General features: G+C 39.4%; 2 protein-coding genes across 18 annotated transcripts; both read left to right on the plus strand.

Moving 5' to 3' along the window:
• Window positions 1-769: 769 nt before the first annotated feature.
• HUS1 (HUS1 checkpoint clamp component) lies at window positions 770-7,749 on the plus strand. Of its 2 annotated transcripts, XM_059850696.1 has the most exons (8): window positions 770-918; window positions 1,195-1,322; window positions 1,767-1,943; window positions 2,592-2,699; window positions 3,598-3,672; window positions 5,511-5,610; window positions 5,976-6,107; window positions 6,921-7,749. In XM_059850696.1, the coding sequence occupies exons 1-8, from the start codon at window positions 867-869 to the stop codon at window positions 7,001-7,003; spliced, it is 855 nt and encodes a 284-aa protein (XP_059706679.1). In that variant the 5' UTR covers window positions 770-866; the 3' UTR covers window positions 7,004-7,749. The 2 variants fall into 2 exon arrangements, with proteins under 2 accessions (XP_059706679.1, XP_059706688.1); XM_059850705.1 differs by lacking the exons at window positions 2,592-2,699; window positions 3,598-3,672.
• An 18,615-nt stretch (window positions 7,750-26,364) lies between these two features.
• Window positions 26,365-237,300, plus strand: TNS3 (tensin 3). 16 transcript variants are annotated; one of them, XM_059850645.1, is made up of 32 exons: window positions 26,365-26,516; window positions 65,443-65,554; window positions 86,027-86,064; window positions 99,367-99,405; window positions 111,824-111,865; window positions 123,477-123,529; window positions 124,294-124,465; window positions 128,484-128,534; window positions 129,776-129,898; window positions 131,376-131,440; window positions 134,291-134,374; window positions 137,549-137,661; window positions 139,302-139,362; window positions 139,515-139,590; window positions 149,776-149,905; window positions 150,855-150,920; window positions 154,266-154,370; window positions 174,718-175,977; window positions 185,537-185,715; window positions 186,074-186,191; window positions 186,287-186,370; window positions 208,207-208,378; window positions 210,755-211,395; window positions 212,026-212,112; window positions 216,080-216,208; window positions 218,478-218,591; window positions 221,996-222,073; window positions 223,792-223,869; window positions 227,939-228,107; window positions 229,030-229,098; window positions 229,230-229,256; window positions 230,192-237,300. In XM_059850645.1, the coding sequence occupies exons 5-32, from the start codon at window positions 111,839-111,841 to the stop codon at window positions 230,334-230,336; spliced, it is 4,476 nt and encodes a 1,491-aa protein (XP_059706628.1). In that variant the 5' UTR covers window positions 26,365-26,516; window positions 65,443-65,554; window positions 86,027-86,064; window positions 99,367-99,405; window positions 111,824-111,838; the 3' UTR covers window positions 230,337-237,300. The 16 variants fall into 16 exon arrangements, with proteins under 16 accessions (XP_059706628.1, XP_059706665.1, XP_059706637.1 ...); XM_059850682.1 differs by having other exon boundaries at window positions 218,496-218,591; XM_059850654.1 differs by lacking the exon at window positions 26,365-26,516 and adding an exon at window positions 38,201-38,334.
• Window positions 237,301-288,358: the final 51,058 nt, after the last annotated feature.

The raw sequence follows: 288,358 nt of genomic DNA on the forward strand, positions 1-288,358 counted from the left end.
CAGTATCTCAAGAATATTTCAAAATTAAATGTTAGAGAGGCAATTTAGCTGATCTGGGGAACTTGCAATGTGACAAAAGAACACCAGACAATCTTGACAGATCAAAACAGAACATTAGAAAACTAGTGTTGTTCTTGTTTGGAATGTCAGGATTTGTCTCTGCAAATGTCATAGTTTTGAAGACTGCAAGGAACCAAAACCATTAAGGTAAAGGACGCCGTCAATAGGAAACAGGCATGCTGCACATTGACTAGGAAAAGCAAAGTTCTCCTTCATTTTCTATTTTCTTGACCTATTCCAACCTTTGCATAAACCCCTGTGCACCATGCATTAAGCTGGGAGCCTGGCTACATGAGGCGCCCGGTCTGACAGAGAGTATCTTTCCCAAAACACTTTCGGTTGCCCAGCCCTTTCTGGGTGGCCTGGTACCAATGAGGCAGTGGAAAGGCCCCTCACGAAGCTGTTGGCTCCACCTTGTAACACGACTGCGGCTTTCCTTCCTCACCACCGCGTCCTGTGGGGCAGTGTCGGAGCTTGGCCCCTGCCAGGGGCTGATGGTGTCTGCCGCAAGGGCCCCCTTGGACTTGAAAAAGAAATTTCTCCAGACATCGGGACTGCGACCCATACAGACGAATTTTCACGTATGTTCCGGGGATGCCAAAGCATTTTCAAGCTAAGCTTTACAGCCAGGATTGCGACGAGCCCGCCCCCGCGGCGGAAGTGAACCCGGCCGGTCTGAGCCAGGCCCTGCCCAACCCCGCCGCGCATCCGGGGGCGGCGCGCAGCTGTGGGCTGTGAGGCCCCTCCCGCCCGCCCTGCCCGCCTCCTGTGGCAGCGGGACCGGGGCTGCGCGGGCCGGCGCCGCCATGCGATTTCGGGCTAAGATCGTGGATCTCGCCTGCCTCAACCACTTCAGCCGTGAGTATGTCGGGGCAGGCTCAAGGGCGGCAGTGCCTCTCTGAGCGGCTGGGGCCGGATTTCTCGGGCAAGGAAAACAGGAAGGGAGGTGGGGGCCACGGTGCTTTCCTGGGAGGACGGGGCATGAGGCGCTTTCCTTCGCCCCGAGGTATTTAGGAGTTTGCGAAGCAGCACGAGCTGCGTTTGTAAAAGCTGAAAGGTTTTCTGTCTCGCAGAGACTGGGGTGCATGGAGTGATCCCCGCTGTAACATCCTCCTCCGTCCCTCCCTCCGGCAGGTATAATTAACACAATCGCCAAGTTAGCCAAGACCTGCATCCTGCGCCTTACTGTCTGCAAGCTGTATTTCATCCTCTCCGATAAAGTAGCAAATGGAGGCGCCAGTATGTGGTGTGAGCTGAGCCAGGTGAGCCCAGGAAAGTTCAGTAACCACGTTTTGAAAACCAGAGCATGCAGTTGAGTTTGATGTACGAGGAATTTCTTGTATCCCTCACCTTCCATGTGCCAGGTCTCTCAAGGTCTGTCTGGTTGCACGGGTGTTTCATGTTGGATACTCCCTTTTCCTTGATTGTCACTTCAGTGTAAAGCTTCAGTGTGTGCTGGCCCACATGGGCCTGCCCAAAACTGGAAACAGAAAAGCATAACTCACTGTCTAATGGACTGATTAGGTGTTAGGGGAGTACGTTAAACTGCTTAGTCTGTAGCAATGAGTTTTCATGGTTGTGATTCCTCAGGTGATGTGAGGCAGAGGGGGGTTTCCTGGTGTACAAATGCGGTTCTAAGCTTAAGGACCGATAAATAAAACTTGCCTCTCTTGTTTGCTTTATTTCCTGACTTTCAAAAATTGTAGGGGAATTTCTTCGATGAATTTCAGATGGAAGGAGTAGCTGCAGAGCACAATGAAATCTATTTAGAGTTTGTGCCTGAGAACCTGTGGAGAGCATTAAAAACTGCCCAGAATGCTAAGGCAGTGAAGATCAAGTTGACTAATAAACACTGTCCCTGTCTCAGAGTTGCTGTGGAGCTAGTAAGTGCAACCATGCTTTCACGTTCGTTATTAAGAAAAAGATCTCTAAAATTTAGTGAGTTTCCCAAGATCACAGGGTCATAAATGGTATAATTCTAGAAACTAAGGAAATATTGTGCCGTTTTCCATTTCACTGGCCTTTCTTGCCATCATGGTTGGTAGCATACAGAACCAGCTTCGAATCTTCCAAAAGGCAAGGAGGAGGTGGAGGAAGAAAGCTATGTTATTGAAACAAGTTTTTCTAATGTCTGCTTTTCTCCATTCCTTCATCCTCTATCTTCTGCAGATTATTGCCTTTTCATTGAAGCCATTAGGTGAAGGAGGTTTCAGTGTTTGGCTCTGTGTTTTTCCTTTGGTTTTCCTGATATTGTATTGCTGACTTCTGATTCTTTTGTTGTTGTTAACTCTGCTGATTCACCTCTTCCGCTCTAAGGGTAGCTTATAGATACACTAATGACTGATACGTCACAAACTCTTCCTCATTTGAAAGGGAAGCCCACTTAAAAGCATATTGGTATGAACTAAGGTAAAACTAGAACTGAATGTCAGGCATGTAGTTATAGCATTTCCCAGAGTGGGTCTGAAAAATTTAAATTTAGAATTCCAATCTTGTGTTTAACTGCAAGAGCATCCTCTTTTTCCCTCAAGCCATCCTTATCAAGCAGCAGTAGGATTGTGACACATGACATTCCTGTGGGAGTTATTCCCAGAAGAATGTGGAATGACTTCAGAGAGCCCAGTGTGCCAGACTTTGATGTAAGCCTCTGCTTTTATATTCCCTTCTGAAAGGGGGGTTTGCAAGTGGAATGCTATAGAGTATACTATGGTGGGGTTTGCAAAGGAGTTGAAAGGCAAGAGGAAAGACTGGAGGCTACAGTTTTAGAGGGGTATGGAACATGGCTTCTATCCTGACAAGAGAGCCCAGAACCTATGGAAACAGAGCGAGTGGTTGCCAATTGCTTCTGTGATGTTCATGGCAGAGGAAGGGAGGAGAAAAGGACTTGCATGGCTTAAGTCTGGAGCATCTCACACAAATTTAGACTGTTTCAGCTGTTCAGGTGCCAAGTAGCCCAAATAATCTATTCTTTCTGAAATTTATGGCCTGTCTGGCAGAGTTAAAGTTATATGTGTTTCCTCCTGATTTTGACTTTTAGCAGAGTTGTAAGGAAAGGTCCTTGTACAAATGTGCTCCTATTTGAGGTTGTGGATGTCTGTTACCTCTGTACCTAAGAGTATTTGGATTCTGAAGACGTACAAGAAGAAACTTTCAGTATTTTGTTCTTTTATTTCAGATTTTCAGTTCCACAAATTACTGCAGTATTATAGGAATGTTGTTCTTTTATTTTTGGCTATAGTAATTGACTATTTAGTAACACAGATGCTCATGTGAGAGTCTGATCTGCAAAAACATGCCTCTATTTTGAACATAAACTTTGAATGTTAAGTCTGGAACAATTGCTAGAATGATGGCCTGTTGGTATAATGTGAAAGAGTTCCTCTGTTCTTGAGACATTTGCTGATTTCAGATAGATACCGTGCACCCTGAAAGCTATAGATAACACTGTCCAAACTATTATAGAATTGAAAGTAGAAATAAATGTGTCCCAATCACATCTGAAATACTTGTGCAAATGCAATTCTTATGTATTCCTAGGTCAGTATTTACCTACCAGTGCTGAAAACAATGAAGAGTGTTGTGGAAAGAATGAAGAATCTCAGCAATTTCATTGTAAGTTAAGGCACTTAAAGCATGTATGCTACAGGTATTATTTCATGAGGGACATAACAGGTTGCCTAAACTGTGCTGCCACATTATCTTATCTTGAGATGACTTAGACATTGAAATCAAGGCACATGAAGCCTTTGTAAAGCCTGAATAGAATGATGGGATTTATTTTAGGATTTACACTGAAGAGCTTTTCTTGGCCTTCTCAGAAAATGATGCTCTTTGTACTGAAGAACATGGCATTGTGTTGCTACAAACTACTCTTTATAGCTGGTAAGAAATGACAGTCCTTCAGGAAGCTAGCTGGAGACTTTCTGGGCTATTTCATTAAGGAAATGCCTATTAAGTGAGTGTTGTGTTAGGTGTCTGTGAATGAACTTCAGGTAAACTTGACATAGGATTTAAAGGAAATGCTGCTAATAGCCCCTGGATGTGACACTGTGCTTTAGACTGACATGTTGGATTTGCAGTCTACCCTGGATTTCTAGAGTGGGCCTTTTAACTGAAAGAAGCCCTCTGCAGCTGAACAGAAAAGGGCTTTGGTTTTTTATTTAGTTGCTTGTGCTCACAGTCACCATAACTGACTGACATGAAAGTTAGTAAGTAAATGTAGAGCTTTGAGATAGTTTGTGTTTGATGCTGTTCATACCAGTTTTGATAAATAGGAAATTTTCTGCTAACTGAGAATCCTGAAATTGGAACAGTCTCAGTTTTTCAAGACCTGGAAGAGTGTAGAGATTACCCTGGGTTACTGGCAGTTTTGCAAATGGCAGCCATCCTGCAAATACACATCAAACTTTTCTTTTGTGAGATTTTTTTGGGGGCTTTGTTTTTATTTTCTTTCCTTCCACCATGTCCTTGGTAGATATGCTTATGCAAAATTGAGCTCAGTGCTTTTGTTTCTAGAGCTGAGGCTCTTTTCTCACACAGCATAGTTGTATGATGGGATTGAATTTATACTAGGTGCCTTGCTTTCATATTGTTAGAAAACTAAACCGTCAAGTGTCACAATTAATTATTTTTGCAAGATGCATCCTGGTAATTAAACTGGTCAAGATCAGTGCTGCAAAATGGGCTTAGAAGCAATTTCTGATAATACTTGTCCATTGTCCATTGTTTGGAGCCATTCTATACAAGATTCTGATTGCAGTACAAGTTTTTTTTTTTTTTTTTTAATTACTGAGAATTCATCTAATCACAGAAACAAAGTGCTTAGTTGTACTTTAGGAATCCTCTGATCTGCTTGGGATTTGTGTAAGACCATATGTTGTCTCCTTCAAATTCTTTCTTCCAGTTTACAGGATGGAATTTGAAAGCTTTAGCACTTTTCTAGGATTTCTGTCAGTTCAAAGTCCTTCTTGGCGTTACTGATCTGATCCAGCTGTTGTCTGTTTTAAATTCTTGAAAGCAGCACTGTCAGCTCCTGGTGCATCCCCTTTTCTGTGTGTGTCATATAGACTGTGTAGGTGCCTTTCTGTTTGTTGAATAACTGAATGGAAATTCAGGAATCTTTGCATTTCTCCAGCTTCAGTCTCTTATTTCTGAAGTCTTTTTCTCAGCACATAAACTTCCCAAAGCTAATACTTGTTCTAAAAGTACTGGAGAACAATTAAATTTCTTTCTTTTCATAACTTCTGAAAGTTTGGTCTAGAGTAATTCATATGGGAATGATGGGAAATGCATTTTATAGCTGAACAATCAAATGTTTAACCATTTTCAGAAAGTATGGTTGACTTGTACTGAAGTACTCCTGGAAGCTTTTATTTGAGCAAAACCAAACTGTATTCTTCTGTAATTCTGCAATGTGAAAGTGGGTTGCCTAAAATTGAGATTGATTGCAGGTGATTGAAGCAAACTTGTGTGGTGAAATGAACTTGAAAATAGAAACTGACTTAGTATCTGTAACAACACATTTTAAAGACCTGGGAAATCCTCCCTGGGGTAAGTTTCCCTGTTACCTCTTGTGTCTGTCTGATCTCATTACTTAAGTATATTGGTTATAACATTACTTTTTAACTTTTATTCTTTAGAAAATAACATTAAGTACTTTAAAGTCTTCAAATGAAATCTTAAAAGAAAAAGTGGAGTGGCTAATGGAGTGTCTGTTGCATGTTTGGGGTGGTGGTGGGGAATCTCTTCCATTATTCTTGACAGTTTGATAGGAAAACTGGGATTTCTTTTCCTTGCACTGTTCTGAAAAACAAGCCAGTTGAGTTCCAGCACTTCAGCAGTTTTCAGGTATGTCCTTATGGGTGTTGAAACTGCTTTTTATGTTTGGACTAAGTGTTGTGTTCTTACTCTTTTAGCATTAGAGGACGGATGTCAAAGTTCTGCTCAAGGCAGAGATCTGGAAAGTATGGCTGAAGCATGCATAGACATCAAGAAGCTGCTGCAGCTGCTTGCTGGACAGCAGGTCAATCCTACAAAAGCATTGTGCAGTAAGTTCAACAGCTCTGCTTGTGAACTCCAGTTAAGTAGGGTCGTTTGCCATACTTAGTTTCAGCAGAATATCAGTCTTCTGTTTTGTCTGTCTGAAAGTCAACTATTTTTACTGTACCCGAGGACTTCTAGTATTTATATTTTTAGGCAGTTAGATTCAGGTCCTAGGCATTTGGGAAAGAAAAAATAAGTCAGGCTGTTTTAAAAGTCTCAAGCTGAATACTCAGACTCACTAATCATGTGTGTTGTCTTGTTGTCTTTGTTTTAAAATTGTTAATAATGTTTATTATTATTTTGAGATTTTTTTTAAAGTCTTAAAGCCTCTCGCTTCTAGCAGAGAAATTGGAATTTACTGGCATGTTTTTTGGTTGGGGTTTTTCCCTTTGGATGTTTTCTTACACTGATTCTAATACCAAAATTCTTTTTATACAGCTAGTGTTTCTAGCCATACAAAACAATACTTCTTTTCTAGCAGAAGTCTATGCAGGGGTTTATAGCCTATTTTTATAACTGTGCTTTTCCTGAGAACATCTGTTTGTTATAGTTTAGTGCAGATACTAAGAATTTCCCAAGGAAGATTTAAATAATTGGTGTAGCATTATAAACCTATACACTATATATTTACTTTTTGGTATCATCTTTCATAAACTATTAATTCTTCACAGACCCTCAAGGATTTAAATTGTCTAGTTACCCTTCTGTCAGAAGTGGTGGAAGCATTGTTTTTATGGTGACATCTTTAAAATATGTAATTTTTAAGTATTTTTCCTGCCTTGAGGTGAATTTGTGTTTTAATTTTTTTTTCCTCACAGATATTGTACGTAAGAGAATTGTCCACTTCATCTTGCTCCATGAGGAGGTTTCACTTCAGTATTTTATTCCAGCAGTTGCCTGAGTGTTTTGGAATCTTGGTCATTTTCCAACGTGAGGCTTCTTTCATGAAGTCTGAAATCTTTCCTGAGTTGCTGGAGTATTTTGATATGAGACACTGTCAGATGCAGCCATCAGATGGACATTATTTCAATATTTATGAAAGTGTTCAAAATACCTCCTCCTCCAGACAGGCATTTTTGTGAATAGTTATATGCTGTGAAAGACACAGTGCTGGGGAGCGTTGGTATATCTTATGCTTGGGAGGAGCAAAACTGAAATTTGTCTTAGCCACACCTCAAAACACCCCAAAAGCACACTGAATTAAATACTTCAGTCTTCTCAAAAAGACTAAAAAACTAAAGGTAGAATTCACCTTTGGAGTTGCTGTTGTGTGTACTCAATACTGAGCAATGCAATCCAAGTTAAGGGGTCTCTGAGCAAGCTATCATACCTCCATGAAACAGGAGAGGTTTCTGGAGGGTTGCCTGATTGGTATTTGCCTGGGCAAGTATGCACAGCCCTCCTGAAGTGGTACAGAATTGAATTCTGTTCCAGCAGGAATCTTTTGATTACATTTGCTCCAACATTTTCAGTAGCTCTGTTTGTGCTTACTCTTTGTTTAACTCTTGGCCTGGGAGGATGAGCAAAACAGTCTGGATTACTTTGTTAATGTGGGCAGTGAAAACCACTATGTACAGAATGAATATCATATGAGGACATGCGTGAGCACAGCAATTGGTGTGAAATAAAGAACAAGTTATCTGTGGATCACATTTTTCCCTTTCTGGCTAGAAAACATTGTACAACCTGTGTCGTCATGGTGTCAGACATGGTAAGATTGCGTGTAGGCTCTCATGCCAAGCAGCCAAGAGGATGACTGAATTTCACTCATAGGAGTACTGTCCCTGCTTCTACCTCCTGGTTATTTTCTGAGGTCTTTTCCTCCTTATTCAATGAGTGATTTATTTGTTACCCTGGCATGTACTGTACAGCTTTTGATTGTTTTAGTGATTGAGTCTGTGCTGCCAAATGAGACTGGGAGTTTCTTCTAGACAGTAGCTTGTCATGGTCAGAAATGCTGGGTTTATGATGGTTTGGTTTTTCTTTCAAGGGGCATTGACATTAAGGGAGCAATGAATCTTTTGTCCATGGAGATGCAAATGCTCAAGAGAAGGCTAAAGGAGAGGCAGTGTCAATGAGAAGGTAGAATAGACTTGCAGTGATGAGTGTGTTGACTGACTGTTTATAGAACTTTCTACCCTCTTTGTTCCTCCCTGGTCTCCCTTGCCCTGCGCATTGCCTCATCAGTTGTCATATTTCCTCCCACTGTCTGCGACATGCTAAGGTTTGCATCTTTACTATTTGCAAAGTCCCATTTTGCCTATGTTGTGAGTTGACCTTGGTAAGCAGCCACTCACTCACACCTGGTGGGATGGGGGAGAGAACTGGAAGGGTAAAAGTGAAAAAATTCATGGGTTGAGATAAGGACAGCTTAACAGGCAAAGCAAAATACAGAATTCATTCACTACTTCTCATGAGCATAGGTGTTCAACCATTCCCAGGAAAGCAGGGCTCCATCATGCGTAACACTTACTTGGGAACACAGACTGTATAACTCCAAATGCCCTTTTCTTCCTCCTTTTTCCTGAGCTGAACGTGATGCTGTATGATACAGATGTCCCTTTGGTCAGTTGGAGTCAGCTGTCCCAGCTGTGTCCCTACCAATTTCTTGTGCACTCCCAGCATATTTGCTAGTGGGACAGTATGGGAGTAATGCCTTGATGCTATATAAGTGCTGCTCAGCAATAACAAAAACATCGCTGCTATATCAACACTTTTAATCATAAATCCAGAATATAGCACCATATGAGCTACTACGAAGAAAACAAATTCTATCGCAGCCAAAACCAACGTAGCCTGCTGTTTCTTGATAGCCCAGCCAAAAATTAATGCAAACAGATATTTTCAGTTCTTTTTTTATGGTTACAGTCTTTGTTAATGCTAATCAATCAGGGTTTTTATTTGTGTTTGCCTCATTTGTTTTCTTTTTCTCATCCGGTATAGGATGTGATCAGTCAGATAACCAAAGAATAAATACTCTAACACTCTCACATAGATGCCTCATAAAATACTTGCATCACTTTTGTGTCCCTTGGTGTCCCTTCATGTTTTTGGTTTCTTCCTCTTAACCCTTTTTTGGTATGGTATGGAAACTTATAATTTTCTCTTGTTTTTCTTGCTTTTTGGTTACACACTGCATTACTGATCCTTATTTTTATGCAATATTTGAAAAAGCCTTTGCAAATAGTCTGATTTTTTCAATGTCACAGCAGTTAAAAAAGAATGATATTTTGATTAGAAAAAGAAAACAGAGTGTGCTAAACAGCTGTGGAAAAATGTATTACTCTGCATTCCTAAGAAAAAGTTGGAAACAAGTAATGGACCACGGTTAACCCTTGTGAGAGGGTTTTTCATAAATGACAATTCTCAAATGGGCAGATTGCCATGACTAAATGTAAGACTGAAATTATTTCAACACTGTATGCTATGAAAAAAATACTGTTTCCAGAGCAAGCATCATTAATGGCCCAGTTAAAATCATTTAGGCATAGACTCAGTTATGTTGCACACAGATTAGGTGGCTAAATAGCTTATGTGATCTGGACTTAAATATCTCTGCTTCAGTTCTTCATAAAAAAAGAATCTTTGTGCTATACAGCTGGGTGCAATATGTGATGAATAAATGCATGAAGGATTTCCAGTGCACTTGGCTTGTCTGATAGAAGCTTAAATTCTAGCCTTCTTATTAATGCAGGGACATCTAATGTCAGGGAAACAAACTATGTTAGTGTGTGTGGGCTAGTGCCATAAATGTTTGGTTCTTCTTTGTTTAGACTGGTATGATGCATGTGTTCAGCTCTTACTTGCATAATAATTAATCTTCCACTTTGTGATGTACTATTCATGACAATCTTAAGCACAATTTATTGCAGTTCACTAAAGGACTGTTGGACTTTCTGACTTTTCATACCAGATCATTGGCTAATTAGTTAGGGTTTTTTAGCACTTAACAGATTTATATTTTATGAACTTTTATGGTTTACTGTCATGTCATAGCTATGGAAGAAGCCAAATTGGAGATGATTGCTTCTACAGTGGGATAACTGGCTGGATAAATGTAGGGAGAACAGTGAATATGGTCTTCTTGGGCTTCAGCCAGGCTTTTGACACTGTCTGCCATGACATTCTGATAGGCAAGCTCAGGAAGTGTGAGCTGGATGAGCAGGTGGTGAGGTGGATTGAGAACAGGCTGTATGGCAGGTCTCAGAGGGCTCTGACCAGTGGTACATGGTCTAGCTGGAGGCCTGTGGTGTCCCCCAGGCGTAAGTAGTGGATCCAGAAGTGGCCAATGCTGCAGAATGTTGTGCTGCCATTCAGGAGAATCTTGACAGGTTGGAGACTTGTTCAGAGAAGAACCTTCTGAAATTTATCAAAGGCAAGAGCAGGGTCCTGCACCTGGGGAAACAGAACTGCATGCACCAGTACAGGCTGGGGGCTAACTTGCTCTGGAGAAGCGGGTGCTGGTGTGTAATAGGCTGCCACAGTGTGTCCTTGTGGCAGAGAGCCACTGATATCTTGGGGGTGCGTTAGGGAATGTGGCCAGGAGGTCATAAGAAGTGATCCTGCTGCTCTACGCAGCCCTGGTGAGTCTGCATCTGGAGTGCTGTGACCTGCCCTGAGCTCCTCAGTACAAGGGAGACATGGAGTTCCTGGAGCAAGTCCAGAGGAAGGCAGTGAAGATGAGGAGGGTACTGGAGCACCTTGTTCATGAGGAGAGCCTGAGGGAGCTGGGACTGGTTAGCCTGGAGGAGAGTAGACTAAAAAGGGATTTTATCAGCATCTGAAGTATTTGAAAGGAGGACATCAAGGCTTTTCTTGGTTATGAACAACAGGATGAGAAGCAATGGGCAGAAATTGGAACACAGCAAGTTTCACCTGAACATGGAAAGGAATTTCTTTTGAGCACTGGAATAGGTTGTCCAGAGAGGTTGTGGAGACTCCTTCTCTGAGGATATTCAAAAGCCATCGGACATATCCCTTTTTAATATGCTGTAGGGAGCCCTGTGTGAGCAGGGAGATTGAGCTACATGTCCCACTGGGGTCTTCTACAACTTTACTGATTCTGTGATCCCTGCAAAGCTCGTCTCCCCCAGAGATCATTTGGATTTGCAGAGTCAGACATTCAAGAGCATTTTGGACAGGAGGGATGCATTCCATTGTGTAGAAGTAGAAAACCTTGAGCACATGCAACATGTTCTTTGCTTCATTCCAGTCTGCAGATGCCTTTTTTCCAATCATACTTGGGAAAAATGTTTAAGAAAGAGGGGATAAGGAAGACCATTGTGATTCATTAAATCTCCACCATAGAGTGTCAGCCATGATGGCTCCAAGTCTTTCAGTCTCCTGTATCTGCAATTGATGCTGTTAAAGGCAATTTTGTATTGTTTTTGGTTTCTCAGAGAACAGAAGTCTTTTCAGTGATGCTTTTCTGTCTTATAGTCTCTCTTCTGCCTTATAGTCTCTCTGGGAGATAGGCAAGAGATTTTAAACTTACTCTATCATGTATCATGTGTCTTCAGTACAGTTTCTGTGAGTGAGCTTCCATTCTGAGTCTTTGAACATTTCCCTTATTTGCAAATTCACCAAGTCCTTCAGGTTAAAGACTCAATGCTTGAAAATCTGTAAGTTTCCATGGTTGAAATTACAGTTGGCTTCAGATGGACAGCACAGAAGCTAGTTGTCCTAGGGGGACTTTATGGTGCTTGTATCCCTATTGTCTGTTCTGTTTATGCTGGATTTTAAGTTCTGCACCTTTAAGACTGGTTCTGAGAGCAAAGCTGGGGAGAGAAGCAGCATACAGTTTGTTTTCAGAAACTGTACTTGCTCCCATGCATTCCTTGCTCTCTCTCAGTGCATGTTGTCCTCAGCATAGACAGGGAGCAGGAAAAAGCTCTCCTTTGCTTTTAGTTAGTTTTTAACTAGCTGAGGCAGAGAAGTTCCCCAGATGGTGAGTTTTCTTTTCCTTGGAACTGATTGGCCCTACTCTGGATTGAAAACCCAAGAAACCACCAGAAGTTCGTGCCTGTGGCCCACTGGGGTCCAGGATGCAGCATTTTCCAGCTCAGGAGGGACTGATAAGAAACTGAGTGAGCCAAGCTACACCCTATGACAAGGACTTTCTGAATCTGCCATCTCTTCAGAACAGCGAGAGGTTTTATTGTTTAATATTCCTTTTTTATGCTTGTGAATACTTGGCAATCTCTTCCACTTTTCTCCAAACAAATCTTTCCCCAAACCAGTTGGGAGAGGGGCTGCTTGAATTTGGTTTCTAGAAAAGACCACTTTAAAAGTTTCCTCCCAAATTTGTCCCAAACCAGGACAATAGTGAAGGCAGATGGAAGACAGGCCCACTAGAGGGGAAATGAATGATTAACTCCCTCAAGTATGGTATATGTTGCTAGAGTTGTTTATATTTTAATATGACATGGCCACAAAAAGTTATTTCCTTCATTCTGCAATAGCCTGTGAGTTGCAAGGAATGAATATATTTACAGAGAGAGGAGAGGAGGTTGCAGTGATCCTATTTACTTAGATTTTTCTTTTACACAAAACCATTTTGTCACAATTAGACTAGTTGACAAATGAACTTTTATTTGGTTCAATTGCACTGGTGGAATGGAAATCTCATTACACGCAGAAAGGAATGCTCCATCTGATCACCACCATTGTAGGCTTGAAGTAAAAAAAGTAATCCCTCCCTGCAGTTTTTTTATGTCCTCAAACAAAACATCTGTACAATATATGTATAGGGTGCTGGTTTTTCAAAGGACTTCAACACATTATCTTTTCTAGCTCAGTTAAGACATGCTTATGAAGTCCACAGATCTTAACTTGAAGTTTTCCTTAATTCTTATTAAGGATGAATTTATTGCCAGTCTGGATATTTTACCCACTAAGATCGTAAATACTTCAGCACAGAAATGCAACATAATTTTTGACTTTTCCCTCATTTTTTAACTGCACACTGTTTCCCTCATTTTTTAACCACACACACTTGACTAAATTAATGTTGCCACATGTTGATGACACTTTTGTAAAGAGGCTTCAAAAGATTAATAAAATACTGGAAATAGTTTTATTTCATTATTGAGGTATAGAAGGATTGTTGTTGTAATGCCAAAGATAAAATCCCATTGAAGTAGAAAGAAGTATGTTCTACTGGTGTTCTTCCCTAGCTTTAGGCCAACATGTCACTACTTCTAAGATCCACACTCCAGCTCCAAAAAAACCCAACCAACCAACCAACCAACCAACCAACCAACCAACCAACCAACCATCCAACATCCTGCAGCTGAAAGTTTTGTGTACTATATTTTTTCTATACTATTGCAATCCTGTCAGTGAAATAATTAATCACAATTTTCTCACTGCTAAATTAAATCAGAGATCTTTGTTAGGCAGTGAGTTAGAGTGTGAATGTCATCTTCCTATTGCTGGCAGTTGTTACATTTGTAGAAATCAATTAATCACTTCCTAGCCAATGGAAGGAAGCAGCTGTTAAAACCTGTGAGAAAAGTAATTTTCTGTTATAAAAACTGATTTATGCTAACAAGACCAAGCCAGCAGAGGAACTCTTTAAAATATTTCAAACATCTAAATTACAATCCTCCCACCCCACCCCCAAAACCAGGAGGCAGTTCACATGCTGGTAGTGTAATTTGGTGATTCTCTGTTGCATTCCTTGCTCGTCAGTTGACTTTCATCTATGGATAGGTTTGCTTTCTGATGAACTGTCCATATCCTGGAAGGAACTCTGAGAGTTTTTGTTTGGGTTTCTTCTCCCCAGTGTATGCAGTAGCAATACAGTTAATAGGAAGGAAAAGAATATCTGAAAAAAAACCCAATAAACAAGCTTCTTTCTCTCACTTTCACATTCTTGTATGTCCTTTTATTTAGCACTACAAGTCTCATACTTCTGCCTGATTTCTAAATGCTGAAATGTCTGTCATTATGACAAATGCTGTGCCATAATTTTTGATGGCATTACTTGCCATGTCTTTTCTTTCCACAGTTAATTGTCATAGTTTTAAATACAAGATTTATTTCTACTTGTGGTCTTAAATAGAATGATAGAATCATGAAGTTTTTAAGGTTGGCAAAGACCTCTAAGATCATGGAATCCAACTATTAACATATCGTTGCCATATTCACCGCTAAATTACATCCCCAAGTACCACATCCATGCACCTTTTGAACACTTCCAGGGATGGTGATCTCACACATCCTTGGGCAGCCTATTCAGTGAAGAGATTTTTGCTAAATCCAATCCAAAGCTCCCCAGTACAACTTGAGGCCATTTCCTCTCATCCTGTCACTTGCTACCTGGGAGATGAGACCAACACCTACATGGCTACAACCTCCTTTTGGTAGTTGTAGACAGTGGTGATTTGCCCAGAGCTTACTTTCTCCAGACTAAATACCCCAGCTCCTTCAGCCATTCTTCATAGGACTTGTGCTCCAGACACATCACCAGTTTTGTTGCCCTTCTCTAGACATGCTCCAGCACCTCAATGTCTTTTTTGTAATGAGAAGCCCAGAACTGGACACACGATGTGAGTACCCTGAGTGCTGAGTACAGACTGATGATAACTGCCCTAGTGCTGCTGGCCACACTATTTCTGGTACAGGCCAGGATGCCATTGATCTTGGCCACCTGGGCACAATCTGACTTGTGTTCAGCTGCTGCTGAGCAACACCTGCAAGGCCTTTTCCACGGGGCAGCTTTTCCAATAACTCTCTTCACACTCTGCATAGGGTTGTTGTTACCCAAGTGCTGGACCTGGCACTTGAACTTGTTGATCCTCATACAATCCAATTTCTGGCATGAAAGTGTGTGCTTGCATTTAATTAAATGTAATCCAGCTTTTTAACATGGAGACCCTCTCAGTATAAGCAAGATTTTTTTCCTGAGTTCATAAAGTGTATCTTGGTCTGACATTTTTATTGGATTCTCTTATGCCTGTGTTTTAATTGTCTGTGTTTTCCCATGACTCATCTTCTTTTTTGAAGTGTTTTTTCCTGAGGTAACAAGAGCAAAATCATCAAACTGTACTTTTGTTCAGAGCTTCTTTCCAGGATGAAGGGAGCTTCTGCAGCTGTGACTGCATCATAAAAACCCCCTTGAATCTGGGTAACTGTACTGGAGCATTCAGTTTGTCCTATGTAAGTTAAATTTATTATAATTTTTTGTTTGGCTGTTGAAATAGATCCTGTTTCTAGAGGAAAATTCTATTCTTCTATTCAGTTTATTTTCATTATAAAAATGCAAGCTACACAAAAAAGCTAAATTAGTGGTGGGGGTTGAGGGAAGACTGATGGGGCCTGGCCGGGATTTTTATAAACTCAGCAATTACAGAGAGACAGGGATTTCCAGCCCAATATAAACAGCTGAGGCTGAATTGAAGTTTTTGTGAATTTGTTCTCCTTTCCTTAAAATGTACATTGTATTTTGCAGCTGAACAACCTACTTCAAAAATGACTGCTTCAATGTGCTTCAATTTCCACATTTTAACAAATTCATTTTACTGCTGGCAATAAAAAGCTACTGTTCATTTGATTAATATTGAATGTTTGAAGATGTCATAAAACTCAATTTGTTTAGAAAAGTGTGAAATGTTGCCCATAAATGAGAAGGCATTCTACAGTGTTACCCTGTATATTCTTCGATGAAAGAAATATCAGATTATTACATACATCTGAAAAAATTAGACAAATTATGGTTTTTCCTAAGACCAAAGAGCAGTTCCCCAAAATGTCCAATCTATCAAAATTTAAACTTTTATTTTTATATCTAGTTTTTGATAGAAGTTTGTTACATTAATTTTAAGAGACTATCTTGGCTTTGTACCATGGGCTTCAAGTAACCATTTTTGATTGCAATTCTTAGGCAAAGAAAATGCCCTTTGTATCTGCTACATGCTGTTGCCAGAGTGGTTCAACTTCTCCTAAAAGACCTAAGGCCTTAGAAAGGCCTGGAAAGACACTTTCAAGTCTTTCTCTGATCTTGTTCAAAACACATTAAATTTGTAACAGCTGCTAAAGTATTTCAGGAAAATAGCTACTGTGTTTTATTATTTTTTATGCATCCACACAGCCACCCAAGAATAATTGCACTAGTAGGAAAGAAGTAATAAACAGTTATAATCTGTATTTTGATGGCAATTACATAGTTTCTTAAGAATTCCAGAAATTTATTTTAATGTAATTTCTACAGCACAAATTGGAAAAAAACTTATGGGACTGGATAGCCATTGTACTGTTACTGAGAAGCTGACAGACACCATTCGCTCCAACCATCTGCAGAGAAAAATGTTGAGGTTTTTTGGGTTTGGGATCTTTATCTTCTTAGACAAACCATTTTTGCTTTTGGTGTCTGAGGCCTGAAGCAACACAAAGTGAAAGTCACTTCCAGCCAATTTTAACGGCACCATTCCCACACCATAAATGTGAGAATGGTGCCGTTAAAATTGTTCTGTGTATCATATGACATATGAGGGATACCCTCTTGAGAAATTGTCTGATTTTAAATATTTGGTGTGCATTAAGGGACATAAAGCCTGCTGTAATTGGTGTGTCTCCCTAGCTTTACTAGCATGCATTAGATCCTAAGTCCTTTCCGAGATTTGCTAACAGACTCAGATTCTCAGAAAATATTAATAATTTGTCTGCCTTTTAACTTGACACATCTGTGTTAAAATGTTCCTTTAATAGGTGCTCAGAGTTAAGAAAAGTTACAGAAATCTTAAAAACTATCCAAAATGAAAAATAAAAAAGTCATCATAAGTTACTTTTTACCATGATAATCTTTACCAACTGGTTTTTGCCTGAAGCCAAACTTTTTTCGATTAAGGTACCGCAAGGCTTTATTGACCCATGGCGTTCACCCAGAGGACAAAGCTGTTGCTGCATGCCACCTCTTGATGGCAGGAGATATCCACATACCAGTGTTGACTCCATCTGCCAAAACTGGACGTGCGCTGGAGATAATGTTTGGGGCTGAAGTACACAGATGAAAAGGTTATTGTTTCTTCCTGCAAGTGACTGCCAAATAATGTAACAGAGAACAAAGTTTCCATACTGGGGAATAAATGCCACTAATACATGGATTTTTTTAGATTTCAGGGTCAATTCAGAGAAGGCCACATCCAGACTGTAGGCAGACGAATGGATAAGCTAAAAAAAATAGTAATTATTTTATTAATACATTTGTGAAACAGAAGTCACATCCCTCTTTCAGTTTTGAGGCTCTTGAAATAAAATACCACTTTTATTTTTGCCAGTTATTTACACAGATCTCCCCCCCTTTTTTTTTTAAGGAGTCTTTCAGGAATACCTAATTTCTTTTTTAACAGTCTAATAATATCACCCATTACAGGTGTAGTAAACATTAGGGCTAAAGACATAAACTATATAATAACCTTCCCCACTTAGTGTCACATGGCAATTACCAACAGCTTATGTGTCTTGGGTTAAGAAAATTTAAAGAGGTGGACTCTCTACAAAGTGTGGATGCTAACTCTCCTAAGTTTCAACTTATTCCTTTCCTATTCCTCCAATAAGGAAGGAATACAAGTAGACATAAGTGAAAAAAGTAACAGTTTACCAACAAATGAAACAGCAATAGGCAAAGCTCCCCCAAAACAACAAACAACCCACCTCTGAAGAAAGTTTAAAAAATCTACAAAATTGCTAAATCTTGTTGAAAGGAATGAGAAGGATATGTCTTTACAAACTGATGGTAGATAAGGCCAGATATGGAGAGATTAAAGAAGCAATGGGGGCAACCACAAATTCCATAGGAATTCCACTAATTGACACAGACTGTTACTTACTCAAGGCTGTGCTACATCTCTGGATTTAGAGAAAAAGAACAGAGACACAAGGAAAAAGGAAAATGTGTGTGTGTGTGTGTGTGTGTGTGTGTACATGAGAAGGGGTCATTAGGCATTTTGGGAAGTCTGTACCTCTCAAGTACCTCAGCCAATGGGGAAAGAGGGAGGGGAGTGTGGCTGGGAAATTGGCATAAAAGGGAGGCTGCATCCTCTAAAAATTTTGAGACACCCCATGGGGAATGCCTCATGACCTCTCCCTTTATTCAAATAAATTTACGGGACTCCTCTGTCTCCTTTTTTTGCCATAAACCTCTGGTGTTTGTGGATTAATTTTCTTGACATCATGAAGCCCACGGGAAAAACCAGACACCCAAAATGGCAGGGTACCACTCCCTTCCAAGATCAAGGCCCTCACTGCCAACAGTATGTCGGGAGACAAAGGGAGAAATTATGTCAGACTCTCCCCCTCTAGATGGTGCCCTCCAGGCTACCACATGGCTTGAAAGACAAAGGGAAAATCAGCTCTCTATCCCAAGGTGTTTCTCCCCAGTTGACCAGGGAGTCTGGAAGACAAAAGGGAAAAAAAGACAGCAGTCAAAAAGAACTCTCTGGTGAAGGTAGGAGCCTATGAAGCAGTTCTAGTGGTAGACAGGAATTCTTGGCATATGTGGATTCAGCTCCACTACCCACTGATTCCTCCTGCTGCCTGCTGGCACCACTGATGTTGGTGCTTCTGTTCTCCATACTGCAGGGGTGTTGGGCATGGCGTGGTGGGGCACAGGAAGAACCTGGCATCCATGTGGGGTGGCCCAGCCCCAGGGACCTGCTTAAACATTTGCGGCATATAGAGCTTGCAAACTTCACTTTGAAACAGTTCCTAATTATCATGTGCAATTTTTCTGAGTCACTACAGTTGCAAGGCCAGAAATTTGCCTGTTATATTGCACTAAATTGTTTAGTTGTTGTTTTGCACTGGGTGATTGGAGATTTGCACGGAGTAGTCTTTATATTGAACTGAATAGTTTATGTTATATCACATGGTTGGTTCTTCCCCTCTCTTATCACATGGTTTTTCCCTCACACACCTCTCTCTCCCCTGGTCAATCCTTCCCCTTGCCCCTTCTCACTTGTATCCCATTGGCTGTAGTCCCTCCCCACCAGCCTCCTTTCCCAGCTCTTAAAACCCCCTAGAGGAAGCTGGCTGGCCTCCTTTTTCCATGTGAGTTTTTCCATCTGGTGGTTCTCCTGGGAATAAACTGAGGACATTTGTCCCCACGTGGAGAAGAGCACTCTTCTCATCTTATGCATCCATGTAAGATCGTATGGGCTGGGGTCCATAACTAGCCAGACTGGATCCAAACAGCCCGTCCAGACATGGATTCTTACACGTGCCTGGAGCAGCTCCATAGGAAGCAGAGCCTCCACTTTTAGCAAACATGTCTGTCCAACAGAGTGAGATGCTTAGGAAACCCAACTATAAAAGTATTTGCTGCACCTCTTCTGTCCTACCCCCGTTTTTGTTTTCCAGCTGCAGGGTCTTAAAGAGACACTAACAGTTTTTGTTGCAGATAGATATGCAGTATAATAACATTTTGGATTACCCACAAGGGCGTGGCACTTGTTTGGGGAGGTTCTTCAAGCTATATGCCATTGACCATCTACACTCATCTACAGCTGGGTTGTCACTTAGATGCTAACACTTAAATCCTTTTTACAGTCTGCTCTTCAATATTTAATTTAGTCCTTGTCATAGGTGGACATTTCTTGTTTTGAAGGCTGAAAGTCCTTCTTCCTAGAATTCATGAGAGAAGGCAGCCAGTATTTCCTCCCGTAGAACAAATTATGGTAGAGACATCAGATAACTGAGTCCTGTAGCTTAATCTCCATCCAGATTAACTGAACAGTGAATAGCAAGTCCCTCAGCCCTTTCCACACAGATGATCCACAGGCTTTTTATTAGTTAGTGATGATAAATTTTGCTGCATTGCATTCCTTAAGTGGGTAGTAATATATTCAAGCCTTCCTTCAAGGCTTGAATAGTTATTAATTAAATTAATTATTTAAGTTATTAATTAAATTCCCTAATTACAGGTGAAGAAGGGCTTGAACTACAAATATGAGTGTGGGCAGGAGGAATGCTATGTAGAAATGTTTTTGCGGTTCTCAGTGTCAGTTCAGTAAAGAGGCAAGTGTAACAGGTTTAAGATACATTAGGAAAAAGTTTTCTAATTATTTTGGCAGCAAGACCTGTTTCTATTCTCATAGGAAATATAGCAACCATCTACACATGCCAGTGTCCCAAACACTTTAAAAGGCAGTATGTTTTCAATACACTGTCCCCTGAAGACCCTCTCCTGTTGCAGGCATCTTTCTTTCTTTCTTTCTTTCTTTCTTTTTCTTTCTTTCTTTCTTTCTTTCTTTCTTTTTCTTTCTCTTTCTTTCTTTCTTTCTTTCTTTCTTTCTTTCTTTCTTTCTTTCTTTCTTTCTTTCTTTCTTTCTTTCTTTCCTTCTTTCCTTCCTTCCTTCCTTCCTTCCTTCCTTCCTTCCTTCCTTCCTTCCTTCCTTCCTTCCTTCCTTCCTTCCTTCCTTCCTTCCTTCCTTCTTTCTCTCTTTTTAGTCTTCAGACAAGGTTAACATATTATTTAACTGTTTTTAGAATAATATGGGCAAAGAACAGCACCATCTCACCAATGGAAGTCCCTTTACTAATTTGATTTAGTACAGGAAATACTGTACTTTTTGTTAGGAAGAATAAGCTCTTTATAAATTTCTTATTTGGGTTATAATTCTCCTCTTCCCAATCTGCCTTTTTGGAATTGTATTATGGTCTGTTCTCACACCAGCTTGGACTCTAATTGTCTAATTAGAGGTTGGGCTCTAATTATCTTATAGCTCAAGTAATGTTTAGAGGTTGGGCTCTAATTATCTTATAGCTCAAGTAATGTTAAACCATCTCTGGGACTGGTTGGGTGAATTGCAAGAAAAATATAAGCTGCCACAGCTGATTTTGATCCTTTCAATATGGGACCTTTGGCTGATCTTGAATTGTACCAATAACCCAGTGTGATGGTAATGGTATCCTTTTCTAAACTGAGAGGGACCAATCTGATTTTTATTTATGCTTCAATATATTGTCAGGAAAATTAATCCACAAACACCTGAGGTTTATGTCCAAAAAGGAGATGGAGAAGTCCTGTAACTATTCAAATAAGGGGAGAGATCATGGGCATCTCCCATAGGGTCTCTCAAATTTTTAGAGGATGTAGCCTCCCTTTTATGCCATTTTCGTGGCCACATGTCCTTTCTCTTTCACTGGCTGAGGTACTTGAGAGGTTCAGACTTCCTGAAGCACCCAATACCTAAGACCCCCTTCTAATGTATACTGCCCCATAATTTTTTTTTTTTTGTGTCAGTCAGTGGAATTCCTATGGAGTTTATGGTTATGCCCGTTGTTTCCTTCATTTCTCTAAATCTAACTTTATTTATTAGCAGACCCACTGGTTGTTTGTGTTATTGATACTTATTATAAAATTGGCTTTTTGCAAATATTAAAATGGATTTTATATGTGTGATGTTAAAGTAACTTTGTTATAAAGATATAGTTTTTATTTCTGTTGTTAATTAAGCTTGGTGAAATAGCTGATATAATTATGCTTGTGTTAAAATGTTATCCCATCCCTTGGATGACCATATGAAGAAGACACCTGCTACAGATATGCCAACTATCAGCACTCACCATCTGAAGACAGTGTGGACCAAGGCTCAAAACTTGGAGGTGATAAGAATGGACTAAAACCACAGCCAAGGAATATGCATGCTCAAAAAAGGCGGATCCCAGGAGGAGATATGCTAAACAGTTCTTGGAACATGTAAACTAGTTTGTGGAAAGGTTTACTATGCATAAGGATCCAAGAATATGCAACAGGCATGTAAGGGAAAAGGTATTTAAGGGGTATCTCAGAAGATAAGAGTGTGGCTTAGTGCCAAGATGCACCTGGCCATAATAACCTTTGCTCTATGGTCCTTGTCTCCTATTTTCCTTTATTAAACATTTTAAAATTTCTCAGGAGAGTGAACGTGTTTTTCACAGTTTGTAAATCTCCCTCATTCCAATCATCAATCAATCCTTCCCATTGTTTCTTTTATCTCTCAGTGCTAGTTTTATCTACCAGCAGACTCACAGTTTGTTTGTAAAGGCAAGCCCCTCATTCTTTCCAATATCTTATACCCGAGGTGAAAAATTACTTTAGAGGCTGTATGCATGCTGGCAGCCCTATCCCCAGGGAGGCTTCACCTGACAGCCGATCAGGGCAGCGAAAGCTTCCACGATTGGGGTGCAAGCAAGTCCCCACTTCCCAATAGGGCAGATGCCCCAATGTCCAGAAAAATTATGCCTGGGAAATTGGGCTATGGGAGGAGCCTTAACACACAAAAGCAGTTAACAATGGGGGCCATTTTTCTTTGGTTTTCTTAGAGGGATCAGAGGCTTGCCCGGAGGGTCGTCTTGTCTCTCCTCCCCCCTCGCCTTTTCCTCTCTGGGGTCCTGCTTTCCCATCTGCACCTGTCCTGCCCTGCTTTGCCATTTCCCTGATGCAGCTCATTGTCATGCCAGCCCAGTGAAAAGTGAAACTTTCCACATTGTGAAAAGTGCCTATTATATGGCTCTATGCAGATATTTACTACATTATTATGTTGTATTGACTCGTAGTGCTGTATTAACATTTTAATAGTATGGTAAATGCAGTTTTGTAGTTAAAAAGTAACTTTTGTAGTTAAAATAGGAACTATGTAGGTGGGATATTTTTTTAAGAAAGGAATGAGGTACTCGCATCTGACTTCCAATCAGAATGTAAGAAAGTGACCTCTACCATTGGACAGCAAGGACGGGGTTGACTGACAAGGCTCTAGGAGGGGCTAGAGATATAAAAGGTGAAGCATCCATCTTGAAGATGAGCCAGCCACGTGGTAGGCAGGCACGAAGAAGGTTCCCAGGCCTGTTTTTCACATGCATGCGTCTTTCCCATGTTTAAATGTCTGTCTGTGAGGGCAGGTGTTTCTCAGTTCTCCTGTTTTAAAGTATTATGAACTTTTCTTTTAGCTTCCTTGAAAAAGTCTTGCATAGAAACCCACTAGAAAATGAGTATAAATAATTTTGCTAAAATGTGACAAATAGTCTTGGGCACTTAGGACCATCACAGGATTTAGGTTCAGTTGTGTACTTTCTTACTTGCAAAGTCTGAAGTATATGGTAATGTTTGCCTCAGCTGAGCGAAGGCAAAAAAAGCCATGTGGTTATTTTGCATATGTGAAAGATTAAAACACCTAAAAAAGAAGAAGTGTGTAGAATATTTCCATGGGAAATGAGTGGATTAGGTAGGCAAGCAAAGTTTCACATTGGAAAGAAGAGCTACTTAAATAGGTGGCTTTGGGATTTAATGTTTTGTCTTCTTCCCTACACCTCTGAAGACCAAAATGTGCAAATGAAATTAGCACATTGACACAGATAGCCAAAAGCCTTTTCTATGTTTTCTACATGACTCCACACCTGTGCTTTGTGAGAAGTCTGTAAAAAAAAATTTGTGCTTGATCCTCCAAATTGAAGCTATGTGTAACCATTTCTCTGGACGCTGCTGCAGCATGCTCCAGTTCTTCTTGTTATGTGTGTCCTGTTTGTGCAGCCAGCACCCTCATGCTGACTGAAGCTGTGGCAGTTTTCTGTTGCTCAGAAGAGCATCATATTTTATATGAACAGCTGTCAGGTGCCAATGCACTGACCTAATCCTGGACAGAATAAAAGTTTATAGTAGTCATTAATAAATTTATTATATTTCGTTATACAAAATATTAATTAATCATTCTCATTAGTTATTAATTATTAGCAACTCTGTCTAACATGAATATTAAGAACACACATGAATTTTGCAGGTTTAGTGTACCATCTGTCATCTACTTTTGCAGGGGAGAAACACAGCAGAAGAGTTGTCCTGGGCAGGCCAGCAGCGAGTGGGTGCTTGCTGCCATGGAAGGACACTGCAATCCTCTCACTCCATCGGCACTCCCAAGGCAGGACCACATTTCCGGGAAATATTTTAAAGTTTCAGGAAGAAGCTTGAAATTTTTACTTATTTTTAAAACATCATAAAGCTATCTCCTCCTCATTTTAGGACTAATAAAGTAATCTCTCATTTTAATTGTACTCCAGCATGTACACGTTTACAAGGTTTCATAGCAGTTACCCATAAACAGTTTGTGACTTGGTCATCTTTCACAATTACTCCATCTTTTTCACTCTCCTTAATTAACTATCAATGCCTCTTGTTTCCCTGTGTATACTTTTACACTCGTCTTTATCCTTATTTTTCAGGGTGACTGTATTACTTCATTTATTGTAACCAAAACAGAAGAGTAAAACCATAACACAATCCTATACAAACCACCTATATATAAGATAATATTTATGTAAGTCAAGAGAAGGCACTAGTAAGGATGCCCATGCAAAGAACCCTAAGGAAAGCAAAACTAAACCAAACTCACCACAGAGAACAGATGCAAATATTTTTTCTTAGGCCTACAAAGAACTCTTTTGTAATTTGTAGTTTATCTAAATAAATATGTAACCTGAAAAGTAAATATCTATTTAATTTGAAGATTTCTCTGGTGAAAGTGGAAATGCTAAAAAGAGAAAGTCTGGAATCTATCAAACCACAACCTGAAAAGAAATTTTATCAATGTTTCCAGAAACAGAAATTTTTGTGATAATTATTGCTCTTGTAATATACTCCAGTTTTGGTTGTAACAAATTTTTTTTTCTTTACATGTGCTAAAAGCTGTCTGCAACCATCTCCCTGGATTGAATGCAACATGCCAAAGAGTCTGACTAATCTTTTTCAAACTTCGAGTCATTTAAAACGGCACAGATGGAAGTCAGGGGAAGTAACTCTGACTGGATTGCAAACACAGAGCTACTCAGCATCACATGCCTGCTTTACTACTCTTTCCAGATTGATATTCCTATTAATTTTTAACTTGTAAGCGAGCTACATCCATAAAATAGTGTCATCTGACAATCTGACTTTGTTCTATATAGTGTGACATTTCCAAGCTTTGACTCTGCAGTCTAAAGAGTTGCACACTCTGAATAATCTCAGAGCTCCTTCTAATCCCTCTCCTTGAGCTACCATGGCCATTGCTTAACCCTAAGACAGTCAGTCTCCATCTGCTGGTTTCTGTACATTCCTACATTTTGTAGCTGTCTATGAGTTTGACTGGTTCTTGATTCCCCTGACGCTAGAAAAGGAGCAGCAAAACATTAGAGGTTGCATGTTCATCACTGATGGAGAGAATCTTGTCTCAAACCTTACAGTATTTTTGTTATCTAAATGAAATGAATGAGAGACAGAAAAACTTCTTTTTTCCTTATGAGTGCGGTAATTTGATGCTGCCCTTGGTCCACACAACTCACAAACATAGGTTGTGAAGATTTCCTTCAGAAGCTGTTGCTTAATGGTAACTTCTACTTAGAATATGAAGAAAAAGAGAAAGGGAAAACTTTAACTAATGAAGGATTCATTTAGAGGACTTCAGCTGTCTTAAAGATACTCTCCCAGGTTTTCACCCAGTTTATCATCATGCCTCCAGAGGGAGGGGTAGTGAGGGAGAATGAACCCTTATTCACCAGGAATGGGGTGATTACAGAGCAGCTGACAAGAGGAAAAGGGAAGGCAGAGGCCAAATGTATGGCAGGTTTGTGAAAGGAAGAACTGTTTTGTTTATACTTGTCCTTATTGCCTAAGGACAAAGTTAAGATTGAATTCAGCTGTGGCAAACTCTGTTTTTCTCTTTTGTACTCCAGATGCTGAAGCTTGTGTTTCTTTACTGTGGTTTGGACTGTGGAGAGTCATTTATGTGAATGCCCTTTGGTTTGGGAAAAGAGAAAGAGATGAAGTAAGTGCATTTAAAACAAAGGTAAATAGCAAAGTTAACTAGGTCTGTTTTCCTGAGCTTTAGTGTCTTGAGGTCAGTCTCTTGAGCGGACTTGATGTACAAGGATGTGCTCTCAGGATTTTCTTGATGAAGGTGTCCCAAAAGGGGGAGTTGGGAGGATTACTTTTGGTAGATCATCTGACTAAAACGAAGCGCAAATGCAACAAAATTATATATGAGAACTGTTTATTGATAAAGAAGGATAAGTGTTCTTACGGAAGGGAGATAGAAAAGAGAGCAGAGAGGGAACTAGAGAGAAACAGAAGGCAGCAATAGAGTTACCGCAAGAACCCCGTGCGCTCTGTCGGATCAGCCCGGCAGATGGAGTGTGTGTGCTGCAAGGCGCGGCGAGCCCGAGCGGCTCCCGTGAGCGCTCCATTTCCGAGCGTGTCCCCGGCGGTGGGGGCAAGGCGCGGCGAGCCTGCGCGGCTCCTGGGAGCGGCCGGGGGCAGGCGGCGGCTGCGGCGGGCAGCTCTGGAAACACGGCGGCCTCTGCTCCGTCCGGGAAGCAGCGGAGCACCCGGTCGTCGCGGCGACGAGCTGCCTCTCGGAAGCGGTGAAGCAGGGCAGGACAGGTCCGTCCAGGGAAGCAGGACACAGGTAGGAAAAGGAGAGGGGGGGATGAGAGCCAAACTGACCCTCCAAGAAAACCAAAGAAAATGGCCCACGGTTGTGTCACAGTTAACTGCTTTTATGTTCTAAGGTTCCTCCTACAGCCCGATTTCCCAGGCATTTCTTCCTGGGCATTTTTCCCGGGCATCCAGGCATCTGTCCCGCTGGCCAGTGGGGGGTCGCTTGCAGCCCAGTCGCGGAAGCTTCTCTCCCGACTGGCTGCCCGGCGAAGTCTCCCCTGGGACGGGGCTGCCAGCCCGCGTACAGCCCTAACAGGAAGCCTTCAACTAATGTATAACATATGTTGAGGCATAAATAAAAATCAGATTGGTCCCTCTCAGGAGGCATTGGCATAGTTTGCATGCTTCAGCTACCTCCTGTTTTTAGGAAATCTGAATAACTATCCAGGAATGAAATTGGTGAGTTTGAAAAATACTAGAAAAAATTATTAAGACAGAGATCTAAAGCAAGGTGATTTTTGTACTCACAAGTAATAGTTATAAAACCAAGCTAAAAATAAAAGTAACAGAGACAAATGCACTGTGCAAGGCCACCACAGCCTAATTCCTGGTTAGATCTGCTGCCTCACACTGCACCTAGCTGTGAATTTTCAACTTGTCAAGAATTAAACAAGAATGTGCTTTATAGTGATTACTCTATTACTGAAAGCTTCTGGGAATACATGAACACCTCCAGCCAGAGCTGAGTGAGAAAAATCTAGCAAATTTGCATGAGGGTGGCTCTGCAATAGCTATGTTTGAAAACCTCAGGCAGTTCTGATGTCACTGAGGGGTACTTTTTAAGGGGAGTAAATATAATTTCAACATATTGTCATGGTTTAACCATGCCAAGCACCATGGAGCCACTTCCTCACTCCCTCACCAGCTGGACTGGGGAGAGAGTTGGAAAGGTAAAAGTTGGAAAACTCATGGTTTTGGAAAGATAAAAACAGTTTAATATGGAAAGCAAAAGCCGTGCACACATGCAAAGCAAAACAAGGAATGAATCCACTGCTTCCTATGGGCAGGCAGATTTTCAGCCATCCCCAGAAAAGCAGAGCCCCACCATGCATAACAGTTACTATGGAAGGCAAACACCATCACTCCAAATGTCCCCTCCATCCTCCTTCTTCCTCCCGCTTTATATACTGAGCATGATTTCAGATGGTCTGGAATACCCCTTTGGTCAGTTTGGGTCATCTGTCCCAGCCCTGTCTCCTCCCAACCACCTCCAGCTTCCTTGCCAGTGTGGCAGAACAAAAAGCAGAAAAGGCCTTGGCTTTGCAGAAGCACTGCTCAGCAACAACAAAAACATCTCTATTATCATCTCTTCAATCAGCACAAATCTAGAGAATAGCCCCATACCAGCCACTGTGAAGAAAGTTAACTCTACCCAGCCAAAACCAGCACACGTCCTCTTTCATGATCATTAAACCTTTATTGCTGGTAAATATTTTTTATAAAGAATATTCAGATTAAAGGCAAAATTGCTACTGCAATCTTCTACCTCACTATAAAATTTTAAGTAATTTCATTCTGATTTTAACTGCTTTAGCTGATTAGTAGAGACAGTAAAAGAATCACCTTTGAGGCAGGTGCCATTTGACCCATTTTTTCCTTGGGGAAAGAAAGGTATTGACTGGCAAGCTTAACACGGGAGCTGAAAGCTCCTCTTGTAATGGTTAGCATAACCTCAGAAATTACGACTATTTGGTTAAACATCTAATAGCCTTAATAGAAGGGAAGGGCCAGAGATACTGCCCCCAGAGTCACTCACTAAACACATTATTTTTTCAAGTGTCAGCCATTATTACCTGCATTTCCACTGTACTGAGAAGGTGAATGCTTTGACACGATATGGTGTTGATTGTGTGCTTCATAGTACACACACTGACACATTGCCAGTGGTTTCCCATGTAATCAGCGGACACAATCAGGCTCACAGTGTGATCCAGATGTCAGTTACAATTATGGTGTTTCAAGTTTCTTTTATTGCTAGTTGGTACTCCTTTCTTTATTTTGGTATTTGTAACTCCAAGTTTTCTTGGTGAGAAAGAAAAAGGAAAGTGATCAATATTTTATTTTTCTGTGTAATTTTAAATTATTTTCTTTCCTGTTAGTCTTCTTTTTTTTGGCAGTGATTTTGTTGTACAAAACAGTGAAGTGCTTGGAATTTGTCTTGAATGTGTCTTTTCCCTGGTGACTGAAATGAAAGGAAGCATTGTATATGTCAGGTTATAGAATGAATTGAATGGAAGGAGATGGTTTAAGATATGCTGTGGTGTGTCTTACTATACATAAATGCCTGCATTTGGTAGCTGTTTATTGAGCTGAAGAAGAAGATGCAAATTATCTGTGGGATGCCCAGACCCTGATGTCAGTGTTATAGCTGTCTGCCTGCAGCATTGTAAAAGCTGAAGTCCAAAGAGAGGTGGCATAAATACTTCATGTCTAAGATGTCATCAAAATGTGTGCAAATTATTTAAACCACTCTAAAAACTTACTCTGAAGAAAGATGCTAGTGTTCTAATTTCTAATTCTAATTTCTAGAATTAGTGTTCTAGTTTATAATCTGTCAGTTAGTCACTTCTTCTAGATTTGTTCCTCCTAACATGGTCAAAAAATTTTTGTAAGGTATTATTTAGCTACCAAAACTCCCCCGGCCCCGACCAAACTAAATAGGAGTTAGACTTGCTGCTAAAATCAAAGTAATTGACATTTTATAGGAATACTTATTTAACAGGAATTTTAAAAAGTAAATGGAATTAAATATGAAAACTGATAGTCTGGAGATAGTTCTAAAAATGGAACAAAGATAAGAAAATTAGCAAAGGAGGGTGACTTTAAATGACTGTGCAGGTACAGGCATTTATGGAAATAGATTGGCTTGAGCTAAGTAAGAGGGTAGAGAACTGGCAGAAACTAATGTAATTCTGCTTTATATAGTACTTAGAGTTTGTGTGCAAATACTCTGGTGGCAGAAAGGCACCCCAGGTTCTGAGGGCTACAGGCATTACAGATCAAGAATAAGCTAGGAGTGGATCCCATTTAGGATGGGATTAACTGTGCTGTTAAATTAAAGAATGAGTACATTCACAATTGACAAAAAGGTTGACACTAGCAAATATACAGCAAAGCAGGCACTGTAGACATAAACTTTAATAGCAGCTACAATATGTAGTGATCAAAGCTGAAGATAATAAAATGATGCTATAAAGTAAAGTAAAATAGTTAATACAGAAGAAATAAACCCCAATATTAATCCCAGTAGTATTCATGGTGGAAAAGACAAAAAGTATAACAGGGAATTCCACTAGAAATGAAAGAGTTGTTCATGGATAAACCTTAGTTTCATAGCACAGCAGTCTTCAAACTTGATTTTCTCAGTTGTTCCAAAGTAGTTATTTACATGATTCCCTGATTTCTCTGTCAAGGTTGTTCTGAACAGGGGACAAAAATTCCTATCTTCAAAATTTTAGGAAGTATTTCAATGGTAAAAGGAATATGTAGAGTACTCTTACTAAGGAGAAGGCAGTGACTGACAAGACAGGGCTTACAAGACCTGGGCATAAGTTAATGTGCTAGGAAAAACTGTTATATGTACTTTTAAAGGCTTGTACAGATTCACTGCATATCACTTTCAGTCATAACTCACCAAAAATAGCAAGATGCTTTGGATGTAAGAATAAAGAAATGGATATAATTGTACCTAAAGTCACTGGTATTGTGATAAACTGTTAAATACACACAACCACTTATCCCTTCTAATGCTTCTAATGCAGTGAAGCTAGGGCTTTGCTATAAGCAAGTGCTGATATCCCATCCATAAAAAAATAAACAGCAACCTGAACACAGCTCTTGCTGAACACGTCTGGTTTGCATGATTATTAAACACTCAAACTGAAATGCAGTTTGTTTATAATTTCTGGCATTTCATCTACTTCTTCAGCATGGACAGATGAATTGGCTGAGTCTCTACTCAGTAGTCTCTGCTGTTGGAAGAACCTGGGCAGAATAGTAGGAGGGCACTTGTACTTCCACTGCTGACTAAACTTGGCCCTGGGATCTAAATCAAAGAAAAGAAAGTAGCCTTGCTTTGAACAAAGGCATTCTCTTTCTCTACTTGGGTTTAGTTTCAAATATATAATTACCAAATGTCAGACATGAGATCGCCCTCCACCCCTATACTTATAAATTGCAGAGCAGTAGTTAGAAGAATCCCTTAAGGCACAAGAGTTAAGGATGCATGATGTGCATGCTTAAGGTTTCTGAGGCAACATTTACAAACAATAAATGATCTGGTTTTATCTTATTTCCTTTGGGGAGTATTTTTCCTGTAATTTGGTTAACTGATACAAAGATTATACGTGTGTGCCTATGTGTATATATAAATACATACTCACAATTATCCCCAGGCAGAAATGCAAATTAATTGCTAAGGGTCAACAGTTGCCCTGTTGCTGAGCCAGTAGTAAGAGGCTTCCTGTTGATGAGCTAACGCTTTCTTAGTTACTCAGATAAGCTAGCAAAATGTGAAAGAAGAGTCCTCTTGATGTCTGTTGAGGTGCTAAGTAACATATCTTGAAGTCATGTTTGCTGCTCATACTGTAACTTACTTCTGGAATGCATCATGGTAGTATCCTAGGTGAGCCAAAAAATACGTACTATATTCCATATTTCCTCTACATCCATCTGCACTGTTTGTGTTACTGTCAGTAAGAGTTGACAACCTGGGAAATTGAGCTTCCCGGTTCACAGAAAAGAAGGGGTCCGCGGTCCCTTTAAAAGACAGCCAACAGATGCAGAGACCTCTTTTGTCACTCTCTGGGCTCCCAAGGAAGTTCTTTGGGCAGGTCTCTGGTTAGAAACCTGAGAAGCTGAATTTTGCAATCCAAAACTGTTTCAGAGTTGAGTAACTGGACAAAAATTTAGGCTCCTTGAGGCACAGCCATTGGTTCTACATATTACAGAGACATAGCACACTACGCTTAAGAAGGGATAATTATTAGCGTATTTGGGTAATTACATTTCCTGTTTATAGTATTGTCCTGGTTCCAGCTAGGACAGGGTTAAGTTTTCCAGTAGACAGGAGGGGGCATGCCTAGGACCATGAGGTTATTCAATACTACTTCATGTCATTCCTAGGATGGGGTTAGGAATTCTCTGAATCACTCTCTATTTTGTATACTTTTATTATTAGGATTGTTACTGTTTGTTTTCTTATATAATTGCTGTTTCCAGCAATTGTTCTTATTTGATATTTATTTTTTGTGCCTCAAATTCTCCTCTCCAGCTGCCAGATGGGAAAGGGGAGCAAGTAGAGCAGTGCCTGGGTTTTGGTGGGAATACTAAATTGGGGAACACCGTTCCTAACCCGCAACAGGTACTTAAAGAGTGCGGCTCTATCTACCCTTATCTAAAGAATCTTAATTTCCAATTAATTGCTAGAACCCAAGTGGTCTGGCTTCGTATTCTAGAAAACAGTGGTGGCTAACCTGCAGTCTGTGACGGTTCTAAATTGACATGGAAACTCATGGCTGCTCATCTATGAGGTCTTGTATGACTTCACTGATAATTGGTAGCTGATACTACTGGACCATAACTGGGAGGTAGGATGCTCTGCACAGACTTGAAGAAGGCTTGCTGTCTCTTCAGTTTAAGGAAGTCCTCCCATCTCCACTAATAACTAGTGTACACACATGCTAATTTTATTCATAGACACTCAACAGGTACAGCAGATTCTGTCTCAGAGCTGTTATCTCTATAGATTGTTCTGAGTTGGGGCCTGTTTCACTGTCTGAAAAAGGGAGGTGGAGGAAGAGAAGTATGTCATTTTGAAGTTCTCGTGCCATCAAAAAGCCCTGGCAGTCACTAATCATGGAGCAATGCACTGAGATTTGAGGAAGCATGTTGTAACATCATGCCATTGGTTCTCTGTTTTGTTTTTTTTTTTCTTAACTTTGTGTAGCTAGTTACAGAAACTTTTGTATGTTCTGCACTAAATTTCCAGTCATGTTACACTAAGTATATGATACATGGCATTTGGTTCAGTTGTATCCCATCACAGGAGTTGAAGAACTATGCAACTGATTCCTGTGTGTGGAACTTCATTTGAGTCCTTGCCTTGGGGTGACTTTATGATGCTCATATCCCCATTTGTATGTTTAGCCCAGAAATAAGTTTTGCACCTTTAAGACTGGTTCTGAGAGCGAAGGGGAGGGAAGATGAAGCTCAGAGTTTTTTTTCAGAAACTGCACTCACTCCTCCACATTCCTCCTCCTGGACTGCATTGTCTGCGGACGGACAGACAGATGGCACGACAGAGCTCTCCTTTGCTTTTAGTTGGTTTTTAGCTAGCTGAGGCAGAGGAGTTCCCTGGACTGTGGTTTTTCTTTTTCTTTTGACCTGTTTAAACCTGCTCTGGACTGAACACGCAGAGGAGCACCAGCAGCTCACACCTGTGGCCCACCAGGCTGGGCCTGAGTCGAGGCATTTCCTGATAAGAGACTGAGTAAGCTGAGCTGCAACCCATGAAGGGGACTTTTCTGGGTTTGTCATCTCCTTTGGAGCAGCAAGAGGTTTTAATGTTTAATATGGCTCATTTATTTTGTGCTGGTGAATGCTTTGCCTGCCAAATAAACAGGTTTTTTCCATTTTTCTCCAAGGAAATATTTTCCTGAACTGGTTGGGGGAGGGGCTGCTTGAATCTGCTGTCTAGAAGAAGCCCTTCAGAGGTTTTCTCCCAAATTTGCCCTAAACAAGGACAGTTCTATGAGAGAACTGATTTTTGTGAAGAGTAAAAAGCAGCAACTGTTTTACTTTTTATTTAGTTCTCTTTCTTAACAGTTTTCTCTGTATCAAATGACACATGACTTCCCTCACTCAGTACCACCAGACTTGTCTTGAAAGCACCTCTGGAGTTAGTGTCTTTTTTTTTTTTTTTTTCTGGACTACAGTTATGCTAGTATATGTTAAACAAAGCATCAATTCTGCAATTTATTAGAGGCTTTTCTGCAGCCTTCACAATTTTAAACGTGCCAATTTCAGTGTTTCTCACTAGTTTCTTCTTAATGCAAGGAAAAAAAAAAAAAAGAGGAGCAGTTCCAAGAAACTGGAGAACAGAAAAATGTTTATGCAAATATGTAAAGTACCAGGCTTTTTTTGTTCTATCACAGGGCATCAAGTATTGGATTGCATGAATACACATGTAGTGCTCATTGTATCATAATAATATAAATGAGCCAACCTTAAAACTGCATAGTCCTGATTTTTTACAATTATTTTCAGCATGCTTATATTATCTTGTAGTGGGTGATGTAGGCATATATTTACAAGGGCTTGCCTTGCAAGCTGATAACCTACAAAAATGTAATCATTTATTAGGAACATCATAAATCAATACAGGGAGAAAATGCTGTAAATACTGTGCAAGATTCTTGTTCTTGTCCATTTTTTATTAAAGAATCGGAGTACCAATAAGAATCAAATAATTGATTGATTTTTCTGCAATGCACCGACGGTATGGACTGAAGTTATTCCCAGTTTAGAGATTTTGCATCTTTCTTTTGATTTTGTACCAACTGAACATTTCAGAAGGTTAATGCAGATTGACGTTTCATTGCTGCACTTGTAACACAGTCACGGGTGTGTTTGATAAGTCAGCAGATTTAACATTAGCTTTTTAACCACCACAGATACCATGTACCATCTGTACCAGTAAGTGAGTGATGGAAAATAGGTGAGGTGGGCTCATTCCTAGAACATGAGGTTAAATATTGTCTGTTGGTGTGGTAGCTTGAAAATTTCTGAAATGGTCACTTAGTGCCCAAAGCTGACATATGCAGGGGCAATTCATAGATCACAGAATGGTATGGGTTGGAAGGAACCTTACAGGTACCAGTTCTGTCAACAGTACATGAATGAGATGAATATTACTTGTATGGCACTGCATTTATAAGGATTTGTTTTGCTGAAAGTGAAAAGAAACAATAAATTCAGTTACCAGAGTGTTGTTGCAAGCCCCCAGACAGGTCATAATTAGCACTGACTCCATGATTGCAGAAGGCTGGTCAATTACCATACCATACCATACCATACCATACCATACCATACCATACCATACCATACCATACCATACCATACCATACCATACCATACCCATTAAGAAGAAATGTATCTCTCTTGCAGACAGTCCAATACAGCTTTGACCAGATTGGTTAATCAAATCCAAACACCATCACTGTTGACCAATCAAGAAATCACCCTTTGGTAAACAAATCTCCATAACACATTCCACATGTGTACAACAACAGGTGCAGCAAGTGAAGATAAGAATTGTTTCTCATTCTTTTCTCTGAACTTCTCACAGCCTTCCCCAGCACAATGCCTGGGGAAGTTGTGTCTGCTGCTCTCTATGGAGAGAGCTGTAGCTACACCAGAGAACTCTTTTTCTTGTTACAAATAAAAATGTGGTGGTTGTTCATGCCAGAATACAGCTGCTGGATGGACATTTATGAAACACCATAAATTCTTATGTTCTTATACTACTGTTTATGTTACATTTGGAGATACTTAAAGTTATTTTGTGATCTCTAACACTGAAGTCAGATTACAAATTTATATTATATTGAAAGAGTGTTATGAATTTTAGGAGACTTAGTCAAGGGAAACTGGGTATCTATCAAGTGCTCTTGATGCAAATGTGAGATATATATATATATATATATGCCGTATGAATGGTTATAAACATAGCATATGCCATCACTGTATGTATTTTATGTGCATGAAAGACTGCTGTTCTGGTTTGTGTTATTGAAGCAAACTAACAATAGGACTGAAACCATTTTTGTGTGCCCTGATTTCTGCAAAACTTGCTCTTAACAAGTTCTTGGTTGCTGGTAAGAATAGATGATTAGTTTCAACACAGCGATAACTGACCAAGCAATCCTTCTTCCGATATAAAAACTTTATTTGTTCACCTTATACATTACTCAGATTTGGTTGCTTCTGTAGAAACCAGTAAGAATAAAGCACATCAGGGCAAGTGGTAACCCAGTGTGTGAAAGGTATGAATCACTACCATAACTACTCTTTCTCCGTTCTTTGGAATACGTAAAAGTGTTTGTGATGTCATTAAAGTAGAAGATGAGACTATTTTGATAGCAGGTTAGCATACCACACAGCAGATTCCTTGACTCAGTAAGTTTGTGTCTGAGATGAATATTTAACATGGTCAGTGGCAACATCTCTTGGCAGGTTCAAAACCACTGAAACTTCTTTAAAACACTGACACAGATTTTCTCCTTTCCTGTCCTTTCCAATTCCTAGGAAAATGTGATGAAGGGAGGAATTTACAATATAGAGGTGATAATTACAGCTGTAAACATATTAGAAGGTATTATTTACCATAGACATATTATAAAAAGTAAAGAACATTTATGCTAGGCTAACACTGTGATATTAACCCTACACACTGAACTTCCTGGCACTGAGCCTTCACATTGGAGATACTGTGCAAAAATACTTTATTTTTTTTTGGCTAGTGTAATATGTAAAATATGTGCATCTGTAAGCTGGTATCTGCATATATGTGCAGTATTGCCTAAGTGCAAGAATTTAAAAACCATTTGTCAAAGTGCTAAATCATGACAGTTTAAATTTTAAAAAATATATTAATTTCTGCCTTCTTTCCTTGGAGGTCAAGTTTTGAAACTTTTGCTTGAAAGCTAGAAGGTGATTGTAATTCTGCTTTTGTTTTGTTGGTGTTGCAGGCACTTTGCCTATTCCCATAATATGAAGCATTGCAAAAAGCAGACTTAGCATTGAACTTTGAAACTCATCTCTGGGATCTCTGGAGATCTCTGTTTCTTGGTGGTCCTTTGTCCTCAATGCAACAGAATTGCAAATATTAGCCACTGTATTGCCTAAATCAGCCAGAGGAAGTGCCTTGTGCTAGAATAGGCTGGCTGTAAATCTAGCCTCTAAGAGTAAAAAAGTGTTTATTATTGCTTATCACTTCTATGAGCTTGTTTCTGGGACAAGCTACAACAAGGTCACATCATGTTTACATGGGGTCCTAGTCATAAGAGGCTTGCTCAAATCCTTTTCTTTGTCACTAGTAATATGCATTCACCTCAAGTGAGCCCTCAGTTACCATCTGAGTGTGGTGTATGTTAGCAAATCCAATTCTATTAATTAAGTTCCTTTTTGCTTCAGTTAATATTTGATTATATATATATATATATAAACTTGAGGCAAGGAGTGGCCTCAAGTTATACCCGTTTTAGCTAAATTTCAGAGTCCCTTTGGGGGTGAAATTCTACACCAAAGGAAAGTAATGGAAGTTACTCCTTATGCAAGTGGAAGTAGCTGTGAACCAGCAGGTACAGAGAGCAGTGCCACGTGTGTATGTCCTGCAGGTACTCCAGGTATGGAGCTGCCCTTTCTTGAGCTACTTCAAGGGAGGGTAATTCTTGGTGTGTAAATAGCATAAATATCAGTGTAGTAAAGAACTCTACTTGCATGAACAAATGTACACAGGGAATCTGCAGCCTTAGGCAGTGTGAAAAACTCCATTCACTTTTGTTAAAAATTTAGAAGTTTTATAGTAATGAAAATAGTAATAAAAACTAGGACAGTAAGAGACAATAAAAACTAAAGAATTACAGACGTCCATGTGCCTGGCACTCTGCCACAAAGCACACCTTGCTAACAAAGGACTGCCCCTTAAAAGCAATAGCCTATTGCATATTCATATATCTCATTCATGATTCAAATATTCCTTTCATACTAGGGTGTTTCTGCTTAATTTTAGCTTCCCCCCCCCCATCTTCAAAATCATTCTTCTTGGTTCCTTAAAGTCTGAGCTTTCCTGATAAGGAGGCAATACTTCTTCTCTTGGGATCTTGGTGTCTGTTGCTGTTATCTCTATCCAGTTAGGATAATGCGAAGAATTTCTTGGTTATCTTTTCCATTCCTTGAGCTAGTTACAAAAAGTATCTTACATCACATAGTTTCTATTTTAATATTATGCTATAGCCTAAAAACTATATTTGCCACACTACTTCAAAGAGATTAATGCAGCATAACTTTCCAACATAACACATATAGTATTCATTATAATATTTGCGAAGAGCCAGTATTGTAATACGTATCTATAACAAGCAGCATCTAAGCTGTGATTTTAGGGATTATCTTTGCATCTTTGGAGCTGTGCTGAGAAACTAACAGGTGCAAACCTCTCGGTTTTGGCTTCCTTACTGTGGCCGCTTTGCACGTGGCTGCTTATGGGTGTTAGTCAGTCCTCTGCCGGCAGCCACGCCAAGGCGTCCGGGAGAGAGGTAAATGCTCTTGTTCCAGGAGCTGCAACTTCCAGCCTTGCACTTAAGCCTGGGATACAGGGAGGAAAGCCAAGCCATGCAGGGCCCTAGGGGTGGCGGCACTCTCCCGGCCTGGAGATCCCCCACCCCCCTCCCGAGCAGAGCAGCCTTCCGAACGAGGCAGTCGGGCTGCCGCGGGGAGATGGCGCCAGGTAGCAGGCCAGAGGAGGGGGCTGGTGTCGCCGCTTCAGGGTGAGGGGCAGCAAGGCACGGCTAGGCTGCCCCGTAGCCCCCCGCCCCAAGCCGGGAGCAGTGCCATGCGCCTCTTCCCCGCCTCCTCTTCGGCCTTGATCGAAACGCTGGAGGCTCCCCACAGCGGGAGGGAGCAGAGGAAATAAAAACAAGTGTGTGCGGCGCTGGGGGAGGGGGATCCCTGCTCCCGCTCCCCGGCCGAGCCGCCTTGTCCTGTCGCGGAGCCGGGAAAACGAGGTAAACTTTGTCGGCCGTCGTGATCCACGGGAATGGGAACGCGCCGGCCGGTGCGGCGGCGCGGGGCTTTGTTCCTGGTGGGACGGAGGAGATTCGGCGGCCGGGAAGGGAAGGAGGGAGAGAGGCCCTCCTGCGCGCCGCGGGGACTGAGGAGATGCGGGGCCCCCACAGTCGCCGCCACCGGGTGCCAGGGCTCCGCGCTCGCCCCGGAGCGTGTTAGGGCGGGAAGGGCGCAGTTCCCGGTGGTGGGGCCGGGCGGGGGTTCGGGCAGTCGAGAGGGATAAGGAGCGCCGTCCACTGGGACGGTGTTTGGGAGTTCATGTTACCAGGAGGGCAGAGATGGTGGAGCGGTGCCGCAGGGAAGGCAGGATGGCGCCGGGGCTGAGGGCCGTGCCGTCCGCAGGCAGGCTCCGGCCGAGGGGGCGGGAAGGCGCTCCCGTATCTTTGTAGTCACGCTAGCTCTCTCTCCATGCTGGACAACTTAGTGGCAGGGTACTCACTTCTGTCTTCGAAAGTTACTAAAAACCTGTGGGTTTGTCAGGCAGGGAGACGGCCGGGCTGGGGCAGCGGGGAGCCTCCCCCCTGCTAGCTCGTCGTTCACAGACAGCCCTTGCTGAGGCTGCCCCGGGCCTCAGCACATCTGCTGGTGTGACTGATAAATGGTGCTGGTTTTGGTACCCATCCAGATCTTTCCCGATGCCCAGCTTTTCTGAACTGTTGGCAGTGTCTTGCCATCTCTGGCTAAAACTTCCAGCTGCTTGAAGCTTTCTGATCACTTTCTTAGATAAATGATCCTTACTGAGGATCGATATTCAGAAGTTTTGGATGTCTTCTCACAAACGTCCCGGTCTTGAACGGCTTTTGGCATTGGTGCTGGCCAGTAGTGCAGTGTAGGTGGCTCAGGCTCCACAGTTGTGATCTTCCATGTCGGGTGTCTGAATGTTGAGGAGTTGCACCTTATTTTTGAATACTGCTTATATGTTTAACAGAGTTGGGGTTTTTTTTGTGTTTTGTTTTGTTTTGTTTTTTTAAATGCTGAGAAGCGCCTGGTGGTAGTCATTACATTTGTAATTGCAGTGTTTACTTTCTGCGAGGTATGAAATGAAACAGGAGTGAAAGCTATAAGGGCTTTGGGACTATTTATGTGATATTGGATAGGAGATTTCTGTATGCTGCTCAACTTCGACTGATTACAAATGTCTTAGGCTGGCTAATTTTTGAAAGAAACAACTACAGCTAGTCTAGGCTAAGCAGGACTTTTGCTTAAACGAAATGAGATTTTTGATGAGGTTGAAACTGTGAAAGAGGACCTCAGAAAGTAGTGACCCTATTGAAACCTAGGTTCTAGTGAACCTCGAAGAGAACCTATTGAAACTAGTGAGTTTTTCTTCCTACATAGACAGAATTGGCTTTTTTTGGTGCAGCTAAATCAATTACTTCTAATAACTCGTGTTTATTGGAAGTTTTAATTAGTCACGTAATTAGTTGGAAGTACATGTGCTCATGAATCAGTGGTGCATTACCACGAGTTTTCTATTATTTAAGTTAAAACATTCTATTTCAGCTTAGATTGGGCATGTGCCCCAGGGTATGATTATTTAGAGAAGACAGTGGCCACAAGTAGTTTAATCTGTGTTCCTTGCAATCTCTGATTTAATCCAAAGTACCTTTCTGCAGGTCACACTTTGTTTTACTGAATCAGCTGTGATATTTTTGGTTATCATCACCTTCTTTGGCATGCTCTTGTTTTTTGGTCATTCAGAAAATATTTCTGTCTCGAACACAGAACCCACAACAGGATCTTTTTCTTTCTCTCTCTGGGCTGCTTGCAGGGAGGCTTGTTAGTCCATTCCTCAGGGTTCTTTGACTATAAGCTTTATAGGTAGCAGATCAGAAGATACCACTGAGATGGAGATATACTAATGCAGAAGATTGGAAAAATATAGTAATTTCTTTTGCATTAGAAAAAGTTGATGGGGAGTCTCCTAATCTCTTTTGTCCAACTTCCCTTCTCTGGAAGTGACCATAATGACAGAGAATGAGTTGGTATTTTTGAGAGATGGGTGGCACTTATTTGGATAAAACCTTGTTATTATAATTACCTACATGTCTCCTAAATATACTCTTTAACAAAAGAGAGATGATAACTTAGAGTAGTTCTGAAATTGCAGAACAGGTATGATGAAGGAGAACCAATATAAGGAAATTCTTTTAGAAGTCAGTAAAAATGCTATAGAAACTTAATAATTGGTTAGCATTTAATTTTGGGGCTTACAGTTCCATATTATTCCTGGTGAGAATTTCTAGTGGTGTTTTTCTGGCTGCCAGTTCAAGAACGGGATTTTTAACTCATTTGCATTTTGGAAGTGTCTTAGCTCAAATACAGGACTGAAAGTAACCACAAATTATCATGTCATAATGAGAGTCTATGTATCAGCTACACACTTGACCTATTGCTGAAGAGTCTCTTGGAAAATACCTCTTGATGGAGACTCTCCAGCTGTGAAGGAATATGTGTGATAGGAGAGGTGGGAGACAGGGAGTGAATGATTCAGCTTTTTTTTTCTATTTTTTTTTTTTTTTGAGTTTTGCCTTGGCTGGGCTGGGTTTTGGATATTTTGTTCTGTTGTTTCTCCTGGTCTTAGTACCTTTGTGGGTGGAAGGTGAGAAGCAAACCACATGACTGTACCCTCTCTAACAGTTAAGTTTGGTTTCTGCTTAGTTATTTTTTACGCAGCAGGCCTGTAACAGGGATTTGTATGTAAGTATTTGCAGGTGTTTGGCAGCAAATTATTTTGGTGAGGGGTAGGGAAAGCAAGCATCTGGGAAATGTCAAAGCTATTAAAGGTTTTGGCAGGTCAACGTCCCCAAAGCCTGCCATTTAATGATGAATAAAAACTGAGTTCCAGAGAAACAGCCTGCAATCTGATGTTTTACAACTAGGGATAGGGCAGGCTGCTGTTTCTTATAAAAGATGCACAATATCAGCAGTTTGTTAAAAATTACATTTCAATTGCCAGCACAACAGGAAAGTCCACCAGGTAAACAAAACCTAGCACGTTTTCAGAAAATCAGATGTTCCCAGAAGTACACAATACCCACAAAGATATTCTTTATAGCTACTATTTCCAGGACACTGACTGTTTAGAAAAGTATCCTGTAACAAGCCACTATCACCCTGAGGTATGTCTGAGGTTTTCTTACATCTATGGTAGTGTGAGGGAGTCTGCAGTGATAATGGTAATGCGCTTAATGTGTGTAAGTGCCCCCTCACCCTTTTTTCTCCGCTTGATTTGGTAGTCTTCTGTATCGATGTATTTCACAATATAACTGTGCTTTTAAAGTTGCTTTTTTCACAGCTTAAGAATATAACTGGATTTGCATACTCAGGACTTGATAACTTCTGGAAAAGAGTAGCTTTTCTATGCTTGATATATTAAGGCAGAATTTTCATAGTCTGCAGGGTCTGTTGAGCGATCTGCCAGTGACAGGAAATTAACATGTCCTTGCTTCACAGGGATTAGGTGTCCACCTTTCTTTTTTCTTTTGCTCACTCCTCCCTCTCTCATCTTGCCTACCCACCTTGCTACTGTCTAATTACCCTGCAGGTACAGACCTGTGTGATAACAGAATTGAGATAATGAATTGCTTGAGGCATAAGGTGGCAGATTGATACGCAGCAATCTAATGGACAGATGTGTTGATGCAGCCTGCTTTCAGTGTACATCCACTAAAAAGGACCTGAGGAAATTAAGTAGCCTCAGAGACAGAGGAAGGGAAGATGCCATTATATCTTTGTAGTTCCGTGAGCTGCACAGGCACTCTCTTAGCTTTGGGGATGGCAGAGAGAGGATGTGAACCCATTTAAGAATGTATTTATTTGTGATTTGGGGAATAAGAAAAAGAATGGTGGTATTTGGAGAACAGTCAATTAGATTTTATATGTTCAGGAGAAACCACTAGAACTTAGCTTTTTAACTTTTGGTCTTGCATTAATTTACTGAAAAGACAAAACTTTGGTGGTGATATCTTTTAAGCCTTAACCAAGAAACAAACAAACTAACTAAAAGCAGAGTAGATGGCATCTTTTTTCCTCCCAGCTTGGTCAAATCTATATACTTGCAGATGGAGTGAAAAGATGATTGTAGACATGTGATTTTACTTTCAATTAAAATACTGTATTATGGTTCTTCTTGAAGAATAATTTTAGTTAGGGAAACTGTGGAATCCTGTGATGTGAGTTTGAGCACTTTTCAATACAAGGAAGAATGTACATTAGACCAAATGTAAAATTTTCAATGTACCATACTAGCTTGTGTACCTTGCATATAATTTCTCAGACTCAATGCTTTGTAAGCACATTATCATTGATCGGTAGAAGAACTGTATTTACAGCTGTCTTTTTAGCTGAAGTAAAATGGGTGGCCTTCTTTCTTCCATAGGTCTTTCTGTACTTGTTCTTTTTCTGCAGCTAGTACTACTAAAATTCTGCTGAGGAGATAAGGTACAAAGAAATTGCTAGTATCTAATTTGATGAGGGATATTTATATTTGTGTAATATTGCCTTGTTGGATACCAGGGTCTCTGATGAAATGTGTTCTCTATAAGTGTTTCTTTGTGCCATATAAAGCATGTTGCACCTTTTATCTTTTGGCAGACAAAAATGTCACGTTTTTGCGAGGCTTCTTGGTTGCCAAAATAGGACATTTTTATGTCCTAATCATCTTTATTCATCTCAGTTAGTGCATTTTGGGGCCTTTTTTTATGCACTCAGGTTTCCATATCTCTTGGTTTAGTGATTCAGCAACTTGCCACAGTTGAAAGTGACCCAGAGAACACTCTGATCTGGCTTGCCACCTGTTCTCTGGAGGGGATGAGGAAGGCCCAGAGAGTTGTGTTCTGCATTCTGCACCTTCTTTTGTGCTGCTAGTTAGTGTCAGGATGCTGCTGTTGCTTCTTGTCCTTGCATAAGTGGGTACATCCTCCTTCTCCAGTCCTCTGGCAGCAGTAGTGTCAGTAGCTCCATCCTCTGATATACTGAGGTTTTTTCCTGTTTCAGGGCTGTGGCTGTGTTTGTAGTGGTTAGCAGAGATAGCTTGCTGCTGTTAGACAGATAAGTTGGTAGTTTAGCAACATAGGGGGAATTGAGGGCAGCCCACTGTGAAGTAGGGGGGTAAAATTGGTGTTGGAATCTGAGACTAGGCCATTGTGGTAAATAATCCATTATTCAGAGAGCCAAGAAAAGACAGATACCACAGCACTGTGTTTGGGGTGCTCATGTGCAATCTGGAAGAAAAGGTGAGAAGGAGCTCGAGGGTGAGCCTTCCACATCAGAGGACAGTGTACTGGCTTAGAGGTCTTCCAATATGCCTCTCAGTATGCTGTACATGCAGATTATCCCCTTCCTGCTTCAGTGCTTTAGTATGAAGAGCAATTTCTGTAATAGGAGAGACTGAGATGTGCTCAGGTCAGGCATTCCTGACTGTTTTATACCAACCACAAGCTAGTGGATTACTCCATTAGAGGTTTCTTCCAGAGCTAGATGGTTTGTAATGCCTAGCTTTAGCAGTGTTAGATTCTGTACCACATTGTGAGCATCCTTGTCTTCTGCCTCTCATGAAGCTAGTGAAGAAGGAGGCATGATCTGTGTTCCACAGCCTGGTATAACTTTTACCCTAATTGTAAATGAGTTAGTCTTGGAAATACAGCTTTTGTGCATGTAAGCTTTTGATGAATGGATGATAATGACTTGTTACAGTCAGTGTCCTAGAAATAGTAGCTATAAAGAATATCTTTGTGGGTATTGTGTACTTCTGGGAACATCAGATTTTCTGGAAACATGTGCTAGGTTTTGTTTGCCTGGTGGACTTTCCTGTCATGTTGGCAATTGAAATGTAATTTTTAACAAATTGCTGGTATTGTATGTCTGCCAGGTTACAGGTGATTGGCTGTTTTTTAATTTATTATATATACATGAAGAAACTTTAGCTGCCTGGATTTTGGTAACAAACTGTTCCCTCTGGCTTTGATGAATGTGTTGTTATCTGACTATCGCTAATAAACACATAGACTGTTGTAGTGGTGAAGAAAAGAGAACCTAGATCTATGGTTTAATTAATTGCTGTTGATTTTAGTATGTAATCAATTTAATTTGTGCTTGAAAAACCTCTGAAAACACTTCCTTTAAAAGCACAAAGTATTTCACTAAGTTAGAAAGAAGTAATTCCTGAGGCATGTAATCTTTTTTTGCAGTCATTCAATTATTCTTGCAGTTATCAGCCACACTCAGTCCTTGGGACTAGTTTTATTTTCAGATGAGATGGATTTGATTTGGAAGATAAAAAGTCAAGTACAACCTATGACTGCAGGTTCTGGGAAGCCTGGCACTTCCAGTGGCAAATTCAGTAGGTTAGGGTGTTTAAGATCAAACTCTGGGTGAAAATGCAGGGGTTTTTTTAAGTAGTAGACTGGATTTTAAGTAATAAATGTTTGGATTAGTAGATTTCAGTTGAACCACTGAGATTGTTATTAGCCTGTTTCCTAAAATTTCTGTCTGTTCTCTACTGGGGCTCTGGTCTAGCCCCAGTATTGGATTTTTTTTTGACCTGTAAGGTTATAAACATTCAAAAAAAACCCCTGCTATTCTATTATAGCTGCTCTTGCTCTTTGACTATGGTTTGTTGAAATAAAACTGTCTTTCAAATATCAGCAATATGCGTGTTTTAGAAGTGCATCTTCAATCCATACGTAAATTATAGCACATAAATATGGACAAGTCTTACATGCTTTCTTTATGACTGTGGAAACAAATGACAATTCTGTCCTTTTTGTAACTTTGCAGGTATTCTCTTTCAGCAGGTATTCAGCAGTGGCCTTGCTACAGTTGATGCCAGCTGTTCTGTGTTATTTTGAGAGCTTTTTGTATTCTGCAGTATTTTATGGATGCTAGTATTCTTTTTGTCTAATTTCTTTTTGTCATGTATACTGTGGTTATGTAAAATATTTTGTTGCTGCCCTGCTGCTCCCTTACCTGCCTGCCTTCCAAAAGTATATTTAAATGTGAAAGCTCGAATCTTATGTTAAGATTTATCTGTCTGCATTAAATTAGGTATGTTGTTTCAAGACACTTAATGATGGGGCAGAGGAGGAATTAGTTTTAGTTCTGGCTTGACTCTTAATATTCTTCCATAGAGATTTTGCCTTTTGAAGCTTAAAAATTCTGCCTTTTCAGTCTAATATTATGCTTTGACTTCAGTAGTGCTTTCTGGAATGATATTTTTCTCCCCCCTCCCTCCTCCCCTACCCCCAGCCTTGGTGAGCACTGGACTTTTCTCCACGGAGTAGCTTTGCTGAAGCACAATAGTTTTATTGTTAGCATTGATAAAATGCATCATAGGATTTATAGTTCCATCTAGGAAATGAACCTCTAGAGGAGTTATGCCAGAAGCCAGTTAAAACTCCATTCCCCAGGAAGTGCAAGAGTAGAGTGTCAAAATCTTTTAGCTTTTGTGGGGAATATTCTTTTGTTTAATACCTGCTCTCTCTGCTGTGCAAAGGCAATTTGAAGAAAACTAATTTATAAAAACCTGCATTTTTAACTTTTTAATTCCATGTCATTGAAACACTTTGACTGTTCCCTGTGTGTATACATGCTGTTACTCTATTTTATTTTGAAATGCAGATGCTCATTCTGCCCTGAAAAGAGAATAGCTGTTCTCTTTGTATGTTAGGGTAATAAAGTGTACGAACAAGCTGACCTTTACTGAAAGCTAGAGACTACTTAATGAGGCACTCCAGCTTTCATTATGGTCTGCAGGAGATGATATGCCTCTTACCAAGAAAGAGGATTTGGGGGCTAATTGGGAAAGAGTTGCTGTGTTCAGCTGTGACGTCTTGAATCTGCAAGTATAGAACAGTACTTCTGAGGAAAATCAGGGCTGAAGCATTGATTCTCTGTCTAGTTTAAGGCTGTAGATCCAAAATGGTCAATGATCATGTGGTGCAAGATCACGTGTTGCTAGAAGGAGCTGATAAATAATCAGAAGAATCTTTGAGAATTGTTTTCTAATGGCTTGTGCTTATTTGTGAAGAAGGCAGCCCCTAGTTGCTGTGGTTTTGGAAATACTGCTGCTCATGAGATTGGAACCACATTGGAGAAGTTAACGGAGAACTGTGTTCTGTGGGAAGGAACCCCACGGTCTCACAGGGGAAGGACTTCTCTTCCTGAGCAGTGGAAGAAGATCTGGGGTGATGAACTGACCAAAACTCTGTCCCCTGTCTCTGTGCACTATCAGTGGGAAGGAGGGAGGCATTGGGGGGAAAAAAAGTGGTATTAAGGGCTTATTTTACTTCTCATTATCCTCCTCTGATTTTGTTAATTATAAATTTACTTTGTACCTCTAAGTTGAGCCTGTTTTGCCCTTGGAGTGTCTTCTTCCAATCCTTAGCTCATGAACCCTTTGCCCAGCTGTAGCCGGGGAAGGTGGGTGGGTGACCTTCATGGGTGCCTGGCGTTTGACCAGTGTCAAACCACGACAGTATTCTGGGTAATCATTTTAATTTCAAAGACTTTAACTTCTTGCTCTGGGAGGGACAGGAGGGATATACTATGTGTGAATGGGAGGTGGTGAGCATTCCTGAAGGGGATTAATTTTGAGGTGACTTAGATGCTTTGATCCTTGCCATCTGCAGGCTGGCTTGTTTTAGCTTGCTAATATAGGGATAGCAAATTCCCGCCTTCCTTTTATGTTTGGAAAATTGCTTATAGCCCACACATGACTCTGTAATTGGGGAGAGATTGTTCATTCTTGCCTGCTGGAAGACATTTTTCTGTCTGCTGACATGGAGTTCCAGACTAAATAGAGAGAATGCAAGAAGAATGTAGATGGGAAGCAGGGCTGCACAACTCCTAAGCTACAACTCTTGAAGAAATTGACACTAATAGTCCAGAACAACATCCTGTATTCTGCAGGATGAGGGACGTAAAATTGCTCAGTAGCACTCCGGGCCTCCTCTCTAGTATTTGGTTACTGTGTAGAAACTTTAGTGAGTTAAGGAAGATTTTATTTATTGACAATGAGCAATAGTTCACTCTCATGAATATGTTTTTCTTGTTTATTTTAATTTCAGACCTCTTGAATGTGGGTAGAAGGGATCATATACATGGATAAGGGGCTGGTGATTGTAAATTTTATGCTCTGCTTCTCAACCAAACATCTTAAATACTGTTAAGCTTGTTCTCTGTTGAACTTGTATTGCCCTGCCTCCTTTTAAGTTGCTCTTTTTTAAGTCAAGATTTTCCAAAAGAATGAGGATTTTCTTTGCATTGAATTTTCTAAGAATTCTGCTTGGGTGCTTATCCTGCAGGTAAGATAGCACTCATCGGGTTACAGAGAGATTTAATCCCTTACCTCTTCCCCACACCAAAGCCATTTTCAAAAGTTTTTTATGTGCACATGTGTCATTTGGAACTTTTTGTCTCTCTGAGGGTATTTATTTCTTATTAAGGTAGACACTAGCAGCATGTGAGTCAGAGTCCTGGCATAAGCTTATAGGTTTTTTTAGTGGAATTTCCCCCAGTGTTTCTTCTACATTTAAGGATTTTAGGAGTTTACTTTGGATTGGGATCACTCTTTGATTATTTTAAGGTCTCACAGAATTTTGTTCAGAAATGTGTTTGATAAAGGCCGTGTTCTAGGATGAGTAAATGTAGTCTGTCCAACTTTGGTTAGATGATTTACCTTGATGCTTTTGTAGTTTGTGGCTCATTCTAGGTGCATTGGGTCCTAAGGAAAGAATATTAAGCACTCTTCTCACCCACCTCACAGAGGTCTTTTTAAAAGAAACCAGGGGCAGTTGAAACCTCCTGAACTCACAGTGACTGTCACCTGCTGGTTGCTGGGCCTCTGCTAACAGGAGATTTTGTATTTGGGGTTAAATTTGAGTAAACTGAATAAAGCATGGGTTTTTGGTTTTTTTTTGTGTTTGAGAGACCTTGGGTGATATAGTAGTATTAAAAAAAAATTAAAAGAATTGGCAATTCTTCCATCTGCTATCATTTTTGAAGAGCAGTAAGTGGTTTCTAGTAATTGAATTGCTTTCTTAACAAATGTCTCTTTAAGAAGTAGTGACTAAAGCAAGCTGAGTGAGTCAAAGAACATAAACTGTGCAATACCTGTAAAAATGAATTTTTTTTTCTTTGAGGACTGTGTTAGATATTGGCGCTTATTATAGGAGGACCTTTGGGACACCTTGGAGGATAATTTTTTGTTGCTGTCTCTGTGGAAGTATTTACTTCTAGATTTAGGTAGGTCAGTCAGTGGTGAGAGGAAGTCTTAGCATAGGTCATGATACAAGTAGGCATTGCAGTAGATTATAAGCTATACAAGCTTGTGCTGACTGGAATGCTTGGAAATGATGGCATGAGTTTTACAACTATGAGTCTAAATTCCAGGTCATCTGATTCTGCTAGAAATTTTCACTTAGATGACCTTGTAGGATCACCTTGCTTTCCTGAGACTGAGCTCACTGGAACACTGAATCTCAGTTCAGGCAGCCTGATGTTTGGGGGATGCTTCACATAAACCAAGAAGTCTATAAGGGATTCTCTCCTTTTCACAAAGCATATTCAGTCACAGAGAGACAGTTAAATACAGCCATCCTTCAAGAGGCAGAGTAATCGAAAGATAAATTTTCTGCAAAGGGTTACTATCACAAGACATATCATTTAGTCTGAACACATCTCTGTACTCACAGCACCTGCAAGCAGTAAGAGCAAAAAGGGCATCTATATGTTGTGGTCCAATAATTATACAATTAATAGATTGTGTATGTGTGCATGTTTTGCATGGGAAAGATTAATTTGTCATGGTTGGATGAATAGAATACAGTAGTTCAGGTTACGAAATTGCAGGATTTGTTTTGGCTTAACTTTAAATAATTTTATCACTTATTCTAAGAAAAATACTTCATCCTTTATTTGCTTGCAAAATGGTATTTCTTTGTTATAAATTTCTGCGCTGGTATTGATATCTTACTACCTGTTTTATCAGTAGTAAATTTTGATTTCCAGAGTTCAAGCTGCTATCGTATATAAACACAGGACGCTTGTGACTGTTTGGAGGACTTGGAGACAGGTTGGAGTCTCGGGTTCACATGGTGAACTGTGGTGTGTTAGGTTGTTCAAGGCGGTGAAGGAATAACTGGAAAGCAAAAAGGTGGACAATTAATTGCAGGTAGGGGAAGGTGACAGTTGCAGTCAGTGTAATAACAGGCTGTGGATGAACTTAAGCTGAACTGAACATTAGTTTGAACAGCTGTCTGGCATTTTGTTTTCCTTTATGCATTTCCTCCTGTGCCGCAACCCTTCCTTCTGCCCCCTGTAAAAAAATTCAGTCCAATTGGGATCTGACATAGATGTGAAAAATATGTCGCCTTCATCTCTGTTAATAACATTAGGAAGCTTTTTCAGATGCTTTGGTAAACATTTTTATTTCTCACTTAACTGCTTTTTTGTTTTACAGAGGAGAAATGGATATGCTTAGAGCATACCTATGTGGCTGTGTAGGGGTTAAGTGCTATTTAAAAATTGTTTTAGTCAGGGGAAAAAGGTTTCTAATTCTAGTGAAGTATTTTTGGAATTTGCCTTCTCAGTTAGTAATATTTTACTAATTGAAGCAACCCTTTATTTAAAACAGGCTCACAACAATTCATCTGGAGAATTGGCTCGTGGGCAAACTGAGGTGCCTTCATTAATCAGTGATTCAACGTATTTTATATGCTGATGTTTCTGAAGTAATGCTTTTAACTTAGAAGAATGTAATCACATCTGTGCATTCCTTGTGGTTTCTCTGCTGCTGAGGGCTGCAGCTTATAAAAAATTTTACTGCCTTACAATCTTGTGTGTAGTGAAAATTAACAAACAAAACAAGCATATAGTCACTAGGCTCTCTTTGGCTGTTAGTATCAGGTTTGTTTGGCAACATTAAGACATTATAAATCTTTGCTGAAAGAATACTACGAAGAGGCAGGTCTCTCTTTCCCCCTTTCTCTTCTGTACGCTCTTGCTTGGCAGAACAGTGTGTATTCTGACTGTAGTTTGCTCAATATGCTTATATGTGTTTGTAGGAAAGTGAGTTACTGTTTGGAAATTCTGCTTTTGCTGTAAGGGAAAGGACAGGACAGGGCCTATGTTGATCTACAGTGACAGTTGAAAAATTTTACAAATTTTCCTGCCCTAAACTGCATTATACAAAGAAAGTCACATAATTCTAAAAGGTCAACATACAAATCTTGAGTAGCTAACTGTACACTTGCAGGGGGTGTTTTCCCAGTGCTGCAGAATCACTGCTTGTTCTTAGTTGCTTAGTTTTGTCAAATGGCTTGCTGCTTGTTAAGAAGTCTACTTTGCCAGATAAAAATATTTTGAAAGAGTAAAACCTAACCATCTGGCTTTTTGGGTGAAATCTGTGGAGTGATGAAGACCTGCTAATACTTTTGGCTGGACTGAGATTTGGTAGCTTTTTCTGGAAAGATTGCCTCTTCTTCATTAATAGATGATCGCAGACACACCTCAGGTTTTGACAAAACAGTATTTGTGCTTTCCCTTCACAACATTGATAAAAATACCAGCCTGCAGATCTACCTTGTCAACAGACCTGCAAACAAACATGTCCAGGCAATAAAGATGCTTCAGAAGTTGTGGTTGATTTCAACAGCAATATTGATACACTACATGATATACTCTGTAATAATGAAAATGTTACCAAATAATGTCAAAACTGACTAAGCCTTTTAAATAAGCATTCAGTGGTCTCACATGTTTTTTGTTATTAATTGCCTCAAAATTTCAGATTTCAGCAAATGTATCATGGGACTATTGCTTTTGTAAATTGTCGGAACCCAGGAAATTCCTCTAGCTGCCCTAGAGGACTTGTGCCCCTGCCCGGGGGGGCTCAGAGACCTTGGCACAGAGCCCAAGACTCCTCTGCCTTTGATCTTTACCCATAGAGCAAATTACCACCTTTATATGAAGAATTACAAGTCAAGTGAGTTTAAGGAATAATAGTTAGTTTGTCACGGGGTGAAAAAACAGATTTTTGAGCTTTTTAGACTGGGGGCTTGGGGTCCCAAGATAGAGGAATTTGGGCGTGCCTTGTCCCTTTTCCTTCTTCTTCCTAGCCTCCATGTTTTGAGTGATGGTGGCACTTTTAGATTGGTTTAGAGTAGAAGCTCACTGTCTAACATAAGTGATTAGTATTGGGAAATAATTGTCAATAATGTACACGTAGTTTTTAGTATAAAAAGACAACACCACCTCTGAGGCGGTCAGTGTGCCTCAACCCGACCTGCCAGACAAACCTCGGCGGGTCAGAGAAAGAATTTTATAGATAAGAAACAATCAGCAACCTTGAGAACGAGAATAGAAGAGTTCTGACTCCTTCTTCAAGTGCCAGGCTGGGAAGAGAGACTTTCTAATGCATCTCGGGGTCACTCTGACCAGCAGAGATTCTGAGAGTAAATTGCTGTGATCTAGAAAATTACTTTATTTGAAGAATCTATTCTAGAAGTGCTTTCAGTTTTTTTTTTTTTTTCCGTGTGGGGCAGAAGGAGTAGTTACTGCTCTGATAATGAAACCCTCCAAAAGTGCAAGAAAAAGAATCTAACCTATGATAAAGTAGAAATTATGAAGGCTTTAAAGGAAACTTTTTTTCTGAGAAAAGAGTAAAAAAGCAGAGTACTTTTCCAGTGTACCAGTATGAAAGTACCCTTGGTACTACAGATGTGAATTGAAACTTAAGATCCCTGCTGAAGTGATACTGATGAGATTGGAGAGTATTTGATAAGAATAAGGGTTTGTGGAGCTTTGTTGTTGGTACAAGGAAGAAGTTGGTGTTTCAAGTGGATTCTTTGGGACTTTGAAAAGGATCATGAAAATCAAGTTAGACATGTGTCTTGGTGAGTTTTTCTTTACTTGCTGTGATAAGAGATCCTGATTTTAGTGCCAGAGAAATAATCATGATAGCTATTTAGAAATTTAAAGTGTGTAGTTTTTTGAGCCTAAAGAAAAGAGCAGGTTAGTTGAGTTAAGCAGCAATTGCATTTTATGTAATTTTCTTGATGTAATAGTTTAACTGTTTATCCTTGGGTGAGTGTCCAAGTTAATCAGCTACAGAGCAGGCAGTGTATAATAACTCTATAAATGTCTCTTGTGTTTGATTTCCATTTCCACAAGAGCTTTAGGTCTTGTAGCTTAATGTGATCCTTGTACTTGTGCCATTTTACATTATTCTCGTTCATTCATATGGTAGAGGAGAGGAATTAAAGTTCCAAGCCTCAGGCCAGTAGCAACAAATCTTTTCTTGGCTGGATGAGAACATAGAGTGGTCCCAGTTGGTTGCAGCCTGCAGTCGTCAGTGACCTGAACTGATGAAATTTGTTAAGACGTCTGTTTTCTTGTACTCTTGCTAGATGTAAACATTGGAATGGGAATAGCCAACTGAAAAGGTAGAGACCATTTGGACAGGCAGGCAAGGGTGTTATCCCATCTCCTGTAAGGTGGGATTAAGGTTAACTTAATTAAAATTCTTCTATGTATAAAAATCTGAGGTTCAGCGGAAGTAGGTATAATTATGGTTATTAGCTTGCTATTGATGCATTCTTTTACCATAGCATGGTACGCTTTGATGCTAAATATTTCTTACATTTGCTCTCTCAAATAGAGGTAAGGTTGAACCTGATATGGCAAGTGCTTTCCCCTTCTGTATGGCAAAGTGTGAGGGCATTTTGTGCTCAGCGTGTCTGCCAAAGCCTCAACAGCCTACTTTCCATAGTACTGATTCAGGTACCAGAGTGTAAAGGATGGTTAGAGCTGGGAGCAGTGTGCAGATTGGAAGAAGAGCCTTAATTTGCTATTTGTCACAGTAAGCAATGTGTCTGTTACCATGAGGTGAACACTTATTTCTCCTTAGCATTTTTAAAAATTGTGCATCATGGAAATGTTGTTGTGATATAAATGACAGTTTTAACCAGGAAGTTTTGACACTAGTGCTTGCTGGTTTTTGTTTGTTTGGGGGTTTTTTTTTGTGTGTGTGTGTCATTCAGGTTCTTTAGTAAAAATACAAACCTACCTAGTACCTGCACTATGTCAAAGTTTCCTCTGATTTGTTTAGGTGGTGGGTGTGGATTCTGTATATTATCTGTGGTTAGTAACAATAAGGGAATATGATCAAGGCTTTGATCCAGTATACTGCTTTAACTAGAAACACTTGTGTTCAGTGGTTGGTACCACCAACCTTGTATTCTCAAAAATAAAAAAAAAAAACCCAGAAGGTATACAAAATCTACAGTTCCAAGCAGAGTGTTTTTCATCAGTGTTTTCCAAGCTTGTGTTTTTAAAGACCACACAGGACCAGGATAAATGCAAAATAAATGACTAACAACAAGTTGTCTGCTCTCCAGCGAAAGTAATGAATTTGCATCCCAGAGCTGGACTATTGAATAAATATTTCTGATTTTTGGAGTGGCACTTATCCTATATAATTTTTTGTAGAAGTCTGTGTAATTCTAGTTAGATTCTCTTTCCTGAAAACAGTTTATTATAACTTGATGGAAAAAACAATGTCAAAGCTTCAGTAAAAGAGCAGGAAAAAGTGAAACTAGATGTTACGAAAGAAATTAGGCTTTACCCAAAAGTGCACAATGGAGATTTTAGTTTTCCACCTGAGGTTCACTCCTGCTTCTTAAATGACTGAATAAAAAATTTTGTAAGCAAAAAATGTTGAGTGCTCAGGTTTAATGAAATGCAAAAAATGTTTCTATTTTAAGTTGTTATATAAAATATGTTGGTTTAGATTACTGTTTGGAATAGTCTTAAAATAAAAATAAAAAGAGGAAATAGATAAGGACATAATTACAGGCATACACATTGAGTGTTGTTTTCAATATGAGTTACTATCATTAGTGCAGATGGTAATCTGTATAGGATTGCTTGTTTAACTAGAGCTGCTTACGCATTGAAACAGGAGTGTTTGGAATACCATTGCTTCTGACCTAGAAGAATAAATTGAAGTACCTGCTTTGGTGTGGAGAGTGAAGGCGTTGAGTGAAGATGTTTTGGCCATAGATGCTGGTCTGCATTCAGTTCTTTGCTTAGAGTAACTCCAGCCTTTCAAAGTATAACAGCCAGGTAGACTTCATGCAGTCAATAATACTGTCTTTGTCAGTAGGTCTTACGAGCCATGCTAATGGCCTGGGTTAAAATGAAGTTGGTACATAAGGATGTGCATGGGGAGAGGAGGAAACTGAACAGATTGCCATTTCTTCATCTCACCTGAATACCTTTAATGAGATCTTCCTGCAGACTTGGAAAGCTTGTTATCTTCTGCTTTTGAAGATGTAATGGGCTGACTGATGACCTCCCTGATAAATGCACTTTCAGGGTTAATTCTTCATTAGTACAGCAGTTGCTGAATGCACATATATATGCAGTGTGCAGCTGTCAACTTCCTTACCTCTGTGAACTTCTATCCTGGATGCTGATTTTTTTCTGGAGGACAGTAGGCAAAAAAGATATATCTGTAAGATACCACTTCTGTGCTTCACACATTACCTGCTTGAAGTGCCAAATTGAATATGTATTAGTGTAGCACACTTGCCTCAAGCAGGGTTGTTAGGGTAGGAGAGAAAACTCAAGCTTTGAGCCTAAATGAAATGGGTAAAAATATTCACTGCAGTATCAGTAATATTTCTTCTACTTCTTAGTGATTGATTTAGTAACATACATCTTCATTCCTCTCAGCTGTTTTTCTTCTGAACAATGTTCTGACACATAGCTCCTTCTGTCTGTCCTTTCTCTAGTGCAGGTCTGACCTCTTTTTTGCTTTCTCTCCTTTCTCTGCAGAACTTGATAAATTTCCTGGTTATTCCTTGTTAGATTGTTCTAGTTATTTCCTTAGGAGATTTCCTGGTTGGGTTTTTTGCGATTTTTGTTTTAAATTATTATTTTGTTTTTGTTGTTTTTAATATCTGGTTTTTACCACATCAGAAATTGCTACAAGAGAACTCTTGGTAGCTCTTTGGTATTTGGCCTTGTATCTGTATTTTGTCACAAGAGGGTTATGTCGCACATTGCTGCAGTCCTTTGTTCCTTCTGGAAATGGTCTCATTAGGGACTATCAAGATAGAGAGAGAAAACACGCATGTAAACTCAATGTGTTTTTGTACCTGCAAGAATTCATCCGCAGATATGATTGGAAAAATAATTTAATTGTATTGGAAAAGATTTGATTGGAAATTCTTTGTGTAAGATGATTTTAAAAAAACCTGGTTAGCTGGCAACATTTTGAGGGGGAGATGCCTGATGTATTTGAAGTGCAAGTTTTCTTATGCTCTTCTTTTTTTTTCTTTTTTTGTCTGTGAACAGAATAAACCAAGTATGTTTATGGCCTTTTCCCCCCTGTTATTTAAGTACATGAATTCTAGTCTTCAGCTGTCTAGTTCTGACTATGTGGGAGTTCCAGTCATTATGTAATAAAAGCAGTATTATAGTCTCAGAGAAGACAAGGTCAGTTCATTTAACAAAGAAGAAAAATAGCCATTGACAAACATTGAAATTTCATGAAAAGCGAAGGATAGTCCTTTGCTGCTTTCAGACCTTTCCTTTCTTTGGTATTTTCCCATGCAGAACCAGTGTTGGCTTGCCAATGAGATGGGGATAAAATAGACAAGTTTTTCAGTGTCTGGAGTAACGATTGTCTTAATGGACTGTCCATCTGTCTCCTAATTGCTATTCTGCTTACACAGATGCATGAGCAGTGGAGAAGTGGAGGTGTTGAAACAAAAATGCAAAGTGGTAAAATGAAAAGATGTGAGATCTGCTGCTATTTTATGCAAGGAGTGAACCTCAGGCTCCCCTGTTTGTTCCTTTTGGGAGAAGTCGGGATGAACCACTGCTCTATACAGGTTACTGATTCCTAGGGATATTAGGATAAAAGAGAGCAGTGAGGATTTGGCTGGAGAAAGGCAAGAAGCTTGTGTCTCTCCAGCAGGTATGTTGCTCTGCCTCCGTTCTCCTGGCAGGAAGTTGGACTGCTAGTGGGCATGCATTCAGACAATCCTGGGTGCTGTTTTTCTTCAACATACCCAGTTTTTCTTCAGTTACCCGCTTCTGTGCAGATCAGGACATACTATTTTCTGGGCTGAAATCTCAGCCAGATCATAACGGGAAGAACTTCTTGCAAAATTGCAAACATGATGAAGTTTGTATTTGTTGTTTAAAGTTGGAGGTTGTCAACTTCAAAATTTAAAAAGGGAAAAGAAATGTATCTAATTACCAGTCTTTTTCAAACATTTTATTCTCTTATGTTACATTTGCATCCTGTAGAAATTGTTTTTCAAAGAAAGCTGATAGTGTTTTGTCTCAAGAACTGACAATTTTGAGAAGAGCACCTGCAATTGATGAAGGACCTCGATGGTCTAGATAAAGGACCTCCTCTGAGGTGAACTGTCTACAAAGGATAAATTCGCCTGAAAGAATAGTACATGAGACATAGATCCACTCTCTTGTTAGAGAGCAGTGAAGTTGCTATTACCTTTAGTCATGGCTCTCTGGACAGGTCACTTGATAGGGTAGCTAAGGCTCTGGACCTGCGTTCCAGAACCCAGTGGAAGACTAGGTTTGTTCTGCTGCGTCTGTGTTGCATCTTGCACTGCCTTGTGTCTGTCTGGCTTTTAACTTGTTAGTTCAGAGCTGTGAGTGACAGAGCTAAGGTGAAAAGCTTTATGTGTGACGGCCAATACAATTTTCCTTTCAACTGCCAAGGTGGTTTTTTTATTCTGACAGCAGCAATTGGAAGTAGCTGTGTCTGGAAATCCAGATCTAGAGTACTAGGCTGTACAAATAGACTGTGGAGCAAATTTATCCTTTTATATTGTTAACTTGAAACTTTGAAGTATGTGTCAGATCCCAGCCTGTATAAAAGCATGTGGCAGGGTTATGAAAATGGTCAAGGGGGTGGAACAGTTGCTTTTTGGGAAGGGACTGAAAAGATGAGGACTCTTCACTTTGGTTTTCCAAAAACATGGGGCAACTTATGCTGTCCCACAATGCAGAAACTTGTGTCAGACACAGCGGGAGTTTACTTTAAAGTGAACAAATAAAGATACTTTAAACAAAGATGACTTTTTGGAGCATTCTGCTACAGAATATTGTGGGGCAGACAGTACCAGCATGTTCAAAGCAAGAATTTGACAGAACTAGTGGGAAATATGTCCATCAGCATAAACGGGGAGGATAGGTCTGTGATAGACCTTCTAGCATGCATGTACATGCAGGAGCATGGAGTGGGACACAGAAGGGACGGGGGGCTGGCTTGCTCTGCTTGAATAGTGTCTCTCTGAAACAACAATAAAGTACTTGTGTGAAGGAGGTGGATGTTGTGCTAATTCAGTAAGGCAAAGTTTGTTTGGAGCCATGTTTTTTGCAGTTGGCTGTTGATACACTGAATAAACATTGAATGCTGGTGCTTTTCACCTCTGACCTCTTTCTTTAAATCTGTATGACTTGTAAGGTCATTTTGACCCTGCTTTTCAGGGGCTTTTTTTGGTTGTGTTTGTTTATTTATTTGTTTGTTTTTTGAAAAGTGTATAGGTTTGAAACCCTGGTACTTGGCAGAATTTCTTATTAAAGTAATGAAGACCCGGATGTCTTTAGTCTGAGAAACTACAAAGGCCTCTGCTGCTTGAAATTGTAACACAAAATATTTTCAGCAAGCTGGGATAATAGTACTTTCTGTCATTTTATGTTACTTTTTTGGCCCCTTATGCTTGTATTGTAAGGCAATTTTGTGCTATCAAATTGCATGATTTTTTTCTTTTTGACATGAACTTTACTCAACTGGTTTGGTGAAACATTTTTTTCCTTACTAACTTCTCCATGTGCTGCCACTTGAATCACAAGTCAGGAGCAGACTCCACTTGGAGACGTATTGCTGGTTCAGGTTGTGTGATCCTAAGTCATAGCTCTCTTCTTTAGCTTGGTCTACTTCTTCATCTTTCTGTGAAACACCTTGAATGGATGAGGAGAAAATGGGGTATCTATAATAAAGACTCCGTTGTCTTTGAAATTCCTCTGAAGTTATTTAGTAATAGTGTTACTAGTATAACTAGCCATTTGTGTACATTTTAGGACGTGTGTGTAAAAATAAAGCCATATTTTTATGCATACATACAAATATATACAACCAGAAATGCCTTATTTCAGTCAGTATAAAAATACTTTGGTGTTCTCATTCTTTCACCACCATCCCATATTCTTGTCACGTAGCATAGGTTCTACAATATTTATATATTCACTGGTAGTACTTGTGGATGTATTTAAATGTGCATGATAGGTTTAGTTGATGTCATTTGGTTAAAATACAGTGCTACTTTTGAAGCAATAATATGTTTTCCAAGAGATTCTCATATGAGAGCTTCAGGGAATCTCATATGCTATGCTCTTTGCTATTTCTGGGAAGTTCTTAATTGTATATTCATATTATCCTTGTATGAGACTTTTGACATAATCACTTTTTTTTTTATTCACCAAGAAGTTGTGGTGAGTCCTGTTCTAAAAGCCAGGTTTAGAGGGGAGATGGACAATATATTACTTGGTCTGTATGCACAGTAGGCATTCTTGAATGTTTTTCTGGAAATGAAATCTGCAGCAAATATGGAATACTGGTTCAGGAGGAGGAAAGTTAAAATATCCTCTTTTACTGTGTGGAGAATAGAGAAACCCAAAGCTATTTTGTTTCATCAGTATAATACCAACTGTTGTATTCTGGGAAGCTCTATCTCATCAGTATTTGCTTGAGGAATGCTGGTTATGGGAAAGTGTGGGTAACCTGAAGAGATTTTATTCTTGGATTTTTCCCTGGGATCTTTAAGTAACTGGGCAGAAATCATGCAACTTCTGTGGTGCATTTCAAGTAAGAAGGAAGAGAGGAAGTGGAGAAGTAACAGTGAGCAAACTTAACAGAAAGGGCTGAGAGATGACATTCCTCTCTTTGGTGTGTGTTTTTTTGTTAGTGATACGGTTTATTTATATGGCTTAGTTTTGAAAAGGTTTCCTTTTTTGAACTAGGGCTGAGACTTTTCATGAAGACTTCTTTCAGTCATCTCCTGTCTGAACCTTTCTTTTGGACACATCTATGGACATTTCTTTAGCCTATAAAAGGTGGTGAAATACCTATTCTGCTAAGACATTTCTGGCCCCTCCCTCCAGGTATTTAAAATAATAGTTGTAACCATTATATAATCCAGTGGATTTAAAGCTACCTTGGAGAGTAGAAGAATGCACAGGGAGAGTCCTAGGAAATTGCAGTATAGGTTGGTAAGTTATAGGATAAGGAAAAGGAATTTGTATGACCACAGGTGGGAAGTGAACAAAACATATATTTTTTTATTATGATTCTGCAGTTATGCTGAGGCCATGTAAAATTCAGCAGAACTAGAGTCTGCCACAGGTAAAGTTAATAGGGCTTTGTATGTATATTTATAATTTTCTTTTACCTGGAATGTGACATGGATTTTTACAAGTTTTGGAGATAGCCAAAACCTGTTTGCACATTATTTCTCTATCTCATCAACACAGAGAAATGCCTGAAATAAATGTTTTCATTTCAAAAGTCTAATCAATTTTTATTAGATTTTTGAAATTTTTCTCAAAAATATAAATTAGTCACTGCCTGGATGACTTTGTAGAGAACCAATTCTGTTCAGCTAAGTGCCTTTTTTTAGTTTGTTTTTAATGGAACATGTATGTGTGTGAATAAAACTATAGTTACATAGTTTTTGTGAAGATTATTTGAAAATGTTTAATAATATTTCCTTGATTATTTAATAAAATATCTAAACCCTCTGACTGCCTCTTTAAAGAATGAACTGTTATTACAGTTGCAGTTTGCATGTTGGAAACATGAAATTGAAATAAACTAATGTTGCTTATGTCTATTATTCATTGAAACATTAACTGTTATGTTGTGATACAATATTTGGGAATAATATTAGGAATACCTATTCCATAGGTGTAATGAACCAGTGCTAAGTCTCTATCAAGAAGGAATTGCTGTACTGGTATTGCCAAAAACAAAGTTGTGGATCTTGACTATTTTAATCTATATTGGCTTAATTTCAGTCTGGAGAGTTTTTTGTGTAAACTGCCTTTGACAGAGTTGCTGTGAATTTTGCATCTGATGATGTTTAGCCTGTAGCTACCTAATGAAAATGCTCTGTCATGAGTAGTATTTGAAATTCATCAGCTGATGAGGACAGCTGATGCATCTGTAAGTTTTTACACAGTCTGCAGAGTTATGTTGATATAAGTCTGCGACAGAGTTCCAGCTTCATTAGATTTCTGCATGCCAAAGAGAGCACAGCATGGCAAAATACTTCCAGAGTAATTTTTATAATGCTATCAGTTGAGACAACATGTAATTACAGCCTTTTCTTTCAGCAAAACTGAGTCCAGAGCCCTATGGTTCTGCACTGTTTTCTTCCAGTTTTTGCTCCTAACAATTATGTGCACTTTGGATTCCAATCTTGAGCCTCATAAAATTAGCATAGCTTGCTGTTGGTGTGTTTGCTTTGCCTTACCTTCCGTTCCCGTCCCCTTCCACCCCCCCCCCCCTTCTTTTTATATATTTTTCTTTCTTTTTCCTTGGTGTCTTTCTTTGTGGTTCTCCACCAAAGCTGTACCAGTTGACAACAAAAAAACCTTTGTCTAGGCTTCTGTAGATTTCACAGTAGGTTATGCTGAGTTCTTGTATAAAGAGACTGTAAGTTGTTGGTACTGAATTTCCTAAATGAACTGTTTAACTGAATTGCTTGGAGAGCCCACAGTGGCCTAAAATGAACAACAGGGAACAAAACATGCACATTTTTAAATACAGATGCCAAGACTGCAGTGCAGAATATTTCCTAAATACCACAGAGAAAAATTGCATTTGATGTTTGTGTTATAAATTAAATGGACAGGTCAACTAGTTGATCAACTAATGTCAAGACCTACTTAAGCTAAACTTCAGTATATAAACTGTGAGTTATGGTAATTGTCTTTCTTTGTAAGAGTGCAGGTGACAGGGTTTGCGAAGAAGTGTTTGTTAGGTAGGAAATAAGGAGAAGCAGGCCTAGCAACAGAGTAAATTTACAGTGAAGTTTATCCATTAATTTCTTCAAAAGTGCAAGTTCTGCTAAACTTATTTTCAGAGAGCGTCACAACCATGTCCCAAAAGAAGAACTTTGCAGGGAAGAAGGGAGGAGAAATCCAAAATGAGAATTGTGGTTTTTTGTTTAGAAGTTTACAAAGAGAAACTGCAGCAACCACTGGAGATTGCTTTTATTTTTTTCCTTTTATTTTTTCTTTTAATATATATGTAGAAGAGGCTATGGAAATGAGGGACTCCCAGCTCTTTGGGAACAATGCCCAAACCCAGTACAGAACCTCCTTGTCTTGGATTAGAGAAGTAACCTGCATGTAATGACATTTTTTCTTCTTCCTAGACCCCTGTCTCCTTAAAAGCATCTCCTGTAGTTTCAAAGGCGAAAAAACCAATCAGGACAGAGATTTTTCAAAACTAAAAACTTTGATCTGTTTGCCATCAGCTATGTTCCTATGTAATTCTGGAGTTCAGCTATTCTTTTTCTTTATTGTTTATTTTTTATATTAATCATACTTCTGACAACATCATGCAATTTAACCTGAAGTAACACGCTGCAAATGTCATACAGAGGAATTTGTGCCTTTGATTTCTACAAGGAGTGATCAAAGTGTCTAATTACCCTGGTTTTAGCTAGAGTAGAGTTAATTTCTTCTCAGTAGCTGTTACAGTGCTGTGTGTTGAATTTGGTATGAAATGGTGTTGATAACAAACTGATGTTTTGTGTTTTGCCAAGTTGTGTTTATACTAAGTCAAAACTTTTTTCTCCCCCTTGTCTGATGCTCTGCTGGTGAGGAGGTGAGCTAAACAATCTGGGAGGGAGTATAGATGGGACAGGTGACCTGAACTGACCAAAGGGATGTGCCACACTATAAAACATCATGCCCTATATATAAACTGGGATGAATTACTGAAAGGGTGGCCAGGCTGCATTCAGGAGGGGTGGTCTGGCATCAGTCAGCGGGTAGTGAGCAATTGCATTGTGCATTGCTTACTATTTCCTTTTTATTATCATAATTATTTACTATTGAAAAATAGGTACAGTACAATAATAATTATTAATAAATTGTTCTTATCTCAACATTCAAGTTTCACATGATTTATTCTCCCCATTCCATGTGGGGTGGAGGGGGAAGAAAGAGGGGAGCTGACTGAGCAGTTGGTTATTTCCATTTGGGCTTAAACCACAGCAGGCCCCTTCCTGTGTTTTGGCACCGAAAAGACTATAGTGGGTTGACCCTGACTGGGTGACAGGCACCCACCAAAGCTTCTCTATCACTTTTCTCTGCAACTGGACAGGGAAGGTGTCATGAGTTGAGATAAGGACAGAGCCAGGTGAGTCACCAAATGCCATCTTGGGCAAACTAGGCACACATTAGAGAGATTAATTGAATTTGTTGTTAAGAAAATGAGAGCAGGCTAATGAATAATCAAGTTAGACATTAAAAATACCTTTCCCCACCCCTGTGTTTTTTCCATCTCTACCTCATCCCCCCCAGGGATGCAGGGAGATGGGGAATGGGGATGAACATCAATTGATGACAGGTTATTTCTGTTGCTGCTCAGGGAGAGGAGTCTTTCCCCTGCCTCCAGCATGAGGTCCCTCCCATGGAAGGCAATGCTCCACAAACTCCACCAATGTGAATCCATCCCATAGGCTGCAGTTCTGCATAAACTGCTGCAATGTGGGTCACTATTCCATGGGTCCTTTGAGAACAGCCTGCCCCAGTATGGGTCCTCCATGGGGTCACAAGTCTTACTAGGAAACCTGCTCCCTCCTCTGCAAGGGTCTGCAGGTCCCTGACAGAAGTCTGTTCTAGCGCAGGTCTCTCATAGGTTTACAGCCTCCTCTCAGGCATCTACCTGCTCCAGTGTGGGTCTCCTCCATGGGCTGCAGGTGGATTTCTACATCCCTGTGATCCTCCATGGGCTGCAGAGGGACAGCTGCTTCTCCATGGTCTTTACCATGGACTGCAGAGGAATCCCATACTCAGCTCCCATGCTTGGAGCACCTCCACCCCCTCCGTCTCTACTGACTTTGATGTTTTTGTAGAGTGGTTCCTCTTATGTATTCTCACCCTGCTCTTCTCTGGCCAAAATTATATCTGCACAATAACTTTTTTCTTCTTAAAAATGTTATCATAGAGGCATTACTACCATTTCTGATTGGCCCAGCCTTGACCAGCAGTGGCTGTCTTAGAGCCGGTTGGCGTTGATTGTGCTGGAAATGGAGGAAATTTCTATCAATTTCTCATAGAAGCCACTGCTGTAGTCACCCTGCCTGCAAAACCTGGCCATGCAAACCCAATCCATAATTAAGCACTGTATAAAATTCAGTTTTATTTCTCAAATGTTTCATCCTCTCATTTAGACTTCCAAGGATGTGGACTAGTAGATTATTTCTCTCACTAATTTCTGCTGATTAATATACCTTATTATGGGAAAGATTCTCCTGAAAGTTTATTCTTGTGGTCTCTAATTTGTTTTTTATGGATGTAAGTGAATTATCTTGGCTTTACACTGTGAGTACGACCAACAATATTTCCTGAAGCTATTCTTAGGATCAAGCTGACTGTGAACCCCCAGTGGGGGTAGCCTCTGAGCCCCCACACTGCTCAGTGTGGTCAGTTGATGCAATCTCTGCTCCTTGGGGCTTCCGTGGAGTTTTGGATATGCCCATGTGGAGGCTGTATGTGAAAAGTGTAATTGATTTTTATTACTGTTCTTGTGCCTGTCATGTAGTTGTGTTTAAGTTATTTTTGGAATCGATAAACCTTTTACCTAGAGCCATGGTAAGTTGCTTAAAGCCACAAAGAAATCTCGTGATACCTCTTTACCATGTTACCTTAGGCATTGCACCATGCTGGGAAACTCTCTCAACCAACATATGGGTGGAAGTCTGGTGCTACAATGGTCCAGCCATGGGGCAGCTTTCTGCTTCTAGACACTTGAGATGCTAAAGCTCAGCGCAGGTGTTAGTGTTGAATGCAGGCTGTTTGCAGTATTTTAAGGACAGTAAAGGTGCAAATGTGAAATGAAAATGAAGAAATGTGAAGGGCGCTTGGAGGTTTTCATGGTCTGGTGAAATGTATATTTATTTCTGAATAGGTGACTGATATTTCCAAAAAGTCTGCCAACGAACATGAATGTTGTTCTGCGCCTTCTAGAAAAGATAACAGCTGTCAAAGGCTTTAGGTAGCCTTCTCTGTTTGTCTACCTAAATGTTTCCTAAGTTATAGAAGCATAAAATACATGTTGCAAATATGGTAATGATTTTTTGAATTCTGTCCCCAGTTAGAAATTTAATAATCACATTATATTACGATATGATATTTCAGCTATTGTGGAAATAATGCTAGTTTAAACTAGTGTATGTTTCTTATGCAGGAAAGAAACAAAGGGATTTTAAGGCTTTGGTTAAATTGCCTGCTGTGATAGGGCAGTACTTATGATATTTTTAATCAGGTTAAACTGAACCAATGCTAGTTTTTATGTAGATAAGACCTTACGTCAAAAGACTGTTGGGTCATATCATAGACCTTATTCTTTATTTCCACTTAAAAGATAAGGTATAGAGGGAATTGTGAAATTATGATAAAAAATTAATTGCAGTGGCCATGTCCTGATATGGAAGAGATTCCTCACATTCTGTTGTCTCCCACACTTGAGTGTGGAAGAGCAAGGATGAGAGAGCAAGCAAGAGCACTTTCATGTTACTACTATTATACTGCTAAATATAACTTACTGTTAAATTGTATTATATACAAAAGTATACTGTTAAATTATTTTACATATATACACCACTATATATAACACCGCTGTTATTTTTATTTTAACATTATTTATATTTCCCTTAAAATTATGACTCAAAAGCTGAGTGAAGGTCTGATGTTATTCTCCTTGCTTCCAGCCTCAAGAAACAGCTTCAAGGTCTCATACCTTCAAAAATAAGTCTTTTAAGAAATCCAGTATCTGTGGATTCCTCAAAGAAGTCATTGATAGCCAAGGAATTTCCCACAGAGGTGAGTAATATATGATATGGTTTTTACTTTCTTGCTTTGTTAAGAAAATTAGTTTTATATTAATGTTAAAGTTTTTAGGAATACATGTTTCTGGTAATTCCCCTTGGACTAAGTTACCTTTGGTTTATTTCCTTCCTTTGTACAGTAAGGTTTCCTGCTACTGTCAGGGAATAGGGTTCTGTAGTAGGTAATTGGACTTGTATAATCATGTGCTTTTACTACTATGCTGTTCAGGCAGAATAAAGCAGTGCCTGCCGAGGATCTGTGAGGGGGCATATGAGTGACATTTGCACAGTGGATGACACTTGGCTCTGGAATTCAGTCTACAAATGAGGAAGTGTGTGACCCTTGCTCTCTGAAGCATGAAGGATTTATCTGTGTTAGTTTGCAAAAAAAAAAAAAAATCACAGGAGCAGTTGTCTATTTCCTTTATTTTTTTAATTTGCATTATGCTCTGTCTAATCCTTAGTCCTTCAGTCTAATCACTCACTGAAAGAATAAAGATCTCCTGGATAACACAGACTAGAGATATTCTGCCTGTGGCATTCCTGCCTGCACTTTACTGCTGTTTTCCCTCACTCTTCTCCCTTGCTGTGTAGAATTGCCCATCCTTTCATCTTCTCCATGGGAACACCTGTGATAAAATTAAATATTGGGAAAGCTTAATGGGTCTTTTCTGCAGGTTATCCAGGGACAGGGCTTTTGATCCCCTGGTTCCGCCTGGTTAATGTTTGACTCCTGTTATTCTGTGTTAATCAGACAGTTTCTTTACTTGGCTATATGCATGGTTTACTTCCCAGAATGAGAATGTTATTGTCTGTTCATCTAAAAAGTAGTTGCTGTTTTCACTTAGAGGTGTTTGCACCAACTTCAGGTTCTAGTTGAGTCTCCTTCTCCCATCTCCACCCTTCCATATTCTTCAGACACCTTAGGATCCCTCTGAGGGTTTGAGAGGGAGGTGTGAGAGGATGTGGAAGGAATGTGGCCATTTTTGGAGTTATGGTACAGACTGCACCATAGAACAGCTATATATCCAGCATTATAGCTATCGTAATAGGAATGATAACTATGTTTTCATTTGTTGAAAAATTTCTTCTGTCTGTCCTTATGGAGGTTGATTCCAAAGTTCTTAGGATTTAGCTGTTTTCAATTTAGCAGAATTTTTTTGGAAGGAAAACTGTTTAGTGAAGGAACTGCCTAAAGACCCTCTTGATCATCTTCAATGTAAAAAGTACTGTATCAGGAGAGAATCAGAACTTTGATTCATAGAATTATTTAGACTGGTAAAGACCTCTGACATCATTGCATCCAAGTGCTAACCCATCACGGCCAAGTATAACACTGAACCATGTCCTAAAGGGCCACATTGATGTGTCTTTTAAATGCCCCTTCCTTCCAACACACTCCCCATTCAAATACATTCATGTCTATGATACATCCATGTCTATATCGAAGTCAGTTTTGGATAAAACAGCTGTGAGTGTTGTGTAGGTTTTTAGTAGTATGTGATAGTCATTTTGGGAGTGTGGGTTTTAGCCCTGTATTGTAAATGTGGTGTGTAAAAACTTACTGTGAACAATGAACGTTTGAATGAAAGGTGCCTCTTTTATCCTTTCATACTTCATTCTGTCCCAGTAAAGCATTCTCAGTTACAGTTTTTTTGCAAAAGTAGTGGCAGAAAGGAGAGTTGGAGGAGAGGAAGCTCCTGGCTCTTCTTCTGCATGGTAAGCATGTTTGTCTTTGATACAGATTCTCATTATGAAGTAAGGACAAAAAGCTGTGGATTGATTTCGACATATCTTGCAGTAAGCTCAGGACTGCACAACTCCCCGTGTCTCTTCAGCACTACCTCAAACTTGAATGTTCTGGTTTGATTTTCCCTGAAGTACAGTATAATTTAATTCACGTCTAAGCAAATAATACATAATCTTGCACATTTACATGGTTAGCAAAAGGCCACTAGAGTTACAGGAGCCTTTTGATTTTCAAGCTGCTTACCCTAAATGTTGAATGTTCACTATTTCACCTTATTTGTAAATGTAGAAACCTCCCCAGGGATCCCCCTGGTGGGGAGACCCCTAAAAAGTTCTGTGCCAGTATTGACAGATGAATCGGACTTTTGGTTTTTTTGGTCTTCAGGTTGCTGTTTATTTTTTTCTTATCAAAAGTTCAGCACAGTGTCTACATCTCAGACTTAGTGTACAAAGAGAAGGCCCTAAAAGTCACAAGGCACACAGGTTCAAGGTCTTTTAAAGCTATTTTGTCCAATTAACTCTTAGAAAGTACTTTATTTCTACCTTTCTACCAATAACTAATTATTTGTCTGTTCACACAACATCCACATTGTGGTTCTTTCTAACCAATCACTCTGTTCTACCAACACTGCAGAAAATGGAGCAGATGAAGAACAAGAAGGCGATCACACAATGCCCAAAATCCTCCATCTTGTCTTCTATCTACCTCCATACCAAAACCCCAAACTCTTAGTTTTTCACCCCGTGATAAACTATACTACTATCTATTTCACACACTTGTAGATTTCAATTAATCCCAAAGTCTTGGAAGCTTTCTCCATGGATGAAGGTTAAAAGCAGTATTCTGAGGATCAGGATTCTCCAGACAGGCAGAGAAATATTCCCTGTGCAACAGGCTTCCAACAGTAAACAAGCTGTCATAAGGATGTAATTTCTGTCTTTACAAATGGATTTCTATTTTATTATTTTTACTTTATATTTTATATATATAAAATAGATGTTGAATATTTATTTTCCTTTCTTTTTAAAAATTATTATTTTTCTTTGTTGTGTTGTGATTGAATAATTTTTAGTGTAGAACAGAGAGCTCTGAATCTCCTGAATGTCTAGACTTCCTGGCAATTAAAAAAACTGGAGACCAGATTTGGGAGATTTGAGTAATTTGAAATAAGAAAGTATAATTTCACAGCTCTTAGAACATTGATGTGATGGGTGAAATATATGCAAAAAGTTGAAGCACTGTATAGATGTTTTTTGATGAAATTCCTCTCATCTCCAGTTGATAGTTAAGTTACCTAGTTTAGGTCTAGCTGCTAGTGAGGCTTTACATGCAATACAAAGCATTGCATAAACTTTGAACCTAAAGCAATTAGTGGTTTTTTGAATGAATTGAGTGTCTTTTTGTTAATCTGATGTAGCTATGAATGTGTTTGTTTTGGAAATATATATGTTGCAATGATCCAAATAGGAGTTCTTGTAGAATTTTAGTTCCTCTTAGTTTTTTTTTTTTTCCTTGAAACCTTTTTCCTTGATGCTTTAGCTACATTTGAGTTTTGCTTTCTTCCTTTGATACTTTCTTACTTTAAAACATGTATATTGGTATGTGCTGTTAAGTATTGTGAGTAGAGAAATGCTTACCATGATATTATGTGCAAGCTGAGTGTAATAAAAGATACAATTCATCTTCTTGTCTTATTTGTAAGATCTTATACATCTTTAAATGTAAATTGTAAATTGTGTTAACATGTGTTTCATTCATTTGTTAATCGGCTTGTAGTAAATAAGTCCTGGACTATTTCATTGAGCAGGTTAATGATAGAAACTAGGTTCTCATCAAATTGCAATATCTGTGTTTAATCAAGTGCTTTCACATGCTTACAGACCGTAGATCAAGATTTGAGACAATTGGAGCAATTTTTCTTCTTTAAGAGGTTTGATATTTTTCTTTGAAATTCACCTACTTGTTTGTGACTGCGCTTGTGGTTGTCTAGTGATCCACTTAATATCTTGCTTTCGGGATAGTTGGAGTTACTCAATTGAAAAAGCCCTCTGTATCTAATCAAATTCATTGCTTGTCAAATTAAGGGCAAGTCAAAATACATTTTTATATTAAGACTCATCTGGACATGACAGATTGTTTGGGCATACTGTGTGTGTAAATATATGTGTATTTAATTTTATATTATTATGTTGCAGGTGGTTTTATATACTCTGTTTTTCAGTAAACAGTAAGACCAGTGATAACTTATGAGCATCTTCATAATGTGCAAAGTATGTCTCTTGTTACAGTCCTGACAGAGAAACTAGAAATCTTGAAATTGAATTTGAATTGACAAACTAGATTATTAGAATTTGTATCCTGCTTGGGCTAGTGGCTTTACAGTTGGCTCTAAATGGGAAAGAGTGCAGTGAGGCATGAGTATTTGTGTCAGTCTGATTTCCATTGAGTGATCCTTGTGAATTAAGATCCTGCAAGGTGCTTACATGGGTCTATTATGCGATGTATCTATGTATCTATCTGTCTAGCTATCTATCTAATATTTACATATATATATATATATATATATATATATATATATAAAATATATATGTGTACACTGTAACTTCAACATAACTAAACCACCTTCTAGTTAATTATGGCAATGGGCATTGGTTAACCCAAATATTATGATTAACCATAAGATCATTAATTATGGCAACAGGCATACCCATCTACTCATGTTGATGTTATAAGATAGGAAGTCTTTGAGAGAATGAAAAGACTGTCATCAAATTGAAGGGGATTTTTATCATATCACTATTTGCTCTCTGTGTGGTGTTTGTACACTTACATGTTTTCTTGAGGACTGATCCAGCAGATCAGATTGTGTTCTGCGGGCCTGTTTTAAGATGGCTTTGAATCTCTTGTGTGTGTGGTTTAGACTCACCAAGAAACAGCAGAAAACAAACGAGAAAACCATACTATTTTCCAAAGTAATTAACTGCTAATTACCTCCAAATTTAAAGCAAGATATGCAGCTTATAGGACCAAATGGCATGGTCTGTTGTTGTCTCTAGAGCAGATAAATAACTTACAACTCTGGTGAACTCTAAGGAAGAGAGATTACAAATTGCCCAGGCAAGGCTGAGTTAGGTGGGGACCCAGGCTCTTGCTGTACAACTTCATATGGCTGTCAGTCTTGTTTGTGAGGATGTCCCAGTGAGACTGCATTAATTGAAGCAGAGAAGTCTTTTTAGTGACCCCTCTGAAATGAGTGGATGTTGACCTGGATATGAGTGACACAGAGTGTACTGTCCTAGAAAGGAGGAGAGTGAAAAAAGAAATGTGGATGGCAGCCCATCTGTTGCGTTGGAAGCTTGGGATTGTCAGCTCCTCTTCCCTAGATAAAAGGTGCACACAGTAAATAGCAAGTTCCACTGGATTAGCAAAATGTACTCTAACACAATTCTTCTAGATATGCATTAATATTTCAGTGCAGAGCTTAGCTAGTGAGACATGGAAACTATGCACACCATGGAAGTTATGTGCATAACAACAGCACAGACATGAAAGGGAATGATGATTAAAGACTTACTGGAGCATATAGAGATACAAAAGAAGCCACTGTAATCAGCAGGCATTACGCAACTGGTACATAAGCATTCTGTCTGAACACACCCACTCTGCAGCTGAGAGAGACAGTAAAATTGACATCCTTTGATGAAATATTGGTACCTTAGTAAGAACTTGGAGAGAGGGGAGGAATTTTGGCAGAAATCTCTAAGGTGAGTTCCTACTAACTTAAAAATAAAAAATGCACAAGGCAAAGACCTCTGTGGAATGTTTAATGTTCACAGCTGTTACATGATGTTTCAGAAAATTGTCTGTAGAACCTGAGTTCCCTATTTGTTTACCTCAGAAGCAGCAACTTAATGACACCAGAATTTGATCTGTGATTATTTAATTTAAAGTTAACATTTAAACCTTACTTTTAACCTTAGTGCTCCTAAGGTTTCTAAAAAGCGGCAACTTTTCTTTATTATGGCCACTAAATAATTAAATAAAAAGTAAATGTGATCCCTCACCCCACAGTTTTTTGCCAGCAAAGTCAATGACTATTGGCTATTTCATCTGATATTCCTGCTATTTTATAAGCTTAGCCCACTTGAAGGGAACATAAAATTCCTAGGGGTAATTGGAAATTAGAATTATCTGCTCTATTGGGAAAATCTGAAATGAAATGCTAGTATCTTTAGAGTGAATGTGACAAACTTCATATTCTATGTGAGGAGAGGAACCTCAAAGTAAATATTTATGCATTTCAAAAACAATTTCACCCTTCTAATTAGCTACAGAACAAGGGGTGGGGCCTGGGGAACAACTACAGTGGGAGACAGAAATAATGTTTAGGAAGATAAAATTTATTTTAAGAAAAGGTGGGTTGAAGAAAGTTGTTTTAATACTGAAGAGTTTGTTTTGGTACATGAAGAGAGCTTCAAGACCCTAAGGCAGGCTACAAGCATGACATATTGATTATATAAGCATATGTCTTAGGTTGGAAATGCAAGATATGTCTAGAGGTGTGTATTCTATTGCCATCTGTTAGAGGTGGGGCAGTTATCTTCTGCTAATTGGGCCACCACTTAAAACCAGGTGAGGCAGTTTTTTATCTCTTCCACAACCAGTACTCCCTCTAGAAAGGATCTTCTGCTAATGGGCCACTGAGTATCACTGCATGACTGATGAAATTACATCATCCCATTGTGAGATGCTCTGCTCAGGGGGAGGAGGCAGGCATTCCTGCCTGAATATGATCTGAGATTTGGAACACTACAGTCAGCCTTTTCTACTGGATTCCTAGAGGAGGACCAAGCCTACGTACACTACCACTGGACCTTCAGAGGAAAACTACACCCTTCTAATAGGATCACTGCTTCAACGGAACCACATCTGTCACTGGAGGAGGACTGCAGCCACCATTTATTCAGGTTGCTACCCATACCCTGACCAACAGTATTCTGACACTTGATGTTGTTTTGTATTACTGCATTTTTATTTTTATTTTTTCCTGATAAAGAACTATTCTTCCTCCTCCCATATCTTTACCTGAGAGTCCCTTAATTTCAAAATCGTAATAATTTGGAGGGAGGATGTTAGCATTTTCCATTTCAAGAGAAGCTCCTGCCTTCCTTAGAGGACACGTGTCTTTTCAAACCAAGATAGATTTTGGTGCCCAATGTGTGTCTTAAGGGCATCAAGAGAAAAAGGGTGAAAAAAGGTATAGCTTTTTGAGTAACCTAATTTTTGTGTACTGGATATTGAAGCCTCGTTAAGTGTCGCCATGTAGTCTAGCTTACCCTGGTTTCGGTGGCATGTAGTCGTGGCTATATTTCTCCTATTTACAGGCCCTTATCTAAACATGGATCCTTTAACTAAGGCTACTGTGGCTATTACTCAGTTTGCTTTATAGGTTAGTAAGGTGTGGAATTAATGGTTTTTTAACTTCCTCAGGAAGGCAGACACATGGATTCAGAGCTATCCACATGTTTTTGGGGTTATTTTAACAATAGTACCTACTGTGAGAAAAAGACACCAGAGGAAATTTTCTCCCACCCCTTCAACCAACTCTTTGGGTCTAGCCCACCAATTTTTGAAGGGTTCAAATATTCTCTAAATGTTAATGATATCTTACAGTGGTTGGTGTTGCTGATGTGCCTATTAAGCCTGTTCTATTTAGCATTCAGAGATAAGGGAAGACTGGCTTGGATAACCACCCTGATACCTACCCCAGAGAACAGAGATGCTGCCCCAGAATGTGATACAGCTCCAGAAACTAAGGATGCTGCCACAGAGCCTGACACTGCCCCAGAAGCTAGGAATGCTGCCCCACCACCTGGCCCTGCCCCACAGCCCACCTCAGAAATGAACCACCCGGACTGGGTGGGGGTTCTGGTGAAGGAAATACATGAGATAAGCCAGATGCTCAAAGAGTACATTTCCCCAGCTTGTGAGAAACCCTCCCCCTGCCTCAAAGAGGGAGCAGCAGTAGAACCCATAGACGTTACAACCGTCCAGGTTCCAGCTTAATTGCAAGGGCAGCCACAGCCAGCAGCAGTCACCCCTGTGAAAACAAGAAAGTATAAGATAAAATCAGAGCACGCAGATAAGGATAAGAAAAGAGGGCTCTCACAACTCTCAGGGGAGCCAACAGTTGAGATCATCATTGAGTCCCCGGCATATGAAAGTCTCTGTAATCTGGACAAAGACATTGTATGACAGGGACGTGAGGCTTATACAGCCTGGTTACTTCAGGCCTGAGACCTTAGGGGGGGTACACATGTGCAACTGGATAGCAGTGAGGTGAGGAATTAAGGACCCTTGACCCAAGACTCAAGTATGAATCTGGTATTCATAAAGGAGCCAGGACCCCTTTCCCTCTGAGAGTGGCTTTTAATGAGTGTAAGAGAAAGGTTTTTCCACAGAGAGAGAATACAGGAGCACCATTATAGAATGCTCTGGAAGACCCTTGAGGAAGGGATCCAAGAGCTGAGAAAAATGGTGGTATTGGAAGTACTCTTTAGGAGAGATGGACGGCATGATAATGACCCTGACAAGGTCAGGTGCACCATGCAAGTATTGTAGAATCCGGCAAATCTAGTGCCATCTCAATACACCACCTTCATTGCAAAGATTAATGCCGATAACCGAGAGGCAGTGGGTTCTGTTGCTGACGAGCTTAAAAATTATGATAGTATGATCAGTGGCCCAGTGCAAGCTCATGTCTCTGCCATGGTTAAGGAACTCAAAGAAGAGTTTAAAGAAGAGATGAGGGAGGAGGTGAGGAAGATCAGTGCAGCACCAGTGTGAGTCACAGGCCCCAAAATCAGAGCCCATCTTCCCCTAGACATTGGGCTAGAGAGAGACAGTACACCGGACATGCCGACCTGTAGTTCTTCCTGCGCAACCACGGAGAAGACATGGAAAGGTGGGATGGGAAATCTACTTCTATCCTGGCAGTACGGGTGCATCAACTCAAAGAAGGAAACTAACCAAAAGTGTTGTACTAAAGTGAAGGCAGCTTCAACCTCCTGTGACCAAGCTGTTAGGTATGATCTGTAAGAATCCCTTGAATGAACCTGTAGTATGTATGCCCAGGAAGAAAATTATAACCAGGGCTAGAGGGGCCCTGCTTCTAGCCAGGAAGTGGCACAAGAAACTTGGGTCTTTTGAGCAGTGTAGATCTGATGGCCTGGCACATCAAAGCCACAAAAATACAAAGCATTGATACTGGTGTGCAGTGCGCCGTAATACCATTGGGACATGTGGGGGCAGAACCTGTTTCCTTTGCCAAGGTAACGGTGAGATCACATCAACTGACCCTGTTGGAAGCTGAGGTGAGCCTTACTGAGAAAGTGGCAAAAACATCCTATTGTGACTGGCCCAGAAGCCCCGTGTTTTCCAGGCATAAGCTTCCTCCAAAACAGCTATTACAAAGACCCAGAGTGACTCAGGTAGGCATTTAGAATGGCTGCTGTAGACGCAGAGAACGTTAGGCAATTGAACACTTTGCCTAGACTATATGAAAACCTATCTGCAGTCGGACTCCCAAGAGTAGAAGAGCCACGAGTGCCGATTGCCACCTCAACAGTGCACCGCTGGCAGTGTTGGACAAATCGAAATGCTGTGGTCCCCATCCACAAAAGGATCTGTGAGCTGGAGAACCAAGGCGTGGTCAGTAAGGCCCACTCACCCTTCCACAATCCCATTTGGCCTGTGCACAAGTCTGAAAGAGAATGGAGATTGACTGTGGACTACCATGGCTTTAATAAAGTGACTCCACCGCTGAGCGCTGCTGTGGACTACCATGGCTTTAATAAAGTGACTCCACCGCTGAGCGCTGCTGTGCCAGACATGCTGGAACTCCAGCACGAGCCAAGGAGTCCAAGGCAGCAAAATGGTACACCACTATTGACATTGCTAACGCGTTTTTTTTACATTCCTCTGCCTGCAGAATGCAGGCCTCAGTTTGCTTTCACCTGGAGGGCCATGCAGTACGCCAGGAACCGACTGCTCCAGGGGTAGAAACACAGCCCCACCATCTGCCATGGACTGATCCATGATGCACTGGAAAAGGGTGAAGCTCCAGAACATCTGCAATGCATTGATTAGATCATTGTTTGAGAGAAGACGGCAATGGAAGTATTTGAGAAAAGAGAGAAAATCATCCAGATTCTGCTGGAAGCTGGCTTTTCCATCAAAAAGAGCAAAGTCAAAGGACCTGCCTGAGAGATCAAATTCCTGGGAGTAAAGTGATAAGACAGTGTCAGATTCCAGCTGAAGTCATCCATGCAATCACCATGATGTCTCCACCAACCAGCAAGAAGGAAACACAAGCTTTCCTAGGCGCCATAAGTTTTTGGAGAATACACATTCCCGAGTACAGCCAGATTGTGAGCCCTCTCTACCTGGTTGCCTGCAAGAAGAATGATTTCCACTGGGGCCCTGAATAGCAACAAGCCCAGATTAAGCCAGAGATTGATCATGCGAGAACGCTTAGGCCAGTCACGATGGAACCAGAGGTGTTGAATGTGCTTTACTCTGCAGCCAGGAACAATAGCTTGTCCTGGAGCCTATGGCAGAAGGTGCCTGAGGGGACTCAAAGTTGACCACTGGGATTCTGGAACTGAAGTTACGAAGAGCCGAAGCCAACTACGCTCCCACAGAAAAAGGAATCTTGGCCACCTATAAAGAGTTCAAGCCACCTCAGAGGTGAAAGGCATGAAAGCACAACTCCTCCTAGCACCCTGGCTACCGGTAGTGGGCTGGATGTTTAAAGGAAAGGTTCCCTCTACCCACCACACCACTGATGCCACATGAAGCAAATGGATTGCCCTCATCACACAGCACGTCCATATAGGAAACCCGAATCAACCTGAGATTTTGGAAATAATTAGAAACTGGCCAGAAAGAAAAAACTTTAGTCTCACTGACTAAGAGGAGCAAGAACAAGTGACATGAGTTAAAGAAGCTCCACCATGCAACTAACTACTAGCAAAGAAACACTCTACGCTCTTTCCACTGACAGTTCCTGTTGCATTGTCGAGATGAACTGGAAGTGCAAAGCAGCTGTATGGAGCCCCACGTGGCAGGTTGCACAAGCTACCAAAGGAGAAGGTGGATCAAGTCAGTTTGCTGAACTCAAGACCATTCAGCTGACCCTGGACATTGCTGAAAGAGAGAAGTAGCCAAAGCTATACCTTTGTGGATTGTAGCCAATGCTCTGTAGGGCTGGCTGGAGAGGTGGAAGAAGGCCACCTGGCAACGTAGAGGAAAACCAGTTTGGGCTGGTGATGAGTGGAAACACATTGCCACTGGAGTATGAAGCTACCTATGAAAGTCCATCATGTAAATGCCCATGTCCCAAGAGTCGGGCTACTGAGGAACACTGAAACAATGATCATGTCGATCAAGCTGCAAAGATAGAGGTGTCAAAGATAGATTAGCAACATAGGGGAGAGTTGTTCCAATTGTTCCTAGCTTGATGGGCCTGTTATGCCTCAGGTCATCAGGGCAGAGATGGTACCTATAAGTGGGCACGAGACCAAGGAATGGATTTAACTATGGATAGTATTTCACAGGTTATCCATGATTGTGAGACATGTGCTGCGATAAAGCAGGCCAAGTGAGTGAAGCCTATGGTATGGTGGGCAGTGGTCCAAATATAAATATGAGGAGGCCTGGCAGGTTGACTACATCACACTGCCCCAGACATGCCAAAGCAAGCACTATGTGCGGATCATGGTGGAAGCCACCACGGGCTGGTTGGAGATCTACTCCAAGCCTCATGCTACTGCTTGGTACACCATCTTGGGCCTGGAAAAGCAAGTCCTGTGGAGACATGGAACCCCTGAGAGAACTGAGTCGGACAACGGGACCCATTTCAAGAACGGCCTTATCACCTGGCCAGAGAACATGGTGTTGAATGGACATATCATATCCCCTATCAGGCACCAGCTGCCAGGAAAGTTGAATGGTGCAGCAAACTGCTTAGGACTACCCTGAAGGCACTTGGCGAGAGAACCTTCAGAAATTAGTAAATGAATGTAGCAAAAGCCACCTAGATGGTCAACACCCAAGGGTCCATTAATCAAGCTGCTCCTGCTGCGTCTGAACCCTTTCACAGAGTGGATAGAAATAAAGTCCCTGTGGTACACATGAAAAGTATATTAGAAAGACTAGATTGCCTCAGGCAAAGGCAAGCCCATCCGTGGAATTGTTTTTGCTCAAAGACTAGGCTACACTTGGTAGATAATGCGGAAAAATGGAGAAAGCCGTTGTGTACCACAGGGAAACCTAGTCCTAAGTAAGAACTGTGTGTAAGGTTTCCTTGGGTAGAGTTTATTGATTTGAGTATGATACAGATGGGATTAGAATAAGGAGTAGATAATGTCTTAGGTTAGAAATGCAAGATGTGGCTGGGGGTGTGTGTTCTATTGCCATCTGTTAGAGGTGAGGCAGTTATCTTCTGCTAATTGGGCCACCACTTAAAACCAGGTGAGGCAGTTTTTTATCTCTTCCACAACCAATACTCCCTCTGAAAAAATATCTTCTGTTAATGGGCCACTGAGTATCACTGCATGACTGATAAAATTACATTATCCCATTGTGAGATGCTCTGCCCAGGGGGAGGAGGCAGGCATTCCTGCCTGAATATGATCTGAGATTTGGAACACCACAGACAGCCTTTTCTACTGGATTCCCAGAGGAGGACCAAGCCTACGTACACCACCACTGGACCTTCAGAGGAAAACTACACCCTTCTAAGAGTATCACTGCTTCAACGGAACCACGTCTGTCACTGGAGGAGGACTGCAGCCACCATTTATTCAGGTTGCTACCCACATCCTGACCAACAGGGTGTCAGGGTGTCAGGTTATATTCTGACTCTGTTAGTGTTGTTTTGTATTACTGCATTTTTATTTTTATTTTCATTTTTATTTTTTCCTGATAAAAAACTGTTATTTCTACTCCCATATCCTTACCTGAGAGCCCCTTAATTTCAAAATTGTAATAATTTGGAGGGAGGATGTTAGCATTTTCCATTTCAAGAGAAGCTCCTGCCTTCCTTAGAGGATACCTGTATTTTCAAACCAAGATAGCATATCATATTGATAATATTCAGATCATGTTGATGGTTTCGTTTTCATAGCCTCTATTATATTTTCATCTGGTGGTGGTCTTTGTCACTTACATTTTTTGTATGAGCTTTAAGAACAACTATAAATCATCATCATCATCAGAACTTCTAGGCCCATAGGGTTTTACCCACATAATCTAGCAGCATCTGCCTTCTTACTTACTTTGGAGAGAACCCTTTTTAAGCTGATCTCTTCTTATTTTTCTTTGATCCTTGCTCTTAGCATAATTTATGCAGGATATGTTTTCAAGATCCATCACAGACATGCAAGCTCTTGAGATCTTACACTGTCTACAACTGAAGATAGAAGAATAACCTGGAGACAGTCCAGCCATTTTTTGGGTTTCATGTGGGTTGCTGTCTACAGTAATCCACAGTCTGGTTGAAATGGTTTTGTGGATGAAATGTTGCAACATGGGGTTATCTTTTTAGCTGGAGGAAGGAGGTCTAAAAATTGCCTTTGTTTCTAAACTGGAGTAAGGTTTATCAATATCCTAATTGATTAGCAAGCATACCTTAAAAAGTTTGGGGAAATTAACAGTATGAGTATTTTTTTTAAATGTTAAAGTATTTTCATTGTTGTTACTGTTCTGCCTTTGTAAACCTTTTGTGATCAAGATTTTTCTACAGGACAGGAAGAAGGTGGGAGTAAAGGAATAGAAAGGACATGCTATTGCAGCTGTAGTGCCAAAATATTTTTCTCTTTATAAAGATTTTCCCCTGCTGTTGTTGGCAACAGCAGGTGGAATATTTCATCTGTGGGAAGGCTCATTCACAACACTATATTGCCTCCCCCCCCCCCCCCCCCCCAACAAAATGCTGAGGTTCTGCCCAAATTTCCCATAACTGTCTGTTAGCCTTGTCATGGTTTAAGGAAAACCGGACATTTTCAGTTGGGGGAGGTGGTTCCCTGTGAGGAACATGGTGGAGCCAATGAGCTGGCTAGTTTTAAAGAACCAGTCATCTGGCTAGTTTTGAAGATATATATCTGGTTAAACCACTAAAAGAGTTGAATATGTCTTTGTGGAAAAGCACATTTAAAAAATAACAAAGCCAGGGAAAGCTTTCTTGGCTTCTGGCTTTTGAGGAGGTAGCTAGCTGACCTGGCCCTGTGTGGCCAGGTTGGGCAGGGCTGGGCCAGGCTGGGCTGGGCTGCCCTCGTGTGACCCGCACGGCCGGGATGGGCTGGCGCTGCGTGGCCAGATCGGCTTTGCCTGCAGCACTGCTGAGATTTCTGCCCTCTGAGGGGTGGTGCATGGGGTGCTGAGCCCCTCACTGAGGAGCCTGTTGGGCCCCGTCCTGGTGGCTGGCTGGGGCCCCTTCCCAGCAAAGCCCTCTAGTCTGTTTTTCTTCTGGCACTGCTGGGCCGTGCTGGCCGGAAGCTTTATTGGTGCCAGGAGCAACCATGCAGTGGGGACCAGCACTGGGGGTGGCTCCACAGTTGGCACTAGGTGCTGCCCTGAGGCCAGGAGTGGCCAGATCTGGAGTGGCTGTGTGGCTGCCACCAGCCTGTACTGGGAGGGGCCACATGGCCGAGTCTGTGCAGATGAAATAGGCATGACTGGGACAAAGGCTCGCAGCCATGGCTGCCTCGGCATGGCTCATAATGGACTTTGTGTGTTTAGCTGCTTTGAGCGAGCCATACTGTGGATAGAAGGACAAAACTGGCAGCAGTGTTTCTTGGTTTTGGCGCTCTTGAGTGAAGGAAAAGCACTAAGTAAAGATGGCAGCTGCCAAGGTTCTCACCATGTTGGTGGAGACCACATCAGTAGCAGCGAAAGACACATCAATTTCCCTGATGCAGAGGCTGGATAAGATCAACCTATGAGTGCTATAAAACTCTGTAAAAACTGTTTCAGTTGATAAAACTTGAGAACAAATGAACCTATGAACACCGATACTCTCCCAAATCAGGAAGAGGAAAAGGTGAAGACATGTATGGAAAACAACATGAGACACTGAGGTCAGTAAAGAAGCACATCACATTCTGGATGGGAGGAGATTGAGGAGATGCCTTAGTCTTGGACTGAAATTCTTTTATGAGGCTTTGGTGAAGATATATTTTTTGGTATATCAGACTTTGTTTTTTCCCTGTAATTCGTGAAGTATGTGGGGAGATGCAGCATTCACTTGCAGCCCATAGAGAAAGGGCACTCATGCTGGAGTGTGTGGATGCTGAATAGCTGTAATTCAATGAGAAGTTTGAACAGAGAGTGATGAGAGAGGTGAGAAACTTTGCCCCAGGGATAGAAGAAGAAAAACCTTGTTCCCAGGGATAAAAGAAGAGAACTTTTGTTTTTATGATAAAACAGCTCATCCTTAAAATAGTACTCTGTAAGTTGACATGGCCCATTAAAGCAGCAAGACATGGGAGGGACTTTCACACTGGGAGCAGATTTTCTTTGCCCAGGTGGCTGATTGGCAGTGACATGGAAGCCAAGACCGCTGAGGGAACTGTTTGTTGTGGAGAAGTCTCCATAGCGTGGCAAGAGCGACTCCTCTCCTAAGGAGACTGAAGAAAGATTATTTTAGAGGTGGTAAACTGACTGAAAATTGTAAGTTTTGTCTCTTTATATTTGGTGGGAAAGAAAAGAGGGTGGTGTGGGGGGAGAAGTGTTCTGAAGGTTTATTCTGATTTTCTTATAACTTTTCTTTAATTCTGTTAATAAAGTTTTCTTTATACCCTTTAAAGTTTTGAACCGGTCTCCTCCTAATCCATATTTCACAGCAAGAAATGAGTAAATAATTTCTAGTGGGTATACTGCTGTTTGACCAGCACTAAACCCACAAGATATATTGGTGCATTGGCTGGGAAACTCAGATCGGCGAATAAATACCGCTACAGCCTTCATCTTCAAAAACAATGTCACTGTCATGTGGCAGTGGGAGCAATATTCAGATGAGGAGACAGTGGTTGGCTGAATATTAGGAAAAGAACAAAAAGTAAATGAAGGATAATATTTGAAGCACAGGAAATGCACCAGCAGATGTTGTTGCTGTAATGTGGCTGTTAGAGAAGTGACATCTTTGGCATGTGGCTTTGGTAACTTCTTAAAAATAGAAATGTTTACTTTTGCATCTAATGACTAATATATTCAGCTAGGCTACACTTATCCCACCCTCTACACAAAGTGGGCTGAGGGAAGAAATGCACAAAACTGCCTCACATGAAATTGCATTCCTACTTATTTTTAATGCTGTACTTAATTTCAGTGTGTCTGATTTTCATGCTGCTTTCCTTTTGATTTTTTTCTTGAGTTGGATTGTTGCAAAGTTGGTAGGAACAGGTCAGCAGAAAAGTGTGGTGGCGTGAGTTTTTTTTTTTCATAATCTGATCACAATATTATTAAACACTTGTTGAAATAAAAATAGCCAGCAAACTGCACTTGAAGCAACATTTCATCCACAACACCATTTCAACCAGACTGGTTTGCTGTAGCCAGTAGCTATTTAGGAGATTTTGGTCAAAAGTAGCCTCTTCTCCTTCCCTGCCCCAATGAGATTTTGTTGTGGTGGCCGTAATTTGCATTTTCAGAAACCAAATCAAGTTATTTTAACAAAAAGAAAACGTATTTTCTTCAGAGCCAATGACAGTTCTGATATTTTGTGCAGGACATTTCCTGCAGGTGTGAGCTGTTGGTCGGTAGCAGTATCACTAGCCTACATATTAAAGTAGCTGGGCTCTACCACTTCTATTGCCCTCTGACACCTATATGTCCTGGTATTAAGAGAGAAGTCTGGAGTTGGGAGCTATAAAATCCAAGTCTTGACTACATAAGTCTTTTTATATGCTTGGTTTAGATTACATTCTGTTTTGAATTTTCAAGGACTCTGCTATTACTGTCAAAATCTATCTTTAATAGCATGTGTCTGTTTTGCTGAATTAGAGATGCTGAGGGAAAGAAGGCATCTTTCAAACATCTGGGCCTTTGATTTGGTATCCCAGTTATTTTGTAACCAGGAAGTTAAAAATGAATATCCAGGCCTGTCTGGTGTATGTTTTTGCTACAAGTAATTTTTCTTAGGGATTAGAAAGACATTAAACTGGGTTACGTCTCTTTGATTCTCTATTTATATGCAAGTTTCTACCCCAAGAGTTTTCCTGAATTATCTTCTTTCTACCCTTGCCATACACGGTGGGGTTTAAAAACAAACACAGAAAAACCTATCACAGAGAATCACTTGATAAAAGCTGTGGTTAAGTGCATGGTTGTCTGTGTAAACCATGTCACTGTGTGTGCAGTGTGATGGAATATATGAAACATGTTGCCATAACATAAGTGCATTAAATGCTTAAATGTGTCAAGTTGCAGAGCCCTTACCGGACAGAGAAAAGGGTGTCCTGGTAAAGCGTAAATCATTCTGCAGTTTGTTTACAGCAGTAGTTTCTTACTTTGTAAAAACATTGCTAGTGGTTTTTACATTCTTACAAGTTCTGGTTCTTACATTCTTACAAGAATGTAAGAAGCAGAACTTTCATTTTACAAAACCTTTGGAGCTTAAGTCTTAAAAATATGATTCACTATGCTTATTCGTCTCTCTTTACTCTGGCAGCAATATTGGTAACTTGCAGGAGTTAACACATCTTCATTTTGATACCCTTACTTTTGTACCCTTACAACAGTTCCTATTGTTTAGGAACTGTTTTGAAGTGCAGTAAATTGACTAAATATGGCTTAGTCTCCATTTTTTACTAGCCAGCTTGGGACAGTTGTTCTTGAAGCTTCTGAAAGACTCAGTCTTGAAGTTGCTGTCAAGGTTAAGTTCACATCTGATTTGAGTGATTTGTTTCCAGAAAAAACTGTAAGAGCTGTTGTGTTACACAAGTGCAGAAAATGCTGATTTCCTTGTACATGGAAACTTAAAAAAAAAAAAAAAAAGGTTGCATTTAGTTACCAACAACTTTAATAGAGGTTTTGTGTTTTGGTGGCGTTTGTGATTTGGTTTTACATGAACCAGTAGCAAAATCATGGAAGTTGTCATGGAATTAAATCTGTTTTATATTTCTTCTTGCCTCACAGAAATCTAGGTCTAAGCATCTACCTTGTCTGTAATATCAGGCCTTTCTGACAGATCCACCATTTTGTAATTTACTTTATTTGTGGCTATCTTTGTTTTTGGAGGAAATCTCAAAGTAGCTTATATAATAAACAGATAATATGTGTATTTTTAGAGCATTTGTTAGCCTTTTGCAAAGGTAAAGCTAATCATTGTACTTTGGACCTGATTAGCATAAGAGGTTTGATAATCAGGATGCCTTGGCAAGAACAAACAGAGCAAGAAGACAAAATCAAGAAAGAAGATTGCATCAAGACTTCTACAAGCAAGATATGTTGAAAAATGTATAAGTTAGTTTATGTGATGATTAACCCAATCATTGTAGTAAAAAATTACTAGCCTTCCTGGAATGGTATATAAGCGTATGTAGTCCACAATAAAGACAGCTTCTGATCACTTCTCAGTCTCCCTGCCTGTCTTCATTGCCAATAAACCATACTGATGTAAAGTATGGATACTACTAAATAGACGGTTTTGGTATGTGAAATCACTTAATGAATTTAGCCATTTATCCCCTATGCTGTCATGCAGGAAAAGTAAGTTTTTCCTCATGGTTTAAGAGAAGTCTTCCATTTGCTTTAAGGTTGATAGAGTTTTTAAGTGCTATATATCATTATCAATGCTAATAGTATATTTGTGTGAATGTTAATACATTTTGAGAATAAAGAATCTTGATCCTGTAAGGCACTATGAACAAAGAACTTGCTCCTAACTTATATGTGGGGAAAAAAAATGAACATAGCATGTTGTCCTAGGGTGACATTATGATGCTTGTATCCCCAGTCAGATGCTCTGTTTATGCTGGATATTATATTCTGTGCCTTCAAGACTGGCTGAGAGCAAAGGCAGGGAGAAGAAGAAGCACAGAGTTTGTTATCAGCCTGCACTTACTCCTCCAGATTCTGCTGAACTGTGTTGTCTGCGCATGGATGGAGCAGAACTGGGCCCTCCTTTGCTTTTTAGTCAGTTTAGCTAGCTGAGGCAGAGAAGTTTTTTCCTGGACTGGTTTTCTTTCCCTTTCTTGGAACTGTTTGAACCAGCTCCGGACTGGGACCTGGGGAGCACCGAGAGCTTGCACTTTGTAGCCTGCCGGGGTCTGCTCTGGGCCACAGCCTTTCCCAGTGCCGGAGGGATTGATAACAGAGCAAGCATCCACAGGAGAGACTTTCTGAATTTGTTGTCTCTTCAGAGCGGAGAATGAGTTTTGTCATCTGGTATTGTTCATTTTGTGTGCTGGAGAGTGCTTTGCCTGTTAAATAAACAGGCTTTTTTACACTTCTCTTGGAGGAAGTTTTTCCCAAACAGGTTGGTGGGAGGGGCTGTGTGGGTGGGCTTTCTGGGGGGGGGCCCTCTTTTGGAGCTTCTCTCCCAAATTTGCTCTAAACCAGGATGCATGTACAAGATAGAATAGAAGATGTGTCAGTAAGCCTTACTTTTTTTCCCCCTGAGCAGTCATTGGAGCATGCGGGCTTTTCATTCATGAGTTGTTGCACTTGAATATGAAATGAGTATGAGAATTTGCTGACCTCACACCTTGGTGCTTGCATCTTTCCTGTTGGATCAGGAAGCACAAAGAGACAAACATGGCTTTCAACTTCAGCGGCCTGAGGTTATGCTCCAGTTAATCTTGCAGTTAAACCTCTGTGGTATTCTGCAGCTTACTGATATTGGAGATTGAATAAGTAAATTTTTCCTGAATATAAAATACAGGATTGATCCCTCTTTAGCTCATGGTAACCCAAAGGATAGACACTGCTTGGAATTAAAGCAAATTTCAGAACAAAGGAGGAAGTGCATATGGAAAATCAAATTAAAAACAGCTTGTGTCAGATTCTAGCTATTGTGCTTTGCCTCACAGTTACATCACTGCTCATCTGGCTGCTTTATAAGTTAAATGCTGTTTCCTGAATCTAAGATTGCTGGTACAATTCATCCTTTCCTGCTCTAGGAAGAAGGATTTTAAAAGTGCTTACGTCTTGAAAGAAATGTTTGCAACACTGTATAACCTGAACTTCATAATCATAAATTACAGTCTGGCCAGTACTAGTGTCCTGTGAGTTTGAAGTCAACCTGCTTTTCTTACATCTCTGGGCCTGCTGATATGACTAGGATTCAGAGGTTACACTGGGAACAATTTGATCTTACTGTCTGTGCTATTTAAATGGTAACAGCTCTGGTATATGTGAAGCTTTAATGGTGTCAAGATATTCAGCCCATGACGTTTAACCAGACATGTGGTATCATGAGCTGATAGAATGCACAAATCTGACAACACTGCTGTAATTAACTAGTCTTTCAGGAATGGATGAAAACTAAAATGCATCTTTTCTTTTAGTTTAGTTTTGTTTTAAAGTATGTAAATACTTTTAGAGATACAGGCTTGAGTTTGGCCACGTCTCTTACAGAAAGCTGATGTAAAGAAAAGGAGGGGACAAGCCACTTACTCTTTTAGTCATATTTTTTTTTTGTTGTTGTTGTTTTAGTTTGCAAGTATGCCTGCAGCAGGAAATGTGAAGAAAAGGTAAGCATGTTTTTTTGACCTCCCTGCTTGCTGTTGATCTACGTTTATTCAGAATTGAGGTAACAAAATCTGTATGAGGTAATTAAGAATAAGATGCCTAGCTGGGGTATTGTTTTTGCCATTGATTAAAAAAAAAATCCCAATATAGTTGAAACATTTGCACCAATGGTTGAATTTCTCATTCTTCCCACAGGAGGGGATTTTTAAGTTGAAAACATGAAGTTAAGTGGGTGAAATACAAATCACACAGTTCTGCCAGAAAAGAAAAAAATATATCTGAGTGAATAAGCTATACCTACTGTTATGATCTGGTTTAAACCCAGAAGAGCAAAGAACATTAACTCTCTGTGTGTAATCTGGAAAGAACTTGGGGGGGTTCAAAATGTACCCAAAAATGGGATTAAAACCAAACAAGGTTAGATGTTGGTGCCAAAAAATCGGTGTATTTTATTTAATAGTAGAAGAAGCAAAGAGAAAGAAAAAGAAAAGAGGAAAGGAAAGAGAAAGAAAAAGAAAAAAAAAGAATGGAGAGAAAGAAAGAAAGAAAGAGGAAAGAAGTACGTGTGGGGTGTGTGGGGAGAGAAAGGGACAGGAGTTAGGTGGAAGCATATCACCCATCCAGAGGTCCCAGTGTGGTCTTGTTGCTCCCTTCCATCTTGTCGTCTTGGTGGTGAGGGTTCCATGCCATGCCGCCACATGCTGAGGAGTACAGAATTCTGTGGATTAATATACACTTTACCCCACTTGCAGGGGGCCAGTTTCACATTGTCCTTTGCAACATCATCTCTAGTGCTGTGGTGCAGGGTCTGGAGACCCCTGGGAGTGGCCTTTTGATGGGTGGTGTCACCCGCTTCTGCTGCAGATAAGCTTTCCCCTAAGCTTTCCCTTGGAGGAGGGTGCCTCAGCTGAGCTGGTCTGCACATTGTGCCTCTTTCCCCCCACCATGCCCTTTGATGGGAGGGTGTGTGGGAAGCCTGGCAGCTGATCGCCCTGGGACTGTGGTGTTCTCCCTGAAAGGTGCTAAGCTTGTGCTTTGTGAATGTCTCCAGTTCCTTAGTTTTATTTTATCATCATCAGTGAATGATCAAAAGCCTCACTCCAAAGGCCTATTCAGGGTGTGGTGGTATCCTGTGCAGCTTTTGTAATACAGTTCTAAAAGTCCTTAATGAAAATGTTTAAGTCAAAAACTATAATATTTCAGTCTCTGACACTTGCTCACCTGTATATCAGCCCCCATGTAAGTGTGTATACACACTCCTATACAAATATATATAATTTGTACAGCAATAGAGGTTTAAAGGCAAACTTTTGGCATTGGATTATAAAAGTATAAGCATATTATTAATTTTGAGTGATTACTGTAGATTCTCCCAGTTCAGTTTCATTATTAGATTTTTGTTGCTTTAGAAAATCTTCAAGTTCTTTTTGCACAAGATGACATCAGTAGTTCCATGGTCTCACGTGACTTTCCCCATTGCTACATTTGTGTAAATCAGAGACACAGATTCAGTCTAAACTCTTGGAGAACTTTATTTTTCCAGCAGCACTTTTATGGGGTAATATTCTCTTCTTTTAACTTAAACTTTTGATTAGTACTTGCTATCTACTAAGACAGCGTATTTTATAGTCTTTTCTGGAGACCAAAGATCGAGACCTAGTATCTGTGTTGTTACCTTGATGTTGGCAAGTATTTGCTTGGTTCAGTGCATCCCACGTGTATAACTAAATTCAAGAGAAGAATCTTTGCATTCTGAAAGACTTGGAGATTTTTCAGGACATTTTGGGAAATTCTAGTAAATACAAGTTTCAATTGACTAAGCATTTCCCATTTTGAGTAAAAATGGTACATGTGCATTTGAAAATCACTGTGTTGTGTGGTATGCTGGGTAAATGCAGAATTCTGGGTTTTTTAATGAAATAAGATAATAAAATACACAGTAATCATATCTTAAAGTAAGAAACTACCTTTTAAAGGGTTTCATCACCTATATACATTCAATAATGACTAGTAATAATACTATAATAATGGTGGTTTATTGGTAGAAGCAAAACAGTTTAGTAGAAAGATGTACTTTTTGTTAGACCAGATGATGTAATTGATCCCTCTTTGCACAGTAGCTTTAGTTCTCAAAATAGTACTTGCAGTATGGAATTCTACCAGTTGTATAAGAAAGAATCTGATTTGTTGATAACATTGGTAGCTCACGGATTTACTTGGGTAGATGCTGCATAGAACCAGAAATGATCATGTTTAAATAATTCTAGAGACTGATGTGATTCTTTGAACTTGTTTTGGAGATTAACAATTTAATATGTGTGCCTTATGATTAAAACAGGAAACTCTCATTTCAGCTCTCAGGCATTTGGGTTTTGACTGTCAAAAAGAGTAGTATATGGATTGCCAAAAATATATAATAGCCTGACATCTTGATACTGACTGGCATGTTTTACAATTTTTGAATAACTGAAATGAAATTATTAGCATTTGTTACAGAATATTGAAAAATTATGAAAAGAAGATAAAATTCAATAATCAATTATTTCTTACAAGAGGCTTATTTCTGATTTTCAGAGAAGTAGTCAGCCAACACATAGCCTAAATTCAGAATTTTTCTGAGTCTTTTTTTCATTCTGACTGCTTTCTTAGGCTCATGATTTCTGCACCCATCAGTGTATGTAGTTTCATGTCATAGTTGAGATGGTCACAAGACAAAGCAACACTCCATTTTCAGAAGGCTTCAAACCTGGTTTTATTATGGCATGCAGGCTTTTTATACATTCTTACAAAACTCATAATTTCACACTTTACCCCTTGGTCAAGGAAGACAAAGTGCTAATTGGAGTAGACAGTTGCATGTTTCTCTTATTTATCCTTCTTTCTTTCTTGGTTTCTATGTCGACGACCTTGGTAGAAAATATTTTCGGTGTAAACATGGATCCTCTTATCAAACTTCTCTCTGGCTCACAGAAGTCGCTGTAAAACCTTTTCCACAGTTTCTGATAGTTGGTTGTGTTGTGTAAGATCCAGCTGGTACATTGTCCTGGTTTAAAGGACAGGCGTCTGCCAAGGAAGGTGGGAACCTCCCTTGGAATGGAAAATGTGACCCTCTCCCCTCCAAATTATTATAACCTTGAACTGACAGGCTTTTAGACAAAGCATTGGGGAAATGAACAACAGTTCTTTCTAAGTATATATGTTACTAATATATATATATATATATATATATATATATATATATGTATGTATGTATGTATGTATGTATGTACGTACAACAAGGCAAACAAACACAATGACAGCAACAACAAACAGAACCAGAAACCCAGTAACAGCCTTCTCTCAGCTGTGAAGCACTTTCCCCTTTGTTGTAGCTACAATTACAGCTGGCAGGGGTGCTGGTGGCTCCTGGCCAGACAGGACAGGTGTGATGATTCCCCCACAGGTGCAAGGGGCACTGTGGTGTGAGCTCAGCTGCATCTCTGCACATGGGTAATGGTGGGCGCTCCAGCTGGAGAGATGGATAAGGGGCTTTCTTTACAATGTCACAGGGGCAGTCTCACCCATGGTAAAGAAGTAGAGCTGGGATGGACTCCATGGTGGCAGTAATGTCTTCATGGTAGCAGGAGCTTGACCATTCCCCTCCTATTCTGAGAGAGAGAGAGAGAGGGAGAGTGTGCGAGTGTGCAGGCACCTCCACCCCTCCTCCTTGGCTACATCTTTTTTTCTCTCCTAAGTACTGGTCATTATCATCTCTTAGGCAACAAATGGGACAAAATTCCCTGAGAGAAAAGGGCAAAAAAGAAAAATCATAACCTCCAACATACATGTATAACTTTGAGGTTGGGGTTTTTTTGGTTGCTGTTTTTCATTAAAATAAAAAAATATGTTGGCAAGGGGAAAAGTTATTGAAATGATATTAGTGAGAGAAAGAAACAGAACTATTTCCTCTTGTCTTTGTTCACCACCAAAATATGGATGAGTTACTTTTTCGTGATGGATTTGAACTTTCCATCAGATATCTCAGGATGCTTTAGAATGTTTTTAGGAGCATTTGTTTCGGTTTGTTTTGTTTTGGTTGGTTAGTTGTTTTATCCTCCCATGGCCTATCCTGTTCTGCATGATTTGGGGAAGAACCTCTTTACTGGTCCAGTTATTAGCTGATTAGCTCTGATCCTTTTTGTATAGATGCAAGAGATGTCACACAGACTTGCTGTGTAACTTTTTTCTTTTTTTTTTTTTTTTAATAAAAGAAGAAAAGCATCCTTTGGGCTTTGAAAGTGGGATCAAAGAACCTAAGAACTATGCATTTTACATTGCTGCTGCTTGAAACACTCCCTTAGATAACATTATGTAGCTCATGCCATGTTTGTTTCTGGGAAAAGGGAATTAAGTAGCTTACAAAAATATACCACTTCTTTCTTCTTCAGTTTCTGTTACAAAAAATTGTTTGCCCTTACTTACATTGTACTCTCAGCTTCTACTAAAGAGGCGTTGCCTGCACATCCACTATTACAGCTAAAGGCAATAGCAACATCTTGAAGGGTATTCTGAGTATCAACAGTGGCTGTAATTGGGTAGCAAGCAAAATGCATCGGGCTCCAGTGATGTATAGCCTTCTGCAACATTGCTGTGTCATACTATTTTGCTTTTGCTGTGCTGCTTTTATTTACTATGTTGCTTTTTCTGGGTATTTTGATGAAGCATGCATACACATAGAAACTGGCTGAATTCTCTCTTGCAGTATTGCATCTGAAAAGTTGGAGCCACCCCAGCCTTATATTGCAGGTGTCTTGGTTTGAAAGACAGGTGCCTGCCAAGGTAGGTGGGAACCTCCTTTGGAATGGAAAATGTGACCCCCGACCCTCCAAATTATTATAACTTTGAAATTGTGGGGCTTTCAGGGAAAGATATGGGAAAAGGAATAACAGTTCATTACTAGAATATATATATTCACACACACAGAAGCATATATATATATAAAACCAGGCAAACAAACAAGAACAACAGCAGCAAAAACAAGCAGAAAACCCCCCAGAAACCCAGGAAGAGCCTTCTCTCGGGTGCCAAGCGCTTTCCTTTTGGTGGAGTGATGATCGCAGCCAGCAGGGGCGCTGCTGGCTCCTGGCCAGGCAGGGCAGGTGCAGTGATTCCTCCGCAGCTGCAGGGGGCGCTGTGGTGTGAGCTCAGCTGCCCCCTCCACATCGCTAATGGTGGCTCAGGCAGCAGAAGCGATACAAAGGTGCTTTCTTTACAACCAACGGGTGGCAGGCTGTCCCGGTGCCCCTCCCGATGGCGAATGGACTGTGGCAGGAACCTCCGAGCAGCAGGCTGGAACAGCAGAGGCAGGCACACCCAGGATGGCAGACAAAGTGTAGCAAAAATTCCAAAGCCATAGCAGGAGCCGCCAGGTGTCCCAGCAGACATAGGGTGATGGATTAAAATGTAGCAACTAAAAAAAAGGCCCAAAGCAGTGGCAGAAAACAGTGCGGCTGGGCAGTGGTGGCTGGGTTCCCTCAAGCAGATGGGAGACACTTCCTCCGGGGGTTGAAGGGGGTCAGGGTCCCGGGTTTCTCCCTGAGGCATCCGAGTAGATGGTGAGGGTCCTTTCCAGTGCAATCAGATGTTGAAAAGGTCCCAGTTCAATGGCAGCTGTTACGAACAAAGGCTCCCGATGGTAAGGAGAAACTGTGCAGGACAGAGCTCCACAGTGGCCGTGAATTCTCACTGCAGCAGTCCCACACTAAAACCACTACCGTCTCCCCTCTGATCTAGGGAAGGAGAGAGTGGGCAAGGACGGAGTCCAGCCCCTCACCCCCCACCCAAAATCTTGCACTGTCTCTGCACTTCTCAAGAGAAAGCTGCCCAGTTAACAGATGGTACCAAACTGTACCCTTCCCCCTCCTCCTTCTCCCGTCCACATCTTGTGTCTCTTATGTGTTTTAGTTTCCATCTCTTAGGAAACATATAGGAGAAAAAATTCCCTGAGAGAAGCAAAAAAAAAACCCCAGCACAAACAAACAAAAAAAAAGCAAAAAGAAAGAAAAAAGGAGAAATTCTAAAATTCTGACCTCCAACAGCGAGGAGTTGCCTTACTGACTTGATAGAAGATTGAAAACTGGAGGCAGACGTAATGAATAACCACAATTTGGTGGAAACAGAATGACAGTATTATCCATTATGAAGCTTTATCCCAGCAGTTCTGACTGTTTTTTTATCAGCTAGCTTAAATGTCTTAAGCTTTGTCAGAATTTTCTTTTACTACTTCTGTTGGTAATACAACATTTAATAGCATTTTACTAGTAATGATTTCTAAAAGGGTGCTTCCCTTGTCTTGTTCTGTGTAGCTGAAGAAAGCATTTAAAATACTTCCTACAGTTAAGGCATAATAATGCAAATTCAGTCTTAGTCTGGGAGAGCTAGTTTTGATGATAAAATATGTATTTAAATGTCATTCTATACCATTTTATTGCATTATCTCTTTTCCGAATAGCTGGAAAACTGAAGATATATTTTGAATGTAAATGTTTAAGACTTTATTCTAATGTGTTCTGAGAGGAGGTACTTTTTAAAACTACTAGAGAGCTGTTAAAGTCAGTACGGTCATATATGTGAAAGTCAGAAATAATGCCGTAAAATTCAGGTGTTTCTATGTCAACAAAATGCTCTCAATCTCAAAAATGGGCAAATCGGGTCCTCACAGAGGGGACTGTGTCTTTACAACATGGCATTTGCCCACTTTTTTGTGGGAAAGTGGAAGGGTCCTGCTTGGTTCACAAATCTATGGGCTAGTTTAGCCTCCTTTGGCTTACTAAGCAACGTATTCCTAAAGTTTTTGCAGATGTTTTCTATAAACTTCTGCTGCTGGAGAGGTCACTGCCTTTTTGCCCTGATTCTTGCAGACCTTCTGTCACAGATTGAAATCAGGCCTGTGCTAAATTTCTGTTTGCATCTTAGTATTGCCTGATGCAAAGAGCTATTTTTCCTTCTTATGATTTAATACATTAAACATTAAATGTACCTTAGGGAGATGCAAAGAGTCATCCTGTAGATGGATGGTTTTCAACCATCCAATGTAGGGAAATAAAGCAAAAAAACCAAAATGACCCCCAAACTAATTTTTTAGTTTTTTTCTCTTTTACCAGCAAGTTTGACGTGTACCTTCTGCCTTCATATTTTTCTGTGATGTTGAGTAGAAAAGACTGACATTGCTGCCTTCTGGTGCCCTTCTGTACCCATTCCTTTCTTTCCTGTAATATGTATTTAAAAAAAGAAAACAACCCACACTTCTCTCCCATTTTAACCTATGCTTGTTTAAATATTGCTTTAACCTTATCTTTCATCTCTTTATTTGATGGGCATAGGTCTGTCCCAGGTCTTAGACATACTCTAGATGCAGTGAAATCTGTGGGCTGAGCAATGATATCTGTAGTTTGTTGCGACAAAACTCCTGTCTCCTCACCCTAAAACTTCTGATACTGTTGACTGAAGTGCCATTTATGACCATAGGAACCACAATGCCTAAAGCTCTTATCACTATTATTCAGGTGTTGGAAGCAGACTGAAACCCTGAGAAACCAGACTGATACTTATATTATAGGTCCAGAACTCAGAGATACAGCCTTTCTGGTACACAGTTTGTTTCCATTCAAGAAAATTCAATCCATGCTGGTAGTTTGCTCCTTTGGGAGAGGAAAATGTTGGCAGAACAAAGAACCCCTCTGCTTCCTGCCCCCCTCTATATCTGGTAATGTTGCAAATTTTGCAACATTGTTTGGCTTTGCAAGTGAAGAATTTTTTCTCATGGAGATTGTACCAAAATACATACACATGGAATACTTAAAGGGTAGCATAGTTCCCTGAGTAATCTATGCCTCATGAAGCTTGGGGAAGTCAGATCAGATACAAAGAGAGCAGAAGTTAAGTCTCATACAGATGTATGCAATTGTCAAAATTAGGATTTTTTTTTTTTTAGCTGAAGAGGCAGCAAAATGAGACATGTTGAAAAAATACGCTATATTTTTGCACTTATTTGTGTTAAATAATTTCAACCTACTTTACAAAGCTCTTTCATCTGTTATACAGATTAAATCAGGAGGGGCAGTAGCATTTACAGTTCAGGTTGGCGAATTAAACCCCAGTGCAGAGAACTAGTGCAAAGTCCAGTAAAATCTAGTTTTAAGATCTCGGTTTCTGCTGTCTGGTTTAACCTCTGTTAGCAGCACCTAGATTCTGACTTTCTTTTCCTTTGCTTCTGAACTAATTTTGAACAAATCCCATTATTTGAAGAAGGAAAGGACTTCATCTCTGTTTACTAGTTTACAGTTATCAAGGGAAACTCATCAATTTCTGCTTCCAAGTACCTGCTGTTTTATTAGAAGATTTTAAAAAATCTTTTCCCCAAATAACCTATGTATGTAACCTTTGCCTTGTGTGTATTCTTCAGAGAACTGAAGAACTTTCATGATGTAGGTCAGGACTGCGACATTGCAAAATGAAATACAGCATGGAAGAAAGCCAGCATTTGTCATGAGTACTTTGGAGGGTAGGTTGGAAAAGGGGAACAATAACTGACAGGCATGCCAGAAGAAGAAGACTAAGGAGAAGAACATTTTTTTCCCCAGGCTTAACTCGAGAGCTCTAGATTGGAATAAATAGGTGTGTGTGTTTTTTGTCATTCAGAAAATCTCCTAAAATGACTGTAATTTCACGCTATTTGCAGGATGTCTGTGACTTCATTTTGCTGGTCTTTTCATCCTTTCTCCTCCATTTTGTAACATAAATAGTGAGATAGAATGAACAGGTTTTTTAGTAGTTTACTTTATAGGTGAAGATTCTTCCCCCTGCACATAGTTGGTGTTACACATAACCTGTGGGCAAGCATGCTAGAATTTCTTACTTGATAAAACTGCAGCTTGAAAGAAAGTGATATTATAGCTATGTGGTTAAATTGCTTTTGCAAAAGCAATATAATAGTGTTTGAGATTTGGACTTTGAAATGCACCTTCAGTAATAACTTACTCATTCTTTGAAGATAGTTGTTCACATACTTCTTGCAAAAAGAGAGTGAAAAGGAAGGAAGATAAAAATGAAATAGGCATCTGGAAGTGGGAAAAAACGATCACTGAAATGTAACTACTGGTTATCTCAGCCAGTGAGCTGTTGTGTGTTGTGCGGGGGCATTATTATGTTGCTATTAAGAGCGAGCGGGAACATATTTTATTTTCCTAGCGCCAGATATCCTGCCATTTGTTGACTTTTTTTTTGTTTGTTTGACTTAACATTTATCTCCTGTTAGTCAGTTACTCATTAACTGATGTGGCTGATGTTATAGTCATATGAAGAAAAATTACCCACAGATTCACTGGAATCAGAATTCTTCATAAAAGAAATTGGTTTTATTCTTTTTTCCATCACTACTGGACTTTTTCAGACTAAGGCTGAATGCAGGAAATATCACACCAGGAAAATGTTTTCATATTAACTGTGTATGTAAGAACAGGCAATTTGTCTTTGAAATAGTTGCTTGATTATTTGTGACTAGACTAACAATGTACCTCTTTGTCTATGTGCTGGGCACCGAAAAGGTAGGTATTTCTTAAAGTACGCAGAGCATTCTTACATTCTGGTATGGCTTGTTAATATGTGACTGTACAGAAGTACAGAAGCTAAATCCACCTTGGTGTGGAACTATGAAATATTACACTAATGCATATGCAGTGCATTTCCTATAAGAATAAAGAAACTATTGAAAGCTGACAAACCTGGTTATTGTAGATGTCTTTAAGATTAACTATAGCTTCAGTAGGTGGACCAGAAAAGTTCTTCTGAAGTTTATTGTTTTATGCGGTTGGTACAGAGTGTGTAACTTTTTAAACCAATGACTGAGAGCTTTGTACTTGGTTTCCTGTCTCTACATTGTCACTGGATTTAAGTCTTGCTGTTTTACTTTTTAGCTCTATACTTTTTATATAAGCTTATTTTTTAGCATGTCCCAGACCTTTGAAAACTAGGAAAGAGAGTTTGAGCCACTCATATATTCTCAGCCTAGATTGTTTGGATGTCATAATATCCTCTGTTATCTGTTAACAGGTTTAAAAACTCTCTTGCTTTTAACCTGTGTCTGGGTTAACAGTGGAAGAAATTGCTTCAACTGCTCATGAGAACTGAAGTTGGAATACAGCCAGGTCTCGATTATTTTGCTTCATCTGGGAAGAAATGTGCTGTTTGTGTATATGGAGTTAGAAGAAAAAAAGGTCAGTTCTTGGGTGGTTCATTGAGTTTTGTAGCTCTAAAACAGCAGCAGAACATCAAATTCTTTGATTTCTATAAAAAGAAAGTGCAGAAGACAGAATCAGAAGAAGATGAAATTTTTTGTAAAGTTGGTCTGCTATATATAGTTGTTTATAGTATAGAGGAGCTCAGGGAAGAAAAAAAAATCAAGTGTTATTTTAAGTGTTAGCTCTCATCTTTTCACAGTCCAGAGTTGACTGAATAAGATTCCACAAATCTTCAGAGATCTGCAATTCTCTTCTTAAGTTCTTGTCCACTGGATGTCTCCAGTGTTCTTGTGTCAGAAGAAAGGGGATTTTCCTTAAACAGTGAGTCAGCTGTAATTAGGTAGCAAATTACAGCAGAACTGTGTTGTAGTTAGTCAAAGGGGTAAAGATATGTTTGATTCCTCAAGGGTTTTGATCTGTGGAGGGAAGTGAGACAGCAGAGATTATATTTATGTATGTCAGTGATGACAATTTTATTCCACAGTGGTTCCAGTTAATAATTACATGAGCATGTAATGTTAGTTCATCTCTTCCACTGCACAGCTCAGCCTGTCTGCCAGCTCCTTTGGTGTTTCCACTAATTCTTTCTTCCTAGTGTATACAGTGAGAGGAAAGAAAATGGAATGTCGTCTTTATCTAACCTTAGGTGTTGCTAATGAGAACATGAGCAAAACCAGTTTATAAGAATGAGGTAATTTCATGGTCAGGACAACTGAGGTAGTTCTTCTTTCCTCCCTAGATGCAGGTGTTTGCTGCTTGTGGTGGTGGTGCAGGGTGCATGTAGCTTTGATTCTTTCAGCTGGGCACAGTTCTGCTTGGTGGTTTGTCACTTTGGCTTGAAAGAAGAGTTGGTGGTTGTAATTCAAGGTGGCATATGAAGTTTTACATGCTGTGTCAGGCAAGAGGTCACCAAGGCAGATGATGTCCTTGCTTCCAGCAACAGGCATGCTATTATGACAGGTTAGTTAACATCTTCCATGTATGGAAGTATGGGTGTTTGGTTGGATAGAGTAGTGAATCATGAGTCGCAGTCACAAAATGAACTGCAGACGAGCAGTGTATTAAAACCTCGGACTTGCAAGCCCACTGAGGAATCAGAGGGGAGAGCAGACAAACTACAAGAGTTCAGTCTGTCCTGTTTTCTTTAGGTATTGATTGCACTGTGCTAGAGATGACTGCTGGGGATACTTCTCCTCAGAGACACCTTTAGCTCGCAGGCAGTTGCAGGCAGGCACTCGGAATAGACCCATACGAAGTAGGAACTCAGTTTACCTCTAGTGAAAAAAGTTCAGGCGATGGTGAAAAGAAAAAGAGAGGGTTCTGCCGGAGAGTTAAATCCAGAGTTTATTCCAAGGTGACACAGTTCTGAATCTCAGTACACCCGACAGACCTGGACCACATGGCCTCAGCGCCTTTTAAGCTCACAGGTGGGAGGGAGAGGATAGGTAAGCCACCAACCAGGTGGAAGGGGGAGGGTCTCAGGGGACAATGACACCTGGACAGGCCAATGACTCCAGGTCTGAAAAGCATCTTTTGAACTTCTGCCAATCACACGATGCCCTAGCTGGAATGTGGAACTGGACAGACAGCAATTAGGAAGAGGGCGGGGGAAAACAAGGAGAAAGCAGAGCTTCTCACCACAACATTTAGGGGTAGTCTAGAGATCATGAGTGAGCTGGGAGTTGAAGAAACAATGTGCTACTTTTTCTTTTTTTCCTTTTTATGAGTAATTTGTGATTTAAGAATCATTGAGAATTGGAGATCAATCTTTTTCATAGCCATTTATGGAGGCAAATGCTGTCTCTTCCATGCTAGTGGTTAAAAGCTGTTCCTGAGTGTTTAAGCTGTAGTGGGTTGTCCTTGCGTGTTCAGGTAGTAGCCCCTTTGACTCTTTGCCTGTGTTGTGTACAGAACTGATGTTTCTTTTTGTTCTTGCAGCTTGCTCTGTTGCATGGGCTGCATCTTCTTTTTAATATTCTAAGGATTATAAATTACTTGAGGCATGAGGCCCCCTCTACTCAGTAACGCCCTCTATGTACCATGAATGGAGTTATCATAGGAGTGTTCAAAAGATCATAGCAGCTGTTCTGAAAGAAAACTCCACCTTTGTTGTCCATGTGTTGCTGCAGAGTTTCTGGCTCCACTCTGCTGGCTGAGAGACAAATCTGTCCCGGAGAGCCATAATTTTGAAGGTGAACATGTTAAATGAGACAGTTTTCACTGGGGTTAACCTCAAGGTGCTTGTTAAAGTGAGCATGCATAATGACTACTACTGAAGCTCAGCTGAGTGGTGTGAAGGGATGAACCTACAGTCTTTTGACTGTATGTGTGAGATTTGAGGGTGCCTGCTATATGAGATTGTAGAAATAATCTAACACTTGGTTTTCCCTAGATCATCATGTAATCTAAGTTAATCAGCTTTTCCTGCCTTTCTTTGTGTTTTGGTTTCTGAATATCAAAATAAGGTGGTTTGTGCTTTTTTGGTGTGGTGTATACAGACTACGTTCTTCATAGGAAGTGTTTTTAATTTGGAGAAAAATCTGTGAAGATATGTGAGTCCACAGAATATCTGTGCCTCTTCCTCTGCTAAACCCATGACCCAAAGTCCGTTCCAGAACAAGGGCAAGGGTTTGGTAACTGCTGAAGTTCTAGATTTCTTGAAAAGCAGAATATTTACTCATTAACTAAAACTGAGATGATGATTAAAGAATGCTAAAAAGGATAGAGGAAGGGAGAAAACCCTTCATGTTTCCCTGTATATGTGATGTGAGGGAAGGCATTACTCTTCAGCCTGTTTTGTTGATTAGAGTATGTGAGCAGGGCACTGAGTGTGCTTTGAGCTAGTGCTGACTTTTTAGGGAGCTGAAAGTAGATAGTACAGCTGAGAGCAGCAGTGGATGCTCAGGTTCTGTACCTGATCTGATTGATGCTTCTTTGACTGTCTGGAAAGAGCTTAAACGGTGCTGCTGGGACATTTTCAGAGGTACTGTATTTTTTCACTTACTTTATCATCATTTTTTATTCCAGGTGGTGACACCCTGCTTTCTTCCGAGCAGCTATGAGCTGGTAAGTATTTTTGGCACTACTGTTATCCACCAGGTTTTATTAGGTTATAGGTTAGATTATTCTTGTAGTCTCCTCTTATTATTTCAGTACTGTGCTATCACCTTCCTCTCTGAAGGCTTGGCAAACAAGGGTCTGTTCCTGAAGCTTGTTACTGTGTCCTGTCCCATGCAGTAATCCACATGTTTTATGCTTTTATTTGTGTGTTTTAAATATAAAAAATACTTCAGTAATTATTTGTTTCAACATACTCATGTCTCATGTCAATTTGGAAGTACAAGTAGTGTAAGATTTATTTGGGACCTGTTATTTTTATGTTCCTGGTGGAACCCATTCTTTGTTAGGATAGGAAAACCTTAAGCCTTTTCTGGCTTGCAACACTGTATTTGGTTGTTTTAGCTCCAAGGGTAATATAAGTGATGCTCAAAAGATGGATTGTAACAGTTACTTGTTGAACCAGCACTGGCACCTGCTAGTGTCATTATTAGGACTAAGCAGCCAACAGCTGATGCATCAGCAAGAACTCTATGTATTTTAGGTAAGTGATACAACCACTGGCAATTAGGAATCCTACATCTCACTTCTGCATTGCTGTGTGAATTGGCCAAGTTACTTTGTACATTTTTGTGTCTTGAATTCCCTGCTGGAAAAATAGGGGTAATGGTACTTAGCTATCATGAACCACAGAACTCAAAAAGTGCTTTTAAAATTTTTGTCCTGTAAAGCAAAGCCTGGAAACTGAAATCAATAATTTCTGGTATTATGAGGAGTGTGAGTATCAACTCGTTGAAGATCTCTCCTAGATTTTACCCAGTAATTAACCCATATCAGAGTCTGAGGATCTTGTATAGCATCACTGCTAAAATTATTAAAAGAAGAATTATTAAAAGAAACCCTTTCTTTGTAGCTCACAGTATTAGGGGCATACTGGCAACTGCAGTTTCTTTCTTTTGTGTTGTGCACACAACCCAAGTATTGATTCTGAAATAGAAAACCAGATACTGTAGTTCAGAAGAAATTTTAAGCGTACAGCAACCTGTGGGATATGTTACTAGTCATTAATAATTCTGATTGAACTTGGTTTATGTGAGCTTGGTTTATGTGTGCATGGGGCAGTGCTGATAATGTAGTCCCAACGGACTGTGTGATCTGCTGGCACTTAAAGAGTGTAGATGGCATAACTGGCCTAACCTGTTTTAGTTTACTAGCAGGAATGTGGACAGAGGTATATTCAGTCACCAAATAAACATTTACTAGTTTGGGCAGAAGGAGTGGAATTCTATTTAAATTTCTTGCAGGGATATCTGTAAGTGAAACATTTTCACCATACGATATACAATATGTTTTATTGCTGAGAGTGAGACTGAATGGGTGTGGTTTGCTTTTGGTGTGTAATGTGGTGACATTTTTATATTAGGAGTCTTTATTCAGCACAAGTAAATTTTTTCTATTTAGTGAAGAGGTCTGTTGTTCTGAAGGAGAAATAGCTGCAAGCAGTTTCTTTTACAACTGTTTTGAGTGTAAAGTTTTGACAAGATCAAGAATAAGTAGTTGAGAGGCTTAGATAATAGGGAGGGCAATATCTATTCAAATTAAATAAAACTTTGTGGCATCATAATGTGCTGCTGAACCATGGATTTATCCCCATTCACTCCAGCCAAGGAATTCCAACCTTTTAGTCTTCACATGAATAAACAATACATATGCCTTCTTTAAATCAGTGTTGCATCTATTTAGTCAATGTAAAGATTGCCTATATTGTGCTCCTTAAACTGGCTTATAGCAAGATAGTAGTTAGACTCTCAATGACATATTTCTTGGAAGACTACTGAAGCCTGATGAAATTCACAGATGTTCTTTTTCTTCAAAATGTGTGTTTTATTGAGTATTTTCTTTTGTCTGTTACCAAACTGGCCCTTCCCATTTCTCGTGAACCATGTCTTGAAGCTTTGTAATGACATCAGGAGCCTCATAGATCTACTCAATGCAGCTGTTTGGGCTTTCAGGTGCTAAAATATAAAGCAGTTCCTGTGTTCTAACTACTTACTTTATGGTTTCATGCACATTCCTCAGAATGTGGGATGATGTTAGTCTAGCTCTGTTAATTTAATTTAGATGTTTAACACAGATGGTATGTTCTGTTGCACTTAATTTTATTTCATGAAGAAACAATGGCCTATTTGTGGGAATGGTCTTTTATTGCAGAGATTAATAGCTTAACCCAAAAACTGAAGAAAAAAAAAGCGGGGGGAGGGAAGTGTCATGTCCACTGTGTTTGTTTGTTTTTACCTTAGGGCTGAGTGAGCTTATATAGTACTTCTAAAATTAGATAAAAATCAAAGATGGTAGGTTTTTTTAAATGGTCTTTACTGGAATTATTGGGTCGTATTTTGAAAGACTGTTAGTTACTCAGTTGATAGTATTTCTTAAATTGATGTTTTTAATTTAAAAAAATGCTGACAACTTAAGTCTTTTTCTCTAGTGCTGTCAAAATAAAAAAAGGCTTAGGCCCTAACTGTAAAGCTCTCAATGCTTCATGTTTCATCTATTACTTAAAAAAGATGAAAAGGAAAGCCAATGGAAGCCTATGATTTTAGAGATAATTTTTGGATTCCAGGAAATAGTCTAGGGTATTTTAAGATGCTTCAAAAGGGCAGTAAGCTAGTCTTCTTCACTGAATTTCTTTTTTGTCCTTCATGAGAGTCAATCTTTGAAAAGAATAAAGCAGACGAAATCTTAATTCCTCAGAGTCCCATCACCTATGCTGCCAAATTTCTTGAAGTAAAGAAATGTGTGAAGGCCCAATCCTCTTACATACATGAATTCTTATCTTAAAATGACTTCATTGATGAATGGTCCTTATGATTGCATGACTTGTCAGTTTTAAGACACATTTAAAAAGTGATCTCCAGCACAGAAATTTCTGATTTAACCTTAATAGTCTTTCTTCCCCCCCCACCATTTTTACCTTATGTTTTTTTCCAAATGGTTACCAAAGAATTCTGCATACCTCTAGTCTGCCACTTAAATATCACTTGTCATAACTTGCTGTTTTAATGCAGACAGATTAAGCGGACACATACCTGTAAAGTATGTTTTACCATAACAGTCACTTCAGGCTGAAGTTTGTTTAGCTGTTTTGCTAAGTCTTTGAGTGGAAGTTTGATAATTTTGATAGAAATTGGGGAAGGGCGTCAATGGTTCTGATTCCCAGCCCCTTCTGCTTAATTATGCAAGCTTCTTTTCTGACCGTAGAAAGAAAAATGAAAGAGTTGAACATTCAGGCCCCTCCTACCAAACTAAAACCTGATTTTGAACAGAGAGTCAGATTCTGATCTGTACTGTTTCAAAATAGGAGGAGAACAGAATAAAAGTAATTGTGGGAGAAATAGAGATTGGTTTGCTTTGGGTTTTTTTTTTGGTGTGTGTGTTTTTCATTTGGTTTTTTAAAAGGAGCAGGAGCATACCTTGAAAAAATTGCTGAAGAAGTGAGTGTGAAGTCACAAAGGCTTCATTTTACTTGCCTATCTCATTTTTTACTTGAAATCCACAGTAGTTTATATATACACCTACATGCATTAAACCTAGTGCCAGTATTTTCTCAAAAAAAATTAAAAACTAAGAACTGAAAATACATGTTGATATATAAAAGTTAAACCAAACTCCCAGCTATGTATGGGTAAAGTGAGGAAGAGAACAGGAAACTTTAAGAAAATTCAGTACTCTTAATAGTGTTTGAAAGACTGCTTGTCCCTGTTGCTAAAGAACCCTCTGCTTCCTTTTTTTCATGCTGTTGAATGCAATCCTCTCCAGAAGCTTTTTATGAGAAAGATCAGTGAATATGAGAAAATGAATTTTTATCCCTACTGCATTCATTTTTAAACACATGTTTTGAGAAAAACAATGTGACACAATTTACTGTTCCCATGGAACACAGTCACACAGTCGATCTGTTTTTAATGTGGGCATGCAAGAGATTTTTTAAGAAATGAGAAGCTGATAATTGTTTGTAGTATTGGGAAGGTCTGTGCATGTAGATAAAGAATTACATTCTCCAATTTCATTTTAAGTGGGATCTCATTACTAGAAGATATAATATGTTAATTTGGATTAGTCAGGCATGACCTCCAAACACAGTTGAGTATGATGACAGTAACTAAACTGAGCTAGAAACTGACATATACAACGATTTTGCTCTGCCAGCTCTGAATTTGGTTTCTGACTTACATCAGTAAAAGCTTTTGTGAAAAACTTATCAAGTGGGTTTGGTTTGTAATAAGTGTCTGTGACTAATGGCTAATTAGTTCTTATGTTTTCCTGTCTTTCTTCTTCCAAGAAATAGTGTGGAAAGCTTATGGAAAACTAGGAACATGCCCAGCTCCATTATTTAGGGAAACTTCCTTTTTATATTTTTCCTATATGCTAGATTCAAACTTTAGATCACAGGATCTGTGAGATGCATGCAAAACAAGCATTATATGCATATGCAGGCATGATTTGGTGAAGGTGAAGGACATGCTAAATCTACCAGACTTTCCCATTGATATGAACTTTCCTGGCTCCTTCCAAGACGGTCACCAGAGCAGTTCTTAAGGGTGTGCTGCAGGCTCTAGCTGCCTGTTTCATGCACGTGCCTGCACATCATGGGAGGGGAAATGCAACAGCCTGGTTCTGTTCTCTGGTTTGTTTGCAAAGGGTGGGAATATCCAGTGGAGGTTTGTATTTGTCTGTTCAGTTCCTGCTCTGTCACTGTCCAGAACCATAGTGCTCATGTCTCCATGAAAACTGTGGGCTTTGGAGAAACGTTTAAGGAGAGATGTTTCTTCACTTCTGGTTCATACAGCTTTTCTGAACTCACAAGGAAGCAAAGGTGAAACTTTTGCTTGAAACTTTTTGAAACTTCTTTTTAAAGCTCTCTCTGTCTTGCTGTTCAGTTTTTCTTTATTAAATTTTGATGTGTGCTTTTCTCTTCCTTTCCCTTTTTTTTTCTTTCAGCTTCTTAAAAAGATTTTCCTGGTTTTCTCAATTTCTTGATTTGTAGTCATAGATATGCAGAATAACAGACTAATGTGACATTTTCTTGACAAAACCTGTGAGCTGATGCCTGATTTGAAATACTTAACATGATTGTGTTTTGAACTTTTTTTGGATTTCAGTTCTCCAGAACCAGGCTGGTGTGGGCCTCTTTGTAATGCATTTCTATGAGGTTTGTTTTTTAGTTTTAGATTTCAAGTGCTTGCCAGAGTAAGGCCATGCTCTTCAAAGACATGCAGAGTTGAAGTTCCAAAATGCTGTTCTAAGTGCAGTCAGTGCCTTGTTCATAAGTGTCTCTGACTTAGTCATAAGAGTGCACAGAGAATAAAACTGCATGAATTGGCTACCCCAATCCCTCAAATTAATGAAATACAGTGATCCTGAATTGAGCTGTGCAATTCAAAAGCTAGTCATTGCATTTGCCAGGAGGGAGGGCTCACATTGTTTCTAGGAATATTAGAGGATTACAAGATTTAATAGGAATTCAAATATGAAGTTTTGTTACAATACAGTATGTTCAGTTCCAGGCGCTCATCCAAAATGAAACGAAAAGCAGGCTTTCGTTGAACAATCAAAACAACAGAAACAGGGAAATCAGCAAGAGGGAAAGGTTTGGTAGTTTCCAGAGCCAAGTTTGCCTGCTTGTTTATTTTCTCCAAATTGACTTCAAACCTTTCTACTGAGTGTGGTACTTTTTCAAGGCAGAAGCATCTGCTTTTCAGAAGTGTAACACTAATTACTATAGCAGATAAATCCTGAAGCATGATTTTCTTTTAAGGTATGGCATGCTTATTTCTGCCATCCCAGCACTTCTTTTTCTAAAGCAAATTTATCCAGATTTTTCAGATTCCGCAGTATAGATAGTTTTCAGATGGCATAGAAATTTTTCTTATATGTTTGACTTCACTAAAAAGCAAATGGGCTTGCATAGGTTCTGCTTGACAGCTCATAATGGAAGAGGGAAATACCCACTACAGGGTGTATTTTTTTTCTGCTTATCTGCATAATTTTCTATCCTTTCATAGCTTATCCTGAGAGTGACAGATCTTATGTCCCTTGTGAAGATGCCTCTGATTAAAATTTGAAAATGCTTCTTAAGCACTGAAATGTGTGAAAGGATAGGGCAGTACTAATGCCATCACTGTGAATGCTAGCCAAATATTAAAATAATAAATGACTGTGGCATTAGTTATTACAATGTAATTGAGGACTGCCACTTGTCTTTCAGAACGAAAAGACAGATCTTTAGTGTTAATTTAAAAATCTGTTTTTCTTACAATCAGAATTCATTGAAAAAAGCACAATGAATCATGTATCTATGTGGACCCTTCTCTTCAGATAGAACTGTGAAGCAAGTGTGATACTTTAGGTAAAATTCTGATGTTTGGTCTGACTGCTATATAATGGTGAATTCTGTTTGTTTATTGTTTAACTAAACTTCAGCCTCTGGCATCCCATTCAGTTTTAGTTCTCTATCATGTCAAAAATCATACTTGTTTCATTTAATTTAAATTTTTGCACCATTTTAGATTGGTGCAAAAATTTAGTACTTGATCTGAAGTAAAATGATGTGGCACAAGTGTTACATATGAACTTGCTTTTGATTATTCTCATTTAATGTCACTGAATGCTGGAATCAAGCCTCAGGCATGTTTCTCAGAGAAATGTCTTGGAGAACACCACCTGGTAGATTTTGAGGGTGGAAAGGGGAAATTAATTGGGTTTTCGGTTTTCGATGCCTTTAAAGTACAATCCAAATGAGAAGTGTTCAGGGCAAGGTAGTCTTACTGATGAGTGAAACAAAGTTAACAAATGTGAAGAAACTGTGAGTGGTGTCATTTTATCTTTTGCTATAATGACTTCATTTTTCCTTCAGAGAGGCCGTTTTTAGGGAGTCATTGTCAAAAATCTGAGATGGCTTTCTTCAATAATGTTAGGAGAGAGAGGTAGGATTGGTTTTGGAATGATTTTAGCTCATTCCATGGAAAAGTGGTTTTTATTTCTAGCCATGTCAATCTAATTTCCTTTGAGCTGTCTTCATTGGGGGGTGACAGTGTTGTGTTTGATATTGAAATGCTGTGATTGGTGAGGTGCAGAGGTAGAACCATAGAATCACAGAATGGTTTGGTTGGAAGGGACCTTAAAAGATTGTCTAATTTCAACTCCCCTGCCATGGGCATGGACACCTTGCACCAGACCAGGTTGCTCAGAGCCTCATCCAGCCTGGCACTGAGCTCTTCCAGGGATGGGTGTCCACAGCTTCTCTGGGCAACCTGTTACAGTGCCTCACTACCCTCACAGTAAAGAATTTCTTCCGAATATCTAATCTGAAACTACCTTCCTTCAGTTAAAGCCATTCCCCCATGTCCTTCCACTGCATACACTTGTTAAAAGTGCCTCTCCACTTTCCTTGTAGGCTCCCTTTAGGTTCTGGAAGGCTGCTTTAAGGTCTCTCTGGAGTCCTTTCTTCTGCAGGCTAAACAACCCCATCTCTCTCACCCTGTTTTCATGGATAGGTGATCATCTTCATAGCCCTCCTCTGTATCCTGCTCCAGCAGGTTCACATCTTTCTTGTATTGTGGCCCCCAGAGCTGGATGCAGCACTCCAGGTGGGTTCTCACAGGAGTACAGGGGCAATCTGCCTTGACCTGCTGACTGACTGCTTTTGAGGCAGGCCAGGATATGGTTGGCTTTCTCAACTGGAAGCACACGTTGTTGAGATATATCAAGCTTCTTGTTCACCAAATCCCCAAGTCCTTCTTCCCAGGGTTGCTCTTGATCCATTCTTGGCCCAGACTGTACTTATGCTTGGGATTGTCCCAACGCAGGCACGGGACTTTGGATTTGACCTTGTTGAATTTCATGAAGTTCACACAGGCCCACGTTTCAAGCCTGTCTAGGTCCCTGTGCATGACATTTTTTCCCTCCAGCATGCCCATCATACAGGTTGGTTTTGACAAACTTGCTGAGGGTGCACTTGATCCCACTCTCCATGTCACTGACAAAGATGTTATAGTGCCAGTCTCAATAGCCACCCAAGGAATGCCAGTATTCTCCACTTGGACATTAAGCCGTTGACTACAACACTGTGACTAGCCAGCCAATTTTTCATCCACCAAGTGGTCCCTCTGTGAAATTTATGTCTCTCCAATTTATAGACAAGGGTGTTGTGTGGGACAATGTCAAATGGAATGCACAGGACCAGGTAGATGATGTCAGTCACTCTTCCTTCATCTGCCAGTATTTGTAATGCTGTCATAGGAGGCCACCAGATTTGTCAGGCGAGATTTGCCATTAGTGAAGCCATACTGGCCATCACCAATCGCCTTATTTTCCATGTGCCTTAGTTTAGTTTCCAGAAGGATCTGCTCCGTGATTTGTCAGGCACTGAGGTAAGACTGACTGGTTTGTAGTTCCCTGGGTTTTCCTTATTTCCCTTCATAAAAATGGGGTTTATGTTTCATTTTCTTCCAGTCAGTTGGAGCTTCAGTGGAATGCTACAACTTCTCAAATGTGGTGGATAGTAACTTAGCCACTTCCAGTTCCCTCAGGACCCATGGATATTTCTCATCATGTCCCATGGACCTGTGCTCCTTCAGGTTCCTTAAGTGGCCTTGGACCTTGTCGTCTCCTACAGCAGACAGTTCTCCATTCTTCAAATCCTTGCCTTTGCCTTCATTGAGTACCTCAGCCTTTTCCAGGTCCTGGGTAACCGGGCCTCCCATATCTTTCTTGAGAAAACCCACATTTTCCCTAGTCTTTCTTTCATCACCAGTATACCTATGGAAACCTACCTTTAATGCCCTTGGCCAGATCATGTCAGTTCTCTGGCTGCTCAGACAGTTTTTCTGTTTTTTCTTAGTCTCTACCTTCACCTTTTTAGAATGTACCTTTTTGTGTTTGAGTTTGTTCAGATGTAACTTGCTGATCCATGCAGGCCTCTTGAAATTTATGCCCAGTTTCCTCTTGGAAGGGGTGCATAGCTCTTGAACCAGGAGGAGACAATCCTTGAATTTCATCCAGCTTTCTTGATCCCCTTTTGCCTGCAGGGCTTTAAGCCCACGGCATTCTACCAAGGAGATACCTGAAGAGGGCCAGGTCTGCTCTCTCGAATTCCAAGGTAGTGAGTTTGATGTGCATGCTCCTCACTACCCCAAGGATCTAGAATTTGACTGCTTTGTGGTCACTGTAGCTCAGGCTTCCCTTGAGCTTCATGTTCTCCACCAGCCCCTCCTTGTTGGTGAAAACAAAATCCAGCATAGCTCTTCTCCTTGTTGGCTCATCTGTCACTTGGAAAAGGAAGGGATCAGTGTGTTCCAGGAGCTTGCTGGATTGCCTGTGTCCTGCCATGTCAAACAATCATGGGGAACTTCAAACAATCCAGATACTGGATTGTTTGAAGTTCCCCATGAGGACCAGGGCTTGTGACCCTTGAGGCTAATCTGTTTTGCTGTAAAGGCCTCATCAGATTGGTCTTCCTGGTCAAGTGGCCTGTAGCCGGCCTGCACTATAATGTCATCTGTTCCTGCCCTCCTCCCCTTTCATCCTGACCTGTAAACTTTCAAATCAGCTCCTCATCAATCACGAGGTAGAGCTCCATGCTTATTCACAGAGAGGACAACACCACCTCCTCACCATCCCTGCCTGTTGTTCCTAAAGAGCCCGTACCCTTCCATTCCAAAACTCCAGTCACAGGATTTGTGCCAGTATGTTTCCATAATGTCAGTAAAGTCATAAGCATACTTATGTGTTACTCAGGTTAGCCATGATATACTGGGTATGCTGTTATCATGGTGTTCAATATCTTATGTTGAATTTAAGTATAATGACTACACATGGGGCCCATGAAATGTGATAGGCATCAAATCTTCTGTTGTCTCTGATTTCTAGTTTTACATCTGGGAAATAGTTCTCTTAATACACATCACAGTTTCCCAATGGAAACCTCCTTTTACACATAGTATTAGGTAAAAACGCCCCCAAAATGATGCAGTGAGATATTTTAATATTTGGTGATGTTTTCCATGTGCGATATCAGACCTTTTGCCTATCGCAGTATGTCTTCCAAATGGAAGAGAAGTCAGAAACTGGGAACAGCAGCCGTGAGATGAAGAGGGAAGGAGGGAAGGAAGGACTTTCACAGTTTTGTTACAGAGATTGTAAAATCAGTTTGGCTGTTCTTTTAATATTTTTTATCAATTTTTTTTCTTTACTTTTTTCATTTGGATGTCCCATAGATTTGTGTGTGATCCCTTCCTTTTTTTTTTAGCACTTAAAACCAAGCTTTATAGTTGGCACAGCTGTCTCTTAGAGTGGTTAGAATGGTCACCCCATGCGGGTGTAGTAAATAATGTTGAAGTTTCAAAAGAAATGTCAAGCCTTCATTAAAACTTTAGGAATTTGAAGTTTAAGTCTTCAATCTCAATGGGGCTGATAGTCTTGGTTAAGATGTTTAACTTGGATATTAGAATATACTTTCAAAGCCTCTCTTCATATGTGTTCAGTCAGAGACTTGAAGCTGGATTGTCCGCATCTCGAACAAATGTACCACAGAAGTTAGCTAGTCAAGGAGTTTATTTGTAATTTTAGTCCTAGAGCTGATGAATAGGCAGCAGGAACAGCAATATTTGGCTTGGGGCAACAATTTTAAAGCTGTGAAGGGAGTGTATGAAGGCTTGAATGTAATCCCTTATTACATACATGCATACAGACTCTCCATGTGTATACAAACACATCTGTTTACCTGAGATGGTTCTTTCAGCACAACTCATTTAATCAGTCTTCCCCTTAAGTCAGAAGAAAAAAGAAGCAGTATGATCCTGCAAGCTGAGATAGTTGTCAAGCCCTGTGCTTTCAGCACTCTGTGCTTCCTCATTACTAAAGTGGAGAGAGCTATTGCATCTAGCAGTGTGAGACATTTCCGTAGAAGCTTGACAAACTGGAGAGCAAATTCAAAACGTTAAAAAAAAAGAAAAGAAGAGCTTCTTGCTTCTTATTCTGTATTCCACCTTACAGCTATCCTAGAAAACTTGCAGACTACACCAATCCAATGCCAGAATGAGAAGTACGTGGACAAAGCCCCTTTTAACTGGCACACATTAGGTGTAAGCCTCATTTATGTCTCTATATGCAATTACACAAATAGGCTTGTGTTGGAAGAGTGGGTGCTGTGTTCAGCTTATGTATTAACTTTCTGGTGAAGGGCCAAAGTGGGCAGTGTGTTTTCCCAAGTGCTCTGCTCGTGCACCTCATGAAGTCTCTTTGTAGGGAGATTTCCAAGTGAATCCAAACCCTGTATTTTGTGTGTTTTGTCTTTTTCTATTTGAGTCTGTGTATTTTCCTAGGTAGCAGTGGATGTGCTAAGACTGAAATAATATTAACTGAAGTTATAGTTATACAGTTGTTTGTCCTATATATGACCTTTAATCTGCTGAGAAGAACCTGGAAGTTTCAAGCAATAGGGTTCATGGGTTGAATTAACAGCACTGATCAGTCTGTATGTTAGTTTTTCTGAGTGACAGATTTGTACTTGCAACACTGAGATTTGATAGCTCAGTAATAAAATCAAACAAACTCAAAGCCTATTCTCATGGATTAACTGTGAGCCAGTCTCACACTGTAAGCATTATGGTTGATGTGGGATGTCTGCCCTGGTAAACTGTGTGTGGTTCATTTTACTAAGCAAGGTTTTGAAGGTGGTGTAATTTATACACACTGAAAACCTATAGCTCTTTCCAGTTGACATTTGTAACTACAGTGTGTCTGGACTTCAGTGAACAAAAAAAGTTGACAGTTATGAAACTGCCTCTCTACTTCAAAACATCTTTCCCACAGCAGGATTTGGAGACCAATTTTTAGTTGTACCACTGCTAATATTAGACTTTTTGTAGTAATGGATTGGCTCTTTCCTTTCAAAAGGTTTGTTTTAAACCTCCATTGATACAATTTAGCATGTGTTTAAGGCTTGAGAAGATTTTTTTTCCCAGTACTTACAGAAAATTCTCAGCAGTTCACTTCATTGATGTCCATTCGAGTGTCTGTTTTCATGAAAAAGCATAAAATGAGAGATTGGGTGAAAATGCAAAAGGGAATAAGTGGTTAGCAATGTTCATCTCCATAGATCTTGTACCTTGGAATAAACACTCACCATAGCTGAGTAATGTCATATAGACTTGAATATGCAGGATGATAATGCAAAACTAATTATTTTTCCATCCCTGTTTGAAAGGTAGTTAGCTTATTAATACTGTAGAATGAATATGTATTTCTGAATTTTTTTTTTTGTGTATGTGTGTATATGTATATATATGCCATTAGGAGAGGATTTCTTAGAATGTACTTAAACTATTTGGAGAAGTAGTTTTTATTAACTTTTCTCCTTTTGCAGGCTAATAACTTTGAGATGGTTAAAAATCATGTAACCAGAAGAGTAAGTAATTCTGTTTTATTTATTATTTTTTTTTACTTGGCCTGATTTATTTTCCTGCTTGTGGCTGCTTATTTGTATCACATCTTCATAAAGTATTTGTTGCTAGCCATTTTCAAAGTACACACTTTGGCTTCTGTACTGTGTGAAATTAGCTTCTGATTAGGACCATTAGTGTTTTTTTCCACCACTGAGTTTTTTCAGAAACAACAAAATGACCTCTGCATCCCTTGTTTTTAAATCAAGCAGGGGAGAAATAAAGGGAAATATTATAGTCTTCATAGACTCAATTGTATTTAGATGCCTTCAGAAAGTCAAGAGATTTTTTTTTCAGCAAGAATAATATTAATTCTTGTATTGTATTCAATATAAAATTGATCTTTTAGCTTATATTTGTTCTAGTTGCTATGCCATGTTATTTAAAAAACAAATTAGGTGCCACTTCCCAACCCTTTATTACTATGGCTGTAGTACTCCTGATAAAAGTAGTATTAATGACATTTATTGAAGTACAGTAGAACCCAGCTGTCTAATGTAGAAATTTCTGCAAACAGGAAGTAAAGCCCATTTCAATACTAACAGCACTTATAAGTATACTTTTAGCACAACTTCTGTAAAATAAATAAGACAAAAAAGAAAACTTTTTAAGTCCTTTGGAGTTACCTTTTAACAGAGATGTCAGATCTTGTAGATTTCTAAATAAATTATGGGAGATGCCTATAGTTAACTATCTGCTAGTAGGCAACTGTGATGCAGGTGTTTGATTTGCCACTGTGAAAATGAGGCTAAAATTTAAAAAGGGACAGAAGAAAGGATTTGCAAGATGCACATGGTCTTCACCGATTTTTTGTTCAATTTCAGACCAGATCTCTATTGCAATAAATGAGCATCTGTTTCACAGTGTTAGTCCTGTGTGCATTGCATTTCTTTTGTGATGCTGTCCATGGTTCAGGGCTGCAGGCTTCTGCTGGTGCCACTCTGTGCAGGGCGTGAAGAGTCCTGAGCCCTGACTACCTGTGTAGACAGGAGATGTTCAAAGAGGTTACGTTTGTATTAGCAGTATAGTTCATTTCCTTTGGCTGACAAGAAATGTTTTTCTGCAACCAAGGGTATCTCAGTGTTGTACTCTGTTTCAGTAAAATTAGAATTATTTCTAATTGCTAGAATATATTTGATATTGAGACCAGCTAAAATGTCTAGTGATGTGATTGTTTTACCTTTCAGTTCACTGTTCTCCTTAACTAGACAAATTGACTAAAATTATCAAATCAGAAAAGAGCATACTTCTTAGTTATTTGCATATGAATAATTGGTTTTGACAGCTGCTTATAGTGAAACAAATGTGAAGCAAAATAGTGAGATCACTCTCTGGTCTAGTTGCTAGTTGGAAGTTTTTAGCATCTTTGTATTACATCTGAATACTTTAGAGGGTTTCCTGTTTCTGCTGGTTGTTGCACAAGCCAAGATCAAACATTTCTTGACTTTTTTGTTCTGTACATGTAATAGTTTGTGCACAGCCATTTTAAATGCAGCTTTAATAGCGAGCAATGTTTTTTCAGCTGTGCCTTTTGTCTTACTGTGTTTTGCATTGATTACTACTTGACCATTAGCAAGCTTCCTGAAATTGTCAGTAGTTACTTTCTATGGACCAATATATTCCAGGAGCAAAGGTTGACATGGATAGATGTGCAGAAGAAAGGTCCAATCTGAAACACAGACGTCTGTTTGGAAAAGAGAGAGGGTGTAAAGCTGCGAGGCTGGGCGATTCACAGAATGCTGTCCCCAGACAGTGGGGCTGGATGCAGCCGTGAGATGAGGCTTGGATGAGGCTTTTTCACGTCTCATTCTGTGACTGCAGCACACATCCCATCTGTGTGGTGCTAGTGGGAGGTGCACCTTTCTGTTCTCTTCCTTCTAACTTTGTGCCATGCTTGTCCTCCTTTTTTTTAATTAACTAAACTGGAAGAAACTGCTTTAACAGTTTTTTGTCTCTGGAATTGCTTCTTCTTTCTCTTCTCTCCTTTGCTGATTGTTTCATGGCATCTGGTCCAGGAAAGAAAAACTCTCTTGCTTTTTTCTGGCAATGTGTCTGCTAATGGAATATTTCTAGTGTCAGCTCTTACTGCTTTATAGGAAAGGTGTGTAAACATCAGCCAAGGCAGTTTTGCCTCGGTTGTGACACTACCTAGAATTCAAAATTTTGTTAGCTTTTTTCTAGTGTTCAGGGTAGCTCTGAGGCATGGATAGCACATTCTTACTTAGGAAATCAAAAGTGCATTTTCTTACATTTAAAGGCCTTCCTCATTGAATGTTATTTTATTCTTAATATTATCATATTTAAAACAAATAAATCAAACTTCTTGTTTCAGCTAAAGGCTAGCAGAAATGATTCTGTCACTTTCTACTCAAAAATTGTGTGCGCATAATCTTCTGTTAATTAACAGGTGGTCTAAATTTGTGGTGAAAGTTTTACTTCAGTTTTGATCATTTTCATCTTAACTAGGTCTGAGAGAAACTCAGGACATCCACTTTGAAGGCTTTTCCTCTGCTGCCAGCTCTTTTTTTTTTTTCCTACTCTGCTCATAACTATCTCTTTAGAGGAAATAGAGCACATACATAAAAATCTTTGTGTTAGATCCCACTTGATCATGCCATACAGAGCCTCACAATGTGGTAGGTGTGAGTTAATGCAGAAACCTTTACACTCTGCTATGTCTGTTGTGCTTAATTACATTGCTTGTGAATAGTGCTCATTCAGGAAGCTGTTTCAAAGCTCCAGCATAATTATGAAACTCTGCTGCAACTGGAGCTGGAGCACATACATTATTTTAGGCAGTTGAGGCAAACTCCTTTCCTAATACTTAAATTAGTAATACTTACATATGGAAATACTAATTTCCCTCATAGATTTGTAGTGGAACACAGCCATTTAGTGTTGTCACAACTCTGATTCACCCAGGTAGGTGTGCAAAAGACAATAGTGCTGATTAGGGCTAGGTGCTAACCTCGCAAAGCTTTGTGTGAACTCCTATTCTTGAGATATTGTAGAACTAAGGCTTCAAGAAATATTATTTTCTCAAGAAATATTTTCTAAATAATATGCTCACATTTAGAAAATATTATTTTCTAAATGTGAGCATGTATACCTGTAAAATTTTACACTAGGACACAATTATACCTCATTCCCACATGAGTAATGACTTCACATGCATTCATTATTTTCTTCTAAAGAGTCCTTAGTAGCAGAAATGTGCTATGTGCCTTCTCTCTGTTATGAAAAGAGACCAAATAGACAGCCCAACTGTACAAGGAACTTTCAGGCCATGAGCAGGGCTGTTTTCTTTAATCTAAGTAAGTTGGAAGATAATCTTTCTGCCCTGGTTAGTTCCTTCTTGCCCTGGCAAATTGGTAGGTAGGACTCTATATCCAAGGGCCCAACACACTTCTTAAAAATTGAGGTGGACTACAAAGCCCTACAGTGAACTTGTTTGGGAAGCCTGGCAGTTTTGGCTGAAGTGGTAAGAGCACCCATGAAAGAATGATGAGAGCAACTTTGCCAGCTGCTAAGAGAGCGAGAGACACAGCAAGCTGGGATTTATAAGTTCTGTGGACATTGCCATTTGCAAGGGTCACATCTGTCTGGATTCCTGCTGTTACAGCAGGGGAGCAGATCAGGGTTTTTATACCACAGTATACAAAACAAAACTAAATTTGCTCTCAAACAAATAGCTGCTTGCAGTAGAAATAAATCTCTTCTGTGGAGTCAACTAAAACAATATTTTAAATTAGTATTCAGTATTTACTACAGGAATTGATACACAATAGCATAGAGATATTTTTATTTACAGAGCATGAATATTTTCTGCACTTGGAATCATTCTAAAGCCAAAAGATTATGCAAAATCTGTTTCTCATCCAAAACATGTATGCATGTTTCACTGTGTCAGTAGGAATTATGGTGAGCAGTCCAACGATCAGTGTAGTTCATTGCCCTGTCTTTTTCTGCAGCATGCTGGAGTGTATAGAACTGTTACACTGTGCCTTGGAATAGGTTGGAGAATTTCTTCTGATTCCTGTCCATGGCTTGAGGAATGAAAATACATCACAGATCTGGTTCAAATGCATTCAGGTATCTTGCTGATGAGTCTCTCTCTTCATATTTTTATTTATGCTTTTTGAATGGTGAGCAATCACACAGAAAAAAAAGTTTCATAAGATGATTAAAACCTGTGTAAAACCAATGTAATTTTATGCAGATTAGCTAATCAAATCCTCTGTTGCTTATAGCACCATTAAAAATAGGCACAAATGAAATACTTATATTTGAAGTAGATACATGTCATTCTTTCAAAATATCCTGATACCTTTAGGTTACAGATTTGTCATTGATTGATATTTCAGATAGTTTGTTTCTACTCATTGATCCTTATGCCTGTCAATGCTTTGATTCAAGAGGGAGCCCAGGAGAAAAACAGATGAGCTACGTGAATGCATGCCAGATCTTGTAGCTCTGAGTTTGCAGTAGTGCAGTTCCTCAAAGGAACACATATATGGTTGATGTACAGCTGACTCAGCTCAGTCCTTGAAACCAGGTTTTTTTATATTCTGCTGAGATAATTTTTAAGCAGATACTATATCATTCTACTAATACTATTGTATTGTCGTTCAGTGCCAGCAGCTGGGTCTTAGAAAAGCCGTTGCTTGATTTTTCATTAAGCTTCCTTAGTCTGTCCTTGATTCAAGTCCCAAAAGGGGCAAGTCATAATCCCACGTAGGATTTCTAAGCCCATGTGTGGCCCACATATCTAATTTTACTTTGGTATTGGAAACTAGTAGGTAGCATATTTGGTTTTTGACTTACTTTTCCAGAGCTGTGTAGTAACTCAGTGTACTGCAAAAATGCAGATGAATTTGTCTGGGGCAAAACTGAACTCCCTTCTCTGTTGGGGTTTTTCACGAACAGGATGGGACTGCTGGGATATGATCCTTGAGCTTTATTGCATCATCAGCCTCATTACATGATTAAGACAATAGGAAGATGGCAACAGCTCATATACTGCCAGCAGCAGCCAAAGATTTCTTTGTTACAGAGCATTTAAGAAAACTTTCTAGCCAATAGCATATTGCTAAAGCTTACAGACAGTTGTTCTAGCCAGTCACTAAAAGCACATGTACACCTGCTTCACAGAATGCTTGCTTGTATGCTTTCTATTAGCAATACACAATACACCATTATTAAGCTTAAAACGTTTTACTGTCTTGCTAAGCATAGCATTGCTTGCACTACTTTCCTGCAGTCTTAAGGTCTATCTTAGCCAAGCCTAAAACTCAAGCTACTGTTTCATGTCCTTGCTTGCTGTACTATTGTAACTTTTTCTACTTTCAGACTTTGCAGCTGCAGCTAGCTCTTAAGTTTTCTATTCTTTCTGTTTCTAAGGCCTGCTTTTACAGCTTTATAGAAATCTTCTTACCTTTACTATTTCCCACTTTTCCCTCTCTCAGTACAACTACAAAGAAACTTTCTTAACTTTCTAGTTTATTAACTACTTTGCGTTACATAGTTGTATTATAATAAGTATTTCTTTTTGCTTGTTTGAGGCACTTATCTTGCTTGTTTTAAGAATTGCTGTTTACAGTACAGCAATTTTAATGCTGTAAAAAATTTGGTCTACTCAAAGAACAGAAGTCAAATCTGGTAGTAGTTACTATTTATTGTTCTAATAAGTCTTGTTCATTCTAAGGTCTTAATTTAAAACCTTCATTTATGTCTATACTTGCATCTACTATCTCTGTAAGATCTTGAGAACTTTCTGTGATTCTATTTCATACATCTTTCTCTTGTATGATGAAAACTTCTTTGATAGTTTTGTCTATCATTTGTTGCACATACTGAAGTATATAAGGTACTATTACTAGTATTGCCACTAAAACTACTAACACATATAAACTTATTTTACAAAGTTTCTTTAACTAAGGTATAAAGCTCTGTCTTTTAAACGAATTATCTATGATCTACTGTCTTCTTTGATTCGAGATGTTAGATCTTTCAGCTTTTGTATGCTTATGTGAATGAATTCAAAATGGTCAGACGGATTAATATAACACAATCCTTCAAATTCCTCACAACCATGTCTATGTGCCAGTAAAAGAAAATCTGTTCTATTTTGAAGAGTAGTATGTCTGACACTGCTGACATCTATTTGCATATCACTAATTGCAAAAGTGGCATTGGTTTGTTTACTCAGCCAACATCTAACTCGATCTAACTGTTTCACTGCCTTGGCAGAAGTAAGTTGGGATAGAAGCAAACCTGCTGAAACTCTTTTCACAGCTTTCTAGGGCCTAAAATCACTGTTTCAATTTTCTTCATATTGATGGGTGAATCTTTTTCCTCTATGTTTTTTCTTAGTGACTGTTTTAGTACTAGGTGCTAGCACACTAAGTTGTCTAATACTGCATGGACTACGTTCAAGGCATGATGGAATGCTTTGCTAAGCCCTATTTCCACAAATAAACAAATATCCTTTTGGTAATTGTCTTGGATATTGTTCAACCCCCTGAAGTCCACCCCAGCTATCTGAGTAATTACACCAAAAGCTCTTGTTTCTATAAGCAGGGTAATTGGGACTGACATTGTATTTCAGAGGATCGTTGTCTTTCCAGTTGCTATCTAAAAATGTAAGACAGAAATCCATTGTTAAGGAACTAAGAATCTTCAATTCCTGGGGTTCAGAAGGTGCTTTAGGAAGTTCTTTAGTCTAAATGTCCCAATTAACTACAGGATTGCTCCCGTTGGCAACTTCACCTGGCTTACTATTGTTTTTGGTCAATGGATCATAATATATGGGCATTGGCTAATCTTTTACTGGCACTCTGACTAGACAGGTTGAAAAAGGCTTTTCTGGATTTGAATTGGACCGGCATATGGTATCTGAGCCTGCTGCCTTGGCTAAGGTCACCCAGAGATTTGGTTTTGGTTGTTCTACAGGCAAATCTGCACTGCAAGAAGCAATTAAAGCTAGCCATCACCGATTTTGCTCTATACCTTTCATGAGCTATTTTTTGGCAAAACATTTTCCCATATATTTCAACTCACAAATTCTGCTTTTGTTCCTTCCTAAAGTTGCCTAAAGACTAAGCGACTGTTTTTAAAAAGTGGGGTTTTTGGTGTTCTTTCTGTTTCTAAGGCCTGCTTTTACAGCTTTCTAGAAATCCTCTTACCTTTACTATTTCCCACACCTTCATCCTTTGTCCTTTTCATAATCTTTCTGGCTCTATTACAGTGGACTTTAGCCTATGAACTGTGTAAGCCTAATAAAGTATGTAAGCCTACTGGCTGTAACCCAGGTTTCCTTATTCTGTTCTTGGAAAAGTTGAAAATTATCATCTAGCTGAGATAATGACTTTTTTTACAGATTTTTTTTTTTGCAGGCATTTTTTTTTTTTTACTTGATTGTCTCAATTTCTTTGAGAAGCCTTCTCAAGCCTTTCAGCATAGGACAGGGGATGCAGATTTAGCAGAAAGGTTATTTCTTATTGCTTCTATTTCTGGACTTGTGGAAAAGTTGTCTCAATGCCATCTCTGTGCCACATGGTGTGAGGTGGCCTATGCACGATCTTTGTCATGTTTTTGCTCTGAAGCTGTGAAGTGGCTTAAAGTAAGATTATAAAGGTATGAGACGCTGTTTGCTGTGTGGGACAAGTACAAGCTTGCTGTTTGAGGCAAGCCAGGAAATCCATGAAGAAATTCACCCTCTTTTGTGTCAGAAGAAGGTGAATAAACAGGGCTGATCTCAAAAATCCACTTTGTTCAATCTGTGCTTTAGTTTAATTGGACTGCTTGCCTCCCTTTCTACGCTTGCATTGACAGCAGGCTGTACTGGGAAACTTACGTCTAGGGACTGTTGTGAGCTGGTGAAAATGATTCAGAATTAAATATGGGACTGTTTCTTAGCTTCTGTATCATGTCTTGGTTGTAGGGGGCTCTGGAATGGTGTCATGGTTTGACACTGGCCCAATGCCAGGCACCCATGAGAATCACTTGCTCATCCTCCCCTGCCACAGGTGGGCAGAAGAGAAGGAAAAAAAGTTGATGAAGGCTTCACAAGTTTAGATAAGGACTGGGAGAAAACACTTCAAGGGCAAAACAGGCTCAACTTAAGGTTGCAAAGTGAAATTCATTACTAACAGACTTAGAGGAAGAAAATGAGAAGTAAAATAAGCCCTTGAAACACTGTTTGCCCCAGCCCCTCCCTCCTTCCCACCAACGGTGCAGGGAGACAGGGCATGGAGATTTTGATCAGTTCATAACCGAGATTTTCTCCCGCTGCTTTGGGAGAGGAGTCCTTCCCCTGTGAGACTGTGGGGTCACATGGGAGACAGTTCTCTGTGAACTTCGCCGGTGTGGGTCCACTCTGACGAGCAGCAGCCTTCTGCACCTGCTGCAATGTGAGCCCCTCCAACGAGCAGACAGTCCTTCCAAAACTGCTGAGGCATGGGTCTCTCTTTCCATGGGGTGCAGTCCTCCAAGGAGAGGCTGCTCCAGCCTGGAATCAGGGACCCTCTCTTTCCACTGGGGAGTCCACTGGATCACAGCCTCCTCCAGGCATCCCCATGCCTGGAGGACAAGCGCGTGCTCCGACGTGGATACCTCCCCCATGGGCTGCGGGTGGATCTCTACATCCCCCATGGACTGCAGGGGGACAACCTGCTTCACCATGGTCTTCACTATGGCCTGCAGAGGAATCTTGGCTCTAGTGCCTGGAGCACATCTTCCCCCTCCTTCTCCACTGACCTTGGTGTTGCCATGTTGTTTTCCTTCCCTTGTTCTTACTTCCTCCTCTTCTCTGGCTGGGAGCAAAACCTGTGACTTTTCCAGCAGCTTCCCACAGGAGCCATCTTTGTGGCCCCCCTGCTACCAAAAACCAGGCTGTGCAAAACCAATACAGATGGTTTTTTCTGAGGACTTAATTTTTGAGAAAGTTGGCATCACAAGCTCTGTGATGAGTCCAGTACTAGGTGCAGGAGCCAGTGGCAGTGAAAGAAGGAATACAGAGTGTGTCAAAGGAGAGAGTTGTATGGCTTGAGTTTTTTCTGGAAAAGAGCAATGACACAGTACCTTGGATGCAATGAATTTGCTTATTAATTCAAATCTGTGACTGGAGAAGAGGTGGTTGGAATTGAGAAGCTATTGCCTCTGCTTGCTGGCTTTCATACAAATGCAGGTAAATTTGACCAAATGGTTCCTTGCCCTTGTTTACGGAGAGATAACTTCTATGTGGTATTGTTTGGAATATCAAAATTGCATAAAACTGAATAAATAGGTGAATAGAAGGCATTTACTTTATTGAAAACTGTTTCTTATATGACTGGTTATACTGTCAGATTTATGGGTTGTGGCAGCATTGCCAGGCGTTCCCAAGGAAGCAGGGGAACAAGAATCATCGGGAGAAATTAACAGAAGAATAATCTCAGCGTGGTCTGTCCTACTCACAACATATCAAGCCCTAGTTTCACTGAATCTATTGTAGTCACAACTCTAAATTTTTAGCCAGGTGTGATTATAACACTCCATATGGAGCCACTGTTTTTCATTGCCCTGCATCTTCTCTACTGCTGTTAGTTGTCAGGAAATGAAAATCATACCTAGTTTTGTGAGATTTTCTGTGTAATTGTCCTTTCTGGGATATGCCAGATGGCATTTGCTGTCTTTGAAGGTTAGTCAAATTTTTTGCCATTATCCCTCCAGTGTATAGCAAGCAGAAAACAATGTTTGCTTGTTTTCACTTGGATGGAGATGATTTGCCTAGGATGGTCTACCCTATGCTGCTGAATCCTGTTTGGGGAAACTTGTATTCTGATGGTTTGGTGACACAGCATGCATACAGTAAATACATATCTCAGTAATGTTTTTTTTTATTGCTAGTGCTTTGCATTATGTTATTGTTCATATGCTTATACACTGAATGCTACTGGGATTTATTCTAGTTTATCTGGCACAACAGTGTGAAATGGAGAATGATTTTATCACTAACTTTCTTACCAGAGGAAGCTGTTTAAAGTGTCTGATTATTCAGGATACATGACATCTTAGTCATCCAGTTTTTAGTAAATCGAAGAAGTACTTCTTAAGCAATGGATACATTTGTCACCAACAGAAACCAAGGAGGTGTAGAGTCCTGCTTCTTATTGCTTTCTATTTACAAAACAAAAACAAAATACACCAAAAGCTATGTCTTGAATTTCAGTTACAGTTTTTTACTTGTTTTGGCACCCATGGTATATAATCTAAAGCCTTTAAAATTCTAAGAAGGGAATGAGTAAAAAGAGGATAAAAATACCATGAAGTTTCCTCCTCTTCTGTTGTCTAGGTAAAGACAGAAACTAGTGAAACTGGGACCAAACATTTACATGAGGTGCGCCTTATGCCATCAGTTGTGCTTTAAAATTTGCCAGAACAGTTCACTTTGAGAAATTCTGAAAGAAAATGTGCCACTTTCATGCTTATATGTGTCCTAGCTATTCCCAGATTTTGATACACAGCATCATTTTATGGAAAGTTCTAAGACGTCTTCCATTCAAACACAGTTTATTTGGTTTGGGAATACTTGTGTGTAGCCAAAATAGATAGGATTTATCAGTTTTTCACCTCTAACTCCTGATAAATAAGCTTTTATGTGCATGTGTCTGTATATTAAGCATGAATTCAGGGCAGGGAAAGGAGGAAGTATTCTTTCTCGTATTGATTTACTGATGCATGATACTAAATTGAACTTCTGATTTTTGTATCAAAATATATTCATATCTAAATGCTAAATTAAAACATATACAAAACACATGAATTTAAAAGTATTAAACATAAAATATACACAAGCTAAAAAATATATATAGAAATAGCTAAATGTAAATTGAATAAGATTATTTATTTTTATTTAGTGTTTGTATAGTATTAGCTGTCTTTTTGTAGAGTTTTTTTCTTTTAAAACCTGTCCTAGAAGGAAGGGATACTGGTCCTTCCAGATGTCTCTTTCTCTCTGTTACTTACAGAGCTTGGGTAACAATAACACTGGAGCTTAAATCTAAGACAGCTACAATTAAGTGAGATAAATTCCATTACTATGGTTCATGTAGGAGTGTATTTTTACACTTTTTCATTCATAGTTACTATTACTGAAGAAATGGAGCTACAAAAGTAAACTACTACACATTCTCAGGAATAAATTCTCAGGAGTCTGATACAGAAGTATCTATTTCAATATTGTCATAAGAAAATCAGTGGAGAGGAACTGGAACATCTTTTGCAGGTTTATACAAAAATTCAAGTTAGATTTTCTCAAAGCCCGCTATGTTTTCTCTAATCTTAATGCCAAGAAGAGCACTAAAAATGTCACAAAAGACTTTTCTGGCAGTAGTGAGATAGAAGAGGTAGTAGAAAGTTAGACAAAACTTGGGCGTAACCACAGTGTTTGCATTCAAAACACAGGGCAGTGATCCTCTTGTATCCTCTTGTTGTTATAGTCTTTCAAATCATAAATGGGGCAAAAAGGTAGAAACATTGACATCAGTGACAGCAAGTTAAGGTTCTGGATTGATTTTTCTGCTTTCTTTGTTCCAGAATTCCAGCAGTGTTTTGAAGAACTCATCTTTCAGTTGTGACAAAGTATCACGGCAAGTACTTCTTTCAAATTTATGTAGCAGCGTTAGGTGGTGTGGCGGTGGGCTCAGGCTTTGTTATTTGTGGTTGTGATTTCTGTGAGTTCAGTCTTCTGCAAGATATGGTCTGCTATGCAAGTTCCATTTTTACAATGCCTTTGAGAGAAAACAACTAGACATATTTACTGAGCTGATCTTCTGATATTTTATTAACAAGGACAAAGTTGTGGAAAAGTTCCACCACCTGGAAAAGAAAGAGAAGTATTTGTAGACTAACCAGTGAAATTATTTTAATTACATTTATGTCAGTACTTTTATGTTGTATTTTGGGGACTGGTTTTAGATTCACTTCTGTTTTACTCAGAGCAGGCTTCAAGATCTGCAGTGTTTCACAGATCGCTGGTCAAGCTTCTAATTTGTAAAGCATTTGCAGAATTCTACAGAGAGATGTGTGCAGACAGAAGTACCTATACATTTCTATTTGACTCACAAATTTGTTGTGCTAATATTTGTCAAATTGCTTGTATTAATTTTCCACATTATTGGTTGCAGAGATTTTTTCACTACAGTTTTGATGTGAAGAATTCTGGTGAAGAACTCCATTTGTGTTCTGAACTGAATACTTTGAGTTCTGTAGGCATTTAGTGAATTGTAATTGTAATGAAATTATTGGAAACATCTGATGCTTGGCTGTAGGAGTCTATGTTGCAGTTCTTATTAACATGCCATGTTTCTTCTTGGCTGCATTGCTCTAAACTGCCACATGTAATTTCTTCCAGAAGTGCAGACTTTGATCACATTATGGAGGAAAGCTCTGAACTTGACCTCACTTACATCACAGAGCGGATTATTGCTGTATCCTTCCCTGCTGGCTGTTCTGAGGAAACTTACCTCCACAATCTACAAGAAGTAACACAAATGCTCAAATCCAAACATGGTGATAATTACTTGGTATGTGTAAGATCAGCCGTTTGTGACACATCTTCCCTTGTCATGCAGGAAGACTACTTTACGTCCACATAAACCTTTGTAGGCTAAAACTCACTCTTTGGGCCGTCTTTACAGCCTTGTAAGCAGGTTCAAGATTATCAGTAGTGTTTTAAGCAGCTAGATATTGAAAACACTTTTTTTGCTGAGGCAGTGCAGTCTCTGTGTTGGTGTGGTGATAACACATATTCAGATGCTGAAGAATAATTTCACTGACCATTTTCATTGTTCAAAGCATGCTTTTAAAAGATACACACCCTGCAATGGGGAGTGTGTTCTTCGTTTGTAGCAGTGAGCTACATCTGGGTTCTCAGGTGGGTATCTGATAGTCTGTCACTGTCATGTCTTCACTTGTGAAGGCAACATTTAAAAGTAGGGTTGCTGTTGATGGGTTCTGTCCAACTGTTCCTCAATAACTTTTTTAGATGCATTTTTCATGCCATTTAATTTTCTATAGGAAATCAAATAAATATATAGTGAGCTCTGTGTGCAGATTTTTTTTTTTGTTAATGTTGACAAAGAGCTGTTAATCTCCTGTGCTGTTTATTGGTTATTGCCATGGCATGTATTGTCGCAGCTTGTTCTATGAGGATGAATTTGAAATAAGGCCAATATTTTGTTTACATTTTTTCTTGTACTGTCTTTTTAGGTATTGTGTGTTAACTGTTAGAGTTAAATCCATGACTTCAGCAACATGAACTTTACTCACAGTAGAAATTAGTTACTGGAGAGATTCCACTCATGATTTAAACACATTATCTTCTTCTCACAAACTGTGATGTCGTAGGTGCATTATAAACCAGACTGAAGTTGTGATGTGGGCTGATGTCCTCAGCATGCTGCCTTGCTGCCCTTGGCTTCCCTTCCATCAGGCACTGGTAGCTTATAAGGCACATGATAGTAATAGTGTGAAGGTGACCTGTGTGTAAAGCCTTATAGGTTCAAATTCACCTGTTCTATAGCCATTTCCGTGCAATAATAGTGTAAGCTTGTAGTCTCTCCACTACACTTAATCTCACTTAATACTTGATTGTATTACAAAAATTAAAACAATCAAGTATGGTAAGTCTGGTTTAGTGTCTCAGAAGGATTGTAGTCTGTGCCTCTGAAAGTCAGTTTCTCCTCCAAAGTTGAGATTTTTTTTATTTTTTGTTTTAGTTCTGTTCTATTTATTAATTTATTTTCTAATGAATACTTTAGAAATCAACTGTCTTGATAAAAAGAAAGCTTTATGCCATCTACTCCAAGTGTGTTTCTGCAAATTTGCAAAATAACCTGACAAAGCACAGCCAGGTTGTAGATTCAGTGAGCTTGTTTTTAAACTACCTTTTGTTTCTCATGTTTTGAATACCTCTTCAGCTTGCTCAAGAGGCACATGTGAATCAGGAAAGAAAAAAAACCCCAAAACCTCCACGGAATGGTATGCAAGTCAGCAGTCCTGCTGAAGTTGATGGGAACAATTCTACTCTTCTATTGGGTCAGGGTCTCAGATAACAGAACATATACTACAGCATGTCATTTTTTTCTAGCTGTTTTCCTTTCACTTCAGTGAAAGGAGTGAACACATTGTTTCCTGTTTGAGTCTGAGTTCATTATGAAGAGTATGAAAAAAATTCCCTAAGTATCTAATTTTCTTTAACAGTAGAGGATTATACTTTGACAGTCTGAGACCAGAGATTAAAGTCTGTTGATAGCTTACAATGAATTTTTTCTCTGCGTTGACATCCTAAAAAACCATATTCCCTGTAGGCTTAGGTTCCCAGAAGAAACATGGCTTTCCAACAGATGAAAATTAGAAACTGAAGTTAATGCTCCTCTTTTTTGTACCAAAATATAAGTAAGTAGACCTAGGATATGCCAAAGAGGGACCAAAAGGAATGCAGTTAATCTTCCACTGTGTTATGGTTAAATCCCAGCCAGTAATTTTGCCCCACACAGCTGCTCCCTTGCTTTCTCACCAGTGGAATGGGAGAGAAAATTGGTAGAGTAAAAGTGAGAAAATACATAGGATGAGTTTAACAGGTTACACAAAACCTTTACACACAAGCAAAGCAAGACAAGGAATTATTAATTGCTTTCTGTGGGCAGGCAGATGTTCAACCATCCTCAGGACAGCCAGGCTTCATAAGCCAAAATGATGACTTGGGAAGCCAAACAGCACCACTCTGAATGTCACCACTCCCTCCTTCCTTAGGTTTATATGCTGAGCATGTTATGTGGTATAGAAAATGCCTTTGGTCTGTTGAGATCACCTGTCTTGGCTCTGTCCTTTCCCAGCTTCTTATGCATCCCCAGCCCACTCACTGGTGGGATGGTATGAAGGCTCTTGGAAAGAAAAAAAATTCTTGAAAAAGAAAAGCTCTTGACACTGTGTAAGCATTGCTCAACAATAATAAAAACATCCCTGTTTTATTAACACCATTTTCAACAAAATTCCAAAACACAGCCCCATATGAGCTACTGTGAAGAAAATTAACTCTACCCCAGCCAAAACCAACACACAATGCCATCTATTTAGACCATATACTTCTCTTCAAAGGCTTCTATGATGTCTTGCTTTGTTGTATGCCAAATGTTGGTTCCTGTACCTCCTCGTTTCTATTTTGTGCTGTTGGGATTCCTGGAATATCTCAGTGTGGTCACTGTAGCTTATGGGGACTTGGATACAACAGCATCTTTGAGTTTGGTGTTTGACACAGCAGTTACAAATACCCATCATGAACAGGACTGTATCCTGACACGGGAATTTTTAATTGTTCTTAAATATAAATACAATAAGAAATATGAATAAAAAAGTTTTTGTCAAATACCCCTTCTTTTTCTGTGGAAAATTTTAGGTAATCAATTTCTTAATATAGTTTAGCACTCATTTTAAGAATTCAGTATTGAGAACTACAGCTCTCTGTTACTTATTTTCCTATTATGAAAGGTAGTAGAAAATTACAAAAAAGTGGTGTCATTTATAGAAGACAATGTTAATTTAATTCCTGTTTTACTATTGGTATTTCAGGAAGGATAATTACAGTGATGTAGTTGCTTTAACCTGTTCCGTTTTTGCCTTCTTTTCTTAGACAGCTGATGAGAATGCTGGTTAACGCAAAAGGGTAATACGTTAGAAGAGTGTTACACTTTAGAAAAGGGTTCTTATATTGTCCTTGGGTAGTACTAAACTGTATTAGGGACTTGCTTCATATTTACTCTTTCTCATGTTTATGACCTGTTTATTCCATTCTCTCGGTGTAATTAACGAGACTTTTTCAATGATTATGCAATCTGTACCTTACTCGGCATGTAAAATAGCCACACTGTGAAGGAGAATCTGCCTCATTAGCATTGTTTCAGTTCTTGAGTAATGGTATTTCAGCTTTTTGTTATTGATTGATACCAATTTAAGGCACTTTCTAATGAAAGAGTCAATTATTCCTATATACACTGCTTTCTTTTGTTCATTTTGCCGTCTGTCTTTTCATTTATTCCTTATTAAACACTAAGTGGAGGGTTATTTGCTATTTAGTGGGTTAACAGAAGAGTTGGAAGATCTCATAGTCTAAGTTATAGTTAAATAGGTTTGTCATATCTTCCCTGCAAAGTTATGACAGACCAATACTTTCTTGTCAGGAATGCAAATTCAAATATTGAGCAGTGTACTACCCTCCCAGACTTGTTATTGTTAATTCTAATGCTCAGCATTATATTTCATGGTAGCCACGTCTCTCAGTATACTTCTGACTCAAAGCCATGTGAAATAAATAAGATATAGTAGAATTTTAATTGTCCTTTTTCAAAATGTGCATTTAAGTTTTGCTTTAGTTTCATTGTAAAATAACTGAATATCTAAAATACATTTGCTAATGCTACCTAATGTCAAATGTTAAGCCATATCATTGTAGTTTCTGGAAATTTTAATGTTTCAAATACATCTGTTTACTACGTAAATTGTGGAGTCTTGATGGTTAATATTTTTTTCTTTCTTTCTGAACAGGTATTAAACCTCTCTGAAAAGAGGTATGACCTTGGCAAGCTTAACCCAAAGGTATCAACTGTCTTCCATAACATAGCTTTCTAGTGTTAAATACAACTTAAATGGCCTGATAAACCCTGAAGCTATGCAAGTGTTGATATACAGAGTAAGAGAAGAAGTATTGGAAGATACTAAAACACCCCACATGCATCCCTTTTTATTTTTTCTCAAGTTCTGTTTTGTGTCTGTTAGATCTGTGTTTTACACAGCTATTCCTGTTATTTTTTTAGGCTTTACACACAGGACCATAAGCCTGTTGTGACTTCTGAAAAACTTCTATTGGGTGATACAAATTTTACTTCAAGTATACTATTTTTGTCAGTCACAGGATACAAGAGTTGTGTACTCTAACGTACAATCAGCTGAAGCTAGTGAACTTGATTCAGATAAGGACTTCCTTTTGTACTATCTTTGAGTAGTTGCTTCTCTGAACATTAGAGACATAAAGAATTTCAGAATGATTGATGTCTGACTCTTGTTCCTTCTCACTAATTGATGTATTTGTTGTAAGAAATGATGTGCAGGTACACTTCAGCACCTGTTATAAGGCCAGATATAGTGGCACAGATGTGTATTTACAGCAGTAGATTTACAGAGATAAGCTACCTGAGGAAAGTACTAAAACCCCTCTCAAGTTTAACTTTTTGTATGCTTTATTGACCACGAAGGATGGATTTTTTAATATTAGGCGTATGTTAAATGCATAATATGTATGTATTGCATATGTTTTGTTAGAATATGCATATAATAAAAATAGGCTTAGTAAACTGTATTATGTAGTGAATAGAAAATCTGAATAAAATTTTTACATGCTGTAATCATGTTGCACATGAAGGAAATAATTTGAAAGTAAAATTAAAGCCATCAAAAATCATTATTTGCTCTAATTGAATTTACTGGTATAAAATACGAGAAATTCTAAATGAAAAATCATGTAAGAAATCAAGACCTTCAGAAATGTTGTCACTTCTAAGTGGTTGGTGAGATTGGGATGGGGCGAGGAGGGGGAGAAGGAAGTTTTTTGTTTATTTGTTTTTATAAAAGTACTCGTATCTTTAAAAACCACAATTTCCTCTTCTCCTTTAGAGACCTGTAAGCATCATGACAATTGAATTGCATGATTATCTGAGATGCGAAAAGTTGTGAAAACTTTCAACCATGACGTTTATTTGAATCCAGATTTTAGTATGTGGTACTAGGATGTGATACTAGGGTCAAGGTGTCTCTTGTAAATGTTACTTATTTAATTGCAGATTATGGATGTGGGGTGGCCTGATTTCCATGCTCCACTTCTTGATAAGTTGTGCACCATCTGCAAGGCTATGGAGTCCTGGCTGGACAATGATCCTCAACACGTGGTGGTGATCCATTGCAGAGTAAGTGCTGTGGATGAGTTTGTATTCATTTTCAAAAACCTTGTCCTTTACTCTTCTTGTTTAAAAAAATAAAATGTTAGATCTGTTTTCAATGTTGGCAACAGTGTGCCAGGTGTTCTGTTGATGTAAATAAGCTTAAAACCATTGATCTTCCATGCTTGTTAAAGATGTCTTTTTTTATGACTTATGTCCTAGCCCTTGCTGCAGGTATAGCATGAGCTGATGTTACTTCATCCTTCAAAGATCACTGTTACTTCTGTAAATGTATTTAGAATCTTGAGGTTTTTCCAGCTTGATGGAAAACTCTCCATGTTCTGTGACACTCATGAATTTTGTTGCTGGAAAAAGATAGGTATTGTATCACACATCATCTCTTTAGACTGTGTGTGGTTGTAGGAAATGAGGTCATTAAGGACCTTCTGAATACTTTTGAAAGGTTTTAATTAACCACATCATTGCAGTGCCTTAGAGTAAAGCTACCAGTGTGCTGTGTTGCTTTCTCCTGCTTGCTCACAATAAACAGAAATAAAGAAAAACCTTAGTTAAATTTGGATAAAATGAATTCAGAACTGGATTGGTAGCTGCGCTCATGACACTTGATGCAAACCTATCTCTGTATCACTGGCAGATGTTATTCTAAACAAAACGATGCTGATAATGGGATGGAAACTTCAAATCTGGTTGTGTAGTCTCCAGTCCCAAATTTCTTCCAGGCAGAATGTTATTGTTTGAAACACTTGAAATCTTACTAGTTGCAGGAATACAGCCAGGAAAACGGCCCATACGTGGGACAAAAGGGAACAAAGTATTTCTAGGTACACAATCATATACAAATTGATAATGCATGTTTTTGATTAATGCCTTTTGCTAATATAGGTTTCCAGCCACAGAGATAGATACAGCCACCTACTATCAGCTGAGAGACTGAAAATATTTTGAAATCTGTGAGAACTACTGCATGTTAAATTTTACTGCCTTTGTCATGTAAATTATTTAAAAATACTTTAGAACATTTTTTAAATTATCCAAAGAAAATCAGTTACTATAAATCTCAGGTGTTGGGGAGGTAAAAATATGAAAACATGCCAGAAAGGCCTATTCTTTCTAAGACAGGTGTTTTATAGCATTTCATCCTGGGAATTGCAGCATTGTCTAGACTTGTTGTGAATGATCTCTGAAAAAAATAATACAAAATTAGAGTAGTTTTTTTCTTTTTTCCCAGTTGATTCCTCTTAGTTGGTAAGATTTGACAGGCATGCACATAGAAATCCTACTTAGTGGTTTTTTATGTCATTTGTCTGCCAGCTTACATTGACAGATAAGTTGCTACCCATTATTTCCACCTTTCCATCAACTCAGGGTACATGAGAAAGGACTCTGAATCTCTTGCCTTGAAATTGTATTTAGTATGAGTCTTAAATATAATAATGCCCAGTAATGTAATACATAAGTTATGATTCACTTTTTCCTAATACAGGGAGGAAAAGGAAGAATAGGTGTAGTCATATCATCATATATGCACTTTACCAATGTTTCTGCAAGGTAAGTATGAATAATGCATGTTGTGTGTTTTTTTCCAGTAAGCATTGGGAAAAATGCCTTTTAGTTGATTACTGTCTGTCAGCTTACTGTTTGTCAGGTTTTCTTCTCAAAGAGTTTCGAAGCATGTCTTTCTTAACAGAGGCTGCTTCCATGATAGTTTTCGTGTAATCCTGCTCCCAGTAGGAGACTGGAATAGATGACAGCCTAAGGTCCCTTTGAAACTGAGATTTTATTGGTTATTCTATCATTCATCTGAAAACATCCTTTTCTGAAGGATGTTTTCAGATGAATGATAGAATGTGCAAGAAACCATTTTTATGTCATGGTACTATCTTTATTCTCTTAAACCTCTCTGTTTGCCACATCCATCAAGTAGCCTCTTGAATTGGTGAGAAATTATTCCTTAAGTACTTGAGAAAAACTGTTATTAAAATCTGGAAAGAGTGTTTGAATAGGGAACTCCTAGACATTGATCCAAGTGCAGAAAGAAGTGTAAGGAATAATCTACACTTGAGTTCGCAGTCAGTTCAAACTGTAGGTGTCTGATTACTTTGTTTTAATTGTTTCTTTTGGAGTACTCAGATTATGAAATGACAATTGACAATTTATATACAAAAAGATACAATTTGATAAATGGTCTCAGAAAGGATGAAATGCATTTTGGATATTTTTGTTGGGATTCTAATCACATTGTTTTCCTTTGGGGTTTTTTAATTTATACACATACATAAATGTATGTATATACATTTTATATACATACATAAATGTATTAAAATAAGAATACACTCTAAATGTCATGGTTAAATCAAATTCGGTCCTGAATTCACACCAGCATGTCAGTAATAGATTTGATTCACTACTGTAGTTGATGGAGTCTTGAATCACTGGAGGTTAATGGCAAATTACTCATGGATGTCAGGCACACTTGAATCCTGGAAAATAATCTGTGTTTATTGGGGAGCTCTTTGCAAATGTTGGCAAACTCTATTTTAACAAGCAAAGTGCTAGCAGTTTTTGGCCAGTTAGGAAGAGGCTGCCTAAATTCTGGATGGTGGTGTGGGTGAAGATGAATATATGATGGATTGGGTGAGAAAGAGGATTTGGGTCAGGAATATTTCAAGTACACACAATCTAATTTTTAACAGCCATGAGGAAAAGGCTCAACTTCATAGCCTGATCCAGCACCCTGTCAAGATAACTGGCATCTTCTGATTAATTTTTGGAAAAGGCATAAATTTCATTTTTATCCTGATATGCATATGTGCACTTTGCAGTTTTTTTTTTTTTTTTTTTCTTCTGAACTCATTTAGATTGAACTAGTTGTGGAATTTAAAAGTTGAGATATTGGTGTTGTCTTGGCTTAGGGCAGATTTGAGAGAGAACCTCCAAAAGGGGGCCCCTCCAGAAAGCAAACTTACATGGCCCCTCCTCCCAGCCAGTTTGGGAAGAATTTTCTTGGTGAGAAGTGTAAAAAAACCTGTTTATTTAACAGGCAAAGCACTCCCCAGCACACAAAATGAACAATACCAGATGACAAAACTCATTCTCCGCTCTGAAGAGACAACAAATTCAGAAAGTCTCTCCTGTGGGTGCTCGCTCTGTTATCAATCCCTCTGGCACTGGGAAAGGCTGTGGCCCAGAGCAGACCCCGGCAGGCTACAAAGTGCAAGCTCTCGGTGCTCCCCAGGTCCCAGTCCGGAGCTGGTTCAAACAGTTCCAAGAAAAGGGGAAAAAAAAAAAAAAAACAGTCCAGGGAAAACTCTGCCTCAGCTAGCTAAACTGACTAAAAAGCAAAGGAGGGCCCTGTTCTGCTCCATCAGTGCCCAGACACCACTCCCAGTGGAGGAGTAAGTGCAGGCTGATAACAAACTCTGTGCTTCTTCTCCCTGCCTTTGCTCTCAGAGCCAGTCTTGAAGGCACAGAATATAATAGCCAGCATAAACAGAGTGCCCAGTTGGGGATACAGGCATCATAACATCACCCTAGGAAAGGTGTATTTTTATATTTTGGAACTTCCAGATCTTTTATGTTCTGATGCAAATTAAAACTGTGAACTATATCTGCTATGAGACACATTGGTTTTATCTGGAATAGATATAAAAGAATCACCATAGCATGTTACTTGGCACATGTGATAAACAACATTCTTACTGATTTTTTGGCACTTCTTTTTCCTTTATTTCTGTAACCTCTTGCCTTCCTTCACCCAAAAAAGACCCACATAAGAGCCATTCTGGATAAAGAATGGAAGAAAATGTTTTTTTTTGGAATATGTTGCTCCTTGATTGTGTGTTTGAAGAGTTTATGGTTTTCTGATGTAAAATAATTCTTTTTCAAAGACAGTCTCTTCCTTGATGGCTCAAGGTACAGGAAACAAAGGCTGAATGAATTACTGACTGCTTAAATTAACCTCTATCCTGGTACTACAGTTCTTTCTGAAAAAGAAAATAAATTTGTACTGTATAGAGAGAACTCCCAGTGGCGCATTCATACTTACTTATGGCAAGTATCCTCCTTTGGGAGCCTGAGCTGTTTGGTTCTGCCAAAATTTTTTGCATTCTGATTTCAATGTCTTCTTGTTGGAAGTATGCAATTCAGTTTATTGAATAAGGATGTAGGTGCTTTGCTCAGGAAGGAAACTATCTTAAGGGGTTGAATGTGAAGGTGTCAGTGGAATAAACATCATTGTCTACAATATCCAAATTATTAGAGTTGCTAGTTAGGTGCTTGTTTTTTTAATTTTTCTTAACTTACTTCCTCTATTTCTTCCAAATATTTTTGCATATTTCAAGCCTGATGAATTTTTGAGATAACACTGAAGCAGAATAACATGTGTCTCTTTCTTGACAGTGCTGATCAGGCTCTAGACAGATTTGCTATGAAGAAATTCTTTGATGATAAAGTTTCAGCTTTAATGCAGCCATCCCAAAGAAGGTATTCAATTTGTTTCTAATTTATATCAATAGGAAATGTCATAATTATCTTCTGCATCCATCCCTTAATCCCTCCCCAGCTATGTGGAGGCTATTTCCACAAGATCCTGCAGTGCTTCCTGAATTTATCTTATGTTAATATTCCTTGATTGATGAGATCTCTCCTTCAGTTCCTGCATGTGGTCCTAGACAGACAAGACCTTTTGTACCAAACTGTTATCGAAATGGGGTCTCACTGCATTGTTTATTAACAAAGAGATATCGCAGTCTTGATTGTTCCAAGATAATAATAAACTAATTTTTCTGTGGTATAATAATGAGTATGTGAAGTGTGCTGATTAGTGTGCAATAAAGATCTTTTTACTACTTGTTTAGAGGATCTGCAGATTATGCACTTGCCCCATTGCCATGCTAATAAATGTTTGTCCAAGCATGCAATATTCATTATGTTTATCTGGATGTGTTACCTTTTCAGTCTGTCTATATGACAAAGGTTGAATTAAGATTCAAAGTAATAATCACTTTGGAAAGTGAATAGTTCTGGGGTTCACTATGGACCTTGTTTTTATGACAGGTAATTGAAGGATTCAGTACCAAAAGAGACTGATATCCATCAGACAAATAATTGTGATATAGGAGAATCTCTTTAGAAATATAAAATATCATCTGGGTTTGATTTGGTAATTACTGTTTTGGGTATTTTTGTCTTAATCCATGTGTATGCAGTAGGTAATTTAGAAGCTGTGTAAAGTATAATAATTTGCTAGTAATTAAAACAGAAAAACCAGTAATAAGAACTAATGTAAGGTGTTTGGTTAGTAAGTCTCTATATAAAAACTTACCGGTTACTTTTTTAACCCATCAGGTGACATGCACAGCTCCTTATAACTTGAAAAATAGTAACACAACATTCCATTAGACTTGAAATAAACTTTTCATTAGTAGAAGTTGACCAGCCTTTCTTTTTGTTTCAGTTTTGTCCTTGCATATATGTGTATATGTGTATCACATTTCAGTAATAAGGATTTGAGAATGCTGCCTACCAGACAGAGAAGTGTGAACCATAGCAGCAAAAGGAAAGAGATATTGTTAATCTTTCCATCCAGAAGGCCTAGACAGCAGGCATATTTCAGTGAGAGCTAGGAACCTCCACAACAGCCTCTGAATTGTGCATCAGGGCAGATTTCCAACCATATTGATGGGAAGTTTCAGTAGCTATTAAATTAACTGTATGTGAGCCCTAAAGCCAGATGTTAGGTGCAAATGGTTGCATCTATCTTTCTTACACCACCTTCAAGGACACTTGCTTAATTCTTCTGGGGGTAACTGCCAGGGGGAGGGTCTCAGAGATACTCAGTTTGCTTCTTGACTGATGGAGTTAACATGTTTGCTCACCAGAACTGAACTTGAGCTGCCCTTGCTATCTTACAGACATGTACACATACTTAGGAGTGTAATTTCTCATGAGAACAGAGGTAGTTTTCCAAACTGTTTGTCAGAACTGTTATCCCAAATCTCACCTCTCCTATATTTGCCTGGCCTGGCAGTGGCCACTAATCTTATTGCAGAGAAGGGAAAACCAACTCTCTTAATATTTGTGGATAATTTTATACTCCTTTGTTCCCCTTCTGATCAGTCAGTGGCCTTTTAATATGCTTTTTCTCTGAAACCATTGCTGGGTACTTAATTAGTGATATCCTTGTTAAAACCCAGTTGATGTATAAATGGGTATAATTTAAGTGGATCTCAAAATTGTAAAATATGAAAATACACCCATTTTTCACATTTTGAAACCTTTTCTCTAGGAAATCTTGTCCAGATAAAAATATATTGTGGCCACCAAGTCACTTAGCTTTTTTCTTCTGCTAGTTGGGTACTGTAACAATGGCAAGAAAAGTAACTGTAGACCAGATCTATTTTGAATCCATTCTCAGATAAGCAGTTGAAAATTTCTCTGAATGAGAAATGCAGATAGAGACCCTTCATATGAAAAAAATTTATCACAAACCTTCAGGATAAAGGTTTGAACGCTCTTCAAAAATAAGCCAACTGTGTCTAGGCCCCTTAAGTGCACTGCCTTGAGAAAGGTTTTCAAAAATTCAGTCTAAATTTTGTAATAATTAAAATCCAGTAAAGAGAAAATGGTCATATTGATAATAATAAATAATTTATTAAAGTCGTGAGAGGTCACTGACAGAACATTTTAACACAATATTTTTTTGTCATTTTAGGTGTGTCAGTTTGTAAAATTAATGCTTTTGATGTACCAAATCCTTTCAGAAAGACTGAAGGAGAAAACAAAAAAAAAAGTTGCCTTTTCTTAACATTTAAAATAAACTGAGCTTTGCAAGCTCTTTGTAAGATGAAATCTATTTTAAATTACCCACAACCCCCATTCTGGGGTGGTAAAGCTGTTGTTACTAGGCAGTATATCCTTAGTTGTGGTGTTGCCAGGAGTTTGGTTAATGAAATCTGTGCATAAAGGTGAAAAAAAGGTGATTTTTCTCTATACATTCCTGAGAATAAAGTTAAATAAAGATCTTCTCATAAGCATGGAAGAAAAAGGGACTCAAAGCTGGTGGAAAAATTAAAGACACTGCAGTGATGTTTACTTGCATGTATTTGCTCATGAGCTTGTGACCAAACCACGTATTAAATTGCAGGAATAGAATAATTTTCACATTGCTGTGGCAGTTTTCCTCTTGTTTTGTGCTGAATGAGATCACTTCTCATTATGAAGATGTTATTTGACTGCATTGCCCCTAAGACTTCTGACGAGGGCACTTCTTGCTCTTGTTTTAATGAAGATGACTTCACTGTAAATTGGATGGGAACCATATCATGCTGCTCCCAAAGACATTTAAGACTACAGCTGTAACTAGGAATGTGTACCAAAACAATTTACTGTCTCTTCTACTTAATTTCTTACTTAGAGTAGTAATGTAAATATCTAAAATAAAGATATCAGCAATAGCAATGTAACAGCCATGGATTTAATACAGTGGTAAATTAAAGTGTCTTTTCATGCTGTTTTCTGAAGTTTATTATTTTGGATTTATGTGCATTGTCACAATGCTATTCATTACCCATAATCTGGAAATACCATTGTGTAAATAATGTATTTCCCTAATGTATTAGTGGTTTTATGTAATTTGGATAAACTTTTTGTTTTCAGATACGTGCAGTTCTTAAGTGGCCTTCTATCTGGATCTGTGAAAATGAATGCAACCCCTCTTTTCCTGCACTATGTTATCCTTCATGGCATCCCCAACTTAGATGCTGGGGGAGGTAAATTACCTAATTTTTCCTATTCAGGTGTAGGATCAAAGTCTTGTTTCATTTTGGAACTTTCTAGAAAGGCTGCATGAATCTCAAATTAGAATTAATATCTTATTGATATCCATCCAAATATTCCCAATAAAGTAGCCAGAAGAGAAGCATTCTAAGAGTAAAAATTGGAGCAGGTGAGATAAATTTCTTGTTCTTTGTTAAATAAATAGTTGATGATATTTGTGTCTGCCTGTTCTGAACAGTTGTGGTCTCTGTTTCTGCAAAGGATCTGGGAACCTGGTCAGGTTTCACAGTAATTTCCTCCTTGTTTTGGGAAATGATTATAAATATAATCTCTTCTCTGTTTTGAGATTGGTTTTTGTGTTGATAAGCTGTTCAGATAGGGTGTACTTACAGAATTACACAGAATCATTTTGTTTGGAAAAGGACCTCCAAGATCTTAGAGTCCATTGACCCATCATCACTTTGTCAACTAGATATGGCTCTAAGTGCCATGTCCAGTTGTTTCTTGACCACCTGCGGGGATGGTGATTCCACCACCTCCCTAGGCATTCTGTTACAAAGTTTAACAACCCTTTCAGTGAGAAAATTCTTCCTGCTGTCCAAGAGGAGCTTCCTCTGTGCAGCTTGAGGCTGTGTCCTCTTATCGTATCATTAGTTGCCCAGGAGAAAAGGCTGACTCCCACCTTGCTACAATCTCCCTTCAGGCAGTTATATGGAGTGATAAGGTCTCCCTGAGCCTCCTTTTCTGAAACCAGGTTAAACAACCCAGCTCCCTCATCTCTCCTCATAGGAGACTCTTTACCAGATGTGTGGAGACTGTTCACCAGCTCCCTTGACCTTTTCTGGACACACTACTGCATTTCAGTGTCTTTCTTGAAGTGAGTGGCCCAGAACTCAGCACAGTAGTTGAAGTGTGGCCTCACCACTGCTACTAACGTGGCTTGCTATGCTAAGTGGATTTAAAATTAAAATGATAGAATGAGATAATGTGCTAGAGCACAGTGAAGGAATACAAATTTAATGGTTGCACTTGATGAACTTAGAAATCTTAATGATTTATGATTTGTTTCTGCATTTTTATTATCTGAAGGTAAAATAGCAGTGGTCTTTTGTAATATAATCAGCATGCGTTTGCAATGATTATATTGTCATTGTTGTTTACTCTGATTTTATTTCTAAAATAACTGCTTTAATAAAGCTAGGGTATTGTTTGTTTTAGGTAGAAATTTAAGGGCCTTATTAATTTTGAAAAAAATCTGAAGATCAAATAATTTGTTTATTTGGAAAATATTTTTAGTTTATATTGGGGGTTTGCTTTCTTTTGGCCATTATCATTCTTCCTTTATTAATTTTGTTTTCTTGCAGAATTTATTTCCTTAATTACCTTACGAGAATCCTTTAAAGTCCCTCCCTATTGAATTGAGAACTAGTCTGCAATAAAATAAAATAGATAAAATAAAATAAAATAAAATACCTTTTAGCCAATTTTGCTTTGAAGGCTATTTTGACAGTCCAACATTGCCACTTATGTGCCGTTTTGCTGAGTCTGGATGTGCATGAAGCTTCCTAGTTGTAATTGTTTTCTTATATCTGAATGTTACAAAACACCTTTTTTTTTGTTGGATTCTTTTCAGCTTGTTGGCCTTTTCTGAAGTTATACCAGGCTATGCAACCAGTTTATACATCTGGAATATAGTAAGTTGTAAGCATTTTCCACTGTGTTTGAATTTAGGTTTTAATTTCCATGACTGCAGAATTACATAGCCTTTTTTAGTTTTGTTTGTGGGTTTTATGTTTGTTTTGTGGTTTTGTGTCTTTAAACCGTGTATTTTTTTCCTTCTGTCAAGTAGCATACAGTCAGAAAATCAGAGTCGAATCTGCATTGCTATAGACCCTGCCCAGCTTTTGAAAGGAGATATTATGGTGAGTTAATTGTATGGAATCAAAATCTATTGACATGACATTTAGTTTACAGCTTCTGACCTGTTTTGTGCTGTAAAAAAAATTATTTGATGAAATGCCTGGAAATACTACAGAATAATTTAGGTTAATTTAGTAATCATTTTTGCCTTTCATGGGAATAAAAAGTCTTGTAAAACTCAAACAAGAAGGTTTTTAGGAGGAAATTGTTTTCAAAACAATTCCTCTCAGCATTCTCATTTTATAGCACCACCGCGTCCAGTAAGGTCTGTATTGCTCTTTTCTTTATAAAAATTACTGTGGGGAATATTTGTAATTTGGCATTAAAATATCTTGCCCTCTAATTTGGCAGGCCGCGTGCACAACTGTAAAACTATCTGCTATAAAAAATGCCTAAGTAATTCTAAATTGTTCTGGCACTCAAAAAAGTGCGATACCGAATAAGGGATAGATAATGTCCAAGGTCTGGCCAGCATAGGGTTAAATTTTGCAGTAGCCAGACAGGGCATGGTTTGGACCCAAAGGTTATTTTGTATGACCTCGTGTTATTTTTCAGGGATAGGGGGAGGGCTTCCTTCCTGGTCAGGTAGCATGATGGGAGGGAGTGCTCAGCTATTGCTGGGATTTCTGGGAGGTAGGGGGGAGGAAGAATGGGAGAGGTCTGTGAGCAATCATGTGTTATTTGTCTAGGTTTTGTTTACTTGTACTCTCCATCATTTGTATTGCTGTTGCTGTTTGTGCTTCCAGTTCTCCTCTCCAGCTTGCTGCAGGGGAGAGGGGGAGGGGTAGTGCTTGAGCAGTGTGTGTGGTTTGGAGTGTTTCAGTGGGAACACTAAATTGGAAAACACCATTTCTGAACCACAATAGTCTTATTTGGCGCCCAGCGTGAGGCATGAAAGGATAGGATAGCAACAGGTCTGCCCAGAGTGGGTTTGCAACAAATTTCATCTAAGCATTTTGTTGCATTAGGTCCAGAGTCACTGGTCACAATGTTGCTTAATTTGTCCATGTAGTGTGGTCCCTAACTATATGTATTTCCATACCTCATGATGTTTTTCAGATCAGGGAGAGGGATCAGGATTGTTTTGTTGGTGTACTATGATGTAGTAACATCAAGGACAATGAGGGTCATTTGGATGTGTATTGAGCACTGCTCTCCTGCCCTTACCTCCAGCACTATCTTTGGGAGTCCATTTATAATCATACCCAGTTTGTGGGGGGAACAGGGGAGAATGATTTTCCCCAGCTTTTCACCTCCTTTTTCTCTTTCAGACCTCTTACAACAGTTTTTGAAAATTTTGTATTCCCCTTGGATATTTAGGAAAGCTTGTTCTTGTTGCTAGGTCTGCCTGCCACCTCCCCTCAGTCTGGTCCACACCATGTTAGAGTTACAGATTTTTAGGAGGGTCTTTCAGAGATCTGCCCCCAGGGTGGGTCATCATGAGTGGCATGGAAGGTAGGTGAAAATGGGCCAGCTTCTGAAGGACTATTCTTCTTCAATGGTTTGTAAGTTCACCCCTGAACAACTACAAGACTCTGTTGAAGTGAAAAAATATGGAAAAGAAGAAATGCTGTGGCAGTTCCAGGGAGGAATGAAGTTATCCAATGTGCTGGGCTGTGGCTGCTGTTTATTAGACATTGCTCATTACCAGCCAGCACCCTCAGGGGGAAGGGAGGAAAGCATATCAACAGGCACTCTGGCCACTCAAACTGCAGCTGAACCAGGGGAACAACATGTGCTGGTACCAGTTGCTCCTATACAGAAGAAGAAATCCAAGACTGAATCAATTGGCATAATGAGGGCTGAAGAGGCAGTAGGGCACTCCACAAGAGGAAGAAGCAGGGCACTCACCTGATCTCTGTCCCTGGGTTAGCTATGAGGTATGAGTAAAGATTTCAGCCACCAGCTGGGTAGCCCCTGGTGACGTGGCTGGTCTAATACTGGGATATTGTGGCCCACGATACGAAACCAGATTGTAGTGAAGCCAAGCAACTGGGATGTATATCCTGGAATGTGTACATTGGGATTGGGAAGAGGACAGCGTCTCAGCCTCAGGAGGTGACTCCTGTCAAGTATAGGGAATCTTGTATCTTAACAAGGGTGATCTATAAGTGCAGTGAAACAAGTGGAACACCATGGAGAAAGGTATCCAGTACTTGAGAGAATTAGCTGTGCTGGAGGTACTTTATAAGGATTCAAATAATGAGCAATTCCCTGTGAATCCAGATGAAGTCCGGTGTACACAAACACCACATGTGGTGGAAATTCCTAGGAAGTGCACCATTGCTGTATATGAACTCATTGATAGTGATGTCATGGAAAGAAGGTGAACAAAGAGTGGATAATTTGGTTGCCAAACTCTGGCTATGTGAAGAAAGTATCTCTTCCTCCCTATGGGCCTGTATCTTGTCCATGGAAAGACTGTCCCACGACCTCCTGCAATTCAGAGAGGACTGCCAGCAATTTAAAGAAGTGTCCCATGCCCTGCCAGTAGAGACCAGTCTCTGCTGTTAGCAACAGGTGTTGTCCCGCTCAAGAGAGAGAGTACACACTACAAAGTAACCTGTGGTTTTACCTGCATAACCATGGAGAGGATATATGGAGGTGGGATGGAAAACCCACCTCTGTCCTTGCAGCACGGATGTGTGAATTGAGAGGAAGCACAACTACTGCAGAAAATTCTTCAAGGATAAATCCTGCTCCAGTTTCCAGTGAGTAAGACCTCAGAGAGAATAGGAGGACTGATGCTACTTCCAATGCTCTTGAAGGGATCTCCAGGCTCACAAGAAATAAGTAACAAGTACTGTTACAGGAGGAGCCCTACCTTCAGCCAGGTGTGGGAAAGGGACAGTCTGATTTACTTGACTTCATGGATCCCATGGCCTGAAACATCAGACCCACATGAGTGTAAAGTTTTAGTTGACACCAGCATACAATGTACCCTGTTGCCGTTGAGATATGTAGGGGCAGAATCTTTTGCTGTTTCTGGGGTGACAGCTGACTGTGATGGAAGCTGTAGTGAGCCTGACTGGGAATGAATGGCAAAAAGACCCAGCTGTGACTGGTCCAGAAACCCTGTGCATCATTGGCATAGATTATCTTAGGAGAAGGTATTTTGAGGACCCAAAAGAGCATCATTGGGCTTTTGGTGTCTCCACAGCTGCTGTGGAGATGGAGGAATTTGGATGGCTGAACACCTTGCCTGGTCTCTCAAAGGACCCTTCTGCTGTGGGACTTGTGAGAGTTGAAAAACAATAGGTATTGGTCACTGCCACAACAATGTACCCTTGACAGTAGCACAACAAACCATGACACCATGATTTGTCGTAGCACGGCAGCCCTGGCTGGGTAATAATTAACACTGACTCCATGATTCCAGAAGGCTGATCAATTGCTTTATTATACTATACCTATTAAGAAAAACATATCCCTTACAGACAGTCGGATACAAGTGGACCCTATTGGTCCTTGAATCCAAACACCATCACCATTGGCCAGTTAAGAAATGACCCTTTGGTAAACAAATCTCCATAACACATTCCACATGTTCACAACAACAGGTGCAGCAAGTGAAGATAAGACTTGTTTATCATTCTTTTCTCTGATCTTCTCACAGCCTTTCCCAGGACAATGCCTGGGGAAGTTGTGTCTGTTGCTCTCTGTGACCAGAGAGTGGCTGCCACAATGATTCCCCATGTGTGAAGTGATTTGTCCTCCAGAGAGCCAGGGAGTGGTCAGCAAGACTTGCTCACCTTTTATTAGTCCTGTATGGCCAGTGCATAAGTCCACTGGAGAGTGGACACCACTTCTGAGTGCTGCTGTGCTGGGCGTGCTGGAACTTCACTATGAACTGCTGGAGTCCAAGGCAGCAAAATGGTGTCACTTTTCACATTGCTAATGCATTTTCCTCCATTCCTGTAGCAGAAAAGTGCAGGCAACAGTCTGATGTTACATGGAGGGTGTCTAGTACACCTGAAACAGACTGCTCCAGGACTTGAAATAGCCCCACTATTTGCCATGTACTGATCCATACTGAACTGAAAAAGGGCAAGGTTCCAGAATACTTGCAACACATTGGTGGCATCATTCTGTGGGGTTACACAGCAGAGGAAGTTTTTGAGAAAGGCAAGAAGATAATCCAGGTCCTCCTGAAGGCTGGCTGTGCCATAGAGCAGAGTGAGGTCAATGGACCTGCCCAGGAAATTCAGATTTTAGGAGTAAAATGGCAAGATGAGTGTTGTCAGGTTCTCAAGTTCCAATGGACGAAGGCAAAAAAAAAAAATAGCAGCTATGTCCCCACCAACGAAGGAAACACAGGCTTTCCTAGCTGATACAGGTTTTTGGAGGATGTATTTTTCAGATTTTAGTTAGATTGTAAGACCTCTCTATCAAGTGAAGAAGAATGATTTTAAGTATGGTCCTGAACATCAACAAGCTTTTGGACAAATCAAAACAAAGACTGCTCATGCAGTAGCCCTTGGGCCAGTCAAGACAGGATAAGATGTGAAAAGTGTGCTTTATACTGCAGCTGGGGGGAAAATGGTCTTTCCTGAAGTGTCTGGCAAAAGGTATCCGAGGAGACCTGAGGACAAACCCTAGGGTTCCTGAGTCAGGAATCCAAGGCCTTCTACACCCCTACTGAAAAAGAGATCCTGACAGCTTATGAAGGGGTTTGAGCTGCTTCAGAATGATTGACATCAAAGCACAGCTCCTTCTGGCACCTCAGCTGCCAGTGCTGGGTTGGATGTTCAAAGGATATTTCACACATGCCACTGATGCTTCATGGAGTGAGTCATGCTGATCACATGGCTAGCTTGAATAAAAAACTCCAATTTCCCAGGGATCTTGGAAGTCAGCACAAACTGGCCTGTAGGCAAAAATTTTGTACTAACATCAGAGAAGCAGGAGGAGAAGGTGACATGCTGAGGAGGTCTCACTATATAATTGGCACCAGAAAATGAAAGCAGTATGCTCTCTTTACCAACAGTTCCTGCTGTATTGTAAGGATATGTTGAAAACAGAAAGCTGCTGTATGGATTCCTATGTGACAAGCTGCAGAAGCTATTGAGGGACAAGGTGGATCAAGTCAGGTCACAGAGCTGAAGGGCATCCAGTTGGCTTTAGGTATGACTGAATGAGAGAAATGGCCAGCACTCTACCATGGATGGTGTACGCATGGATGGTGGCAAGTGCACTGTTGGGGTGTCTGTACGAGTGGAAAAAGATTGATTGGTGGCACAGAGGTAACCTGTCTGGGCTATTGAATTATATCAAGACATTGCTGCCTGGATAGAGAAGTTGGCTGCAAAAGTACCTCATGTAGATGCACACATACTGAAAAATCAGTCTACTGAAGAACATTGCGACAACAGGTGGATCAAGCTGCCAAGATTAAAGTGTTGCATGTGGATCTGGACTGGGAACATAAGGGTGAATTATTTCAGGCTTGGTGGGCCCATGACACCTCAGAATATGAAGGAAGAGATGCAACATACAGATGGGCTCGTGATTGAGGGGTGGATTTAACATGGGCTCTATCTCTCAGGTTATCCATAACTGTGAAATGTGCTGCAATCAAGCAAGACAAGCAGGTAAAGCCCCTGTGGTACAGGGGACAATGGTCAAAATATACATTTGAGGGGGTATGGCAGATTGACTGCATCACACTCAGGCAAACCCACAAAGGCAAGCACTGCCTTCTTACAATCATGGAAGCAACCACTGGAGATGCACCTTGTGCCTCACGCCACTGACAGCAATATCATCTTGGGCTTTCAAAAGCAAGTCCTGTGGAGACATGCCACCCCAGAAAGCAGTGAGTTGGACAAGGGAACTGATTTCAAAAATTGCCTCATAGACACCTGGACCAGACAGTGTGGTATGGAGTGGGTGTATCATACTCTTTATCATGCACCAGCCTCTGGGAAAACTGAACATTACAATGGACAGTTAAAACCATATTGAAAACAATGGATGGTGGGACCTTCAAACATTGGGATGTAGCGGAGTCCACCTGGTAAGTTAACACGAGAGCTGTGCCAATTGAGCTGGCCCTGCCCAATCAAAACCTCTGCATACTGCAGAAGGGAATAAAGACCCAGTGGTGCATGAGGAATATGTTAGGCAAGACAGTTTGAATACGTTCTGCTTCAAGCAAAAGCAAACCCATCCATGGGATTGATTTTACTCAGGGACCTGGATAAACTTGGTGTGTAATGGAGAGGTACAGGGGAAATGTGGTGTGTACTTCAAGGGGATTTGATTTTTGGGTGGGAACAGTAATATTAAATTGTATAATGTTGGTTGCTGAATGACATTGCCAGTGTAAACAGTGAGAACAGTGGGAATGGACTGCTCCAGATACACCAGTCATGAGCTCCTGTTGCATCTTGCAACCACCCAATAGCACACCAGCCCTTCTGCCTTAGAAGACACCTAGGACAGATGGAAGTGATAGTCATGAACTGAATTAACTCAGCAGACAACTTGGAGGGATTAGGCCGGTGGCTATGGAAATTATACCTGTGCTTGTGTGTGTGTGTGTCTGTATGTACCTACATATATGTGTGTGTGTGTGGATGGAAGGTGTGGGTTTTGGGCATGATGTAGATGGCATAGAATAAGGGGTGGATAATGTCCTGGTCCTGTTCAGGACAGGTTTAATTTTTGCAATAGCCAGAAGGGGCATGGCTAGGACACAGAGATAATTATTCTATTCCACCTTGTTTCATTTTTTTGGGATGGGGAGGGGCTTCCTTCTCATTTGGATTGCATGGTGGAAGGAACAGTTGGGCACTGCTGGGGATTCTGTGGGGGAGAGGTTTAAGCAATCTTATATGACTCATTCATTTGTTGTTGTTGGTTTTTTTTTTTTTTTCCTTGTACACTCTGTTATTGGTATTGTTGCTGTTACTTTTCATTGTCTTATTTTACTGCTGTTTTCAGTAAATTGTTTTTATCTTGGTCTGTTATTTATCTTTTGTGCCTCCAATTCTCTTCAGCGTGCTGCTGGGGTGAAGAGGAGAGGGTGTGGTCGAGTGGTGTGTGGTTTGAAGTGTTTCAGTGGGAACACTGAATTGGGGAATACCATTCCTAAACCACAACAGTGTCCTTGGTATCAGATTATTCTTTTTTTTTTTCCCCTCCCTATTCAGTTCTGTATATTGTTCTTTTGTTCTTTCACTGAAAAAGGGAGAAACAATTTTTAAATATACTATTATAAATTGGCATACCCTGAAAGTTAGAGACAGTTTCAAATTAAGGACATTTTGTTAGTTTTTGGAGGACTGTTGGTGCCTAAGGAAATGGAATAGATCACAACAGAAATCAGTCTGAGATAAACTCAGTATCTCTCAAATGAGATTTTAGAATGGAAAAAGAGCATGTAGCTTTTAAGTAATGCATAATTTTTAAAGCGATAATATTCCTTAATCTCATGCTATTATTTGAGATAATTCTGAGCAAACCAGTGTCTTTTTTAGCATTTCAGTATTTCCTAAAAAAAGCTTCAGTTTTGAATATTTTTTTATTATATCTAAGCAAAATCTTCAGACAAAAATAATGATCTGTAAGATGCTCCACCTCCAATTCCTAAAAGGTTTAACTACTTGAAATGCATGTTTGTTTGTTTTTTTAGAAAGGTAAATATCCTTTCTTGCCTTAGATTTAGGGAATTTGTTAACATCATGTGAATAGCATGTGGTGATACAGAACAGATGCAGCTGTTGAAAAGCTGCACTGACATCTGCAAATGCATATAGGAATTTTCCAGCACATTTACCATGGCTTGCATTAATTCTTGATTATGGCATCAAAAGGTAATGAAGTCAGAATTCAAAGTTATGCTTAGACTTCATTGAAAGTTTATTATGCATACTGAGTACTAAAAGATGTTTTTAGTCTATGGATATAGAGGTAAAATATTACTGATTGTAAAAGAGAACAGATTTTCGTTAAAAATTACAATTCTCTGTAGGTAAGTTCTTTGGTGCAAAAATTAAGTTAATTTTAACTTAAATTAATTAAAACTTTATTTCATTTTAAGATAAATTAGGTTAAATTCAAGGCTGGTGCTTTGAATTAGAAAGTAGAAAGAAGGAGGAAGTCCTTCTCTCATTCAGCATTTTTATAAATGAGATTATGTAAAAGACAGTACATTTTGAATAAACCCAACCACTGTGCAAAGCCAAAATTTAAATTATGTATGAATGTATATAAACTGAAAGATGCTCTTTCCAAGTGTTTTTGCTCACATAATACAATTACATGGAGTTATCACAGTTACTTCCATACTAATTCTACCTTTTGGAGCAGGTTAATGTGGGAAATAGATTTGTAGAGACTCACAAGGGGTAGTTTTAGATGATTACCTTTAAAGTATCTCTGTCATAGTGTGGCAAAAAGCTGATAGGCCAAGAAACACTTATAGTGTTGTGTAATTAGGAAGTAGCTGGCTTCTGATTGTGATGGCATGAATTATAGCATCTGTATTGTCTCAACATTCTCAGCAGATTATAAATAAAATAAAAGTTTTTAAAATGCCTCTCAGTTGCCCTATCTCTAGATGATTAAAAAAGAAATCCAAAAGATTAGTTCTAATATCTCTCATCAGGGCTCTCTTAATTCTGTTTCTGTCCATTTTTCACTTCTAGGCAAACTTGCCTTTTTCATCCTTTATGATGGTGTTTTGTCTTTACAGAGTTGCTTGGCTTGCTGGAGATTAAGCACTTGTTTATTTACTCAAGCAGTCTAACTGTTACTCATACCTTACCTTTTGGTAATTAAAGTGGTCAAGTCATGCTGCAAGTTGTGTTGGACGAAAAGGAAGTAGATCCCTTTAACAGGGGTGTGTACACAATTAGTGCATGTAGACCACTGTCTAAAGAAAGAAGCAAATACTGTTTTGCCTGGTATTGCCAATATACTGTAGGGGATTATCTTAAACTGAACAAACAAACAAACAAACAAACAACCTCCTTGCTTTCTGATTAAATAGAGATTACATGCATAGAGAATCACCCAGCCCTTATAATGGTTTAGGAATATGTCATTTGCCTACAGAGTACTTGACAAGAAAACATTTCTGGTATATGGGCTGAAATATTTCAGAAGTTGTCCTGTGTGCCAGTTATATGGTGAGTGCTGATTAACTTCTGGAATTTAGGATATAATGAGGTTACTATAATGAAGGCTAGATAGTAACATCTTGTTAGATTTTTCAAATTCTGTAGTGAGAAGAATTTAATTACTATGTTTTAACCCCAACTTTCAGAAGCATCCTTTGTAAGCTCTTAGATTTTTCTTGCATTGTTTCATTTGAATAACTCTATGCTCTTCTGTTGTTTGGCATTTTCTATCTAGGATGCTTTTCTTATTCTGACTTTAATAAAAGTGATATTTGTTTTCTTTTTAATGCATTTCAGTAATATCTGCTTTATCATAAAATCCTGATATAATCAGAATAGTATAACAAAATTTTCAGTCCTGTGACTAAACTTGCCAAAATTTTTACATATTCCTGTAAGAACGCTGAGTGCCTTTGTATGATAGTAGAGTCAGAGAATTAGTAGGTAAAATATCCAAAGGTTTTGTCTAAGGGAAACTGGTATTAGAGAATGGGTATGGTGTTCACTTTTAGCTACTGAGATTCATACTAGATGTTTTTGTAGAGTTCTTGTTCTAGCCAAGGTGTGAAAACTACTATCAACTTCCTGGAGTAACTTATAATAAGATCCTATCATTCAGGTTTTTTACAAGTCCTAAAATAGATATAATCAGCTTGCAGGCTTGCTTTGAAAAAGTCCTCATATTCTTCAGTTATTTTGAAAAGGCTCTGCTGAAATTCATTAATTTCGTAGGGAAGAAGTCTGTATACAGGGCAGCATTTCAATATTGTACACATATTGTGTACAGTATCACAGATATTGTGATTCTGGCTCATAACCTACTGATGGGTGACTGATAATGATGAAAATAGTGATTATTATTTTTTACATATCTAGAAGTACCCTGCCTTGGACCTGTGTAATCTTAAAGGATTGAATAACTCATACCCTGCTTGTTCCAACATCAGAGGTGTCTACAATAAATTGTGTTGTGGCTGCTTTAATTAGCAACTAATGTATACACATTTGTTCAGAATTGTAAGAAAATACTATCTGACATAAAATATTGCTCTGTCTTTCTAGATAAAGTGTTATCACAAAAAATACAGGTCAGCTACTCGTGATGTGATTTTTCGCCTTCAGTTTCATACTGGCGCTATTCACGGACGTGGCTTGGTGTTTGGCAAAGAAGATTTGGATCATGCCAACAAAGGTACTTGTCTTCTGTGGTTGGTTGGATGTGTATATGTGCAGGCGTCCAAGCATATGCATGTGATGATCTTCTTCAGCACCCATTTTCAAAAGGATTTTTTTTTTTTCCCCCTTACTTATTCTCGGGGAAAGGGACACTGCTTAGAGTTAGTTAAATTGTGGTGTGTAATACCAGTAAAACTCTAATGACAGGAAAAGCTCTTCAAGCAAGTTAACTTGTCAGAATAATTCAGATACTCCTACACAGTCCTTATCACCTTCTCCCTCATTTAGATGGTGACTCTCTTTGTCACCATTGAAGGAAATAAGATGAGCTAAATAATTCTCTTTTCTGGCTACTGAAAACAGTCATAAAATCTGATAATGTGTTTGTGACATTGTCTAAGTCTTTTAATATGCTTCAGAATATCAAAGAATGGACACAGTCTTCAGACACACTTGAAAATGTGTCACACTAGTCCTCATATTTTCCAAATCATATTGTCAGTTTTATTGTGTTTATATGCAGGATTGGAAGTTCCTCAGCCTATGTTACTAGCAAACTAAAATCAAGCACATTTTCCTGCAGCATGTAGCATAAGGATACAAAAAGTTTTGTGGTCAAGTATTGTGGTTTAGGCAATATGGGGAACAACTTTAATTTTCCTGGGTGTGTTTTCTTTATAAGCCACGTCTGTCTACTGTCTAGAGAGGGGGTTAGGAAGTGTACATCTCTTCTGCTTTTGACTGTTCTAGAAAGCAAGCAAAACTCTAGCTGGCATTTATGTGGTCTTTTCTGGAGAATGTGTGGCACAAAGAATATGGCTTTTAAAACCAGATCACTGAGCTGTAAGTGGGAAGGGAAGAGTGATGTGTGTACATGAGATAGCTGTAGAGAATCCTGATTTCTGAGTGCACTGAAACTGCTCTCCTGGGAAACATCTTGCTGAATTCCTGTCCTTTGTTCTCAGATGACCGTTTTCCTGACTACAGCAAGGTGGAATTAGTGTTTTCAGGAACTCCAGAGAAAATTCAAGGTGAGCATAGAGAACTAAAAATATGCTTTATTTGAAAATAAATCATATTGAAATACATTAAAAAAAAAGGTTTTTTTCCTCTTTTCTTCCACTTTTCTTGTAAAAAATCTGAAATTTTACTTTTTCATTAAAATACATTGGTTACTGGTTTAAATTTGGAAAAGTTAATACAGACTCTGCATTTATATCAGCATAGAAGTCACCAGATTTTGTTTTAAAGCTATACCAGAACACTTGCTACAACTAGTAGAAAACATTAATATATCTGTGTAAAACATAGATAGTAGGTAGTTTGGCTCAGCATAAGTGACAGCAGTGGCCTGTCCCATAACCTCTTTTGGATGTTGTCATAATTGATCATGTTTGCAGTACTGAAGTTTGGACTGTCTTTAGCTTAGCATAAAGAGATACAGCTGTAGTTTTCTTGGAAATGCTTCTGCTTTGAAGTTGGCTTGTAAGATATTCTGCATGCTTCCAAAATTCTGTTTTAATATGTTTAAGATTATGTGATAATTTTTACTTGCAGTAAGAATTTAATATTATGCAGATCATTGCAGCTTAATTCTGCTAATGAATGTGTTCTTAATCACTTTATGGTGTTCCAAAAAGTATGGATTCTGCCTAAGACTGATTGAAAACCAAATACTCTTAAGTGTCTCTCTCATACATATTCCCATTCAATGTCCTCACTGTCCTGTGAATTGCATCTTTTCCTCCTTTTTTTTCCACATGAGTTTGATAATCTAGAAAATTATGGCCATAGCCACTAAGAAGTTGGATTCTGTCCAACTGAGCACAAAAATCTCACTTAACTTGTTTGAAAGCCATAAAAAAACTCCAGTTTTATAAATGATTTTGTCTAGCTTGTTCTAAATGTATCTGGATAGTAAGTGTTTGAAGATAGGCCAGTTAACATGTCTAAAAAAGGACCAAAATTTTTTTCAAGTTTCCCTTCCTTAGATGACAGATGAGAGGTGTGGATGTTTTAGTAGGCTTCAAGCTGTTGAAAAGTAAGGTTCTAAGTAATTGGATATTTGTATTCAGTTGCTGTCTGAGGAATTAACTGGCTAGGAAGAGCAGCTCACCTTTTTTACTCAACAAGTTATGTTTTTTTAAGAAGAAGTCTATGCAGCAGTCTGGGAAGACATTGAAAAATTCTTTAACTTCAGCACAATAGTATGTGATCCCTATATAATGGTTAGTGCTTAGTTTTGCACCATACAGTGCTTTATACAAATACCAGAGATAAATGTGACCTTGTGTTAATTCTCTACATGTGTGACTAACAAGTCTTGTGCCAGCTAATGCTTCCTTATTTACTTACATTAGTGATTAATATGTACTAGTAGAGATCTTAGTTTTGAGAACAAGGATCATCTATCTCAGAACAAAGAATGATAAGAGAAGGACATTATGACATCACCACATGTTTGAAATATTCTCAAAGAGAAAAGATTAATCAGAAAATCTGGAACCATATCCAGATAAGTTCACAGAAACAATTAGCATATATGCATGTATTCAGGAAATGTGATGAGTATGTATTTTAATATACTTCAGAATATCAAAATATATTTGTTTCAGGAATATAAGCTGGTCTGTTAGGTTACTGGGAGTACTTGCTTTGAGGAGAAATCCCCATGCAGCCAACACTGCTAGTAATGTTGGCTTCCTAACCTATGAATTGGTTGGAGAGTTTATTTCCTGGTTTTTGGTGACGCCTTGAAATACTTACTTACAATTTCTGCAAAAGGAATTTTCCACATCTGAAAATACAGAATTATAGAATAACTACAGGGTATGTCTAGTCCATCCTCCTGCTGAAACAAGGCTCATTTGTAAGATCAGACTAGTTTCCCTAGAGCTTTGTCCAGTCAAATAATGAAAAACTTCAGGGACTGAGACATCACAGCCTCAGTGGGTGGGCCATTTACTTGTCTGACTGTCCTCACAGTGGAATTATTTTTTCTTATGTTGACTCTAAGTTTATCTAGATTCAAATTATTCGAACAATTTTCAAATATTCTTTTCCTTCTGCCTTGCTCCAAACTGGCTGTCTCCTCTACAGCCTTCAGGAGGCTGCTGTCAGCTCTTTGTCAAGACCATCTCATCTCCAGACTGAAGAAGCCCTGACCCCTCAGCCTTTCCTCACAGGGAAAGTCTTCCAGTCCTGAGCACCCTGGTCATGCTACCCTGAATTTGCTTCAATTTGTTAATATAATTCTTGTATTCTGTAGCTTGAAGCTGGACACAGTGTTCTAGAACATAACTGACTGTCATATTTTTAAGAAAGAATGCAGTTGCCAAGAATATAAGATCCCTGAATATTTAATAATAAAGTTTATAAATCTGCCTTTGTGACAAATTCTCTATAGATGGCTTTTTCCAGGCTGCGTATAAAGGTACAGGACCATAGCATTCTAGTCCTAATTGTAACTATTTTTGTTTTAAATGTCACAGTATGTGCATAATACTGTTGCTTTAGAAAAATTTACGGTAGGACTTGCTTTGTAGACACAGCCAAAAGTTTGATAACTGAGGATTTCTTTGTTCCCTAATCTAGACAGAAAAGACAGTCTGTTTGATTTGTATCAGTATCAAAGCCAAGTTCAAAGGTCATGAATTCTTGATGCCTGTGCTTTGCTTTTGAATCACTGGATTATGCCTAAATTCCTCACTGTATCCATTTAAAACCTGAACGTTATTTAATGCCTTGTTAAGGGCACAAAAACATGGGTTACTGCTGAAAATTCCAGGTGCGTTCAGCAGAGCATACTTAAATGCAGCAAAACACATCTGATTTCTAGTCTCAAATTCTGCAGAGCTGCCACCTCGGGGGAACTGGAAGGGACATGAAGTCACAGTTTTCAGCTCTTCCTGTTCATCCTTAGTGATAAATTGCTCTGGTATCAGAATGATAATTTATCTGAATCAGAATGAAATCTGTAAAAAAGTCTAATTTTATCATTCCTTTAGAACCATCTCCTTATAGATACTCATGGTTTCCTTCTCAGAAGCTCTTTATCATGTCTGACCCTCTAGGGCTGGGTGGATCGTCTTAGTTAGTTGTGTTTAGGGACTGATCCAAGTTATCAGCCTACATCATAATCAAAAAGCTCAAGATAAAATTCTCTGAATGATAAATTGAGCTTTTCTTCTTTTTTTTTTTAACCATTTTATTTAATCTTTCTTCCCCTTTTCCTGCTTCTTACATTTCAGAATAGGGTGTTGCCATTCAGGGAGCAAACGTCTGTCAGAAGGCTGCATACATACATACATATGTGTGTGTATATAATTACATATGTGACTGATAATTTTTGGTTTCAAAGACATGTCTCATTTTAGGACGTGAACACCTTCAGAATGATCATGGAGTAATAGTTGATTACAATACATCAGACCCACTGATACGCTGGGATTCCTATGAAAATATGAGCCCTGATGGGGAAGGTGAGTAATTTTGTCGCATTAGATCAGGGCAAAACCTTTTGCAACAGTTCCAGAATGTTCAAGAGAAGAAAGGAGACCTCATTTGCTTGAAGCTAAGGCCACTTTGCTGATGTGTGAAGTAGCTTTCTACCCTTCTCTATTTGGCCTTAGTGGTTCTGATTTAGGAAAGAAAACTGTAGTACTTGAGATCCCTGTCAATACACATAATGAACTGAGACACAACTGATTGATAGAAGTTACTTACTTGTAAATTTGCCTAGAGACTTCTTCTCTTTGTTCAAAAGTTTCTAGTTGGAATTCTAATACAGAATTTAAAGAACAAAATTATGTGGTGAGTTTGTAGCTTTTGGTTACTGTGTTACCTGGAGTATTTCAGAACGTGCACCAGGCTGTTACTAAACAAACAGTAAAGGATGTGCCTATTTTCATATCTTCCTTTGTAAACGTTCTTGTTTACAGGTTTTATAGATTTTTTTTTTTCTGTAATCAGATGGCAAAAGATGAGAACCTCCAGTACTGCTTCAGATTCTGACTCCAGTGTGAATGCTCTCCTGATGTTTTCCTTGAGTGAATGCTGTGCTTTTAATGGATGTAGTTCTCATGTAAGGACTCAGAATGTTACACCTGTGGCTGCACACGTCAGTGCACATGCAAGCCTGACTTCTTACAAGTAAAAACATGAGATAAGGTATTGAATAGATGCCAAAGTTCTTGTTTTTACAGCTTACCTGATATCAAATGAGAGACACATGAAGCTAGGATATTTAGGTAGCTTCTCTCTAGGTTCCGTTTCAATTGATTTTTATAATCTGGATTTGGCATTGACCATCTAATGACCACATCAGTGAGGGCAGAAGCTTTCTGGGAGCTTTCTGGGAGCTTTCTTGAGCTTCTTCCACTGCCTCACTCTTGTAATAAGAGTATTATCTAATGCACAGGAGACTCCAATCTGCAGAAAACCGAGGGAATAGAGAGGGTGGAAAGAGAACAGTCATTTTATGCAGCAGGTAGACCACTCCGTAGGGAGTCGTCAGAGCTGTATGAGACTGCAGTGTATTTTAGGAGTAACGTCAGAGGGACTGAATCTTGACTGGAGGTGATGTCTTAATTCCTACCCATGATGTTTCAATATAATTTATGATTCCTTTCCCTTCCTCCCTCTGCCGTCCTTTCCCCCTTCCTTTGCATGTACCTAGCCCTCAACAAGCAGTGCATTGATGTCAAATATTTTTAATTGCTGAGATTGATTGGCTAGATGGGTTTGACTTTCCCATTGTCATGCATTGCATTGTAGGTAACTACAACAATACAGGAAGTTGAAAGCATAGATAAACATGCAGGCAGCACTCTGTTGGAAGATACAGCACTGTATGCTGTTCATGTCTTTGATAAGAGTTGATCAGAGCCCATTTACAAGTACAACTAGCTTGTTTGCCTGCTGTTCAGAAGTCATATCTGCTATTTAATAGATTTTTCTATCTAATTTGTGTGCAGGGTACTTTTAAAATTACCTTAGATAGACCAGAAATATGATATGATAGCATAGATTTTAAGAATTTCATTGTACAGCTGCAAAAAAACCCACTTGAATTTAAGCTAGAAAATATACCACAAGATTAGATGTATATATTTATTCTTTTCTCAAGTAAATATTTATGAGGCAGACTATTACCTTATGATATTCAATAACAGAATTGCAGGCAGAGCAATGTCTCTGCATCGGTTGGGCAAGAGATCATGAGGAGCACATACACAGGCAACAGATATATTTTTCTCTTAAGGATGGGGTCTTTACTTAACACAAGTTTGAGCTTAGTCTGCTGCTTAGGGTAAGTATAGTGCAGTTAGGTCATCTTCTGTGTAAGATTTATAAACACTGGGGCAAGCTTCTCTTTAGGGTTTATGCAGATGTTTAGTATCATGCTTGTGCATTAAAAATGTGTATTGCATCCTAGTTTTCACTGAGGTGGCAGACCACTAAGGGGAGATAGTGATTTCACATCCAGAATGTGATGAAAATCAAAAACATTAGAATATGAGCCCTTTAGCTGTAATGCTGAAGTCTGAGAGAGAATCTCTTCTGTACTTTAGAAAATTTAAAGGTGTAACACATGGTACATTTGAAAGTGCATAACAGTCGAGATATATTTATGGTGCAGGGAAGTGTCATACAGAGCACCTTTTTCAGTTCTACTTTACATTAAGTTAAACCCATAGCCTTATGTAGGAGCTGGTCTTCATGGTTTTACTTGTACCTGTTTTCCCAGAGGAATTTCAGTAGGAATAGTATGAGATGTTAGTGTAACAGATGATTCTTATATTACAGTTATGCACCTTTTTGTTAATTTCAAAAAAAAAAATGTGATCCCATGAAATTCCTTACCAAGGTGGTCAGGAAGGCTACAGCAGAGCCTTGTGAACACGAATTGTTTTGTAGGTATATGTGCGTGGAATGTGTATTTCCAAGTTGCTGTGTTAAAATAGAAATTAGAAATCAATAAAAGAGTAGTATCTCTTTTGAAATGGTACAACTATTTGGCTTTATTTTAAAAGATGGAAAGACATGATAAAAGGAAAATATACCCAAAGGCTTTTGATTTACTGGCATGATACAGTATTATGGACATAAGCAACTGCCTTTTAAATGATCTCGAATCATTTGCTAATAAGATTGTGTACATAGGTGTTGAATGTAGCCAGGCTGTATTCAGTTTGTTATCTGAATTTAGCTCCTTATCCTTCATTCCTAATATTCTTAGGGAATTTTGACAGTTGGAAAGCAATAAATTATTTGCATTTCTTCTTATAAATACTGTTTCTTTTCCGATCCCTTGGGAAGTGGTCCTCCATAATAGATGAAAAATAATATTAAGTTCCTAATTTTCAATTTATATCAGATTTCCTCCTCCTTGAGCAATACATTAGCACAGAGACTTCTGTTACACTGATTTAAAAGTATGCATTTAAGTGTAGTATTTGGAACCAGAAGAATTGGATCTTCCCACTGCCGTGTAGAAGTCTGACATAGTTGCCATCGCTTTTCCTGTGTTTTTGAAATCAGGAAAGACATTTGTGATAGAAAGGAACAGAAATGACTTTTGATCTTTCTGAGCTCTCTTATTTTTTTCTTTGAAGTGTCACTTACCATACAGTAAATGTGTATGATTTACAAAAGGTTCTTCATTTGCTGCAAAATAGCAAGATACTACTATACATGTAGTATCTTCCAAAATCTCTCTCAAATATGAAATGACAAATAATACTGAAAAAGGCTCTCCAAACCAGAGGGGTTGAGGTAAATGGTAAAGGTTTGATTTGTCTTTGGTTGAGGAGTTTATTTTTAGTTCTCAGTGATAATTTCCAGGATTATTACTTGGCATAGTGCATAAGAGATACTGTTCTTAAACACTTCCCTCCTGCAGAAAACGCAAGTCTTTTTTGAATAGGAACCATCAGTTTATATGAAACCTGCCAGTGGATCCTGGTAAAAGCCTGGGCTCTGAAGTGTTCTGAAAATGAAATCACATTTCAAAAAGATTATAAAATAAAAAGATACTAAAATAATATATATTGCTAAAGAACCTAAACTCATTTTAATAGAAAAGGTGAATTATTGGAAGAAGAGATGAATGCTACTCTTCCTTTTGCACTGTCTGACTGCTTTATCTCAAGTCTATTCTAAGTATCCTGATAGCATGCTAAAATTATTCTAGAGAAAATGCCATTTGTGTGTGTGGCATTCAGTTGCCTGAGATACAGGATTTTAATTTATTTTTAATAAAGAAAACTGGTAAACCCAAAGTTCATTGTTGGCCAAAATAGTATTTGTTTTGGTTCAACTGAATTCAGTGGATTGGCAACAGAAATGCACATGGTTCTTGTTCAGTGTTCCATTTTTAGACATTTCACTTATTTTAACAACTGCTGAATCCCTCTGCATTCTTTGGTCTTCCAGCTCTGCAGACTGTGGAAAGAGAAGCACATGTGCATTTTAGAATTGCTTAAAATGACAAATGAAGGACTTTGATTTAGTCTTTACAAGGCAGATACTTAAATTTCTTTCTCAACAAAGTCTTGCTGTTTATTTCCCACCAAACTACCTTTGCTTGCTCAGTGGTGCTTGACAATTAGAACAGAAACAGCTTTGGCATAAAAATGATGTTTTTATTCCAAATAGGGTAGGGCTGAGTGAATCCAAATTCCTATGTCTCAGGAGTGTTGCTTTCCAAATTTACTACTCTTTTGTAACTCTAATCAACAGTCAGTCAAAATTTGCCAAATATTTATAAACTGGCCTGCTCCTGCTTTTTTTCTTCTCATAAAGGAAAGTATCTGAGAAGTGTCTCCGTGTATGCAATAAATGTTTCCATGGAGGCAATAAATAACCAACATTCTGGTATGCACCCATGTCATGTGATGAGACAGGATGTTTGACTTTTACTGAGATTTTTTTTGTCCTCTTCAACCCAAAGTAAATAGCTATTCAGTAGGAAGGTGCCCTCTTACATTGTTAAACACTTGCGAGGGCCCCTTCAATAATGTAAAACTCAAAAGTTGAGGCAAAACTGCTTGGTTTTGGCACTTTACAGGAATGCAGATGGCTACCAAAGAAAATGGCAGCTTTGATGCCATTTCTGGTGAGTGAAGCTGAAGAACAAATTCCAAGTGAATAAATGTTAATTTCAGTTTTTAGTCACCAGTTGGATGCAGTGTCTTTTGAGACAAAGAGAAATTTGGTAGAACGTAGGGATAAAAATGTGTCCTCTAACAATTCCCCTCTATTTGACAGTAAAAATAGAGAAGCCTATAGAAGACAGACAAATTTACACTATAAAATGCTACTGCCTTAAAACAGTATCTGAAACATTGTGGAGTGAATGCTTTTAATTGATTTTTCTTTGAGAAAACCTAATTCTTCTGAAGTTTTGTATGTTCTTTTCCTTAACAGATAGAATTTAAATTAGTTTGTCTACTTAATAATGAAGCTGACAAAGAGTTAGAGAAAAATTAATATAATGTGGTTTCTTTAGTATGTTAGAAACATTGAATACAAACATAGGATTACAAGGTTTCATTTCTAAGTGTGCAGCAATAGGCAATTCTCTTTTGCCTTCCTCATTAATACATTAATTTTAACAGTTCTGTGGCTTAAATTTTTTGTTACCTCAATATGTTAGGGAGTAAATATAATTTTACACAGATGTTTTCAAGTTTGTGCTTAATAAACTAAGATTGGTCTGGAATGTATTTTCTCTGGACTTATGCTTTGGGGATTTCGGATTTTTGGTTGTGTTTGATTTTGTTGGGTGTTTTTTTGGTGACCAAAAAGAAAATAATTATAGTATTTTGCATAGGTCAGATAGGAGCCAACAGTTAAGTGCAGCCGGGGGCCAGACTTCGAAAGGATTTACTCATTCAAAGTTACTTTCTTGTCTCTTTTAGGAATATATCATAAGATATACTGAACACTTCATTGAAAGTCTAGAATGTTCACTTAAGTGCTGAGCTGAACTCCTGAACTTCGCCTGTCCAGTTCTGTTGAAAAACAGTTTTTTCCTTTTACCCAAACATATAACTTTGTTGATAAGACAGTGGCTGAAGTGAGAAATTATGTGTATTTTACTTAGTGCCCCGAGACAGTGATTTTCTTAGGTACCATTTACAAGTTCTGCTTAGTTTAAATTTAGCTTAGATAAAAGGAGAATCTCCCCCAAAATGCTAAGGGCCAAAGAGGAATAGTTATACCTTACCTAAATATTTAAAGTCTTATATTTGAAGACAAGAAGAGATGAGAACCAGGGTTCCTTAGGCCTCCCTGAGAGGCCTCCTGCCTCTCACTACCGGTGTTTCTATTTCTGGGGACACTTGCCTCCACACCCCTTGGTATCAATGTTTTTAAGCACAAGTTTATCTGAAGCACAGGTTGCACTTGTCTAATACTTCCAAGCTACTGCAGAGCCAAAAAAGGCATCAGAGGCAAGCCTCTGCCACAGGTGTATTCCTTCCCTGCACCTGCTTCCTGAACAACTCTTCCTCCTTCTTTTGAAGACAATAAGGCATCCCACCTGTTTATCTTTATTAGACGAGGAAAAATAACCTTCTTGATGTTATAGGTATTGGATATATTTTAACACCGTACTTGCTTGAGAGTAAAATTAGCATGGTAGCATCAGAGATTAAAAGTGTAAGGAAGAAACAATCCAAAATGCCTTAGTCCAAATCAGGATTTGATTCTTTCCTAAGACCAGGAGGAGCAATTAAATCCCCACTCTGTGTCCACACCAAAGTATGCATACACTGAACTATCTTATGCGTCATATATATGTGAGTGTTAACTCTAGTAAACAAAGGAAATGCGAACAGATGGCGTTATCAGTCATGATGCCATTTGTACGTGGCGTAAGAAGTCATAGAATCATTGCATGTGCATGAATGTACTTGAATTAAGATACCAAATTAGTTATGAATGTCAAATGACAAATCTCTGGGAAGACTTACAGAACAAGAGAAGGGTTTTTTTAGGACATCATGTAGCAATAGCAATCCTTTTTCTGGTGAATCCTGAAGTAATGATATTGTTCTGATTGGGAGTAATTTCTGCCCTTTTGCTGGTCTTTTAACATTATGTACCTTTGCTTTTTTGGCTAGACTTCTTTCCAGTGACTGTCTTGGTCCTGCTTGGTGGTTTCAGCTGGCCACTGCAACACTCCTTTTATAGGATAATGATTTTGTGATGTCCACACTTCTGTCCCCATTGGCAAGCATGTTCTGTTGATAATAAAGCTTGTTCAGAACGTGTTCTTTTGTTATGAAGGTGCTTTGGTCAGGAAGGCTTGATTCTATGACAGGTGTTGTTTTTTGAAGGAGGGCTCTTTCAGCAAATTTATCATGCTGAGATTTATTTGGACTATCCTGTAACTGTCTGTGACAGTGTCTGGGATACTGGTTAATTAAACAATATGTGTAAAGTTTCTACCATTGAATACTTACTGAAGAACTGAGGCCTTTTCCTGGAAAGGTTTCTGCAGGAAGCATCTTCTACAAATGGTGATATCTAGAAACGTTTTTTATTTCCTTTCATGTGTTTCCAAGATAGTGTTAGTACATAACAACCACCTCAAATATGTGCTGGTGGATTTTTTCTTGTCTTTGGAAAATACCATAATAAAAGACTAGCCCTCCTGAGTCCCACAGTTTTAGATGTTAATGTCTGGATTTTGAAGAGGTGCCTGTTATATTCTATAGTCTGTACAGAGTGAAGCCTAATACTCTGTAAGTGTTTTTTTTTGCACTATAGACCACAAACACTTCTGATAGTAAATTGTAGTTAAATAAATTCCTCCAAACCAGGAGATTATATTTTTTTAAGTGACAGAAGTATTTTAGCTGTACAAATAACATTAACAGTCTTTAGTGTAGGTAGCTCTAGTGCTTTGCTTGTTTTTTAATAATGGTAAGGGAAGCTTTACTTGAGATAATACCATTTGTTATCCATGTACTGATCCCAGAAAGCTGGGATCACATGTTATCCAAATTGATCCCTGGACATCTCTATCCCTGCTCCAGCAGTTTCACTCAAGTGTTAAATATTTATCTGTGTTTCCTTTTGTTTAAGGCTTAAGTTCTTTGCAAAGATTTTCCTGGACATCAGAAGGCTTTGGATCAGACTGCGAAGCAGGAGGAAAGTGAGAGATGGGGTAGACTCCAGGTCTACCTTCATATTTATCATACCTACTCTAGAATCTGCATTCAAACATGGGCAGAATCCAAATGCTGAAGAAGAGCACTAGTTCAAACTCCTTCCAGACTGAATAGATGGAGGCAACTTTCTGTAATCAGAGAGAAATTTTTTTGTCAGAACCCAATCCTATTTCTTACTGTTGACATGCTCTCTCCAACTGTGGAAGTAATAGTTGCATTACTACATCTCTTTTTCATTGTTTTTGTTTTCTCTGTTCTTGGAGTTCCAGGTAGAAGGATCTGTACAGCTTCTGAGATAGCCCAGAGTGGTGAACTCTCTCTCAAGTAGTATGGGCTAGATACTGTTTTTCTCTATCTTATTTGAACCTTGAAGAATGTTGCTTAAACTGTTACCCTTTTAAGGAACTTGCTAAGCTTCTGAAGTTCATCTAAAGTTTTCTGTGTCAGGATATTCTCTGCCCTCCTTTCAGTAAATATGCATAAAATATTCTTTGTATTAAGAACTTCTATTCTTAAGTCATTTAGGTACAGTATAAGTTTCCCACATATAATTTATGTTAGAATATGCTTATGTTGAATGTGTGTAGACCATCTTCAAACTTTTTTTTACAAGAAATAAATACTATAATTATTATCATATAATGTTACCATTGAGTCAGAGATGACACGTAGTTGGATCAGAAGGCAAAGTGGCAAAAAGCCTCATTTATTTAATTCTCTCTTCTTTTATAGCTTAGTTCGCTACAGGTGGACCCGGTTAGCCATTTAATCAATACATTTCACATGATTGGCTCATTAACAAGATTTGTAAACAATCATTTGCCCATTTATAAACAATCTTATGAGAAAAACAGCAAAACAGATTATTAGAAAAACACCATCTGCAGGTTGTTTTTAATATTTGGCGATCATTGTTTATCACCAGCTCCCTAAAGCTTCCCAGGCCAATTCTGGGAAAACTTACCTAGCTTTCTCTCTCTCTGACCAGGCTGTCTGATCCACAGTATAAGGTTATCCCATATTGCTTGTACTTTTGCTCTATTACTTGAAAATAAATAACAAGTCTTTTGAGTCCCAGTGCAAAATCCTTTAGGTTCAATTAATGAGTTAGAAAATTAAAGAGCTCTGCTAAACATATGTGTACCTGAACTTCCTTTTTTAATATGTGTACTTGTTTAGAAACACCTGAAGATCAATTTGTTGTGCCATGGACTGGTGGTGAAATTTTATTACGAATGGCAATACTGTTGAACTACACGTTCCATACACAAAGAAAGGAGTGAATCCATTATGTTGACCTTTTGGACGGCCACTTTAAGCCTTTCACTGTGGTTCTGTACAGTTTTCAGCAACCATGTAGAGCCATCAGTGTTTTTCTGCTGCTTTATATTTGATGACCGTAACTAATTTTTGCTGAAAGCCTAGCAGTGTAGTAAGTGAAATGCCATGACTCATGGTGTGTGTGCTGTTTCATCTGTTTGAAGGAATAATGATGAATTCTGAATGTCAGCATTTGGAGTATGCACTTGAAAATTATTGAAGTGTTCCTGAAGATGGGCTTTGTTTTTGATAGGAACAAAGGGAGATAGTTTCATGTAGTTTAGTGACATTGAAATACCTTTAAACTTTACTTAGTGTTTTGTTCTTGTGGCAGTGTTTCTGTACTCTAATGTTACGTTGTTCTTTTGCTGGTTATCCAAGCACAAGGTACTTGAAGTTGAGTCTTTGCTTAAAATAGCTGAAAAAATTTTGGAGAAGTAGAACCAAAATGACACAATAGCTTCTGTATATTGGGTGACAGTTGTAAATGTATCAGTCTTTTCTTCGTACTTTGGATCGTGGAACAAGTATTATTTTCTGTTGATCCTAGGTGGGCAAAACTGGGATGATAAATTAGAGTAGTATTCTAAGGATGAGCCTGTGCTGGCTGACTCTGCCCATGTTCCATACTGGCTGAACAGCAGCCAGCCTCTGGTCAAGAAACTTGTACTTTGCAAAGCAGTTTTTTCTTGCTCCAGTGTAATTGTAAAAACATTAAAGTACAAATGTGATCCTTTTGACTGGCAAAATTAATCTTAACCTTTGAACAGATAAAGGTTCTGTGAGGTCTTGGATGTCCTCTTTTCTGCTTCTCAAAAGATTCAAGTTTTAAGGACTTCATGTGATTCCTTTGTGTTCTGTTTGCTAGCATTTTGCTAATAAAAACCCCATCACTTGTTTTCCTTTCAGTGTTGGTTCACATTTTGGTTTTGTGATAACACGCCTTGTTTTCTTCCGCCTCCTTTATTTTTCTGTTATACTCAGGGACTTGGGAAATGTAGCAAACCAAACAATTTCTTGATGACCTAGGTACTGCTCTACTGTTCTTTCCTGTTGGAAAACTCATTTTGTTTAAAATGAAATACATATATGAATATCAGGTTTGCTTGGGTTAGGTTAAGGAAAAAAGTGATAGATTACTTCATACCTTTTTCCTTCCTTTTTAGTTAAGTTCTGTTACGATCAAATATTAATTTTCTTAAAGCTCTTTAAAAGCATACTAAAGGATTGCCAGATTAATGTTTATGAATCAGAAACTGATCTCACAGTCTTGAACCAATTTCTGAAATCAGGACCTAGTTACCTACTTTTTATTTCACAGTTTGAGAGTTGCACTAAATGCAATTTTAGGTCTCCAAATTGCAGAGAGCACTACAACTGGGCAATGCCAGGTTCTAAGATGACATGGATTCACAATCCATATATTTTTCCCCAAATTTTTTATCAGTTCATTATGATTGGTTCTTTGCATGACCCTTCTCTGCCACTCAGCGCTAATCTAGGTATCATCTATATTTGCAACAGTCAGCATAAAAATTTTGAAGAAGTGTATATTGTAGCCTTGCATACAAAATTTGGATCTATATCTGAAGTGGATCAGACTGGTGAACCCAGTAATCCAGTTGACCTCAGATGTGGGAATGTGCACAGAGCCAGAAGTACTTAGTACTGCAAAAGGTGATGCATCCCAGGAGGCCTGGTACTGGTAACAGAGGAAACAAAATTCTTGGAATGGTATGATTAGAGAACATTTTTCTAAACACACCCGTGGATAGGTTTAAGTAGTGGTTGTACCAAAGTATTCTTGTGATGGAGCAGCAGCAAGAGCACCATATTGTTCTGTATCTCGAACAATAAAATTTGAGCAGCATGGTGACCTGTTTGAATAAATCTGTTTCAGGTAAACTTATCCATAGGGTAAGTTAATTTATGCAGTGATGCTATTATCTTGTCCGTGTTTCTTCTGATAATCTGTCTAGGTGCAGGTGTCAGTGTTGAGCCTCAGCCTGTATTCAAGCAGGCTTAGTGTTAATGGTCCAAAATCACTGGCATGTACATGCAGTGCAAGCTTATGAAAGAGCAAAAGTATCATAGCAGTGAGCCCCTGAAGGGGGAATAATTAGCATTGACTCCATGATTGCAGAATGCTGATCAATCACCATACCCATACCCATACCCATACCCATACCCATACCCATACCCATATCCATACCCATACCCAATCTATCGCCCTTGCAGACAGTCTGATGCAGACGGATCCAATTGGTCAATCAATCCAAACACCATCACCAGAGTCCAATTAAGAAATCACCCTTTGCTAAACAAATCTCTGTAACACATTCCACATGTGCAAAACAACAGGTGCAGCAAGTGAAGAGAAGAATTGTTTCTCATTATTTTCTCTGAGCTGTCTCACAGCTTCTCAGGAAAATCCTGGGAGAGCTCTGGCTCTCTCTCTGTTCAGAGAATATGTGATTACCACACAAAAGAGGCCTGTAATTGAAGCAAGGAAAACAGTTGGGATTTTTTCCTCACAGAAAACCAAAATGCAGTGAGATTAAAACTAAATTTGCATCTTTAAGTGAGGCACATCAGTTTACATTAGGAGTTTTTAATATACTTCTCTGTTTCTTTTCATATCTTTGAGGCAAATGTGGGAGGTTTCAAATTGAACAGCAATTCTGCATCACCCCAAAGGATCATCCCAGTTCTTTGGTTTTGGAAAAGTACTGCCAGCATAGCGTGTGTTGTGTGCTTTGTGTCTTTGATCAGAATTCTGACTTGTTTCATGTGCAACCATTTACTGATTTGCAAGAACAGCAACACTTGAACCAAAAAGTGTGTACTTTCTGAATTAGGTTTGAACTTAATATTTAACTCCTACATAAACAATGAACAGGTAGATGCATTTTGGTGATACAAGAACCACTTTTATCCTTTGTTCAACTGACAAGTCATTAAAGTGCTGACAATCCCTGAAATAGAAAATGAACATTGTCCGGGGGCACGGCTGTCTGGTGGCCATGCATTTGTACATTTGGAATTACGTTTAGAGGAGAAGTTTGTGGACTGCTCTGTGATGAGATACAGCTGTTACTAAAGGAGGAACTAATAGCTTCACTTCCCCTAGTTTGAAATTATTCATTCCAGAGACAGAGAAGGTAAAGCCTCCTGGGATCTGGGAGCTTGAGAGCAGCAGCTGCTAGATAAAAACAAGTGTTACTGCTACAGGACTGCCAGAAAGCTTTTCCTGCCTGAGAATTCCAGCAATACACAAATGTTTGAAGATGTGGATGAGTGTCTAGCCTGATTGGTCAGTGCAGGAAGAGAACTTTTTCTAGCAGCTGTTTATTTTGGGAAGAATGATGTCCGTGATTTAGAAACTGAAATTCACTCAGCTTTGTATGGATATTGAAACAGAATGTGAAAAGAACCACTATAAGGGAATAGCTTGTAGATGGAATTACCTTTGCAGCCAAGTGGTTTCCACTCCTCCTTTGCTGCAGTAGTTCAGATTTCATTGAACATGATTGCCTCCTCTGGCTCCTCCCTTGTGTTTACATTTTCATTTGCTTTTTCTGGCTGATACAAGTCTCACGATTCTTTAGCAAGACTACTTACCTGCAGGAGCAGAAACAGTGGCTGTAGCTCAAACAGCAGGAGTAGAGACATTTCTGGCCTTTTTAAGCTTGGGGATTTGCCCTAACTTTGGTTTTCCTATGTGCAGAGTTTTGCTTAGAGAATATTAGTTGATGTAAATATGCCAGTGATTGACTATTGCGGAAAATTCCTGGTCATGCCTAGTAAAGAGGTAAGTGGCTTTGTTGTGGTTCAAGAGCTGGAAATACAAACCACATGTATTTCTCTATGGATTTTGTAGGAGTTACACAGGGAGAGCTTGTAAGGAATGAAGGCCTGTCTTTGTTAGAGAGAGAGAGAAAGGAAAAGACAAGCCCACATAAAATAATCTAACTTCAAAAGAATGCAGCTCAGGACTTGTCCAGGTTTGCCTGAAGGTAAAAATATTTATTTTTGAGGTTGATAAAAGATAATCCAGATCTTCTATAATGTTTCTTGCTGCAACATGCACAAGGGTACAGTTTGAAAAAATTTGTGTATTTGCAATCATCTTCTTTTTGTTCAGGTGGACTGGATCAGAACAGCTCTTGCTGAGTTTGTGGTGTATGAGTTTACCTAGCTGCCTTTCATTTGTTATGTTTTCCCAAGTGATGAATGGACAGTGGGTAGCTGTGGGGACAAGTCAAAAGGCTTACAGACTGAAATATTTTTAATTGACAAGCCTGCCTTTGGATATTTGAATTTCAAGAAGAGAAGTGCTATGAAAACACAGGCTTGGAAGGATGTAACTAAATTTGGTATGTGTTAGTATTTCAGGTCATAATTTTAAATAAGATACTCTTTGTGTATCAGGTAGAGGAGTGAAAATACACACATAACCTTTGCTCTGAGATTTTCAGTTAGGAGAATCAGTTAGTATGTGTGTGTAATTCAGATTCAGCATGGGAATGTTGTTGGGCTTCAGCCTGGGCAGTTCAGAGAGTTGGAACAGCTCCTGGGAAGAGTGGTCAGGTTGAAAAAAGGTGGGCCCCTTTGCTTTAGTCAATTAAATTCCAGCATTACTTAGGTCACCTCTGTTGCGATCTTGTTTTGACAGCTACGTTGCTGTGCATTTTAAAGTGTTGCTTCCTTGGAAAAAATGGTAGCAGGGATTGAATCATACATGGAGATGAGATATTGAATTTATAAGGCCTCTGCGGTGCCATTACTTAGCAAGGTGTAAAAAATGAAACTTTGCACTGCTGTTATGTTTTCTTGTTTTCTTTCGTCAAAACTGTTCCCTGCCTATGTGCATAGCTTTACTTATACAATTAAGTTGGTTATCACCTTTTTTGGCGAACACATGGATGAAGACCGGGTGAAAGCGAAATCCAAAAGTCTTAGTGCAGAGGTATTCTAAAATTACATTTAAGAAAAAGGTAGAATATGAAATAAAGATGTTATATAATAGAAGAAAACTAGAAACCCTTGTATTTTGTATGTTTGTAGTATTTGGATAGTTCATTTGTCCTAGTTTTATGAACAAACAAACCATATACGTATATAGCTTTTATATATTTATGGTTGTATATACTTACAGTTTTTATATATATAGTTTATAGTTTAATAAGACCAAGTTCAAGGTGCTGCACCTGGGTTGGGGGATCCCCCAATATCAATACAAACTAGGTGAGGAACAGATCAAGAACAGCCCTGCTGAGAAGGACTTGGGAGTGCTGGTGGTTGAGAGGCTGGACACAACTCAGCAGCATGCTCTTGCAGCCCAGAAAGCCATGTGTCCTGGGCTGTATCAAAAGCAGTGTTGGCAGCAGCATGAGGGAGGTGATTCACCCCCTCCACTCTGGCGAGATCCCACCTGCAGTGCTGCATGCACCTATGGGGTCCCTACCACAGAAAGCAAGACCAGCAGAGGCCACCAAGTTGGTTGGAAGGATGGATGGTTTTCCTTATCTCCTGTGAGGAAAGGCTGAGAGAACTGTGTTTGTTCAGTCTGGAAATGAGAAAGGTCACCTCTTTTTTCCTTACTGCAGCCTTCCAGTACCTGAAGGGAGCCCACAAGAAAGATGGAGGGAGATTATTTACAAGAGCATGTAGTGACGGAACAGTCTTTAAACTGAAAGAGGAGAGATTTAGATGAGATATGAAGAATAAATAGAGGGTGGAGAGACACTGGAACAGGCAGCACAGAAAAGTTGTGGATGCCCCATCCCTGGAAGTGCTCAAGGCCAGGTTGGATGGGGCTTTGAGCAACCTGGTCTAGTGAAATGTGTCCCTGCCTGTAAAATAAAAATGAAGCCACGGGGGCTAGCTTCTTAGCCGGATAGCTGATCCCTCGTAGGGTAAGCGCCCCAGGCAAGCAGTCTCAAGGCCGGATACCTCAGCCCTCTGGAGGCTGGGGTGCCCTAGGCCAGACTGCGGCACAGCCGTGACCCCTAGCAAGCTTAGTGATTGTCAGCTCTTAGTGAAAATCAGCTCTTTTATGATTTCAGCTCTTAGCTTGCTCGTAGGGGCTGTGGCTGGCTGTGGCTTCTGGAAGGCAGACGAAAAGAGAGAGGAGAAGGCGGCCAAGGGTTCCACGATGGTTTATTCTGAGGGTCTCGTGAAGGGTCTTGAAGCTGCTCTTCTGAAGAAATGGGCCAAGACAGCCTCTTTTATAGGGTTAGGGAGGATTGAAAACTGACCAATTGTAAGGGTTAGGGAAAGTAGCCTATGGGGTCACAGAGAGATAAGCAGGCCTGGAGGACCAGAGTGAGGACTCCTGGTTCAATTCCTATGACTCAGCAAATACCTATCTCTAGACATCCCTCCATGGAGCCGTAGCCGGCCCTGTGCCTGCTACACCTGCCCATGGCAGGGGCTTTGGAATTAGATGATGTTTAGTCATCCCTTGCAACCCAAACCATTTTATTCTATATTCTGTGATGACAGTTAAATTTAAAAACTCCAAATTAATCTAAGAATGTTTTAGAAAATAATTTTGATTTGTGCAATATGCATTTTATTTTCACAATTAAAACCTGCAAGTTTAAATATCCAGACTCCTCAGGAACAGCTGGGTTTTTGTTTAGCTATGAGTTTCATTCTTATCTGTTTATAATGCAGAGTGGTATTTTTTTGGTTCCTAAAAAGGTAGCTATCTATTAGAGCAAATTGTCTAGTTGCAAATAAATTATTTTGACCCACAATCACAGTTGTTTTCTTGTGAGGTCTAATAATATTGTATTCATAGTTAAATTTTGAGCCAAAAATCAGCAGGTCCCAAACTCTTATGTTTCTCATTTCATTTGTAGATATATAATATGGCTCCTCAAGCTCTAGCGTAAATATCAAAAGTCATGTCTGTCAGGCTCACCATTGTACTTATGATCAGTGAGACTTCTGTTTGGGAAGCCATTATTTCAATAAATTGCTCTAGGGATTGTGAGAAACGACTGCTCACTTTAAAATTTTAAAGGTTTATTAAACCTCAATAACACAACAAAGGACTGAATAAGGAAAAGGGGACAGCACTGGCAGCATGGCTGACTGCCAGGGGCTCGTCCACAAAACAGCTGCTCTGCCTTTTATACCCCTGGTGTTGCATCAGGCAACCCTGGCCCCTCCCAAAGTCTGCCAGTCAACTCTTCTTTGCTGTCCATTGGTGGAAACCTTCTTGCAACTTCATTGGATGTGGGGTGTTCCCCATTCCCAACTGCCCCATGCAAGAGACCTATGTGCACGGTCTCCCTCCACATGTCCTGACAACCCTGACAACCAAGGCTGTCCGGTGGCAACAATACAGTGGGGGGGGAAAGGGGACTACGAGGAGAATAGAGGGCGTCCAAACAACAAACTACAATAGCATAACCATACATCAACAAAACTTCTCTGAACATACACACAGTATTCATCCCTGAATTGTGAGAGCCAATCGTCATATTACCCATCTATAACAGGATTTTTGAAACTTGGTAGTGAACCAGACTTTCAGCAGTGATGTTCTTTTTCCTAAAATGGTGTTCCAGCATCAATGTGGGGTGACCCAGCCCTGGGACTGGCTCAGGCTTTGTGCTGCTGACAGAGTTTGGAAAACTTACTCCAAAACAGTTTCTGATTGTGAAATTCAGTTTTTTGAATTGTTATTTTTGTGAACGCAGAAAAACCTACCTGAAACAACCTCTGAGGAAGTGAAGCCTCTGCATTGAGCAAAAGCCACCAGGGAAAAAAGAACCTGGCTTGAGAACTTTGTAAAGAAATCCTGGCAGCCTCTGGCGCTGTTTCCAGACACAGAACTGGGTCTTTAAGGAGACAGTTACAATCTTGGGCACAGATAGATATGGTATACAATAAAATTTTGGTTACCCAGGAGAGATAGCTTTAAAGTAAATTTGAAAGCTATTTATTTCTTCAAGTTATTTATTTATTTAGTAAAGTTATTATTTATTATTTATTCATTAAAATTGTTTATTTTTACAAGCTTTTAAACTTACTTAAAAGCTATCTGAGAATCCTGAAGTAGTTTAAGGCTAAGGCTAAAATAAGGCTACTAACATAAATGCAGTATTAATTTTGTGAGTTTTGCTTTTTTGTTTGTTTGTTTGGGGTTTTTTGGGGTTTTTGTTTGTTTGGTTTTTTTTTTTTCCTAAGTGACATTTTGAGTAAGCTGTACTTGCATCTCTTCTTCAGAGTAGAAGCTGTACAATTTACATCTGGAAAGCTGCCAAATATTTGGGGTTGCCTAGCATTCCTAGCAAGATGCAGAATAAATTTGATTATTTTATACTAGTGGAGGAAGTACAGGACAGGGTTATCTCTGAATTTTACAGAGTGCACATGTGCAAGACCCTTGGGTCAGTAGTCTGTTGTCAGTGTGTTTGTCTTTTTGTCTGTACTTCTGCCACTATGCTTGTATGGTACTGTATGATGGTACTGGAAGGGCTAAGAGAGGGTGATACACAAAGGTTTTCTGTTGCTTCCATGGCTGTACTTGAGAATTTGACAGGTTTTTTTTGAACTTAGCATTTTTGCAAGGAGAATCAAATCTGTGTGCTGGAATGTTTGATCTTGTGGGAGGCATTGTATTTGGTCTGGCTGAGCTGGAGTAAATTGTCCTTTGGAAGCCCTCACAGTGGCCCTCACAGTGCTGTGCTTTGCATTGGTAGCCCAAAGAGTGTTGATAACACACCAGTGTTGTGTCTGCTGCTGAGCAGCACTGGCACACCATCAGCACTGTCTCCTTAACAATTCTCTCATACCCTCTTCCCATCAAGTGGGCTGGGAGTGGGCAATACTCTGGAAGGGAACCCAGCTAGGTAAAAACAGCTGACCCAAGTTAACCAAAGGGAAATTCCATACCATATGATGTCAGCTCAGATATAAAAGCTACGGCAAGGAAGAGGAATGGGGGCATTTGTTATTTTACAGTGTTTGCCTTCAGGAGCAACCACTCTCTGTGGAAGTCCTGCTTTCTGGGAAGTGGCTGAACATTACTCTCTGCTAGAAGGTAGAGGTCACTTTTCCCCTCCTTTGCTTATGCATGCAAACTTTTTTTCTTGCTTTAATAAACTGCCTTATCTCAGCCTTTTCCACCTTATTTTTCTCTCTGGTTCCCTGCAAAGGGAAGTTGATAAAGTGGCTTGGTGGGCACCTGGCATGAGAGCCAAGGTCAACCCACTACAGTATTTAGTCTGACTAGCATTTTTGAAGCATAGAGCCTAGTTTTGAGTAACAGAACAGTCAGACAAGAAGACTTTGTAATTTGAACTATTACATTACTATGTACTGGTTCTGTATTTACTTCACTGCATTCCAGTTCAGACCTGTTTTCAAGTCTGTATTTTATCAGGAAATACAACTATTCCAAACAAGGCAGGGTTTTTTATTGTTTTCTAGTTTTTAAACTTAAAACCAAGCATACAGTAAAAAAACCCCACTTAATAGTTACTCCTAGTTCTGTGGTTTTTTTTTTTGTTTTGTTTTGTTTTGTTTTTGTTTTTAAAATCCTGCAATTTATTGTGGTAACTGTATAAAAATACTTCACATGAACACAAAGTATACTTCATAGTCCTAGAAGATCGTGGGAGCTTATGAAAAATCACAGCGTGAAAGAGCCTGAGAAACTCATTTGGCTGCATTTTTGATACATCTTCTTTCAAAAATATTGTTTTTAAGTTTCTGTATACAGACATTCAGCCTCATGCGTAGCAGCCCTTTTCAACATGGAATTTACATATCAGACTTGATCCACAGAGAAGTTTTACAGCAAGGGGAGTTGCTTTCCTTTTTGCTCAGTTTGTTAACTTTTTCTGAAAAGGAGTAGTGTTTTGGTGTTTTGCATGTGCTGTTTTTAAAATCAACATCAGACAAATAATAGTTCCTAGTCCCTAGAAAGTTAAAGATTGTTCTTTAGCTTAGCTGAAATCTATTAAAACTATTGTATAACCTTTAGTATGTATTTTAACTGATGGAACCTTGTCAGTGGTTTGTCCCCAAAACTTTTTCCAACCAGAACACTTTGCTTGCCATTATAAAGACAAATGAATTAATTATCATTGTGAGTACAATTTCTACATAATGCTTTTTCTAAATGGGTATTGCCTAGAAAAGTTTCCTAGTTTGAAAGTTCATGATCATGATGCCATTTTACATATATTTTGAAAATGTGTGGTAGAGTTGATGTTGAAATGCATTGGGCTCTCCATGTGGCTTTTGATTCTGGAACTACAACAGATGTAGTTGATGGTAACCTTTGAGAAAAGTCTGCCTGTTTCTAAATTGTAATGGTTTCATTTTCTTAATCTCAAACCAATCTCAGACTATGAGTACAAAATGTTTTTCAGAAATATCTGCTTAATATAAATACTCTGGTACATGAACATTGTCATTTGAAAGTGGAACTACTTGCTTTACTTTCTCGGCTTTACAGACACTAGACATATTTATTCCTAAATCTTTCCTTGAGAAATAGAATTGTGCTTATTTTCAGCACTGGATAAAAATTCAGTAGCCATACTTTAACCTCATTTTGGTCTAACCTGTGTGATGTATTAGGTGTGATGTGTTAGTTGGAGTAAGGCAAATATAGTTACTTCTGTGGAGGCTTCCACTTAGGTTCATTACTCCTTCTTTGAAACAAAAACATGACATGCATACCAGATCTTCCATATATGTAGAAATGTCATACTTTTAACATTTACTTGTGCCTTCTCTTGTGTAGAGGCTTTATGTGTATTCCAAGGACTGCAGCTCTGATTAAAAGCTTGTCTTCTCCTTGCATCACCAAGAAAAGGAGAAAACTATTCTTTGTAGTATAGTCAAACCATCAAGTAAAAATGGACTAAGTAATAATTACATAATATATATGTATGTATTAAAGGCAAGTATTGCTGGTAGGTTTCTGCCATTCTTGCTCTGAATGGAATGCATAGCAGCTACTCTCAAATTTCTAGTGCTGTAATGGGGGATTCTTTAAATTAGTATGAAGAGTTTGTGGCGCCATAAACATGCACTCAAAACAGAATTAAAAAAGAGGATTTTATTTGATCTTGAGCTACAAATGGCATATTGTATTTCCATCAAGAAAAGTCTTGTGAAATTAAAGAAGATAATGTCATTGGTCATTGGTATTTGCTGTAGTTATAGAGTTGATTTAGTTTTGCAGAAACAATACCATTAGTGTTAACAATACTTGTGGCATGACACTAGTCAAAGCCCTTATATAATGCTTTGTCCTTATCTCTCCTTTTCCTTTTTCCTTGTACCTCCACAGTGTTGCATACCCAAGGTCCCATTGATGGCAGTCTGTATGCAAAAGTGAGAAAGAAGAGCTCTTCAGACAGCAGCATCCCTGGTGTTGCTCAGGGTGTTCATGTTACAGGCAGTCCTGATCACAGTGATCATACCCTATCTGTCAGTAGTGATTCTGGACACTCCACAGCTTCCATCAGAACAGACAAGACTGAGGAACGCATTGTCCCAGGAGTTAAATGGGGTTTGAGCCCACAAGAGAAGGCAGAACTGGACCAGCTACTTAGTGGCTTTGGTCTGGAGGATTCTGTCAGCACTGCCAAAGATATGACTGATGCTCAAAACAAATACAGTGCTACTCACCACATAGTGCCAGCTCACATTCACATGAATGAAGTCACCAAAATGAAGGACAGGGAGACTGATATTCTGGATGATGAAATGCCTAGTCATGACCTTCACAGTGTGGACAGCATTGGGACGTTGTCTTCCTCAGAAGGGCAACACTCCACCCACCTAGGGAACTTCAGTTGCCACAAGAGCAGTCAAAACTCACTTCTTTCAGATGGCTTTGGAAGTAATGCTGGGGAAGAGCATCACAATGCTTTTGCTGCAGACCTGGGAATTGGTGTGGATTCCGTCTTTGAGAGGTCATTTGGAAGCACTGAGCCAAAGTCAACTGAGCAATTGCAACAGAATCCTTCTATCTCACCCCATCCACAAGCCTATGGCCCAAGTAACTACTCTACTCAGACCTGGGTACGCCAGCAGCAGATGGTCACTGCTAACCAATATGGTTTTGCCCCAGAGAATGAAATTAGGGTTGGCATTCATAACACTGTGGAGCATTTGGGCAGTGTCCAGAGCCAGTCTCAAGTCCCAGATGCTCCAACACGTAGCTCTAGCAGCAGACATGCTGTGCAGAGAGGGCTAGGAAGCATGCTGGGTGCTGCAGAAGCTGAAGAACACGCAAGTGCTGACAATTTTAAGTCAAGGCAAATGCCTCAGAGGAACACAAATGGCCTGGATCTAGGACAAAATGCTGGGGACTTGCCAGCTTCTCCAACTTTGGATATTGATCAGTCCATTGAACAATTGAACAGGCTGATCTTGGAGTTAGACCCTACATTTGAACCTCTCCCAACTCACATTAACACTCTCACCAGTGACAGAAATCAAGTAAATGGCTTCAGCAGCCTTGATGCACACATGGAAGAGCTTAACAGTAGTTCTGGCTTCCACGACAGATTTGAGGTCAGAAACAGGAATGCCTCTGGACATGGTAAGCTGTAATACTTTCTGAAAATCATTCTTTCTCTAGCACCTGTGTGTTCATTATATGGTACAGCGGGACCCTCAGGTCATTGCTTACAACTTTGACGATGATTATCAAGGGATTATTTCTGATGTCCTCTTTACATAATCATCCAAGATATGGAATCACATGATGTAAGGTGAGTGAGTTTTGCAGGTACTTGCCTTTTTGCTTGAAAAAAGTACTGTTTAGCATGTTCTTACCTGTTATAGATGTTCTCTTGGGATTATTTTGCTGTTGTGAATTTTGGTTAAAAGGGAGCAGAATTTGTACATTGAGACATTTTTAGAAGGCATTGGTAGTGTAGGTTTTTAATTATTACAATTTCCCTTTAAGTTAGGAGAAAAAGTTCCAACCACTTTATCTTCTAATACAGTGTAATAATGCTGGTATTAAATTTCTATGCAATGTTTTCACAAAATAATATAATATTTGCCAGTAAAGTATTTTAAGACATGCTCTTTTGGAAAGTTTTCTGTTTAAAAATGTCCAAGTCACAGTGCTTGTTTGTTATCTCTGACTCTGATATGATTACAGCTGTTGGAATTAAATACACAACACTTGCTGACTGTGTTGCCTAAGTAATGCTGCTAGAACCAGCAGCTTTGCAAAAGGATGAGTAGTCTGTCTCTGGCTAAGTCCACTAAACCTATTATTAACGGTCAACCTAAAATTTGTGACAACTAAGCTCTTGCCTCTCCTACTGTCGTGTTTGAAAATTTTATGTGGTCTAATTTCTCTGGCGAAACATATGCCCTTGCCTCCCTTTCTCCCCTTCCATCTTCCTCTTCCTCCTCTTCTTGTCTCTAGTCATGGTGCAATGAGAGATTTGCTCAAATCCAGTCCCTAGGCTTTGACTGAGTGTTAGCCAGCATGACAGAAGATCTGGCCATGGCCTCACTGGACACAAATGTCTTGCTCCAGCTCAAGCCCCGTAGAATATGCTAAACCATGAATGTGCCTAACTAGTGTGTGGTGTCTGTTCATGGGCAGACCTGTGTGATCAAGGATGGTGATTCTTGTAGGGAAGGTGAAATCACAGGTCTGCTTAGGAGGGTAACTGAGGACTGAAGAAGTCCAAAAATCCGTGACTAATAAATGTGAGATGCTTCGCTGCTTATTTTTAAAACACAATATGTATTTTGTGGCATTAGTTTGTAGTTCTCTTGATCTTTCCAAATTATTAGCTGATGGACAAATTGAGATTTCCAGCAGGAGAGAACTCTTCTCTTTATATACAGTAAATCTCGTGAGGGGGATAAAGAGATCATTTAGAATAAGTCACCTTTTACAGTTCAATGTTTGAATATATGAAGCTTAAAAGAGATACTTGACATTTTCTCAGAGATTCTGGTCATCTCGAAGGAGAAGTCACTGTAATTTCCCTTCCATTTTTAATGTCAGGTAAATAAAGACCAGTGATAATAATTGTGCTTGGGCAACAATCTGGAAGAGGATTTGTTTTAAAGAATTAAATTATGGAATTTCTGTATTTAAGGGAATCAAATATAAATGTATAGACAGCATTTAAAATTCTGGATATTTGAGGGAAGGTATCAGGACACAGTAGAAGAGGAAAGACTTTAGTAGTCAGGAACTTAAGAAAAGCCTTTAATTAAACAAAATCAGAAAAATAATTTGTATGGCTTTAGAACAATAATAATTTTTTAAGTTTATCTTTATGTCAAGTGCTAAAATGTTCCATTTCTGACTTCTGCAAGTAGCATTCAATTTATATTAGCAAGAGCTTGATTTTAAAACTACTCAGGGTTCTAGAGGTAAAACAACACAAATATGTGGTATGCTGCCACCTCTGCTTGGGACTAGGAGGTCACCAGCACGCACTGATTTTCTAAGTGCTATAGAATTTATATATTTACGTATCTGGACTTGCCCCACTGGAATATACAGAATCATACGTTTATTCATGCATGGTATGCACAAACCAGCATGGGGAAAAAGCTGTTTACCTGAATGAATATTAAGAATGAGGAACACTGGAATGTTTTCCCTATATACACCACTGTTCTGAATCACTGGATTGAGAACTGACTGCATATCAGGTCTCAGGGGGTTGTGGTCAGTGGCACAGTCTACAGATGCCTGTAGTTCAGGGGTCTAAATCCAGTCTTGTTTAACATACTAATCAGTTGGATGAAGGGGTAGAGTTCCTCCTCAGCAAGTTTGCTGATGCATAAAGCTGGGAGGAGAAGCCATACTCCAGAATGTGTTGAGTGTGGTTTATCTTACTTTGGAGTAGACTTACAGAATTTTATAGAATTAGGATAAGTTGGGGAACATCCAAGGAACTTAATTAGCTGTTTAAACTAGTGCGGCACAGGAGCTGTATTTGATGGCACAAAGAAATGCTGGCTGCCATGGGGATGAAGAAATATCAGTTAATAATGGATAATGAAAACAACATTTGCTCACAATGGCTGATCTTACAGAGTCAGGTTTTAGAGGGAGCTCTATACTCTGTGACTTAAACACTCCTTGACCTAACAAGTATATTAATAGAGTGAATTGGCCTGTGATAGAGTTGGCATATCAGGACTGAATGGTCTGAGTGAGGTTGATTGGATGAATGAGACACTCTGCGTGAATCTCTGCAATGGGAGGAGCGCCCAGTGCTGGAGGTGAATGAGATCAATGTGATGCATGGTGTGTGTGTGTGTCTAACTTGAGGCTTGTGTTACAGGAGGATGGTGGAATTACCTGGTTTCCTGCATGAATGGTTTCCTGCAGAAAATACATGCCTTAAAAGTGCATGCGTGTTTCCAGTGCCCTGCAAACCTGGAAGAATGTGCCTAAGAATGAAATGTGTGTGTCAGCTGGGATGTACATTATGGTGCATTCTTGCTTCTGTTTGCTCTTATGATTCTGCACTGACCGACAGATTGGCACCTACCTCTCCTTTCATGCTTCTTCCTAGATGTTTTTATACACATGTATCCTTAGCATAGGTCAACCTGGCACAAACTACTGACTGCCCATCCAGCAGAGTTCTGGGTTCTCTCTGAAATGATTTCTTGCATTAAGTGCTTAGCATTTTTGGATCTTTGAATTTCTTTTTGCTAGGATGTATCTTTATGAACCATGCAGAGTAATGGTTTATCACCTCTTCTCTCCTTCAGTGTCATGTGTGTTGCTTATCAGAGGTGAATCACTGCACTGTTTATTAAGATTTTTCCAATTTTTATCTTTTACATGAGCTGAGTTATACACAGATGTGTTTCTGATAGTGAATGAAGCTGCTGTTTACTAAGAACACAGTGCTGCAGTAGTGCTTAATTTTAACTTACAGGAAGTTCGTATCATGAAAAAATTTTGATTTGTATATAAGCTTTTCTTTCAGCCTTATATTCCCCATTTACTTCACTCACTGTATATTCTTTTATGCCTAATAATTAACACATGACCTCAGTCTACTGCTAAAGATATTAGTAAGGCTTATTTTCTCAAATCAGTCATCTTTTACCACAAGGCTTATGCTTGTTCAGTAAAAAAGGAAAGTGAAATCAATGTTTTGCTTCAACCTAAAAAACTGTAAAAGCAAGAATTTGTTAATAAATGTAGAGGACAGAAATGTTTTTACCCATTTTCATTATAACCTACCATCATTGTCACCCATGTCTCATCTGTGTACCCCACCTTTTCCCTGTTAAAATGTTACAATTTGCATATTTAGAAAAATATTAGATGCAGATGAGGAATTGTGTGATCAAGTGAAGGCAGAACACAGAAACACATGCATTCAATATTTGGGGCAGCCTGTTTCAATGACTGTTATGCATTTCTGCATGAGGAAAAGAGGTTCTGTATTTGCCATAAGGTTGAAATTATAGTGTTGCTCTCAGGTAATTCTAATTCTTCTTCATGCATGAGTTATGGTGTTTGAAATTACCATCTCAAAACTTCCCTAGGTTACCTACTGTAGGAATTACACAGATACACAATTCATACAGTCTTATATTTCGCTCGGAGTTTATCAGCTCAACACAGAATTGAGCATTAAACAAAGCCTCCCTCTCTCAAAAAAATAATGCAAAATGAATAAAACAAAGGTGGCTTAGGATCTGAATACATGTCTGGAATACCTTCACAGATCTTTCCTCTATCAAAAATAAACCTTTGGAGATGGCCCAAGATACAGTATCGTAAATCATACTTCACTGTCTCTGCAGACAAAGTAGGGAGAAAGAAACCCTTTTTGCATACCTTATTAAATAATATTTTTTAAAAGCATTGAACTGTTGCAGATGTTCCCATTTACTGTGCTATTCTGTGGGTAAGCACAGGCCCTCTGAAATAAATTGTGAAGTGAGGGGAAAAACAAAGCTTGTCAAACTTCTGACCTGCCTTATTTGTATGTAAAATACACTACAAAACTTGTCATTTCCGTTGCACAGGAAAATTTTGGTGCCTGACTTGGGAGTTAATTTTACAGTGGTTAAGGGTAAATTTGAGGTTTTAGGTAAATTAAAGGTAAAAATTGAACTTTTAAGTTATAACTGAACTTGATTCAATTTTTAAACTAAATTAAATAACTTTTTAAGCTACAGTTAAAAATTGAATTTTAATTACATTTAGCAGCACAATAATTTTCAATTTATGTCATGTACTTACACTCAAATTTTTAAGAGTCCTGTAATTTTCAGCATGTGGGCCTGAGTGTACCAGCATTACGAACTCTCTCTATGGATTTGGAGATACCAGTCTGGACTTTCCACTGGGCTTGCTTCCCATTCTTAGCATAATGTAAATGGGCTATGAAACTAAAGTGACAGATCTGCAAAGCTGCTGTATCCTATGCTTGATGGTCTACTTGAATTTGGGGTAGAGTTTAGACCTTTTCATTTGCTTGTTAGACTAATTGGTTATAAGGAGTTTACACTCCTAGTCTACTGGCTGTTAAAAATTTGGGTTAAAAAGAATAGTTTGCTTGTTAGTAATTGCTAATTATTGGGTATTTTTTCAAGAATAAAGGGATTTTCTGACTTCAGCAGCACTTTGTGTTACATTCAATGCATTAACCTTTCTAAAATTTATCACAGGCACAGCATAGTTGGTTTTTGTTCTAATTAATAGTTTTGAAACAGTGTTCCTAAAGATCTGGGAATCTAAAAGTTTGAGCATATCAAGATCCTTGTTTAGTACTTGCATCACTAATCCACCAAGGTCATGAGTTCAAACCTCATACTTCATTTCAGATTTGGACTCAGTGATCCTGCTGGGTTTCTTTCAACTCAGAATATTCAGAGCTTTTGTTTTTCAACTGGCTATATATTTGATTATCCTTTTCCCACCACAGCAATATTTAGTCAAGTTTTGTCATGCAGTCTTTGAAGATACTTTTTCTTTCAGTATGTCAAAATGATTCTAAAGCTGATTCTAATTTCTTAAAGTAGATTTGCTATGGTTTATGCATAAAGTTGTTTTGAAAGCTTGATCATTGCATGCCTTCTTTAAAAATCTTAAACGTTGTGGAAGATAAATGGTGGCAAAGGAGGAGATCACTTTCAGTTTGGATAGTGTTGTGGGTAACATTTTTAGTATATGGGATACTCCCTGAGGGCTCCTCTGTTAGAAGTTAACTTACAGACTTCTTTTTCCTTGTTGCGTTCTTAGGCCTCACGTTGCATTGTATCCCTTGTTTCAACAGTAATGGATAGGGCTTTTTAAACTGCTGGGTAGGCATTGACTTCTGGAATTTCTGCAGTGCTAACAAAGTTCTCCCCAGAGTGTTATTTCAGCCTTCATGACTTCTGCTGAGGTCTGTGAGAGGCACACTGGAAAACCAGTTTTGTGGAAATTTTCACTGTTCCTTTCATAACAGAGCCCTACATTTTACTGCTCTGTGGGTAGAGCTTTTTATGTCATGCTAGCTTTCCACAGCAGTTTTTTCCTCTCTGTGTGTAACACGCTTGTACACAAGCAATGAATTCCAGCTTGTCTGTCTGCAAAGTGTGTTAGGTTGTATTGATTGGTTGATTAGGCATATAAGGTAAGGTTTCCTTTTGTTTCTTCAAAAAATATATTGTTTTCTTAAACCACTTAAAAGTTTGTCAGATTTTCTTGAATGTATAGATGTTACCTCTTTCCTCTCGTGAAAGGATTAGAATTGAAATGAATTGCAGATTCCAAAAATCTTGCTAGACAATAAATGAAGTTAAGTGAGAAGCTGCCTGTGAAATAATATGGTTAACACTGCTTATGCCATATCCAGAGAAAATGATCTTAACTGTTGCTCAAGTATTGATGATTGAAATTCAAGTGGTTAAAATCAGTTTTACAAGTTCAGACATTTATATTTCAATGCTATCGCAAGGAATTATATTTGCAACCAGTTGGATAATTTGTTAATAAATGAGATACAGCACTGTTATTGACAAGCCAGTGGAGACAAGATTTTAAACTTAGAATTGTTTTCTTTGCAATAGTTATAAATGCCTCTCAATAGTAGTTGAGGAAAGCTAAGCAGTTAAAGAAACCAAACAATGATTAACCTTTAACTACTGGTTAGCTGTAGTTTTGCATGGTGATAACCATCTGATGAGGTAAGTGCCTGATGTTGTTCTGATGCCAAGCTGTTGGAATGTTATTATTTCTTCATTGGGCAAAACAAAACTACTTTTGTAGGGAAAAATTACTTTCCACATGGGAAAAGAGAGGACAGTATATGAAATGCTTTCAAAGAAATAAATATGTGCTCTTGGGTTATTTATGAAGCTCTGCCAAAACTTTAAGCTAAATTATAAGAACAAAAATGAATTTTGTAACTTCTAGGAAATCTTGGCAACTGACAGCTTGCACTGTAAAAGGTTCCTTTCAAATTACTAAGTCTAAAATATTAAATTATTAAAATAATAAAATATAAGTCTAAATATGATGAAGTAAAGTTTTGAAACTAATGAACTAAGTAGAAGTAATTTTTTGCTTACTCCTTCACTTAATTTTAATCTCTTAGATTTATTTGCTTTAAGCTTTGCTGAAATATATCTGCTCAACTTCTCCTCTCTGTTGTCCATCATCTAATGGTAATTTGGTATGTGCAGCACTTTCAGTCTATTTAAGGAGAATATCCATTTTCCAAGAGAGACCTCTTTATAGCTTTCTGAGGACTACAGAAACTACAGAAGTTAGTAATTTCTAACTTTGTAGAAATTTCTAACTTCATGAGTGTACCAATATTATTGATGATTAAATCCTCTCATTAGTATGACAAGCAAAACTTGTGTTAAATTTCAAAGGTCTTTTTTGACCAAAAGATAGATATTCTTTATCATAAAGTAGTCTACAAGGCCATGTTAACTAAGAGAAATATTCTGAAATAAATTGTCTATGCCTTTGTAACTTGGTTACAGATGGAGTGAAACTCTTATGTGCTGTTCCTGGCTCCTACTGCCTCCTGTGGAGAAGTGGAGGGACTGGGAGTATCTGGTCTCAGATCGTCTGAGATTCTGCAGTGATTCCTACTCATTTTTCTTTACAGAAATTACAAATAAAAAAGGAAATCCAGTGCAAATGTTGGTAAATGCTGGAATAGTATAAGCTCAGTCTACTTCTTAAATGTCTCAAATTTCAGTAGAATTCACCGTGACTGTTTAGTATCATGTAAGAGGTTTAGAAGATATTTGTGATTTCATGTCCTTTTCTGGCTTCAAAAATCTTGAGTGATGCATCTAGTTTGCTTACAGGGTCTTCAGCACATACTCTTTCCATAAATAAGAGACCACACATAAAAATTCTAGTATGGGGGGAAAAAGTTAAATACGGATGCTTAAAAAGTTTTTGAGTTTTCCAGCTTGCAGCAACCATAAAAACAGAATCTCAGTTGTGGTTTTTTTCACTAGCCTTATAAATACTGACTTGATAAAATTAATAACCGGCTGTATTTGGACCCTGAAATTTAACCTTATTGGTGGAATTTTCAAAAATTACTAACATGGTTTAATGTATTTATTTATTTGCTTCAATAGTAGTTATTATAACATTTGCTTGGATGCTAGCAGAGGTGGATTTTTTGGAAGTGTCTAATTCTGTAGTTTAACAAGAGATTTATTAATATTTTTAGGATAAGCCCCTACTTGCCAGCAAGTTACTCACGTTGATACATACTTATGTCAATGCAGAATCAGTTAAGTATCATGGATTTTAGTCTAAAATCCCTGTCTTGTTTAAAGGTTGAATAAAAACTGTTCCACTATACAGAAATGTATTTGTGCATTAATGCTTTATAATTGTTTAGTGTAATCAAGGTGGAATGTCTTTAACACAGACTCCTATGCTGCATGCCAGATTTTACACCTTAGCTTCTCTCAGCTACTTCAGATTAGGAAACTGATGTGTATGTAAGGTGTATGCAAACATTTTTCTCTACCCAAGTTGCAGATTAAGCCCTCCTGCTGGTTTAGATGAAGGACACACTTTGGACTCCTAGTGTTATGGCTCCATGATCAGGGCCCGTAGGAGATGTGCTTCAGCAACACATACTTACTGTTGGAAATTACTGTGAAGGTTTAAATTACACCAAGCAATTAAAGTAACTTCTTGGGGAAGTACTCAGCTCTTTCCAGAGAAATAGCTAATCCTCAAAGATCTTTTTTGCATATATATACATATATATACCTACATATACATACATACATACATACATACATATATATATATATATATATATATATATATATATATATATATATAGACCATAGAAGCTCTCAGAGGAGTTGAAAAGTTGCTGTGCCTGTGGTTGTTTTTGTGACTACTCAGTAAGTTCTACAGATCCTTGCTGTTGATTTAAGAAGGGTAGAAAAAGCAATTGTTGCAGGAGTAACCTGCTGTTTGGAGTGGATGACCATGTATAAAATCCTGCTAATCATAGCTCTGCATCTAGTGACGTGCTCTTAATAATGTCTTTGGAAAAAAATAGTGCTTTATATCCTTGAATGTCCTGGCTCGTTCTTTCTGTGCTGTTCCTCAAAAGGATTTACAGCTTCTGTGTGTAGCTAATACCTAATTTTTGTAATTAAGTGTGATTGCTATGTGTGTCACAAAAGGTGTACAGTGAACTGAGTTTATAAGGACCAGGATCTGTTTTAGCTAAAAATAATCTGCTTTTGGGAGGGGACAGGGGTGGGAGGAACGCAGCCCTGGGCAGCAGCAATGGTTTTTCTGCCCAGAGCCGCTGTGTGTCAGAAATGGCAAGAGAGGCTTCTCATTAGAGTGCCCCTAGCGGCCCCTGCTGGCTTGCTCTTCCGATTGCACTCGGGGTGAGAGCTTCAAAAATGAGCATCAGGAGAAACATGCCGCTAAACTTACTCCTCTACAACAAAGGGGACTGTGAATATTTTCCAGCTGGTGTCAGCAAAGAAACTACAACTGGTGTCTTTTCCCTACCTATGTGGTTTTGTAAAACAGTTTGAACATTCTTGATTATAATCACTACAGACAGAATAGTGAAGTTTGTTTTAACAGTTGTAACTGAAAAAAAAAATAGTTTCTTAATCAGCTTGCCTGTTTTCAGCAACAGGTATGCAAGATGATGATGCAACAGGGAAAAGGCTCAGAAAGTTAAGTGTTGGGCAGTATGACAATGATATACCTGGGGAATCATCATATAACAGGTGTGGATGGATGAAGTCTCCTGCGAATCACCAGGCTGTAATTCCAAGATCACCAATTGCTGGAGGGAAAACCAAAGAGGTAAACAATCAAGAATTTTTCACTAAATACTGAAGTGAGTGGCCAGTAGGAAGTCTTATGTTCTGTGTCCAAAATTAATGTGAAGCAATTGGGCAGTTGCATCATGGCAATAAGAACAAATAACTGCATTCACCTCAGTAATGAAATTCAATGTAAGGATGTTCTTGTCTTTGCATGTTTTGGATGTCTCTTGTGTTTGCATGTTTTCAGTGTTCCACGATCTCTCTACTGGAACAGTAGATTGCATTATATCTGATTACAGAAACCTCCTGTAATTTGATGAAGAATGCTTCACTGTGTCATAGGGTTAAGTGAGAATTATCACACTGTAATTTTGCTTTTTTGTGAATTCTCTTAGATGACTGTTGTACATTACCAAGATGAAATAGATGGGGGAATCTTCTCCACAATAAAAAATGGAAATGAAGCTGTCACATTCACATCAGCTTTTCCCCTGTCACCAGAGGTGACATATGGTAAGAAAATGTCTCTATTTATTTATTTATTTAAATAGCACTATTGACATTTTAGCTGTTACTGAAGAGGAACTGCCCTTTTCCCTCTCTCCTAGTGACAGCACCTTCACCATGCCATCAGCAGATTCCCTCCAGCCAAAAGGTCAGCAGCCCATCTGAGCTGTACAGAACCATTTCTGGTAAGGTACCCCTCTTTCCTAAGTAATGTGAAAAAGAACTGTGTATGAAGGCAACTAACACAACAGTTGTTTATAAGTAGGACATATAAATGGTGAATTTAGACATGCGAGTCAGAGAAACAGATTTTAGCAGTCCTATTTTAATCACACCAAAAACAAATGAGTAATGAAGAATTATCCAAGAAGCATTTAATACCTTTCACATTGTAACTGCCAACAGGGAGTCCCATGTTCACACATTCATTGTGCAAATTTAGTGTGAAGCAATTAGGCAGCTGTGTCATGGAAATAAGAGGAAATGCAGCTTAGTGTTTGAGGCTGTCCTGCTCTTGTTCTCTCTCTGTGTGCATGGTTTCAATGTTCCTCAATCTTTCTGCTAATATTTGATGACATCAAAATACTACTGTCAGGAGACTTGAGTTCTTTGTTGTTTTAAGCAGATTTTGTCTCCATCTCAGGAAAGATGGGTGATATCCATATTGCCATCTTTCCAGGCAAGTGAAGCTGACAATAGAGCTTGACAGTTGCTATGCTTAAGTCAAGGAGATCCTTTACCAGAGGAATGGATGTTCTGGAGGGGTTTTTTTGCCATGATGCAGTTTGTAAATGCGAAACCATGGGAAGGTAGTTGGTACTGGATGATTACATATTTAAAGATTTAATATGATCTAGCTATGATTTTTTATTATGAAGGATGATTTTCAAGGCCTTAACTCTTTGCTACTAAAAGCAGCAGCTAAGCCACTGTTACCTGTCACCTTTTTTGTGCAAAATTATTTGAAAACACTAGGATTTAAAGGAAAGAAGTATTTCTGGACTGCATTAGAAAGTGCTGGACATAGCAGGAAGCCAGCTAATGTATTTAAAACCTGAATAAAAATCACAGGCATTCATTTCATGCATTACATATGTTCTCATGGAAATTCATGTATATTTTATATAGTTTTACTGCTTAGGCTATGACTGTCTTCTCCAGGAGAATCTTGATAGTAGACTTTTCAATAAATTTGATGATGGGTTTTGATGCAATAATAGTTAGTGTTTCAGTTTTAACTTTATGTTCAATTTGCCTCACTTAATAGTTGTCAAAAGCAAATAACGTCAATACGTCAATAAAACTATCTATAGCTTTAGAAAAATCTTCTACCCAGTTCAAGACATCTCTTTATGGTTCTCCCTACTTCTAAGTAATTAGTGGCAGATATCCTCCTGGTGACAACTTCATCAAATCAATTATAGGTTGATCTACTGAACACTGTTGTTAAATGGTTTCTATTAATGTTGCTAAGAGCTAAGACTTGCCTTGGAAAAATATTTGGCTTTCAATGTGTTTCTCTATTTTGATTCTCCTGCTTAATTTTAAATAATGTCATCTCTCAAATGCTGGTTTTAGATACTCAGTTAATGAAACACTGAAAAGAATTATTCCAACTATTAGAAAAGGAGGCAATTCTTCCTTTGAGTGCCTGTTTAAAAATGAAGCTCAAGGTGTAATGAATGCTGCAGGTTACATGCTCATCTCCATGCAGCTTTGGTTTTAGCTGTAAACATGATGTACTTTGACATTAAAAATGTTAGTTGTTAATTAGTTAAAGGTTAAAAGTGTATGAGGTGGGTCAGCTAGAAAACATGTAGTAAAGACACCTGTTGGCAAGCATATCTTAGAAATGTTGATTGGGTGATTTTCCCATCAGAGCACAGAAACTTCTATTGTCAGAGGCACGTAAGAATCATACTTTAAATGTTTTAAAATTTTCTCTTTTCCCTTCATTTCTACTGTAGTTATTGCCTGTATCTACAGTAAGTATCCACTGTATCGACTTGCTTCTATGTCTTCTGATTTCTTTCGCAAGATTTCTGCTACCAGCCCCTAATTCATGCCCTGAGTAAGAGTGTTAGGTTTTGTATGTTGAAGAGGCTAAGAATCTGAAGGGAATAGATGCAGCTGTTCCTGTGGTTGAGACTGCTTTAATGCACATGCCATAAATGTGACTCTAACAGTGTGCACTTTGCAAGAGTCCTTAACAGCCTCAATTTTTAATACTTTCCCTTGCAGCCCACCTCTTCTTTTAAATGCTTACATGGTCTTTATTTTGGTAAAAGTCAGGAAACATACTGACTTCTTCAGAAATTTTCAACAGCTTGAGGCCTTTTGTGTCATGGACTCTGGAGTCTTCATTTCTGCCATTAAGATATTACTACTTTTGTCTCAGTTGAGATCACCCTTGAATTCAAAATTGCTTTGTTCTGCATATCAGCTTTGCTGTTTATCTGCTTTTTAAGTTACCAGTGAGGATGCTGTAACCTGGTTACCAATTATCTAGATGTATTACTGTTTTATTTCCTCCCTGTTTCCTTGTGGAGAATAGCATTCAGTGTAAGTAGCACTTACCATATCAAGGGATTCTGTTGTGCTTTTAGAAAAGTACAGAAGTATATATTTTAAAAGAAAAAATAGTCAAGAATTGCAATGATATTCAGTCCTTAAGTATAAAAAATGATAAAATTCTCTCTTCTTTAAGTTATTAATGTAAACTGTGTATTTAGTATCATGAATGCATCTGATTTTTAACCTGTTTACCTAAGGACACTGTTTTTAATAAAGTCTTATAAAATGGAGCTCTGTTATCCCTAAAAAATCTTAATTTTCTTTCCAAGTAAAACCACTTTGCTGGGGAAAGTCAGTCTAGTAGTGTTATGTATCTGCCTCCTTTACATTAGCTATGCCCTAACTCTTCCTTCTTCCTGTACCTTTATTGGAGATGTTCTGCCTGCAATATTTCAGAGCCTTGTTCTTTATCAAACAGGTATATATTTAACTTCCCTCAGTCTGTATGCATGCAGTAGTCAGCACTACTGCTCCAGTGATCACTTGCTGCTGTGGTTTCATGGCCCTTTTCTTCACTTTACGTAGCTTGAAAGTAATACAGCACCCACAGAGTTCACTCTGAATCGTCTTTGAAAGACACCTTGTTTCTTGAGATGAACCTAAGTAGTCTAGAAATTGGCTAGTGGCCTATAAGTTGGCTAGTTTTACAAATACCGCTCAAGAAATAGGGCTGCTCCACACAGAACCCAGATACAGCTCTCTGGAATTTCACAAGAGCTGATGTATATTACATGGGAGGGTGAGTCCCACACATCAGTGAAGGAACTGAAGCACTATTTGTAGGCTATTTTGAAACTTATAAAGGCTCTTTTTTCTTGAACAGCAGACGGCTAATTTAAGTCTCTTTGTATGTAGAAGTAATGCATAAAAGCGTAGCAAGCTCTTTGCCAGGGGACTGAATGCTGGCTCGCTGCCCTGCCACTCCACCCCTGAGGCTAGATGTGAAGAACTGCCCCTTCTTCAGCCCTGGTCAAAGCATAGACAGAACTTTGCAGAAGGTCTGCATTCACAAACAGGCACTGTCTTGCAACAGAGGGGAGGGATCTGTGGAACAAGGGAAGATTGTCTAGAATCATTTATCAATGTACTGACAAAGAGAAGACGTGATGTCACTTTTTTCCATCTTTTCTGAACAGCCTAACTACACTTGTGTAGTTCAAGCAGTGCAAATGATGGAATGAAAGCATTGCTGCCAGTGTAAGGAATCTCTGAGCCTTCAACCTTCAACCTAAAGCCTTGCCATCTCATCTCTTCTGTGGAGCTTAGACTATGTACTGTTCTCAAAGCTTGTGTATAAGCTGCATCTATTTCAAAAATTTTAGAAAGGGCAACTTTTCTCCTCATGCCATTGCGGAACTCCTCAAGACCTCATACTGGAATATTTCCACAATTTTTCTCCTACAGACTCTGTTTTTATCTGACAGAGACATTGTAGCCCTAGTTCTGCTCATTGAATAACACAGACTTATTCTATTACATCATCCAGCAGAGTGATGACTGTTTAATAAATGTATTGGAAGGCAAACGCACAACCTAACAGCCTCATTATTGCATAATTCTATTACTATTAGAATTTTATACTGTTGTGGTATCATACTGTTACTCCAGGATTGTCATTTCTTCCAGTCACTGAGTTGCAAGGGAAATGATACATACTGCTTAATTTTTTGATTAAAAAAATATCAGGGTTCTAAACTGAGGGTCAGTTTGGGAGTAAAAGTGAAACTAATTTATAGAAGGGAAAAATTCCCTGTTTATGATGGGCAAAAACTTTCTCCACAATGTGAAAAGGTTTCATATAATGTTCATTTATACCTGTCTTTCTCTCCTCCTCTTACCTGTTTTTGTAAGATATACATGTCCAAAGCAAGGAATAGATTCAGAACTTTTCCAGACATCTGGGTTCATTTGCTTAGAACATCAGTGCATCCACTTATGTGGATGGTTAACATAAGCTCTCTCCTCCTGGAAACGGGTAAATTTTCATTTTTGCTATTGCAATTTTTTTTAAGGTTTTTTTGGATGTTTTGTTTATTTTAGTGAGTTTTCATTTCTTTCTTTGTTGAGGCTATCAATGAAAAATAAAAAATAAAAAATACAAGTAGAGAAAGGAAATTTATGACTTAATGCAAAGCAGATACATCAGATTTCTGTTACATTTTCCATTGTCCTGCAATTGCCTTTGACATGTTTATGTCGTGGCTGAATACAGTGTTCATCTACACAATATTTTTATAATTAAACACCTAATGTTTCTTAATTGATGTGTTACTCTTTGAGCCAGGTCTTATGAGCTCTCAGAGAACCCATTACACCTGAGATAGCTCAGCCACCCCAAATGGCATAAAATTAGCAGGATAGCTTCTGAGATAGTATTGGAAACAGAAAAAGGTTTAATAAAAGGCAAAATAACAAAGCTCTTACAGAGAAAAAAACCAAGCCAGGGCAAGAGATCCTTGCTCCTGTGAAAACACCCCACAAAAGTGATTACTTCCTTTGTTCTCTTCTTTTTCTAGTGAATTACCTAGGTGGGACCTCTTGGCCTCTGCGCAGTTGGGCAGCCCCAGGTCTGAGGTGAAGTCCCAAAGGTCCTATGAGGTGTCTTTTTACCAAATTGAGGAGAGAAACCTCTGGGATTTTTGCCTTTTTAAACAGACAAAGAATAATTTGTTAACTCTGTCAACAGAGGGCATATTCCTACACTTAATTATTATAAAATACATCATTTACTAGGGCATAAGAAGCCTCCATAGGCTTCTGGAGCAAGCAGGAAATTGCTTGGATCTCCTGTTGGGATTCTACCAGCATGAACTTAATGAGGGCTTCTAGCAAGAGCATTTGGAATGTTGTAAAACAAAATCATAAATGTTCTGAGACCACTTCTTGGTTGTTGTAAACACTGAAGTCAATATCATGTACTATGATCCATCACACTTTTCTATCTCTAGGTCACTTTCATTGAGACATTTAGCTCAGTAAAACAAATCTTTACACAAATTTTTTATTGCAGGAAGGTTGGAGATGACTTGATGAGTTTTCAAGTCTTCATTGTCAGAGATCTCCTTCCCTTTGTTCCACTGATTATAATACAGTTCTCAACATATCTTTCAAATATAATCATGGAAATGTATTTATTTGTTCTGCAGAGAAATAAGCAATGCTTATTATCAGTGATTTCACTCTGGTAGTCTAAATTCACATGAAAAAGTAATAATATTCCATCTCATGTGCTAAAAAGCTTAACCATTTCATTTGGTTTATATCAATTTGAATGGTGGAAAATATCTTGTAACAGTAGAATGAAATTGAAACTGCAAATAACTTAAAATACTTGTAGTCCATGTCTCCACTGAGTGGTATTAACTACAATCCTTACAGTGTAACTGTTTACAACTGAGCTATTTGATAATCAGCTGTAATTGAGATTTCCCCTCCCCCTCAGTTTGGCTAAGATTTTCATGGGAGGAACTCTCCCAGTCGACACTACTTAACTTCCCAAAGCTTTAGAGATGAAATGATTTAGAGTTTAATCCATTTAGCTAGCTAGGTTTTTTTACAGCTATGTTATATGTTTCTTCATAAAACTTAAAAAAATCTGTACATGTTTTAGCCTGTCAGCAAACACTCTAATATGTCATTGATTCAGAGGAGAAAGGAATATTATTCTACATAACTGAATATAAAAAGCTAGGGCCTGCCAAGTCCCTGGCAGATAGTATGTGATGATAAGCCAGTGGGACAATATAAATGTGTGTTTTCTTTGGCTGATACATTAAAGCTGTCCAAAAAGGCCGCTCTCGTTACTGGATTTTCATAAGAAAATACATTCTCTAAAATATACTCTCTCTTCCACTGCTTTTGGAAACTCTAGGTTGATAAAATATTCAGGAACATGAATACATTTTGTTTTGTTGCCAGTGTTGTATCTGATCACAGACTCAATAATTCTTCAAATCTGATGCTTATGTTAAGACAAAGATATTTCATGATTAATTGTTCTTACAGCTTTCCGAGCTAAACTTCTGCAAAGGGACACAGTCTGCTGTGACCTACATGCTGAACATCACATTGAACATAAGAAAAATTCAAGTGCTATAGATGGTCATGGAAAATACTGTGCTAGCAGAATGCATAATCTAGTGCACATGTACATAATTCCATGTGCAGCTTCTCTGTAATACTGAAGAATTTGAAGGGGGGAAAAAAAAAAGAAGATAGGTGTGTTTGGAGGTTTTTTCATGAACAGGATGGGACTGCTGGGATATTTTCCTTGAACTTTTATTGCAGCATCAGCCTCATTACGTGGTTAAGACAATAGAAAGCTCATGTACAACCAGCAGCAACCAAAGATTTCTTTGTTACAGAGCATTTAAAAAACTTTCTAGCCAATAGCATATTGCTAAAGCTTACAGACAATTGTTCTACCCAATCACTAAAAGCACATGTATGCCTGCTTCATACAATGCTTGCACGTATACCTTCTATTAACAATATACAATACACCATTATTAAGCTCAAACCTTGTGCAATCTTGCTAAGCATACTTTTCTGCAGGCTTAAGGTCTATCTTAGCCAAGCCTAAAACTCAAAAACAACCTTCTTACCTTTACTATTTCCCACAGATAGGTTCTTCAAACATTACATTGAAGAGATGTTGTGAAACTATTCACTGTCTCCTCTTCCACTCTCCCTTGCTTTTGTAGCAGGATTTGCATCTGGAGAGAAACACTGTGATCATAGATCAGAATGGGCCTTAAACCATTACAACTGCTCTGTTAAAACTTCTTTGGAGATAGAAGCAGATACTGATTTGGAAAGACTGTTTTATACTGTGTGTTTAATTTTCTGTGCAAGTATTTACATTTGTTTGTTTGTTTGTTAGTTTTAATTGATGACTTTTCATTCCATGTGGGCAAAGTGCTGATAGATATGCAAATCAGAGAACTGAGACTGTTCCCTTAGAAATGGCCCTCTCCGAGGTCCCTTGGCACTGCCTGCATTATCCATTTGAACCAAGACACTTCTGAAAAGTTATATGGAGTCTTCTGCCTCAAGCAAACGCGAATTAAGTTTTCTCACAGGAAATGAGTATCCAAGTAGTGGAGACCCTAAATACAGAAAAAGGCTCTCTACTTTCTCATCCACTCATTTTCTCCTGAATTGAAATGTTGAACTGCATGAAAGGAATGGCAGATCTTGTGACAAAAGAGTTTTCCTACTGGAGTTCATATGAAATAAGGTTTCTTGCTTGGGACATCTTTGAAGTCTCTTGCATGTTATATGTCTTTCATCAATGGTACCTCAACAAGTCTGACTGGTCCTTGATCCATCACTACTAGCATTAAATCAAGCAACTGCTGATAGGTTCTTCATCAAGAATCTACCCACCCTCTATGTGCTTCCCTTATTTGGGGCACCACACTTTAATCCAGTTTGTCTGTTACTTATTTGTCTTGACTAACTTTTCATACCACTGTGAACTGTACAACTGCCTTGTTTCAAAAGGATTTATTAACTGAGAAAAAACTTGAAGTTTTGCATAAGACACATTATTGCCTGTTGCAGTTTCACTCAGGAACCAGTACATCTGAAAGTTTAATTGTGCAGCTTGCAGCTTTCATCCTTCCTGTAGCTCTAATCCAAAGGCATTTTCTCTTGAGAGAAAGCAGTAGCATTATCTGGTGTTTATTTATTTTTGTGGTTGTTTTTGTTTGGGTTTTTTTTTTTAAATACTTGCCATACAAGATAACTGACTGTACTTGGAATATGCATTTATTAGTTGAAAAGGTGATGGCACTTCCAAGGGTGCTGAACAGTTTCTTGTTAGGTTCACTAGTATCTGTGAGAGCTCAAAAATTGTAAAATTTAGTCAGTAAAATAAGCTGCATAATTCTGAAGTTCCAAATGCCAAAAAAGGTTGTTTATATAATCAAATATTACATGGGAAAAATGTGTTTATACAATGCATCAGTGTTGTTACTTGATCATGGTATCAAACATATGTGCCTCTTCAGTTAAATTTGAAATGCACCCTGATAATACACTGGTGGATGGTGGTGGTTTGGTTCTGTTTTTTTCCTCTTTCTTTTTTCTTGCTAAAAACCACTGAAAAAGTGATTACTTGAGTGGTTTTTAGAGCATTCGGTTTTAGAGAGTTTGGTTTCTCTTTCTTTTGCTTTCCATGGGAAAAAGTAATGTGTTTCCCCACATAAACCAGTCATTTGATAAATAACTATCTTTGTATATATTCATTGAAATATAGATGAATAATATCTTACACATACATATAAAATCAAAATAATCTGAAGCTGAGAAATCCATCACTAATATTTGCTTCTTTTGAAGATGCAAACAATAAGCCATTGACAGAAACTTAAAAACCATTTTAATAGAAGTACAGGATTGGATGAGCAGACAGCCTGGCAGATGTGTTTGTTTTTACACATACCTGAGGTTACTTGTTTGCAGTGCATGTGCATAGCATGCATTTTTGAGATGTCAACTAGTTACTTTGTCTGGAAAAGGTTAAATTAACAAAAACCATGGGAACGGCTACTGCTCTTGCTATGATTCTATGAAATTTTTTCAACTTTTCCAGGATGAGGCCTCCTACTATATGACATGGCACTTCATGACTGATGTGCCAAATTATTCCATGTAGTTTGAGGGAAGCCTGAGGAAGAGAGCTCCAAAAATCAAAGTACAGCTGTGAGCACATGTTTTAAAAAAAAATGCAGTTTTAAAATGATCCTGTGTTTGAGTGAATGGGAGGGTTTGTCTACTGCATTTACAAGTTATAGATATTCTGCAGTTTCAGAATGACAGACCTTCCAGTGTTGAGTAGGAACAGAGAGGAAATACACATTCAGTTCCACTTAATTGTTTATAGTCTAAAGGTCATATTGCTCTTTGTTTTTTTAGGATGCTGTTCTCCCCATGTTAATTCTCTTCATGTTTATTCCTTCTTGCAGAGGAGGAGAAAACCTAATTAATCTGTGTTTTTCTATGCCTAAGTTAGGCAAGTTATTTCACAAAGCCATTTATATTCAGGCACCTTGTAGACAAAATCTGAAATGAGCAATCTACTTGACATTGACTCCTATGTTTCTGTCAATCATCAGAGTAGCAGGGAAACACATGACATTCCTTCACAAATTGAGGAGTTTGCTGAATTTGTATGAAGGGCACAGCATAGCCACTCTGCTTCAGGGATTCTTGCTGGAGAAAGGTGCATGTTACACTTCAAGCCCTACAATTTAAATTTATTTTAATTAGAATTTGCAGTGCAATGGTTCTGATCAAACCAGGAATCTTATGTGCTGTATCTAGGAGAACTGTACACTGGTACCACCTGGCAGAGATTGAAAGACCTGATCCTGATTTGCTGTGCTGTGCCTGGAGCAGCCATTCAATCAATTCTTCTTGCCAAATAACAGACTTTCTCCTTCTGAGGCAGCAGTATCTTACACACTGACCTAAACCAAATCAGTTCCTCAGTTCCTTGTGTTGGATGGAGATGTCCAACACTGCCTTTTCTTCTCTTCCTAACTCTTCTTTTGTGTGCAATCAGCCTTGCCCTTTCCATCTTCTGGCTTTAGAGTTTCAGACTTTTTTTTTCTTCCTTGGAGAATAAGTCTCATCTGGTTGAAACTTTGAATTTGTGATAGAAAGACAAGCAAAAGGTGAGATTTTTGTTATGTGCCCTTTTGTTTGTTACTAATTGTCAATGTCAGAGATTTTCTTGATGAGTAGCCCCTTAAGTATAACTGAGTCTATTAGAAGGATCCATGCAAAAAAATCTTTAAAAAGGGTGAATTTGATAAATGCTGACAAAACTCAATTATATTAATACTTTAAATTACATTATTTCTGCTTACATTACATCCTTATAATACTTTGGAAAGTAAGTTTCTTACTTAACCAGACTTCTTGTTATGTCATCTCAGACTACTTTGTTATCTTCTTTGTTAAAGGTTACTATTCTTGTTCCCTTCTAATTCAGCAAGTGTAAATAGCCAAACAAGGAAAGCTTTCTAGATTTGAAAATCAGGAAAAGAATGACATATCCTAAGGTCTTGTGATTACAGTGCTTTTTATGCAGAGACAGGGATGCTTTCTATGGAGAGAAATTTTCTCTAATCATTATTCTTTATAGAAGTGTGAAGTTTGTGTTTACCTGCATCTGGCTCTGCCAGGAAGCATCCAAGACAAAGTGTATTTGTATAATAAATTATTCAAAGTAACGGATGTCACTTCTGTACTGCTGCATAATAACCTCTTCTGACCCCATGGCAAGGATTTTCTCTTCTTTTTACCTGGTAATATGGTGTATATCACTACTAACCTTTGCTATTTGGCTCTTCTGAGTGCAATCTTTATGCAACATGTTTAATAGGAGCAGCTACTATGAAGGAAAACAGTGGTAGGAATGACTATTCTTATAAAGGAATAGTTTGATTTACATTATGGTCTGTGGAAGAAAGCAAAATATTAATTCCTTTACCAGTACTCATCTCTATAACCAAGCCAGCTTGTGTATTTTAATAATATCAAAACGGTTTAGTACATGCATTCAAAACATGGTGCCGGTAGAAATTTGAAAGCAATAGAATAATTCATCATGGGAAAGTTTTAAATGGTTGTATTTGTTTCCGTCTAGATCTAGTAATTTCCTGCAGTGATCCTTTCAGAAAATACAGTGTGCTGGGCACTGATGAACAATCTGAAAAGGAAATGTGCTGCTCATTGTGGAGCTGCAGTGTTTCCACTGGTCTTCCTGACCTGTGAATAAAATATGCTCAGAACAATGCTAGGGGGATGTTGAATGCAACACAATAAGGCTATACGTGTTTTGTAATTTGGGAAGCGAGTAAAACTTTATTCAGAGCTCTGGATGCTAAATTTATCCAAGAGTGTTGAGCCACTTTGTTGTAATGGAGTAGCTGGGCTTTGGTCAACATTAAAAAGCACTAATCTGACAATTCTCGGTTTCGTGTCTTGCATCTCTCTGAAAGAAACAAAGTAAGTGAGGTCAAATGAAGTGGCGGGGGAAGAACAACACCCGCCCCCCAACACTCAAAAAAACTCCCAAAATCAACCAAATACCACCACACACAACCCCTCCCCCCAGCCCAAGCTCCCAGTCTCCCCGGTTCGAGTGCCGGCCGCTCGCTCTCCGCCCCCGCGGCGCTGCGCGGAGCGCAGGACCCGCTGGGAGCGGCGCTCTGCGTGGAAGAGGCGGTGAGAGCCGGGCGGGGAAAGCGGGGGGAACGAGTCAAACGCAGATGAGGTGGAGTCAGCACAGCAGGCATACACTGAATGGGCAGTCGAGCTGAAGAGCGAGCGGGAAGCCTAATCTAACAACTATCGGGGAATTACTTTCTGCCTGGATGAAGTGAACTCTGGCCATTCTTCGTCTGGGAGGCTGTATTGAGAAAAGGGAGCCTGTGCTTCTCTCGCCGCAGACCCTGGAACCCACTTCGCGGTGAAGTTCTAACACGCGAGGGAGAGTGGCGGGTGCTGGCAGATGCAGGCAATAGCTTTTCCCGGGTCTCTGCGTGGCGGGCTGGCGCGCCCCGCCGCCTGGATTCCGTGAGCCTCGGGCATCATGCGGCACGGAGGGAGGGAAGGAGGATTTCGCACAGCCCCGTGGGAGAGCAGCTGTCGCGATGGCTTCCGTAGGTAGGTTTGTGATTCCCCGCGCCCCTGTTTAGGGCGTCTTCCTAAGTCTGAGAACTGGTTTTGTGGGTTGGTCTTGCGTTTGGCTGGTCGCGCTGGCCGCAGCGGCGGCGAAACGTGACCCCGGGAAAGGGGAGGGCGGCGGGAGCTCCCTAAAGCGGAGCAGCCTCAGGCAGGGGCCGCTCCGGGTGCGGGGAGGGAGCCGGGAGCACGCACGCAGCCTGCGGCCTGCTGCTGCTGCGAGCTCTGTAGAAATTAAGGGGGAGGAAGAGTTACGCCTTTTGTAGTCATGTAACAACGCTGGGAGTCTGCCCAGAAACTAAAAAGGTTTGCAGACAAGGAGTTCTGTCAGTATGAGAGCTTTCTGCAATCGCTGATAATGACTGAGGGCATGAGGGAGGGCTCGAGAGTTTTGTCTGGTCACTTTCCTGCCGAGGAAGCCTTGTAATTTTTTGTGTGCCGTGGTGGGTCTTTTTCAAAAGTAGAAGCGAGGGCTGCCTGGAGTATACATAATTTCTGTCTACGTAGAAGAAAATTTGTCCAGGCTGAGTCTTTTTCCTCCCCTGAGGAATTTTTAGTAATGTTATAGCAGCTCTGAATTTCTTTTCAAAAACATGGAAGTTTTAAGATTTTGTAAACATGAGTCTTTCTTATATGAGGAATATGGCATCGTTTTTCTGCTTTCTTGCTTAGTGAGAAAAACACTTTATTGTGCCATTAGCACTGGAAGGGTAATTGGTCTAATTTGTGCATCCAAGACAAAGTGTATTTGTGTAATACATGTAGAACACTCTCTTACTTCAGATCTGAATTTTCCTTGAAAATCTAATAGAGTCTTAGAGTAGCCAGCTGTTGCGTGGTACAGTGTACAGGATGCAGCAGAATGCAGATGCAGCTTGGTTCCTACAGCCTTAATGCAAACAAGTTTTCTATTCAGACAGTAGCAGCATATGGTTGGGTAAAGACTGCAACCCTAAAAGGAGAGTTACTGAATCACAGTTGAGAGACAGAGCAAGAAAAAAATGCAAGACTTCTCAGTCGTGTGTTTTGAGATACTGAACAACACTGAAGATAAACTGAACTGAGTTTATTTTTACCAGTATCAATTTCAGATTATTAAAAACAGCCTTTGAAAAGTCAGGTTTTTTCTGGTTTTAAAATAAAATGGTTTAGGTATACTGCTTGAAAATCAAAAAAACAGCCCTCAATTTGTTATTCAGGCCGCAGTGAGCTGGGTTTCAGCATTTTGTTGCAAGCAAGTGACTAGAAAAATTAACAGGTTGAAGATTGTCACATTCAGGCAGAATTTTTCTCACAGCAGAAGAACAGGACCAAAGTGAGAGCTTTGATAGAAGGTCCAAACATCAGTTTGATTGCTTCCATTTGTTCTATGAGGCAAGTATGCCTCAGACATCAAAAGCTGCATACTGGGACCTCTCTGGTTCCCCGTGGCAACAGGGAACTGGACTGAGACCAGAAAAAGGGGAGTTTAAACTCCTTCTTTGTCACTCTTTCACCTTAGAAAAAGTATATAGGGTCATAAAATAGGAAATGTCACAGAGTATTTGTGCTTGCTTCTCAGAAGTGTCAGAAAGTCAGGCCCAAGCTCTGTCCCTTCTTCTTTTCGCTCAGTTTGCCCACTCTACCTTCACCCTTACCTCCTTTCCTTTGGCTTTGCAGTGTATCTTGTCGGTAGACATGAGTGGCACTTTTCACTTCAGCACAGACACAGCTTAGACCTGCATCTCCAACATTTCAAGCTATTTTAATGGATAATGAACTTTGGAGCTCATTGCTGCTATTTTACTCTTTTCTTGAAAGGTGCTTGGTCTTTCAATGCATTCTTCCTGAAAAAGTATTGCTGTTCATTGGAAGTTACTATATGCATGTTTCGTAGGTTCTTTTTTCTTCTCTAAAACTATTGCAATTTAGTTGTATGGTTTGATGAAAATTGTTGTATTCAGCAATGTGTCTGAAATTCTATTATGAGATGAACCATGATAAGAATGGAATGGTCTGTCTCTAAAAGCATTTTACTAATTTGCTGTGTAAACTTAATGTGGACATGTTAGTTTCTAATTGTTTTATTTGATTTTTTTTTCCCACTACTGAGTGAGCTGCTGTACATAGAGACAGAATAGGGGTTCTCTTGTTTATGTGTTAGGTACTGATAGTGATTGTCTCCTAAAGAGTGTTTTAATCACATTTTATGTTACATGTGATCTGGAAGTCTTGAGGACATGCCTCTGCAGCTGATTTGCATTCCTAAGACAGCAAAGCTTGCTTAAAGTCAGTAGCACAGCATCTGCAAGATCTTTTAAAATACATTAAAAGATATATGCAACTGATTGCTTTAGTCCTTGGGGAAGTTTCTTTTCTTCCCCTGGTACCACTTGGGAGAATGAAATGAATTAGCATATGAAAGCCTTTCAGAAAGTCATGATAAGGATTTTACTGCTTTCAAGATGCTGTATTGTTATTATGCTGAGCAAATAGGAGTTATTTGTATTTTGGTGTTTGAATGAATGTATGATACCAGGTTACCTGTAAAACAGTCTATCTGTTTTCTCAGAAGAGAAACCATATAATGCAGGTCTTAGGGCTTTAGGATGGGGTAAAGTGTGGTCTGGTGAATCATACTTTTGATTCTGATCGATGTGCAGAGGGTAAATGCTGTTAATTGTGTCAGCCTGTGGTTGTCTGGAGATAAGCTGACACCTGGCATAGCTTCAGAGACTGTGTATGGCTGTTACTGGCAGGCTGTTAAGGGAGCTAGAGCTTGCAGAACACAGGAATGTAGCAATACACCCCCACTTTCGTCATGCATCTTGCTGGCAGGCCAGAGTCTGCCCTGAGGGTGGTGAAATGCCAGCCTTCCTCACCTCGTGGTGGCTGGGGAAGGCTGCTGTGCCAAGGATGCTTCCTCAGGGGGTGACAGCTCTCTTTAGGGCATAAGGCAAGAATGATTTTTTTTTTTTTTTTTAAATTCTAAATTCATTTGACAGGCTCCCAAAACACAGTGAATCCTTTCTAAATGCACACAATAAGTAATTGCATGAAGTTAAAAACCTTCAGTACTGTAGTGTACATTACATTTCATTATTAGCAATTTGGGTTCTAACTGTTGAACGTGTTATTTCTTCACCAAATAAACGTCCCTGAAAAATATTTTACTGCCTCTCCAGATGGGCTGTTTTATTTCTGAGGTTGTCAGTCACTCCATTGTTGTATTTTCTGTAATATCCAAGCATGTAATACATATTCCACTGAGATTCTTCTCAGATGAAGCAACTAAAGCTGACCTTTTTTTGTGCAGAGAGGTTAATGCCTGGATGCTAGAACCGCTGTCTTAATGACTTGCCCCAGGTTCAGCCTGATTATTTGTGAAGAGTTGGTCCACTCAAAACAGGCATTAGCAGAATCTCCTAGCAATAGTAATTTTGTCTTTTCCTTCACAAACATGAAAAATCCTGTTACATTTTCTCTGCTTGGTATTAGTGGGTCTTCGGGAAGTGTGGGAACTGAAGGTGTCTCCATGTTGGTTCATGACATGTACTCCTTCTAAATGAAGAGTGGAGCTACTTAACGTTGAATAGGAAAGCATGTACTGTGCAAAAGACACAAAAAAGTTATTCCATCCCCTGGTATCTGAAGTTATAAAAGACAAGACTTTAGGCATCCTTTATTGATTTCCACATATTCTGTGAAAGGGAAGGAGCAGTGTGACCAAAGTTGTTGGATTTCATATAAGGGAATAATTTGGTTCACTGTATTTTAGTGAAATTGAAAGCAGAATGTAACAAGTTTAAAGGGTCAGAATTTCAGTAGAGTTAGTACTTTGGCCGAAAGCAGGAGAGACTGCTGGTCTCTCTTACCATTTTTGGCACCTTTGCATTTGGAAAAGCAAGGGAGTGAAAGAGAAGGTAGATAACCTGTGAGAATCTTACAGTGCAAATAGACTTGGAAAAGCATTAGTTTGTTACCTGGCTCAAGTGGGCCATTACTTTGGCTTATTTCAGAGCAGTATTATTTTCTCTGTCCATTCAGCTTTTATATTAGCCTCAGATAGTTGTGAGGTAATGAGCTCGGTGTTTTGGAAGCAGAATACTGACTTTAAGCTCCCTTTCCCCAGAAGATGTAACTGAGGATCATTACTTGAGTTTTCAAGCTGATAGAATCCACATTAACTAACACCTTCTCACAAAAAGTATTACAAAGTTTGAAAAGTGTGAAAACCTACAAAAATACAAGGTATGGTAGTGAAATGACTGAGTGTTGTTACCTGTCTTTTATCTGGACCATAGTGTGGGTTAAGCTACTCTGGGTTTTTTTCTTTTCTGGTAGGTTTGATTTTTTGGGGTTTTTTTTTTTGTGTGTGGTTTTTTTGGTTGGTTGGTTGGTTGGTTGGTTGGTTGGTTGGTTGGTTGGTTGGGGGTTTTGTTTTGTGGGGATTTTTGTTTGTTTGGTTTTGGGGGTTTTTTGGGGGGCGTGTGGGGACGGCTTCCTTTTTCTTCTTTCTTCCAATAGGTTAATAGATTAAAGTATGGGTTAATCTGTAAGATCTTACTTTATATTGCTGTGTGGTCGGCACACCCAACAGTTTCTGCTTACAACTGAAAAAAGCCTGCAACTTCTACAGGTTTTACCTCTTGCTGCCAAGTAGAAGAGTGAACTGGATATTTTGGTGCCTTGCACATTGACACAATTAGTATTCTTTTCTTAATGTCATTTTCCAGTAGGGTATGGTGCAGAGTCCAGCTCCTTTCTAAGCTCCTGCCTTTAAAGATGATGATCAGTGATGGTAAATGTACATGTGACCTGGGTGCATGAAAAGATAGAAACATGAATGATCCTGGCTTTGTCATGTCACTTCTTGAAGTGGAGAGCTGCACTTTTACATTGACAGTGTTTTCACGGCTCTAAATGGCATGGTTGGGGCCTGAACCAAGAAGCAGTGATGCTTTGCTTTCTGTCAAATGTGCCAGGCTAGTTAATTCTGTAGAAGCTATGAAATTGCAGAATTATTGATTCCGTGAGATAAAGGGTTAACAGCTGACCAGTGAACTCTGCATCAGACACTGAGGGGACATAGCCAAAGTATCCAGCCGGTTTGTTTTTAATTGAAGTAAAAACAAGGCTGGTTTCATGGGAAGTTTCTTAAAGATATACTTGTTTCTAGCCTGGGAAGAGTTGTACTGAGTTTGTGTTTTTTGTGCAATTTAGATGCCGGGCTGCCAGTGGTTTTTCACTCTATGTTTAGTATTTTACACCTGTGAAAATGGGGTGTGGAAATGCACATGTGACATGACAGTGGTCCTTCCCTCAAGCTCTTAAGATAATAGCAGCAATCCAAGGCCTGAAACAGGGAAGAATCAAGCCTTGGTCCCTTTATTCAGCAAGTGCTGTAGAAGAAGTGGAATTTGCTGTGTAAATCTGTTGGACTAACTCTAATGCACGTAGTTCTGCTCTTACTAGAGTGAGAGATTTTAAGCTATTTCAGAAGGAGTGCCACTCCCCTCTTTGCCCCCAGACTCTTGGTAACTGGATTCCAGTGACTCCCCTATATATTCTGGTATCAGGAGAGACAGAGACCTGAAAAGAAGCAAGCATGTGGAGATAAGTTTGGGATTGTAATGAAGACTTCATATGTTTCTCGAAGACTTTGGTTCCTTTGGTTGATGATACTTACCAAGTGCTGATCGTCCTTGGGTGTTCCTTGATGGTTCGGGGGAAGCCCATCTCTGTGCCAGCAACCTTCTTTTATTAGTTAACAAAGCATTCTTCTCCTGCTGCCACCAGGAGTTTCGTAATTCCAGTGTGGTAATCTGTCTCCAGGTGATCAGAGGCTCGTAGGATGTTAAATCCACTTTACAATTTTTATTTTATAAGTTTTTCCCCTTAAGCATGAATTACTTTATATTACATATTACACTACATACATCAAGTTGACCAATATGGGTTTGTGAAACCAGCTTTTCTGACTCTTATTTGCACCAGTGTGAGGATTACTATAATGTAGCTGATCTGGTAAATACAAATTCAGATTTCTGTAGCTCTTCCACACAAAACATTTCTGCAGTATTTCCTTGAAGTTCATTTCTGTGTCTGTTGTGAATATTGTTAAAGTAATGGTGTAGTTAAAAGACAGTTGTTGTTAAAACGCGGTTTTTTGTTTTCCTCATCCAATTAAATGTTTGCTCTGATCAGTGTGTGCTGTGTGATGAATTCAGATGGTTTATAGTCAGGGCACTAACTTGCAGATTTTCTTGTCTCAGACATATCTTTTAAGTACCTTGCACACTCCTCATTCAAGTAATAGCAGAACCAAGCTCTGCCATGAATTGAAGGGAAAACAATATTCTTTTTGAGTTGTTTTCAGTGGCTTTTTACATTAGGAATATTTGCTTAGGGAAAAAATGCATTACTGTGATCTTAACTCTTTGTAGGAGTGGATTTATTCCCTGATTTCCTTGCGTTTGGGTTCTTTTTTCCCCCTCCCTGATTCTTTGGAAGTATATCAACTTAAGAGACAGTAATTAGAGATTGTTTCGTCTCTGATTGTCTTACTGGGTTTTAGTCCTGCCAATGTTGAGGTCAGTAGGGCTATTCAGGTGAATGAAGCTAATCAGATGCATGGGCATTTGTAGTATTATAGTCTGCTGTTGTGGAAAACAGTGTGGTTGAGCCTGGAGCTATGTGAATAGGTGTTGACTTTTTAATACTAATACAGAATAATAAAATGTAATCTCCATTAGGGCTTGACTGTTTATTTAAGTGTACCTCTGAAAAACGGGGTGAAACTGGTCCTGTATAAAGCTCTGCAGTAATAGCATCCACATTATTCCTCATCTAAATGCATCTGTTTTAACTGTATCCTATAGTATCTATGTGCAGTATAATTGAGTTTAACATATTTCATATTTCAGTCTGGTGCTGTTTGCAGGCTGTTAGGAAATAAGGCTTACAGTTGTTTTGCTTCTTTGTCTGTGTGATGTGGACAAAGTCACACCTGGAAACTGTAGCTGCGCAGGTGTCATGTTTTAAGCCCAGCCAGCTGCCAAGCCCAGTGCAGTTGCTGGTCACTCTCCAGCCCCTAGGATTGGGGAGAGAATTGGAAGGGTAAAAGATAGAAAACTCATGGGTTGAGATGAAGACAGTTAAGAGGGAAAGCAAAAGCTCCATACACAAAAGCAACACAATACAAAGAATGACTTCTTCCCATGGGCAGCCAGATGTTCAGCTATCTCCAGGAGAGCAGAGCCCATCATCACATGTAATGGTCACTTAGGAAGACAAACACCATCACTCCAAATGTCCTCGCCTTCCTCCTTCCTCCCCCCATTTTGTATACTGACCATGATGTCATGTGATGGGGAATATCCCTCTGATCAGTGGGGGTCACCTGTCCTGGCTGTCTCCTCCCAGCCTCCCGTGCACCCGTGCCTTGCCAGCGTGGCAGTATGAAAAGCAGGAGAGGCCTTGGCTCTCTGTAAGCCTTGCTCAGCACTAACAAAAATATCTCTGTGTTATCATTACTGTGTTAAGCACAAATCCAAAACAGTCACATACCAGCTTCTGTGAAGAAAGTTAACTCTACCCTGGACAAAACCAGCACAACAGGTAAACCATGTGCTGCTCGGTGCTGCTAAACTTTAAACCCCTTTTGTTGTGTTGTTTTCTCATCCTGTGAGCAGAAGGCACCTTCAGGCCTTCACACCAGGTTTATGCACACAGTGATTATTTACCCCTGAGCTTTCTTTTCTCCAGACCGTGCAGTCCCAGCTGTCTGGGACTCAGCCCCTGCTTCTATAAAAGATGCTTCAGTCCCAGTGATGGTGTCTTTGTGACCTTGTGCTGGACTTGTTCAAGCAAATCCCTGTCTCTTGTGTACTGAGGAGCCCATAAATAGGCACCGAGCTTCACATGTGGCCTTTAATGCTAATCAGGGAGGAAGGATCACCTCCCTTGATCTGCTGGCAGGACCTTGTGATGCTAGCCGAGATGCTATTCCCCACCTTTGCTGTGGAGTTGTATTGCTGGCTCATGGTCAGCTCATTGTCCATGAGAACCACCAAGTCCTTCTCCACAGAACTGTCTCCAGCCAGTCCACCCCAACATGTGCACAGATTATTCTTTCTCAGTTGCAGGAGTTTGTATTTCTTCTTGTTGAACTTAAGTTTTCTTTTCTTCTTGGATTAAATAGGAAACTTAAGATTTCCTATTTCTTCTTGTTGAATTTGAGATTCCTTTTTTCCCATTTCTCCCACGTCTGAATAGCAGCACAACCATCTGGTTTGTCAATAACAGTTTTCTGTTGTCTGCAAAACTTGATGATGAAACTTTATCCTATTATCAGTGTTGCTAATGAAGGATGTTGAAGACTATTGGTCCTAGTATCAGCCCCTGTTGGTCCCATTATCAGGGTATAATGCTATGACTTGCCTTCTAGTGAACTAGCTGCAGCTGATCACCAGCCTCTGGGCCCAGATATTCAGGCAGTTTTTATTAGATCTCACTTCCACTTATCTAACCCTTGTTTTATCAGTGTGTTTATGAGGATATTATGGAAGACCAAGATAAAACCCTTATTAAAGTAAAAATAAGCAACATCCACTGCTTTTCCCTTGGCCACTAAGCTAGTCAGTTTACTGAAGAAAGTTCTCGGTTTATATGCATGATTCCCGCTTTGTAAATTCATGCTGACAATTCTCAATCCTTTTTCTGCCATGTGTTTGGAAGTGATTTCCAGGGTTAGTTGCTCCATCACCTTTCCAGAGATTGGGGTTAGGTTAACCAAGCCTGCAATTCTCTGGATCATCCTTCATACCTTTCTTAGAGCAGTGAGTGATAATTGCTCCCTTCTTAAGAATCTCTCCAAAAGGTCATGGAGACCTTTTAAAGATTATCAAGAATGTCTTGCAGGGTATCAGCCAGCTCCCTCAGCTCTCATGTATTCAACCTCTCAGTCCCCAGTGGACTCAAATATGTCCAGTTAGTTTTAGTTCTCCTTTGCTTAGTCCTCCTCTACTGAGGGTATGTTTTGATCCTGATTTTTCCTGTGATCTCAGGGGCTTGAGGTTCCCAAAGGCCTGTCTCAGTGATAAAGACTGATATGAAGAAGGCTGTACCTCCCTGTCATCTGTGTCCTTATCCATCAGGTCCCTGCCCCATTCAGCAAGTGGGCCCTACCTTGAGACTCTCCAGCTTTCTACTACCACCACCTGTTCCCTCCGCCATGCTTTCTTAACCAGAAGGGACCTTTTCTCCCTGGAAGAGACTCCCTTCCCCCCAGCCCCAGCAATGATATGAGGTGGTATACAGTAACTCCAGGTGCTGGCCTACTGCAAAAATTAGTTCTGTAGTGGCTGGGACCAGGACACCCAGTTTTCTACTGGTATTTTAAGTGCAAGTGGTGCACTTGACTAGACATACCTGATTAGCACTGTGGACTGTGAAATGTAAAGCATCTTGGAACAAACAGTCCATTCTCATCTTTAGGGCTAGAGAATGTATTCTGGAGAAGTGATCAAACAGTTTGAGTGTAGCAATTCTGTAATCTCTATTCCCTCTGCTATTTGACCTGCTGGGTGTTTTCAGCAATCAAGATAATTTTGTGAAATAATATCTACTGCACAAACAAACAAAAAATCTTCCTTGTAATCTTATTAAGAGAAAACCAAACTATGTTATGAACACATTTTTCAGTACAAGGTTCATAAAAATGCATGTTGTTTTTAAATTTGCCTTTACTTTGTTTTCTTTGCTGCAGAATCTCAAAGTTACATGGAAGCCATTAACCTCTCTGTGGTGATGTCTGATGGCACCGTGGGCACTAACTCTTCTATGCTGAGGGCCAACATGCAGACTGATCCCTCTTTTCAGCGCTGTTTTGCGTCTTCATGTACTGTTGCAAATAGCAGTCCTATCCCGGGGGCAGAAAGGTAGGAAAAGATTCTCCTACATTATTGTTTAGTTCTCATAATGATAGTTCCCAGACAAGACATTATGCTTGCATCTTCACTGCAGATCATTTTCTAAGAACTTTGAGGTGGGTTGTGACATTTAATGTTGGAGTCCATTGGATGGATTTTAACACAAACGGAGGTGTTACTTTTATGTGAGGGACACAATTAGCTTTAGAGATAAGTGAGAAGACAGATAGAATTTTATAGCTCAGTTATGTTATTTGTACTAGCACATATATATAGCTCATAGGTAAGCTCATATATATTTTTTGTGTGCTTAACTGGCATCTCTGATGTTTAACTTAAAGCCATGTCATGAAAATTCACATTGGAATAAGCTGTATATGAGAGAAAGGGAGCACTCTTCTCACTGCAGACATATGTTTTTAGTCAGTAAAATGTCAGTAGATTTGCTTTGGTAGTGTATAGCTGATTACCTTTCAACTGATCAGCAAGCTTAGAAATTTTATTGTTTTACAGTTAGATTGTGGTAAACATGTAGGGCTCTGGACAGTAGTGTGAACTGTATAAATTTACAAACTAGTTCTTGTCCAAAGGAGCTTACAGCTTAAGCTAAGAAATGGCAAGAAACAGCGAACAAACAAGGAGTCTCTAGTTAGAATGTTCAGAAGACCATAGCAATGCATGATCAGTCATTAGCTGTGTGCTGTGTTTTCTCAATAGACAAGGTGATACATGAGACCTAAAGAAGTTACCTTGTCTATCTGTCTGCAAAAACATTCCTTTCTGGCTAATTATCCTATTCTTGTTTTTAGCTATTTTGCTCCTTTTTCTCAGTAAGTATTTTGGAATATTTCTGGTGGGAGTGTCAGAGTGTCAGTACTTCAAGTATGTCTTTACCTATTTATCTTTTATTTATCTTCCAATCTAATCAGTTTCATTTTCAGTCAGTACTGAGACTGTGAAAGAATGTTTTGGTTTTGTGATTACGAATGTGAACCTTAAGATGGAACAAAATATTTTGGTATTTGCTGCAGAGGAGGCAGTGTGACAGTTACAAGTGGATATGTATTAAAAGCTTATCAGGCAATTCAGTCATTATCAAGTTTACATTCCTACTTCAGACTTTATCTAGAAAATTTTGTTTGCTTCTTTCTAAATATTTTTTCTATGATTTTTTTATTTCACCTAGGAGATAGTCGCAGCTCTAGAGGAAAGGTTTTTTCTTGCAGCAATGTCTTCTTCAGTATGCTTACCTTCCATTTCTTTAATGCCCTTTCTAATTTGAGCTGTTTAAATCTACTGGCATTCATTTCCACAACTCCCTTTTAATTAAAAATCCTTTCTTTTTCGATGTATATCTTATGTCAGCTTTTTCTCTTTGCATTTCACAATGAGTTTGTTCTCTCTGGATTTGGTAATATTAGTAATCTTTTCCAGCTACAGCCTAAGGGCATTTCATTTTCAGAAGCAAGGAGACAGCTTAAACTTTTATCAAATGATTTTATCAGATTTCTTTTGTTTGGGAGGACTTTTTTTTTATTTTTTTTTACTTGAACAGGCAGAATTGCTACGCAGTAGAAAAAGAGAATGTTTACTGTTGAAATATTTAATTCTATAAATCAGAGTTTTTCCACTGTCTAATAAATTAACCACTAGACTTGCCTCCTCTCTTTTTTTTTTTTGTTTTTAATATAAATTGCATTTAAATAGATCTGGTCTGCAACTTATTCCTTGTGAACTGTGTTCTTACCATTATCATAGTTACTGATTTGTTGTGTGATGGTGCATAACCACCTCCTCAGCCCATTTATTTTTCATTTTTATCCTGGTGAGCCTAAGACACTCTGCATGCAAGAGCTGGTATGGCCGTGTCATGTTTCTTCCATAAACCTCTACCTCTATGCAGCTTTGGCATAAGAAATTGTTGCCTCCTATTGTTATTTTTCAGGTAGCACTTCAGCTCATTAGGACTGCTGTATGTGATGCAGTGCTGCAAACAGCTTTCATAAACTGATTCATATTAAAATTAAACCCCTCAAACAGGGAGAAGTATTTTAGCTGTCATTAATTTCATGAACTGGTTTACCGTGCAAACTCAGAAACTGTCCCATCAACATGGCTAGGTGGAGGGTGAGATAAGATAGAGCATAATGGATGGACATTGAAGAAGTTACTGGTCAGGCTGAGGTTGGAATCCCTTGATCTAGCTGTTTGGTCCAGCATGTTTTCAAAGAGCACCCTGGGATTTTTTTTTTGTCCTGAGTGTCTTGTTACATTTCTTTCAATGACCACTGAAGTATGGGTTGTACAGTAACATTTTGAGGGAATGATGTGGCTGGTGTTTTGTTTTTGTGTTCAATTTTTGGCTTTTTTTTTTTTTTTTGACAGCTCTTCTGCTGCAGAATATCCTTGGCTTGAAAACGGCTCTAAAGCTTCCCTGTCAACCCAGTTTTCAGTGGGAAACACCAGGCAGCCAGGAGGTTACCTTGTGCCCTCTGAATTTTCAAGTGCTGTGCAGGATGTCTCTCTCCTGTCTCATTTCCAAACTCCAGGAATGCAAGTTGTCACCCTGGGCAGCCTGGAGAGTTCACCAGCAAAGCCACACCAAGAACATGATATCAGCAGCAGTGCCCATGCCTACCTGAGCTACAGCACTGGTACCAGGGACAGTAGCTCCCCCCGAGAGGAGACACAAGCTGCTTGCATAGCCGGTGCTAGCACATCTAAAACGCTGAGCTCATCAGTGCCAAGTGCTGATGACAATGACTTTTTGTCACAAAACTTTCTTACAGTGGCCTCTGGACACAACAGCCAGAACAGTGCAGTTCTGGATCACCATGGAGGGAACCTACATGCTCAACCACCTCTTCCAGAGAAGAAGAGATCCTCTGAAGGAGAACGTTCCTTTTGCTCTGTGTCACCTTCTTCAAGTGGCTTCTCTAGCCCTCACAGTGGAAGCACAATCAGCATTCCCTTCCCAAATGTCCTCCCAGATTTCTCAAAAATGTTAAGCCCTTCCCCAGTGCCAGGTAGGTTCTGTATCAGAGAAATGCAAAATACGCTAGATTTTATATGAGTTTATAGAAAGAATTGTGGGGGTTTTAGAAGTGGAGAGGGAAAAAAAAAAGTAATGGAATGAAAATGGCACAGAGGACTTGAATGTTTGCAGTAAATGGTGCCAGTTCCCTGTCTTTGGATGCATTATTCAGGAAACAAGGCTTCAGATTTATTCCTCTGCTTCCTAGAAGCCAGCCATTGGTCAGCTTACCTTTTCAGCTGTCAGATTACAATGGATTGATGTTGAGGTCAATTTCTTTTAAAAAGGGCCGGCTTCTCTCTGTACCTTTTAGAGTTGTGCCAAGAAAAGTAAAAGATGTACATGTGTGTTCTTTGGGCCCTGTTGAGAAATTTGTATTTAATGCAACTTTATAACTAAAAGATTTTAATATTTTAGGATTTTGCAAAATGAGACATCGAACATGCTTTCAAAATCTTAGTGTATGTTATTATATTTGCTGGTTCTAAAACAGCTCAGTTTCTCTAAACTGTCCTAATTGTGAGGTTTTTGAGTAATCATGGTGATTGGAAGTTGGAAAGAAAAGTAAAAACACTTTTATATTTTAAAAAATTCTTGACTTTTTTTCCTTTTTATTTCACAGAAAACACAGCTGATAAACATGTGACCGTAAAATTTGTTCAGGACACATCCAAGTTCTGGTATAAGCCAGATATTTCAAGAGAACAAGGTATATCAATTGATAAATATTCTGACATATACGTTCATAGAAAAGCTAGTTGCTGAGGTCTTGATTTTAGTTACATACCTGATCTCTAAAAGAAATATAAAACTTAGAAGGGCCATAGACAACCTCTCTTGTTTCTTTTGTTGAAAGGCTGAATTTGAGTGTGGAGGGCAGTCAAATAGTCCTGAAAAATATGCAGTTAATCAAACAAATTATTAACCTAACTGAAGTAACTATGAAGTAATAGAGATCTACCTGTGGTAGCTGCTGCAAATGCTCTTTGTTGTGAAGCTGCAGATTTTTGAATGGCAGATATGTATGAAATAACACCAAATGGCTGTCTGCTCTCTGAAATCTTTTGAGTGTAAGTGTGCTGTTCTGACATGATCTCAGAATAATTCATTAGCTAGGTCACCACAAAGGCATGCTCACCCACCAGTCATTTTATAGCCTGAATTTCAATGTCAGGTGCCATACATTATTTCTTAAAGGTCACTACCATGGAACAACATCTTTATGATGTATGATGCAGTTACAGCACTTTTATATGTCGATGTATTATTCAGTAAACTGAAGAAATCTTTATTGCCTGTGTGAAAATTAATACTTATGAGCACATGGGGTACTGCATCCGTCATACGGGAAAGATGTAGACCTGTTGGAGCGAGTACAGAGGAGGGCCACAAAGTTGATTAGAGGGATGGAGCATGTTTCCTGTGAGGAAAGGCTGAGAGAATTGAGATTTTTCAGTCTGGAGAAGGAAAAGCTTCAGAGTGACCTAATTGCAGCCTTCCAGTACCTGAGTAGAGCCTACAAGAAGGATGGAGAGGGACTTTTTAGAAGAACATGTAGTGGTGACAGGGCAAGGTGAAATGGTTTCAAACTGAAAGTAGGTTTAGATTAAATATTAGGAAAAAAATCTTTACTTTGAGGGTGGTGAGGCATTGAAAGAGACTGCCCAGAGCAGCTGTGGGATGCCCTCCAGACATGGAAATATTCAAGACCAGGCTGGATATGGCTCTGGTGTAATGAAAGTTGTCTGTGTTCATGGCAGGAGCATTGGAAGTAGATGATTTTAAAGGTTCATTCCAATCCTGGCCATTCTTCCATGATTCTATGAACTTACACACTGTCCCTACAACAGTACATATATAAGCATGCTGGGTGCTTGTTATAATCCACTAATCATAGAGGAGCAAAGTGAGCTCTCTGTGGATTCTGGATAGAAACTTCAGGTTTGAATATTCTGTGAAACGAGACTAAAACTAAACAAGGTTAAATGTTGATACCAAAAAATGGATGTATTTTATTTAACAGTAAATGATAGAGAAAGAGAAAGAAATAGAAAAAGAGGTTGTGGGGGGGACAGGAAGAATGACAGGAACCGATTAAGTAGAAATGTATCACCCCTCTGTGGGTCCCAAGATTAATACCAGTCGAGCCCAGGTACCTCCCCTGAAGGGGGATACTCTCTCTTGTAAGACTGAATCTGCTGCATCACTTTGCATCGTGTATAGTGCTGTGGTGCCGGGCCTCAGGAATGAGTCTGGGGAGTGCTTTAGGGGTCTTTGTTGGATTATGACACTTCCTCAGCTGCCCCTCACGTGAGTGTCCTGTGAATGTGGCTTTCCCAGACTGGGGGCTTTTACAGCTGAGCCAGTTTGTGTAATGGAGGGGGAATGTTCACTGTGTCTGACCAGAGGTCATGACATATACCCAAAACTGCCCTCCTCCCCCCTTTGCTGGGAAGGAGTCTGTGCAAACCTGTCTGCGGATAAGCCTGTGGGCTATGGCCTCCACCCTGAAGCCAGCTGGGGATGATTTTTAGGACAGCTGCTGAGCTTGGCTCTCCTGTGAATGCATCCTTCTCCTCAAACCTGAGATGATTGAAAAACAGTCACTTCTGTCTTACCTCAAGCTCTTTTATGTGGCTTAACTCACAGTTCAGGATTTCAGTCAGGAGGCCCATTCAGGGTGGCGTGGGTTTTTTTGGTGCAGCTTTGTTGCTGCAGCTTTGTTACACACTTTGCCATAATGGGCAAAAGTCCTTTATTATAACCATGTTTCAGCCATGAACCGTAACATTTGTCTCTGACAGTGCTTTCCAAATGCAATTGGTCTGACTGTGCTTGTGTTTATACTGTAATAGTCAGCTGTAGTGAATTGTGAGTAATGAGATAAGGCAGGACTTTAAGTAGGCATTTTTTTAAATGTGGCTGTCAAAAAAGGAAAAATTACTAACTAGTTTTACATTGAGAAAGATATTCATACTAAGCCAAAATAGTTTGAACTTCAGCTATTGGCAAATGATGAATTGCTGTGTCTGTCTAGTTATGTTCTCAGATGGTGAGGATGTTCTTTTGTGGTTAATAGGGTGCCTGGGGAATAAAGATCATAGAAAGCAAAACATTAATTCATTTTTGTATGATACTTTGCTGGTCCTTTCACTCCAGTCCCCTTCACATTATCTACTGACCACCCATAATGAAATCTGAGTCTTTAAATATGCAGAAAAATACCTCACGTGGTGTATGTCCAGTGAGGGACGTAGATATAAAGCAATTTAAAACCTAACTGCTTGAACAAATGAAACAATAGTCTTTCCAACCTTATAATATGCCTCTTTTCATCCTTGAAGTAAAATTTCATTTAAAAAAATGTTTTAAGGTACTCTTGCTGATCTTTTTTGATTTTTTTTTTCCCCTGTGTTTGTTTTTTCCCTTGTGCACAGACTGCTCCTGTGACAAATTATTACTGTATCCCTTTCTATTTAGAAGTGTTATGTACTGCTTAATTGCAGAGGTTTGTGTATTCATCCTTATCCTCTCAAAACAAGACATATTGCTGTGAAAAAAGGTTCTTCCTTTGCCATCTGACAGATGAAGATAATAGAATGCATACGTTTGCTTTACTTGCTTTGACAGAAGAGATAATTATGTCTGCATTTTCCTAATTTTTTTTTTTTTTACTTCCTCTTTTTTCATGAAATGAACTTTGCTTTGTAAACATCGCTCAGGCCTTGCAAAATATGCCTTTGTGCCCCATATGCATAATATCCATGTTCTGTATGAACAGTTAATTAAGGAGTCCAGTGTCAAATTCGGGCTCTTTCTAGGGCTTCTCTGAAGGCATGCTGATGGATGGAAATTCTAGAAACAAAGTATACCGGTATACACACATATTTCTAAAGCTTATATGGGGCAGGAAAGAAAGCAAAGCACAAAAATTTTATTGATATCAATCATTAGATTAACTTTTTGTCTGTTTTCAAAGTAAGTTTAAAATTTTGGGCTACTAGATTTCAAAGTCTGCAACTGATTTGTGCAAAGTAGCAGCAATTTCCCTGCAAGTGTTCCCTCTTGGAGAGGACTTCATATTGCACTTGCAGAAGAGATCCCAAAATACGGATGAAAAATACTTCAAAGAGCAGAATATACACTTACATTCTTTCCTTTGCTTCAAAACTCCTAAGGCAGTAAGGTAGCTTTGCAGGGACAAAAACTTGGTGGTGGATGAAAATGAATCTGTCCTGCCTGTTGAGTCTGACCTGCCTGTTGAGTCTGAATAGGAAGTGAAAAACAGTGCTGTCTAGTCAGTGTGAGAATTACAGAGAGCTATGCAGTCTTTTAACAAATTGACAAAATCTAAGCAGAAGTAGACTTGCTCTTGCACTGGTTATAGGAATTCTGGTGGGACCCCAGCACTCCTCTTAGTTTAAAAACCTAAGTAAAAATCAGGGTTCTGTACTTCAGGCTTCTTTTAAAATAAGTATCTGTGAGATTTGGACAAGGTGTTTCTGCTCAGGTCCCCCAAATACGCTCGATTGTGTTTTGTTGTATGGCAGTGAGGATAGAGGAAAAGATCTTACTTCTTCTGGTGTCCTATTCATTATACATTTGTACTTCTGTACTTTTTGAGTGTGAATTGTGCTTGAACTGTTTTTCTGTTTTTTTTCTGGAATCCCTTGCAGCCATTGCTGTTCTCAAGGAAAAGGAACCTGGGTCTTTCATTGTTCGAGACAGTCATTCTTTCCGGGGAGCCTATGGGCTAGCAATGAAAGTTGCCACACCACCTCCTTCTGTGCTACAGTTAAAGAAAGGTACTTCTGTGTGTTTTTAAAAAAGGGATACATAGTACGTAGTCCTTATTGGTGGGTAGCAATCTGTTAGAATCTTCCCCTCTTCTCATAAGTGCAACTTGAATTGCAAGGATACGTTTGCTGTTTTGTTAAATGAGACTGGATACAATGCCTGTTACACTATATGGTTTCACTACGTCTTCTGTTGTGGCTTTGTATGTGTTGTGCTTCATCAACCTAATGAAAATCAGTATCATCTCAGCAGCTGGTCTTCCCTAGGAATCAGAAGTTTGCATTTGATTCACAGGCTACAATGTAAAGTTTTCATTTGCTGGAGGGCTGAATATTTTTGATCCCAAAGTTTTGTTTTGAGACAGTTCTCTTTCCGATATAAATCTGAAGAGATTCCTAAGGATAATTGTTTAAAAGAAGTGGTGATTTATATATCTACTCTGTCAGCTCTAGTGCCTCCATATATAACTTGTGCCTGATGGTTGTGAAAGGTAAAGTGAGAAGAGCATGCAGAAATCAATAATTGGTATATGGAAACTCAGCAGCCCGTATCTGTAGTGTTCTTGGTTCCATTTGTACTACTGCAAGGTTAGTGGAGTGGTTTCTGTTGCTGCTGTTTTTCTTTTACAAAGCTTATTATGTTTCATTAGTACATAATGACTGGTGAGGTAGGCAATTAAGATTACAGGAAAGCATTTATTCTTAGTGTTGTTTTTATGGAAGTATGGTTTTGGCTGTTTTGGTTTGTTTTTTTGTTTGGCTGTTGGTTTAGATTTGCTTACTCTTTGGAAACTATTACCAGTTCACCTCTATTACAGTAACAGTTTGAATCTGTTTTAATCTGGTGTCTTGAAACAATTTTTAATAACAACTTGCCATGTAGTCCTTTTTGTTGCCAATAAACTTCAGCAGAACCACTCCAATGATTATGTAATGAACTCAGCATAGGTCTACTGAGGTGGTGATAGCAACAACTAGGAGGCAAATTGAAAGTAGCTTGTAAGGTGTTTCTAGTAGTCTTTTCTTCTTAGTGAAGTCCAGGAAGACATGAAAGCTCACACTCTGCCAGGCTTTAAGAGACAGTTTATGTTAGTAGTAGTAAGACTAGCATTCTTCACTTCTCACTTCATGATACTTAGCTTTTCTGGTTTCCCCTGTTTCATCCCAGAAGGCACAGATTGGTTCTGTTTCCTGTAGTGTTTCTTGTTCCAGGCTTCCCCTCCCCACAGATCTTGTAGTAATTTATTTTTAATTTGGTGAGAGCATAACAGCAAACAGTAAGCTGTTTGAAAAAGCCATCAGTGCAATATTAGCTTGTGCAGAAGTTTTTGCTGTCCATATTAATGCATTCATCTGTATTGTCCTGAAAGTCAACCCTTGAGGTGTTTCCTGATAGATCAAAGGGAGCACCTGTTTGTAGCTCTTTTGTTAAGGTTTGAATGGTTTGATAGCTTTGTCCTGTTGGTATGAAATAACCTTTTAACTATTTGGAGAAGGATTAGTTTTGTAGTCAGGTATGAAATACTGTCAGTCCATCTTCCAAGAAATATTTGTCTTAATTATATATCTGCATATATCTGTACATGTTTAAAAGAATGTTAAATCTTGAGGGATTTTTTACACGTCTCTTGGACTTTGAATCTCCTCTTTTCATCCAACTCTACAATTTTGGTTTGTCTTTGATTCCTGAGACTAAAACTGTCTTAAAAATCTAGTGAAACCCTAGTGCTTCATGTAAATGTTTGTTTTCAGGAGCAGAGACATAGCATAAAACTGCAGACATTTGGAAACGTAAAAATGCACTGAGAGAATTGCCATCATTACCTTTGTGTAGCTTAATCTACTCTTCTTTTAATCTGGGTAACTTCTGTGAACAGAAATATCACTGGAAATGGGAATATTTTTTCACACTTTTCTTCCTTGTCACTTTGGATACAAGTTCTTTTAATGGGCAAGTGCATCAAAATTTCTAACCATTCATTTTCTAAATTTCTGTTCCTATCTGCAGCTGGGACCACATTTGGATGTTTTTGAACACCAGTGTATATTTGGATGTCAGTCACTTAATATAAAACTATTTCCTCTGGCTGGCTAAAGTGAGCTGTTTGCTTATTTGTTTTTTGAAAAACAACTTTTTAAATACATCTTGTAACTTGCAGAGTAGGTCTAATTGTATTCTTTGCATTTTGTATATTAAACATTTGGTAGTAATGTGGAAAAACTGCTTCATAAATACCTAGTTTGTGAGACTTGTCTGTTAATTGCTTCTTTTTATGAGCTTTCTTTTTCAACGCAGTTGGAGATTCGTCAAATGAACTTGTAAGGCATTTTCTGATTGAATGTACTCAAAAGGGGGTACGCTTGAAAGGATGCCCGAATGAACCATATTTTGGTGAGTACTGTGCATCACAGGGACTGAGAAGATGGAAACAGTTGGCATTTGCCTCTGCTGACTTGGATGGAATACAAATGAGAGACTACTTTGTTTGAGTCCTGATGACTTCTGTTCCAAGGCTCCAGGAGCCTTTTACACATTTGCTTTAAGCAGATGTGCAGGGCACTCTAGCATAGATTCATGTGACCAAGCTTCAAACAGTCAAGCTTGTCTGCCACTACCAATGTAGCTGCAGAAAGCTGAGCTAAATCACTCTTACCATCCTAATTGATTCAGGACCTTTTGTCCTGTGTTATATTTATGCTGCATATTAGGTGGCTAAAAATGACGCCAGAGCGAGATATTCACAAAGTACATTATGCTATGTCAGTACATTATTTTATGTAATATGATGGAAGTACAATACCCGTAATGGCAAACAGCCTACCTAGCTGTTGACTCATTTTCTTTTAACTCCTTTGGGGTAGGAGGGGAAAATAAGACGGGAGAGCTTATGGGTTGAGATGAAAACAAGGAGATGCTAACCAGTTACAGGGAAAAAGAAACTCAACTTGTGGAAAGTTTTTTAATTTTTTTCCAATTAAAATCAATATTCAGGCAGTCAGATGTTGAGGGATATGTTTGGTGAAGGTAGCTGGGTTTGCTGGAAGTGCAAACTGCAGATTGATCTATGGGTGTCCCAGGCAAGAGGCCATGACCTGCTGACTCTTTGCATAACAAAGGGCCCGGGGACCTGTATGGCCAGGTGACCGCTCAGGAGGTGCAGCTGCAGCAGCCAACCCCCAGGCTTTCCTGCCTTTTGATTGTAAGGGTATCTCGCCTCAGAGGCACCCAGTTTGAGCTGTTATTTTGTTATTAAGTTGTTGCACCAAAATTAAATTGTTTTAATGATCTCGAAGTCTGAGACTCTGCTAAGGGAAATCTGGGGTTAAGCTTCTGAGGAAACATCTGACTGTAAGTGTGGGGTGTGTAGCTGTGAAGGAGCTTTGAGTACCAGCTCAGGTGGTGCAAGAGTGACTGCCAGAATGGCTCCTGGATGGTCAGACAGAGAAGTTTCCTTAACATGAGAAACAAAGACACTTTTCCTTCCCCTTTTCCAAGCTCAATTTCACTGCTTCCTCCCAGACTCCTTATGCCCACTGCAGTGGGTGTGAGAGCATATGATCATTAAGTTCCTGTGCTGCTTCATCTCTCTCCCAGTTTTTCCTTCCTGGGGTATGGGCTTTCCTTGTAGGCTTCCATCTAGCAGGGAAAAAAAAAAAAAATCAAACACATGTTTGAGCATGTGTTCTCCATTGACCACAGAAAATGTCCCATCTGTTCCAAGGTGAGGTCCTCCAGAGGCTACAGGGTGGGGGATGGCAACTTGGATACCCAGAGCATCTCCTCCTCCTCCTCCTCTGTCCATGGCATTCTCTCTGCTGTGTCTTACCCAGCCTTTTTTCCGTAGGTGCCCTGCAGTGGGTCTGCTGGAATGGGCTGTGTTTGGCATGAAAAGCTCCCCTGACTTTTACCCAGAGGTCTTCCTGGAGCCCTCCCACCCCCTGTTACAAGCCTTGTCACATACACCTGTGAAAGGGTCGTCTACCATAAAATTAAATGATTTGAAATAAAGTTGCATTTAAAATAAAGGTAGACTGAAGTTGATCAGTATTTAGCATGAGACTTACCTTAAATGAGAACTTCTAGTCCATTCCTCAATCTTGAAGTACCTGTTTAGGCACCTATGTAGTCCTACCAGTCATTTAGTTTGAACATCTTCTAGTCTTTCAGTTTGTACAGCCTGTGCTGGTTTGAAAATAAACCACAGTGAGAGATGAACCCCACACAAATACCTTGAGAGCAGGTCAGAGTTACAGTTTAATAAAAAATATAACTGTAAATGCTGTGATACATAAAAACTGGCTTAAACTCACTAAGTCAGAGTACAATCTTGCACTCTGTTGGTCAGGGTGGTGGTCACAGTCTGATTAAGCAGTGGTTGCAATCCTGTTGAAGTGATGATTGCAGTCTTGTTGAAAGCCATGGTCTTGTGAAAGGTCTGGTCTTCCTCTGGGTCTGTTGAACAATGGTGGTGGTGCCCCAAGTCTCCAAAACCCCAGATGATAAACAGTCAGGTTCAGGTGGTACCTCTCTCCGGGTGGGGAGTTTCACAGTGGAATGGTGTCATACTCTTGAGTCATTGCAATCTTCCATTCTTGCTAGGGCCATTGAGGCCACAGTGGCCCCTGAGCAGAGATGACCCCTCAGGATGGGTGTAGTTACCATGCCTGAGTTAATTGTGAAGACCATTGTGCCTTGCAGGGTTTGCCTCTTCTCCCTTATCTAACATCCAGTCTGAAGCGTTGGATGCACACTGGGCAGCTGTTAAAAATGTCCCACTGTTAACACTTCATCAGGAGTTATGTAGATGGGAGTAGAATACCTAGCTTGGTAACACCCCACATTGTAACCCAAGACACAGGCTCAAAACTGGTTCACCAAGTAGGTGAACAGGCACTACTATGCATATTTATGGGTAAGATCATGGAGGACAAATAGTATCGATCAGTCTTTGCGTTTCTGTAGGACCCTTGTAGAATTGGATCATCTTTCTGTTTCAAAGAAATTTTTGACGGGCTGTAAAGATGCGGTTGGTTTTGGTTGAACTGGGATTTTTCTCCAGCACATGGTTGTAATGTTTGCTGCTTGTTAGTAAATGGGATTGAAGGATGGCTTTTTGTACAAACAGGCTGATGAATACTATGCCTTCGTCTCACTCCTTATAGTCTGACATGATAATATCAAAGGTAACTAATATTGAATTACTTCAGTTAAGCCAAGACCAAATTGCAAGAGTGACTTCGAATAGAAAAGAAGAATCATTTAATAAGGAATTCTATGTACATCACTGCTGCCTTAAATGGAAGAGGTTTTACCTGGAATATCTTTTATACTTTCAGAATTACAAAATAGAGGCGTGTGTAGACAGAACACTAGATGCTGGAGACTAGGTGGCTGAGAGGTGGAACTTGCATTTTTTTACCTCATCATGTAGCACAAGCAACCTCATGTGCTCTTGCCACCTTCATAAGAATTTACTACATTTAATGTAGCAGAAGCTAAGAGCATTGAAAAGAATTTACTGACTTGTATATGTTACTGATTTTGTAATTTTTGTGCTATCGTCATTTGAAGCACAGACATTTAGGTTAGGATCTAAGCAGTGTATATAAGAGGGAAAGGGAACATAGAATTGTGATTACTGAGTTCAAGAAGATCTTGGCTTAGGACCCAAGAGATTTTTAAAGTGAAACAGAGGGGATCCTTAGTCTGTAAAATACTTGAGAGCAAACATAACTTAAGTATTCTTGTTGCCTGCCAAGTTAACTGTGCATGTCTTGTTACTTTTCTGACCACAGGGAGTTTGACAGCTCTAGTGTATCAGCATTCCATCACTCCACTGGCATTGCCCTGCAAGCTCCTCATCCCAGACAGAGGTATGCTTGTTGAAGTACAGAAGAGATATTCCCAGCCAAGTTTTGCTTCAAAGTGTCAGTGTCTGAAGGCAGGTGAATGTGTCAGAAGTTAAGATCTGAGCAAAAACTCACCAAGGAGGAAGTTGTGATGTTGTCTTCAGTATTGGTGATGAGCCTTATCCAAAGTGTGGTTGTGAGCATACTGGTACTGTAATATTCCAGTCATAAGCATATATTCATCGTGGAAATCCATGCAGTAATTTGCCATGTGGGAAGACAAATGTCCTCCTTAGACATGACATGATGCCAGTGTATGGTTAGATTTAACCACTCATTCAGGTCTGGATAGCAAAAGGACAAGTAGAAAACGAGTAGATGGTGCCCAGAGTGGGACACTGGTAGGAAGAGTGTAGCAACTTGTACAGGTTCAGACATTGTTCAGGTACATAATCAAAATGCCAAGTTGCTGCATGGAATTATAATGCTAATTTTGCTTATACTGATTTCATAAACCACTCTTAAGACAAAAACCAAATGCTCATGCTTGTCCAGTAATTCAGTTGTCTTATGTTTTCCCACATGAAGTTAACCCCAGACACATTATTGAAATATTAAACATTCTTGTGGTTTATGGCTTTAAAGGGCTTCTTAAACCCTTTAAACTTTAGTCATAGACCATATGTTATTATACAAAAATAGCATTTGATTATGCAAATACACCAGTGAAACCATTTTAGCACAAAAATATGCTCTGGTAGATGTGACAAGAGATCTCATGCATTTATATGGTGAAACAGTGTGGAGGTTGGCTTGTTCTCTCTATCCCCCTCACCTAAGATGGAAAAATTACTCTGTTCTTCCAGAGGTTCATTGGAGGTCTGGAACATTTGCCTTGTCTTGAATAAACATACCACAGTGAAATTTTATTTTGGTTTTATTTTTTAATCCAATTTGATTATGCATTTTAAGATGGTTTTCTGTAGTTAATGACAGGATACAGTGCCTGGAGTATTTAAAATGTTTGGATAACTGTAACTAACCATATGAATAGTCTCACAAACTGTATTATGGCTCTCTTCCTCATTTGATTATATTCAAAGACAGCATGCCTCATGCTAAATGCAGCAGTAAGTGAGATCTTTTTACATGTATTTATATACCTCAAATAATATGTTGGTGGACAGTTTTCTTACTACTTTTAACAGTCAATTGGGAGGAAACGTTCCACTGCTGTCTAATGGTTCAGATGGTTTTTTTTCAACTTAAGAAGAAGGTTTTGTTGTCATCCTCTGGATCATAATATAAGTAATTGATTTCATCATGGTAACAGAGTCTTTTTTGTATAAATTACTGTAAATCATACAAATCAAATGATATCATTAAAATCACACTAGTCAAGATATTTTTGGCTGTAGTGAGGGAATACAGCTATAAGTATTGTCTTAATGTGTAATCATGTGAGTCCCTACAGCATATGCCTGTGTTATGTCTTTTATTGTCAGGAAATAAAAGTTAAGCATCCTGCTTGCAGTGCTCAAGGCAAAAAAAAACAAACTGATGCAGCACAAAACCTACATAGATGATTATAATTGCAGATAAAAGGTGGTTTCATGTTTCTGGCCAAGAGTTGTTCAGTAGATGGGATCACAGTTATAAGTGTAACAGCTCATACATGACTGTGGACTTTGATTTGTTGATTTAAATCCATACAAGACATGGACAGTGTTTTCTCTTTGCAGATCCCTTGGAGGAGATAGCAGAAACTTCTCCACAAACTGCTGCAAACTCAGCTGCAGAGCTTCTCAAACAGGGTGCAGGTCTGTTAAACTTTTATCCTTGTATTTGACTGTTACCAAAGTTTGTATCTTACAGGTTGGGAGAAGCTGAAGCTTAGATTGGATTAAAGGATTTTTAAAGATAGCAGTTAAATTTATTGTGCTGGGTAGAAGTGTAAAAGGCATTGTGAGGATATGTACCAAGTTTTTTCTGTTTTCTGCAACCAGCTCCTACATTCTGTGTTCCATTTCCCATCATGTGTCTTGTGAGAATATGAGGTGTATGTAGGTTACTTCAAGCACGGTGATTTTTCAGCAGGACATTGCTTTCATAACTGATAAACTTTGAGAGGATATTTTCAACCTGTGGTTGCAAAGGTTCAAGAACTATGTGTGAGGTCTGCAAAAGCCAACTAAGGAAGGTGTTCAGTTAGGCTTAAGTTCTCATCATAGGGATTAACAATACCACTGCAAAATGCTTACTGTTGCATCAATCTGAAAAAAATATTAAAGAACAGTTCTCTTTACTTTGCCTGGTGCTGCATTTTCTTAGGAAATGTCATGTGTCTTTTCCACTGGATGCTTTTATGGATTCTTATGCATAGTGGAGTACCCGTTCTGGCAAGTTGAGTTGTGTTACCGCAAGCTTATTTGATGTGACAGAAGAACCATGACCAGAGTATGTTCAAATTGTGTGATGCTGTGCACTGTTACCATCTGTATGGCTCTCAGACTAGGGTTTTTGCAAGAGCTGAGTAGAGGTGTGCTCTGCTTCTTACCTGCTTTGTTAGCGTGCATCTGATCCAGAGAACTTGTCTGTCTGGAAAAGTGTGGTGACATTCTAACTCACCGTATTGGACAAGGCTCTAAGTACTCCTGCACAATCTAAGTTGTCTTTAGAAATGTGACCAACTGTGTTATTCTGCTGTACAGTGGGCATGTCTGGGGGATCCTGCCCATGTCCTGCAGTGGTCGTTGGTTTTCAGGTTGTTCTGCATTCTCCCCAGAAGCCACCCAATTAGTGCCGTTAGAGCACAGGAATACACTACATTTCCCCTTTCTTTTGAGTTTAGCCTACCTCTGGATCCACAAGTGAGTGTTGTGGCAAAGCACGTGTTTCTAAGAATGCTGCCTCATTGCCCTCATGCATTTTTAGAGCACTTCTGAAGGGGCAGTTGTCAAGCTGGCCAGCTCTGGAAAGAGTGTTGCTCTTTGCTTATGCAGCAATCTGCTTTGACTTCAAAATTTGAAGCACCACTTCAAGTGCTGTAATTGAGCAGGCATGCGTGGCTGAGGCAATGGCAAACCTTTGTGAGGCTGTGCTGCAAGTGAGCACATACTAGCTTGCTGCTAATTAGTGTTAATTGTGGCCAACAGGGAAAAAAAAACAGAGAATCAATTTTTGTAGAGCTTTACGTCTTAGAAAAGCTATCAAAAGGGGCATATATTATCTTCCAAGAAATAGTGGTTTCTCCTTGCTCAGACAATGCTTTTCAAAGAAAAAGAAAGAATTATTTCTTCAGGTGGGGCAGTAGTCAGATAAATCTTTATGGGAGCTTTCGTATCATGGATCATTTAGGGTACTTTATACATTTGGTTTTAACATGTTTTGATGTTTTTGTTGTTTTTAAACAAGGGTTTGGAACCCAAATAGATAAATTAGCTATGAGAGGTTCTCAGAGTTTGTTTTTTTTTTTTTTTTTTTGCCGTGATGCATCAGGGTTCTCTTTCCAGTCACAGAAGCATTCAAGTTGTGGAGTTCAACACTGAAGTGCAGATTCAAAACATGTAAATGGAGTCCTTTCAAAGAAACTTTAAAGCAGATATACTTTCTCCCTGCCCTTCTATACCCACACTTCTCTCACTTCACAAGCTAAAAAACAGTGTTTTCCTCAAATGATTATTTTTTATAGCTTCCTGAAAAACCTAATGAGCTTTTCCAGGTTCTGAGTGCTGAAGCTGACTAGAAATCCTTTGCTTCTTAGACACTGACAATTGAAGACTGGAAACCATACAGATAAGAGGCTTTTCCCTAGAATACACCTTGCTTTATTAATCTTCCTGTTCAGCAACAACATTTTCTGCTCAAATAAATTGCAGTTCTTAATTCTCTTTACACTGATGCAGTCAAGTAACTAAGCATTCTGAACAAAGGACATTCCCAGTTTCCGAGCAGCATTGTTAAGCTGTTGCTGGTGGCACAGATGTGCTCCAAAACGTCATCTGTGAAAGAGAAAAGTAGCAACATTGCAGGGCAGCTGCATTGAACAAAAGGTCTTACTTTTGTTGTAGCTTGGAGCATGGTTTCTCCAAGATTACTGTTCTCAATACCTTGTCAGGCCATGCATGATGTTCTTTAATGACAAATCTTTCTGTGTTTCTCATTACCTTTTCTCTCCTTTTTTTTAAGCTGACATTTTTCACTTTGCAACACTTCTGTAAGTTTCCATTTATTATTTTCTGTGCTACAGATGCCAAGGACACTCTGTATTGGGTAACTTCTGTTTGAACTATCACTTTGAAGGCAATCTAGATAAAATGCTTGGAAATTTCATTTAGAAACAAAACCTGAAAACAGTCTGTTGACAGCAATGCACTGTGTGGCAGAAGAGGAAGGGACTTTGATGTGTGTGGCTTTGAAAGAAGGGAAACTTACTGTTCTGGGGAAGGACCCACAGGATAGTGAAGAGCTTTAGATCTGTAGCGACTGTACACAGTAATGAGGGGAGAAGAAGAGAGTTTATGGTTTGGAATGTTCATTACAGTTTTGGGTTGCTACTCATCATAGTAAGTCCTCTGTGCATGAATTTAACTGATTGAAGCAAAAGTTTTTGAAATTTTCATAGCAATGCAAAAATACATTTTTGAAATTTTACACTTTCAAATCAGATAAATGAAATGTCAGGATCCCTTCTTTCACTGATGGACTCCAGATCTTGAACTTACTGGGCTGATCATTATGATGGAGTCAAACTTGGGCTTATGCATTTTATAACTGTATGATTACTTGGTTGTTTTGAAAGTGCCAGTGTCTAACTCTATAATTTTATGTAGATAGTCATAGGAGAAATCTTAAGACAGATTACAGAATAGCTAAATAAAAAGAAAAACTGTTAGATTTAATTTAGTGTTTGCTTTCATAGTAATGTTGGCTAGCTAAACAAATGAAATGTAACCATGGTAATTTGTATGTGTCAGCTGACAGAGTTGTAAATTTTGTCCTGGATACCTACACAAGTGTTTTTACCAAAGACGAAATTTCTTGGCGCTAGTGTTTAGTTATGGATGTGCATAATCATTCTTGCTTGTTCTTAATTTGTTTGTAAATTTGACTTTATACCATAGTTCCATAGTAAGCATGTGAATAATTCTGTTACTGCCATATGCTAGTCCATATTTTAGATGCCACTGTACAATGTAGTATTATAGAGTAGTACAGTACTACTGTATAATGCTATATAATACATATTTTCTTAGTGCTCACTGCAGATTTGATACGAAAGCATGTAAAAAACCTGTTTGATAACCTTAGAAACCAGTGAGTATCTATTTTATAGAGATATTTCAGAAGTTGCTAATATCTCTAGAAGGGGAATAGTACTTTTAGAAGTAAGTGCATGGTGAAATAAAGGCCTAAAAGTGTATGTCGGTAACTTTTATCAGTATGGAAATTGTTTTACTTGCTCTAAAATAATTTAACATACATAAACTATTAATGAGAATTAAAGTGAAATGAGCTTTGAAATAACCCTCAGTTCTTTCTGGCGTGAAAACATTCTTGTCTTGCCAATCAAGTGAATGGTTTCCTTTGACTATAGTTTAAATATTTGAAACTGTAGAAAGTGTGAATATATGCTGCAAATGTGTATTTTCTTACTGGCTGATGTATTTGAACTTTAAAGCAAAATATCCCCATTCTTTCAGGAATGCCTTTGCTCCAGTGTACACTCCCACAAGTGTACTCTCTGGTGTTGCTTTGAATTTTTTTAAATTTCAGGATATGTATGGATAATAATAAATATATTCATTGGCTTTGATATAAAGGTATTAAAACCAAGTGGAGAGTAAAAAGCTTATGACCTCTCAAAATCTTTCCCCTCTTTCATTACAGCTTGTAATGTTTGGTACCTGAATTCAGTAGAGATGGAGTCCCTCACAGGATACCAGGCAGTACAGAAAGCATTGAGCCTGACGTTGATGCAAGATCCATCTCCTGTCTCAACTGTTGTCCATTTCAAGGTGTCTGCTCAGGGAATCACACTGACAGATAATCAAAGAAAGTAAGCAAATAAAGATGGGCAGGGATTATCGGCCCTGTCCCTGTCAGAGGGGATTAGCTGGCCACTGTTGATTTGATGTTCCTAGTTACATTTTGCAATCTCTGTCTCAGAGGACACTAGGATTATAGGAATGATGGTGACTGTGTAAGATTTGGAAGGTCACTTTGATAAGACATTTTTATTGTTATTTCTTGGGAAAGTACTGGCTTTGCTAGCATTTGATATTGAACCTATTCTGTGAAGTAATTTATCTTCATGATGTCTTTCACCAGTATCACTGAACAGAGGTGACTTAAGCAGATGATGTGTATTTCCAGGATCTGAAACAGTGTTTTGGATAGCCTGTAAAAAACTGTGATAAAAAGTTAATTTATATTTACTTTGTTCTAAGTGCTAGTTAGGCTACCACAAACTCTTTCAATTCAAAAAATTACAATAACAAAGGAACGGCAACAGGAATTCATTATAAGTTTAAAAAAAAAAAAAAAAAGTGCCAGACTTCTTCATTCCATGGGGTTTGCAATCATTTGTAGCAGATGACAGAACCTTTACCTTAATGGTAATGCCTAGGAGTGTGAATATTTTGAAGTGTTACATGATCAAATTATTTGCAAGTTCCACAAAGTTGTCTGTCTCACTAAAATAGTATTTAAATGGCCAGTTTTTAGAAAAAATAAATTTCATACTCCTAGCTCTTAGCTTGAGAATCAGTTTTCCTTTAGTTCAAAAAACTTTATATTAGTGCTTTAAATACGTATTTATTGGGTTGGAGCAGTTCAGGTGAGTTTCAAAGTCACTCAAAGATAGCAAAAAATATTGTTAAATTAAGACTAAATATAATTTATTTTTCAGATTAGTTTATTGTTTGGAATTCTAAGCATCTTTACTGTTTCTGAAATTCATTTTCTTTCTTCCTATCCAGACTCTTTTTTCGGCGACATTATTCAGTCAACACTGTTATTTTCTGTGCTTTGGATCCACAGGACAGAAAGTAAGTATGACAAGCAGTATTTTTAATATGTTATTTGTATTGTTCTACCAAAAAAGCACAACAAACAAACTAAAACTAACATTTTTATTTCTCCATTCTTTGTTTTTTTTACTGCTTTCTTAATGGACTAGGTGGATGAAAGATGGCCTTTCTGCAAAGTAAGTAGAGTCTCTTTTAACTGAATGTTTGGTGTTCTAAATTACTTTTGTCTGAGAAGTGGAAGGGAAAGCATCTGTTCAGAGACAAAATTCTCTCAGCCCTTTGTAATTAGACATTGGTTACTTTACCTACACCTCTGCAAACTGGAGCCTCATTATGTGGTGGGTGGGGGTGGGAAGTCTGGAGCCAGAGCTCACATGGTTTATTTAGATTGCGGGTTTGTGATTTGACTATGGTTTCAGGCATTGGAGATATTTGCTCTCTCAGTTTTGTGTTCCACCTGTCCAGCAAGACTTAGCACAAGCTTTTCTCACTTAGACTCATAGCTTTAAAAAAAATCCCTCTCCTGGTACATAGATGAAAACGCTGCTAGTAATGTTAGTGTGTGGCATAAATACATGGTTACCTGTGGATTGCAAAGTGTTTTCTGTTGAAGGCAAACTTTGTTGTCACCCTTTAATCAAAAGAAATAACTTACACAGAGAGGCTCAGCACTTGTTTCTGGAAAGGAACAGAAATAGATGGCTTAAATCCTTTTTCCAGTACTCTGTCCACTAAGATGTGTGGCCCTCAAAATCCTCTCTTTGGGCAATCCCTGACACACCACACCACACCCTCAAGCCAGGTTAAGCAACAGCAGTATCAAATCAGATTAAATATATCTCCGGGGTTAGCAGCATATCTCTGACAGCCAACAGTACAGGATGCCATATGGACAAGAGTAGCAGGAAGGGGACAGTCTGCTTCCTTGATTCTCTCCTGAGCTGGCTGGTCCATCTGGACCACTGTGTTTAGCAGCCACATGGAACCTTGTCCATCAGAACAGAGAAGTCTGATATGTGTGCTTGGTTTCTCCAGTATCTTTTCTGTTTTATGAAGTGAGGCAATGCCTATCTGTCAGTTCTCTGACATACTTTGATTGCTGCCCTTGCAGAGTGTTTGGGTTCATTGCCAGGAAGCAAGGCAGTGCCACAGACAACGTCTGCCACCTCTTTGCAGAGCATGATCCAGAGCAACCTGCCAGTGCTATTGTGAACTTTGTATCAAAGGTCATGATTGGATCCCAGAAGAAGATCTGATGCCTTTCCATCCTTGATTCAGAACTCTTCGCTGACTTCACTGAAGGAAATCACTGTGAGAGGGAGAAAAGCTATTCAGCAACAATGTCTGAATATTGTCATTCCCAGTAAGGAAAGCAGAGGATGATCTGTGTATTGTGTTTGCAAGAGCTCAGGCTTTTTCTTCAAGATGCCTTACAGAGCATTATTTTTTGTTTTTATATCAGAGGACAAAACAAAAGAAGCTGGGTGCCACCCTAAACCACATAGCCTTTACCTGAATGAAGCATAAATGAAGAACTTTTCTTCTGATGGGTTTCTAATGTATCTTCATATGCTGTTTCTCATAGTTTATTGGAGCAGAAATACTTAGTAGATTGCACTACTTTTTTGTTCAGGAAGTGTTCTGTAAAACCTCCACAGAGACACTTGCCATGGTTGCATCAATGGTAGTTATAGGCCTTACAAATGTGCTTTTAGGAGAATGATCATCTGAGGAAAACTATTTGCTCTTCCCTATGTCTTTGTGATCAGTGATGAGAACTGAATGGAGAAAGGGGAAGGCGTATGTGAAGAGAACGTTTGTGCAAGTTGTTTTATGGTAAGAAAGGAGAGGCAGTGTGGAATATTCAGGAAGATTGCTCTGTGTTTAGTGTTAAGAAGGCTGAGCTGTTTTAGTTTGAAAATTTTTCAATAGAGCAGAATTGGCAGAACAAAAAGGGGTGTGAAAATCTGTTCTATAATAAGGGGGTTTTTGTAATTTTTTAAATATGGAGAACTAAGCAGGGAAGATTAAGCATTTTAGTAATTACAGGATAAAAATGAGGGAAAAGCAAAGAGGAAGATTGTATAATTTATGCATTTTTACTAGTGACAGATTATTTATAGTGGATCTCAGATCTTGGTATGTCAGAGAGATAATTCTTAAACTAGACCACTGTTGAGGTTTACCTTTAGCACTATTTTGTGTAAGTAAATGCTTGTGTAGCCTGTGCCTTGCTAGAGAAGATAGTCTGATATTTTGTCTTTCGTCTTACAGTGACAAGACACTTCCCATTTTCTGCCTCTGCAGTACTGTTTTATTCCCCTACGTAATATGTAACTATATTTACGGACTCTTCTACCCCATTATTTTGCTGGAGTTTTGAGGATTATTTTACCTTTTTTTTCCCATCTGTAGGAACTATATTTGATTTGTTATTCCTTGATCTAGGGAATCTGAAAGTGAATGGAATTTATTTTGTTACTTCGTCCCATTTCTTGAGAGCATTTATGTCATGATTTCTACATCCAGCACGCCTGTACATATCTCTTTATCTTTCTTAACACATTGATATTTGAAATACATAAGAAAGTGCTATTTAGCTTTATAGAAAATTGATGCAGTAGGTTACAGTGGAAGCCTGCACAGGGAGAGTAAGCCATTGAGATCTCCTGTGTAGTTCCCACTCATTCAAAAAGAGCAGTACTAGATCCCTGTATGAGAACTGATGGTTATAATGCAACTGTAGAGTGGCAAGTGCTGAAAAATTTCATTGATTCGGTTTCTTTCATGTGTAGCTGTCAACATTATGTTAATAACCTGAGGAATAAAATAACATTCTGTATTTTGTATGTTGATAGATGAACCACTTTATCCACTTGTAGATTTTAATCCTTTTATTCACCAATTTGAACTACATTTGCCCTGTATAAAATATGGGGGTTTTTTAACAGCTCTCTTTATATTTCCTGAAGTATTAGGACTGTGTTAAACCTTATTCAGTGACCATAGCTGAAGTGTTACCAAATCATTTGTGTAACTACCAATTTTATGTAAATAACTTTGTGTTTTTTAAGAGGAAAGTGGTGAGGAAGAGAGAGAGAGAAGAAATATATGAAGTTTAATGTATTTGGACCAGAAAGTGGTTTATTAGTAGCAGTAGGCATTGGATATCTGTAGAAGGGTGAAGCAATCCAAAGTGCTGAATTCAGTAGCTACTACCATTGAAGCAAAAAAGGCAAGTACCTCTGATTAGTGATTTTTTTTTGGCACAGAGGTATACTACTTAAACAGTGTTTATATACCATCCAAGAAAAAGAATGCAGTTCTTACATCTAGGAGCTTTGCTCCTTTTATAAAATGTGAGAACAAGTTTTCTTTTAAGATTCTTTTGGTGTACTAAGAGTCCAGTTGTCTAATCTCATCACCCTGTTGGAGCCCACAGAAATTCTTCAGTTGGCATTTCAAGTAGATTTAAGTCTCAATTAGATTTTAATCTGATGTGTCGTAAGAATTCGAATGAGGAGGATTTTTTAAACTATATTTTTTCTCTTATGTAGATAATAAATTTTAGTGTGTCTTCTTAGACATTAAGTGTTGGCCTTTGGGCTGAAAATAAAATGTCTTTTTTTCCCCGTGTATTGTCATTTCCATTCAGGACCTTATTTTATATTCCTTGTGCTTTCTCAAGGTCTGCTGAATACAAAAGCATGAGGGATTGCATGCTGACACTCCTGGTGGTATTTTCTGGGAGTTTAGCTCTACTTACTAAGTGGGAAAAAAGAAGTTACCCTGTTTCTAAGGGAGGTTTTCTATTTTGCATTCCTTTGGATGGTATATTGCCATGTGCATTTGCTTTTTAATGAATTTTAAAATGGACAAAGCAAGATAGTTCAATATGTACCATTATGTAGTCCATGTAGAAAAATATTCATGGAACTTTTATGTTCATGGCGAATATAAGACTAATCTTTATACAGCACTTTCTTTCAAGATTTTTGGTAGATGTGTATATGCAATTTCATAACTAATGGCAGCAAGTTGACATATATTTACCCAGACCCCTCTTAATGTGGTTCATAAATACATTATTATAATCATACAGAGTTAAACTACAAAAATGCTAAAAGCCACGTTTTTTATTAACGGTTTTGTGTATCCAATACTGTCATTAAATATTTAATATTTCTTTCTTGGTTTTTCCTACTAGTGAAAATTTTAATTTTTTTTTCTTGAAACTGTAAAGAAGCATCTAAAAGTCTTCAGTATATAAATGAATGTTCCATAAATTCTTTGTATAGTCATTTTCTCTGCTCTTCAGATACCGCCTCTTTCAGATTATAATAAAATTACAAAAGTGAAATTCCACCACTCAGTGTCACAGAGCAGTCTATTTCGAATGAAAGTTACCTTCTGGCATTCAAAATCAGCTAGTAAGCAAAACCTTCATGAGTTAATAATTTGGGTGCTGGGGTTTAGTTGTAAGAAGTGTTTGAGATTTCCTTCAAGTACTTCAGATGAGCCTGTGTTACTGGTTCAGGTCAGTTGAAGTGGATGATTTTCCTAGTTAATATGTGGCTATAATGGTATAAAAGTATCTATTGCTTGCATTGCATATTTTAGTAAGAAGGAAGAATATGATACCATCCTCTGAGATATTGTAACCATTTAACTTTGCCTCCACTCTGCTTATGCTGGAAAACCTTCCAGAGGGGGCTGAGAAATTTAACCCCTGGCTGAAACAGGTACAAAAACCGTGCATCAGCCAGACAGTGAAGGTTGAGTTATATACATGCTTTATCAGGGTTATTTCTCAGACTGATAAACTCTGGTATGTCATGCTTATGCCTTTTCTGTGAGTGCCTTGGTTTGAAAAGACAGGTGTCTGCTGAGGAAGGCAGGAGCCTCCCCTGAAATGGAAAATGTAAACCCCCTGCCTCTGAATTGTTATAATTTTGAAATTAAGGGGCTCTCAGGCAAAGATATGGGAGCAGGAATAACAGTTCTTTATTAGGGGAGAAAATTAAAATAAAAAATGCAGTAATACAAAACAACACTGACGGAGTCAGAATACCACCTCACACCCTGTTGGTCTGGGTGTTGGTAGCAGTCCAATTGGAATTGTGGCTGCAGTCCTCCTGGAGTGACAGATGTGGTTCTGTTGAAGCAGTGATCATGCAGAAGGGTGTAGTTTCCCTCTGAAGGCCCAGTGGTGGTGTAGAGGGGCCTGGTCTTCCTCTGGGAATCCAGTGGAAAAGAAAGTGCTCCTCTGGGAATCCAGTGGAAAAGAAAGTGCTCCTCTGGGAATCCAGTGGAGAACGCTGACTGTGGTGTTCCAAATCTCAGATTATATCCAGGTAGGAGTGCTTGGCTCCTCCCTCTGGGCGAAGCATCTCACAGTGGGATGATGTAATTTTATCAGTCTGCAGTGAGACTCAATGGCCCATTAGCAGAAGATATCTCCCGGGAGGGAGGGTTGATTGCGAAAGAGATAAAGAAAAACTGCCCAATTAACAGAAGATAACTGCCATACCTTTAACAGGTGATAATAGAATACAGACCTCCACCCGCATCTTGCAACCCAGGACAGTGAGGCATACACTGGCAGGAATTTTTCGTTCTGTGTGCTTGACTGTCATTCATCAGTTTGTGAGGTTTGTGCATGGTTGTAAAGTGACATTTGTCCATTAAAAGTGTTGGTCTTTTATTAGAATGAATTATAATGTGAGCAGATGACAAGGATGCAATAGTAAAATGATCTTTTGTGTCAAGAGTCCAGTCTATCCTGTTAAACTCTTGTCCTTGAACCTGGATGCCATTGTGTATGTGTGCTGCTGTTAGGTGCATTTTAAGGCTGCTCTGCATTTTAAGTCTTTGCTCCAGGGGAAGAAAATCTGCTATCACGATTCATCCTAGATAATTTCACAACTAGTTTATATGCAGTTGTTCTTATACCAGTGTTCCCTTAGTATGAATAACTGTTCTCTCCTTGAGATATTTATAGCAGGAATTCTGCTCCCCCTAGTGTCCCTCAGTCTTCTTTTGGCAAGGCTAAACAAGTCAGCATTCGGCTTTTTTGTGCTTTTGTGTTTGAAAGGCTGATTTTTGTCCATTATGTAATTTCTTTGGACAGACCATTAAGTATACAGCCAGACACTGTATAAAAGGGGCAGAAGCTGCTGCCTTCTAATCTTTTAAATGTTTGTATTAGAAAACTCTTGGAACAAGAAAACTTGGCCCACGAGATAGGCAGAATAAATCTCTCATGTGCTTTTGCTGTTGATACCTAGAATAAAGATTACGGTAATATAAACTGTATCAGGCAGTGTGGACAAAGGAAATCACAAGGGCAAATAGCTGAAGAAGTTTTTAAAAGCCATAGTCAGAAACAGGAAGCTTGCAGGAGACCTAACACATCGGGCGAACTACCAAGAGGGCAATGGGGAGCTTTTTTAGAGAATTTAAGGATCTTGCTGAATAACTGAGAAGGAATTTGCATCACATGTCACAAGGGATATCAAATTGGAACTCTTCCCTTTCTTTGAAGACATTTAGTGTCTCACAACATACAAATGTTTGGACCAGTTTTAATGTTTTATTATTTTATTATCTTCCCTTTCTTTGAAGACATTTAGTGTCTCACAACGTACAAATGTTTGGACCAGTTTTAATGTTTTATTATTTGCAGAATCACAGGGTGGTTGAGGGTGGGAGGGACCTAAAGAGATCATCTAGTCCAACTGTGTTGCTTAAAGAGGAACATCTAGAGCCATTTGCTCAAACAGCTTAAATTTACTGGGGGTAGAATCTCCAGTCTCCCTGGTCAATCAATGGTAATTCTTAGTCACCCTTACAATGTTTCTTAATATTCAGAGGTAACCTCCTGAGTTTCAGTTTGTGCAAATCACCTCTTGTCCTGTTAAGGAGCATCACTGGAAAGAGTCTGGCACCCTCCCTGTATTTATACACATAGATGAGCTCCCCCTGAGCCCTTTTTGCCAGGCTGCACAGCTTCCACAGCCTCAGTTTTGTGTCATCGACAAACTTCCAGAGGATACACTCTGCCTGATCATCCATCCAGATCATTGATTAACAACATGGTATGAAGGACCCAACCCAGTATGGACCCCTGGGGTAGACCACTAGTTACTGGCCTCCAACTAGACCTTGCACTGCTCATCAGCTGTGTCAGCACCCAGCTATGCAGGCAGTTTCCAACCCACTTCACTGTCTGCCTGTCTAGATACATCGACAGCTTGTCTATGAGGGTGTTGTCCGAGACAGTGTCAAAGGCCAAACTGAAGTCCAGGAAGACAGTATCTGCTGGTTTCCCTTGAGCTAAGCCACTCATTTCATCACAGAAGGTGGATCAGGGATGACTTCCCCTTAATGAAGCCATGCTTTGTGGAGGTGGACAGAGGGGCTGGAGTACCTCCCCTGTGAAACAGACTGAGTGACTTGGGATGGTTTAGCCTAATAAAGTGAAGGCTCCAGGGAGACCGGTTGTGGTCTTAAAGTTCCAGTACTTAAGGAAGGCTTACAGCAAAGATGAGGAAGGACTCTTTATCAGACAGTATAGTGATTGGATGATGGGTCGAGTAATGGTTTTAAAGAGAAAGAGGGTAAGTTTAGAAGAGGAAATTCTTTGAGTCAAAGGGTGGTGAGGCACTGGAACAGGTTGTCCAGAGAAGCTGTGGATGCCCCATCCCTAGAAGTGTTCAAGGCCAGGTTTGATGAGGCTTTAAGCAACCTGATCTAGTGGAAGATTTTCCTGCCCTTGTAGAGATCTTTAGGGATCTTCTCCAACTCAAAACAATTCTATGATCTATGATTCTGTGGCCCACAAACAGGTGGTGCTTTGCCTTGCAAAGATTTCGTCTCTAGGTACACAATTTCAGCAGTGTTTTATGGAAGGTGTTCCAGGTTGCAGCTAATCAGTGGTGCCTTTACAGTAAGGTAAGCAGTGTTTACAAATGGATTCACCTCAAATTTCTGCATGACCTTTTAAAAAAACTAAGTCTTTAAAATCATTAAAATACATTTTTACATAATTGTAAAAATCTTCTGATGTCTTTGATAGTGTTATTTGAAGAGTTGTTTGAAAAGCAGAACTAACTTTTTATGTAACAATGAGTTATTTTCTGTTACATACTGTCCTCAAATTTTATTTTAAATATCTACAACTATTTGTATCCAGTCTAAATAAATCTGACTTTTGGATTTTTTCTGTTGCCACCTGTATTATGTACAAGTCATGATTTGTTTGTAAAGCAGATGGCAGGTATGAGAGAAAATCCAGAAAAATGAGTTGGATGAAATGCTTTATGGATGGGGAATTAAAATGTGGGATGGAATTGGTCCAGGAGACCCGTATGCTTGTGTTTACTCTGGTAGAATAATCCAGCTTTAAAAATAAACAGAACTATGTTGATTGAAGTACTAGTTCTAAGCCTTTCTGTTTGCAAGCTAATGTGAAACTCCCACTAAAGCACATGGTAATTGTTTATACCTAGGGTATGCAAGTGATGAGAGGAGGCCCTGATTTCAGCAGGAAGCTTCACAGCACACAGATTTCTCCCTGCATATGAAAAGAGTTAAAATACGTTTGTATAACTTAGTTCTGCAGTAAACTTGGAGTCATATTCTCGTGTAAAAGCGTGTTTTGCTCCAACTGACAAAAAGACAACAACCTCTAAATGTAACTGCTAGATGAAATAATTTTTCTTGTTGGAGCGCTCACACAACTTCTAACCACTTCTGTCTCTTTCCATAACAAGTACCTGGTACCAGGTATTTGAAATAGCCCTTAAAAGTCTGTTAAGGATTTTTATGAGGAAATGTGGCTTAACATGTGTCAGTATGTTGTCAGTATGTTCTGTCACAAGGCAGTTAAGAAAAAAATCCCTAAAGGTGGTATTGATCATATAGTGGCATAACTGCAGTATATGGTATATACATGCACTGAAACCTGTATGTAAATTTGTTCCTGTCAAATATATATTTAGTCTCATGCCAATTGAAGAACATCCAGATTTGGTATTTTTTCTGTATTACTTCTTACATGGGACCCATCCATACCTGTTTCTCAGCAGAAATGGAATAAACATGGTTTGAATCTCTTCAGTGGTAACATTTAGTCACCTTTCACTGTAACTTAAAACTTTTGTGCCTTATTTTGTTAGAATAACATGTTGAATAGCTCAGAATTTTGCTTGCTCCTACCTCGATACATTTGTTAGGTGTGGAATACTTCCTGGCCTAAACCTTAGTCCAGTTCATTGAGTGACATGCAGTCTGAGTATACATTTTCCTGTGTGCACTGTCACACAATGTATTGGTTTTGCATAGCCTGGTTTTTGGTAGCGGGGGGGCCACAGAGATGGCTTCTATGAGAAGCTGCTAGAAGCTTCCATCATATCAGGCAGAGCCAATCCCTGATCGGTCGGAAGAGGGACATGGTGCTGGCTAAAGCTGGGCCAGTTAGAAAGGCTGGTAATGTCTCTATGATAACATATTTAAGAAGAAAAATGGATTAAATTGGTCAATGAATCAAAACTCTCACACCAGAATCCAATTACCAATTCCATTCAGGTAAACAATCTTCCACAATGCATTCCACTTGTTCCAAAACACAGGAGCAGTAAATGAGATAAGAATTGTTTTTTCTTTCTCTGAGGTTCAGAGAATGTGAATTCCAGAAAATCCTTTAGAAGTTGTGCCTTGCTTTGCTGTGTGAAGGGTAGTGCGGCCACAGGTAAAGCAATAGCTGCATGAGCAAGCAAAGCTAAACAAAGAATTGGTTCAGTATTTCACGTGGAAAGGCTGTTCTTGAGACAAGTTGTGCAGCTGTGGGATGAGTGAGTTCATGGTGCACTGGGTGAAGATCTTGCTGAAGGGCAGAGCTCAAGGGTTGCAGTGAACACAGCCACATCTGGCTGGTGCCTGGTCACCAGCGGTGTTCCTCAGGGCTCCATTCTGGGGCTGGTTCTGTTCAATATATTTCTCAGTGATCTGGATGCAGAAATTGAATGCACCATTAGCAAGTTTACTGATGATTCCAAACTGGGAGGTGCTGCTGGTGCTCCTGAGGGACAAGATGGCTTGCAGAGGGATCTGGGTATCTTGGAGCATTGGACAGTGATTAAAGGGATTAAATTTAACAAGTCTAAATGCACCTAGGATGGAGTAGCACTTGACACAAGTCTAAATTGGGTGAGGAGTGGCTGGAGAGCTGCCTTGCAGGAAGGGGGCTAGGATTGCTGCTTGGCAGCATCAATATCATGCAGCAGTATGAGCCTGGGCAGCTCAGAGGGCAAACCATGTCCTGGCATGCCTCAAACACAGTCAGTCCAAAGAGGTGATTATCCTGCTGTATTCGTTGTTGGCACGGCCTCATAACCGGGTGTCATGTGAGACCCACCATGTAAAAAGGATGTGAAGGTTGTTGAATGCATCCAGAGGAGGGCAACAAAGCTGGGGAAGAGACTGGCAGGTATTTTCTCTGAGGAGCAGCTAAGGACACTGGGCTTTATGTAGTTTGGAGAGAAGGAAGCTCTGGGGTGACTACAGGGCTCTCTGCAGCTTCCTTAGGAGGGGTAGTGGAGACATGTGGTGGCCAACAGGTGGCCTGGAGGCCTCACAGTTACAGATAACCCTAATTATAGAACTCAACCAGTCTAGGCCATTAGGGAACCGGTCTAGGCTGTTAGGGACACAGACAGCTATTGGCCAGTAAGCCAGGTCCTAACGAAATTCAGCCAGTCGGGACCAACCATATGGGCTTTCTAAAACTGTATAAAAGAAACTCAATAAAAGCTGCTGGCCGTTGTGGCATGAACCTCAAATGTCGTGTCGTGTGTCTGTCTTGATTGTGACAAGGGGTGATACCTGACGTGATCGGTAATAGCCAGGCCATGGGGATAGCGGCAGAGATGGAACCCCAGCAGAGGAGGGCAGCCAGGGAGAGCTGCCTGCAGTGGGGTTTGCTGCAAAGGTCTGGGCTGTGTAAATAGAAGAAGCCACTGGGGACACGGGGACACAAGTTTCCACTGAAGAAAATGCTGTGGTATCGGTATGGACCCTCTTTTTATGCAAATGGGGGATAAAATATGTATATGAACAGGCTCTACAAGCCTTGTTGGGGCTTGAGAAGCCTGGGGGACACCATGGCAGACAGTGCCACTGTCAGTGCCTGAGCGGCTGGAGGACCCTACTGGCTGTCAGTGGTCCTGGGGACCAGCGGACCGGAGCCACGCACCGCCAAGAGCCACCCTGGAGCAGGCAAGTCCCATCGTCTAGCAATGACCACCTACAGCCAGAGCCCAACACAGTGTTCTGAATCAACTACACCGCGCTGAGAGTCACCATCCTGGGGGGGCACCAAGCAGCCACCCCCGCCCTGGGACTGGGGAACAGGGCACGGGCAAGGTAGCCATGGGGAGCGGCGGGCGGCGCCTTCCTGGCTGCTGCAACCTGCCGTGGCCCGCTTGCCTGTGGTGGTGCGGGTGCTCGATGCACAGAGCAGACCCAGAGTTATTTACCGAGTTGAAACCCACTGAGGAAGGCTTCTTTGGTGAGGTCTTCCAAAGAACTGATAATCAGACACAGCAAGGCAAGTGATTGCCATAGAAATTCTTAGCCAGGAGGTTTCCAGCAGTAGAAAGACACAACAACAACCAACAGCTTGCTAAATTTTGAAATGTCTGGCATTATGAAATTTAAGGACCATATCAGGGAGTTGTTCAATATTATTGATGTTTGCCAAGTCTTTTTTGATATTGCTGTAAACTTTGAATTAACAAAAACTACTTAGATTTGATTATGACTTACACAACTCTTATCAAAATCTGCTTTATTAAACGTGAAATTATCTTGCAGCATTTAACTATGCACAGGAATGACTTTTGAAGATTCTGGTGTTTAATTCTGCTAACTAGTTTTAATATTTACCCACTTAGAAATAAGCTAAAGGTTTTTAAGGGTGCTTTTTTGGAATTGGTAAGATCATGTTAGCTATAGATTCCAGAGAGGGATGTTGCTAAGTGTACTGATAATGCATTTGCAAAATTTAGTAATACATTACGAAATTGAAATCAAAATCCGAACATCATCTTGTCTCTTAAGTGTGTATTTTTATTAAGCTTTAAACTCAATGCCTGGCACACATAGGCATCCACCCATAACATATTTGACGTTAGTTGTGGGCATTCCGTTGATTATTTGTAAGATTTTTATGTTAAGAAACTTTTTCAGTAGACATTAATAAAGGTTTGTTTTTAAGATATGATACGGAAAACCTCCCAACCAAGGTCTTGGCTCTGACCAAGCCGTGGCCCTGGCTGGCAGAGGAAGTATGCCATCAAACCCAGGTGTTTCTGTCCTAAAAATGAAATCAAGTCACTTCGAATTGTAAATTTGGTCTTATAAAAGCTGGACCCCCTTTCTCAAGGTAGGCTTGGAGGCCTTGCCCGGGAGGGGCTTTCCAAGTCCTTACTAGGAAAAGGGCTCCCCCAGCTATGGGTGATGGTAAACATTTAGGCAGTCACAGATATTTTTGTTCAGGGGTGCTTATTATTTTGTTGAATATATTGTTTTACTGTACATAACGGGATAGGTGCATGTTGTCCTGAACACTCTTCTGAATTTAATAGGTTGTATTATGTTGATTGAATTATTAAGGCTGAGAACAGAAGTGGGTACTGATAACCTGAATACGTCCGAGTGGCACTGTGTACAAGTATGTATTAAGATTGACTAGTGCTCACTATTCAGGGCCTGCACGAACACTGAAACCTTTTAAATTACTCTATTTAAGAAACTGTTGAACTCCAGACTGACAGCCAGCATTCATCTTGGGTGTAAGTTTAAGGCTTCTTAAAGGATTATCCAAAGATACCATAATCCACTGAATTTTTTTGATCAGTGAGGCTGACTGTGGATACTGAGAGTCTGGTCAGAGAAAGTCAGATAAACTTTCCCAGACATTCCTATGGGGAGTTTTGAGAAAACTCAGAGAAAGAATTAAAACAATCCTGCAGCTGGCCTTTTGAATGAGTTGTTTACTTGTAAGAGGTGCAAGAAGGGTGTTGCTCCTAATTAGCCAATGGTGTGAGGGGTGTTGATTAAGGATCAGTCAGGCCCACCTTTATTGTAACTGTCTATAAAAAGAATGTGTGGTTTCTAATAAACTTTGCATTTTGCCTCCTGAGACCTTGGAGTCTATATGTTGTTTTATTCACCCGTCTTCAATGTAACAGCAACATCTGGTGGAGCCCGGATGTGACTGCAGCCAAGACTGAAGAAGCAGGGGTCTGCTGGACCCCGTCGTTCTCTGCAGCCAGCGCTGATGAACAAGGAGTCAGGTAATCTCCGACCTTCCCTGCAGCCAAGACTGGAGACTCGCAGTTGCCTCCGTCCTCTGAGATGAGAGGTACGGTGCCTTTTCCCCATGCCCTCCAAAAAGGGGGCTTGTCTTTTCTGACCATGGGTAGTGGAGACAGCTTAGACTACTAGGATGGGTCCCCAGCAAGCGAGAGTTTGTGTTCTGGACCAAACCACTGCTTATACAGACTGCTGGGAAGAGATTCCCTTCGAGATGGAGAATCAAACCTCAACAGAGGAACAAATCGTGCTTTCTGTGTGGAAGGGCGCATTGCCATGCATGGAAGTCACTGTATGGGATCACTCTATGGATGTCCTGCTTTGCTGGGCAAAGACTCATGGATTTTTGGTGGGCACTGGGACTGCTTTTAGTTTAGACACTTGGCAGTCGCTAGGAGACCAGCTCTGGGAAGAAATCTCCCGTGGAGATAAGGACACTGTTATGGATGGATAATGAGATAATTGGCTCTTGCAATTAAGGGATAAGTATTGTGTGAATACTAAGAAAAGCTTTAGTGATGTATAGTTATATAGTTATGTTATTGTAGATTAGATGCACTCTGTTCTCCCCATAGTTCCCTTCTCCTCCCCCCACCCCCCCCATTGTTGCCATCGGGCAGCCTGGGTTGTCTAGGACAGGTAAAAAGAAACAGATGTGGTGGACTCAGAGGGGGTGGACGATCCGTCTCTGGACACTGATGTGCCGGGAGGAGGCTGAGGGGGCTGCTGGCGGCTTTCCCTTGGCTCCGCCTGTACCCCTGAGGGACAAAGAAGTTGCTCACAAAATATATCCCTCACTGCTAGATTACGACCCCCCGATATACTCCTCTCCCCATGATCATATAATGCCAACATATCTGTCACTGGTCAGGCAGCTGGTGAGGGCTTCGTTACCTGAGCCCCAGCCAGAAATTTCTGGGCATCCTCCTCTGTCCCCCCCACTCTGCCACCGCCTCTCCCAGCACTGTCAGCAGCAGCAGCGGAGGAGCCTTTGCGGCACCCAGCTTCATTTCCCGCCCCACCGCCTCTTCCCTCTGCATCCCAAGCAGCGGCGGCAGAGCCTTTGCCGCAGACAGCTTTGTTCCTCCCGCCGGCTCCTCCTCTCTCCACGCCACAAGTGGCAGAGGGGGCAGCTCCACTGCAGCCAGCACCATTCCCCCCGCCTGCTCCTCCGTCCTCCGTGCCTCAGGCAGCAACGGGGGTGGCTCCACTGCAGACAGGTGTTGCAGCTGGAGCCATTGTCCCCTCAGCCTCCCCGTTCCCATCAGTGGGGTCAGCGCAAGCACCTGCACTCCCTCCTCCCTCTGCCGCGAGTGGGACTGTGGGTGCTCTGCCTTCTGTTTCCGCTGTATCGATGCCACCGCCCGCAGCGCCCACCATGGCTACCCCACCCGCCTCAGCGCCTCAAGCCGGCCCGCCCTCTGCCGCTTCCTCTAGGCCGTCCCACGTGCTGCTGCCCCGGGATGCGGACAGTGACACGGATGAAAGCCAACAGCTTGTCCCGCAGTGGGGGAGTGCCCTGTCAGTTGAGACCCGGCACCAACATGCTTCGAGAATGCCTCAGAACCACCTGTGGACATTGTCACCCTGTCAGGTCACCGTGCGAACAAAGTACCCTAGACGTTTTTGGGAATTGGTCAAATTTCAGGCTCTGGAAATGGGGAATTGAGACTTGCTGGAGAAGATGGGAATGCCCAGCGGCGGCATTATCAAGACTGTAGATGCAGGGTGGGGAGACACAGGGGAAAGTCAAGCGGTTGTTCCAGCATCTGCAGGAAGTAAGCAGGTGAGTCATGGAGGCAGTGTAGCCCCACAAGGGAGTGTCCAAATCTTTCCTGTATTTAAGGCTCTTCCCAATGGGACAAGTTGACAGGCATGATGGATGGAAAGTTGTGCAAGATTTATAAGATAAAGCAGCAAAATATGGGCTTGGTTCTTCAGAAGTTATTCAAGTTATGAGGGTGTTAAACACAGATCTGCGTGCCCCATTTGATATTAAACAGCTGGGTCAAGTGTTGTTCCAACCTGTGCAATTCAGAGTTTTTGAGGACAACTGGAGGCAGATAGCTGATAAGGCTGCAGCAGGTAACATGCAATTACCTCAGGCTGATCCCTGATATACCGTTGGGTGTAGATGCTCTTATGGGGAAGGGTGTCTTTTCTAATCCTGATGTTCAGGCTGTGTGGGACACTGGGATTCTTGAGTAAGGTCAAAAGACAGGCATTGGGGCATGAAATAAATAGGGCAGGAGATTTTTCTTCATTTAAATGCCTTTATTAAAATCAGCTTGAGGGGGGGCCCGATGGGTCATGCACACGCCGCCGCTGTTCCCAGGAGTAGCATGGAGGAGGAAGAGTGCATCTTTGTCCGCTGGTCTGCAGGCAGAGCTGGGGCTTCTGTCCTCCCGAGAGCACCAGGAGATTCCACACCCCAAGTCAACCTCTGAGGTCCTCCCTCTAGCCAGTATCTCTTTAGGCCAGGGCAAGAGGCTAAATAAAAAGGTCCCAGCAGACCCCAGGTTCAGTTGCTTACCCTTTGACGTCACTTAGATTGTTCAATTCTGTGGTGGCTCGTTGTTTCAGGGGTTTTCTTTGCTGAACTTGGTGAAGTGTTCCTACTTTTGCATACAAGCTCTGATGTCACTTCATCCTCACAGTCCCGGGTGCGATTTTCCAGGAAGCAGCAGGGGTGATACCTGATGAAGGGGGATTTCAAACAATTAAAGAATTAACAACAGGTGATTAAAAAAACTCTTAACAAGTAATTACAACGTGAAACTGTCAACAATAAGTAATTAAAGCTCTAACTTAGTACCAATTGGTTTAACTTGTTAACTCTACAACATTAAAATAGAAAACTTTTTACTCCTAAGAAGGCACTGTTAAAAACTATAGAAACGGCTGCTCTCAGGCCATGATATGTGACAATAACCCAAGAAATAAAGGAACCATTTCTGCCACTTGTTGAGAAAATTGCAGCAGCCTTAGAAAAGCAGGTTGAGGATAATAACTTAAGACAGATTTTATGTAAGCAATTAGCAAAGGATGATGCCTGAAGACTGCAATGAAAGAAAGTGATTTAAAATGACAGGATTGTTTGAATTTTGTGGCACTGTAAGGTGATTAACTGTATATAAAGCTTTTTCCAGTTGTCTGTGAGGACTTTCTCCAGGCATTCCCCCATTTTGTTTTTCAAGAACACACTTTAAAGTATCATCAGTGCGTTCAACAATAGCTTGACCAGCTGGAGAATGCTGAATACCAAAATTCATGCAACACTCCCCATAAACATAAAAACTGCCACATCTTCTGTGAGACGTAGGCGGGACCATTATCAGTTTTCACAGAAAAAGGTACACCTAAAATCACAAAAGCCATCCTCCAAGGACCAATAACATTGCAACCCTTTTCTCCAGTATGAGCAGATGCCCACATAGCAGAGGAGAAGGTGTCAATAGACACATATGCATACTTAAGTTGGCCAAATTCAGCAATATGGGTGACATCCATTTGTCAAAGCTGCAAGGCTTTTAGGCCTCTGGGGTCTACCCCTGCTGGTAAAGGTGCAGCCAGGCCATGACAGTCAGAACAAGAACTGACAATGTTATGAGCTTCCATTGGTGTTAACTGAAATTGTTTCTGCAGAGTATGTGACAAAAATCATGCGACGCTTTGGCTTGTGCAATTTTGTCCGGCTGAGGTGCTACCCAGGCAGGGTTAGCTACCCTGTCAGCCCTGGCATTACCTCCTGTTATGAAACCTGGTAAATTGGTGTGACTCCTAATGTGCAGGAGGTAATACGGATGAACTCAGGCCTGAATTGCACACCACAAAGTTTTCAACAAATGAAACAAAGCTGTGTTATTGACTTCTTTCAGAAATGAACAATCTAAATGTTCGGTTATGTCTGCTACATAAGCAGAATCAGTGACCAGATCCAGAGGTACCTGGGAAAATTGCTGGAATGCCATGGCAACCTTCACTTCAACCAACTGGCCCAAGCCTGACTCATGGCCTTCCAGCACCTGCCACTCAGATTCATCCTTCCAAGTAACAGCTGACTAACAAAATTTTACCCAAAAGTCACATATATTAATTTCAGCAGCCCAAGCTGTTTGCAAAACTGCAGGCTGCTATCACTATCTCACCTGAACCAGACTATGCCGCTGAACATGCATGAGACAGCTGCCTTGACACTTAGCTGTGAGGAGAATCTCCTTACTTGTAACACTAAAGCTGAACTGAATTTTTAAAGTAATTGTCTTTGTAATTGTCAAAGGACTAAAACATCAGTGGAATTCTGATATGTGAACTATTTTCTCCTTGATTGCAGTTGACAGCATTAACTATTTCTTCTCCTTGGTAGGCTGAGCGTCCATCCATAATCCATGCAATCAGCAGTGAGTCTGTCATCCTCAGCAAGTTCAAACCAGTAAGATGCAAATATCAGATAAACTGATTGGCAAAGTTTACAGTGGGCAGCTTTTCAAACTCAGTTAGAGGAGGTTCACTGAAAACCATTACATTATTATAATGCTGGTTAAATTTGAACACGGACTAATGATCTGCATGTATCAGATGTGCAGTCAAAGAGCATCTATTAAATGCATCTGCAAAAGGTAACTGAGAAAGTAACATAATTATCAGTGAGTTGAAATTCATTTTAGTATCTGCCTTTATGTTTTTAACATATAACTTCCTTCTTTTTGTGAGAACTACAAGCTTATTTGGTGTTGCGGTTTGGGTTGGCCAGCTTGAGGTTTCCTGGCTAATGCACTTATTATGTAGTGGATCCAGCACTGGCTAAATCATCAGGTACCTACTACAATTATTTACTCATTTTCTGCTGTGAGATAAAGGTTAGGAGGAGGACAAAGCAGACTTAAACTTTCAAGGGTATAAAGAAAACTTTATTTACAGAATTAAAAGAAAAATTGTATGAAAATCAGAATAAACCTTCAGAACACTTCCCTTTCCCCCACACCCTCTTTTCTATCCCACTGACAATATAAAGAGACAAAACTTGTGACTTTCAGTCAGTTTACCACCTCTACAATAATCTTTCTTTAGTCCACTTAGGGAGAGGAGTCTCTCTTGCCATGTTAGGGAGACTTTTCTACAAGGAACAGTTCTCTTGTGGCTTCAGTGTTACAGCAAATCAGCCACCTGGGAAAGGGAAATCTGTCCGCAGTGTGAAAGTCCTTCTCATGCTTTGCAGCTTCCCCACAGCTGCTTTCATGGGCCACGTCAACTTATTGGGGTGCTATTTTACAGATGAGCTGTCCTAGCATAAAAGTTTTTTCATCCATCTCTGGGAACAGAGGTTTTCTATTCCTATTCCTGGGGAAAAGTTCTTAATTTCTCTTACCTCTTTTTGTTCAAGTTTCTCACTGGATTACAGCAGCATCTACTTGCTTTAATACTGATGCTTCAGCTTACAGTTGTGTTAGAACGCTACGTCTTCTTAATGCATTTTCCTGACTATGAGGGAAACTCAGGAAACAAAGTCTGAAATATCAAATATATCTTCACTATAGCCTTACAAAAAGAATTTCAGCCTAAGACTAAGGCATCTCCTCAGTCTCCTCCTATCTAGAATTTGACTCTTTCTTCACTGACCTTAGAGTCGCTTGTTGTTGTCTCTGTGTATCTTCACCTTTTCCTTTTCTTGTTTCGGGAGAGAACTGGTGTTTGTAGGTTTTTTTGTTCTCAATATCAATTTGTTCTCAAATTGATATCAACTGAAACAGTTTTTATAGAGTTCTGTATCATTGAAAGGTTGATCTCACCTAGGCTCTCCAACTGAGGAATTGCTGTGTTTTTTGCTGCCAATCATGTGGTCTCCACTGGCACTGTGCAAGCTGTGCTGGCTGCTGGCGCTACCTCACGCTTTTCCTTCATGCGGGACACCGGGAAAGAGTAAGAGAAAAACCCCGCTGCCGCTGCTTTTGTCCTTCAGTCTGCAGCATAGCCGGCTAAAAATGGCTAAGCAAACAAAGTCCATTGAGAGTAATGCCAAGATAGCTGTGGCCACGCGGTGCTGCCCCGATCCTGGCCGCATGGCCCTGGCCATGTCACTCTCCTGGTCTGGGAAGGCAGCAGCTGCATGGCTGCTCTTGGCCCCACGACAGCAGTAGCTGCAGGGCTGCTCCCGGTCCTGGCCTCTGCTGGCCTTGGGGCTGCCCCCAGTGCCAGCCACGGGGCCATTCCCAGCGCTGGTGTCCGGACCCTGCCGGGAGGGGGCCCCAACCACCTGCTGGGACAGGGCCTGGTGGGCTCCCTGGTGAGGGGCTTGGCAGCCTGCTTACCACACCTACAGGGGCAGGAAATCTTGGCGGGGCCACACGGGGGCTGCCCTGCCTGGGCAGTGCTGCCACGCGCTACCGCAGCCAGGCACGGGGCCCAGAGGGCCAGTTCACCCTTCAAAGAGCAGAAGCCAAGAGCGTTTTCCTGGGCTTTGGTCATTTTCAAATGTGCTTCTCCACAAGGGCGTGTTCAACTCCTTTAAGTGGTTTAACCGGGTGTCAGTCTTCAAATCTAGCCAGCTGATTGGCTCTTCAAACCTAACCAGCTGATTGGCTCTTCAAAACTAGCCAGCTGATTGGCTCGTCAAACCTAGGCAGCTGATTGGCTCTTCAAAACTAGGCAGTTGATTGGCTCCAGCAGGTGCCCACAGGGAGCCGCCTCCCCCAAATGAAAATTGGACTTCCATTAAACCGTGACTTTGGGAAAAACAGGTCATCTGAGAATTAAACAGTGAAATATTGTAACTTATCACTGTAGATCTGGTCTTTTACCCAAACTTAATTCAGTCCAATTCAATTTATGTACCACAAATGAGTGCTAGAGACAGCTGAACAATATCACAATGCATATTTAAAAGAAACATATTTTACTAAACCAGCAGTTATGAAACTGTTTATATAGAAAATGGAATAGCATGGGAACATCTAGTGCTTCCTTGTATGAACTGCTGGAAAGAATATAAGAAAATGTAATTACAGTAGTAGCTAAAAGGAAGACAGTGTTGCGTGTGCCCGTGGCACTTTAAAATGCATGTTTAAAAAACAAAGAAGGAGGTGTGGGAATGGTATATACCCCCATGAAAGCCTTGGATGTTCTTAAAATTCTCAATCATGACCTAACAAACTGACAGTTGTCAGATGCAGAATGTTGTCAGCAATTGTGGGACAGTTTGCCCATTGCTTCACTTGAACTTGAAGATCAAACAATTTAAGATCTAAGATTTGCCTAGAACTTCCTTTAACTTCAAGAATCAGGCATTGTAAAGACCGGACTGAACAGAAGGATGTGTATTTTATAGTGGAAACAAGACAGCGATGCATTACCCCAGACAGTTTTTTGAACGTTATCTCTGACAGTGTTTGAATTGACTTGTTTGTAACTTTCTTAATTTTGTGTAATTAGGCTACAGATGTCAATAGCCTGTGGCATACCACCCTGCGAAGCTGTTCTTGATGGCTCCCGGATATGACTGTAAAATCTCGTGAAGGTATGTGGGATAAACCATGGCTGGTAAGGCTAGACTTGTTGAGTAGGGTGAAGAGCCTCATTTGAGCTAGGAGTATTACCTGTGTCACCATCATTACTCTGTACATTGTGTCATGTTTGTCATCCTGTCCACAAGGGCCCCGCAGAGGATGACAGACACTGCCTTTGTGTTTAAAAACAAAAAGAGGGAACTGTGGTGGCTAACAGCTGGCCTGGAGGCCTCCCAGTTCTAGATAACCCTAATTATATAATGTGATCAGTCTGGGCTGTTAGGGAACCAATTTTGGCCATTAGGGACACAGACAGCTATTGGCCAGTAAGCCAGGTGGTAACGAAATTCAGCCAGTCGGGACAAACCCTGCGGGCTTTCTAAAACTATATAAAGGAAACTGCACTCAATAGAAGCTGGATGTTGTCACGTGAACCTTGAATGTTGTGTCGTGTGTCCATCTCGACTGTGACAGAGAGGCAGGTGCTGATCTCTTCTCCCTGGTACACAGTGCCAAGACTAGGAATGGCTGAAAGCTGTGTCAGTCAGTAAGGTTCTGACTTGACATAAGGAAACATTCCTTTACCAAGACCAAACCCTGTGGAACAGTCTTCCTGGAGAGCCAGTCATGCTTGACCTTGCCTTTCAGCATTTAAGAGTCATTTGGACACTGCCTTTGACAACATGCTTTAACCTTTGGTCAACCTGTTGGCCTGGATGATCACCCAACTGAGAGAGTGTATTGTATTCCCATATGTGCATGAAAGATGCAAATAAGAAACTGGAACATGATCAAATTTCACTGTGGAATCCTCTGTATCCTTCCCCCTCAGGAAAGTCCCCAGGGCATTGCCTTGGAAGAATTTACCATAGAGTTTCTCCCACTTAGTCGGATAGAAAAGATTTCCTTGTGGAGTCTTGCACAGCACCATCAAACACTCCAGTTCCTTTTCCCATATGTTCGAAATTCTAGTGGTTTTTCCTTTTCCTGTTTCCTCCTTGATTGTGGTATCCCTGGTGGCCGGCCCCGTCTTCCCTGTAGGCCAATGGCCTTTGTCCTGATTTCCCTTCAGTGTGCCAAAATAAACCTTTGCTGGAACAGAATCATACAAAAGGCCCTTCTGCCTCTCTTCACTGAGCTAGCCATGGTAAATGCGGTGTGTGGACTTGACTGCTTTGCCTGAATGCTTACCCAAGCAGCTTTTCCACAGTAGATGCTAATTGGGGAATAACTATAGGTAGCAGCATCCACTGTCTAAACCCCCCGCCCCCCGCTACATTTCACCTTAGCAGGATTAAATATTGTCTTCTTGTTCCTCATAACAATTGTGTCTAGAAGTGTTTTGATGACCTCGCCATTCATTTTTGTACAAATTTTTGCTGAAGTGAAATTTTCTCATTCAGAGCATTTCCCATCATGATGTGAAGAATTTTTTCCTTTCACTTTGCTAGAACAGTATCAAAGATCTTTCAGTTCTCATTTGAGTTTCACTACAAGCAATGATCCAAGATGAACTTCACTTCCACCTGTTGATGAGCCTAAAATATAGCATGTGGCTGGCTACTGATTGCAGTATATTTCAGGAGTTAGTGTTGTTTGAATACAACAGCTATTTTTCTCATGATCCAGTAAGTTGTATTTTTCTTAGCCTAACTCACCAAGAAAAAAGACTCAACCCTTCCTCCCATGCCAATCCTCCCAAACCCTAAATGCTAGTGAAACATCCACTCTGTCTTGTAAAGTACTTTGCCACCAATGTGCTGTTAAAATGGGCTAAACCCTGTTTGCCACAGGTAAATTATACAGATGGTGTTTCACCACTGAAAACTTGAGTTTCTTCACAGTGAAGCCATCAGTACTGCTGAGCCTCTTGGACTTCTCTGAAGAGCTGGCCGTCATTTGTTGGTTGTGTTTTTTTAAGGCTTCAAGACCTTGAATCAAGTTAGTGGCTTGCTTTTCTTTCTTATTCAAAGGAAAGTTCATAGCTTACCAACTTTCAGTGAAAAGCTTTAATATTTGAGTCTTGATAATATTTTATAAATGCTGCACATGCCATGAAATTGTGAATTTCAAAAAACTGTTTAGGAAAAACAATGTCTTCTGATACATATTCTTTCCAAATCTAATTGTTACAGGCACTGAAAAGTGAGGTCTTTATTAAGATATGAGATTATATCAAAGTCTGGATATGTATTATGATGAAATGTGTCATGCATAGCTGTGTACCTTAATGTTTAAAAACAGAAAAAAAAAATCTTGGAATCATTGTAAGTTTTGGATAGTTTGGATGAATACAATATCTGAGTCACTCTGGGATCTATATGTGACAATGTGTGAGATCATCTGGGGACTGTTGGCTCTGGAGTTGGACATTTGTTAGCATTTGCTTTTGAATCCTAGCAGTCAAGTTTGCTATTTAGGCAAAGACCCTGCAAGGACTAGAGCAGGCACCAAAGGTGAGGGGGGAGCTGGACAGGTGTCCCTCAACAGCAAGAATCATGCAAACACCACAGGCATGCTGCATGCTGGACAACCACTGAGTGGGGAGCAGTCCCCAAAGCATAACCTTGCATCATAAGCACTTCAGTTCTTGTTTGAAGGCAAAGATATCCAAGAAGACAGGAGAGTTAAAAAAAAACAAACAAGGCAACTGCAGAGTTGAGGAATACTCCCAGTGCAGGCAGCTCAATGAGCAGCTGCAGTGCATGCTGTGGGTTGTACCTTTGGTGGGGGGAAGTGGCCCCTGGCCACCAGCCCTAACCTGGCTGTGACTGTTTGCCTAACAAAGGGCATGGAGACCTGTGGCACCAGACAGAGAGGGGTGTATGGTGTCTGTGGTGGTCACTAAGGGACTCTGTAGAACCCAAACAAACAAAAAGGGAGCTCCAGATCAATTATTATGGCCAAGAGGCACATGTAAGGGGCATGAAGTGTGTGTGAGGAAGGTGTCCACAGACCATAGGGATACAAAAGCCCAAAGATCCCTTTGTTTGGGGTCCCTCCCCAGAGCCATCAGCTTGAGCTGTTGTGTTGCTGCTGCACCACGAATAAATGCCTTAAAGGGTCCAGACTTCTGGGACTCTACTCCAGGAAACCTAGGGCTTAAGATGAGGGAAACCTGTCTGACTGTGTGAGAGAGGTGTGTGTAGGGAGTCAAGTAGGACACCTTTTGGCTTGCTGAAGCCATGTGCTGCAAAGGATCTTCAGTCTCAGTAGCTAAAATCAGGGGTGGTGCAAGTGTGACTGCTAGAGTGACATCAGAATGGTCAGACATGAATGCCTCCTTAACTTATCCAATTCCCTGCAAAAAAGGGGAAGAGAGCAAATGAAGGAATTAATGTATGGTTTTAATTGTTTCCCCCCATCCTAAGAAGCTTGCATTAGCTTGTTATGGCACTCAGGAGACTGTGTGAACTGGGAAAAGATTACTTTTGAATGATATGCAGTGTAGAAAAACAGAAAAATTAAGAAGTGGTTCACAAAGCTGTATGGTTCCTGTTTGTGTCTGGAGATTACTTGTTGCATAATGTGAACTCTGGTCCTGAAGCTAGAGCCTGTAGGATTTCTGTAGTAGTGGGTGAGATGGTGATGCTTTAGGCATCAGTAGGCTGGCATAGACAGATGGCTATTTTTTTTTTTCCTGTTTTTTTCCTATTCATGTCTAAGAAGAGAGTAAACCAGAACAACCTTCTCAAGGATGTGGTAGAGAATTTCAAGATGGATTGAACAGGATTCTAGATAATCTCATTATGGCTCTTTCGCATCAAAAAAGTTGGGAGTGATGACCTTCCAGCCTGGTCTGTTCTAAGATTCCATATTTTAAAACTCTAAAGCCCACTTGCATCTTCCTTGCAGGGCTAAATTGGCCTAAGCAAAGGTGGGAGCTTAAACACTTTAGTAGGTTGGTAATAATCTCTGTGATGCCTTTATTGTGGTGCAAGAAAGCTGATACACACACACACACACACACACACACACACACACACACACACACACACACATATATATATATATATATGTATATATATAAACCAGGAAACAGAATGCTTTTAATTGCTATTATCAAATCTGCTTATGTCTGCTTGCCTGATTGCCAGGTATTTGAATCCATGCTGCAGTCATCATCTTTGGCGCCATCCTCAGTATCTCTTCTTGCCAATTCAATGTTCCCTGCATGAGGCATGCACAGAACCCTGAAAGGAGAATTTATGCAGTAAGATATGACTGTTGGCTTAATTGATGACTTGCTTGAATATCAGGGAAAATTATCTGAACAGCTTTAATGCACATGCATATACAGAAGTATATGTCTTATTTATATGTATATGTGTATGTATGTATATTTATATATATTTTATATAAATTTCACTATGCCAGAGTGAATTAATTTTAATATATTATTTTTCTGCCATATCAGCAATCTCATATGCATATATTATTATGTAATTTATATACATATGTCTGTATGTTTACCTTTTCAGTTTACTAGACTGTGCATGTGATACGTATTTCTGCTGTGGGCATAGATTACAATATCTCATTAAAAACTACGCTTAAAACTGAAAGGTCACTTTGCTGTAATTAGCAGCTGATTATACTTTAGATACTCCATCAGTGGCATGCTCATCAGTACTTAATGAAGTGACACTGACAACACAGCTATTGTGTGACAGCTGTAAGATATCCAGAGGAATGGAGAATTTTTGTTCCAGCTTGGACAGCTTGGTTGAAGAAAAAAAGTGAGAACAGAGAGGGGCTACTGTTTCAGGGACATGTGATGCAGACAGAAAACTTTTTTGTAAAGAAGAGATCTTAGACAACATGATTAACTTGTTCTGCATTCTCACAGGCAAGAAGAACACATCTGTATCTGATAGTCCATCTCAGTTTATGAAGTTTTACATACTTCTTTTTCTTAGAATTTATCATAAGGGGGATATCTGAGAAGGATATCTGCTCTTAAGGAAATGATACTAACTCACAGGAACTCTTGAGTTTCAGAAGTAGAAATGCATTTTAAGGCAAGCAAAATGTGGATTTAAGTGCTGGATGCTGGTCTGTTCAGTGCAAAGTCTGGGTAAAATGTCAACAGCCAAGGAGTTCAGGAGAATGGAAAGACAATGGGTGCTCTTACCTCCTGCTGGTTTCTTAATGACTGACATGATGAATTCTAAACATGGGTAAAATTGTGGCAGCATTTAATTAGATCTGTGAGGAGAGTGGAAGGAATTTTGCCTAGCTTTTATGCAGAATTAAATTTTCCTTATGTAACCAAAATACTAACTAAAGATTTCCAGAATCAAAGCTATCATGAATGGGTTTACTGTGTTATGTTTTTATATACTCATATATGTGCACTGTATTATGTTTTTGTATGTGCTGGAGGACAGTGAAAGCCTGGAAAATTTAAGGAGTCTGGCAATGCAAGGTGATGAAAGAAGCAAAAGCAAAGTTAATTTCATAACTCTTGACAGTCCCAATTGCCATCAAATTACTACTGTGCTCAAGTTTATTTTGGCTCATTTCCTTGGGAGCATCTGCCTTTATTATTGTTTAGAGAACAGAGTTGGGAGAGAGTGGTTGGCCCTTTCTTGGGATTTTTTTTTTTTTTTTTTTATAATTTACTTTTTGTGCTTGGCAGTACTTTGAATTGTGCTTAGTAGTTTTAAAGACACTGATTCTTGCTTAAAGGCCTTTGGAATTAAGCCACCATGAAGAAATTCTCCACGGTGGAGTCAGGCTGGTTAACTGGTATTCCCGTACCCCCCAGCCCTTTCATCTCTTTTTTAAGCAGTGGTAGTTGAATGTTTCCCAAAATGCCCAGGTTAACCTCTGATGTTTTTACTGACAGCTGAAAACTTCTTCCCAGCAGATGGCGCATTTGTACAGTGCCTGAGACCTGCTGGAGCGTCTAAAACTAATTCTCTGATTTTGAACTTTCCTTCATGCTGTTAAGATTACGCAGAGTGCTTGCACAGTGATATGTACACTTTTTGCTCCTCAGAAAAGAAGGAGCATATTGTGTCCATCAGGATCCTTGGAGAAGATGGTTCTTTTGAACAGTGTAAATTGTAAGTTGTTCATCTTTGTTTTCTTCTAAAGTTGAAGCCATTCTGCTTAAACTGAATGGTGCCACTTTGTTTCTAAAATGCAGGAAGTTACAGAGGTCATTTTGGTGAATGTGGGCGATGAAGAGTATCTGAATGGGGTGTAGAAACCTACCAGGGAGAATGCTGATCTCTTGGTGCCCCTCTCCTGGGAATTGTAGGGCCACATCCCTACCATGGCCCCAGTGACAGTTCACTATACCTCCTTCCTGCTGCTCAGCATTAAGTTTAAAAGTCTCCAGAGGGAAATACAAAGAATTGTGAGTGAGACAGCATATCACCCTTACCTGCTGTATCACTAACCTCTATCCTGTACTGATCAGCATACCCTGACACAGACATTTCTTTCCTTTAAAATATTAGTGTAGCTCATTTCTGAATGAATTTTACAGTTATCTAAAAATAACACATTGTTAATGAATTGCTAGCAAAATTTCTGTGTAATGTCAATGTAAAACGATTGTATTCTTTTGTGCAATTAGTTAGCCTAGTTAGCATTGAAAAAGCATGATGTGGTTCTAGTGTCCTAAGACTTAGATGAAATCAGCTCAGATCTGCTGCTAATGGGTGTTCCCTAGACAAGCTTTTTTGCTTTGTCTGGTAAGGATTTTGTGGCATCGTGTGTTTGGGTTATTTTGTAGGTTTTGTGGGTTGGGATGTTTGGGTGGTTTAAGGAGTTTTTTTTGTTTGGGTTTGGATTTTTTTTTCCTATGAGACTACCCAGAAATGATAATGGATTTGGATTATAAAGAGAAATTTTCCTAAGTATCTTCTTAGTACAGTGATGCTGAAGTGAAGAAACTGCAACACCTGGTCCCAGTTGTACCTTTATAACCACATCTTTGAACTCTCGTGTATTAAGGACAGTCTCTTCTTACACATTAGATTGGAAAGTTTGAATATCCTTGCATAAGGTTTGTTTCTTTTATCACTTACTGTTTCTAATGACTTTACAGTAATGGTATCTAAATATGACAATTATGGAAATCTGTGGGGAACTTGAAAAGCTGATATTTAGTCAAAAGCTTTTTAGGTTGGATTGCTCTCTACTAATGTTTATATTTGCCATCTACATGGTTCAGAGTAAATATTTTCATTTGATTTTGCAAATATTTTGAGGTGCTTTATATTAAGTAAGTATGTAATTACAAATATAAAAAGTTGCTCATGGCTAGCATAGACATTTTTCTTCCTTACCTGTGCCCTATTGGTTCTCTTGAAAGAAATAGGGAAATAGTGAGTTTTCTAAGCAGTGAGCTCACAACATTGAAATTACTGTTCACTGACTCCTCTCATCCATGAAGATAGATTCAGGGTGTAAATGCAGATGCATGAGTGAAACTTTTCCAGCTTTCTCACATCTGAAAAACTGTAGCGGAGCACTGTAGTCTGAGCCACATCCCTACAATTTCTATGGTTCTCTCACAGAAGATGTCTCTAATCTGTGTTTAAATTGAGGAGAAAAATGGTGCAGTTACTACATTACATTTCTTTCTGAGCTTTTCAAGGAGTGCTTGTGCTCATGCTGCAAGTCTATGATGAAGCCCAGAAGATAATCAGATTTCATAGTCAGAATGACTAGTAACACTGAAAAAATGATCAAATATCCTGGTTACAGGCAAGTCTTTAATTTTGGCTGTACTCATATGCTGTGGACCAGTGTGTGTTAGATGCACAGTCATTATTCCACTTCACCCAAACAGCAGTAGTAGAGAGTTGCACCAGGGCATAATTTACTCTGCTTAGTGAAAATATAGCTGCACTGTGCACATCAAAAAACTACCCTTGGTTGCAGCTGTCCAACAGTGCCTTGTGAGCTGGCTTCATTTTTATACATCTACACTGCCATACACATGTTTTATGTTAAAATAGCTCAGCATCTATTAATCTTTGTAATGGACCCCAAGGCTGCCTCATCTTGTTCTCCTTTTCTCTTAAATCCATGGCAATGTCTTTGGAAGATATTTTCCTAATCCTCTCGTGGATTTTAAGTTTGTTTTCTTTGTACTGTATTGAGCTCCAAATTGGAGGAGAATTGCTGTTGTTTGCTTGATGAGTTACTCATCTGCCAGGATGCTCCATGAAGTCAGATCACTTTCTCCTATAGTTGCATCATTCAGCCATGCACAGAAGCTGAGTCATGACATCATCAACTACAAGGAATTAGAATAGTATTTTGTAAAACTTTTAGAATACTTTAATAAATAATTTTCAAAACTGGACAGGCCAAATCACCATTACTAGAAGTCTTTATGCCAATAAAGCTTTATTTAAAAACCACAGAGCTATAGATGGTAATCCATTTGTTTAGATGAGATATTATAGCTGGTGTTCCTACAAGGGAACTTTGACTGACTTGGATTTGTTCTAGAATGGAGATCACTAGAGCTTAAAACCCAGTAAGTGTAGTCCTCTGGTCTGTAGTTACTCTGCTGATTGGTGGAAGTCTGCTGATGCTATGCTTTCAACCTCTTGCTTGAAATACTTTTCCCCTGCAGTTCAGCCTTACAGGCCAGGAAAGGACATTTACCTACCAATGGACAACTTTGCTGATCTTTATACTCAAGGATCAAATGCACAATTCTAATGTTTGCTCTAGATAGTGAATTAAAATGTCTTTGTATTCCACACAGGCCCACCTCTAAATGCCTTGCTTTTTCTTCCAGAGGAAACACAGGAACAAGTGTTAGGTAAAATACCTTACCTTAAAAAGGTAATTTGGCAAGCTGCCAGCTTAGAGATTTTTATCCCTTCTCATCTAGCTATGTTTGCAGAAGTATTCTTAATTGAATAGCGCTCTTGTTTCTGCCCCTATAAACTTGCCTGGTAGTGGTAAAATTAGTGGATGTTTCTTTGGCAACCAGGCTGCACAGCTACTGCTTCTGGGACTGTTTCTGCTTTTTCCATTGAGTGTGGCTGCAGGTGCTTTTCCCAATCTGCCTCCCAGTTATAACTGTAGAGGAAGTATTTCCACTCTCTCCATAAAAGAATGGATCAGACCTTAATGAATAATGAAAAGGCTACAGCCACAGATCTTTTTTTCATTTGCATTTGCATGGAAGTTTCAATATAAAAGGTTTCTAACCTTGTTACTGAGATTCACTCTTCTCTCAGGTGCATTGAGCAAATTCTTTTATGTGGCTTGCTTCTCTATAAGGTAGTGGTGTGACACCTGTCTATCTGATGTGCCGCCTTTCGGGATGTGTATATTTACAGTCTCTTTTGAAGATGAAGAAAACTATGGACTGAGTTAGACTTAATAGTTCTTTTTCTTCAGAGCTAAGGAAATAAGTTTTTCAAAAATACGTCTTTAAAGTTATTAAACAATTGTTTTTCCAGAAATATGGGCATTTCTTTGTGAAGGCTTGATATAAAAATTTAATGACAAGCTGAATCAAGCAGCCTTAACTGGTCCTTACAGGTAATATAGAATGATTTTCTTCCTATTCTGCCTAAAATTCAAAATTTAATAATCTCAAAACAAACTGAGATTATTATTTCAGCTTATAAGAGATATCAATTTGTGAGTATAATCTTATTAAACTCTTTATCTTAAAAGGGAAGACAAACGTATTGAAAGTCACATGAAAATTTATTACTTTATTTGTACAAAAATTTTGGAAAGTATTAAGGGTTTAGGTAAATTCTCTTCATTTGGTAAAATTAGTTAAAACCCACCAGCAAAGAAAATCACAGAAAATTATCCTGTTTACTTTTCATATGTGCGTAATGGAAGAATGGTGCTGTAGCCATTAGACTACAGTACTTTGTCCAGTTGTACTTTAAATTCAGTGAAGTTGTTATAACCTCCAGAGGAAGGTTTCAACTCTCCAGTTTTGGATAGCTGTAAATGTCTGACTGCTCACCATTGTAGGATGCTGTAGGTAGGTAAGTGGAGAGGGGTTGGTCAATGTGCAACAGCAATCGGAAATGACTGTTTGCAGAGAAGTGCAATGAAGGAATTATAGATCCCTTATGGAGTTAGAGAGTTGGCTATTCCATCCTAAATGCAGAACTGGACATTTCATTTTGAAAGGGTTATAGCAGAAGCAAAGGAATGTCAATAAAAAGGCAGTGAGGTGACAATGGACATCAAAATCTTGCCCTTGCTTTTTTTTTCCAAAGAGATGACTGAGGTATAAGAGAAAAAAAGCTCTAAACAAGAGGACAACTGTTGTAATTCAAAATGATACTTTGATAATAAGTGGGTTTATATTATAAAATATTGCACAAGTGATACTTTTTAATTTTTTGCTTTTATGCTTAAATAGCCCCTTTTATACAAAGGAAAGAACTCTATGAAAAAGTGCAGCATCTAGAGGACTCGAAAAATTTACTGTGAGAAGATTCTTCAGTTATACAATAGTGAGTAGAATGCAATTGTGGGGAATAGCAGCATTAAGCTTTAAGTATAAACTGGGTCAGGGTTGTCTAGGGCAATTATTATTATTGCAATGTGCTTCTTTATTGTAAGCAGCAGTTGGTCTTGCTGTTTACTTGTAAACGGAAGATATCATGCCTACTGACTTCTTAAAATTAATTCACTCACATCCTTTCTTTTCCCCAGAATAACTGTTTTACTACAAGTGATAGTTCTGTGCAAATGTGCTTTGCATTGGGATAAGAACACTGAATATGGTATTAATCAAACTTTTAACTGGGTCAAATACTCAGCTGAATATAAACTGGCTGAGGTCCACTGAAGATCTGCCAGTATGCAGGATTGGCCCAGAGCATTTCATGAAGCTAAAGGAATGCCAAATGTTTTCTTCAAAGGGTGCCCTTCCCCAGGATTGCATATTCGATGGAATTCATTAGAGATTAGAATAAATGAGCTGATTACCATAATAGCAAAGTACAAACAAGAAAACAATGACCCCAAATCAAATCACATTTTCCCTATTATATTCTTTTTCAATGCCAATCTTTTCCACTGCTCTAATACTCTTGAGGCTGATTAAGTAGGCCATAATAAAATTTCATTATAATAAAATTTTTAAAAGATGAATGTTGTTTTTTCAAGAATAATGTGCCCCAGATGCTATATGTATAGTGACAATAGGACTCTCCACCTCCTTCCAAGTTCACTTGAAAGCAACTGTAAGAACATGGTCTCTAATGTATAAGTACCTCATTAGAAACAAATACAGTTCAGGTAATACAAATACAGTGGAGACCAGCCCAAGACTACTGATTTTCCACAGGGAAGTCAATAAAAGCAATTTAATTAAAGCTGCACAACTTTGCCCTTATTTGACAAACTTTTAAAATGTATTCCCCGCCCCACCACCACCTTTCTTTCCCACACTGTCCAGGAGCAGGAATGTAGAGGAATGAGTGCAGTGTCCTGAAAACAAACTCCAAACTTCTTCTCTCCCCTCCCTTCACTCTCAGAACCATCTTAAAGGTGCACAGCTTATTTTCCAGCATAAACAGAACAGACAATTGGGGATACAAGCATCATATAGCCAACCCAGGACAGTTTTCCTGTTGACAAGGTAACCACTTTATCTTTTTGGAAGTACTATTCTCAGAATTCATTACAGTGATTAATTTATCCATCTTTATCCATCTTCTTACTTGCACAAAGAAAGAATTGGACAGTATACATCAGCACAGGGATGGCATGTTGTAATAAAAGAAGAATGTGCATGTCATCATAATAAATTAATTAGGCTTGCCCGGGGAAAAAAGTCACTTTCATTGTTTCTTCTTCAATGGCCTGTGAAAGATAAAATTTATTCTTAGCTGTATGTTGAAAAATATTTGGTTTTGGCAGGGCCTGTTTGAATGTCTGTTTTAGAGATATATAATAAAGCAAGACAATAAAGCCAACAAGTTTCTGAAACCTGTGTTCAAACTGCACAGTAAATATCAAGAAGGAGGTGAAGTAATTTATGGAGCGTTGACCCAAATGACTTTGGTCTCATACAGGTCCTTCTGCTGATTCGGTATGTGTCATGTGCAAGTCTGGGATATGGATCACTCCCAAAAGGTAATGATTTTGGTTGAAAAATAGTCACCAGTTCCTCAGGGTTGGCTGCAGTCCTGGTGGAACTGATGGATTTACTTTTATATCAAAGGCTGAACAAGACGTCTCTTGTGATAAACTGATACGTGGTTGGGGCTATGCCTGTGATTTTTACAAGAGCCTTAATTTCTGAAGCTTTGCTTCAATTTAGTGAGCCAAACTATATTTCATTTTTATGCATTGTTTTCTTAATATCTGCTTGTCCTCCATGCATGCCTCTAGTTTTCACCATTGGATTTACCACCCATGCTAATGTATAATGGGAGAGACTTTCAGTTGCACTGCTGGAGGTGAATCAATTCTTAGTGCCCTACAATTTCAATAGAAATAGCAATTTTCCCATTTGAGACACCCATGTAGTCATGGACTTTAAAAAATCTCATCCTTGTTAGTCTTTTTGTGCTTCTAGCTTTATGCATAAATGCTAAAGACCCACTAGTGTTTCTTGAGATATGTAGTCCAGCTGAAACAAAATGAACTTCCTTCTGCAACTTCTCCAAGTTTACATATACCCTCATCTGGTATGTGCTGAAAGTTGAACTGATGCAACAACAAGAGTGAGTCTCCTTCCTATTTGGCCTTGTTAGTCCATGAGTAGAATGTTATTATTTCTCTTTTGTGATGGAGAATGCTGGCTCCATCGTTAATGAAAATGCCTTCAGCCTAGTCCCACCTGCCTAACCTTTCCTTGCCTCAGATGACTGTGTCTTAGGGTGACTTTATGATGCTTGTATCAATTGTCTGTTCTGTTTAGCCCAAAAATAAGTTCTGCACCTTTAAAATTAGATCTGAGAGTGAAGGGAGGGGGAAGTGGTGGCAGGCAGTTTGTGTGTGCAGAAGCTTCATTTTCACTCCCCTGGAATTCCTTTTCTCTTGGTGAATGTTGTCTGCAGCATGGACAGGGAGTGAGAAAACTCTCTCTTGCTTTTAGTTGTTTTCTTTTTTTATCTAGCTGAGGCAGAGGAGTTCCCCAGACTGTGGCTTTTCTTTTTCCTGGAACTGATCAGCCCTGCTTTGGACCATAAAACCCAGAAAAACACCAGGAGCTCATGCCTGTGGTCCACTGAGGCCCAGGACATGGCATTTTCCAGCTCAGGAGGGACTGATAAGAGACTGAGTGAACTGAGCTACACCCCACGAAAAGGACTCTCTCTCTGAATTTGCCACCTCTTCAGAACAACAAGAGGTTCCATTGTTTTATATTTTTCATTTTTCCGTGTTTATGAATACTTTGCTTTTTAAATAAACAGGTTTTTTTCACTTTTCTTGAAGGAGATTTATATCTCCTGAACCTGTGTGGGGGAGGGGCCTCTTGAATTTGCTTTCTAGAGGGGCCCCTTCAGAGGTTTCCTCCCAAAATTTGCCCTAAACTGGGACAAATACTTTTTTGCACCCAACATGGTGGAGGGGGGGGGGGGGGTCAATGTCCTGGGGAGAAGTATTCATGTATATGTATATATAAATGTAAATATAAATATCAAATTATAAAAATATAAATATATATTAAAAATATATATTAAAAACAAGGCAAACAGATAACAACAACAGTAGCAACAACAACCAAAAACCCAGGAACCCATTAACAGCCTTCTTTCAGCTGTCCAGCACGTTCCCCTTTGCTGTAGTTTGTGCAGGGATGATCACAGGCAGCAGGGTCGCTGGTGGCTCCTGGCTGGGCAGAGCAGAGGGATTCACCCGCGGCTGCCGGGGCACTGTGGTGTGAGCTCAGCGTCCTCTCTGCTGGTTAATGGCAGCTCAGCTAGTGGGAGAGACAGAAAGGGGCTTAGTTCATGAACTCACAGGAAACAACCAGTCTCAGTGCTCCTCCAGGTTGTGAATTGCCTGTAGCAGGCTGGAACAGCAGAAACGAGCATGCCTGGGGTCACAAAAAAGCGCAGCAAAAACTCTGAAGCTGTGCCTGGAGGTGTGAGGGGACATGGGGTGTTGGGTTAAATTATAGCAAAAAAGCCTGAAGCGGTGGCAGAAAACAGCAAGGCTGGGCAGTGGCGGTCCAGCTCCCACAGGGAGATATGGGACATTCCCTCTGGAGGGGGTCAGGGTCCTGGGTTTTCCCCTGCGGCACCTCAGTGGATAGTGAGGGTCTTTTTCAGTGAGATCGGGTGTTGAATGGCCGCTCTTATGAGTGAGGGCTCACCCATGGTAAGGAGAAGCTCTGTGCAGGATAAAAACTCCATATTGGCAGCAAATCCTCTGGGCAGCAATGGTCCAGCACCAAAACCCCACCTGTCCCCAGTCCCACCCCAAGAGCAAGAGAGCGAGTGAGGGCTGAGTCCAGCCCCTCACCCTGCAGCTAAAATCTTGTGGTATCTTTGCACTTCCCAAGAGAAAGCTGCCCAGTTAAGACATGGTAGCAAACTGCACCCTTCCCCCTCCATCTCCTTCTCCTCCTTAAGTGTTGCAGTTTTCATCTCTTAGGCAACACATGGGAGAAAATGCCCTGAGAGAAGGAAAAAAAAGGAAAAATCCTAACCTCCAACACACAGAGAAGAGATCTTTTCTGGATATTACAAATAGATCAGATAATGAAAAGTAGCACTGACTACTTTCCCAGAAGTTAAAAAGTGAACTAAACTGGAAAAAAAAAAAAAGATTAAAGTTTTAATGAAGGTATTTTTTTCCATGGAACATATTTTGGCCAGCTGAACTCCTCCTATTCCACCCCCACATTTTTTGGCAGTCAGCAGTCTGAAGCACTTAGAAAGCACCAGACAATTTTTTTTTACAAACAATTTCCTAGCAATTTACCATTATAAAAATATTTTGAAGTCAACAAAGAATATTGTAAATTAACCCAAACAAGGAACCCTCTCCCACAACCCCATGCCTTTCTTAATACTTGCTTCCATGAGTTTGATACCATCAGAATTTGAGATTAAAAGAACAGCTAATCAGAGCAATGGCGGTAGATGAAAGACAGGAGGGCTTTTGAGTCCTGAAGAATTCTCGCACCTGAGCAATGTTATTCCTGTGACAGCCTTTGTGTGGAATTTGATTACAAGGGAAAGGCAGTTTTGAAATGAGGAATTTTCCTTGTATTATCAGAAAATTTTCTCATAGTTCACTTTTTCTTTCCAAATTTATTCATATAATGTGGGGGCAAGGCCCCAATTTCAGAGAAAGAAGTAACATTTTTAATTCCTTGGGTATCATTTATCTTCATTTATAGAAATATTCTTAAAGGGCTGAAAAGTAGAAAACTTCAGGTATTTGTCAGTTAGGTTCTCTCAATCTACCATATGGAAATGCATAGTTTTAACTTCCACATGATCTTGTTTGGTGGCAGATTGCTACACAGCTGTGCTTTAGTTGTATAAATTTCAGTCTTGAATCACTTGTCCTTTTTTGCCTTATTTTCTTTAATAAATACTACTCCTTTTTTTTTTTTTTTCCCCTATTCAAACCTCAGGTAGCTGTAAAGAACTGGATGCTGCTACTTTAAATTAGAGTTTGAAAAATGCTCTACCACAGGAAGTATCTACAACTGTGTGTGAATAAATGAGCAAGACAGGAAAAAAAATATGTCAATTTTTTAAAAATAAATTTCTAATTGCACAATTAGGCGTCAGAGCAAAAGTGTATCTGGTGGGTACGTGTAACCTTTTGCTTCTTCAGAAATGTGAGGGGAGGAGTTTATTTGTCAAAGCAAATTAGAGTAGATGTAGTTTCACATTTCCACACAGACAGATCCCACTGCAGCAAGTCAGAAACATGGTCATTTATGCTTAAGCATTCCTTAATTTGATTTAGTCTAAGAGAAACATTTTGTCCCTGTTTGTGTGGTCATTGCAGCATGGAGGAAGTGGGGGGAGAGCTGTGGCTGGGATCAAACTCAACTATTATAAATGCTAAGTATGTTAATAGACTATACTTTTGACTATAAATGGGAAGTTGAAAGGATGCCTGCGAGGTTCAGCCTCAATACAGTGGCTTGGCAGAAAACTGGGTTTAAGCTTTTAACTCTACCATAAACTTCCTGAATGAAACAGTGTTTCCTTTGGGTTTCTTTCCCCTTACCATGTATGTAAGAAATAATCAGATTTTGTTTATTTTAAAAGAGTACTATGAAAAGAAGTTTACTGCTTTATTCAAATGACTTTGTTATTAGATACAGTAACCTCAGACGCCACATAACTTTTAAATGGGTAAAGCTCAACCTAAGTGAGATAAAATTGATCCCATATTATTTAGCTCTTGAAAAAACATACCTGTATCATACAGATGTTACCAGAATATAAGGCGTAGTTGGGAGGAGCAAGGTTTACAAACTAGAAAGAATTGATTCTAGCTGCCCTCATCTTTGGGATTGCATTAATTTGAATTAATCCATTAAGTACATGACACTTTTGCATGGTAACACTGCTGATTTATGAGTAAATTGTTTCACAGATGCTGTTTTTGTAGCACTGAGTATGTGTTTTATGTTTTGTCTATTTGTGTCTTTTTTGTTGGAACTGAACCACCATTCTTTTCTTCCCATAGAAATTTGGTTAAATGCCTTAAACTTTTGTTAGCAGTACTGGTCGGCATAGTGGATGTCACAGAAAGCACACTGCCGACAGGTCTGGTTAATTTCAGACATGAAACAAATGTAGGACACTGGCTTTTCAAGGAGTAGTTATGCCAGACACAAAACATAAAATATTACTTAGTAAGTGAATAAACTGGCTGGATCTAATAATGCACAGCTTGAGGTACTGTGATCCATGCTGCAAACATATGTGAACAAACATAGCACCCAGTGGCCATTGCTTCAGAATGGTGTACACCAGGAATACTATTCCTGGAATAAGTGACTAAAGTTCTTAGAAATCTGTGGTTCTGGGCATATTTTTCCCTTGTGCTACCCATAATGTGATATCCAACATCTGGTAGTAGACAGGTTGCTACTTGAGTTTTGTGTCCCAAAATACACAGATCTGGGAAAGAAGAGATAATGACTGCTTCAGAAACCTCTGTGGGAAAACACACTTCTAGAAAAACATAAACAGAATGAAAACAAAGTTTACAGACATCTAAGAAACATTTGGTGCGTTAAAAGGAAAAACAAACAAACAAATCATCATCAGCTGATAAATGAGTCAGAAGTCCATGACCTCCCATTGCAAAAATAAGGGTGAGACTAGGCCAGCACTGGCTTGTTTTTGATTCATGAGTCTGAGACTTGGCCTTGCATGGAAGGGTGCGTAGCTGCACATGTATATAATGTTCTCTGTGACAGAACCCTTGCAACCTCATTTATATGGTGATTAAAACAGCAAGCGCTAACAGGTCCTAGTGAAATTCTGACCAAATCATTGAGAGTGATCAGAAAAACTGTGAAGAAATTTCTGCAGTTTTTCAAAGGAGGGGGAAAACTTTAGACTATGCAGAGAGTTTTTTTTCCATCTTTAATTTGTTGTACAATTACTTACAGTAAAATAGAAGACCAAAAATCACTAGTAGAAGAGAAAAAATATATAATTAGTGGACATCATTTCCACTCTAAAAAAGTGAAAATATGCAAGGCAGTTAATATAAATTGCTATGTGACTTCCCATCTACCCTGTTGCCAGCGAAGAATGACGTTTTAAAATAGTGTATGAAGTGTCTTGCTGTAAATCTAAGCTAAGCTGTTAGGCTTATGGTTTAGTAATTGATGATGTCAGTCCTCCTCTTAATCTAAAATCTGGTAGAGTGTTTCCCTTTCCTTTTACTTCAATAATTTTTTCCTTTTGCTATTCTTTGAGTATTGAATTTTCTTTTTCACCTAAATTAAAAACAAAATTGTTATTTTAGAAACCCTGGCAAATACCTGTTGATCTGTTTCTATGTGTACATATATTGTAGCACTGGCTTTTTAATAAAGAATCATTTTATTAGATAATCAAGCCTTCCAATAGATATTTTTTGACATTGCCTGGCTGCCAAATCCTCACCCAGCAGTTCTTTTCTGTGCTTCTTCCTTAACTGGACGGGGGTTGAAATGACGAAAAATATTGCAGGTCAAGGCAAAGACAAGGAGATCACATTCTAATTACTATCACAGGCAAAAAAGAGTTGACTTGGGGAAAGTTAATTCAACCTGTTTCTTCCTTTTTCCCTCTCCACCCCGCTGCAGGGCAGTGCTCTGCTCATTCAGCTCCCCCTGTGGAGCTCAAGGCTAGAGAGCTGAGAGGCATTGGGGCTGCTGGAGCTGTCTGGAACCAGTTGTGTTAGGCCTGGGGTAGCCTCTCCTCTTCCAGAGAGCACACCTGGGCACTTGCACATGGTAAATACTGCCAGCCGATTTGTGTGTCTGTTTCCTCTTAAACAGTACAAAGCGGAACTGAGTATGTATCTGTAGTGTAAATGACAGCTTAGCATGGATATTATCTGACTTGGCTCAATCAGAGCTAGCTCTGAATGTTAAAAAAAGCCCGACTGTGGGAAATTAACTTATGTGTGAGGTGAATTAGCATTGGTATACATCCTGACTTCTCTAAAGCTGCATTGGTTAATTCATATTGTCCTCAGTACAGACCTATTTTTGACTCACTGAGACAGTGAGTACAGAATGACATAATAAGAATTGTGTCTGATTATTTTCTTTCTTACTATGAAATCTTGACAGGATGCTGAAATAAGAGATGCAGTATTAGTATAGATGAAGAGGTTAAAGGAAACTGAGCCTTAGAGCTCCATTTTGATTTGAAGAGGAGCTAGACATCAGGCTGCATTTGAAGGTCAGGTTAAATAGATTGAAGTACTTATTCCTTCATGAAACCACAGACTAATGAAGTAGATATTTCTTGCTTGCCATTGAGAAGATTTTCTATGTTATTTTTAGTTGCCTTTTACCCATGGGTAAATATCTGTTTTATAATAAACAGACTCATAGCACATGGCTTCAGTAATGCCAAAGAGCTACTTAAGTTCCTACTTACAGTAGATAGATATCCACTCTGTTTCCCTGGGGAATGCTGATGACTCTGACTGCCAAAAACTATGGATGTTTGGAGAAAAAAGAATATTTCCCCATGATTGCAGCTTTATAGACATAACAATGCCACATATTTAAAATTTGTTCTGCAGCAACACACTCTTCACTGCAAAGTTTTGAAAGCCCAATTCTACCTGACAGGAGAAAGCAATATAGTCATTAACAGGCTTTGAAGGTCAGGGAAAATGCTGAATTGTCGATTAATATCATTGTTAGATTTAGACTGCAATTATTTTAGTTCGTCTCTAAGCCTCTGTGCAATGTTGTGCACTTTGTGCACTGGAGTTCAAGTGCAATACTAAGCATGGAAATACCAAGGACTAGAGGAACCTGGAGATGCTTCCATCTTTTGCTGGTAATCTCATGAGGAGCAGGCAGTGGGGAATTTGCAAAGCATGATAACTATGGCTGAAAAAAACCATTTTGGCCTCATCAGAAGAGAGCTGGCATGTAGCCATTGAGATAAATCTAATACATGAGAATCTCATTCAAGCTATCAGGATCAGTAAATGTCCTGTCTCTTGCATTTCAAATTTTAGTTGAAACCTATATTGGAATGTACAGAATAAGGCTAGAAAGCCAAGGTGGAAAAAGAAAAAAAGATTTCTAAAACTGCATGGTTGTTTTGCTGGTGCTTGCGTCAGCATATGTTATACTACAAAGCAACTAGTATTATAGTGGTAATGATCAGTTAATCTTAGAGTATCATGGAAGCTAAATAATTGCAAACTAGCATAAGATATTCAGAAAAATAAGTTTTGGACCTCTGTTTCTCTTCTGTGCATATTCCTCTGTTCTGTGCATATTCCTTTCTTCAAAGAAGCAACACAATTCAGTAGAATTGCAAGTCGTGAGGCAGATAGTGGAACATTAATCCTACTGAAAGGAGATGAAAAAATTCACCCACCATTTCTATACAGGTCTTGATTGACTTTCTAGCCAATGAAAAAATCTCTGTGCCTCCATTGCTTTTCTTCTGTTCTTCTTCACAAGTTGGTTACTTATACACAGCATCCAACAATCAATTTTCATATAGTTATTTTATTGACATTGGCACAATGTTGCTTGGCACAAGATGTTTTTCATACTTAAAATGAGACATCATGAGGTCCAGGATTCTGACCTTTGATGTGATTCAAATTCCTGGACTGGGTCAAGATTCTGAGAGATACACAATCAAGAAATACTAGACTAAAATGAATGATTTATCAGAACACTGGACAAAATATTTATGTTTTCCAGTGAGAACATGTTGATATAAAGTTGCTTTTTATTATTATGAGCTACTAGAAATACTACTAGATCTTAATCTTAAAACTTAATCTTTTATCAAATCCCACCTCATGACAATTCATATAGTTTTTAAAGGGTTCAGTGCAGATTATAGCATGGATAAGAGTCTGGTTTTTATTTCTGGCGACATTGTTGATATTTTTTATAACTTCAGTCATTTGACTTCTCACTCCTTACTGGCCTTATATATTCAAATAATAAATCCACCAAATTGTCTATAATGTTTTACCTTGTCTATCCTAATGGCATGTGCATATGCATAATTGATTGGAGGCTTTGGGTATTCATATACCTTATAATAGTATTTCTACAAGAATAGCATTTAGAACTTGTGCTCCAGTTTAAACTGAGTCTTTTATTTTAGGTACTTCTGCAGTTGAATGCTCTGTAAGCCTGTTTAGGAAAAGAGATCCACAGGGGTATCAATGACACCACTAGCTGAGATAAATATGGGCCTGAGTAAATGCTTCCCAGTTAGCAGTTGATTGTACTCACACAGTCAAACTCTGACATTAGGATTCACCATGATTGAACAATCAAAGTGTGTTGAGGACATGATGAGCTGCATTTTATATTCTATAGTTATTATAAACACTTACTAGCCAGGAGAACAGATTTCACATCGTCTTAAAAAATGGACATAAAATTAAGTATTTTGTAAGAAATGAGAATATTAATGTACAATAAGTCAGGGAAATATTATTTTCTTTGTGTTGGGGTAGTGAAAAAAGGGACAGAAAGATGTTTTCTAGGAATAACTGTAAGAAAGCTACGCCTTGTGTTGCCATCTCTACTTGGCAACATGATAGTTAAAATGAAGCAGCAAAGAAATCACTGTGTGTTGGGAGCAATTTGCTCATGATTGTTAACTGATTGTTTTATATGTTTCCAGTCTTTCTGGATTATGCATATTTATATAATTCCTTTGGCTTGTTCTGTCTGGGTACTACAAGAATTAATACTAGACCAGCTGACTTTTGAGAGCAACCTTCCCACATGTTAAAATTTGAAGTCTAGAATTGGAAAGTTTTTGTACTCCATAAGTATTAAAGATGGTACTGATGGAGCAAATCATGCTTAGATGTAACAGACTTTTAGGGAGTAAAACAACCAAAAGTATTTTTCCCCTCAATGAATACCTCTTTTTAAGCCAGTGTTAGAGCTAAAATTACAGAAGTCTAGAGTTTTGCTGAAGACACTATTGGTGAAATGAGGACTAATCTAGTTAAATTTGTATTTAAAAACCTGTGACAAAAATCTAACCCTCAGAGCTACTACAAGAAACCACAGAAAATATTCATCCCCACCCCCCACAGAAAAATTAAAAATCACTTTATAATTAAGGCATCATTCCTATCTCTTGGCTTTGGTTTGTTTTTGCTTTGACCTTCCATGTTTCAAGAAGGCTGTAGCCTTACCCTGTTTGTAGCATTTCAGAGAAGAGCAAGACTACAGGTTTTTAAAGGTTTATTATTCACAGAAGGAGTGAAAAATAGTTTTAATCTATACCAAGGCTTTGTGCAAAGAGAAAGGAATTTTAAGACCCTGGTGAATTGGAACCACCTCTAAAAGAGTGTAATTACAGCAAGGAAGATTCACATTAAGTATCTAGGAAAACTTGAAAATGGAAATGACAGTTTAGCAGTAAATGGCACTAAGATTTATAATGTAACATAAAATTCCATACTTCTTTTCCCAAAATATCTGCAAGAAGCTCAGGTGCAAAAATTTACTCTTGATATATGTCTTTCCATTGCTGCTGAAGCACAATTGTTATGTATTCTCCTCTGTCTTCTAAGTGAGGATAACCAACAGTCTTTATGGCCTTACTGCTTCCTTTCTATTTTTAGTTCTCTATTAATTTCCCCCCTTTCTATTTTAGTTTATTTATTCGCCAATAAATAAAGGGAAAAGTACCTTTAGAATAAGACACCTCTACTTTCTTCTACAGTACATCCTCCCCATTCCATGTCTCTTCCTCTGTAAGAACACCAGTATTTTTTATAAACTTACGAAAATAATTTCTGAAATATAGTCAAATCCCATCCTTCACACATGCATAGTTTTCAAATAGAAGGCCAGCTAAATCCAGTATTACAGAACCGGGAATAAAATATATGAAATTGCTTTAAGGAATTATCCCTTTCAAGCACTTGCCTCTTCAGACTCCCTTGCACTGTTTGTCAACTAAGGAGCCATTAGCACTTTTTTTCTGAATGGTTTTCCCCTCCAGGTCCTGACACCTGTATAATTTCCCTGTCTCCAGACTTATAGAGACATTATATAAGATATAATTCTTATATAAAAGAATTATACCTCCCTCTTTCTTCCTCACCAATTTCCCTCTAATCTTATCTTTTTCCTCTACTTGTGCTTCTGCTGCAGCAGGAACACCTCTGGCAGGAACAACCTGCTGCAGGACCTAATGGCAGAGCCAGTCTGTGGATTGTACCTTGGATTTCTGTAATAGCAACTGCCTAGTTTTGAAAAAGATTGAAGTTAAAGCATTTCTCGCATCTTTGCAGGAACTTGTTCTGCCTATGTCCATGGGAGTTGTAGTTTTGTCTTTCCTTCCACTGTCTCTGGAAATCTTTCCCATCTTTAACCCATATGGCCTCTATCTACAGGTACGTGTTGCATTTCTGTGACAGATGTGGTAGTGAAGTGCCAAAACCCCTGATATGTCTGGTACAGTGCAAGACAAAGAGGGCAACTTGATTTAAGTAGATAAATAAACATGTCAATATGATAAATTATTGGACTTCTTAGCCTTGATTTTAATGATGAACTTGTCATTAACTTGGAAATTCCAGAATGGTATCATGTTCTCTCCTACATTTTTTAAGACTTATTATCTTTGCAGCTGCATTGCTACAGAGAAGACAGGTTGTACAATAGCAAGGAATTGGGATATTCTGCTTCACTTAAAAATACTTTATCATAATGGGTATTATTTGTCAGATCATTTTGTATGAAAAAGAGGCTACTGGGAATGTCATGCATCAGAATAGACTCCCTAGGCAAGTGGTTGAGTTACCATCCCTGGGGATATTTAGAAGATGAGTAGATGTGACGCTTAGGGACATGTTTTGGGGATGTATTTGGCAGTGGTAGGTTAAAAATGGACTTGGTGATTTTATGGGTCTTTTCCAACCTAAATATTTCTAAGAATCTATATATGACAATGTTTGAGAAGCATGCCATTTTCTGCAGAGGAAAGAGGACTGAGAATTTTGGTTACTTCAATGCTTAAATGTTTTTCTAGTTCTGAGAGCAAATATGTCTACATAATTTAACAGTATCTTCAAAAGAGAATAATCTCCAATCTGAGAGCAAAATTGAATAATTTTTCCTGTATCTCCTCTGGCTCGTCTATTAGTTGATGGAAGTGTTTACGAAAGTCTTGGCATCAAATTATAGTATCACAAATGGGGCCTAATGACTGGGTCAAATCAAAGGTCATGGAATGAGATTTACATGTGTACAATTAAATGCTTTCACAAATAATTCTAAAATTGTGAAGTCAGTATCACAGAAGTGTGAGAACCCTATTTATTTAGGAAATGGTAAAAGTTACTATCATTGTGCAAAACTACACAGCAGCAGGGACAATGTCTTTGCACTGTAAAAATATAGACACAATAACTATCATAATTGGTAAGTATACTTGTATTCTTTTTCATACATATTTTCAGGTTGTTTGGATATAGAAGAAGGAAGAAAACCATGGTTACTTTATCTTTGTTAATGATGTGTCACGTTAGATGCCTATCAAAAATGTCTGCAAATATCCTGAAAAATCAAATCCTACTGTATGAGTATTTGCATTTCACAGATAAATTTATTTATCTTAATTTTAAATACAGTTCTTACCAACTGACCAATACAGGAAAATTCTAGTTGTTTATAAATCTGAGGAAACAACTGTTCCTTTTTTTTTTAACCAGAAAACATTCACCATGTAAGGAGTAGGATTTCTTTATTATAGTTATGTTAAACATAGGAAAACAACTGTATACTTTTTGTTACAACATGAGGGGTCTAAGAGAAAGATAGGAAACACCATTACTGCCTTGAATATTTTATTGTGAAACAAACAGGATTTGGGAATCTCTGACATGGATTTTACCCAGTTCCTAAATGGGGTCTGTATAATTGTGTTCCCTACAATATCTGACTATAAAATGTTCTTTCTTATGAAATAAGGCACAGAAGCCTGCAATGGCATTCTGATATTTCAGTTGTCGAGCCATTTGGATCATGAAGCATGGTAAAATGTAGCTCTGTGAAGTGTAGTTTCTCTTTCCTTGGCTTTATTTTTTTGGGGGGGGCTGTACTACTGTGGAAGAAAGAGGTTAGGTAGACCTTCCTGGAGAACATTTTTAACCTACCTTGGGAGAATGTGTTGTGAGAGGAATGTGAGAGGAAGCTCACAAGCCTGCACAATATAGACTGCTTAAGGTTTATAGGAGCACAGAAACCCCCTACATATGTGGAAACATGGGCAGTTTGCTGTGAAGAAAAGAGAGTGAAAAGTCAGGAGTTGTACCTAGAAGTACCTTTCTAGGGATCAGATCTGGTACTGTGCTTAGGAAGCTATGTTTAAACCTTTCATATATCTTATTATTTTAACCACTGTGTTTTTCTTCTTCCTCATTTGGACCAAAATAATATATTTGATATCCAAATGATGCAAGAATTTCTTGGTATTTTAAACTGTCTGGTCTTTTTTTTTAATTATTAATTTTTTCTAATTTTTAAAATTTATTTTCCCAGCAACATGCTGTAGGTGAGAAGCCTGGGCAGAATTGCCTTGAAGGTCTAGCTGATTTGGAGATTTGTCACATGTTACTGGTGTCATTACTAAGCTGGTCATTGCAGAGATGAACTCTGTATCTCTGGCTTTTTTTCTGTTTTTAGTAAAGAGAAGAACAAATCTCAAAACTTCTATATTCCATGCTTGCCTAGCACATTATACAATAGTATCTGTTAACTTCTATCCCCTATGTGGAAGAATGGAAGGAGGACCCCTGTGGGGTCTCATAGGGAAATGATGAGTATAAATTCACTAAATATTGGGGTATGGAGTGCTGTATAAACGTCAAGATTGCTATGAGTTTTGTGGAGACCGAGCTTCTTTTTGAGTTCTGAAACTGAAATTCAAGCTGAATTTGAGCTACCTTGTGCTACTACGTAGCTATCATTTACATTCATGCTGTTTAAATATGTGTGAAGAAACCAGATGCAGTAACTTTGTCAAACTGTAATGCTTGGCCAAAATTATTTCTTAGTGAAAGCATTTAAAAGATTTTTAAACAAGCAAACACAAATCTGCTTCCCTCTTATTCAAACACTTGTATCTAATGGACTAATCTAACGTCGCAGTAGAGATGGACATGACACTCCAAGGTTCGAGCGGCAATAGCGATCTTTGTTGTTCACAGCTCATATTTATATGGTTTTCAAAAATGGTGTGTTCAATCCCTATTGGCTGGTACCTTGTTGCCACCCAATTCACTGGCCAATAGCTGCCTGCGTGTGTGCTTGCCAAAGATTGGCCAGCATCTGTTCCTTGCAGTTAAGTCCTTCTGTTTTTCAGTGCTTTCGTCCATAAAGATGTTTACTTCCTTTTCTCATGGGTACAGGCTGATCAAGTCAAGGTCAAGGTTACTTGTGTCTGTGAGGCCTTCAGGCCAGCTGTTAGCCACCAGAGTTCCCCCTTTTTGTTTTCTGACTACAAAGGCAGTCTTTATCATTCTCACAGGACCCTTTGCAGGCAGGATAACAAACACAGCACAATGAGCGAAATAATTATGATGATACAAAAAACTATAAGCCCAGTTTGAACGAGATGCTTCACCCAGACTGATAAACCTAACCCTTCCAGCCAGTGATCTATCCCAGAAAATCCTCCATACAACACATGCCATCAAACTCTTCACAACCATGTGCATGAGATAACAAAATAAAATCAATAGCAGCACGATTTTGCAAGGTAGCATGCCACACACTATCTACATCCATTGCCAAAGCACTCAAAATTATAGGAAGTTTCATTTACTCTTTTTGTTATAAAGCAAGCCAATTTATTTAATTCAAAAACTAACATTTTCCTTCCCTGTTCAATTCGGTCCCACATATCATGTTCTGGTGTATAATTAAAAATCTTTCTGCTGAATCATCCTTCTAACGTCCCTTAAATGTCCAACTCTTGGGCTTCAGGTGAAGCAACAGGTAAATTGTCATCCCAAAGAACCAGTAGTTCCATACAGCGGGTTGTGGTATTACAATTGTTCTGGGAAGAGTGTCACATTTTGACAACATTTTGTGTTACTTGTATACTTTGTGTGCCATTCAAGGGTACCCCCACGAAGCAGGTGTGAAAAGGTTGTTCTGGTTATGCCACAGACACACAAAATCATGTCTGATTCAATGCATGGAACAGTGATACCCAAACATTGTTACTGTTCTATGGAGTCAGCTGAGGGGCCGTCAAGGAGGTGTTGCTGGTTGTGACCCAGAGCAGAGTGTAGAGCAGGGCCCACGTACCGGGTAGGTACCCATCGAATTCCAGCATCTGTAGAAATACAGGCATTCCCACGCTCCCAAGTGACAAGGTCCCAAGTACCTTCTCACATGTTGGTAATGAGGTCCCATACCAATACTTTAGGCTTGGGCAGCTGGATGTCACTAGAGGATTGTGATGACAAAAAAAAGATGTAAAATGATAGGGTTTTGGGAATTTAGCAATATCATAAGGTGATGCAGCATCTACAGAGCTTTGGCCACCCGACTTTGTGGAATTTCACCAGACATTCCCCTTTTTGTTTTTCTAGGATGCGCTTCAAAGTGCCATGGGCATGCTCAACAATGGCTTAGCCTATAGGGGAATGAGGAACACCAGTGAGATGTGACACACCCCATAAGAATTGATGAGTTTTCTGAGAAATAGGCAGGGCAATTATCAGTTTTAATGGTGTGGAGAATGCCTGGGACAGCAAAGGCTAGCTGCTAATTTATAATAGCATCATGGCTTTTTTCTCCAGTGTGAGCTGAAGCCCATATAGTGGATGAAGAGATGCCTTCTGAAACAGGTACATACTTTAGCCGACCAAATTCAGAAATGTGTGTGACATCTGTCTGCTAAATTTGTAAGTCTCACAGATCACAGGGGTGTGCACTGATGCAGTGTGGCCTTGATGATCAGCACAGGTATTAACGACATTGCGGGCCTCGGTATTTGTTAAAAAAACCTGTTTTTGTAAGGCCTGAACAACTTGGTGAAAAAAAGCATGTGATGCTCTCGCTTGTTCCAGCATGTCTGGCTGGGGTGTTGTCCAGGCAGGGCTGGCTAGCCAATCAGCTTGTGCAGTACCTTCTACTATAAAGCCAGGCAAATTTCTATGACTCTGAACATGCAACACATAATAGGGACAAGTTCTGCCTTGGATTGCATGTCACAAAGTTTTTAACAATTCGGATAATGCAGCATTATCAATTTCTTTTAACAATGATCATTCCAATCACTGTGTGATGTCTGTAGCCTAAACAGAATCAGTTACAAAATTCAAGGGAACATGAGGGAAACATTGAAAAGCCATGGCTACAGCACAGAATTGTAGAGGAATTCCTCATTCATCAGGGGCATGGATTGCCCCTAGAGGGATTGGACAACCCAGCCTTAACCTAACAAGGAACTGATGTCCTTGGAGTCACCTTGAAGGCCCAGAAAGAGGAAATGTTGTGATGTTGCAAGAGCTAAGATGGATGTATGGATGTTAGACTTGATGCTTTAACCACAAAAAGGGCTGTACCTGATCATGCGGTGCCTTGACGCTTACCAATGAAATAGAGTGGCAGACGCGTGATCTGTGCTACCAATCGTAGATAGTCGGCTGCTGCATGCACAAGGGAAATGTGTATAAAAAGAGCGTTGTTCAGGCAATAAAGGGAGAACAATATGTAACCGTATTGGTATAATTGTCGTTACTCGGCTGGCTCTCTGCAGGACCCTCTCCACATAATTCCACTAACTGAGGTGATCTGCTATTGTGACCCTCTACTGTTTGCCATCCGTTGCCATCTTTCCAGGTCACAATGGCTTTTCCTGTTTTCCCACACCCATCAGTAAAAACAGTGAGGCCCTTCAAGGGTGTGCAGTTGTTTAGCAGTTTCAAAGACAGCACAGTGTTGTCTGGTACTGCTCAGTTGTAACAGTTTGTGACTGGGTAGGTGATAGGTAATTTGCCCCGTAAAGTTTTGTAAGGCATTTTGTAGTGCTGTGCTGTTTGTAAAGGACCATTCAAAGTGTTCTTGTTGTACTGGAATGATAATTTTAAAGGGATCCCTAGCATTCAGCTGCAAGCATCTCTGATGGCGTTTACTAAGTAATTGTGCAATCAATTAAAAAATAGTGGGTGCTGTCTTTTTAGGTTGGTGGGGCAAAAAGACCCATTCTAAAATGTGTAGTGGGTCAGACCACTGAGTGTCCCATTGACCAATAATACCTGTAGTATGTAATAACAATGACTATTGTAATAGAAACCTCAGGGCATAGTCAATAAACTTGTCTGTTTGCTATGGCCCACTCTACTGTTTTGAGTGTGGCTTTCACTTCTGGAGTTAATTTCCTTGCAGAAGTTAACTCAGGGTCACCTTAAGAATATTAAACAAGGGTGATAGTTGTGGGGTAATTAACCCTAAATAGGGTCATACCCAGTTGATGACACCCAAATTTTTTGTGCATCATTTAATGTTTGGATCTTGGTTGGAAATTGAATTGTTTGTGGCTCTATTGTTTGGTCTAATATTTTAACTCCTAAGATTTTAAATGGGAGTTGTTGTTGCACCTTTTCTGGTGCAATTTGCAACCCTAACTTTTGCAGTGCTTGTATCAATTTTGGCTGAATCTGTAAAAGGCCTTCTTTGGTTGCAGTTGCTATTAAAATGTCATCCATGTAATGATAACAATAAGCTCCTGGGAATTGTTCTCTTACTGTCGATAATGCCTGTGCAACATACCACTGGCAAATTGTTGGGCTATTTTTCATACTATATGGCAACATTTTCCATTGTTATCATTCGAGTGGTGCTGCATGATTGATAGAGGGCACTCTAAATGCAAACATTGGGATATCATCAGGATTTAAAAGAATAGTAAAGAAACAGCCTTTTAAATCAACAATCAAAATGTCCCAAGTAGCAGGTATCATAGTTTGGGATAGCATTCCAGGCTGTAAAGCACCCATACTTTCCATAACTGCATTAATTTTTCTTAATTCATGGAGCAAACACCATTTACCTGATTTCTTTCTAATCACAAACACAGGAGTGATCCATGGACTCATGGATGGCTCAATATGTCCTTGATTTAATTATTCTTGAACTAACAATTTAAGTTTTTCTTTAGTTTTTTTTTTTCAAGGTGCCACTGATTCTGTGCAGTTTTGTTGAGTTGGGTGCTTATACAGATTCAGGTTAGGTGTAGTGCAATATAATATAGAATAATACAGTATAATAAAGTAATTAACTAGCCTTCTGATATATCCATGGAGTCCTCCTCATCATTTCTCCCTGCCACTGGGGTTGCGTTGAGTCCTGTATTTCCTTGGGCCTCTCAGGTTTTGGCTGTGGATGTGGTGGGATGCGGTGCCCTGCGATCCCAGGTGCTGGCCTCTCCACACCAGAACTCTCAGCACTGAGCGCCGCTTGGCTCCTGGCTTCCATTTGCACAGCCGGGGCTGTGGATAGGCACATCAAGCAGTGATGGGGCTGTCGGTGTGAGTTCGTCATCAGTGATCCACAGGCAGAGGAGGATAGAATGGGTTTGTGGAAACTGGGGGTGTAGGACAAGGTGTGTGTGGTGCAGGTGGTGTTGCAGGGATAGGAGGCTTGGATAACAGCCACTCCCCTTCTAGTTTCACGCCCATCCTTTCCGCCTACGAACTCAATGTGGCACTACTCCCCCAGCCGCTCCCTCTTGCGCTCCACTAACACTGGGTGTTCAGGTGGGTGGTGCCTGTGGTGCCTCAACTGCTCTTTTGCATTTTGCTCAGCTTTCAGCAGTTTCAAGGTATCCAGCACCAACCTCCAGGTAGTCATAGTATTTTTAGCAGTCTCATTGCCTCGAGAGGCTGACTCAAAAATCAATTCACAAGGCCATTCCCAGTTTTTAGTATTAAATGTGGCTTCTGTGGTGGCATCTACCCCTTGGCTCTTGCACCATAGCAATAAAGTTCACAGTGCCTGCTCATCATATTTTATCCCTCATTTGTCCAGCATAAGGGTCCATACATTCACTATAGCTTTTTTTTCAGTTGACACTTGAACTCCCATTGTCCCAAGCAGCCCACCTTCTTAATTGTAGGTCTGGACCTTTGCAGCTCTCCACACTGCTATTCTCCACTGGGCTTCGTCTCCGCCACTCTCCACATGGCCGGCTATCGTTGCATCATGTTGGGGTCACCACTTTTCAGTGCTTTCTTCCTTAAAGAAAGCACTACTTTTTCTCATGAGTATAGGCTGATTAAGTCAAGGTCAGGGTTACTTGTGTCTGTGAGGCCTTCAGGTCATCTGTTAACCATCACAGTCCAAAAGAAGTTTTCTCTTTCTTGTGGCATAAATAACAAGTAGCAGTTAAGGCCACTTATTGGTTAAATTCCAGTACATTTTGGGAAAGTAAACTGATGTATATATTAGCAAAGGTAATGTATATATTGGAAAGTAAGAAAGGCATAAAGCAAGGAACTGTCTACAGACTTACACTATAAAGTTCACTTGGACTAACACTATAAAGTCACCAGCACTGGGTGACTTCCAGCTGGAGAAAACACTCATAATGAAATATTGCACACTCCACACCAACATGGGAAATCCAAGGGCATGTGTGCCCTGTTAGCCAAAAGTGTAAGGACAGTGTAGGCAGGGCTATTTGGGCCTGTGTTAATCTGGGTAGTAATAGAAATACCTTCCAGAACTGTATGCAAGTTGTGTATCGCTGCTACTGTTAGGAAGTCATATTCTCAGACATCCCAAACCTATCTAATTGCTCTCTCCTGCTGGCAGGAAATTCCGACGTTTCTATCTAACCAGGTAATTTCCTATGTAATTGTAGGAGTAAGCCTTGCTACCTTATCAATGGAGGGAGAGGTCAAATGAGTAGCATTTTGAAAGGAGTGGGGCATGTGTTGGTGGTTGAGATGGTTGAGAGTGGGTAGCATGAACAGGACTTGTTAGGCTTGTTCCCTGCACATCCTGAAGCTGCAACCTTCAAAAACTGAATTGTTCAGAAATTTGTGCTAGTACATTTTAGGTGTTTTTAAGCATATTTACTGACTTCAGCATGCTTCCTCATGCTATGGACACAGTTTAGATTACACTGCTTCTCAAACCTCAAGTTTTTTGTCTTCTTTCCTTCTCTGAGAGGAAGGAAACTGTTCTATGATGTAGTTCCAGCACATCTTTCTACTGAGAAATGCAAAGTACAGAAAAAAGACCTTATATAGCTTTATATTTCAAATTAATTAAGAGAATAATTTTCTCTATTTTTTGAAAGTAGAATTACAATCAGCATCTTTAATATAATTTGCTGATTGTCTCTTAATGAGAACTGCATCCTTGTACAGTACTTTGGTAGATATGCTCCCAGCTGTAGAGGTAAAGCTAGTAGTTAGATTACTGCCACATTATATATAATTGCAGGAACAGACTTCTCGAGTGCACCACAAATGGGAAATGGATTAATCAAAATAGATGCTGCCGCTTAGTAGCAAAGTTTTTCCAGATGTTCCTCTTTTGTATCTTAGTTATTTACTTTGGACCTGAACACAAAAATATTGCAAGTTTGTTACCTTCTCTCTCTGCACTGTGTGGTGAGTATATTCTCAGTCATAGTGTAGATGGTCTTGAGAGGGCCTGTTGGCTTGTGTCTCATAAGTTCTTGCCTTCATGTAATATGTGGCGTGCGGGGGGTTTACTTGCTTGGTTTTTTGACGGAGTTCAGTCCAGTTGGTTGTCAAAGAAATACTCATGGATGTAGACCAGTACATCTAGGAAAGGTTTTGTCGTCTGGTTATATGAACAATTGCTTTGTGCCTGGGCTTGTGCTTTTTAACTGTTGCATTGATGTGATTTAATAGCAAATAAACGCAACTTCTCATTACAGGTTTGTCTTTTCCTGTGTATTACCACATACGGGTATTGGGCAGCAAAATACTCTATTCCCAGAATCTTTAACAAAATGCTAGTTAAAGATTTTCTGAAGAATGATAGAAATATATTTTTTGTCTTATTTAAGAAGGTCTAAGTTCACTAAAGAAGCTAGGACAGCAAAACATGCTTTATAAGAACAGTAATTGTGTCACTATGATGATAGAGAACGAACAAGTGTCCTGTGCTGCTATAAAAGCGGTAGTCGGGGAGGTTTCTTTTGATAGATTTCTTGGATGAAAATAAAGTGCAAAACCAGAAATATTTTATCTGAGAACTGTTTATTGATAAAGTAAAAGGGCAAGTGTTCCTATTAAAGAGGGATAGGAAAAGGAGCAGAGAGAGAGAGGGAAAGAAACAGAAGACAGGACTGCATTACCAGAAGAACCTCAAGCTCTTTGTTGGCATTGGCTTAGCAGGCGGAGCGTGCGTGCTGTGAACGGCGGTGCATTTGCGTAGCTCCTGTGGCACGGCGCGATTTCCAAACGGTAGCAGGCTGTGTGTTCCTTCCGTCGGCAGGGAACAGGCTGCTGTGGCCACGGGTGCAGTCCTGGAGCAGCTGCAGGCTCCCATGGTGGAGGCGTGGCGGCAGCAGGCATGATTGAGTACAGGCAGCATCAGGCTGGTCGCTGTGGCCTGGTGCTATGGTAGGTAGGTTCAGGGCAGCGCAGTAAACACGGCCATGGCAGAGGCAGTTGTGGTGTGGGTGGAAAAAGGGGGCTTGTGCTGTGGACCCAGCTGTGTGCCGGCTGGTGGCGGCGGTGGCTGTGCCCGGGAAGCATGGTGGGGGCTGCAGCGGCACCCGCTCCATCCGGGAAGCGGCGAAGCATGAGGTCGTCGCGATGATAAGCTGGTTTATGGGAACGATGAAGAAGGACCACAGGGAGGAAAAGGCAAGACGAGGGGGGTGGGGAGGCCCAGCAGACCCTACAAGCAAGCCCCCTTCACTCCAAGACACCTAAAGCAAAATCACTTTCATCGTGTCGTAGTTAACTGCTTTTATGTGCTAAGGTTGTCCACAGCTTGATTTCCTGGGCATCCCATCATTCTTTGTGGGCATCTGGGTATTTGCCCCATTGTGGAGGCTTTTTCTGCCCTGATTGGTTGCCAGGTGAAGCCTCTCCAGGGATCGGGATGACAGCACAGTCTTATAGGAATCTTTCACCATATGTGTTATATATGTTGAGGCATAAATAAAAACCAGCTCGGTCTGTCTCAGTAAGGTTACTACTTATGTTCAGTGGAGGCAGGTAAGACGGATTTTAGTTTGTTCAGTAAAGGAGGATGCAAAATCCTTTGTCTAGGATGGAATAACCCTATGCACTAGTACAGGCCAGACTGCTGGAAAGAGGCTTTGGAGAATCGGGAGTACTGGTGGAACACACACTGAACATAAGTCAGTAATGTGCTCTTGATTGAGGGAAGTGATTTTACCTCTCTTTGTGATACTTGTGAGATTGCATGTGGAGTACTGTGCACAAATTCAGGTCAAAAGACAGGCAGGGAAAAACTGGAGCAAATCCAGGTGGATGCCTGCCAGCATATGGTAAAGGGGTCTAAGATGAGAGCTCAAAATATCAGAATCCCTTCAGCCTTAGGAAGAGAAGGCTAAAGACAGATCTTATTGGTGTCTGTAGTGTCTATACCTACCTGCAAAAAAGGTACAAAGACTAATTATTCTCAAGGCTGTTGATAGTACAAGAAGCAGTAGATGCATGTTGCAACCTGGAAAATTCCAGTTAGAGAGAAAAAAATCACCTTGATGGTTGTCAAACACCACAGTAGTTTGCCCAGTTAGGCTGTAGCAATCATAAATCATTAGAACAGGGCCCTGAGCAACCTGCTTTCAGCAGGACATGAATTTGACTAGATGACCTCCAGATATGCCTTCCAACCTTGTGTGAGAGCCTGGAAAGATTGATGTCTTGAGACATTTTGGCATTCATATGTGCAGGGGAAGGGGCAGGTCAGGCCTTGCCCGGGTGAGGCAGCTATCTGCCCTCTACACCCCCACCCCTAGAGCCTGGCAGTGGCTGCCAATCATGGAACACCAGAGGCAATGTCCCACTTTCCTAACCCAGCTTCTAAGTGGACAAATGACCAGAATTCCCTCCTAGGGGAAGGGCCCAGGAAGGCCAACAGGTATTTAGGGCCAAACATGAGACCATCATTTTGTCTGGACCCTGTGTCCTTTAAGAGTTTCTATCATCATGGGAAACCAGGAGCTGGTAGCTATATGTGTGCTGTTCTGTATATTTTCCGTCCTTCTCACTTCCTTTTTCTTCTTCTTCAATTCCCTCTTTTTGGAATTGTTGAATAACTTGTAATGGAACAGGCTTAAAGTTTGCTAGCTTGAATGGGCTAAATTAATCTTTTAAATAGATTGAATATTGCACTAAACCTTTTGCCAAAGTTTCCTTGATTTTCTAAAATTGCTAGTAAGGTTTGTTGTTTTGACCTCTTGAGAATATCTTGTCAGTATTTCTACTATGTGTCTAACTCAGAGTACATGAACAACTGTAAGCCCTGTAAAAATCTTGTCAACTAAGCCTTACAACTTGGTGAGGCTTTACAACCCCATAACAACATGAACTCTGGAGATGAAGCTCCTTTCTCTTTCAGAGAGAGCTTTGAATACAGTAAATCTAAAAACGAAACGAAACTGTATTTGAATACTTTGAACACCTCCATGAAAAGTAATTCCTGTCTTTGCTCAATTCTCTGATGATGACTTCAGACAGGAAAATGAGATTAATTTTCTGATAGGTTACTTGTTTTCAGTACAAACTTCACTTTGATTTGACTGAGGACTTTGAAGGTAAAAACAATGTCTTGCTTGCCTTTTCTTCCCTTCCCTCCCCCCCCCCCCCAGCCCCCCCCCTTTAAAGAAAGCTGTGGTTGATTTTAAGTTCAGTTTTTTGGAGTATAAAGGTTAGGGAACTCCAGGGAAATGTGGATTTTTTAATGGTGTATTTTGTCCAGTAGGTGTCCCTCATTCATAAAGAATAGTAAAAAGATTTTTCCACTGCCAGACCGTAGATAAATGAAGAGAAAAGCTTCAAAACCAGTTACCTGCCTTATCATTTGCCCATTTAAAATAAGGTACAAATTACTATACTGTATATTACTGGACTTTGAAATTAAGGAATTTTTTCAAGAAGTAGCTCCCATTCTGACTCTAGTTCAGTGTGTACAAAAACAATGGGAAACATTGCAGCAAGAAAAGGCAGGGGAACTGGCATGGTGGTGATTCACAGCTGTTAGATAATTCTGATGTGGTTTGAGCAAAGCTTCTCTGCTGAATGGGCATCTGGCAACAGCTTTAAAAGTAATTTTTTACATGAACAACTGTAAGCCCCATTTTTCAAACAGAACCCTTATCTTCTCAGTGTCTTATTGAAAGGCTATTATTTCTTTTACCTCAGCCAGCTTTAACGTTTCTAGGTGGTGCTGGAGAAATTAGATGAAGGCTTGGTGGTGTAAGAAACAGAGGCACTATATCTTTAGCTCGCTATTGGCAGCTGTGCTTCTGGCAAAACCTAATGTTTTTAGGATGGAAGAAGTAATTGTGCTTGCTAAAGGGCACCCAGCAGCCTTCACAACTGTTTTTTTCCTTTATAAATTTTAAACTTAAAAGCTATGCATTTTGACTGTAAGTGCAGGGAAAAGAACTGCAGGAAAAAGAACTGCAACAGCATGAATGGGCTGTAAATGCCATGATGACTGGATTGAGCTAGGAAGGGTCTAGGATATGTGGGAAGCTATGGTTTCTAGGAATATTTTTAGAAGAATAGGAATGTTTGAGTAATATGTTTTAATTGTAGTTAAAGAATATTAATTTTCTTGAGCTACGTCTGCTTGATTCAAATAACCTCAAATCAGTAACAGGTCTTCAATTAACCACATAGACAGCAAACTGCAATGATACTTTAGCATTTGCTTCTGGGTATCTAGGTGTAGCTAACATGTTATAGACAGGGAGTCCTATTAGAAAGTAATCAAGAGACCTGCTCAGTTGTTACTTTAATCCATGCATTGGGGAAGTAAAGAATGTGTGGCTAAATGGAATAAATAGTGACAATCTTCTGGAGGCTGACATACAAGTCTGTGTTTCTAATACAGAAAGTGAAGAAGGAGGTCTTTTTTCTCTGGCCTGGAAACTGCACCATGTGCACCTCCCTTCCCCATTCAGTAATAACCAGGAAATTAGGAAAAGTGGCTGTACTTCATATATTGGCAAGCCACACTACAGCAGCTAGGCAAAACAGAAAAAAACAATCAGTGAGTCAAATGAAGAAAGTCTTTGAGAAGTTCTGTCTCTTGTAGCCTTATTGAGCACCTGATTACAAAGGCCTCACAAAACCATTGGAGTAACCATCTGTTCTCCCTTTAGCTATTTTCATAGTACAGCAATCCAAATCAATGTCTTACTGATTTGGGGAAGGCAAAATAACTAGAACAACAGAAAATACCTGAAATTCCTTATCTAGCGTTGAAAAGTGTCTTAAAAAACAATTACTGTTTTGAATGGCAGATCACAGCTGTGTACTATATGCTTCAGATTTTAATTTTCTTCTAGCCTTTTATTGGAAAAGAAGCCGTCAATATTTTAGTTATATTTTCCTCATAATTTCAGGAAGCCATCCTGAATCATGGCTTAAATGCTTTTTTGTTGTTATTTTTTTTTTGACTCTGCCATTCTTTCATGCTTTTAGTTAGTTTTAAAGGTTTAAAAGTTGCTTTATGGCTTCATGTTTTAATTCCACAAGTAATTTAGGCAGCTGTCCTGTCCTTTCTTGTCTCCTCCTTCTCCTCCTTCTCATTCTTGTTGATGTTGTTCTTCCACTGTTCTTATCTCAACCCATGAAGTTTGCATTTTTTTTCCCTTGGATTCTCCTTCCCACTGGGTTCACATCAGGGAGTGTGTGAGCAGCTGCATGGTACACAGTTTCTAGCTGGGATTAAACCACAACAGCAGGATAAACCCTCAGTTCTTCAGAGATCTTTATATTCTAGGTAACAGTGCATGAGTGCTTAGAGAGATGAGTGTTCATGGCTTCCACCTTGGTTGAACTGCTGGGAACTGGGACTGCTGGAGCAAAAAGTGCTGGGAACTGGGATTGCAAGGATCATGTTTACCTCACTCTGCTGTAAGACTAAGGCATAGAGGGTTTGTAAAGAGCTCATTAGGATCAGGTCCTAACACTTTCCAAGTGTGCCCTTTCCTAACCAAGTATCAAGCAGCATTGCCAACAGTAATAGATTGTTGTTTAGAGGGTTGAATCACACATTTGTATGAATCATTTTGGAGGACAAAATGTAGGTGTGGTACCACCACCACTGTCTTACTGAATTTGTAGTTGCCATCTTGTTTTCTAGTCAAAGGCCAGGGGAGGAAAAAGAAGAAAGGATCACAGTGCCCCTACCCTCATCTTTTCTTTTCTACTACTAGTTCCTAAAGAAGGTGTTAGAACATTTTTCTTAGTGTTTTCCCAACATGATGATATTTTTATCTTGTATTTATGTCTCACAGTTGCCAAGTTAGCTGACCCAGGAACACGTCTGGTCTACTCCCTGGACAGATCACACTGCTATCTCTGCCAGTCAGGAAGTGGTGAATGCACATGAGGATTAGGGTAGGACCACTAGTAAACATTAGTAGCATTTTTGTTAATCAACAGGAAATTGCCAGTATGATATATAGCTGGAATGAAATACGGCCTCTCTGGGTTTTGAGCTCTGAGAGGTTAAGAAAACACAGCAAGTAATATGAAAAGGACAT

This window comes from Haemorhous mexicanus, chromosome 1 (assembly GCF_027477595.1).
Source record: "Haemorhous mexicanus isolate bHaeMex1 chromosome 1, bHaeMex1.pri, whole genome shotgun sequence".
Classification (NCBI taxonomy): Eukaryota; Metazoa; Chordata; class Aves; order Passeriformes; family Fringillidae; genus Haemorhous; species Haemorhous mexicanus.

Coding starts and splice junctions, on each gene's coding strand:
- TNS3 (XM_059850545.1), top strand. CDS start 96,295: ATGGAGTTAGAAGAAAAAAAG. Junction 134,375..137,548: donor ATGCAGCCATCCCAAAGAAG/GTATTCAATTTG, acceptor TTTTGTTTTCAG/ATACGTGCAGTTCTTAAGTG. Junction 154,371..174,717: donor TATGAGCCCTGATGGGGAAG/GTGAGTAATTTT, acceptor GTACCTCCACAG/TGTTGCATACCCAAGGTCCC.
- HUS1 (XM_059850696.1), top strand. CDS start 867: ATGCGATTTCGGGCTAAGATCGTGGATCTCGCCTGCCTCAACCACTTC. Junction 1,944..2,591: donor TCAGAGTTGCTGTGGAGCTA/GTAAGTGCAACC, acceptor TTTTCCCTCAAG/CCATCCTTATCAAGCAGCAG. Junction 3,673..5,510: donor AGAATCTCAGCAATTTCATT/GTAAGTTAAGGC, acceptor GATTGATTGCAG/GTGATTGAAGCAAACTTGTG.